General features: G+C 37.0%; 5 protein-coding genes across 11 annotated transcripts; 4 read left to right on the top strand and 1 right to left on the bottom strand.

The window, feature by feature from the left end:
• Positions 1–7,189: 7,189 nt before the first annotated feature.
• On the bottom strand, positions 7,190–24,138 carry ASB15 (ankyrin repeat and SOCS box containing 15). Of its 3 annotated transcripts, XM_026714063.2 has the most exons (10): positions 24,024–24,138; positions 20,357–20,523; positions 19,426–19,478; positions 18,956–19,087; positions 18,417–18,575; positions 17,088–17,333; positions 16,133–16,304; positions 11,118–11,688; positions 10,019–10,172; positions 7,190–7,941 (listed from the first exon to the last, which is right to left on the bottom strand). In XM_026714063.2, exons 2-10 carry the CDS (start codon positions 20,473–20,475, stop codon positions 7,769–7,771), a joined length of 1,779 nt encoding a protein of 592 aa, XP_026569848.2. In that variant the 5' UTR covers positions 20,476–20,523; positions 24,024–24,138; the 3' UTR covers positions 7,190–7,768. The 3 variants fall into 3 exon arrangements, with proteins under 3 accessions (XP_026569848.2, XP_087790200.1, XP_087790201.1); XM_087934074.1 differs by lacking the exon at positions 18,417–18,575; XM_087934075.1 differs by lacking the exons at positions 7,190–7,941; positions 10,019–10,172 and adding an exon at positions 10,816–10,940.
• Positions 24,139–27,791: 3,653 nt separating this feature from the next.
• Positions 27,792–34,130, top strand: NDUFA5 (NADH:ubiquinone oxidoreductase subunit A5). 2 transcript variants are annotated; one of them, XM_087934098.1, is made up of 6 exons: positions 27,833–28,033; positions 31,034–31,078; positions 31,777–31,893; positions 32,010–32,033; positions 33,446–33,511; positions 33,970–34,130. In XM_087934098.1, the coding sequence occupies exons 1-6, from the start codon at positions 28,016–28,018 to the stop codon at positions 34,069–34,071; spliced, it is 372 nt and encodes a 123-aa protein (XP_087790224.1). In that variant the 5' UTR covers positions 27,833–28,015; the 3' UTR covers positions 34,072–34,130. The 2 variants fall into 2 exon arrangements, with proteins under 2 accessions (XP_026569876.1, XP_087790224.1); XM_026714091.2 differs by lacking the exon at positions 32,010–32,033 and having other exon boundaries at positions 27,792–28,033.
• A 2,551-nt stretch (positions 34,131–36,681) lies between these two features.
• On the top strand, positions 36,682–75,654 carry IQUB (IQ motif and ubiquitin domain containing). 3 transcript variants are annotated; one of them, XM_087934070.1, is made up of 13 exons: positions 36,682–36,750; positions 40,115–40,662; positions 42,104–42,238; positions 43,499–43,666; positions 43,748–43,923; positions 44,342–44,497; positions 50,164–50,374; positions 56,146–56,321; positions 64,582–64,752; positions 66,062–66,238; positions 71,260–71,508; positions 72,656–72,841; positions 75,047–75,654. In XM_087934070.1, exons 2-13 carry the CDS (start codon positions 40,119–40,121, stop codon positions 75,212–75,214), a joined length of 2,517 nt encoding a protein of 838 aa, XP_087790196.1. In that variant the 5' UTR covers positions 36,682–36,750; positions 40,115–40,118; the 3' UTR covers positions 75,215–75,654. The 3 variants fall into 3 exon arrangements, with proteins under 3 accessions (XP_087790196.1, XP_087790197.1, XP_087790198.1); XM_087934071.1 differs by lacking the exon at positions 42,104–42,238 and having other exon boundaries at positions 36,691–36,750; positions 75,047–75,361; XM_087934072.1 differs by lacking the exon at positions 71,260–71,508 and having other exon boundaries at positions 36,691–36,750; positions 75,047–75,361.
• A 5,875-nt stretch (positions 75,655–81,529) lies between these two features.
• On the top strand, positions 81,530–139,154 carry LOC113445083 (V-type proton ATPase subunit S1-like). Its single transcript, XM_087935631.1, has 10 exons — positions 81,530–81,642; positions 102,824–102,953; positions 103,051–103,119; positions 107,152–107,345; positions 109,009–109,049; positions 110,885–110,970; positions 127,197–127,441; positions 129,805–129,867; positions 133,672–133,921; positions 138,819–139,154. Exons 1-10 carry the CDS (start codon positions 81,530–81,532, stop codon positions 139,026–139,028), a joined length of 1,401 nt encoding a protein of 466 aa, XP_087791757.1. The 3' UTR covers positions 139,029–139,154.
• Positions 139,155–148,359: 9,205 nt separating this feature from the next.
• SLC13A1 (solute carrier family 13 member 1) lies at positions 148,360–227,146 on the top strand. Of its 2 annotated transcripts, none has more exons than XM_026714056.2 (16): positions 148,360–148,506; positions 183,862–183,986; positions 189,065–189,193; positions 190,240–190,376; positions 202,888–203,075; positions 203,184–203,235; positions 203,327–203,375; positions 205,470–205,630; positions 211,976–212,095; positions 212,837–212,935; positions 213,066–213,167; positions 217,201–217,304; positions 218,062–218,171; positions 220,204–220,365; positions 221,620–221,757; positions 225,336–227,146. In XM_026714056.2, the coding sequence occupies exons 2-16, from the start codon at positions 183,888–183,890 to the stop codon at positions 225,477–225,479; spliced, it is 1,794 nt and encodes a 597-aa protein (XP_026569841.1). In that variant the 5' UTR covers positions 148,360–148,506; positions 183,862–183,887; the 3' UTR covers positions 225,480–227,146. The 2 variants fall into 2 exon arrangements, with proteins under 2 accessions (XP_026569841.1, XP_087790195.1); XM_087934069.1 differs by lacking the exon at positions 148,360–148,506 and adding an exon at positions 182,814–182,920.
• The last annotated feature ends 13,243 nt before the right edge of the window (positions 227,147–240,389 follow it).

Below are 240,389 nucleotides of genomic sequence, written 5' to 3'. Positions count from 1 at the left end.
CAAGGACCATGTCATTGCCCAAGTGCTTAACTGGTTGTAGAGGGGGTGGCCAAAGGGGCCAGTCAGCACAGAGTTTCTTTCCTTCTATACTTGGCAATATGAGCTGTCTGCGCAATGGGGCTGCCTACTCTGGGGGAATCATGTGATGGTACCCCAGAGACTGCAGTGGCCAGTTTTGGAAGCTCTTCATGTAGGTCACCCAGACATCATGCAGATGAAGGCACTCAACTGCGGTCATGTCTAGTGGCCCAACTTAGACAAGACCATTGCTGATTGTGTCATATCTTGTCAAACTTTCCAAGAGTCAAGGCCAGTCCCCCAATCCACATGTATATAAACGGGTGCTTCAAAAGAAATTTCAAAGGAGTCAAGTTTGACATAAAACCCTCAAACTTTCAAAAAAATGAGGGGACTAATAAAAAGCGTTGAAATAGAGAGTTAAAAAGTCAGTTCTGTATGCAATTCATGGAGATTATCTCAAATCAGGAAAAGGCATCATGAAATCAAAAATAATATCGCTATGGCTAATAAGCAGTTGAGAAATGCTATTAAAGACAAGAACTAATACAGCTCATCAGTCTGGAATCCGCACTGCATATCAGACATTAATACAATCGAGCGAGTCCAGAAGTATTTCACGAGAAGAGTACTACACTCCTCTGCTTGCAACAGAATACCCTCTATCACCAGGCTTGAGATTTTGGGCTTGGACAACCTTGAACTACGCCGCCTACAGTTAGACTTAAGCGTAGCACACAAAATTACCTGCTACAATGTCCTACCAGTCAATGGCTACTTCAGTTTCAACCACAACAAGAGCACACAACAGATACAAACTCAATGTAAACCGCTTTAAACTTGATTGCAGAAAGTACGACTTCAGTAACAGAGTGGTCAATGCCTGGAATGCACTTCCTGATTCTGTTGTTACATCCTCTAACCCCCACTCCTTTAACCTCAAACTAACCACTATTGACCTCACCCCATTCCTAAGAGGTCTGTAATGGGTGTGCATACGTGCACCATCATGCCTCCTGTCCCTGTCCTATTGTCCCCATTTATTCATACTTATTTCCTGTATTCTTACTCATGTTTATACTTATATCTATTATCTTGTAAGCGATTGACAAATCAAATAAATAAAATAAAATAAACTCCTGCTGAAAGAAGAACAGAAAATAAAATTAGTTCTGACAAAAAAATGTGTCAGTTGATCAAAAATGCAAAAGGAAAAAAAAAAGATTAACACGTGACAAACAACAAAACAGTATTCAAATGTATCCAGAATAGGAAATCAACCAAGGAACAGCTTGAAGGAGAGAGAGAAAAACAGATAGCAAGTGCATATATGTAGATGTAGTGTCATTCCTGAAAGGCTGTTGGAGCCTGGATTCCTCTATCCCCTTTCTACAGGTACCTAGAGTCCTCCTTGCTGCACATTCACTTGGTGTCTCAATGTCCATCATTCTGGATGTCAATCTGCTCTGATCTCTCACCCAGGTACCCCAACTCACTCAGTTCATGTCATTTCCACTGTCCTCTGGGACGTGCGGCGCCCCTCCGGTCATTGGCTTACCCACTCATCTGGATCATCTCGCCTCTGCTGTCTGTTAATATGCCTGGCACCCCCTCTGATCATTGGCTTGTCCACTTGCTCTGGTCAGTTCACCTCCATTGCATCTGCCACCCACTCTGGTCACTCACTCACCCAATCACCTGGGTCAGCTTCCTTCACTGCCTCCTCTCCCCTTTCCAGATTCTAGCCACCTCTCAAAATCTTCCCACTTGATGGGAACCTGAACCCCTACTTCTCTTTTTCCCACCTCTTCCTCCCTCTGATGAATCTCCAGGGCTCTGGGCCTCTTTCCACTACATAGATATTTATGCATGGTGATGTTTGTGTCTATACACCCTTGAATACATTCAGCTACTAGCAGGTGATAAGATGGAAAGCTGTTGTCATGAGCTGGTAACTGGATAAAAGAAAACATGAAACAGAGTTGAAATAAATGAATATTCTGGCATGAGTCCACCAAATTTCAGGGCTGGTACTGGTATTCTTTAATCTGCTATGGTTGGCTAGTGAAGATTCCCTGTTTTGTTGAGGATGCCAAATTTTCAAAGTAGTAAAATCAAAAAGATGTTATGAAGAACTCCAAAATACATCTCCACACTGGTAAAGTCAACTTCATTATGGCAAATCTAGTTTATTGTGAACCAGTATGTATACATATGTTGGACCGGTATGGTGGCCTAGTGGTGAAGAAACTTGCCTTCCATACAGAAGGTTGAGAATTCGATCCTAGGTAGCAAGTGGATGTTGTGGAAGGAACAATGAAAAAATATATATTGTGAACTCTGCATGGCACCAAGAAGGGCATCCAGCCAGTAAATGCTCAGTCCATCCAGTTGTCCAGACTTTATCCTGAATTAAGGGATTACAGAGCCATTGGTATATATCTATATATAAATAAATGAAATCCACCAAAAAAACCTAACCAGAATGCTGATCTTGGAGTCATCATTAACAAAGAGTGTGCAGTTACTGTTAACAAGTAATTTCTGTTAACAAGTAATTTCTATGCTTGAAGTTCCTTAGGAAGAGAATTGAAAATAGTTATTGGTGCAACAATGCAACGATCTTCTTTAGAACAATCCTATCTAAGATGACGACGTGACCACACTTGAAGACTAAGTTCAGTTTTGGCCATGACAATTTTAAAAGGATATTATCATAATGGGAAAAGGCACAGCAGGAGATTTGGGGTGGGAGCATACCTTTCATAAAGAAAGATAACAGCAGTGAGGACATTTCTAGCCTGAAATAGGAGACTAACAAGAAATGTGACCAAGGTAAATAAGATAATTTATAGCCTGAGTAAGTTTTTCTCAAGTCTCAATACTTTTTCACACAGAACATAGTTAAATTGAGGAAATTGCTGCCAGCTGTTGTAACAGATCTTAAATGGGGACTAGAGAGGTTTATGGGAGGATGACGCTTCCATGGCTACCAATATTGATAGCTGTTTACTGCCTCTTAAGCGCGCTCAGTATGCCTCAAATGCTGGTTGCTGGAATCCAACAGTGAAAAGGAACTATTACCCTTCGGTTCAGGCTTATGAGCTTCCCAAGCTTGACCATTGTGTAATGCAGGTAGTCCTTGACTCACTACCACAACTGAGGCCAACATTTCTGTGGCTGAGTGAGACCGTTGTTAAGTGGGTTTTGCTCCATTTTCCAACCTTTCTTGCCACAGATGTTAAGCAAATCTCTGTACTTGTTTAGTTTGCAGTTGTAAAGTGAATCTGGTTTTCCCACTGATTTTGCTTGTCAGAAGGTTGCAAGAAGGTAACAGATAATCAGAATTGGAAGGGACCTTATAGGTCATCTAGTCCAACCCCCCGCCCAAGCTACACCATTTCTGACAAATGGCAGTCCAATCTCTTCTTGAAAGTCTCAAGTGATGGTGCTCCCACAACTTCCGAGGGCAACTTCTGTTCCATGGGTTGATTGTTCTCACTGTCAGAAAGTTTCTCCTTATTTCCAGGTTGAATCTCTCCTTGTTCAGTTTCCGTCCATTATTCCTTGTCTGGCCTACAGGTGCTTTAGAAAATAGCTTGACCCCTTCCTCCCTGTGGCAGCCCCTCAAATATTGGAAGACCGCTATCATGTCTCCCCTGGTCCTTCTCTTCACTAGACTAGCCAAGCCCAGTCCCAGGTGATCATATAATTCCAGGATGCTGCAACTCTCATAAATATGAACCAACTGCCAAACACCCAAATTTTAGTCATTGACCATGGGGATGCTACAACAGCTTTAAGTTTGAAAAATAGCCATAGGTCCCTTTTTTTCAGGGTTGTTGTAACTTTGAACAGTTACTAAATGAATGGCCTACCTGTACCAGATTGTACTAGGCTGAACCAGTTGGGTCCATGGTTTAATCCAGGACAGCTTTTCTTGTGTTCATACATTCTTAATTTCAAGAGCAGGTTTGTGTTTTGTTGATTGCTGACCTACCAGAAGTCTCAAGATTCAGACGTCTGGAAGTTGAAGTCCACAAGTCTTAAAGCTACCAAGGTCAGAAAGTGGATTTGGAATAATATAATCATTAGGTTTCTTCGCTTTATGGACTAACACTTACACAGAGTTGTGACAGTCTTTGTTTCAGGACACTTTGACAACTCTCAAGAGTTAGGTAAACCTTTCTGGAATCTTGCATAAAATATTTGACTGGGGTTGGGAAACCCATATTCAGGTCCTTCTCACCCTTGGTAAATCATTGGATTATTTTTGGCTAGTCACACTCTCTCATAATGTACAAGTAATGATACAAGAATAAAATGAAGAGAAATCCCATGTAATCCATCTTGAGATCCTAGAGACAATAATTTTCTGACATATAAATATTTAGGAAGAGGGAACAAATTTATACATATACATGTATGTAAACATTGTACATAGATTATGTTTGAAACCAATGTGTCAGCATCTACATTTAACACTCACATCAGTAAACCAACTGGGTAAAAAAATGCACATTGAAAGCATGTTGTGGAATAACTTCTCAGTCAGGTTACTTTACCAAGTGATTTCATTGTTTGTGTCATCGACAGCAGTGACTTTGCAACTTCAAAGTCAGGTGAGAATACTGGCCTTTTCTCTTCTGAAATAAAAACCAATAGAAATTAGCCAGTAATTCTGTACTTGCTTACTTTAGAGAAAACTGCATTGACTTCAACTGGTTCCCTTATGAATAGACAGAAGCAGCTGTTAGGTACAAAGTACTCCTTGTATAATGCCTAGTCCCCCCCCCCCAAAAAAAAAATTCTAGAATTTCAGATGCAAAATTAAGAGCATGCCAAATGAACTCTAAGTAGGACAACTGAACTCAATTCACACGGCAGGTTCTGGGATATCATGAAAGGGCAGCAAAGTATTAATCACTATATTCACTCTTAATTGCATTAAAAAAAATCTTATGCTGCTGAATTTCATAAAGCCATTATCAGCAATAACTTTACAGTGAGATTATGCTCCATTGAACACAATGAAATAAAGAAGAATTAAAAAAAACCAAATACAGTACACTCAAATTTCATGTTAAAATCCACCCACATAGCCATATTTTGGTGGAAATTCAACTTTGTGGAATATGGAAATCAAGATAATGTGATAAATTGCATTATTTTGTCATCCTAGAACTGTTAAATGAGCTCTTTCTCTGTGCCTATAGGAAACCCAGGCCTGTACGGAGGGGCTGATACTTGTGGGGATTCCTGACTGCACTGTTATGTTTGGGGACAAAGGTTTCAATAGCAACCTGGCTGATGCTTCACTACAAAGTGTCTTTGGCAGGAAATATAAACAAACAGCCTTTCCTCGATGTCAGCCAAAACTCAGAAATATCATATCAAAAATCGTATTACTATCCTCTCTCTCTCTCTCTCTCTCTCTCTCTCTCTATTCCTGGGCAGAGAATCAAGTGCCAATTTCAACTAGTTTTAGGTTTATCCCTCCTCCTTTTGAATAATGTTATGTTTGCCCCAAACAACCTTGGAGCTGCTGGGTACTTTGGACTTCTCCACCAGCCAAATACATTCCAAAACAGGCAACAAGTCAACCAGAGATTACGTCCACATGCTTTGTCTGTGGATCATCCAGCAAGATGGCTTCTGTGGCTGTCAGTAAGGATAATTTAAGCACATGCCAACGAGAAAGGGTCAACATAAAACCTACAAGACATACAGTGTATTTTAATTTTTTTTACTTCGGATGCCCCAGAAATACCTGAGAAGCATATAATATCAACTGCTTTCCTTATTTTCCAGGCACATTTATAGAACAGTGCGGTTATTATGGTTTGTTGAACATCTAATCCCTTTTAGTGTACAATTTAAAATCAATGTGAGTTCTTTCTTCCTTTGAAATGCATTTCAATGAATTGTGTTTCTTTTGCTGAGCTAGAATGTAATAATGTAGTAATATCAACATGGCAAATCCAAGAATGGGTCAGTACCCAAGTTGTAGTCTTTAATTCGATGTAGGTTCCCTTCAATTGGAATATTAAGGATTGCAAATACCATGAAAGGACAGAAGAACTAAACATGTCTTCAGTAAAATTCCTAAATGGATTTATGAAATATTGCATGGACAACTTAAATTATTGGATGGACCATTTTTTACACCGTCCCGTTTCACACGAACGGATCTGAAGCTGGTTCTGCAGGAACTTGTCTGCATAATAATCATAAGCAATTCAATCTCCTCCCTATATAGGGTAGGACAGCCGCTGACAATTGAGCCATTTAAAAAACAGAAACTGCATTTATTTTTCTAGACCAGGGCTGTCAAACTCAAGGCCCGTAGGCCGGATCTGGCACATGAGGTGCTTAGATCTGGCCCACCAGGCCACCCTGGAAACAGCAAAGGACCAGCCCCTGGTGTCTTCTGCCAGCAAAAATGGAGCTCAGGGGGGCTCTGTGCAGCCCTTCCGGCTCCGTTTTCGGCCATGGTGGCCTCTTGCAGCCCTTTGCCAGTGAAAATAGACCTCAGGGAGGGCACACGAGCTGGCCACACTCCCTGGCCATGCCGCCAGATCAAACATAACCCTGATGCAGCCCTCAATGAAATCAAGTTTGACTTCCCTGTTCTACACCATTATTAACCTTTGAATGGTGAAGTATACTTCCTCCAAATCAGAAAAAAATAAAAGTTAAGTTCATTTACATTCAATAAGAATTCAGTATAGTTATTATGTAATTCACATTATGCCTCTCTTGTCATTGAATTGTTTTTCTGTCTGATTAAAAATAACTGTTTGGTAACTTTAGGAAATTGTTCAGAGTGTGCCTGAAGCTTTTAATGGATAACTAAGCCTCTGGATTGTGATACCCTGGAAAATCCAGGCACGCCAGAATTCCAAAAAGTTCAGTATGCATATTGAAATTAGCATTGTCTCATCAGAACAAGCATTTTGTATGTTCAGTGATAATCTACCTGTGAACACACATGATTTCTATAAGAATAGTTTGTATTTGTGTATATGTTTGTGTGCACCTACACATATTTATGTATGTATATAGAAGAGAAACTGAGATGCACATCATAATATCATAATGTAGAAATCTATATTATTTGACCATTAATAAGATATAGTGAATTGCCCTGCAAAATAATCCGAAAGCAAAATTAATTATATGAGTGCTGTGCTTCTAACCTGCAAGCCGTGAAAAAAGGGAAAAATGCAAAAGAGGTTCTTGTTTAAGTACAATCCACATAATATTTCACATGTCTTTTAACTCTTCCACAATGTAATGTTACACGTTATATTGCATAATAAGAAATACTTTATATTAGAATATATCCAGAATATAATTCTGTTATGTGCCAAGAAAAGAAACACTATTTTTTCTGACAAGTGAACAATCTCTATTTCTTATGAAAAAGGAGAAGATGGCGGCAAAACATACTAAAATCAAGATGCATAGGCAGGTGGGAAAACTAGCACAGTTCTGCAAATAACAGTATTTGTGTAAAGTTGATAATGAGTACATGTAAAGTCTTCTATTTCTATGACAAAAGTGGAAATGAAGCAATGGAGCTGGCGTCATTTCCCCTCCAAAACATTCAAGTGTAAGGTATAAAAAACAATCTCTTCCATGGGCCTAAGGAAATCTTTAGAATCCATCTTATATTTGAACAATTTAGATATTCTGATCCAAAGCTTGGTGAAGTTTAATAAGCAAGGGAATGTGTCCGGGATTCTGATCATTCCAAATGTAATTCTCTTCCATAAAGATCATATTCTTTGAAGAGGATAAATTCTGTTAAAACTGCGGGGAGAGGAAGATTCTTCATGGATAGAGTCTTCTCTCTTCTCACTAATCCTATATATTTACGTATTTTCAGGCGGCACAAATGTTTTAGTGGACGAGGATTCTCTGAAAGACACAAAGGAAAGAAATGGAATGGAAAATATGTCTGATTAATTTAGCACTGAAGAATCATACAGAAGGCAGGAAACTTAAAAGATAATTTGATCCAATGCCATACTCAGGGTGGGATACATTAGATCATGATCCTCCAGCCCGTTTGAAGACCTCCATTGAAAGCCAAACTGACCATGCAGCCTGTTTCCCTGGCTAACAGCTCACACAATCAGGAAGGTTCGCCTGATGTCTATTTGTACCTACTTTTTGAAATCACTGGTTCAACTCTTGATCACTGGAGTAAGAGAGAATATTTTGATTTCTTCTTCCATGTGACTTCATATAGTTGCTGCTATCATATCTCCAGGGGTGGGATTCTACCGGTTCGGGAGAACCGAATGTTACATTCGTCGAACCGGTATTTCAACTGACCGGCTGGCCTCGCCCACTCCGCCCCTCTACTCCCAGGAATCTCCACGTAGCCCATTTTCAATGCAGATAAGTGCAGGGTCCGTGTGAAGGCTCTGGGAGGGGGAAAATCAGGCCTTCCGGAAGTCTGGAAACGGGCCTGTTTCCGGCTTCCGGAGGACCTCTGGAACCTGGGGGAGGCTGTTTTCGCCCTCCCAGAGGCCAGAGGGAGGCCCCCGGACCCTTGGGAAGGCGAAAAACGGCCCTCCCAGAAGTACTGGATGTCCAGAAATGGGCCTGTTTCCGGCTTCCGGAGGTCCTCCAGAGCCCAAGGGAGGCTGTTTTCACACTCCCAGACGCCAGAAGGAGGCCCCTGGACCCTTGGGAAGGCGAAAATAGCCCTCCCGGAAGTTCCTGTAGACCACACCTACTATGGACATGCCCACCCAGCAACCAGGCAGCAAACCAGTTGCTGGGATTTTTGAATCCCATCCCTGCATATCTCCCTTCAGTTGTCTTGTAATTAACACCGGATTTCCAGCATTCTGAGGCTCCCCTTTGTTCCAATTTTCAGTGTTCTTTTTCAACTGTAATGCCCAGAACTAGACACAGCACTCCAAATAAAATCCGAAGAGTGCAATGTAGAATGGAATATAAATTCCCATGATCTGAACTCTTTGCTCCTATTAATGTATCCCTAAGACACAGTTCACTTTTTACAGTTATATCATACTCCTGGCTCATATTTAATTTGTGATTTGTGGCAGTATCCAAATCCCTTTCCCATGTACTACTACGTTTCTATCCTGGTGCCTTTCTTGTTTTCTGCCCAAATGAAGAATGCAACATTTCTCCCTTTTGAATTTTACCAGCTATTTTTGCCTCCTACTTTATGTCCTCTGAAAACTTAGGAAGTATCCAAGTTGTTGATAAACGCTTCCTAGATAACTAGGTATGGTAAAATCCAGAGTCTATGATGAAAATATCACATCATGTGATAAATGTTGACCAAAATGAGACACACTGATCCCAGCTGCCAACACTATCTAAAAAAAAAAATGCTTCTGTAGCACAAATGAGTAGTATTTGACTTTACCATACACTTCAAATTTTATTATTTCTGTGCTAATATTAGAGAAATGATATCATTTAATCCAATCTTCTCTTATTGATCATATCTAGCCTGGCTTTCAGATGTTAGAAACCTAAGTCAGTATTTCAAAAATATCAGTTTGGAAGGATAGCCATTTATTTATGAAGCCATCTAAACCAATAATTATTAGAAGTTCAAGAGAATCTGGAGTTTCCACTTACAAGAAAAAGTGATTTAGAAGTTCCAAATGCACCAAATAAAATACATTAGATCATAGATTATTGTTCTTTGCCATTGATTTTGTATTACACATTTCTTTTTCTGCAACTGTAGTTCTATAATAGACTTCCTACCTATAATTTCTCTTATATTCCATTTGGATAATACTATATATCCCAAGATCAAGTTCTCCCCTCTATTGCTATAATAAGCCTTTATTCACCTAATCCGTATATATTCACAAAAAGGACATATTGTTATAACATAATAGTAACAAATTATTTGAAATCTTCAAACACAAATACATTTTACTTTTGTTTTCATAGATTAAACAGCTAGCCTAATTCCAAGTGAATAGTATTCATTTACCTAATATTTGCTGGATTTCTGGCCATTCTTTCTGAGTCTCCAAGACAAATTTAAGTTTAGTGCAGAGAGGAACATGATCCATATAATCTATCAAAATGCGGACAATGGGTCCAACTAAATGTTTCATCCAAGGAAGTGTAATAAAATCACAGAACTGAAAGGAAAATATGATCAGTGTTATACTAAATTATTTTCTGAAATGTATTATTATAATATTGTGCAGAATTCATGAACAGGTCACATCATAAAACAAGATGCATTAATCCAAACATTTCTTTAAACCCACCGCGAAAGGATGGAAAGCTGAGTCAACTTTGAACTTGGTGAAGATTTGAACTGCCAAATTATAGGCAGCCGGAATTCTTAAAATATTATAATGCCATTTCATAGTTTTTACAGTTCTCTATATCTCTTTGGGAAGAAATTGGAAAGCTATATTCTGAGTTGAAATACTTGAACTTTACTTGCATATGACTTATAAAACATTAAACATTAAGCTTGCTAACAAAATAGATCACAGACCTCTTCTTTATCTGTATAATACAGTAGAAGTTCATATGATTCCTTGTGTTTAAATAGATAGCCTAAAAGTACCTAAATAATGAAATGAATAAATTTGATAGCCAAGATGTAGACTTGCAACAGTTTTGCAGAGAATTTAAGTGTCCTCTTAATCAGATAATATAAGTTTTCCATTGGATTAATTTGTTTTCCTTTTCCTTCCACATAGGACTATTGCTTTATCAATAGTTCTTCTCTTGGCTCTATTCTTTTGAAGAAGGGTACATTTAACAGAACAATTTAATGCCTGCATCTCTAAGCATGCTTATCAGTAGCAGAGACAAGGACACGAACATGTGTCTGTGTTTTCTTTTTACAACAGCTTCTATCCTCACTTTACACTTGGCCTTTGTCATTACACCTAAAAATAGAAGAAGGAATGAGCATTATTCATACAGATCTTAGTCACAATTTTCTTTGAGGGAAGAGATACAATCAAAGTGAAATATCTGAGATTTTAAACCCAATAATAGCCAACCCAACACACTCTCCTTAACAAATGTTGATTATAATTGAATAGGATAAAAAATATCCTTACAGGGTTATCTTCAATTACACAAGATGTCCAGCCTGGTAATATCTCTTCCTCTGTTGTTGGCCACAAAAAAGAGTTTCCAAAGATATCGCCATGCATGCAATCAAAACAGAGGTCCACGTTGTACCCATGATTAAGCAGTAACCTTAGCATTACTTCATCATTCAAGGCATATTGAATGGCACTGGGAAAATGAGTGTCATTCACAAGGTTAAAATAACAGTTGACATTTGCTCCATAAGAAAGAAGCAACCGTACAATTTCATGGTTGTTTGCTCTCACGGCCACAAGAAGGCAATTGAGAGGATCTTTATTGGGGTCTGCGCCAGCTTGCAATAATATTTCGGTGGAGAGAATGTCATTGTTGGAAACGGCAAAATAAAGGGCCGTTTTCCTTTCATCGTCATAACTTTGTGAAATGTGTTCTGCCAAAAGAACATTGACATCAAACCCATTTTCAATGAGGAGTTCCAGGCACTGTGGATTTTGGCCATCTGCTGCTGAATGGATGGGACTCTGCCCACTTTTCCGGATTGCACTTTTGGATGTCACTGGAATCAGGAATTTCAAGGCCCTGCAAAAATAGGGAAGATGAATTGAATGTGGTGACTAAAATGTAGATAATAGACAAGTTTCGAAGATAAAGCTTATCTCTTAACAGTATAATTAAGATAGCAGATGTTGTGTACTATTGTGTTCAGAAGATTCAGGTTCAGTTGCTGATGCCTGTAGATTATCAGAAAATCTTAGGACTAGGACATTATATAGATAGCTAGATTCCCAATGAAATTAGACAGTATTAAATGGCAGTATTTAGCCTAATGCTGTGATGGCGAACCTATGGCACATGTGCCATAGGTGGCATGCAGAGCCGTTTGTGCGGGCATGCGAGCCTCAGCCAACTTACCTGCACTGTGCATGCGCACATCGCCCAGCTGATTTTTTGGCCCATTTGAGGCCTTTTTCGGCCTCCCTGAAGCTCGAGGGAAGCCTCTGCGGTCTCAGGAAGCTGAAAAACAGGCCTTCCGGAAATACTGGAAGTGATGAAATGGGCCCATTTTTTGGCCTCCCGAGGCTCCCGAGGCTTCCCTCAAGCCTCCGGGAGAGCAAAAAGGGCCTCAAACAAGCCGAAAATCAGCTGGGAGGCGCACACCTGCGCAGTACAGTTAATGGGATGGAGGTGTTGTGTGCACATGCATGGGGGGGCGCATTGTATTGTGGGTGCTGGCACACACATGCCCTTTCGGCACACCACAACCAAAAGGTTCGCCATCACTGGCCTAATTGGTGAGCTACCTACTATGGAGACTATAGGCAAATCTACCTGTCTTCCATACAACAATTTGACATGTTCCTGTTCAAATACAGAGGTTATTGCTGCTTTGCCCATTATACTACATGAGGACTGGCACTCATTAATCTGATTATCAAAAAGGATAGTTCTCTTTCTAATCAATAAATTACAATTTAATGTGTTTTATTAGTGTTTTCTGCATTTTTAATTCTATGGTTGTGTTTTAATGGTCTGTGACTGTAAATAAATATACTTCCTTTATCTTGTGTTGTTGTGATGTTTCTGTGATGAAAAATAGCTCTATTCTGTAAAGTACCAGTTTCCTCATAACAACCTACTGCACTTGAAAGGTGTATTTTGATGACTGTACCAATTTAGTGACAAACATCTGTGAATCAAAACAATTTCACTCTTAGCCCATAACTTGGAAGAAAGTATCTTCACTCTCAATGACTACTAAGTACGATAGTCAGGGGCTATGCAAGTTAGATACCTCAAACTTTTCCAGATTTAGATAGCATTATCATGAGGAGTGGGATTCAAATTTCTTAACAGCCGATTCTGTAGGTGTGGCCTAATTTGTGGGTGTGGTTTGATCATGTGACTGGCTGGGCGTGGCTTGCTAACAGCATGGCTTGGTGGTCATGTGACTGGCTGGGTGTGGCTTGTATGTAAGTATTATAAATATTTATGTAAATAATGAATTTTTTATTAAAAAAGAGCAACGTTTACACAAAATCAGGCAAAGCAGGCAGGCAGATTGAGTTGCTCACAATCACTTAGAGATCTATGATTCTGCAATCTGCTACCCGAGTCTGTCACATAAAATTTGCTAGCAAGCAAACTCACAAAATTAATTTACAACACATCATGTTTGTAAATATTGAATTTTTTATATATAAAAAAGGAGCAACTTTTACCCAAAATCAGACAAAGCAGGCAGGCAGATTGAATTTCTCACAGAATCACAGATTCACTTAGAGATCTATGATTCTGCAATCTTCTACCTGAGTCTGCACTGACAAATAGAAGCTTCAGTCCTAAGGAAGGTTCAGCTCTGCTTTTAGATTAGCTAGAAAGCAAGAGATCCAACGATTTCCTGCTTTCTAGCTAATCTAAATCTCCCGGCACAGCAGAACAGCTGATGGTCGGGGGGAAAAATGGAAAAGCACACTAACCAAATGCAGACAAGTTTGATGGCGCGCATATGCCAGGTAAGGAGTGAGTGGGTGGGGAAGGGAGGGGCCAGCCAGTGGCACGATTTGCCAGTTCTCCAAACTGGGCAGAATCATAACAACTGGTTCTATAGAACCGGACCGACCAGGTAGAATCCCACCCCTGATTATCACTATTGCTTAGCATTAAGAATTTGCCCTTGAGACTCATGCATCCAAGATAATGGAATCACTTGTAAGAAAGAGATCTAGGAAGAGATCTAGTTTTGTCTATTAAATCTCTTTTCATTTCGAAACGTTCATTGTCATGAAAGAGCTCAAAAGTAGGAACTTCATTTTGTCACCTAACTTGAACATGATTGTCCCCCTTATAAATAAATCTGGGGAAATGTTTGATTAGCATTTTAGAAAGCAAGTCTGAACCATTTGTTACCCATCCTTGAATGATGATGAAACCCCAACTTTGGAGGTTTCTGATATCAAAACTAGAGAGATATCCAATTCATCTCAGGAGACAGCAAAACTGTCCTCCTTGTTATAAAGAAGGAATTAATTTAAACCAGTATTTCTAGATTGAAAACCTAGTGGAAAAAAGTATGTACTTTGTGAAATATAGCTGTTCCTAACATACATTTCCTCCTAACTGTTTCTTAGTCTTTCCATCTTCACTATTCTTCATGTCAGAAAGAACCAAATAAACAATAACTGAGGGGGAGAGCAGTCAATCTTTTCAGCATTAAATTTTCTGCCCCATTAGATCATTTGTCATGAATAATAAAGACCCTAAACTACCATGCCTAGGGCATATAATTCTGCCTGATAATTAAATTAACACTGACCTAAACCTAAAATTGAAGAAGAATGAATGATAGCAAACAAAATAGATCCTTGTATTTTTAAGACAGTTTCCATAAAGTTAATATGCTTTTAACACTAGAACCACTGCAGATGGCCTGTAAATATTGTAGAAAACAATTAGTCATCATCAAGATGCAAGATAATCTAAGATGCAGCTTGAGGGAAGCAGAATCGGTGAAGTTTGTCTTGGTTCAATTTTGGGGGTATACAAGAATATGCATGTTTGTTTAGATTTACCCAAATTTATGGACATCTTGTGGGAGAACAATGGGAAGAAATGAGAAAGCACACATTTACATAAGGAACAGAGCTTACATTGCAATATTACAATGCAAGTTTCATCATTCTGAAGAGGCCTTTGGATCCCAAAGATTCCGATAGATTTCTCCCTCTTGTTTTTATTTATAAGATAGCTTTCCAAGAGAAAGGGAGTGAAGAAATTGCTTAAACCTACCCCTTTCAGCATTTGTCCATTCAAAATTAAGTAACCCTAACCCTACTATTTCACATTCTTTAGGAGAAAAAATTGCAATAATCTATAATTTTTCCTTTTGGAGCTAACCTATCAGTAGCAAGGTACCTAGGGAGAGATTAAAAACCTTATTCTTTGAATCCAAGTATGGCTTAGCTTGTGCTTCCAGCATCTTGAAATCACTTCCAATTCAGAAAAGACTGTAGCATGTAATTTAACCGTACCTTAACTTGCACAGAGATCCCAACTCATCAATTGGAATGATGAGTTGCATCAGTTTTAATTAATTTGATCTTGTGACCAACTGTACAGTTACAAGCTGTAGAGAACTAATCAGATAAATAAATTCTAAAACAAATTAAGAAGGCTGCAATTTTAGGAAAGGTTAAGTCAGGGATCTCCAAACTTGGCAACTTTGAGACTTGTGGACTTAAACTTCCAGAATTCCCCAGCCAGGAATTCTGGGAATTGAAGTCCACAAGACTTAAAGTTGCCAAGTTTGGAGACCTCTGGGTTAGGTTAATCGGATTTCCACCTTAAAAAAAAGAAGGCTCTAAATTTAGAATGGTAGCCCCTATATCAGAACCCTCTTCTATCACTAAGCCAGTAGACAAAGTCTACTGTTGGCACTGAGAAAAAGGCTGGGAATGGGGAAAGACTTGTGGACCCAGTAGATCCCAAGACTTAGCAATTCTCGGCCCCAACATTCTGCATCAACCACAAATAAGGCAAAGCTTTACTGTAAGGGCAGAATTTAAGAATGACCATCAGATGCAAGCGTGTATGATATTCCTGACTATCTAAAGCAGGGGTGTCAAACTGACGGCCCGTGGGCAGGATGTGTCCCATGCTGGCCCTGCCCCTGCCCGGTTTAGCGAAGGGGAAAAAACGTCCCGATACGTCACGTGATGCTGCCCTGATGATGTGAGTTTGATGCCCCTGATCTAAAGGCAGCATACTCTGTTCAGCCCTGAAATACACAATCCTATTTATTTCTTTTTTTTAAAAAAAAAAAGTAGGATTCAGTGGAATGTATTCTTAGGAAAGTTTGTATAGAAACGCAGTCTCAGTTTGAAGGCATCTCCAGGAAAGCGCCTTCTTTTTTATTTTTATTTTTTGCATATGCTGTCTTATAACCCTTATCATTTATAATGTAAATAAATAACAAAACCATTATGTAAAGTTGTTGGACGAAGAGATATAAAAAGAACACACTCACAGATAGTGTCCTTCGTATGCTGCTCTGTGTATTGGAAGATGCCCTGCCTTATTAGGCAAATTGCCACTTCCCCCATATTCCAAGAGCAAAGCTATACAATCAGGATTGCCACCACCAGCCGCTTCAAAGAGTATTGATGACCCGTCATCAGCTGTTATGTTAATATCACCACCTAGTGGTACAAGAGAAAGTAGATTTATGTCTCAATATTTGTTTATTCATCCCAATTTTGGAAACCTGTGTACAGTTATCATCGTGCTCTAATCAATTGCTTATTATCCAAGTTGCAGTCTATCCAAGCATTTTTTTCCTTTGGCTTCCCTGCTCTGAAATATTTTATGAGTTGCTACAGCCTTACAGAGAAAGGGAAGTGCCTACTCATTGAATCTGCTCGCAGTAACAAGGCAGTATGAAGAGTAACTACTAGTTACTAGTAAATCTACACCACAACCCTACGTATTAAATTCAATGGCTTTGTGATAGTTAATGTAGATGTGGGAAATGCACACCTTTCCAAATATATATCTTTCCACATGTTATTAAATTATCATTTCCGCCCAGTCAGTGGGAAAGAAAGATGGGAATAATATTTCAGGAAATAATCCCTTTCTCTACTCCTTCTGGTCTATCCACAGTTTGATGTTCCTAATTACACTGTCCTTATTGTGACCTTGATAGATGTTTAAAACAAACAAACTTTAGTAGGCCTTGCCTGTGTCATCATAAAAGCCATATAATCTGTTAGTGACTTCTTTAATATCCATTGCAGCTTTCCAAACAGTAGAAAATAAATGGATTTAAGTAAATCTGACTTGGGCAGCTATCATGTATTTTCAATTGTAAACTGAAATTAAGAAAGATGTTCATAAGCAGTTTGAAGGCAGCGAGGAACTATTCAACATTGTTACAGACAAAGGTCCTATCTCTTGCAGTACAAAAATTGCTGTTAACACACCTTTATGAATTAAATACTCCAATACATCACAGTGTCCATATTCAGCAGCCACACCTAAAGGTGTTACTCCGTATCCGTCTTTCTGTTGTATATTTCCACCATTCTTCACAAGAAGGGCAACGATATCACTGCAGCCCTGTTTTGCAGCTTCATGCATTGCTGACCATCGTTTAACACATGGTTGGTTGATGACACAGTTGTATTCAATCAGAATGGAAACCATTTCATGTGATTTCTGTCTTACAGCTTAAGACAAAGAAAAGAGGGGAAAATGTTTAGATGCCATGTATTTCAAAATAACCCACTGCAATATCTGTGGAAAAATATTGCGTTTTCAATGAATAAAAATATAGGATGACTTTAGCTTAGTTTGTAATGTAGTTCTAATTCAACCGGTTATTCATAATTACATTTGCATTTGATTTTGATAATAATTAAAAATATTTTAGAATTAAGGGTATTTCCTTTGCTTTACTTGCTGAAGAATGTACAACGAACATTCAACTTAACAGACCATTGAGGGCAGGGGTTCTGCTATTCTCTACTGGCTATTCATCTGAAAAGGATAGCATCTATGCTGATGTCATAATATATCAAAATCTGCTAAATCAAAATTTCATTGTAATTACAAATAAAAAAGAGGGATTGGAAGCATTCGGGAATTGGTGGCATGCCAATAATGGAAATACATTATTTCCTATTGTCCTCATTCTTGAAACCCGGAAACTAAAAGAAACCCAATGCATGCTACAAATATTTTTTTTTTAAATTCTTACAGTGCATAAATTCTGTAAAAAATACAGGGACCAAGAATAATCTGAAGGTGAAAGAAAATGAAACATAATTGAGCAACTGATAATAAACCCAGCTACATTTCTATCAATCCAAGTGGAAATCATCTCAAATGTAGTTCCCCTTCTTTGACTTCTTTTAGTACCTCTTCCTCATTTGCTGAAGGCTTCCCCCGGAGCTATGCTATCAACCCAAAGGGGAAATTAGGTTGCTGCTCAAGAGAACATACCAGAAGCACAAGAATGACATGAAAGTTGGTGTACCCCTTCTGGCTATCAATGGAGGGAGGGGGGAAAAGCTCATTTATAAAGAGACCTAAGGAAGAGGTATATTAAAGAACTTACCATATGTTATGAGATTAACTTGCAAAGTTATCAAGGCAGGCTATGTGTAGTACAGCTTAATGATCTAAATACCAGTAACTTACATAATTAAAGGTTTGCATAATCAATTTCCATATTCTACAATGTTCATCCCCTGATCCTGCACGCTCTAGAAACAAGCTAAAATCCCTTAAGCCATTTGCAAAATAATTACCAATCAGAAGAGGTGTTTCTCCTTTTCTGTTCATGGTATTTGGCCAAACTCCCTTTGCCAGCAAGGTCCTGACATGTTCCAGGTGCCCAGATTTGGCTGCCAAAGTTAACGGTGTCTCTCCATCACATGTCTTATATTCCCACATACTTTTATAAGTTGCTAGGTTGAATTAAACATAAATTAAGTTTTCAATGCTGCAATTGTTATATACATATACTTGCTTTAGGAATTTTTAATACTAGATCATGTTCAATCAAAATCTCATAACATTTGCATTGGTTAGATGCTTTTGCCACAATCTAAACTAGCTAAATATAAATTAGTTGGTAACACTTAATGAACCCTCATCACTGAAAGTACATACCGGTAGATGTATCTGTGAACACACCTGAAGTGGAGCTCAAATTTAAATAAGCTTATTGGTGCACTTTCTGGAAACAACCTTGAATTCATTCAGCATTCTAGGCGAACGCTGACTGGACACGACTCTGTATTCTTCAAACGTATTGATTGTAGCTTCAAAGTCTGGGCCAACTTACCATCCAAGATTACTTCAAGTATTTGCTGAATTGGCTGAACCGCAGCTTCATGTAAAGGAAACCACCCTCTTTCATCAGCCTCATCCAGAGCGTATTTGCACTTGACATAGTTTTGAAGATCAAAGACTTGTCCTAAAAGAAATAACCTAAGGTGAAATGAAGCAAGCATTCAGGACGGGCTACTGTTATCTTTAAAAAGGCAAGAAAGGCTTGTAGTAAAGATTAACACATTTTGTAAAAGCACAAGCTTTTATTGATAAAATGTATGTGAGGTTTTGTTTTTCTCAGGGAAGAGATATACACACCCATCAATATATATGGGCAAACAGTTGATCCGTTGGGCTAGATAGCAAAGAAATGAAAAAAAAAATACAGTATGACAACTCGCGATGAAAACTGTAAACAAAACAGGCCCGTGCCTTTTCAAACAATAATACAATTAATTTAATAATGTCTTTTGGAAAATGTACCTTCTCTTATGGCAGTTACAAGTTTCTTGTTCTGATCACTGACAGGTACAAACCTATAGAAAAAAAACAAAGCATTTATAGAATCTCACATTTTGGGTGCTATTGCTGTAATTTCACCAAACGCCTATTTTTCTGCTTCTGCAATAATTGTTTCCTTCAAGTCAACCTCAAATTCTGGTAACTTCATGAACACATCCACATAGTTTCTTCAGCAACAATCTAGCATTTTCTTCCAGTTCATCTTACCACCTTGGAATAGTAAGGTGGTCTGCCAGTCAAACACTAATCAGCCTTGCTTAGCTTTTCAAAACCAGCCAAACCAGATGCTATTACTTAGTTGCGTGATATTGTTTTCACAAGTGACTTGAAAAAAAAAATGCATATGTTAGGAGTGAATTTAATTGGAAGGATTACAATTTTTTTTTACAGCCAGATTCACTATTTCTCCACTTTTTTCTTATGTCTCATGTCTCTACAAATCAAATAAAATTACGCACCTAAGGTCAGTGATTTGTCCAACTTGAAGACAATGAAGTGCCAATATAAGTTCTTCAAGAATGCTCACTGCTTTCAGAAACCTGTTTTTTTTTTAAATCAATGTCGAATAAGGAAACTGGCTCAATAAGAATGATAATTAACACAATGCTCCTTTATTATTTATTAAAATATTTATTTTAAATAGATTCACATCACTGTAAGTCATCAAAATAGTATAAGTAATAAACATATCTACAAGTTACCACAACTTCAACTCCTGAAAAAATGAGTGAATATCCTAATTATGTTCCCAACATTGGCTTCAGAGCACTTTAAAGCAAAAGTGAAGCACCACATATGAAAAGAATAAGGTACTCAGAGAGTAAATCAGACAAGCACCCTATAAATCAGAGAAATTCAAAGAAGGGTTCGGCCTACCACATCACTTAATTACCTTGTCTCATGACTGGGAGAAGCCCTTTGCAGATTCCGTTCAGTATTGAGGGACTCCTGGATACTAAACTGAACAGCATATTCAGTGAGATCTTCACCAGAGTCCTCATCTCCTTCCATTCTTTTTTTAGGTGTTTAGGAGGTGTTTCAAGCCGTAAAAAGTTGATGCTAAGTGAAAAATATGCCAAAACATGAGAGAAGCACATGTTTAGTCAAGTTTAATTTAATTCTTTGGATTCAGTATGAGAACTGAAGTATAAAAAAAATAAAGCAAAATACATTCTACTTCAGCATTCATTACATATATTCCATTTTGTCAAGCAGTCAGAAAGTTGCAAAGTACAGAATTTACTCAGAATTGATCTCCTTTGAAAGGAAGTGAGTGAAAGTTTTATTCAGCAATATAAAGACTGAGCATCAGCAGAAGCAAAATCTAAATTCATTGAAGCCACTCTTCCTAGGCCAAAGGTTTGAAGCAATGCTGCTCTTTCTGCAATTAATTGCAGCTGTTTGGAAAATGCAAGATTTCCATATTTTTTTTTAATTATTATTATTCTATCTTAATTATTTTTATGATCTCAGAGGCAAACATATCTAATACTCTGTCCATTTGCTATTTTCCCCATATCTAATGGGGAAAATAGATATCTAACATATCTAATACTCCGTCCATTTGCTATTTTACCCACAACAATCATCCTGTGCAGTGAATTGGACTGAGATAGAGTGTCTGGTCCAAAGCCACCCAAGTGGCTTTCATGCTTAAGTGGAACTAGACTCCACAGTTTCGTGGTTTCTATCATGTGCTGTAACCACTTTATTAAACTGGGTCTCTTTTATACACTTTTGTTTTTAACAATGTGTGTTAAATGTTTTTCAGTAAATAACAATTAGGGTTTCATCTTGTTGGAAGCGCCCCTCCTAGAAGAATGAAATATTTTGGGAAAAATTTAAAAAGGCAGAATACTATATTTCCCTAAAGAAGAAATGGACAAACATGTTTTTAGAGGCAGGAAACAGCCCCCACCTTTTCTTAATAGTCTACAGCATATGCCAACAGTTAAGAGATAAAGAGCTTATTAAATAGGGGAGAAAAGTATCTAGATAGCTTTATTCATAAGCAAACCAAATACTGCAGGCAAAAATCCATTCAAGACAGGATATTTTGAAACTCCTTGCAGCACAACTAACACAGGCAGAATGGTAGGATTAGAAGCAGCCCCTCACCCAAGATCCAACATAGAAGAAAAGTCATTAAGCCAGAATAGAAATTGCCCAACACCCTTTCAGAACACAAGCCCCTTCACTGCATCATCCCAGAGCAATCAAAACTTCACCTGGGAGCTCAGATAAACAATAAGCAGAGGTTGAACAAATTAGCTCAGACAAGCACCTAGGATTTGCATTTTCTCTTGCCTATAGAGCCAGCTATGACCCCTATATGACCTCATAGGAATCTGACTACATCCAATAGAATATTAGAGAATATGTTCTTGCACAGGAACAGGAAGCTCATATACAAGCCCAAATAAGGTATAACCGCCCCCCACTCTCCACTACATTTTGTCAGCTGTACCAGAACCATAAATATGGTTTGTTCATCATTAAACCATCTTTCCAATCAGCCTCCATGTTTCCAGTGTTTTTCTCCCAGCTTGGAACTGAACCAGATGGATATTTCTTCCAACAATCTGTACCCTTAGTCCTTGTTTAACAATCCTAATTGGGACTGGAATTTCCATTGCTAAGTGGAGCAGTCACCATTTAACCAAACTGCTTAGCAATGGCAGTTTCAGTATTCCCAGCTGTGGTTGGTAGGCAAGGCTCTCACACTTCTATGCAAACTGCCTATTCTATCCAGCTCCCTGCCTCTTGTCCAGCCAGGCCCGACAAACTCAGTTTGGCAAACCAGGTTTCACCACCCCGCCGTGCCCATCTGCACTTCCAACTCCTCCCCCAGGCTAGCTCAGCTATTCCTGCCCTTTTGGACATCCTGTACTCTGCCGCTCCACTTCCAGGTGACCTTCCGCCATCTTCTTCCTCCCACTGCTGACTAGACACACCTGGCCAAGGCAGCTATGGCTCTTCAAGAGAACTCTGTATTAAGAAGGGTCAGTAGTTGCCTATGCCAGGCACTTCTTGTCAGCAGTGGGAAGAAGATGGAGAAGTTCTGCTGGGGCAACAGACAGATGGCAGGGACAGTGAAATGCAGGATGTCAGGGGTGTAGGAAGGAGTGTAGGGTGGCAAGGACAGCGGGACGGTTGAAAGGCAGTAGAGAGAAAGGTGTGTGGGGGGAATTGAAACACATACCACAATATATTCACGGTTGTTGAACAAATAGTTGCTTAATGAGTCCTCGTCCCTTCCATTTTTAAAAAAGTGTTTTTAAGCTAAATTTTGTTCTAACATTTTGAAATCCAAACTAATCTCTATTTACCTGCTGGATTAGCTTTTTTTTTATCTTGTGTTGTAGTAACCACTGTTAGCAGAAATGTGATAGAAATCTCAAAGGGTGAAGGCCGGAAAATAAGTGTTCTTCCGTCTCCGTTTTCCATTTACATCTCATTTTGTCAGATTTCCTATTGATATTTTCCTTTCTTTTGGGATTGTTTATGCAAAATCACTATTCAAAATAGCGTGGTGTGTATGGACTCATAGTCAGCAACTGCATATCAGTTTTCTGAATTTTACTAATCCCATTGCTATTTGACCTATCACTAGAATGCTTCAGCAAACCAATTGTCAACATGGTCCACGTGTGAATTTGCTGACCAGCACTAAGTTTAGGAAGGCAGGAATTGGGGCAGAAAGCAGGTTCTGAATTGGCCAGCTGACTAGTGAAGAACATGGTGGACCTCCATGGATCACCAATGATCTGTGAACTACAGGTTGAATATCACCAGTCTAGAGAGACAACATGTTCATAAAACCCAATCTCAGATTTCTGTTTTCTATTTCGCCTGAACCGTTGTGTGTTCTTTCAGCGACTTCCTGATTAAAACTGTCAGCAGTTGAGAGAGATTTGGTATATGAGAATCAATCCCTTTCAATGGTCACCCAGCTTTCTCTGTTCCCACTGATACACATCACCAGAGAAACCACAACCTATCAACACTTATGTGTTACTACCTCAGAACAATCTACATTTATAACCCTGTTCCCCAAAAATTGACAGCACATTCACTATATTACTATTTAATTTTTATTTTCAGATATAAATAAAACTGAAATTACTGTCACTGACTTATATTCCTGAGCTCTAAAACTAAAATGAAGCATTTCTAAGTACACAGATTTTACTAAAAGTGGATATATTGGTGCTTAAAAAAAAACCCAGAAAAATGATTTTATTTGTACCAAAGCTTACTTAAAATCAAATCCCATACATCCTACAGTAGTTAGGCATGCATCAAATATTAATTTGTACTCTGCCTTTATTTTTTATAAATAATTATTGATGATTTAACACTAACAATGTACGCACATTAAGTTCTCCATAATAATAAAGGAAGGGAATAACTACACAGACATAAATTATTCACAGCAAAACAATCTGTCATTATTTCCAATCTCTGTCTGAATTTATTCATAACATAATATTTCTGGTTTTAAGTTAACTGTATTATATTAAATGACATTCTATAAATAAAGGAGAAAAAAAACTTACCTTTCGAAAGTTTGTCATTGTTTCATTGGCCACTGAATTTCAAACATGTAGACATAGGCCTTGGGAGCGGCTGGATCATGTGGTATTTCTAAAATTAAATACGTACTTGATAGTTAAATTAAGGTTTGACCTCAGACAACTGAAATACAAGCAGCCTACAGGAAAATAAGACACACAATTATTCCAAAGTCTCATCAAAGGTTATCTGAAGGTAAATGGAACAATTGGAAAGAGATGAAAATTAAATGAATAATATTAACAAAAAATGAATGCTGCTGGAGAAAAATGGAAGGAGTTGGACATATGTAGAATATCAGTTTATCTTCCTAGTGAAAGTTGCTCTATAACCATAATGACAAACTTATGGCACGTGTGCCACTGGTGGCATTCAGAGCCCTCTCTGCGGGCATGCGAGCCGTCGCCCCAGCTCAGCTCCGCCGCACATGCGTGTACACCTTCTGCCAGCCAGCTGGTGTTCAGGTCTCTGCCGCTTGCATGGGGGTGGGGCGCATGCATGGGGATGGGACGCATGCATAGGGCACATGTGCAGGGATGCACATGCATTCCATTTTGGGGGTACACACGCATGCACGTGCTTTGGGCACTCAGTACCAAAAAGGTTAGCCATCACTGCTCTATAAAGTATGATATAAAAGCAATCATAAGAATACTTAAAACATTGTGTATAATTTTAAGTAGCTAACTCGTCCAGATTTTATCCCATAGTAGCCCACTGGGTGTTTATAAGAAGTTGTAGCATGATAAAAGCACAGTAGCACCTTTACAAATTTTAAGCCAATGACTCCCTATCAGTGGAACCAACTATAGGAGTACAATTAGAAGGTTGACAAGGACACCACTACCTTAACTCCTGGATGAAAAAAATATATAAAATTTTCTTTAGGTTAAACACAACTCTTTGGATTTTCCTTGGCAGCAACATGGAAGGGAGATTACCCTCTTTTCTTTCTGTATTTCCTCATTTTGTTTCCTGGTGTAATTTACAGCTCTGGAGTTCCTTAAGCCATCCATCTGCATACTAAACCCACCTAACCCTGCTCACCTTCCAGACAAACGTGGGCAGATAGATGGTGCCATCTGCTGAGATTCTTCAGAAAGAAGGTTCTTTTTGTAAAAGAAAAAGTTACTTGTGATGCAGGGCACAGATACAATACTGCCAGCTATATTAAAGATAAGGAGGTCATTTACTATGTAACTGGCTCGTAGTATATTGACTAGAAATAATCCAAATTATAGCCCAATAGAGGTACTTCTGTATAGCACCAGATTATGTCATTTTTGGCCTATATATTCAACTTAAAATATTACATGCCCATCATTAAAGGAAAAACATTACCTGAAAAACCATATTTTATCCTTAATGATATATGCCTGTATTAATATATGACTTAACATATACATATATTTGCATTTGGACTGCATTCTAGTTGCTGTTGAAAAATGTGTTAATCTGAATTGCCAGATAGCATATGCAACTTTTACGCACATGCAACAGGAGGAAAGACTGTATCGATAAACATAATTAGCATGTTCAGCATTTCTCAACCAGAGATCTCTAGACTTCACCTCCTAATATTCTTCCCCAAATTCTGGGATTTGGACCACACATTTGGAGCAATCCTCATCACTGACTATGCTATGCTGTGCTATCCTATGCTATTGGGTTATGGTTGACTACATCTTACTTGGGGAAATCAGCCATTTTCCAAGTGTCCAATGTCCGTCTAGAGAGGTCTCCATATTTTATTTTCAGGCTACAAACTAGAAGACGGTGATCTCTCTCTCTCTCTCCCCCTCCCTCCCCTCTTTCATTCCTAGCAATTAAGCAAAGATAAAACCACTTCTGAAATCCTACAAGGAAAACCACAGGGATTTGTCTAAGTAATCACAAGGAGTGAAGACTGACTTTGCTCCCCCATTAGATGGGAATGAACAGAATAACAGAGTTTATAGAGACCTTATAGATCATCTACTCCATGCCCCCATTCCCAAGCAGGGGCCCTACACCATTTTTGACAGATGGTAGTCTAGTCTCTTATTGAAAGCTTCCAGTGATGAAGCTCCCACAACTTCTGAAGGAAAGCTGTGCCATTGGTCGATTGTTCTGTCAGAAAATTTCTCATTTTCAGATTGGATCTCTCCTTGATCAGTTTCCATCCATTATTCCTTGTTTAGCCTTTAGGTACTTTGGAAAATAGCTTGACCTATGTGGCAGCCACTCAAATATTGGAACTCTGCTATCACGTCACCCCTAATCCTTCTCTTCACTAGTCTAGCCATGCCCAGTTCCTGCAACAGGTTGCTCTTCTCTGCACTTTAAGTTTCAACATCATTTTTTATAGTGCGGTGACCAAAACTGGATGAGGTATTCTAGATGTAGTCTTACTAAGGCTTTATAGTGGTATTAGTATCTCACATGATCTTGATTGAATCCCTGTTAATGCAATTTAGGATTCCATTGACTTTTTTGGCTGCCGCTGCACTGTTAACTCATATTTAGGTGATTGTCCAATAAGACTCCAAAATCCCTCTCACAGTTACTGCTATTAAGCCTAGTTTCACCCAATACTTTTGGTTTTTCTTTTTGAAAAGTTTATTGATTTTTAAAAACAAACATAAACAAACAAAACATAGAACATAAAAACATAAAACATCTTTTTTGAAAGCAGTCTGATCCCGGGTTACATCTCTTCGTCCAGACACAAATTCAAGTTCATGCTCATTTTTATATTCCATTCCATATCTTTATTACTATTCTACATTTTCTATATAACTTCTTCCCTCTTTCAACTTTCTTAATTTCATTTTATTTATTTCATCTCAATTCAAATCATCATACTTATATTCTTTGTCTGTCCTGTTTCAGCTGTCTATTATCTTTTCTCATTAAGCAAAATTTCTCCTGTGATCACTAATTGGAGTATGACGCCTTTATATCTTTCCCCTAAAATTGTAACACTTAATTTAATACTTAACTTCCATTCGGATTCTGCTTGGTACAGAAGGGAAGAGAAGTTACAAAGGTCTGGAGCAAGATGTAAAGAAACAGGATTTATTCAGAGATAATGGGTGAAAATTTAACTGAAAAAGGGATTCTGTAAAGGTACATAAGATTGTATTGTTATATTTGTAATAGAAATACTTTTGGTTTTTCTTGACCTAGTGTAAGACTTTACTTTTCTCTACAGTGAAGAGATAATTTTGCCCTTTCCAAGTTGTTTTTTTAACACAGACTCAGAGTCTTGATCGTCTGGTAAAATCAGTTATTATTTGCAAAAGCTTATAATAAAATTGTCACCCTTCATCAAGTTATAATGCATGTGTTGTTGCAGGATTGTTAGCGCAATCCATGCGGATTAAAAAAAAATCACTTTTTGTTTTAACTCACTTTCCGATACAAGCATCAATTGCCTAGTTTTTCAAAATGACTACCACTCAATATTATTGACAATGATGATAAAGAGGTTCCTATAATAAAAGCACACATTGAACCAATCTCCAAGGAAGACCAAACTCCTCGATTTTAAAATGTGAGGACTTCAACTCCCAGAATTCCTCAAGCCGTATTCCGCCTGGAATCAATATCACTTCCGACTCAGCGCCCGCTCTGAAACCGCGGACCAATCAGCACGTTCCGCAGGCAAACAACAATCCTTCTGTCGGCCCCGCCCCAAAACACATTCTCCGATTCTCACCACCCGGTGGGCGGTGCATCCCCGCCTCAGCTCTGAGTGACGTTCCCTCAGAACGTGCGGCGAGAGCATAAGTCGGGAACCAATCCGCTTGTTTATGTTTCGTTCGCTTCCTGTTTCCAATATGGCCGAGGCGCATGCGCTTTGCGCTGTCCTAGAAGTTGCCCTCTGTCTACGCGAGTTAGAAAGACCTTTCAGCTTCTCTTCCTCGATGCTGGCGGTTGAGTGAATCTGGGGTGTTGTTGTTGTTTTTGGCTCCTCTTCTTTAATATAGCGGCAATGGCGGGATTGAAGAAGGTGAGAGTGGAGAGGGCGGTTGGAAGTACTCCCGGGTACGTTTAGCCAATATTTATAGTTCCCAGCCTTCCTGGCTAAAACTAGGGGATGCGCATCTTCGGGCATCAGCGTCCTAGAGCAGGGGTCCACCAGGCTTAAAGTCACCAAGGTTGGAGACCCCTGTCCTACAAGGAATCTCTGGTCTCCGCGGAAACATCCGATCGAAGATTTTAGATTTTGCTAACTCAAGGGTCTTCAAACTTGGCCAGTTTAAGGCTTGTGGACTTCAACTCCCAGAATTCCTGAGCTTAACATGACTGGAGGAGGAATTCTGGGAGTTGAAGTCCACAAGTCTTCAAGCTGTCAAGCTGGAAGACAGACAGACAGACAGACAGACGCACACACGCTAACTTGATGCCCTCCTAATCTCCAGCTAGGCATGGGTCCTGCTGAACAACACGGAAGAGGGACCTTCCCTTAAGAAGAGCTGCAGGAATGGTGACTAGGTTTGGCTCCTTTCTTAAGCGTGGGAGTTCTCTGGGGCGGGGGTCTCCAACCTTGGCAGCTTTGAAGACTTGTCCACAGGTCTTAAAGTCGCCAAAGTTGGAGAGCCCTGCTCTGGGGGACTTTGGGCCAGTTGTTTTCTCTGCCCAATCTATTTTACATGATGATGGTTGGGAATGTATGCTGCCAGAAAAATATATATGCCAGTTTCATAAGTGACTCTCTGGCAGGCATCCTCTCCAACCTTTATCAAACTTTTCGCCTTGACTCCCAGGTAAGAAGAGCAACCAGGATGATTAGGGGACTGGAGGCTAAAATATACAATGAACGGTTGCAGGAACTGGGCTTGGCTAGTCTAGTAAAGAGAAGGACCGGGGAGACATGATTCCAATATTTGAGGGGCTGCCACAGGGAGAAAGGGGTCAAGCTATTTGCTCAAGCTCCTGTAGGCCAGACAAGGAATAATGGATGGAAACTGAACAAGGAGAGATTTAACCTGGAAATAAGGAGAAACTTTGTGACAGTGAGAACAATCAACCAATGGAACAGCTTTCCCTTGGAAGTTGTGGGAGAGCCATCACTTGAGACTTTCAAGAAGAGATTGGACTGCCATTTGTCAGAAATGGTGTAAGGTCTCCAGCTTGGGCGGTGGGTTGGACTAGATGACCTACAAGGTCCCTTCCAACTCTGATTATCTGTATCTGTAAGTTTGCACAGATAGTTGTTGTTTGATATGATGATGATGATATTATCCATTCATCGTGTTGGACTTTTGGCAAGTCTATGGTCCATGTCTACCCACATCTTCTAATCTTGCACTTTGTTCTATGAGTTGTTCTGTGCTCTGGCTGGTATCAGCTTTGATGATGAGTTCTTGTTTAATCAATCACAATTGTGACCCACAACATGGTCATTAAATGAAGCAGTTGCGTAGGGAAACTGTGACTGTGCTTATGGCCTTACTTTAGCTTTCTTTTGCTTTATAGGCCTGTGAAGGTCATAAATGGACTGGTTGTAAAGTTAACTTTTTCATCATTGTTGCTGAAGGGGCAAGCCATTAAATGAGGACTGCCTGTACAAGAATGGAGCTGGTTCATGAAGGCACATTTTTCATTCACTTGCCTTTCCTTAAAACAGGGATCTCCAACCCCCGGTCTGTGGACCAGCATTGGTCTGTGGCATGTCAGCAACCGGGCCATACAAACAAGCAAAGTCCCATCCACTGTATGCAGCCAGTATGCAAAACCACACTTTCTCCACAGAATCAATCTCTTATGCCCAAAAGGTTGGGAGCTACTGCCTTAAAGGAATGCAGAATATCTTACCTTAAGTCTGTTATTGTATCTTATTTTGACTGGCCACTTCTGTAAATGGTGTAGTTTTCACAATTGTGGTGAGCCATGTTCTAATTGCATGTTTTTTTTGTTTTTGATACTGTATAAATCTGAAGATAATTTTTCTTTGCACATGGAGGTGCAAACATAGAGGTGACCTGTTTTTCAATCTGCTATCTGCAGCCGGTGTCATTTTCTATTGTCAGTTGTTTTATTGGTTCACAGGTGCACCCTTTACCTTTTGCACAAAGAAAGGGAAACATGTGGCCTATAAAGATGGCCAGTAGCTACATCACTTTACATCCATTCCTTTAGGTACAGAGGACTCCTTCAGATGGGATCCTAGCCCATTTGGAATCCAGACCTTTATGCTAAGTGTCTGTAGCTGCTCCCTGTAATTGCATTAATACCTCTAGATAACTATTTCTTATGGACATAGGAAGTAGTTAATCCACATGACTTTAAGCTAAAATTATAGAGGAATTTTTACACTTTTGATTTAAATTGTGTGGTTTCTTTGCTTAGTTCTCTAAAAATTCAAGTTTTTCTCTGTAATGGTACATTCTCAGGCTCAAACCCCTGGAATAAGTTTTGGACTTCTATTTTGTTTTTCTTTTATCGGTGTTCCGTTGTCTTGCTGCTTGTGTGTTGTTTTTTTTAATGTACTTTTAACCAGAGATGGGATCCGACTGGTATAACTACAGGTTCTGTCTATTAGTGTCGCGCAAGTTGCGCAAGTCGCATGAGTGCAATTTACAACCTGCTGAGCAACCTGGACAGCTGAGCAGCGCTGCGTGCAAGTGTGCAGTGGTTGGAAAAGCCCCTTTTCCCTGCTTTTTCAACTGCAGCTGTGTCACGCAAAGCAGCTGCAGTTGAGAAAGCAGGAAATAAAGGTCAGGTAAGAGCCTGGGCGTGCGGGTGGGCCATAACAGCAGCAGACATAGAACCGGTTCTATGTCTGCTGCTCTTCGGAGCAATCGCTTCTACAGAACCGGTATAAACCCCTTCTTTTAACTTCATAAATTCTGGAGAATTTGAAAGTGTGTATATAATATCCATAAATAACATGTTTTACAAATGCAGATTTAACCATACGCAAATTAATTGATCATTCAGATGAGTAAATCTGTTATCTTGATTTAGACTGCTGCTCAACTAAATATATGTTTCTTCATACCTACAGACTACTGGGCTTGTGGGATTAGCTGTATGTAACAATCCACATGAAGTAAGTATAAGATACTTTTCCATGTACCAATAAAGAAGAATGTTTGTAGCTCAGGGTTGAAGCCCACTTTTCCATGTTTCAATAAAGTGATAAAGCTATTTTGTTAGGTCATTAACTGGGTCTGGATTTGTTGAAATTCCCTTTCTTGTAAAGTCAGTTGATTTTATTCCTAATGGTCTTGTCTCATCCAATCACATTAGAGGTTTAGGATATCTTAGAATTGTTAATTTAAATCTCAATTGTATCTGAAGGATGAGGGATGTGTTTCCTTAATTTAGTTGACCGGATAAAATACAAAGAGTGCACAAAGAAAGAAATGGTAGAATCGTACTAAAATATTCAGTGGGTAAAGAAAAGTAGACACGTTTGATTTGGAAAGTTCTTATAATCGAATATTAGAAAAGCAAATGTATGACTGAGTTAACATTTTTGGATTTGTGAAAACAACTTTTATGTAAAGCAGTTTCTTAATTCTAAATGTGCCTTGAATTTTACTTGCTATATATAACTTAAGTAGAAAGCTTTGTGGTAGAACTCTTCTAAGTACAGTCATTGAATCATTTTTCTTGTTTTAATTTGCAGTACATTAATTTACCAAATTTAATTAGGTTTTAAAATCTTGCAGTAGCTTACATTCAATATTTTCACTTTGCCTGACTTAAAATTACTCTTTGCTTTGTGCCGTATGATCTTTTCAGAGCCTCAAGTTACTATATACAAAAATTCTGGGTATTTTAGAGAGCATGCCTCAGGATGCAGCATATAGGAAATATACAGAGAAATTTACAAATGAACGGTTTGATATAGTGAAAGCAGTAAGTATAAATTAAATTCATTGACTTTTTTTGGTTAAGTTGCATATATCAAATTATAATTTTTGATAGTGCTATTTAGATGCGTTTCTTAATTATGGTTTATATTAATATTTCAGTTAACTAGGTTTCTTAATGATCAGGTAGGATTTAAATTTTCAATTTCTGTAAGTAAACAAGCTTTCCCCCCCCCACACAGATAATCACATGTGAATTTTCTAATGAAAACAGAATAAATGATTAAAAACAGAAGTATGTTTTTAGGGGGGCCCATATGATTGCAGATAGTCTGAAAAACATGGGTACTTTAAAGTTGGCTGCTATTAATCCCTTATCCCTTCTCCATCATGTTTTGCTATTTCTGCATGAAAAAAATGAACATATATGCACATATTTGTATACTTTTGTGCAATATTGGATTGTGTGAGATAAATGGCTAGTACATAGGAGAGAAAATAATTGCACCTTATTTAAATAACTCTATCTCCCTTTTTAGCCCCCCCACTTTTTATATAGCTTCTTTTATATATCGATATGTGGCATGAGTCCACATTTTTTGATGATTTATTTCCAGGATTTATTTCAGCTAGAGCAGGCAAACTGAGATTGACATGAAGGAAATATTTAATATTATGCAGAAATGTTATTTGGTTTTGTGTGTGTGTTCAATTTGATGGGAAACATGGTCTTTTTCAAAGGAACTTAACTCTTGGTGACTTGATACCTGTGCCGATGTAATCCTAGAGTAGTCTATAATTCTGATATTGATTCACCTTCAAATACTAGCTTCACCCAACATAGCTTTCAGGCTCAAAAGGTGACTTTCTTAAATTCAGAATCAACTTCATTTTGGCAAATACAGATTGTTGTTTTTTGCAAAGAGATGTGTATTTGATAAATACTTTATTTCCAACAAGCACCGTCAATCCTAAACATTAACAGTAATATTTCATTATTGTTTATGAATCTTATTCCAGCAAGTATAGGATAGTGATATGAATTCTATATCCATCTTGCACTGCTTCAATTACATTGGGTTGCATTGTTTAGAAATAGCTGAGTATTCCCACAAAAATGTATCAAAAATCGAAACATGGAACTATGATAAAATATAACAATTGTAATTTAACAACTCCTGATCAGAATAGCAATCAAAAACCTGCATTTCTGTTGAATTACAGTTCTGTAACTATTATTTTACTATTGAGTAAGTTAAATAGCAATAACAGTGTTTCATTTTTTTAAAATGACATATCTAAGATGATAACCAGTTGCTAATTGAAAAGGTATATGAATATGGCCAGAATCTGTAGCTTTTATTTTTCATATTCTGAGAAGGCAGAATTACAGGGTTAGCCAGTATATTGAATATTCTTCATTCAGTAACAAAGCTGTTTTTTCTGATTCATGGCAACTTTACAATAGATGGATTTCAACTCCCAGAATTTCCCAGCCAGTTGAAGTCCACATGCCTTAAAGTTGCTGAGAGGAGAAACACCAAGATACAGGAATATGCTGCAACAAAGTTTCTCATTTATTTTTGAACTACTTGCAGGAATCTGATGTGCGAAGGCTGGAAAACAAACTAAACGCTGGACAGATAGAAGAAGTGATTCAGCAGGTATTTAGCAATGATTTAGTATATCCAGTATAGAAGCTTTGGGAGAATGTCCACTAAACTGAATTTGTAAACTTAGCAGTGTGGCCTGGCACTTTTTTTTTCCTACACAAACTGTTCAGTAAGAATTGGTGTCAATCAAATCATTATTTTAAACAAGTAATTTATTCAAATACAGCCATGCAGCTTTTAGCCAGTTCTGGACAGCTTCCGAACAAAGATTAAAAAAACATATAAAATCATTTTAAAATTATTTTAAAAGTATAATATGTAACTAGTTAAAACATTACACTTTAGAAACAATAAAAACATGACACCAATGTCTGCTAACCACGATAATGAGATTTATGATTTTAAGTTCTCTTTGATTTTGGGAAAGTAACTTATATTGTGTATGGAAATTAGTTTTGGAGTGCCATCTTTCAGACAGTTTTAAAATAAAATCTATATTTTGTCAACAGGCTGAAAATGAACTTTCCTTAGCTAAGAAAATGTTGAAATACCGTCCTTGGGAACCTTTAGTTGAAGAACCTCCAGAAAACCAGTGGAAATGGCCAGTGTAATTAAGTGTTTCAACTTCATTGTAAAGAGAATTATTTCATTAAATGTATGCTGGATATGACTGAAATTGTCTTAATGCTATTTATGCAAACATCTGTCTCAATAAAATTGGGGGTCGTACATTTATCATGTGTTTTTCAGGGTAATGTTACATTCTTCGAATAGCTACATGTATAAATGTCCCTGTAGATAACAGAACTTTATTTTTCCCTGTTGAATAGATTTCATACTCTTAATTAGAGTATTAGAGTTCTTTGCATTAGAAAGAATGCAAAGGATTCTGTTCTCCTCAACTCTTCTGCCAAAGTACTGTGAAAATATACACATTTATTCATTCAGAATAAGGGACAGTAAAAATAGTTTATATTAAGAGTACGGTACCTAGAATATAGAATAACTTAATTTGGAAGGGACCTTGGAGGTTTGAAGTCCAACCCCCTGATCAGGCAGGAAACCCTACACCATTTCAGACAAATTTCAGACTATCTTAAAAAACTTTTACTGTTAGAGCATTCATAACTTCTGGAGGTAAGTTGTTCTGCTGGTCAATTGTTCTGTCAGGAAATTTCTCCTTAGTTCTAGCTTGCTTCTCTCCTTGATTAATTTCCACCCATTGCTTCTTGCCCTGCCCTCAGGTGCTTTGGAGAATAGCTTGACTCCCTCATCTTTGTGGCAATCCCTGCGATTGGAACACTCCTATCGTATGATCCCTAGTCCTTCTTCTCATTAAACTAGACATACCCAATTCCAGCAACTGTTCTTCATGTTTTAGAGTCCCCTAATCATCTTTGTTGCTCTTCTCTGCACTCTTTCTAGAGCAGGGGTGTCAAACTGGTGGACCACTGGCCAGATGCATCATGTGCAGGCCATGCCCACCCCAGTTCTGTGAAAGGGAGAAACATCACGTGACGGCAATGTGATGTCATGAATTTGACACCCGTGTTCTAGAGTCTCAACATCTTTTTTTTACATTGTGGTGACCAAAACGGACAACCAAATATACTATCTGCATTAGGTCCTAACTATATTTGAAGGGGAAAACAGATAAATGTGTTACACTTTATTGTTACGCTGTATATGAATTTGTTTGCAGCATTCTTGAATGGATGAATTTTTGAATGAACGGTGTACTTTGTATATTATACCCATACATATATTCTCATGCACTAAGATTTTTACAACTTCCCCAGCTTACCAGTTACACATACATGAAAGATTAAAATCTCAAAATTTTCAGAGGGTAGCAATTACTAGATCTGTTTCAGTTTGCTTCTCTGAAAAGACCAGGAGTATGTTTAAATGTATGCTTATATTATTTTTCAAATTTACACACTGGAAATATTTAATATGTTTCAAAAAGGAACAGAACTTTTTATTTTCTGCCTTTTTATGTTTTGCATTTTGAACAGTATGGAGAAAGGATGTTTCAGAACCAACTCCGTTATCTCATATTATGATTTCAACAATATCATTCTCAATCTGTTAAACAAACCCTGAGCCACGATTATAGGCAGACAAATAGCACAATTGCAGAATGAGGGAATAGAAAAAAGAAAATAGACAAGGAAACTTAATGTGCTGAAATTTTTCTACAATTGGAATTGGAGTTTTTGCACATTTATAAGCTTTAAAATCTATGTGGCCCCTAAGAATCAACAATTTCATGACATGCTAGCGGTGATCACTAAAATTAATACAGTTTGTAAAGTACTGTCATTGTAATTACTATAGATTGGGTTTGGTGGGATTTTTGCTAAATCAGGTCCACTCAGTTGTGTGGGTAGGTTTTTAAAGCATGTCTTTTAGTAAGCCACAAGAGGGCCCTGTATGTATGGTGAATGCTGCATTCTTTTCAGAATGTGTTGGTTAAAAGTGATAATTAAGCTCTGAGGAGCATTTAAAATTTCCTTATTTACCAGCTGTAAGTTTACAACTGCATAGAATTTTACTGTTAAATAGGACTGACTATAATTTAGGTATAGCTGGCATGTTTGTTTCTACCACTTGAAAACAGTTGGTATTGGGATTGCATTTTCTATCCCTATATTAAACCTTTGGAGTGGATTTTGGTGTATTTTCTGAAACTTAAATAAGCTGCAAAGAATACCAGACATTACCAAAGTGGTATACCTGCAGTATTTGTACATTTTAAAAACATGAATTGTCACTGATGATATTTAAGCCTATCAAAATTAAAAATGCCCACAAGTTTAGCTAAATTCCCTGGGATACGTAATTATAGTGTCCTTAGAAATGATTCACCAGTTTCAGAATATTTTAATTTTCCCATTCTAACCAAGTATATAATGCGATCTCCCCCCTCCGCTATCCAAGTACTAATCCTAGTCTGATTTTGAGTCCAGTTGGCGAGGTCGCGTTACTAGCCGACATTTTAACACTACTTTGCTCAAATGCAGCCCAATAAGATGCGATTTAAATACAAAATCAATTCTTGACAATAAACCTCCGCTCCCTTTAACAATGGAAAAGGGTTTCAAGCCATCCTGTAAGAGGTCACGTGGCCTCATCGGACTTCACAGGCATTTTTTTTTTTTAACAAAGTCTTCTGGAACCTGAGCTCTCGCGAGAATCTACTACGCCGTGGTTGCTATAGATACATAAATGCTGTTGTCTTAGAATTAAGATCGGCAACGGATCACTCCGGGGAAACTTGCGTTGAGGTAAAACCCGGCTCGACTTTATTTTTATTTGATCAATAGAGATTTTTGAGAGAGGAGTAGCCACTGAGACGGAATTATGCTTAAAAGAGAAACAGCGACCAAATAGCGCATGATTTATTTATCAGGACTATAATTCCCAACATGCTTTTCGTAGGGACGCGGTTTAAAGCGCTCGACAATGGCGACAGCAGCGCAAAGACTTTTGGGATGGTAATCAGCCGCTGAGAAGGTGGGGGCTTCCCTTGAAAACTGATATGAGTTAGTGGGGCATTCTGGGAATTGTAGTCTAAGTACCGTAGTGGCACCGGGAGAGGCGCAGGAAGCGATACTTTCATTCGTGCAACGACTTGCATGAATGTAATATTAGTGCTTTGCGGTCTCAGCGTTTTAACTGTATTGTATAATCGCACACTTGGCTTTTTTCCCTCTTGTTCACAATTTCCTGTGTTATTTTTGATTTCTTCTGTAGTCTGTCAGTTCTTTTTTTCCCTTTTTGATTTGTAAGAGATTTATAATTCTGCGATTAGTTTCTTGTAACTCTGTAAGAGTTGAACTCAATAAAAGTGGAATTTGATTGGCTATTCTTGTTCTTACTAGATTTGCATTTGTTTAAAACTTCAATAAAGATAATATTGAAAAGAAAAAAACGCAACGCTCTTCTTTCCCTCCCCCTCCCCCCCCCCTTAATTTGGGTAGGACTACCAGAGTTGGGAATGCAAAAATTTGGATGTTCAGATAAGTAAATCAGTCTGTATTGGCTATTGTTTCTTTTCTTTTCTTCCGTTCAAACTATGAAAATTTCACATCCAAAATACTTTGCCCACTGCAGATGTAATTGATTGGTGTGATCACAGTGTGGGTGGGAACATAAATTTGCAGAAGTAACTGTCAACCATTGATTGATAACTCTACCTGTAAACCATTTGGGAGGAACAAAAATACAACACAGCCAGTAAGTAAATGATTAGTGTGTGAAACTTAGTGACAAAAACTTTTGGATGAGCCAAAAAGTGAGAAGAAAAGCCTTCTGTATCCACCATCTGCTAGTAATCTAGATCTGGTAGTTTTGTGGCCATGAATGATCTATAAGAAACCCTCACAGTAGTCAGGAGCAGAAGGGTGTCTGTTGGAATCCATTCTTTTAGTAGCCTCTCAAAAAGCTTTATTTAAGATGAGAAGCATAGTTGGACTAGTGCAGTGACGGCTAACCTTTTCAGCACTGAATGCTCAAAGCATGAATGCACATCCCCAAAATGCAATGTCTGTGCATCCCCTGTGCATGCACCCCCCCCCTGTACATACACCCCCGCGCATGCGCAGCAGAGACCCAAAGACCAGCTGGCCAGTGGGAGGCACATGCACAGCAGAGCTGAGCTGAGGTGATGGCTCATGTGCCTACAGAGAGGGCTTTGCATGCCACCTCTGGCCCGCGTATCATAGGTTTGCCATGATGGGACTAGTGTATCCTTTTAGTTATCCATGTTCTTTAAATCAGCATAACATCTTAAAATATCAAAATAGGCTTACCTTTGAATTAATAAAGGAACATGCAGAATAGATATTGAGAGTGATGGGACGTTTCATTTTCACATCACAAGATCGAAAAAATTGATTTGGGCACTGAACTGGCACTAGAGGGAAGATCCCAAGCAGAATCATCACCATGGGTGGTGGTTGTTTTTACTTCTTCTCAATGATATGTCCATGGTCAACTTTACAGCTCCCATTCTGAATTGCATTCTCTACAATGCAGGACTGATAAATAGTATTTAAAGCTTCACTGTTATTTATATCATCATCATCACTGTGCTGTAACTAGGTAATTTCTCTTGAATCTTGTTTAGGATTTTCAGACAAATATACATATTTTCAAATTGTAGAAAAGGTAATATTTAGCACTTGTTTAAAAACAAAAACAAGACATCTGCTCTTTGGAACCTGCCCTCCCAACCGGCCCTGATCCTCTTTAGATATAGCTCTTTGGATATGTCTCTGCCAAGGGCCTGTGAATTACCAGTAGTTGTGCTGTATGTCAGCTATGGATTGTACACTCTTGCACACAGAGGATTTTTTTAGTTTTATTGGTTTTAATGGCTTTCTTGTTTTGCTTACTTATTTCTGTTTGTTTATTTTTACCTGAATTGTTAAAAAGGTAAACTGAGTCATGTATGTGAAATTGGTAGCTATATATATTCAACAAACAAAAGAAAAAAAATAAAAATGCAATCAGGATTGGTGGGAGAATGTATTACTATAACCAATTTAAGCCATTTCTATATGACACTAGAATTCAAAGGAGATATTACTGTAAAATTTGAATATAAATTTTAGAAATATACATATATATACATATACATATACATATACATATACATATACATATACATATACATACATACATACATACATACATACATATGTAGGTCTAGGTGTGTTCGGGTCTTTTCCCATGTAAGATTATCTTACACGGGAAAAGACCTGAACACACCTAGGCCTACATACTTGTACCTGTGAAAATCTACAAAAACATATATATACATTATGTATGTATGTATGCATGTATACTATAGATACTATTTATTAAAAAATGGGTTTAAAAAGAACTGATTATATTGTATCTTTTGTGCTTTTTGTTTCTAATATAAAACAATGTTGGAGTAAAAACAAGAAATGAGCAAGAAAGAAAACCATGCACATAGATAAAGTTATAAATCAGTACAGTGGTGGAATTCAAAATTTTTGACTACAGGTTCTGTGGCCGTGGCTTGGTGGGCATGGCAGAGGAAGGATACTGCAAAATCTCCATTCCCTCCCCCACCCACTAACCTGCTTTCCAGCTCCATTCTCCTGTGCAGGGCAAAAAAAGAAGACCCAGCTGATCAGCTGGGACTTGGGAGGCAGAGAATAGATGGGGGTGGGGCAGTCAGAAGTGGTATTTGCTGGTTTTCCGAACTACTCAAAATTTCCGCTACCGGTTCTCCAGAACTGATCAGAACCTGCTGAATACCACCTCTGAATCAATGTTTTCGAAGCTGATAATCTCTAGAAAAGCTGAGCTCTTGTGAATGTTAGCTGGACACCATTTGCAGACCATTATATTTTGAAGGCAATATGTTGCAGGCATTATCAGTTTTATTTCAAGTGGTTAAAATGTGATATTGAACTTTAAATGTGCAAGTCCTTAGTTAAAATGGCAAAGTTGAGATGTGTTTAGTGTTAAGGGTTGGGTTTTTTTTTTAGTTACAACTAGTTTTATAGTCTGTATAAAACATGAGGACAGTCAATTGAGACTGCATACTGACAATTTGCTTAAATTTGAAATCTCATTTCCTGCACATTTTGCTTTTTATATTACTCCTTTCAGGCAAATGGCTGATTCAGAAAAAGAGGTAATTGATCTGGCTGAAGCAGATATGGAAGACACTTCTACAGAAAAACAAACAGAAGAAATTACAGATGTTGCAGATGTTAACAAGGAGCAAACAGATACCATACCCTTGAGTGAACTAAGTCTACCTTCAAAGCAGGAATACAACCTAGATTCAACAACTCAAGAATTGGGTATTGCTAAGGAATCAATACAAGAGCAGGATGCTCCTATAGAACATGTACAAGAGCCAGATGCATTTGAGAACCTGGACATTAGACAGGAACCAGGTGTTGCTGAGGAGCAGTTGCAGAGGACAGATGCTGAAGAAGATCAAACCATAGACATGGAACGAGACAGAGAGGAAGAGCTAGTTGGGGGTGGGATTGTTGCTGAAGAATTGGCATTGGAGTTGGAAAGTACCGGTGACAGTGAAGGTGTTTCTGAGCAGCCTCCTGATTTAGCAGCTGTTGTTCCAGAAGGCATAAACATGGCAAATTTGGCAGATCAGCTTTCAGAAATGATAAAAAATGCTATCGTAACAGGTATATATTATGTTCGATCAATAGTCAGTCTTCCCCAACTCATCTCAAATTTCTCACTGGAAATTCAGGCAATTACAGGCTGAACAATTTAGAGCACGGGTGTCAAACTCACGTCACGGTGTCGTCACATGATGTATTGGGACTTTTTTCCCTTTGCTAAACCAGGCGTGGGGCATGGCCAGTGCATGACGCATCCGACCCACAGGCTGGGAGTTTGAGAACACTGATTTAGAGGATACTAGCTTGGGAAAAATATTTGTAAATAATTCTTCCTTTATGCTACAGAAATAATATTTTCCACATCTCATGGTTTTATAATGACTGATTAATTCTCACTATTTTAATAACATTTTCTGAAAAGATGGACTGTTATAATATGCTAATGAGATACAGTATAAAACAATTTGATACCATTTTATTCCAAGAAATTCACTTTTCTTTCATCATTATTTTGTCCAAATAATAGTTTTAGATTTACTTGACGTTGAGAGTGAATCACTGGACCCATGTCATCTAGTAATTCTAATGTCAGGTGATATTTAATTCCATATCTCTTGGCTCCTGTTCAGATATGTAATTATTGCATATCCTTATCGGCTTCATTAATATAAATACTTTAGAACTACAGAAACTCCTTTTTAGCTATTCCAGTTGTTTATAGAACACAGCTAATATCCATTTACCTAGCAAAAAAGGTGGATGAGTAGTTTATTTTATTTGCTTCTATAGCTTTTTTGCAGCTTCAATCATTACAACTCTAAGGAGTTCTGATGTGGCTGCATAAATTTTGAAGGTCTCTCCAAAAAACAGTATGACAGCTTTAAAATGCTTCTTTTTCTGGGCATTTATAGAGTAGCAATTTGTCCAGGAGCAAGTTACTTTCAATTTGCTTGAGGATACTTCAGGAATTATCTGTTTCAAATAGTTTCAATTCATCCTATTTAATCCAACACAATAGGCATTTTCCAGGCCTCTTCTATGAAACAGTGTCATCTTATGGAACCCAGAAAAAAATATACATTCTCTGTTATGGCTCCTGCGATACTGAATAGTTTTTCCCTGTGGTTAGGACTGCTCTCATCTTGTTAGTTTTTCAGAAGTCTTTGAAAACTTGCTTTTTTTTCTCACACTTTAGGATGTTAATCTTATGGGGAGGTTAGTCTGCCTTTGGTTTGCTTGATTAAGAAATGTTTATTTTTTGCTTTCACTATTTTTGTCATTTTTCTATTTAGTTTGGTGTTATGCTTATCACCCAGAGTTTATTGGCATCATATAACTGCATATTAAATAAATATTACTTAATTTTTTGCTTTAACAAATGATTGATTTTAATTGTTTTGAACAATATGCACAAGCAAACTTTAATTCTTACTAATTTACTAGAAACTAATGATGAAATTAATGAAGAACCATAATAAGGACTGATGTATTTATTTTTCAGTTAAATTCATGCTGCATCCTGATATCCAGATTTTCACGAAGTTTTTTAACATTAATCAAAATGTGGAGCAAATCAAGCAGTACTTTGCAAAGCGATTAAAAATACCACTGGATCTTTTACAAATTGGGCTGCTAGGTTTGTATCAATACAAGGGGTTTCTGGTTTTTTCATGTATATAAATATAGACAGAATTCTAAATATGGTTTGTAACATTTAAAGAAGCAATTATTTATTGGTTAAATAACAACAGAAATCCATGTGTACATAAAAAAATATCCTTTAGTTTACAAACATGCAAGCACCAATTGGGCCTTGTTCAAACTGAATATAATGTACTGAAAACCCCCCAAAATCGTTGTGCACCCTGTTTTCATTTAATGATCACAATACATCCCTTAAGTAGAAAATGAAAGAGAGAGAGAGAGAGAGAGGGACTGTGAAGACCACTGGTTGCTGTTGTTTAATTTAAATAAAGATCTCTTCCAGAGTATCCGATGTCTGACCCATTTTCTTCCCATTTTTGTCCCATTACAGGGCAGAGTAATTGCTTAAAGTAAACAATATTTTTTCTGCTTTCTGCTGTTTTCTCCATAGCGCTAACCTATTGTAAGTGCTAGCTGCAAGTTAACCGTCTCAACTCTGTGGCCTTAATTAGTTGATCAACCTCTGACCTGCTGGCACTGCTGTCTGAAATTTATCAGATCTTAATCCAATTCACAATGAAGACTTTTTTTTGTCAGTCACCCAAAATTTGGTCCTAAACGTGTGCATTGGTCAGAAAATGGTATTTAAAAAATATTGTTGAATTTGCAAACAGTTGCTAATCAAGGTAGCCATTAAATGAGCAGTGAAATACTGATTTTGGCCTTCAGCTACTATTCTCGTATTGAGATCTGCCATCACTGTATAATTATGCTGTTATTCACAGCCCATTCCTTCTTACAGAAGCATAATTGTTTGTGAATCCCCAGGCTATTTTATAACAGGTATTTCTGGAAGAGGTGGACAAGGAAATATTTGTAATTTTTAAATAATTTTAGTTGCTGTAATAGTATCACCCTGGGAGGGAGGACTGAAGACATCCCTACAGTTGCATAATGGGCAAAGACCTTAGGACCTTGCCTAACTTTTCAGACTGTAAAAGAAATGTTAGGAAGTTTGTATTATCTGACTTGCAAGAGTCTCCTTATGCAGCCTTACAGTAAAATAAAATTAGCTCACTTGGTTGTGATTCCTGTCTATCTACTTGAGAAGGCTGAAAGTTGCCTTACATAGAATGGCATTCCTTACTCTTTCCTTCCTTACTTGGGATTTGTCACATTCCTCAAATGATCAAGGAAACAAAGGTAAGTGATCTCTTAACTCATTGTGAAACCTATTTTTTTTTCTTTTTAGGGAGAGTAATTGAAAATTATGAAACCCTCTGGAATCTTGGTGTGCAACCTAATGGGACAATACAGTTTGATATGTACTCATTAGACGGTGAAAACTTTCCACTCAAAGCATACAGACTTCTGGAAGAATACTATATGCCCGATGTTATAACAGTTCGAGTTCAAACAGGTAATGAACAATCAGATGTATAGCCTGATTAAACGTTATCCAGTGTTGAGTCTAATTTAATAATGCTCTTTTTTTGAACAGAGCCAGACATTTTTCAGGATGTATGTATAGAAATTAAAAGACCATCATTCGAAAAACCATTCTTGGGTGGATTTAGACATAAAGAAACAGGCATAGAATATCATAATGCAGGATCACAGACAGATCCCAAAAAACGTTCGGACAAAGAATATGAAGAGTTCTGTAGGTCAACACAGGTATGTTCAGAAAGAACGAAGACGCTGAGATGTGTGCAAGAAAAATTGATTTGGAAATTAAATCTATTTCTGTATATTAGAAACTAATAATTAGATAATTTAATTCTTTCATTCTACGTATTTTATTGCATTCATAGATTAGCTTTTGATTACTTTAATTAATTTTATATATAGAATACAAAGAAGTAGGTCAGTCCAGGTATGTTCATAAAGAATGAAGACCCTGAGAAGACCCTGAGATACATGCCAGAAAAACTCATTTGGAAGTTAAATAATTTAGAAGTTAAATAATTTAGAAGTTAAATAATTCCGTTCTATAATTCTATATGTTTGTTAATATATTCATACATTAGTTTTTAATTCAATTTTATTTATACAGAGAATGCTTAACCTTCTTAACCTTAATATTTTATTCTAGACAGCAGTAGAAAGAAAAAAATTGCAACAGACCACAAATACAACTTGTACACAAATGACAAAAATTGGTGTTTATGTCTCAAATGTTACTGATAAGCTTATAGAACCAAAGCCATATGTGACAGCTGACGAATATCATGCACGACGACTTAAGGCGGTAAGTATACAGTCAACTGAATTATTATCATTAAAAAAAGATTACAATTTTGCATACTTTCCTGTGATTAAAGGCCATGATCTAAATTGGGTTTATGGATGTATCTCCCCAATTTATTTTAATCGCATTCATATATCACTGACTCTACAAGGACTCCATTTTATTTCACTTGAAATGTTCTTACAAATAGCTTAGTTCTAAATAAGTCCAAACTACATTAATTAGTTAAGCAAGTTATGTGGGTTGGTTAAAGGAACAGTATGCCTCCTACTTTCCCCCAGTTTGATGTATCATTCCTTCCCCTGAGTATTTCTGTGTATCTGTGTCTTTGAGATTGCCGTGTGTTTCAGACATGTGCAACTTAATATATGAAATTTGGATCTTGCATTTCAAAACAAGTATTCCTTTTAATACATATTTTTTGTTTAGGTATTCTTTTTTTTTTAAAAAAAAAGACTTTTATTTTTTAAAACAAACATATACAGACAAAGACATAAAAAACATCAAACCATCTTCCAATTATATACATACAGTGTGTCAGTTGGTTACAAATCTTTTGTGCTATCCTTTCATAGTCCTTACTCACAAGTTATATAGGTTCTTAAATAGTCAATCTAGTATATGCTTATATGTTTATCAGTTATTAATCATTCATTTGACTAAACTATTATTCCATCATTTTATAGGAGATATTCTTGATTTTGTTATAAATTTATATTATACATTTATCCAATGGTTATATATTTTGTATTATATTCTATATCAGTCTATTGATCTTTTATTACAAAACTTAGTCTGTTTCATTACCATGTCTTTTTATCTAACCATTGATAAAATAAGTCCCATATCATATAAAATTGTTTATCTTCTTGTTCTCTGATTTCAAATGTCAATTTACTCATTTCAGCACAGTCCATAATTTTCTTAACCACTTCCTCCTGCATATGTATTTTTTCATTTGTCTAATTCTTAGCAAATATAATTCTAGCCACTGTTAAAACATTTACAATCAAATATTTCAATTCTTTATTGTATATTTCCAGTATAATTCCCAGTAAAAATAGTCTTTGTGTTTAAAGTCTTGGTGTTGTTTTGTCATTTTTCCAACTATGTGTGGATTATAGTCCAATATCTTTTTGCATCTGAACATGTCCACCACATATGGTAATATGAACCAGGTATCTGATGACATTTCCAACATTTACCTGATTTGTTCTTAAAAATTCTCGCAATTCTCGTCAGAGGTAAATGCCACCTGTAAAACATCTTATACAAATTTTCTTTATAGGCAGTTGCCATTGTCATTTTATAATTTTGAGACTACAATTTTTACCATTTCTCTAAATCAATCCCATATCCAAAATTTTTCCCCCAAGCAATCATCATTTCTTTAACTTGTTCTTCCTCTAATTTAAATTATAATAAATGTCCATAGAGTTTTTAAATTGCCTTTTCATCAGTACCCATCAACATTTTATCTAAATCAGTCAACTTATCATAGAAACCTTGTGTTTTAAGATCTTTATCAAATCTAGATTGTATTTGTACATATGAAAATCAATTCATTTTTATACCTTGTTCTTCCAACGCTTGCATAGATTTAAATTCATCCTTTTCATTCAGTACCTCACCATATCTAAGTGTTTGTTCCTTTTTATATGTTATTGCATAAGAAAAAGCTTTGGTAGTAGATATCCATAATGGAATTTTTAAATAATATTGCTTTTTTTTTATCTTCTCCCAGTTTAAAAACAATACCTCTCGAATATAATATCTTCTAAAATACTCCTGTGTTTTAGTTCTGTTATACCAGAGGAAAGCATGCCATCCCAACAGCAAGTCATGTCCTTCTAGGGTCAATAATCTTCTGTTCCTTAATGTTATCCAGTCCTTTGCTCACATCAAGTTTATCACCTGATAATATAATTCCCAATTGGGCAAAGTGAATCCTCCTCTTATTCTTGCATCTTGTAACAGTTTAAGTTTTATTCTTGCTTTCTTTTCCTGCCAAATGCATTTTAACACTATTTTATTTAGGTCTTCAAAAAACTCTTCCCTAATCTAATTGGAATTGTCTGGAATAAATATAAAATTCTAGGCAATACATTCATCTTTTGTTTAGATATTCTAAAAAAGAGAAGTAGCGAGCTACATTTGAAAGTGTGTGTGTGTGTGTGTGTGTGTGTGTGTGTATAAAGATATAAATATATATGGTATTCAGCTTTGTTCGGGTATTTTCCCACGTCGTCATAGTTGTGCTTTTAAAGTTGTAGCAACGTTTCGGCAGAATCTCATCTGCCATCATCAGGCTTCTGTATAGTGTTCGTCTGTGAGTCAGACTTTCACATCCGTTTCTGTTTTAAATTTGGGGCTAGCCTGCTGCTGTGCCAGAATGGTTTTTCTTCATCTTGATTGGTTGGGAGTCTTGGTCTGTGTTTATTGGTCTTGGAGTTTGCTGTGTTCTGCTTGATTGGTGTTTCTAATATCTTCTGTCTGATTTGTAGCTTTTTTCGTCTTGATTGGCTGGCAACATTGTGTTTCCTGTATTGGGGGCTTTTAGTGTGGCTTGGCTCCAAGTAAATGGACGGCTATCATTTATTAGGAAGCTAGGTTTCATCTGGGTGCCTGGTTGGGGTGTGTTTGAGCTGGAGGTATCAGGTGGAGTCTGTTTGTGCCCAGGTGTTTGCCTGGCTTGTGGTGTGGAGATTTTTTTGTTTGAGAGTGCAGGCTTTCAAATAATTGACAGTCTGATGGAGTCATCTCTTCTATTCATGCTTTCAGGTCTTTTTTCAATCTCTATGGCTTCTCTGATAATTCTGTAGCTGGGGTTTTCTATAGTGGCTAGGATTTTGGTGCATTGAAATCAATGCTATGACCTGTGGCTTTCATGTGTTGGACTAGTGAGGAAGTGTGTTCCAGCTTTTTTGCTGCATTTTTGTGTTCATCTAGGCGGGTACTTATTCTTCTATTGGTCTGTCCAATGTATGTGGCAGGGCATGATGCACAGGGGACTTCATATATGCCTTGGTTTTCCAGGTCAGTTTTATCTTTGGGGTTTCTTAGGATGGCTGCTATTTTTCTGTCTGTTTTGAAGGCAGTCTACAGACAAAATCATACTGTGTAGTATCTTACTGATTTTGTCTGTAGTATCTCTTATGTAGGGCAGGACAGCTGTTCCCTAGGTCTGTTCATCTTCTAGGTCTCCATTATGTCTCAGTGTGTTTTTGTGGATCAAGCCAATGATTTTGCTTTTGGGGAAGCCGTTGGCTATTAGTACTTTAGTCAGGGTGCCTAGTTCAGTCTTTATGTGTGTCTTGTCTGCCAGGCATTTGGTTCTAGCAATTAGTGTTTTGGCCACAGAGTTTATCTGTGCTGGGTGGTAGTGGGATTGGATGTTGAGGTAGTGGTTGGTGTGTGTTTTCTTCTGGTATATGGTGTGTCCTAGTGTGCCATCTGTTTTTTTGTAGATTAGTACATCTAGGAATGGTAGTTGTTTGTTTCCATTTCCATGGTGAATTTGATTTGGGGGGGTGTGCTCTTTAGGTGTGTTAGGAAATTGTTTAGGTTTTCTTTTCCATGGGGCCAAATAACAAATGTGTCATCGATGTATCTTAACCATAGTTTGGGTTTGTGAGTGGCATTGGCTAAGGCTCTGGATTCGAATTCTTCCATGAACGGGTTTGCAATGACGGGTGACAGAGCCCCTATAGGATCACCATATATGGATAATTTTATTTGTTAAAGAATATGCAAAGCTCAATTAAAACAACTGATATTTTTGTTTGTTTTCCTAGCAGAGCATCTCAATCTTTCACTGATTCTTAAAGTGGTCTATGAATTACTGGTACTTTAGCGTTTATTTTTAGTATTCCATAAGATTAAAGTACTGGTAATAAGGGTATGCTCAAAATCTTTTCTATAACATTATGATAGAGTTAAATTTATTTCACATTTTCTACCTCTGAAATATTTATTTTCATCTCTTTTGTGTTAGTGAGATACTTATCAGTTAAGATGATGCCATTCAGGATCTCTTACACTGCAGATGTTATACTTCAGCACAAAAGGCATTCACATATACTGTATAACAAAAAAATTTCTTTCACCCTGCAATGGGGAACTGAGCACAAAATATAATTGCATTGGAGTATATAAAAAAGAAGTTCAAACATAGAAGCATTTCCAGTGTCCCCTCCTTAAACCTGCACAAATTAAGTGACACTGAACATAGTAGAGGTTGTATTAAAGATCAGATTGTAACAAAGTTTTCACAGAGTTGAGAATTAATTTAAAAAATAGTAGTGGGTTCCCCCCCCCCTCCATTTCCCAAATCTAGTGACTATCATGTTCTGGCTCAGGATGACACCCAAATCAGAGACAAGTTGGGATAGATTTTACCTTACCCAAGGGATTGGATCCATAACTTCCTGTTTTGATTCAAAAACCTTCAGGGTTCTGGATCCAAGTTGATAATTGGGTGAAGCCATACCGGCTATGCCAAAAAAGGAGAGGACAATGTTGTTGTTTTAACTCTTAGTTGCTTAATACAGTCATCCATTCTCAAATCAGAATGAGCTCTGCAGATTGTAAAAGAGTGTAGTCTGAAAACGCAAACCCCAATTTTTACCCTATTTTGATAATATTTATTTATGAAATTTATAGGCCTTCCATCTTACCTCTGAGTAACTCTGGGTAGCTTTACAGTCATAAAAGGTAAAAACTATTTAAACTAAAAATATAAATAAGTTAATACAAAAAGCCAAACACTGTAGCCCAGTTAAAAGATTGGGGTAGGTGTGAGCAGGATCATCTGTTGTTCATCGATCATAGAATATAAGCGCCTCAGTGGTTAGAGTCCAGTACTGCAAGCTACTTCTACTGCAGCCAGTTGCCTGCAATTTGGCAAATCGAATCTCACCAGGCTCAAAGTTGACTCAGCCTTCCATCCTTCCTAGGTGGGTAAAATGAGGAATTTTGGGGTCAATATGCTGACTCTGTAAACTGCTTAGAGAGGACTGTAAAGAACTATGAAGTGATATATAAGTCTAAGTGCTGTTGCTATATAGCTTCATTGTAAGTTTCTTTTTTCTTTTTGGATGAATGCAAGGAAGTTGTAAAATTTTAAGGAACAATATATGTTAAGGATGAATTAGAGGCAGCATTACCTAGTTTAGCAAGAAAACTTCACAGAAGAAGCAAGCTTATGAACATTAAGACGCTGACAATTTTAAATATTCCGAACAGATTTTTATGAACTTTGGCGTGCTGCATTTCCTCTTATTGTTTTAACTTTTATGAATGGCTATCCCCTTCTTATAAAAATGAAGAAAAATTTAAGCACCATTAAATATCTGTTTTTCCAGTGCTAGATAATGGGAGAGCAATTTTGATATTTTTGAATCATAGTTTACATCAAAGATTGAGTTGAAGATTTTCTAAAGTAATGAATTTAACTCTTGAAGCATATTGCATGACAACCCAACGCTTTGCCTGGTGGCCATTCAGATATTGCTAGTGGTTAAGACTCTTTCTAGAGAAAAATACTTAAAATTTGCTAATGTGACATGAACTGCTTGATTGACAGAATCATTTTTTTTAGAAATATTATAGAACTTTATACTGTCTACAAACACCAATTGCCCTTTGTTCCTTCTCCCTATGTATAGACCATTGTAATCCAAACCTATTGTCGACGATGGCTAGCTATTCAATGGGTAAACAAACTAAAAGAAGAATTAAGACTGAGACTGGAATGGGAAAGGCAAGAAGAACTAAGAAAACAGAGAGAGAGGGAAGAAAAAATGCTAAGGGAATACAATCGAAGAATGCATCCCAAAACAAAGGATGATTTTGAATTACTTTATCATGCCTTAGAATGTAAGTATCCAATTTCTTCATTGCCAATAAGTAAACACAAACTCTTTCATGTTTTCTCTAACAATTTATCGTAGATTAGATGCAAAACTGTAGCTAAATTGGTATATCTTATGCAGATCAACAAAGTTTCAGACCTTTTCAGTATAGTAGCTATTATGCAAGCCTTACTGAATGAGCTTCTCTTCTTTATGTCTACATTGTTTCTCACAAAGTATCTTTTTTAAAAGACACATTATTAATTAAGTAACATATCAAGAAGGAGGAGGAGGAGAGGAGGAGGAGGAGGAGGAGGAGGAGGAGGAGGAGGAGGAGGGAGGAGGAGGAGAAGAAGAAGAAGAAGAAGAAGAAGAAGAAGAAGAAGAAGAAGAAAGAAGAAGAAGAAGAAGAAGAAGAAGAAGAAGAAGAAGAAGAAGAAGAAGAAGAAGAAGAAGAAGAAGAAGAAGAAGAAGAAGAAGAAGAAGAAGAAGAGAAGAAGAAGAGATGGATGGATGGATTGCCAGATCTGGACTGCAAAAATCCCTACAATCATGTCTTGATGTAAACTCTAAATCTTTGTTATCGCTATAAGACCTATTGGTCTTCCAGATTTTTGTAGGCCAGATCCATTTCTGCTTTCTTTAGAAGGCATATTCTAGTTTCTATAAACTCCTATCTATTTTCAGCTATTATATTTAGAGATGCTCTAGGTACATATGCAAAGTATGGTGTCAGTTATAGGCAAGAAAGTTTTGAATGAAAACATTTATAATTGTAGGAGAATCATACTTTTAGCACTTCTAATATAAAACCAGTACAATATAAAACTAACTTTAGCAGGAACCTCTGCTTGATGTGTTGGGTTACTAAAAAGAGACAGGGAAGCTGTTATTTAAAATAGTTTCTCTGTTTCCTTAAAGAATACAATTCCTTTAAATTAGTTTAACATTGGCTTAAATGACTGCAACATTTTTGGTGATGTTGATTCTTCTACATTGAGGTTCTATTTCCTTGCATATTATGTTGAGGCACAACTTTTCTGTTCTCTTTTAAAGAACCCATCTTTTAGGGAATTAAAAGTGCATGATTTTCTTTTAATGTATTCATCATCTGACATGCCTTTGCTAGTGTTTCATAGGTAAATTTAAAAACTAATATAAGAAAAATGGAAAACACCCACCTCTGTGCATTGCCTGGAATTAAAAGACCATTCCCTTGAAGTGACAGTTTAATTAACAGTTAACTACTGCACCAGTTACCTATTATTCATCTTTTCAAAATAGAAAAAAATATTGATCTGGTTATGAAAAAAAAAAATGTTCTGTTTTTAGGTGTTATCCAAAAGTGTACTTGAGTAGTTTTATGAAATTCTAATCTGAAAAAGTGCCATTGTGAATTTCCATCAGTCTTTCTTAGCACTATTTGTAGTTATCAGACTGGAAATCAGTAAACTATAGATTGCTTTGATTGAGTGTGAATGCCATAAAGTAAGTAATGGGTCCTAGTGTCCATATACATAGACCCTCTTCATACTAATCTGTCCCCAATCTGAAATCCAAAAGTGCACCATTACTGGTCTAATCAGATCCATTCTCCTTGGTGCTGATTCTGCAAGGGTACAAGAGATAGTGTAGTTATATCAGAAATAATAATAAGGTAGAAAATAGAAAATATAGGTAATCAAAGTGAAAGATGAAACCGGTATTGTTAAGGAATGGAATGTCTAGTAATATTTAAATTAAATAAAGAGATAAATGGAATAAAAGTGAAAGAAAGGAAAACGAGAGGAAAATAGCAATTAAGGGTATTTTACTGAAATAAATTATGAGGATTATTGTAGACTATATTAATTTTGTTTAATGATCTACATAATATAACTGAAATGAATTGTGCAAGATTTGTAATGAAATCAATATCAGTTTCTAGGAAGAACCTGAATAGATAGTTAATGTTATCTATTGTTTGTATTTTTTTCTTTCTTCTTTTAGAAGTCTAAAACGTATTGGGGGGGGATTTAAAGGGAAAGTACCAAGCGGAATCTGTTTGGAAAGAGATATATGATATAAAAAAGTTATTAGAAGTTGAATGTTATAATTGATTAAGGGGATACTGTATAAATCAAATGTTTAATGGAATTTGAAAGAATAATAATTATATATAAAGGTGACACACTCTATTGGGTAATTGTAGGGGAAACCTTGCTTTGTAATGCCTGAAAGGGGAGGGAATTTCTTTTTTCTTTCTCTTTTTGGGATGATGATGGAAAAAGATATATACAAGTGTAAGTATAATTACTATGAAGATATGGGAATTTGGAAAAGGATATGTAATAAAATTAGAAATGAATGAGAAGTTTTAAAATAAAGCGGAGGAAAGTAAATGAAGAAAAAATTAATGAAATCTATAAAGATAAGACATGAAATTGAATATAGAAAGATGAGTATGTAATTAAAATTTTATCTGTATGGAGATGTGACAACCTGGAAACATGTTCTCTAAAAAAAGATGTTTTATTTTTTAATATGCTTTTTTTTTAAACCCAAATAAATTTTTTACAAAAAAAATAGTTCTGACATATGAAGTTTACAACAGTTTAGGAACATAGCTCCTTTAGAAGTATTTGTGTGGTTATAGCAAGGAAAAAGATTGCTATAAGTAAGAATAACAAATCTTACATGTGATACATATGACACGTATGAAGAGCTAGTATTCTACTTTTTAACATTTAAAAAGTAGAAATGCAGCACACCAATAAACGTATTAACGGGAGAATAGATCTTGTAACATCACTAACGTTTCAGCTACTTGATGATAGATGACTATAGTAAATGAAGAATCTGCTGAAACTAAAAAAAATCAATGGAATATTGTATATACTTATTTATTCTATTTTAATACTGTAACTCTTTAGAAATGCTAACTAAAAGGGCACTAATTAAAAGTGCAAATTTGTTACAATTGGATTGTAATATATTTATATTTTTGGTCTTTGGTGTACTTTGTTGCACTTTGGGAAAGAGGCATACTTCACTTTTTGATAATTTAATGCATCCTGAAAGGCTGATAGAAAATAATAGGGAATAGAAAATAAAATTCTGTTTTGTTACTGTTTTCTCCCCTCCAAAAATAAAGACAAATTATACAACACTTTTATAATCATTTTTAAATTCACATTGCTAAAGTATAAAGCTGTTAAAATTGGCCAGGAAAGTTACAGAAATCCCTATGCTTTTGTCCTTCAGCATGTAAATGACTTTGGTGCAGGCTTTTTATATGCAAATTCCCAAAATGTGAGCTTCATTTTTAATGATGTGTTTTATATTTGAATACAAGTTGTGGATCTTTAAAGTTTTTTTTTTAGAATTATGTTTTTATTTAAATGAGCAATACATTAGCATAATATTTAAACATACATTGTAATAAAGGATAAAATAATTCTAACAAGAGAGAAGTATTTAATGTCAGAAGTTGTTTCAACCTTGTCCTAGTTTATAAGGTAGAACACTAATGAAATTATCACAAATACAGACAACTATGGCCATTTCACGGACAACATTTTTAATTCATCATCACAAGCTTCAGTTCAGGATAGGTGCTTTGGTCATTGAGTCATAAAATGTCCTGTGTAACTATGTCTATACATCCTTTTAAAAAGGGAAAAAATAACAGTTTGGAACCACATGATCATAGGATTCACATTTGTAAACTTTTGAAAAATCATGTCATTTCTTTAGCAGGCTTCGTAGTATAATGCTGGACTGGCAACAGGGAAGATGAGGTCAGCCATAAAAACTCAAATGTCTTTGAGCCAGTCATTTATATTCAGGCCATCCTATCACACAAAATAGCTACGTTGGGCAAAAATGGGAAGAAGGAATGTAATGTAGGTCACCTTAAACTCCTGGAACACGGAATATAAATCTAAAAATTAATAACCATGTTTCCCCGGAAATAAGACCGGGTCTTATTTTCTTTTGGGCCCCAAAATAAGCCCTAGGGCTTATTTTCAGGAGTGTCTTTTTCGTTTACAGGAGGCACATTTCTTCTGCTTGCTTGTGTTGGGGCAGGAGGCCATGTGGCACACGAATGCCACTGCCACGAGGTAGGGAGGCTGAAGCTGCCCCACATGCCCTGCACTAGCTTACCTCAGACCACCCATTTCCTGACACCTGCCTCGCCTCAGGGCGGCAGCCCTAGCAGTTCCATCCAGCAGGACCTTGTGTGGCTGCTGGCCGACTTCTGCTTGCTCACAGCCGCAACAGAGCAGGAGGCCAAGCAATGCACTGGTGCAACAGCCACAAGGTGTGGTGTGGTGGAGCTGTCCCATGTGCCCGCACCAGCTTACCTCAGGGCCCCCGCAGACAGACCATCCATGCCCCGACACCTGCCGCACCTCATGGCCATGGCTCCAACACACCACTTGGCTCCTGCTCCATTGAAACTTAGAGAAAGCGGAAGAAGTGGCCATGTGGATTCCTGCTGCACATGGCTGTTGGTGCTGCCGCTGCAAGGCAAATATTGGGGTGTGGGTGGCCTGGCTGCTGAGGCCCTGAGGTAAGCCAGTGCGGGACATGTGGGGCATCTCTTCCACCTCCCTACCTTGCCTTGTGGCTGTGGGACAATGAGCAACCAGACAAAATGGGTGGGCGGCTGGCTGCACAGGCTCTTAAGCAGGGCTTATTTTTTGGGTAGGTCTTATATTAGGTACACACATTAAACAGGCCAGGGGTTATTTTGGGGATAGGTCTTATTTTCAGGGAAACATGGTACACTTTTGCACTTTTATAGCAAACTAGAAGTTTTGAAAAGCTCTTCAGCAAAGGTCTCAAATGTTAAAGTAGAATTACTTATTAGCCCTTAACATTTGATTATAATTACTGCACTGTTCCAAAATATGCTGACCCAGAAGGCTTTGTAAACTTGTGATATGCTCAGTCAAATAAGATAGTTCGATAAGACCTAAAATTAATTAATTAGTATCCTGTCTATTATTTTTACAAATAACTCAAGGAAGCAAACATATTCAACCCTGCTTCCTCCTCCTATTTTCCCTACAACAACCCTGTCAGGTGAATTGGGCTGAAACAGAGTGATTGGTCCAAGGTCACCCTGCTGGCTTTTATGGCTAAGGCAGAATTAGAACGTGTGATTTCCCAGTTTCTAGACTGTACTTTAATCACTAGACCAGTGCTTTAATCACTAATCACTAGACCAGACTGGCTCTATTAATATACTATAACATTTCTATGATACCAATTCTACAGAGACTGTTAGCTGTTTTCACATATTGATATAGCATATGTCCATGAAAATAATAATTATAAAAATACCACCCATTAAAACTAGTGTGCCTCTTTAGTTGCCACTCCTGGGAATATTGTAAATCAAAATGTTCCACAGAACATTTCCATTTTGATTGCACTTCTAAAAATCATTAGAGACTGTGCCATTGAACTCTGGGGTAAAATTATTCCATAATGAAGAAATAAATACCCAAAAGTGTCCCAGTCTAACACTTGCACCCCTCCCCAAATAATTTCATATAGAAATATCATCAATAACATTGCCTCACATGAAGTTGACTTGAATAACCTGAAGATGACTTCTGCTTCTACCGGTGTATACCAAGAACACTTAACCAGTAAATAATAATTTAGAATAACCAAATAGAAACTCACATGGCTTCTGTTTATTAAGATCTGACTATTTAAAAGATTCATTTTGCATTAATGCTTGGTAAAGGCTAATCAAAAAATGAAAGCGAAATAAAATATAGTTTTTTTGTGTTGATACAGTATGGAGAAAAGAGGAACTTGAGGGCATCAACAGCACTTTCACTGGAGCTGAACGGAAAGCAGCTCTCTGTGGACTTCTAGAAAAAGAGACCCAGCTGGTTGCTTGCATTGGGAGACACAAAATAAATGTATTAGAAGACAACCACGAAAAAGCAATCCTGTCCTTTCTGGAAAAGGTCAGTGAGATAATTTCCATCTTAGTGTACCCAGAGTTAAAAAACCCAAATTAACATTTGCAAACTAACAGCATACTGAAGAAAAGCACAGTAATTAACTTACAGTTAAGAAAGTTATGATTTATGAGCTTTATGCATGTCTGGCAGTAAAATTGCCTCATTTGATATGGTTATTAAAAGTCTTTATACTCATAAATTTGATGAGAATTTCTTCTCACCTATGTACAGAGAAGCCACCACTTACATCTTAATTTACTTAATTACATCTTATTGAAAATGATGCTAACTATGCCCTCTATAACCTTTCATTAATACTGTATTATAGGCACATGGGGTAAATTTATTATAGTAATTTCATTCACATTACCAGGATTTATTTTCTACAATATCTTATTTCTGTCACTGTTGCAACACCAGGCCACCTTTGGCTCTACTGCAGGAAAATATGAAATTTTTGTGTAACACTTTTCAGGAAAACTAGTTATTTCACATGTAAAATAACATTTCTATTGTGGGAAGTATTTAGGGGAAGACTGCAGCATCAGGTAAATTAACTATACCCATCATCCTGTTTTCTTTTCAGTTGAAAAAACTGGTAGAGTTGCATCCCAAGAAAAAATAGGTTTTGGTCTGATTTTCTTGTGTAGATCCTATTGCTGCTGGATAGTTTGAAGTTGTAATTTGTCAGATAATTAATGGCAATCCTTTTCTTATCTTTTTTTTAAAAAACAAATTTTATTCAATTTTTCACATAAAAACAAAAAGCTCTTTTTAGTGGACAACATATTTCTGGATCATCACTTTTACGTACAAATATGACAATAGTTATACATTCATATATGCATACTTAATTCTATTATTACCTTTTCCATTTCAAACTTCCAGAAAGGAGAGAAACAAGCAAATTAATCCTAGTCTCTCACATTAATCTCAATCAAAACATCTTTTCGTTTCATTTCATTTATTTCAAATATAATCCTTTAATATTTATTTTAAAAATAAAAATAACAATATATGTTTGCCTAATAAAAAAAAGTTACCAATGTCTCTCCTTCCTTTTAATAGTCTATATTAGCTTATTAATTTAAGTAGTTCTTCAATCTGTCATATTTTCTTTCCATCACACATTCTTTCTATAGATTCTAGATTAATACAAGTTTTAACACAAAAGAAAAAGAAACAAGTATAGGTTTCCCCCCCTTTACTGCTTTGAGTGTGACACCACAGTGGTTAAAATATACCTTTATTCCCTCATCTTAATTCCCAATAAACCATTATTTTTAAGTAGTTACAATAATAATCATTACATCTTTTCATTTGGATTCCGCAACATATTTTCCCCCCTTAATTTTATTTCTAATTTCAAAAGAAGTAAAACGGGAAAAAATTGACTATTCAATTTCTGGTCATTGATATTAACCTCATTTTTAAACATCTTCACATCCATTTCAATTATTACAATTTCTTCAGTAAACCTTAACTTTTCTTTTGAGAATAAAAATAAAGATATATATTCATCTAATAAGAGTTATCAGTATCTATCCCTCCTTTAATAATCTATATTACGCTATTTTCTAAGTATTTTTTTAAATTGCAAATATATTCTTGTTACCCCTTGTCACCCTGCAGAAGCCCATTTTTAATTCATCAACCATTATCTCTGAAAAAAATGATTTCTTTTCATCGTTTTACTATTTCCGTGTTTCTTTATTTCCTGCACGTGTTTCTTACTGCCTCTCCTCACCCTCTTTTTCCCATATCTTTTCTCATTCTGGTTTATATCCCTCTCTTTCTTGATATCTTCCTTTCCCCTTTTCTTCTGCATCTTTCTACCTCTCCTGATTTCACAGGTATCCCCCCTTTTGATTACCTTCTTAAATCTCAACTTTTTAGCCTTCCTTCTTTTTCCTTGTCTTTGTAGTGTTCTTTGTGTTAATTGTCTATTTAAGATGGCTTCTCCTTGAATCAACTCTTCCTCCTCTAAAGTTCTTTCTTCTTGTTCTTCAATCGCCATTTCCATTTCTTCTAACACAGAGCAAAGTGATTCACCTCTTTCCTGTAGTAGTTCTCTCATATTTTTAAGTTCCATTTTTAATTCCTGAAGAGATATCATCATTACACACTCTTATATTTTATAATCATTGAAGTCCACAAAAAACACTGTTGCTTTCCTTCTTTCTTCTTCCAGTTTTCTAAAGTTCTCAGTTGTTCCAGCCGAGGGTCTATATCAAAAATGTAGATCAATCCCACAATCAGTCTTTCCTTGCTTCTTTCTTTATTCAGCTTTCACTTTCTAAGATTCTTTGTTTCAATATTTCTTTAACATTATATCAACACAAGTTCATACAGAAATAGGATGCTTTCCCTTTGATTTCAGTTCAAATTTTTGTCAGAAGATGGCACTCTCCATTATACAAAGTCCTCATCTTTTTCCCCTATTTTTTTATTTAGGGTTTTTCAAACCTCAATATTCCAGCACAATCCAGTCTCCAATTTGTAAATTTTATTATTATTATTATTCGGCAATCTTAAGTCCAGCTTTATTTAATGCCTATTTATTACCGAAATATTTTAGTCCAATTTAATTAAGTCTTTAGTTCTGGCTTCTTCCTTTCCTGGTTTGAATCCCCGCTTAGCTGTCAAAATTATTTTCTTATTTTTTTTCCCTATCCCTTTGTATTTCTGCTGCTCACTTTTCTTTTCTTAAAAGTTCAATGTTACCTTAATCCCAGGGTACTTTTTGTTTAGTTGTTTCGCCCCATTGTCCTGGTTCAGATGTTATCTACCTCTTTCTTCCCTCCTGCACAAATCTTAGTCCAGCTGAGTCCTCCCCTTCGGGGTGGCCATTTTAGACCACTGTTTCAGTCATCTTCAGGGGGGAAAAGACCAAGCCCAGGAGGGGAGATGCGGCTCCCCTCAACCTGGCTTGCAGCTTCCCCTTACTCCACCACCCCTCCAAGGCAGCTTCAGACCCTAATCGCAATGATCGGGGCTCTCCGATGAAAGGGCATGGACCATAGCCGTGGACAGTCATGATATACGGTCTGTCAGCGAGGAGGGCTCAACCCGGAAGTCGGCAATCCTTTTCTTATCTTCTTGTTAAGCTTCCAGTGACCTATTCCTTTTCAAATCTCTCACAAGAATCTTGACAAACATGAGCACTGGGCCTTGTTCAAGAAGATGTAGTTCAGTGGTGAGAAGAATAAGGTCCTGCATTTAGGCAGGAAAAATCAAATAAGTACTGCCTATTTAGAACAGGCAGTACCTATCTTCACAGTAGTAATTTTGAGAGGGATCTAAGAGTTCTGGTGGGCTACCGCTTAAATATGAACCAGCAGTGAGCTCTAGCTCCAGCCCTAACTCTTTTATTCTAATTACCAGGTATACGTTAAGCCAAAACAAGTAAAGAAAGTAAACTGTAAATTTAAATTGTTGTTCTGCATTGTACTCTGTGTGTGATTTTTGTTTCAGAGGACAGTTGAATCTACTCACATATATGATTTGAACTAAATACCCAAATATTTCATTTATATATTAGTGTTTTCCTATTATGATATCTTATGAACTTAGAGTTCTAAGATTAAGATGAATTCTTCATTAGAAGAAGCTTCAGACTAAAATTAAAAGTAGGAATGTAGAGATAGTAAATAAATTCACCATTACTTTGGAATAATAGCAAATAATTCAAATTCAAATAATAACAATAGAGCAGTAGATATGAAAAAGACATAATAGGAAATTATTATTTTTAGGGTAAATGTCTTAAATTGCTTATCCACCTCTAGATGTCACCAGCAGCCAACACTATACTGTACTTGAAATAAACAGAAGCTTTGATGCATCCAAATACACAGCATACAATATTGTACAATATCCATAAATATTGTTTCCCCTAATTTTAAAATTGCTTCATTTCTATTCTTCAGTTTCCCTCATAACACTACTCCCCTGCTAGAGACTGTTTGTATCAGGAGAAAATGTATATGAAACCTTATCAAGTTTATGCTCTAAATCCAGTTCTCTGCTGAAAGAGAAAATTAGATGGAAGAAGCAGTTGGTAGTTAACTCTATTTCAATCAGCAAAAATCCTACTTTAGTTTAATAAACAAAAATCTCCTTTCCTATCCCCACTGTAAGAGACAGCTATCTAACTATAATTTGCTGACAATTGACTCTGAGAATTGTTTTGAATGACAGCAGAAACCAAGCAATGGGTAAAACCAGAGGGTGTGTCTGCTAAAAATGTGGGCAAGAAGAGAGAAACGTTCAGTGGAATTACCACTGACTAATGGAATGGATAGAGAGATTCTTTTCCAGCAGGAGGGAGAATAGTGTGTGGAGTTATGTGCTGCAGAGCTCCCTTCTGGGGCCAGTCTAATACTATTTTAAAAAGTTATAAATGCTTAAAACGAAAGAGTGAAAAGCCCTCTTATGACATATGCAGTTGACACAAAACTAGATATAAGAAAACATATTGTGCAGAGAAAGCTGACATCTTCTAAATTGTTACAAAGATTGCATAAGATAAATGAGAACTGTCCTATGACTTGGTAGCTCATTCCGGTTTTACTCATTCCACACATAAGACTATGGTTTAATCACAAACTGTATTTTGAGAATCTACTGAAATAGTTCAATTTTCTTTCTCTCTTTGGTTCAAGGTTTCAACTGCTTAGGTTGATGTACCTTATTTTCACTTCCCTAGGCTTTTTCCAGCTGGGGCCTATCTTTTATACATGTACTACTCCACATTAAAATACATGCACATAATTAAGCCAATAGTTAATTGATTCCCCCTCCCTCTCCCCCCCTTTCTCTCACACACATATTCATTGTATAGTTTGAATGAACAGATACTTTTTTCTCACTCCTTTGCCAGAAGCCAGCATGTTTTGTTATAAATTACTAAAGTCCTTTTTAGTTTTCCTTGTTGTGATTGATCTATGACACTGTCATATGTAAATATATTCATAAAATAGTACATTTTAAAACCACTTTTGCTGTTTTAAGAATGCTTCCTGAATATTTTAGGAGAAATGAAAATATTGTTTGTTTGAACTTTCTACAAATTTTTCTTTTGTTTGACAATTTCTATATATTTTTTTTAGACATAAGTTTATAAGATTAAGTTATAATATTGTTCAAAAAGGTAGGTTCAAAATATGTTATTTTTAACATGCTTCACGTGTATATGTGTCTTGGTTATCTGAGGCAAGAAACAGCAAAGTTTTAGATCTTAATTAATAACAATAAAGATGATATATCTGGCATGTATTGTATTATCTGTATGTATTACTAACACCTTGCTTGGAATCAGACAAATGTATATCAAGTTCATACCTTCATTCTAAAAATGGGCTCTCTGCCCAAAAGTTGGTGTGAAAGAGCAATCAGTAAGATCTTTTATGTAATAAAAGATGCATAGTTACTGCATAAGTAGAGCAATTTTGTCATTCTAGGATGTTCAAGCAATTTCTTCGGATTACAACCTATTCTGCATATTGAAAAGTTGGATTAGGAAACATATCAGAATGCTGGTTGTATGACTTACAGAATTAAGGTTGGGAGATTTTGGAACATATCAGATTGCATTTATATAAGTCCATCATTGATTTCTTAATATGCAAACCATTATTTTTCAACGTGGTTTAATAAAGCATGCTAAAATTCTTCAAATATAACTGCCTCAAGCTCAGTTTACTAATCATAGGTAGAACGATATCAAGCCACCACAGAATCTTGATTTTAGTAGGGTTGCAGGGGACAAGGAGGCTCTGGGACAAGGCAGGAATTCCCACCATGGGAAACTACACATCTCTCAGCTACAATATTAATCCTGCAAATCTGACCTTATAGCATGCTCCATTTTTGCTAAAGCAAACAAACCAAAAAACCAAACCTGGCTTTGGTGCATGAGAGTGTCTGGAGTCCCGCGATATTTGGGAATACAAGCAGGTTCTGATCCTAGGGTGAAGCAAACCAGATTGGGAAACATTCATTAAAATGTTTTGTGTATACAGAGAAAATTAACGTGTGATCAGTGACTTTGTATCTCTTTAGCTACTCTGGGTATCATAATTCTGGCTTACAGTGTCTCATAATACATATAAAAGGTCTGTATTATCATGCATGCACGAGAAAACAAATTAATAGAACTTTAATTATGCTGGAGCAAGAGTCCTTTGTTTCTGATTCTGTCAAGTGCTTACTGGCTCTAATTGAAAGATGTAGAATTTTAAGCAAAAATCTATTGCATCAATTTTCAAAATTGGTTTTGGCTTCAGTCCATCAGTTCCAATTATCCGCACTTCATTTAATTATAGAACTAAACCCACTAAGAATCTGCCAAATTCATATTTTTGAAATTCTATTTTTTTTAATGCTTATATAATTTGAAAAATGGGAGTTTCTTAATCGTGCACAGACTTCTGTTTCCAGTATCAAACAGTACCTGTGCATTTGAGCTTCCCAGAGATGTATAGAGTTGTGAGAATAGAATTGCTAAAGTTCAAAAGAAAAAAAAAAAAAAGAACACAGCACAGTGAGCTTTGTTCATTGCTTCCCCCAAGCACATAATTTACAGCAGGAAGGGGCCAAGACAGTTAGAAGAGACTTCCAAGGTACTAATCTGCCCTGGCTGGTGCTTATTAAACAGGCCAAGACAGGTTAGAGAGAATATCGCCGTAAGCCAGGATTAGAAACCTCCTAATATCTACCCACCCATGTTCATTCCATTTCTTGCCCTTACATAGGAAGTAAGGAGTAACCCAAGGCTGAAGATTTAGTCATACTGAAAAGGAACTTTTAAAAGATAGGAGTATTGCCACGGTTGCTTTTCTAAAAGAAAATTAAATCAGGAGAGAGTTCTGTCAGAGAGAATTGATATGCTGTCTCTCTCCTCCACAATGTAGAATCCATAGTGGACCACAGATCTAAAGTAAAGGAGCTTGTAACTCAAGTGCAGGGGTCAAATGATGTTAAGGCTCTTCAACTTACTAACCACACAGAGGCATTCATGGAAGGAGACCAAAAAAGTCAATATAGTAGCCATAATTACACAATCAAAGCCTGGGCCCTGTATTACGTGTAACCACAGACAAGTCCTTTGTCAGTTCCTGGTCTCAAACAGGTTTACTGCAACCCAGTTACTCAATGCAATATGTTATTTTCCTTCTGGTTATTTGATGAAATGCTATACATGTTAGTCATCAATGCTAATTTTTGTTTTTAATTTTACTTATTAATCAACTAACTAATAATTTATTATTCCTGCCTGCATCAAGATAGCATTTATTCTCAAGCAATATCTATAACAGTCTGAAAAAGCCTTACATTTATTAAATCCAATCTATTAAATCTAAAACTATTAAATCCAAAGTTTAAAATTACCTAGCTTCATTAAGCAATCCAAGCTCCAGGACTTCGACAGTCATTATTATGCTACATTGTACCTAATTTTTATGCACAGCTGTGCATCTCCTGTTATGACAAAAATAATGAAAATTGGTTTACATGAATGAAGATCATGCCACCAAGGGTCTAACAGGTGCTAAACAGATTCCAAAAGACTTTTTTGAAGAGAAGGCGAAGTGAACATCATGTTTAACTCAACTGCATGAAAGTAATGGCTCTCACTATTTTATTTACCTAATCTTCCCCATTTCCCCTATCTGACTGCAAACCTAAAGTTCTATCTATTTACATTATTTTGATTTATTTTTTGCCCATCCATGTTTATAAAAAAGCATGATTGCCAAAAAATTAGTAAAAACTTCAATGCTAGAATATGAAATCTATAAAGTAGATTATTTCAGAAAAGTGTTTATGGCTTCTATATTCAATAATTTGGACAAACTTGATACATTTTGGGAAATAAATTATTCACCTCTATCAATAGATTAGCATTATTAAACTGTTATTATAAGATGATACTGGTTCTAACTGCATTCTGTTAAACCTGTTAATGTATAAGTGAATATATCTTTTTCCTAGTTGTTTGTATTGTCCTTTGAATTTGTTACGTTCATTAGAAAATGACAATTTTGCAATAAATCACTGGATTTCACAATTATTTATAAGAATTTATGCAAAAAATTTAGCAATTGCTGATTTCTTAGAATAATAATTATTCTTCCGTTAACTAAAATGAAATGCTAAATATATAAAAGCAACAACTGAGCCTCCATTAAACTCCTATCACTGTACTTTATTCATATGCTGCTCCTTGTTTTATAATCATTTGTTCAAATTGTTTCTCCAGTGTGCAGAACCAAAAAGATGGAAAGCATTTGATGGCAGAACCACAGAAATGGATACACAATTCACACTGCGGGCCAGGGAATTACTTGGAATCTATCGCAGCATTAGTATGAAAGATCTTCCCCAAGATGAGCGGTTAGATGTGCTGTTAAGTCTGAAACATACAGTAAAGGTTTGTTTCTCCAAGGCTTTAAAAACATACACACTGATGTCAGACATCAACAGTATGTAACGATTCATATGTCAGACGAAGACCAGGAAGATTGAAGTTCAACCATCTCATCAGCTTTGGAAGCTTATTGTGAATATCAAGCAAGTCATTCTCCTCTACCACATAGGGCTGTTGTTGTAGAGTAAATTGGAGAGAATACTCCAATTTACTGTGTAATGTTGCCTTGAGCCCTAAGAAATAAATATTTGATGTTCTCCAATTGTATTTAAGGGCTTTATTCCTTATTGTTGTGGAGGTAACACCTTTACTTGCTAACTGCCAGGGTTCCAAGTAAGGTCCCAGATGCAATTCAAGATGCTGATTGGCCCAGAACTTCAATATTTGTAGGATCATCTGTGTCTGGTTGTTTCTGGCCATCCCACACATTACAATAGAGTGGGCACATTCCTGGCCCCTTCCCTGAAAGATGCCATCTGCCTTTTCAGTGGTGATCCCTGCCCCTCTGAAATGATCTTTCCCCTAAGATTTGCCTGTCTCCAATGTAGTTGGCTTTCAGGAAGGCTTTGAAGACGTGGATGTTTTCTCAGCACTGGGGATAGAACATTCTGGGAGGCTGAGTATGTTGTTGTTATGCCCCAATTGTGTGATTTTTGTTTTCCTGAATGGTGTTTTTGTTATTGACATTTGAGATGCTATGATTTGTTTATGGCTGTATGCCACCAGGAATCACATTCCCTTGGCATGTCTCTAATCTGGATTGGGTTCCTTACAGAGGTAGGATTCAAGCATTTTTACTACTGGTTCTGTGGGTATGGCTTGGTAGGCATGGCAGGGGAAGGATACTGTAAAATTATCCAGTCGGAGGTGCTATTTGCCGGTTCTCCAAACTACTCAAAATTTCTGCTACCAGTTCTTCAGAACTGGTCAGAACCTGCTGAATACCACCTCTGGTTCCCTCCATCACTATTTTCACTGAATAACCTCCCCCCCAAAAGATCCTTTATTCATTTCAAGGAAAATGTTTTACATGTAGCTTACTATCAAATCTATCTTTCTGGATAATCAAATGCTTAAAGATCACAACTAATGGCTGAGGAAAATACTGAATTCACATTTCTAAAAGGAAAAAGGTTTCTGAAATGTTGAGCAGTATCTGACATTTTGGCTGTTTGTTGACCCTTTCTCAGAAGAGGTTTTCAAAGCCATTCTCTGTATATATTTTAGATGCCCTGCAACCTGTAAACTATTACAACTGGCAAGCCATATTAAACAAATTAGAATTTGCTAATCCCTTTGTTTATTTTTTCAGGAACATGAATGTAAACTCACACAAGAAATAGTGGAATTAATTGATAGAGAAGCAGACCTCATGATGAGAGCAGTGAAGGAATGTAATTTACAAGGACTTCGACAAAGAATCTGTACATTATTTCTTCAGTATATTAAAACACCACTTTTTAATCCAGAAGTTGCACGACTTTTGAAGGTATTTTTCTTCTTCTGTTTTATACGTGTGTGTGTGTGTGTGTGTGTGTGTGTGTGTGTGTATGTAATGCAATATATATGTGGAGCTAAATGAAATTCCTTTTCTGTTTAAACAGTCCATTGGCTGTCCAATTGATGGATAACTCTGATCTATATTCCTTATAGTGCTACCTTGAAGACTATCCTAAAGCTTCAGCTGTTCCATAATATAGTGGCTCACAGAGTTCCTGGCTATTCCTGATACTTCCATGTTACAATTACATGGATGTTGTAGGGGCTGCATTAGTTACCAGTGTGTTTGTGAGTGCAATTCAAGGGAGTGGTCACTCACTTTAAAGCCCTATAGGGCTCAGGGCTTGGAGAAATCTTTTCCCCCAGATACATTATGCCCACCTGGCGTGGGTAGCCAGAAAGCAGATATTCATGGTACCTCTTCTACTAGGAGATGTGATGGGATGGCATCTCAGGATTCTCTGTAGGGGCTCTCCTCTTATGAAACAGCTTACCTCCTCAAGATAAGGATGGTCCTGCATTTGTGGTCTTCCTTTCTGAAGCCTTTGGGAAAATATTGTGGAGCCACTGATGCCAGATGCAATTTAATTGCATTGTTATATTGTTATAGATGTTCTAATATATAGTGCAGTGTTATTGTATGTTATTATATAGCAAAAGCATTTAGACTTATATACTGCTTCATAGTGCTTTACAGCCCTCTCTAAGCAGTACGGAGTCATACTGCCCCCAACAATCTAGGTTCTTATTTTACTAATCTCAGAAGGATGGAAATCTGAGTAAACTTTTGAGCTGCTCAGGATCAAATTGCTGGCAGTCGGCAGAGTTAGCCTGCAATACTGCATTCTAACCACTGTGTCACCCACCATTCTCATTATATTATATTATAAATTGCCAAGAATATGCTAGTTAACTTATACATTTTTATTGCTGTAGAGTATAGTTGATTAACTAAGAAATACATATCCAAAACACAAGAGATGAGGCTATTCTGTATGAAAAAAATGTCATGAAAGCCAGATATGATTTGTGACAGCCAGGTGTGTAGGATGCTGTCTGCGACCTAGTAGACAGGAAAGAAAGAATATCTGAATTCAATTCAAACAATGCTAATCTAACATGGCATTTGCCTCATGTAAGTGTGATTGAAGAAAATGGACTTGCCAATAAATACACATAGCAAAGTTAAAGAATTAGAGTGCTCCAAATTTTGCTTTCAGAATGCCCAACCAGCATAGACAATAACAAGAGAATTGTAAATCAGTACCATCTACTGGGCCACAACTTTTCCATCTCTGCTATAACGAATTGTGAACAGTAAAATCAAAGTCATATCTCATTATTTTCTCTATTAGTCTAAACACTCCCACCTCCCCAATTTCTTTAAGTTCTCTCCCTGATGTGATCTTGGGATTATAATATTACAGTGCCTTATAAGAAGGCAAATGAAAGTAAAGATTCATCTTACTCATCCAGCGTAGTTATTAAACGCCCTTAACATGTCATTATAGTAAAGAACAATAAAGTGAATAAATGAATAACGTGCACATATTTCACAATACAATAATAGCATAATAAGCAATTATAGATCATCTAGTGAAAAGATAGAAAAAAATAAATAAAAAATACTTGGGAAAACCGTTCGAACTTCATAATAGGAGCCCATCTAATTTTTCGACTGAGTTTGATCGTGAAGATTTTTTCTTTATATAGAATGCCAGTCTTTGAAGCAGATCAGATTGGAAAACCAATGCCATGTAGGTCAGTGATACTTTTACTGTAAAGCTAGAGTAGCAAGATCTTAGCAAGTTGGAATGTGCTTCCACTCCTCCCTCTCTCAGTCTTTATATAAATTAGGGAGGGGCTTGTCTAAGATGTTTACTCATATTACATTCTTGCTCAGGCCTCGGGCCCTTCTGTGAGACTATTTACCTGGGAATGGTTCTTCCTCCTTTCTTTAAGACTTTTCCCTCTGCTCTCTACATAGAATCACTCCATTCGTCTTGTAACTAAGTGAATTTTGAAATAATTTCCTCACTGTTCATTATTAGAGAGTAGTTTTATTTGCACTATGGGTAGATTCTTCAGGAAACATTATAAATATGACACCAGGGCCCTTGCACATACGACATTTGTGCTGATCTTGCCTGAACATGATATCATTTTCCTCCCACAGTGCTATCCTCGGGTACTGAAGTTTATCTTCTCCTCATTCAGGTGCAGCATAGGTCAAATGGCAAAACTTCCAATTTGAAGTGAGCCTGGAGACAAGCCATTTTCCATTCAGATTCCACCCTTGCCTCATCTCGGGCTCTGAAACTTGCTAGTAGATTTACCTCATCTCTGCCTGAACTTGCTAATAGGTTTCAGTGGCAACCTTAATTCTTCAGTCGGTTTCTTCTCAATATCAGAATACCATTAAAAATAGGTGGCCTGATTTTCCTTGCTTATGTAAGCAGCATACACGAAAATCTTATTTTCTCTGAGTTCCAGTAGGACACTACCTTTCATCTTAGTCTCCTAAGGGCTGGACACTGAAACCTGCAAACATGACGTGGAAAACCATCCTTGAATGGCTATCCATTCATTGCAGTATTAGTGTCATCCAATCATTGCAGTATTAGTGAAATTTATATATGTGTGTGTGTGTGTGTGTGTGTGTGTGTGTGTGTGTGTGTGTGTATGGATCTTTGGTTATTCGGGTTTTCTCCCGCGTAAGATTGGAAGTATCTAGGCAACGTTTCGATGAAGTCTCATTCATCATCTTCAGGCTTGTGTCTTCGGCTCTGTGCTTCTCAGCCTGAAGATGATGAATGAGACTTCATCGAAACGTTGCCTAGATACTTCCAATCTTACGCGGGAGAAAACCCGAATAACCAAAGATCCACATACAAATACCCGTGAGAACCTCAGAAATAAATATATATAGTATTCAGCTTTGTTCGGGTTGTAGTTTTAAAGTTGTAGCAACGTTTCAGCAGAATCTCATCTGCCATCATCAGGCTTCTGTATTGTGTTCGTCTGTGAGTCAGACTTTCACAGCTGTTTCAGTTTTAAATTTGGTGCTAGCCTACTGCTGTACCAGAATGGTTTTTTTCTTCATCCGGATTGGTTGGGAGTCTTGGTCTGTGTTTATTGGTCTTGGAGTTTGCTGTGTTCTTCTTGATTGGTGTTTCTAATATCTTCTGTCTGTTTTGTAGCTTTTTTTGTCTTGATTGGCTGGCAACATTGTGTTTCCTGTATTGGAGGCTTTTAGTGCGGCCTGGCTCCGAGTAAATGGATGGCTATCCTTTATTAGGAAGCTAGGTTTCATCTGGGTGCCTGGTTGGGGTGTGTTTGAGCTGGAGGTATCAGGGGGGATCTGTTTGTGCCGAGGTGTTTGCTTGGCTTGTGGTGTGGATATATTTTTGTTTGTGAGTGCAGGCTTTCAAATAATTGACAGTCTGGTGGAGTCATCTCTTCTATTCATGCTTTCAGGTCTTTTTTCAACCTCTATGGCTTCTCTGATAATTCTGTAGCTGACATTGGGCAGACCAATAGAAGAATAAGTACCCACCTAGATGAACACAAAAATGCAGTAAAAAAGCTGGAACGAACTTCCTAACCAGTCCAACACATGAAAGCCACAGGTCATAGCATCGACTTCAATGGCACCAAAACCCTAGCCACTATAGAAAACCCCAGCCACAGAATTATCCCTTCCAAAGTCAACAGCAGTGAAGACAATTGTACTACCATTGATTCTATCTTCAAAATGCCTTGGAGGGATGGGTAGTAGAAACAGTTGTTGCCATTGGAAAATGCAGTAGAGAAAAATTGAATAGGGCATTTTAACTACACAGCTATCTCTCTCCTTCATGGTTTCGAAGACAATTGTTTATTTATTGATCCCTCCACCCCCACCCCAGTACCCTATAATAGCACAGATACATATCTCTAAGCAGTTTGCAAAGAATGGAATGGAATAGAATGGAATTCTTTATTGGCTAAGTGCGACACGCGAGGAATTTATCTCTGATGCATACGCTCTCAGTATACATCCAAACAACAAGCTGATGGGTCATAGATCATAAATCATAGTTACAATCATTAATCATAAGATACAAACAACAAATGATGAATCGTAAGATATCAATAGGAGAAGACTGTAGGAAAGATGAGAAGATGAGAAAGGATGAGAAATGAGAAGATGAGAAGATCAGAAGGATAATAGCAATACAGCCTACGAAAAGGATAAATATATTTAAGCCTAAGACAGTGCTGTAGGAGTTAGGTGTTCAGCAGAGTGATAGGGGAGATGAGCAGGAGGAAAATGTCACTACGCTAAAAAGAAACTGTACACATGGAGAAATACATCCGAATTTATGAAAGGTGGGTAAATGAATCCATAGAGCAACTAACTTATAAAGGTGACAGTGAGATAGCAGTTAATGTAGATCATTACAACTTAGTTGGTAAGTTACCTATTAATACATATACAATGTATTTTTGTTACTTCTAATTAAACTGCAATTATGGTTAATAGAAGTGAATTTTTAAAAATGTGAAGTATTACATACTAAGGATTGGCTATCTAGCTGATAATAACATGCTTGTCTCAATCATTGCAATCCAGAAACATAGTGTGTGTTCAAATATAACCACAAAATTCTTGTATAAGTGTAGTTTTTACAGATTTTATTGGTGCAGTTAAATGTTATCTTCACATTTGCAGATGAATCCAGATCAGTTCCTCTTCTGAAAACCCTTTAGCTCAGGGGTCTTCAAACTTGACAGCTTTAAGACTGGTGGACTTCAACTCCCAGAATTCCTCCTCCAGTCATGTTAGCTCAGGAATTCTGGGAGCTGAAGTCCACAAGTCTTAAACTTGCCAAGTTTGAAAACCCTTGATTTAGCTCATCTTCTCTTTTAGTTCAGTTTCATCCACTGAAAGCAATGATGTTAGAAACCTCTGGGACAGGCTTATGATTCATCATAAAAAAACAACAACTTATAATAGCATTCTTGCAGGTACCAGCTGATCCAATGAAGCTTTATCACAACATCTATTTTTGCCTGGGTTGCAAAAAATATCTACCTTCTACTAGTTTTGCCATATCTGTTAGTTCTTGTACCATTGGCCGGTGTCGTCTGTGCTGCAAGCTGGATAATGAGGCTCGTAAGAGGGAATCATTTTTGAAGTACAAACGGATGCTTCGAAACCTCAGAGAGACTGAAATGAAATACAACGATGGTGCTAAGATCGCCTTTATACTTCAGGTATGCAGCGTTTAGAAGATAACGATATGAAAGAAAAAGATGTGGAAGTCATAAAACTGATAGGATTTTTATTGTGTTAATACAGTCCTAAAGAAATAGTTTGAGTACAGTAATCTGGATCTTGCCTCTTATAGTTTTACTGGACATAAAGAAATTCAATGCTCCAATTCATTGGAGCATTTGTAGTTTCAGAATCTCTTGCACATGGTTTACATCAGAGCTGATGTCACTACTTTCTATAGAGATTCAACTTAACTTCCTCATAAATGGCTTTTTACCTAATTTAAACCTCAAGGCAATAAGTTGACCCTGAAACTGACCTGGCGGAAGCTATATTGAAGTTTCAGTGTTGCCCTACTTGAGCTGAGGGATAGGGATGGAACAAACTATATAACTATGTGATATTATCTCATTTGCGATATATTTTCTCATAGTTAATAAAATCAGTCCTATAATTAAAATATAAATCATGAAATCATATTTATGTACTTATAATTTTAAAGCCAGTGTGATTTGCCAGCTATTTATATACTTTAAATACACCGTAGCATAATGCCACATGATTTAAGCTATACTAATATTGCTTATATGGGTTAGGACATTTTAGATATAAAATTGCCAAGTTCCAACCTGGAAATTCAAACTTTTAGTATATTTGAAAAAAAGAAAAAGAGAGAGAGAGAGAGGGGAATTCAGTGGTGGTAGAATATTACAAACTTTGAATTTAATTAAGTAAAATTTCTATTTGTGATTTCTGGATCATTAATTCTTTACTAACAGCATGGATTTGGGAAGTGGCTAGCAGCAAGAAAATGTTCTAACAGCAAGTTGATAAACATGCAAGCTGCCAAGACAGGAAACAGAAATAGCCATCTGCGTAAAAACCTTACCATAAACTTCTAAAAACTTGTATTTGAGGCAATGTGTCTTTTGGAATAAATAAACTGACTGTGTGCTATCACAGCCGTTGCAGAAAGAATGAGAAAAGAGAAATAGTTTCCTTAAGAGCATTTCAATCTGTAATTAAAACGTAGCGACTACGTGTGGCATGCAATAATAGTCATGCAAAGCAACAACTTTATATACGTGGTAATTTTTTACATTAACTTTTCTGATTTCTTTTTTTCCTCTTGCTTTTATGTTGCAGCTGCAAGACTTGCACTACATGGTTGAACATTTCTGGGGTTCTCAGTCAGCTCTTAGCGCTTGGGATGATCTGTATGATTTGGTCATGGTTAGGTGGAATAGATGGCAAGAATGGTCTCCCTGGAACACTGTTCTCCTCAAAGAGGATGAAGCTGAAGCTCATCTTAAACTAAGTGATCTTGAGAAGGTACAAATTTAAATGGGTCACCCCACACAGATTAAATATGTATATTAATAAATAAATGCAATCCGGTAAAGGAGGACAAATCCCATAAGGGATGGCATGATTTAAATCCTTCAGATTCAATTTTAAAAAGGCACACAGGAACACAAGAGATACCGTAGCACAGAATTTGTGTTTCGTTATGCAGATGGTTTGACAGGTATTCCAGAATGGAATGTATACAGGTAGCTCTTGACTTAAGACCCCCAATTGGGACCAGAATTTCCATTGTTGGGGTGAGTTTTATGACCTTTTTGCCATGGTTCTTCAGCGAATATTACAGTTCAGTGAATCATGTGGTCATTAAGCAAATCTGGCTTCCCTAATTGACTTTGCTTGTGAAAAGCTAGCTGGAAAGGTCGCAGATACTGATCACATGACCCTAGGATGCTATAACCGTTGTAAATACATGCTGGTTTGCTCATGTGATCGTGGTGGGTATGCTGCAATGATTCTAAGTTTTTTTAGTGCCATGCTAACTTTGAATAGTCAGTAAACAAGTGCTTGTAAATCAAGGACTACCTGTTGAAGCCTCTGTATGTGTATATACATTTATATCATGTTGTTTATGAGAGCTTTTTAGTGTTTTGCATGCTCATTGCTTTGTATTAAGGAGCAAAAATGGGAAAATAAATAAATTGGTTGGTTTTTTTATTAGTATAATTTAATAGCTCCCAGACTTGCAACAACTCTGGGTGGCTTGCAATTAAAAAATGAGAACACTACAAAAAAGGATTGGAGAAGAAGCTATGATTAGTCTGAAGACAGATTTATAAACAAAGGAAAAATAACTTTACCAACAGGGACTAAACCAGGGGTGGGATTCTACCAGTTCACACCTATTCTCTAGAACCGGTTGTTAACATTCTAAGCAGTTCGGAGAACTGGTTGTTAGAAGAAATTACTGGCCTAATCCTGTAAGGAAGGCAGGAAGGAAACATTCTGGTGTTGCTTACAGAAACTGCCTCTCTGTTAACCCTTATTACATTCTTGGCAGGACTAGACTTCCTGTCTCAGGAACGTCTCTGGAGTTTTTGTCCCCTCCTTTGCTAGTGCTTTGCTTCTGTGGAGGGACCATTCAAAGTTACAATGGCACTGAAAAAAGTGACTTATGACCATTTTTCACACTTACAACTGTTGCAGCATCCCCACAGTCATGAGAGGCCAGGGGAGGAGAGGCGTGCCTCGATGTGATACTGAGTTGGCCACACCCAGCCAATAACATGACCACCAAGCCATGTCCACCCAGTCACATGACCACCAAGCCATGCCCACCACCGAAGCCACACCCACAGAACCGGTTGTCAAAAATTTTGAATCCCACCCCTGGACTAAACTAACACCCACATCCCCTAGGCCTGGCAGAATAGCCAGACCTTTAATAGCCTCCTAAACATCATCAGGACGGAAACCATCTGAATTTCTGGGAATATTATTTCAGAGGGCAGACTCTGTGATAGAGAAGGCATACCTCCAGAGTCCTGCTAGATGACATGCTTAATTGATGGGACCCTAGTCTCGCTGTCCAGAAACAACCAAAGTCACATAAACCCCACAAATAACAAGGCTCCATATTACGAAGGGCTTTGTGGAGGAAAAACAGCATCTTGAATCATACCCTAAAGCCAACTAGTAACCAGACCAGTTCCCCAAACTGTGTGGTCATAACTTAAGGGCATAAAAAAACATGCCCATCACAACCTGCCTGCCGCATCCAGGACTAGCTGTATGTTCTGAGTTGTCTTCAAGGTGGCCCAATGCAAAGTACTATATACAGTAGTAATCCATTGATGAAATGACAAAGGAGAAACTGTTTAAAGCTTCTTAGTTGAAAAGTGAAATGTTTTCAAAGAAAAAAAAACCCGAGAAAATCCAGTTGCCTTTAGAAAACCAACTTTGGGATTCCAAATCAATTGTTTTCAAAAACTGAGCAAGAATTAATCACATCCTAATAACTTGTACCTGTGTTTGTTGTTAACATCTACAGTAGTTCTCTGTAAATGGTATTGCACCTCTGAGCTAAACAACCTCTAAGGGTTATCTTTTTTAAAACACAGGATGATTATTAGTTTTTTTAATTTAAAAATTAACCCCATTCATAATTTAAGGACCTGCTATATGCCAATATATAACCAATCAAAACATTTTCTATTTCTTTCTTTCTTTCAGGCTTATGAAAAGGTGTTCATTCACAGAGTAAGGCACAAACAAATGCTTGCAAGGAACTATTTCTCTCAGTTCCCAGGGCTGGCAGCTGTTCTTCATAAAAATGACAAGCAAACTAACACAGAAGATCTTTTAGTAACAAAGTCTGTAACAACTGCTTCATCAAAGTAACGTTAAAGGGAACTTTAGAACAGTTTTCTTAAAAGAAGAGAACATTGCTTGGAAAATTGGCCTGATCATGAGCTTAAAGAATGCTTGCTTGCATGTCTTGGATTTTTCTTTAAATTGCATTGCCAACATTCAGCTTAGACCTTAATTTCCAATTCATTATTGTTATACTGCACTTGCCTCTTTCACATATACCTTTTTGGTATACAATAAGCTTTTGGAAGAATATATTGTTTGCTCCCCTTTAGTCATTTTTCCTTTTTAAAGAAATAATATTTTGACACCCTAGCCAAGTCTTAAGTAACAATTTTAAAATACAATTTTGAAATAGAGAGAAGCTGTTTTGTTTTCAAGAATGCCTGCATGAAATTTGTTACATATTAAAGACCTTACCTTTCTTAAAGAGATGCTACTTTGATACAAAATAAAATGGAGTAATTTTATGTGTGTGTGTGTGTGTATCTTTCTTTCTTTCTTTCTTTCTTTCTTTCTTTCTTTCTTTCTTTCTTTCTTTCTTTCTTTCTGCCAACACTATCTCTTTTTATTGTATCACAGCAGATTAGGTATAATATAATTTATTGAGGCAACAATGAAAAAGGATGTCAGAGGTTATTCATTTTTTCTGACCTTTATTCTCTCTATACTAATCATCAACATCTTAGAGAGTAAATGCAAATAGAAGTCATGTTAGAGACATCTAAAAGATTTATAATTATTTTGTGTGGTTTTCATAATGTTTATATACTAATATGAACATAGACTAATACCCTGGTTCTTCGCTAGCCCAATTTATACATATTACATAATAGATAATTTTTAATTGCTGGAAGCATCAGAGTAGAATGTGGACAATTGCAAGGAGGAATCAAATCTATTCAGTTGTATAAGCTTCATAAATATTACCAGCAATTGCATAAAGTATCATAAAATTGTGTTCAGATATTGGGCACCATGATTTATTTGGAAAATATTTTTCAAATTTCATTGCAGGAAAAGATCACTGCTATTTTAGAAAAGTGCACAGACATTGCGTATATCCAGCAAACTATTTGATGTGTTTTTCCTTGAAAGCTAAAGTTTTGCCAAGTACAACCTGCCTTTAAAGTTTCCCTCAGAAGTGTTTATATTAATGATACCAATAAGGATTCATCATTATTAACAATTTAGTCAGGGATAGACCATCATGATCAATGTTCTCACAAAGTGACTCTCTTGATGGGTCAACAATAAAACACTTTGTCATCAGAAGGCAACGTGGTAAAATTCCTTCCTACACTTTTCCCTCAAAATGCTTTTATTTTTCTCTCCCCGCCCCCCTTTTTCCCCCTGGACAGTCCAGCAGACTTGCAAACAAAAGACTGGCACAAATAATCCATTTCTCCCCACTATGTGAATCCAGAGTCATTCCTGTAAATCATATTAAGGTAGAGGCAATTACTTTGTTTTGCAATGTGCCAGCTTTCTATTTAATTAAAAGAACCTGTAAACAATTATAATCAGAGGAGGTAGGCACCCTGCTGACTGCTAAGTGATGCATCCAAACACATTGGTGTCATAAGTATTATCTTGCCTTCCTCTCATTTAGGCCCATTTGGGAAATATACACGAGACAAGTTAACAACCACAACCTAACATCAGGGCAACTTAATTGTCTTTTCCTGTTTCTGTGATATCTACTTAATATGTATCAAAATTTTAAATTATAGAGCAAGAACTTTACCAAATGTTGGTTGGCTGCCTTTGCACACTACATTTTTCTGCTCCTTGGGAACAATTCTTATGTGACAAATTCAGAGGAATAAAATTCCTGATTTAGAAAATACACAATGAAAGGGCCTTTTTGTGTATGTGGTATTCTGCTGGTGTTTGGGTTACACACAAAAGTCTGTGTTACTTTATACTGACATCTTCATCCAGCAGACCTACACATTTGCCATTACTGTATGTCCACTAACCATTTTATAATAAACAACAATAATAAAGACCTTTTGTGTAAGAAAACAAAACAAAAATTGTTTCCATAGAAAACTAATAAAAATACCACAAATTATTCATGACATTCATTGGACTAATAAGTTTGCTATAATTACATGTTGTGTTTATCTTTTTCTTGAATTAACTAAACTTTTAAAGATTTTCCTAGGAAAAGAAATTATTGGGTTTAGCCTGGAATATTTAAGAAACAGCCTTTTGCTTTTTGTAAGATGTAACAGAAAAATCACTGTAAAGAGCACTTTAAATGAAGTATTTACATGTCAACAATGTAAAGTTTTGAAATACAACTTACATATTGACCAGAGTGAAGGGAGAACTATATTTTGGCAATATATAAAGTATATATTGCCAAAATATTCTTTAGATGATTTACTGGATTCTCTTGAGGATGTTACCAGATTTGTCTTTTATCATTTTTCTTTCTTTCTTTTCTTTCTTTCAATGTAGGTTAAAATGGGCATTATAATTCATTTACAGTTAAATGATCAGTCATACACAGGATTAGGTTCTCCTTTCCTCATTCATAATGACACTTGGAAGAACTGCTATATATTTGCAATGTCAAACCAGCAATGTTTTCAATAGGAATATGAATGAATTTTGCCTAATACACACATACCTTTCTCAAAACCAAATAACTGCTTTTATGGGGTTCCTATTGAACTTGCCAGGTATACTATATAAAGGGAGACCCTGTTCTAATATCACCATTTGAATGCATCATTTTATCCAATGTATTGGACTTAGCATGGGTGTTTCTGACTCTGAAAAAAATACAGTTAGCTGAGAAACAATTTGGCAGCATTTTAATTGCCAAATATTCAGAATAAACCTGGATGCTTAAGCACAAAGACCTCAAAACAAGTGCTTACTGTGTTTTGCATTCACTTCTTAGCATAATGTACAGTGTAACATCTGCTTAATTAGGACTTTCATTTATCAAATGTGGCTATAAAGGAAATAATTGGTTAAGTACAAATGTTCTGCATTATTTAGATTTTCATTTTAGAACTATGAAAATTGAAACCTAAACACAAATGTAATCACTGAAAAGTATTTCAGAATCTATTTAATGTTGCGATGAAATCTGGTTTTGCCAGCTATATTTTATATTATACATCTTTTAAAAAAGTAAAAAATATCCATAAACAATCAATTTTTACAGCAACACCTTTGTTATCCAAATTTAGGATAATTTTGTCATTGTATCATATGGATTTGATGTCAACAAACATTTGCAGACAAAATAATTTGCATTAGGAATGTAAACACAGCTGGAGAATATGTCAGTATCCAAAAAAGTATTTGCAAAATAATTTCCTTTTTCATCTAATGCACTTCAATTCTGAAAGTTGTGATTAAGTTTGCAAACTCTGGAAAAACGAAATTCTGGCAATTAATTCTGAGTCTCCACCACAGCAGGCTGCCCCACCTATTGCCTCAAAAAGCTAAACAGAGTAGACCTGATTAATACCTGTAGTGGATAATGTCAGTAATTGCAGACTGAGGAGCTGAGGAGGAGGAGGGGGAAGTAGGAGAAGAATGGTAACCCAATTTTATATCAGGTACATGATCGGACTTGTTGCTTTTATAGGAGCAGGGGATTGGAGGAGATGACCTCCAAGGTCCCTTCCAGCTCTGTTACTGTTACTGTCCTTAGTTGTTTTTTATGCAGACATTTCATTACCCAAACTAGGTAACATCCGTGCCAGTAAGGAGTGGGGTTTGATAGTCCTTACTAGCATTGATGATGTTCACCTAGTTTGGATAATGAAACTTCCGCATAAAAATAACTAGGAAATTTCAAGTGCCCCCCTCATTTCAACCCTGAACTACACGTATTCTCTTATATTCTTGTGGATATCAGGAAGTGAGTTAAACTCAAAGATGTCTTTATCTTTTAGTGTCATTCCTAGGTGAAAGCCCAAGTGAAAATGGGATGGCCCATTTAAGGATGGATTGCATGTGCTTGTAATTCATTTCCTACTTAACGTTCATTCCAAACATTATTTTACAATATGTTCCCTACATAATCACAACAGATTATATACATGGTAATCACACGTACATCACTGCAATTCACAGTATCCAATTCAAGCTAGAAATCATCTTCAAACTTCCTCAGCTGAGCTGAGCCTAGGCACCAATAATGATAAGTACTAAGTGAAGGATTCATAAGTGATTCAATTAACAGCAGAAATAAGGCAAATGTAATTTTTTTTTTAAAAAATGATTGATTTTGGTTGGATAGAGAATATCCAGTCACCTTTGCAGTAATAAAAGTGAATAAACCTTGTGGTGATTTTAGTTTACAGAGGATAACCTCAAATGCTTGACAATCTCTTCTGAGTTGGGAAGAACATGTGGTGTTTTATCTGTGGTGCTGTGGTTAGAATGCAAGTACTGCAAGGCTTAACTCGCTGCTCCAGAAGTTCAATTCTGAGCAGCTCAAGGTTAATTCAGCCTTCCAGCCTTCCAAGGTCAGTAAAATGATGACCCAGATTGTCGGGGGCAATATGCTGACTCTGTAAACCACTTAGAGTGGGCTATAAAGCACTGTGAAGTGGTATATAAGTGCTCTTGCTCTTGCTATACTCTCTTTATGGCCAGTAAATAGTACTTTGGGTGATTTAGCAAGACAGAATTTTAGTAGAAGAGGTAGCCTGCTGGGATCTTCTATCATATGAAATGGAACAGAAGAACTATGAGGACAGGTTTTATTGAAATAATACATTTTTTAAATCAGCCTAGAGATGTTATATAGCACTGTCTGTCTTATATGACCTATGTTTGTAAGTGTTACAGCAGCATTTACTATCGTATCTTCTGTATTTTATTTCACTCCGATTTCATTCTCCATAGCTGCACACACAAAAAACCAGGTGTATATTTCGGGAAAGTGTTTTGTGTATTTGATAAACAAGGAGCATCAACGGAGGGTTGAAAAAGATTGAGTTGATGGCTACAACTCCATGGTTTAAGTCCATAACCTTTTATCTGTGCTACCATTTTGACCTCTTCTTCCCCCCCATAACGTTCCTGTGAATGCAATGCTCACCAGTTGCAAAGTTGCCACAATCATTTTTGCTTATTTTTAACATGCTACAATGGCTGTAAATCATCCTTTTAAATATAAATCCTCATAGCTGTGGATTACGATAGCCGAAAATTAACATTCATGAATAGAGAACATCATAATTGGGAAATATTGTTTTAAGCAATTAATTTATGGAAAATTAACCAAGAAACAATTAAGAATCCACTAATCTATCTCTCAACTATACCAACGTTTATGCCGGTGCTTTGCTCTAATATTGTTCTCTATATTCCAGAATTTCTCAGACTGTTTTGCTTCCCTATAGTTTTCTATACTGAAGTATTAAAATAGGGAGTATAATTCTCTTTATATTACTTTCTAGAACTTCTTTTTCAATTTCTCCTTTTTTTGGTTTGAGTTCCTTTCTCAGTACTTGTGCATGGAGTTATGATTAATACAATACTCTTTCAATGCTTCCAAGCTATTGATACTATTTGGGAGCAAAGCAAAAGGGGAAGTCTAGACATAAAACTCTTTTGACCAGAGAGGTTGGAGATTCATTTCTAAAGAATGATAGGTAGTTCAGCATTTTCCTTACAAATTAAATGGAAAATTGATTTTATGCAGGAAAATGCGAAAACATGTCTGATATTTTAATAGCTATCTTCTATTGCATATCTATGATGCTATGAATCTCATACTTCCTTCTTAAAAAATTGAATTCTTACTCATTTGTGGCACTGTGGGTACAATTATTGGATTTTTAAAAAGAAGTAACCTAATCTGGCACCATGACCTGAAGCTGCCACCACTTCCACCAACTATATATCTGACACTCCATCTCTTCTGTTATTATAATATGGTGTAATAATATACAAATTGTATATAAACACAGTAGATACCAGGCTCCATTCATTGATGGGTATCTTCAGGAACAGCAATTGCACTGTAATATATATGGATATAGTTACACCGTAAGAACAAAAGGAAGACATCTTGTAGTATATGGGTGTCAGATAATTCTCTTGCTAGGTGAACACAATTTATCTGGTCTTAAACTAGAAGTGCTAATGGAGAATCTTATCTTTCAAAGCTATGTCATAGTTTGAACTCTGGGTGTGGATTCTTTTTCCTGTTGTCATAAAACAGACCTACTCCAGCCATCATAAATAAAAACTAGCCGAAGCCAGAAGCTTCACAACACATACCAATATAATTAGTTCCCATCATTTATTTTCCTTTTGAATCAAGTTTGGTTTCCTTACCATACAAACATTGAAAAGATCATGGCAAGATGCAGTGCTGTTCCATGGGGACAGCTACTCTGTGTACTTCTTGTCCTAGGCAAAGATACTCTATCCTTGGGTCATGTTCCTATGCTGCTGTGGTCAACAGATAGGTAAGAAATTCTCTACTTTTATAAGAGACGGCTATTTTCAGAGAGGTGTTTTGTGCAGCCAGCCTCCCAAGTTCATTTTTACGCCTTACCTGTCATCTGGAAGACAAACCTAAGCAGCTAATGGATGGGATACTTGCAAGAACATATTTGGTTTTAGACTTGTCCACTGCAAGACAGACAGCCTCTGCTTTGTAGCCCAATAGTTTCAGATGTCTGGGCGATGAGTGATTCTCAAGTCTTAACAGGTTCACATTCCTTGGTCTGAGGGATCCATTTGTTCCTATTTACCATCCAGCTAAGACAATTGTAAAAACTTGCAAGGTTTTGCAAGGTTTCATTCTAAATATCCTTCTTCGATGTTTTATCTACTGGTACCAATGTTGGTAGTGACAGTGTGTGTGTGTGTGTGTGTGTGTGTGTGTGTGTGTCATCTGGAAGGAAGACATAGAAATTAGATATTCTCTTAAACTTCTTCCTGATGTTCAGAATATAATGGAAAACTTTGCACTGTGCACCATCTCAACTATAAAGCTAAAAGTTTCTCTGTCAATCATGTTTGACTCTAAGGTAGGGTGCTCATCTCCATTTCTTGGCCAAAGGAGCCAGCATTGTCCAAACACAATTTTCATGGTAATATGGCCAGCATGGCTATATATCACATGTGCATGGAATACTGTTAGCTTCCGACCAAAGTGCTGCCTATTAATCTACTTTCATTTGCATGCTTTCAAACTGCTAGATGGGCAGGAATTGGGGTTAGTAATGGGAGTTCACCCTGTTATGCAGAGCCCAGGTCTCAAACCTCTGCTGTCAACCCTACAGCCTCTTTAACTGCTGAGCCATTGTGCCCCAAAGGCTCAGCTAGTAAACTATATTCAACTATACCTCTTAGCAAATGTGCTGTTGTGCTGTTCTGTAAACTCAGTCCTGGAATTATTTTTTACTAGCTCCATACCCGTGCTTCACTATGAAACTATGTGATCGGGCTTTGGGGAGGAAAATAAGGGGAAAAAACTGTGCCTCTGCCTACCAGCATCCATCAGTATTCATCTGGCTAGCGTCCTGTTAGTGTGTGAAAGAGTTGAGGGCTGTTTGGAAACTGAAAGAATACTTGTTGTGTGAACAAGGAGACAGCAAGGAGCCTGGGCGTGACTTACCTCAACTGTTCTATACTAAAGCTGCTTGGTGCTATGAAACTAAAGCTGAAACTGAAACTCCTCTGCTTATGTTTTGCATTTGGAACAGATTTCTTTTCAGGTGGGGAGGAGTAATAGAACTCCTTAGCATCAGAGCGTATTAATAATAATATAGGAAATACGAATGCTCTGATGGTCATTTCAAAAAATCTTTTCTTGGTGAGCACCTAGAAGCCAAGAGGAACATACATGCCAAATTTCAAGTTTGTGGGCTTTACGGTGGTGGAGATTTTGTGATGATGCATGAGTGGTAATTCGCTTTTATATATATAAATTACAGTAGGAAATCAATATATGTTTTATTTATAATGCATTTCTCCCATTATAAATAAAGTCTGCAATTAAAATCTATTTCAAAAGCAATATTGTTGATATTAAAGAAGAATGAAGGTGGTTAGCTTGAATTACTAACTAGAGGGGACAATTATATTTATAGATGAGGATTGATAAAATGACAAATGTGACAGGAAAAATAATAATATGAGAAATGACAATAGAAAGGAGATGAGAATTTTAGATAACATTGTAAAATAAGATATGAGAATACACTAAGAAAAAGGGAAGGAGGTATAATAGGATTTGGAATTGAATAAATGAACATAATATTTAATTAATTAATTAATATTTAATAATGACAAGGATGATGAAAAACAAATAAAATGGATAGACTGAATATGAGAAAGAAATAAGTAGCCATAAAGTATCTTCTGAATTTAGCTTTGTTAAGAACTATTCAGTAAAATGTGATAGGGTTCATGCTATTTTCTTCCCAGTGCAATTTTGTCAGACAAGATTACCACTTGCCCATAACACAAATTTCTATAGCACATGCTTTTTAAAGCCAAATGAAACTCATCCAATGATGGGTCCAACAGACCGACGACTAGCTCCCCATTTGGGACTACTCGGCTATTAAGTAGAAGTTAGATTTAATGGAATTTAATGTTGATCTATCAATTCTCTTTAGGATTTCAGACTTCACATTTTACAGTGCAGCTTTCAGCTAAAAAGAGAGTTCTGTCAAAATACGATGAGCTGCATATTTTAGGATAGAATGCTAGATGTCTAAATTAGCATGTAGAACTGTATGATCAGAAAGAATATTAAAGAATGTTGAAGAATGCATTTGTGAGAGCTTCCATTCAAACGTATATGTCTAAACTAAGTATATAAACTCAAAATTGCCGTATGAATTTATTTTAAAAAATGCAAATTCATGCAGAAATGGAATAGAATCCACATGGAGCTTAACACAGGGGGAAATGAAATGAATTTAATTTAGATTTGTTATGGTTTTGGGTGGCTTAAAAAGAATAATAAGAAGCTAAAGCAAAACTAAGTGACTAGAACAGCAAATAATACAAAAGTTCAAAAGGAATCCAAGCAATAAAATAAAAAAAAGTAAATTTGGTGTGGTGGTTAAGACTAAGATTAAAGAGACTGTGACATGGCTGGGTGACTTTGGGCCAGCCACTTTCTCTCAGCCCCATCTACTTCACAGGGATGTTGTTATGGGGAAAATTGAAGGAGGAAAGAGTATTGGATATTTTTGCTGCCTTGTATTATTTTAAAAAAGTAATGGGATAAAAATGAAGAAATAAGTAAATCAGAGTGATATTAACTCCTGGCCTAGAATTGGAACTCAAGGACAAATAGTGTCACCTGTATCTTTGGAGTATAGTTGTTCCAGAGTTCAGGGACCCCCGAAGGGGGTTCTTCAGCCCAGGAGGTAAGACACAGAAGGTAGGGGGGGGGGGGGGGGGGGGGGGGGGGGGGGGGGGGGGGGGGGGGGGGGGGGGGGGGGGGGGGGGGGGGGGGGGGGGGGGGGGGGGGGGGGGGGGGGGGGGGGGGGGGGGGGGGGGGGGGGGGGGGGGGGGGGGGGGGGGGGGGGGGGGGGGGGGGGGGGGGGGGGGGGGGGGGGGGGGGGGGCCTGTCAGGGGGGGGGGGGGGGGGGGGGGGGGGGGGGGGGGGGGGGGGGGGGGGGGGGGGGGGGGGGGGGGGGGGGGGGGGGGGGGGGGGGGGGGGGGGGGGGGGGGGGGGTGTGGGGGGGGGGGGGGGGGGGGTTTTTTTTTTTTTGTTTTTTTGGGGGGGGGGGGGGGGGGGTGTTTTGTTTTTGTTTGGGGTTGGGGGGGGGTGGGTGGGGTTGGTGGGGGGGTTTTTTTGTTTTTTTTGGGAGGGGGGGGGATGTTTTGGCCTCTGCTCGTGAAAATTAAGCCCAGGGAGGCTGCGTGTGGTCCTCCTGGACTCTGCTTTTGGCTGCAGCAAGAATGGACATCTGCAGGAGGCCATCGTGGCTGAAAACAGAGCCCAGGAGGGCTATAAGTGGCCCTCCTAAGCTCCATTTTTGCAGGCAGAGGCACCACAGGCCCAGGGGTGGGATTCTACCAGTTCGCACCAATTTGCTAGAACCGGTTGTTGACAATCTAAGCAGTTTGGAGAACCAGTTATTAGAAGAAATTATTGGCCTAATCCTGTAAGGAAGGCAGGAAGGAAACATTCTGGTGTTGCTTACAGAAACTGCCTCTCCGTTAACCCTTATTACATTCTTGGCAGGACTAGACTTCCTGTCTCAGGAACTTCTCTGGAGAATTTTTCCCTCCTTTGCTGGTACTTTGCTTGTGTGGAGTGACCATTCAAAGTTATAATGGCACTGAAAAAGGTGACTTATGACCATTTTTCACACTTATGACTGTTGCAGCATCCCCACAGTCATGAGAGGCCAGGCGAGGAGATGTGTGGCTCAATGTGAGTGATATTGAGTTGGCCACGCCCAGCCAATCTCATGACTACCAAGCCACGCCCACCCAGTCACATGACCACCAAGCCATGCCCATCACCTAAACCACGCTCACAGAACTGGTTGTTAAAAATTTTGAATCCCACCCCTGCACAGACCGGTCCTTTGCTATTTCTAGGGCGGCCCTGTGGACCAGATCTAAGCACCCCAGGGGCTAGATCCAGCTTGTGGGCCTTGAGTTTGACACAAGTGCTTTAGACTAATACAGTAACAGTTGTAAACAAACTGCTAGGAATTGATATTGTAGGTGAATCAAATTCCATTAATAAAAATTGTTATTCCAAAAGAATTGTCCATAGAGAGGGAAAAAGTATAGCATCCGTGATTGCATGATCACAGCCCTGCTCTTTTAGAATATGTGCTATGTGCATACCACACGTTAAATGTGCAGAGCTTGAATGACATGGTTACAGCTACCAAACTGTTTTTTAATCTTCAATGCAGAAGCCTGCACTCGAGGCAATATGCCAGTTCACTTACTGTATGTGAATCAGAAACTCCTGGATTTATTCCTTCTATTTTCTTTCTAAACTGAGGAGACTCACAAAACTCTCATCTCACTAGGTTCAGTTTCAGTATTTTGATTATCTTCATCACTGCTTCTCAACCTTGGCAGCTAGAAGTTGTATGGACTTCAACCCACAGAATTCCACAGTCATCATGCTGGCTAGAGAATTCTGGGAGTTGAAGTTCACACTTTTAGTTACTTAGGGTTCCCAGCTGGGAAACACTAATCTATGTGTTTGTTTGTTTTACCCTCAAATAGAAATTTATTTATTTATTTAGCATGTGGCTTGCCAATCTATATCAGAGGTCTCCAAACTTGGCAACTTTAAGACTTGTGGACTTCAACTCCCAGAATTCCTGTGCTGGCTGAGGAATTCTGGGAGTTGAAGTCCACAAGTCTTAAAGTTGCCAAGTTTGAGGACCCCTGATCTATATTAACATATAGAAATGCAAGAATGTTTAAAAGTATGGTTCTGTCATATGATATGATTCACTGGAATACAACTCTTATTAAAAGTTTAATTGTGAAGTCAAATACTACTGAACTTTGAAGTATTTTAAGTGAGAAAACGGGATCTCTTGATTTTTTTTTTTTTTAAAACCTTATATGGTAGATAAATAGAAAAAAACTGCTCTTTGTCTCAGGTTTTAACATTTTACAACATACTTGTGAATTAGCATGTATGATCTCACTCCATACAACCAGGATCATAGATTAGCCATTGTTCTTATTGATTTTTTTCTGGCTTTGGGTGGTGGAGACAGTTGGGGAAACGGATGCCTATGGGGTGAATGAAGGCTTTTTTAAAAATAAATTCTGCAATAGTCAAGAAGCCAAAGGAGAGTGATAAATGTTGTATGAGGGACACAGCAAGGGGTCAAATTGCTGATTGGAAACTTGGAGGAAACAGAATGAAGAGTTTCAGCCATCTCTTTGCTGTAAAATGCTGTTAGTATTTATAGTATAAACATTGTTTAGTCAGCTCATTAGTTAATCATTGCAGAATGTTCAGATCATTTAAAACTGGAGCAGAAAACTAGTTGTTCTCTCGTGTTCTAGCCAAATGCTACCAATCTTTAAATTAATCTATGTTGGAAAATAGCATCCTTTTTAATTTTTTTAGAAAAAAGAACAAAGCATACAGGGAGGATAAGCAAGATACCAAAAGGACAAAAGACTGTAAATACAAAAGCTGCTCTTTGTCTCAGGTTTTAACATTATACAATATACTTATGAATTAGCATGTATGATCTTACTTTAGAAAATCTACCCACCCACTGCCCCAATTCCTGATAAGCATAATGGTGGTGATGGAAGGACACAAGTTCATTTCTGGATGGTATTCAGGAAAGAAAGCAGAATTGCCCTTTACTTGTCACTTTATTACAGAAGAACAATTAATTTATTGTATGTATTAATATTTATATGGTGATCCATCTCACATAAAAAGTGACTCCGGTGGGTATACAACAGAACTTATTAAAACAGGTAATAAGTGCTAATAGCTAATAGCAGTTAAGCAATGATTATTAAAAAATTAAAACCAGCTTTAAAAATTACAAAAGCTAAGAGAGAATAGCAGATGTTAATAACAACGGAGCTGCTTCAGTATCTCGCTGGCCCCTTGCAGCCTCCAGTGCTGATGGCTTAACCAAGATTTGAAGGTCTTCAGGAAAATCAGTGGGAATATAGGCAGCCTCACCTGGGGGTGGAGGGAAGGATATTGTATAAGCCAGGAGCCAGTGACAGATATAGATCTCCAGCAGAGGAGACCCATAGCATGCCTCTTCTCCCAGATCTGGTGGGACAGACAGGTAGTCCTTCAAATAATCTGGCCCGGAGGTGTATAGGGATTTAAATTCAGCATCCTGAATTGGAATCAGATTTAGAATTAATGGAGTTTGGGAGAAGAGGAGGTATCATGTATTATTCTAGAGCAGGGATGTCAAACAAGATTTCTTCAAGGGGCAGATCAGCGTTGTAGTTCTCCGCAGGCCGACTGGTGTGGCGGGTGATGGGAGGACACCCAGGGGTGGGATTCTACCAGTTCACACCTATTCGCTAGAACCGGTTGTTAACATTCTAAGCAGTTCAGAGAACCAGTTGTTGGAAGAAATTACTGGCCTAATCCTGTAAGGAAGGCAGGAAGGAAACATTCTGGTGTTGCTTACAGAAACTGCCTCTCCGTTAACCCTTATTACATTCTTGGCAGGACTAGACTTCCTGTCTCAGGAACTTCTCTGGAGTTTTTTCCCCCTCCTTTGCTGGTACTTTGCTTGTGTGGAGTGACCATTCAAAGTTACAGTGGCACTGAAAAAAGTGACTTATGACTATTTTTCACACCTACGACTGTTGCAGCATCCCCACAGTCATGAGAGGCCAGGCGAGGAGATGCGTGCCTTGATGTGAGTGATATTGAGTTGGCCACACCCAGCCAATAACATGACCACCAAGCCATGTCCACCCAGTCACATGACCACCAAGCCACGCCCACCACTTAAGCCACGCCCACAGAACCAGTTGTTAAAAATTTTGAATCCCACCCCTGAGGATGCCTCCTGCAGGCCTTTGCCAGCCAAAATGGAGCATGCCATCCAGGCCAAAAAAGGGGCTCTCCAGGCTGAAAACTGCACGGTGAAGCTGTGCTCAGTCCCCTGTGCCCCATTTTGGCTGGGATAGTGGTGCAGGAGGCCATCCAGGCTGAAAATGAGACATGGGAGGGGGTCATGTGTGTCCCCCCTCCCGGTTTTGGCTGCCATAGCACCATAGGCTGCTCCTTTGCTATTTCCAGACTGGCCTGCAGGCCAGATTTAAGCACCCCATGGGCTGGATTTGGCCCACGGGCCTTGAGTTTCACACCCCTGTGCTAGAGCCATGCTGAACTGTCTGTGCCAGCTCATTTTGTGCCAGCTGAAGCTCTTGGATACTCTCCAAAAGCAGCCCCATGTACAGTGTGTAACAGTAGTCCAATCAGGAGGTGACTAAGGGCATGTGTGACTGTGAGCAGAGCCCCGCTCTGCAACTGAGATACTATCTGAAGCTGTGCAAAAGGCCTCCTAGCCACAACTGCCACCTGCTCTTCAATCAGGAGTCATTGAAGCCAGGAGGATGCCCAGGTTGTGTCCTAGGTCTGTCTGGGGCAGTGCCACCCAGCCCAAAATATGTTCTTGTCCTATAACCAGTAGGCTTCCAAACCCAAAGCTACTGAGTCTTGCCAGGCTTGGCAGCTGACACCTGTTCTTCCCATCCAGACCCCCCACAGCCTCCAGGCATTCGGTTATTATTACTATTACTACAATGTTGACGTTTTGATGTTAGGAAAATAAGTCTTCCTCCTAACTCTAACCACAAGGTTCTCTTCTTAATCCCCTGATTATTTCTAATATCCTATTCACCTTTGCAGCATGCTGCTTAATTACATTTGTTTCAGTTCTTAGAATGACAGAATCATGGGGTTAGAAGGAACCTTGGAGGTCTTCTAACCCAACCTCATGCCCGAGGCAAGAGACCATCTGAGACAAATGGCTGTCCAATCTTTTTCTAGAAGTGCAACGTTTGCACCTCTCTTACTCATCTTCCAAGATTGATAAAATGACTGTTGAGGGAAATATGTAAAACTCTGTAGTGTAAACCATTCAGAGAAGTCTGTAAAGCACCATGAAGCAATATATAAATCTGTTGTGACTTGGAGGTCTGAACCTGCCTTGTTAGAAGATACAGACTTAAGTAATGAGGGAGAGAGGGATTTGGCTTTGAGATTTGAGCCTGCCTTGCTGGAAGACACAGACTTGAGCCAGGAGGAAGAGGAGGACTTGGCTCTGAGGTTTGAGCCTGTGTTGCTGGAGGATTCAGAATCATCTCCCTCCCTGGGACCTTCCTCCCTGGTTGTGCCTCAGGTGTTGGCAGATAATCAGGAGAGTGTGCCGGAGTCCTTGGCTGAGGATCAAGCCGAGGAATGCTGGTTTGATGCAAGACAAAGATGTAGACATCGACGTGAAATGCAACATAAAAGGAAAGGTCAAATCAGGAACTGACTTGAGAGACTGACACGCCCCTCAGGAAATAAAAGAGGGCGTGTTAGCTCTGAATCTCTGTTCGGGACAATTTGTTTATTCGTGATAGCAGCTTGGACAAATTCTCCATGCGGCATTTGCTTCTTGATTTATGGTCTTGTTTGTTATCGGACTTGGCAGGCAGCTTTTGGAAGACTGCCAAGGATTCCTCCAGTCAAAGGAATTTAACTCTGTCGTTTCTGGTCCTGTCTGCTTATTTATATTCCTTTGAAAACTTGGACTCTCACCTCGTGGTCACAGGTGAGACAGAACATAAATCTAAGTGTGATTGCTATTATGTCCTCTTTTCCCCATCTTTCAGGCTGGGAACACACACAAAAAGGCCAACTGAGCAAGTTATTTAAATCAAAATTGATGATGGACTCTTAAATGCTGCTGGATTCACAGTAGCTGCTCTTATAGAGCTCTTGGCCTCTTCTTTTCCAACAGCATCTTCTCCTATCAACATGCACCATTTGTGTATTACAGATTTCTTTTGTGTCTGTGTCTGCTGAAGGACTCATTTGTTGACAAACTTCAGCTCTATCAAGAAACTTCTTATTCATTTTCTCTTAATCATGTTGTGTAAAGCTACCCTTCTTCCATCCTTCTTGGTTTCGTGATGGCCCAACTTCTCTTTGCTTTGCTTAATATTTTCTTTCTTTTTCATTCCTTCGGATGAAAACCCAGGTCTCAGCACCTGTTCACACCTGCCACAGCAGTACCAGAACCCCTTTCTTGTCCTCGTATTTTTTTTTCCTTTGCTGTCCTTCTGAGAAGCACAGAAATAGGTATTTGTGATGCTTCCTGAAAGCTTATGCAGATCTTTGTATTTTGTTACAAAGGAGAAAAGGAAAAAAAACTACGGAAGGAGAAGAGTTTCTCTTTCACTAATAATCATACTAAATAAACCAGAAGGTGCAATTTGCTTCTTCCAGAACTTTCCCTGAAGAGGTACATGGGGAATTATAGTCCAATAATAATTGGAATATCACAGGCTATACAACTCTGCGCTATGAAATTTTTATCTCTATTAACAATTCAGCAGCTCTAACGGTCCTTCTTTTCCTCTCTGTGTAATAAAAAATTACAATGCATGTTATGGCACACAATGTAAAGGTGACACTATTGATGTAGAACCAGCAGTTCCCAGACTAGAAAGAACATATTTAATTGTCTCCCAAGGCCATTAAGATGCCAATTAATTGAAAGAGCTGGATGCAAAAGCTTAAACTCAGGAGCATAGTTACACTACAGGTAAAGATTCTGACTTCTTTGCACTGCAGTGGGCAATCAACAACTGTATTTAAAACTTTGTTTCTGTTTCTAATAAAAACTGGCTTGCTAAGCTCTTACTAATACTTCTGCCAAGTGCAGCCAAGAGCAAACATAAGGAAACATAAGGAAACTTGTGATTAACTGTCAGGACCAGATCTGATGTTTAAGACATGTGTGTGCCCTCAAAAAGTTGATCTATCAGACAGGTAGATCTTATGAACACAGCTGGGACTGTAATTTCCATCACATAATCACATCACATAGCAATGTATTCCCAGCAACCCCGTTTTTAAGCAAATCCATTGGTGTTTAGTTTAGTTTAGTTTAGTTTAGTTTAGTTTAGTTTAGTTTAGTTTAGTTTAGTTTAGTTTATTGTCATTGCACCTCATACAACAAAATCAAACACCATGTTCAGTGCACATCATGACCATGAAAATAAACATAAACACACATCCTTCACCCTCCACACACTGAACCGAAACCCCCTGACACTGCACCAACACTGCACTATACAGCAGAATTCAAAAGAGCTACTGTCCTGGGATAGAAGCTGTTTATCCTTGTTTTTATTATTCTGTACCCTCTGCCAGATGGTAATAGTTCAAAAAATGGGTTCCCAGGATGAGACGGATCTTTGAGAATGTTTTGAACTTTTCTTAAGGCAGGGGAGCTATAAAGCTCTTCCAAAGAGGGGAGAGGGCACCAATGATCTTCTGGGCAATGACATTAACCCTCTGGAGTGCTTTCCTATCTGCCACTGTGCAATTGGCAAACCATCCAGAGGTGCAGTAAGTTAAAATACTCTCTATGGTGCAGCGGGAGGAGGTCACTGAAGACCATCCTAACCCAAGCTATTCCGGGTTTGTACCTCCCAAACCTGACCTTAGTAAAATAAGTGACTATGTTCAACTTCCCTCCGTTTACCTTCTCTGCTCTTTTTTTCATCCTGCACACTGCTTTGCATGGCGTCAGGCAACTCCCAAAGGGTGTGGCTCTGGAACTACTTGCCACACTGTGGTTCAGCTTCTTAATGCACCGTGGCTCTGAGGCAGGAAGCCCTGGAGCTGCAGTGCAGTATGAAACTGCAGTCAGCCCTAAAGCCTCATCTTCCCAGCCCAGTTAAGCTGCATGGGGGGAAACTCATAGATGTCATGAGAAGCCTAAGCTATATTAGGTAGTCCAGTAGTGTGGTACGAAGCTGCAGCCTGGCAACCCAGTGGAAAGCCGCAGCCAACCCAGGAAGCCCCAGCTGCTCCTATCTGTTGTGGCCGGCCGGCGGCTGGCCGACCTGGCAGCAGAGTCAGACAGCAAGGAGATTGGGGAGGAACCTGGGCCAGTCCTGGAGGCTGAGGAAGATACAGACAAGAGATCTGTGTCAGAGGCAGAGATAGGGCCAGGGTAGGCTGCCAGTCCTCAGCTGCCTTCAGGCTCGGACAGCAGTGCGGCGGGGAACCAGCTGGAACCGGTTCCCAGCCTGTGCATGCGCAGAGCTGACGAAAAGAAAGAACAATTATGAACTCAGGGTCAACATGGGAGTAAGGCCGCAGGTGGACGATGAATGCCCCCCCTCATAAGGATTAAAAGAGGAACAAAAGAGGAGGGGGCTTTTGCAGGAAACAATTTGTTCATTCTTTCTATGATTGCGAAGATCTGTCTGTGCATCCTAGAGACTCTGTGCTAGGCCCTTCCTTGTCAGCACTGTGTTTGGAAATATTTACTGGGCAGCTTTCCAAGATAGATAAGGTCCGAGTTCCTAATTATACCCTTGAAAGACTTTTTGCCAGGCTGAATGTGAATGTACGAAATTCACATTTGTTTAATAAAAGGTGTTTGGTCGGGACAAGAGTCTGCTTGGTGCTTTCTGGGGAAGCCCAGGACAGAACACTGTCTTTGCTGTAGAGGTGGTATTCAGCAGTTCTGGAGAACCGGTAGCGGAAATTTTGAGTCGTTTGGAGAACCAGCAAATGCCACCTCTGACTGGAGATTTTACAGGATCCTTCCCCTGCCACGCCCACCAAGCCACGCCCACAGAACCGGTAGCAAAAGCAATATGAATCCCACCCCTGCTTTGCTGCTTTGCACTCTGAGACCCCTACAGCCCTGCACTCCACTTACCCCCAGCTGACCTTCACCATTTTCTTGTTCCCATTGATGATGAGGTGGTAAAATCACTGCAAGGATTTCTTTTTTTTTTAACAATGGAATTTGGCCTAGATAAATTTGCTATGGTAGCAAAAAGCAGGGTAAAACAGCCAACAATAACTGAATCAAAAAAAACAACAACACCAAATAGCCAAACCATCAGGAGCCATGAAGAAAAACACTTATATGTATTTGGTGATTTTACAGTTGGAAAACATCAATCCTGGACAAGTTAAAAATGTGATTAACAAAGAAACATGACATATTTCCTAAAGACAAAATGGAATTGTGGAAATATTATCAAAGCCACCAGTACCTGAATCATGCCTGTGATACGATACACTGCTACAATTATTAACTGGACACAAGCTGAACTGGACAGTTTGGACTGGAAAAAACAAGAAAACTGATGACTATTCACTCTGTATTACATCCCCTTAGTGTTATTGATAGCCTATACCTGCCCTGCAGAAATGGAGACAGAGGTTGACTTCAGGTCAAACAGTCAAAGAAGAAAAACATGACTTGGCTAATTATATAAAAGACAGCCAGGAAGAAGCTGGACTCAAGAAAAAATTGGAACATGCTAAATGTACAGGAAACAGAAGAATGAATATTGAAATGCAGTAAAAAAAATAATACAGACAGAATGCTGGCAAAAAAAAAGCATTACATGATCAGTTTTTGCAAAATATCAAGGGAAAAGTAGGAAGAAATCTGGCAATGACATTCAACTAGAACATTAAAAAAAAAAAAAAAACCAAAGGTTTGATTTTGTCTGTAGAAGAGCAAGCTATTCAAACCAATGCATTCAAGGCCAGAATTGAAAAACCATCGATGATTCAAAGTGCAGATTAACCAAAGAAGCAAAAGAAACAGTAGATCACATACTCAGCACATGCAAGATGGCAGTAACTGATTATAAACCATGACATGACACCGTCACCAAAATGATTCACTGGAACATTCCTAAAAATGATCATGTCTAGTAAAGAAAAAATTGGCCGGAATGTATAATTGAAAAAATAATTGAGAATGTCTAGGTTAAAAGGTTGTGGGATTTCTTTTTTTTTTTTAAGCAAATTTTATTAATTTTACAAAACAATATACAGACAAACAAAACATAGAATATAATAACATAAGAGATCTTTTTCTAAAAAAACCAATACGACATCTTATTTAAAGACAAAGGTTGTGGGATTTCTGAATACTGACTCACAACACGTTAGATTGAACTGTGATTAAATTGATGTGATGATACTAGGGAATAGAATCAAAGGATTGGAGAAGATCACAAAGCAGTAATATCTGAAAATCAAAGTGGAAAGATTATGGCATAAACTGGCCATGGGTTTCATACCAAAGAATCCTGGGCAGCCCTTAGAAAATCTGTGTATTGACAAAATTTCCATCTATCAATTACACAAAACCACATTGCTTGGATCTGCACATATATTAAGCTGAAACATGGTGTGTATGAAGGGCCATACCACTTAAAAGAACCAGCAGCTGTGATTTCACATTGTTGTACAATAATATTATATCATTATAAAACAATAATAAAACATAGCCTGTACATGATATGGGAACAATTTTAAGAAGAAAAAAAAAACATGGTTAGAATATTCAGTGCTGCTCCTCTGCCGGTTTATGGTGATGTCTATTTTGGGGTCAATACTAAAGGTGAAAAAATAAATTTATTTTCAAAAACAATTTTCAACCGTCATCTTCTATTGAATATGTGTCTGATGCATATGAGATATTTAAGGAGAAAGAAAGGCTGTATTTTTTGGCATATTAAAGCAATCCAATGAACACAAACTAATTGAGCAATTGCTTCATTTATAGAATTTTGTGGGATGAAAAAAACAGTAAAACGATTTTTGATAAGACAAAAAAAAATGGATAGTGGACATGGTGGTACCGGGAGACAGCAGAATAGAAGAAAAAGGAGAGGGTAACAAAATACAAAGATCTGCAAATAGAAATAGAATGACTGTGACAAAAGAAAGCAAAGATAGTACTAACACTGATCGGTGCTTTGGGTGCAATCCGAAAACAATTGGAGCACCGTTTGAACATCATCGGCATTGACAAATTCTCCCTCAGTCAATTGCAAAAGGCAGCTTTACTCAGAAAACTCACATCCTGCAATGATAACAACATTAAACATCAACATCTGCTAACCCAAGTCCTTGGAAGAACTCAATAAGTGGATACAAATGCCAAATCCAGTTTGAACATCTGGCTGATTGTGTGAAAAAAACCACAATAACAGTATAGATAATCTCATTGATCCTGGTGGTTGATATTGACCACTTTTAGACCACTGGTCTAAATACTATAATAGAATGGAATGCCTTCTCTCACTTCACTGAAAGCAAACTTAGATTTTGCATATGGGAACTCTAAAAAGAGAAAAGGCAAAGCAGGAAGTGAAAGTGAATGCTTGCATCAGTTGCTCTTGGAAACAAGTTTTAAATCAAGTACTGAATCTATCAAAAAAGTAGAACATAAAAAATAAGAAGGAATATATTTTAAAATATGTTCTGCTTCCCAAATGTTTGGTATCACTGAAATCTTTAAGTGTAATGTTGTTATTTTCTTTTTTGGGTGCCTAATTAATTCTGATTCATGTTTCACATATTATTTTAAAGCAATAGCAGAATATTCTAAACATTCTTTAAACATTCTGCATCAGGGAGTGTTTGTTTCACAAAAATATCAGCTTTTTCACACAACATTTTAAAAGTTATTTTCGACGGTTACTTATTTTATTGTAGAGTCATTTTAGATTGTTATGCCTTTATTTATTACCCTGTTCTCTTATATGCAGTTTATTTCTTTAAACAAAACCAAAATAAGTTAATATAAACTCTTTCTCATTATGTAATTTTAGAATGTGAACATTTCTAATTATCTAGTATAATTCTGCCAAATAAATAATCAATTATGTGCATACTGAAATGCTGTAATTATAGGTAGTGTAATTAGACTGCAATCTTCATCTTAATTTCCCCCAAAGTAAGTTGTTATAGAAGGACTAGATAATCATGGGCCACACATGGCTTGTCTGAGGATTTTAAATTTAGTGGGGCTTATCCAGTGGTGGGATTCAAATATTTTAATACTGGTTCTGTGGGCATGGCTTGGTGGGCATGGCAGGGAAAGTATACTGTAAAATCTCCATTCCCAACCCACTCCAGCGGAAGCTTACTGCAAAATATTTTACGAGAAGAATCCTCCACTCTTCTATTCGTAGCAGAATACCTTATGATACCAGACGTGAAATTTTAGACCTAGACAACCTAGAACTACACCGCCTTTGGTTTAATCTAAGTATAGTATATAAAATTATATATTGCAATGTCCTACCTATCAATGAACACTTCAGCTTCAACCAAAACAATACAAGAGCACAAAATAGATACAAACTAAAGATAAACTGCACCAAACTTGATTGCAGGAAATACGACTTCAGCAACAGAGAGGTCAATGTCTGGAATACTCTACCTGACTCTGTAGTTTCTTCCCCAAACCCCCAAAACTTCAACTTTAGACTGTCTACTATTGACCTCACCCCTTTCCTAAGAGGTCTGTAGGGGGTGTGCATAAGCGCACCAAAACGTGCCTACCGTCCCTGTCCTATTGTTTCTTTTTTTTCTTATTCGTATCCATTTCATGTATTTATAATCATGTTTATACTTATACCTGTTATCTAAAAATTGTTTGACAAAATAAATGAATAAATAAAATAAATAAAAATTCCATTCCCTCTCCACACCACTTAGCTGCTTTCCAGCTCCGTTCTCCTCTGCAGGGCAACAAAAGAAGACCCAGCCGATCAGCTGGGACTCGGGAGGCAGAGGATAGATGGGGGCAGGGCCAGTCAGAGGTAGTATTTGCCAGTTCTCCAAACTACTCAAAATTTCTACTACCAGTTCTCCAGAACTAGTCAGAACCTGCTGAATACCACCTCTGGGCTTATCCTAGATAACCAAGTTGCCTCACAGTCAGGAAGCTGTGAGTTTGATCCTAGATAGCAGTGGATATTTGTCTCTTTGCGTGCAATAGTCTGCTGCAAGCTCTACATTTGGAAGGGCATCCAGCCAGTAAACACTCGAGCACCATTCAGTTGCCTCAACTCTACCCCAATGCAAAGTTTTGCAAGTTCATTAAAAGAAAAGAAAAATCTGGATAACAAAGGTGCCCCATTTTGTTTATGCCATTTGAACAGAACCGCAGAAATGATTCCTTTTCATTTATCTTCCACCTCATTCTTATATCCCTTTTCATTTCACAAGTTGAAGAGCAAGGGGTATTTCAAATCATTACCCACTCCATTTCCTAAGTACACCTGACAGCTTAAACACTCAAGGGGCAACCTGCAATATAACCAAGGGAGAAAAACATATATCTGATTTTGAGCAAACTATTGAATTCATTCCTCCTGCTGTTGTTTGATTGATGTTGGATATTCATTTCAGCTCTGTAGTTTAGCCTGGCAGGTTTTGTTACCTATTAAAACCCAAATGCAGTAACCATCATATTAGTAAGCCCAGCTGTAAAAGTTGAATGACGGAGGAGTCCAAGGGTTCCTTAGAAATAACATGTTAATGATTACTTGGGAAAGGAATCTGGGATTTCACCAGCTTGGCATGCAGAAGGGAATGGACCAAATTAGACATGAAGTTAAGTGGAGGGATGCAGTTAATATTCTTTTTAAAAAATATAATATAGGCGATCTGGATGTCCCTAGACATATGGAGAGGGAGAGCGGAGTCCTTACACATCTGCCAAATAGTTCAACAAAAATTTAAATCTGTTCCCAAGCAGCTGTCGGTATTTAAAGGGATGACTCTATTGAAACTAGGTTGAAATGTAGCCTGTATTATATAATTAAATGATTTCTCATGTGTGCTATCAATCCTTCAGCTTGCTTCAGTCCCAGATTTCTTGAAAGTTCATGAGAGTGTTGAATGTTGATTGAAGGAATAATATAGTTCAAGAGAGACTGGGTGCCAAGAACCCATTTCATAGATGGACATCTTCTTGAAGTATGGGATGTCTCATCTATGCAGATAGATCATCTAAGGAGTGCAATCTAGATATCCTCCTTACCCCAGCACCAAGAGACCCTCTTAACTGTGTGTTGAAGATATTCCCCACCACACAGTCTTCAGATCCTGTCAATCTGCTGCTCAGGCAAGCTGAAACTGGATCAAAGTGATCTAACATGAAAGGGATTTAAAAAAAAAAATCAGAAAACACAGCACAATCTCCTATACAAACATTCTGATTTGCACAGAAGTGCCAAAGAAAGATCAAAACTGTCATGCTGAGCCAGTGTAGGACTGTCCCCTCCTGAGGTGGTATTCAGCAGGTTCTGACCAGTTCTGGAAAACCGGTAGAAGAAATTTTGACTAGTTCGGAGAGCCGGTGGTAATCTTCCCCCGGAGAGGGGTGGGAATAGAGATTTTACAGTATCCTTTCCCTGTCACACCTACCAAGCCACACCCACCAAACCATGCCATGCCCACAGAACCAGCAGTAAAAAAAAATAACAATCCCATCACTGATCTTCTCCCATTCAGCCATGGATTTTCTGGGACCATTTCTGCTTTGGCTTCCAGAGAGATCAGAAGCTCCGTGGCAAGCAAAGTTTGCTTTGTTTCTTTTAGGCTTAGGTAGGAAGAGCAATCTTCAAGAAAATATTCCAAAAGTTTGTTGTTCCTACAGCAGTACCCTCCTGTTAGCCTTTCAAGGTAGTCCAACAAGAAGCACAAGCAGGAGCATCGGAACTATCTATATTGTAGGGTTATGTTAAATAGAATCTTGCAAGTGAAGTATTTCTCCCCTTCTCTCTTTCCATTCTCCAGAAAACTAGGGTGTGTCTTTTCTGAATTGTTACCTAGGCTACAGATATTCCTCCTGTCTCCCAAGGTCATTCCCACATACGATCATGACTCCAGTTCTTGGTTTTTCTTTCTGTTGTATCAGAGGTTGAGCTTTCTTGAACAGGAGAAGACTTTTGGGAGATCCTTCATCCTCTCTAATTCTTCCTGCACTAATTCTTCATGCTTTCCGTCATAGCAACTTCTAATACAGGAGTCTTCAAATTTGACAGCTTTAAGACTTGTGGACTTCAACTCCCAGAGTTCCTCCTCCAGTCATGTTAGCTCAGGAATTCTGGGAGTTGAAGTCCACAAGTCTTAAACTTGCCAAGTTTGAAGACCCTTGCTCTAATACCTAGCACTCCATTGTCAGCTGAGGACAGCAATTTAGCTGGTCTTGTTTTCGAGGCAGCAAGCTATGTGGGAGCAGCTTTTCAAAACAGTGTGATTTCCTTAAGTTGTCAGAGGGTGCAGAGGAAAACCAAGGAATAATGATGTCCATGGAAGTTCAAATTGTTCAGAAAGAAAAGCATATGTCGAATTAATTATCTAACAAAAAAACATTTTGTACTTCCAGTCTTGCTGTTTTCCTCAGCTCTCTGAAGTTCCTTCGTCATGTTTCTTTCGTTTTGGAAGGATGGAACCCTCGATCACAGGGTCACATAAGAATAAGGCATTAAGTCCAATATATAGATATGAGTTTCTTTTCCAATTTTTATGAGAAGGATTGTCTAGTTGCTCATATCTCATACATGATAGTCTAAAAATCAAACGATGTTTCTCTCTGCCAAAGCTGTTAGGACAAACATAGTTGCTAAAGCATGCATTAAGCTGAGTATTAAAAACAGACTCAAACTGGTTCCCTTCCAATTCCCTAGGGTATAAGGCAGAGAGAGGGAGAGAAACACAAGTAAGATTCTATTACTGTAGACCAGAGGTGGGGAACTATGACCCTTTTATGGCTCGGGAATTCTGCGAGTTGAAATCCACAAGTCATAGACAGGTCATAATTCCCCACTCTGATGTAAACAATATGAAAGTTTTAATCTTCCTATGGAAGTTTCTATGGAGTCTGTTTCCTGATAGACTCTACCACACGGGACTGACAGTCCTGCATAGAGGAAATTATTCATCCATATACTCCTTTCTCCTTAGAGCCTCAAAAACATATAAAACTAATGTTTTATTCTAGGTTGGTGTATGGACATGGAGCAAAACAGCACTTTAATTTCCAAAAAGAGATTCTTCCAGATCAACTTTTAACTGCATACTTGCTTATTTAATTGAATTTTATAGAGTACCTAGATAGTGATAATTCATTCTCCAATCTTCTTCAGTTTTAACAGCACAGAAAATGGTTAAGAAACAAAAATTAGATGTGTTGCACAATGTTTTTATGTTTAGTTGTGCTAAGTTAAGTCTCTCACCTGAAAAATACATGTAGAATTAAGAACAGGTAGCAGGCCATTCCGAATTGTTATGGCTTTCCATTGTGACTTTGTACTGATTTCTTGATTATTCAGATCTATTTAAGCTACCCAAAACTATATCAGAGTAAACAATTCCTTTTTTCAAACTAAAGAAAAATTACACTGTGGGCTTTGTGTGTGCTGTTTAATGTTCCTTGCAAACTGCCTGTGAATTTGTTTACAATAAAAGAAAACATTGGAAATATTTTTAAAATTTATAAATGCAAAGATAACTTTATGTGCAGCCTACAGGGGAAGGGTTGAAGTTGCTTCAGCAATGGGAAATGAGATTATGCATTCTATATGTTCCAGTCCATTTATTTTCTCATTAAAAGTGTCTAAAACCTTATATCAGAATCATAGAACGCTAGAATTGGAAATGATTGGAAATTGGAAAATAGAGTCAGTTTGTTGCAGTGGTTAAAGCATCAGGCTAGAAATGGGGAGACTATGAGTTCTGGTCATGTCTTGGTCATAAAGTCTGCTGGATGACCTTTGCCAGTTGTTCTTTCTCAGCCTTCTGAAAAACCTTGTTGAGAAAATTGCAGGGACTCATTCAGGCAGTCATGAGGAGTCCAAAACTGACCTGAAGCGTTTCAGAATCCTAGAATTTTAAAATTGAAAATGATCAATTGGAAAATTGCTCAATATATGTTTTTGTTCTTAATGGATTTTTAATAGAAATGTGCCCAAATCATGGAACATTCCAATCTTATCATGACTTGTTTTAAGTGTCCTGAAAGTGATCCAACTGAAGAATAGCCCATGCTTAGGTAGGAGCATTTCTGGGTTCCTTGGGTCAGAATGTCCCATAATTCTTGTAAGTCCTAAGAGACAAGTTCCATCACATTTAATTGGAAACAGAATAAATGGTAACTATGATATATCCAAGGTAGAATTTAGTATCATGACGACAAGAATTATTGTAATACAAATACTATTGTATTTGTAGTCATTCTCTGTCCGTGCTAGTAACTCTAATTTGCTTGAGTGCCAAAATACTTTTAAAAACAAAATTCAATTTAATATCTCATTCAAACGATTTTATTTCAATCAACAATCAGGAAATTACATCCAAATTCCTTTAAAAAGGAAAAAGAACAGCATTCAGATATGAACCACAGTGGCACAGCCACAGTATTGGAGTGCAGTACCGCAGACTACTTCTGCTGACTGCCAGCCACCTGCAATTTGACAGTTCAAATCTCACTAGGTTGACTCAACCTTCCATCCTTCCGAGGCCAGTAAAATGAGGACCCAAATTGTTAATCTGTAAACCACTTAGAGAGGGCTGTAAAGCATTGTAAAGTGGTATATAAGTCTAAGTGCTATTGCTATCATCCATAGTGAGGACTGGAGTAGACAAGAGGGTCAAATGTTGACATGGATGTTGCAACATCTTCTTACAAATGACACAAATTGGGTACATCTAACCTGGTATCATGATGTCACTGAAGCAAGTTGACAATTGTATTAACATCATTATTCCCAGGTTGCCATTTTGACATCACAGTTTGTAGCTGATGACTGTGAAAGCACCTTACTCAGGTTATTTTACAGTGACATTGCTCTGAGTATAAAAATGAATGGGGGCTTCATCTATGTCACCTCAAATCCTTGGAAGAAAGGCAGCACAATATAAGAATTAGCAATTAATTAGCTCAGCCCTAAAATATGAAAAGTAACACTAAAGAATTTATGTCTGAGTTGCAGACATAAATGATGGATTTTAACATAACATTTCAAGACAGCTTAAACTGTAAGTAGCACCCCTTGCCCTAGAAAGTAGTTGCCATAGAATCATTTGTTCCTATTTGTTTTTTCATAACTCAATTTCTTTTTTAGCTCTCTCCATGGCTTGGCAAAGACTTTACATGAAGGACATGTTATGTCGAGGGATGAGTTATATTTATTACTGAAAGATGCAGTTCCGGGTCCAGAGCACACAAATATTGTCTTGTTTCTTCAAGATACAGTAAGTATGGCTCTGCTTATGTATGTTAGATGAGCTTTAATAGAATAGAACAACGTGGTATCTCTCTAATAATCTCTACCATCTTTCTATTTTTCAGCTTAGTGTGGAATACTTCACACGATACAACAACTTCTTCGGAAATGAGTCACTATTTCACAATGTTCAGGCAAGCAGAACTATTCCATCTGGCATTTCCCAGCAGTTTTAAGAAATAGGCATGCTTAAAAGAAATGGCAGAAGGCTCTTTTTAATTCCAGAAACAGGTTCAAAGCTCTTTCAAACTTGATAAGGATAAATTTCTGTAATTTCCATTATAGTGTATGGAAGAACATTTGAAGTTATTCAGAATTTACAGTTCATTCTGCCTGTTAGTCTCAGGAATGGAAATTAGGGGTCAACCCATTCTCAGTTCCCTGGTGATTTTTCTCAAAGTCCAATTATGAATACAAATCAAAGTATAACCCTACAATGCTTGCAGAAGCTGTTTTCTGAAGATGGTTCTTTCAAATGTAAGAAGTTCCTTTTCCTCGTAAATTTATCCCACCAAGTTCGTTTTATACTTATATATTAAAATTTCAGAAAACATTTTCCGTTTTGATTCTTTAAAAAGGAAGCCTCCATTTGAGTGCTCTTGATTAACATTAATTACTGATGAATCTTAATCTCCCCTATTATAACATGGCCAGATAACGTTTCTAAGAATATAAATATTGAAGTTATCTTTTAAAATCCCCTTTTTGTTTGCTGTACCTGCAAAATTTGTGAATGCTTGGTACCAAAAACATGCAGTTACATATATTGTGATATGGATACTCATGGAAGTTAGGAATGCCTTGTCTGATTAAGTAGATGTCTATTAAGCCCATTCTAACCACAACTCATAAAGGAACATGAGGAACATACGCTTCTGTTGTTTGGGGATGAGTGCATATAGGTGTTCCTTTTGTACATAAGTGAATTTTAACATTTCCCATTTGAATATGCCTTGCTTTCTCCGGCCTTTCAGCAGAAAGCCAGAACCAGTTAACAGACAGGGTGCACACTTCCATGCAACCTGGAGTTGAGATTTTGGAGGTGTTTGCATCAGCCTGTCTGCATGCACATACAACTTCTGTTTATCCTTCAACTTCTTCACAGAGTAGGTATATGGCAACAGCTGTGGCAGTTGTGGACAACTCTAAATCCTCCTGAAAAAAAGGCTCACTGTTATTGTACTTACGTACAATCATATCTTTGTACCCAGCTGCTTCGAAACTTATTGAATTTGGCATTCAATGCATTTTGAAGCAAAAATCTTGATCCGACACTCATCTCCCAGTAGTCAATGCACAAGGAAGAGCTTGCTGACTTAGGCTGCCTCATGACTCACCATTTCTTCTGGATGAAATAGCAGATCACATGGCATTCTCATCAGTTTTAGAATTATGGACAACTATTGAAATACTACTGTATTCTCAAAACACTGCCCCTAAAGACGAGTTGTGGCAATCATTATCAACTTCTGTCGGCTGTAGAAATTTAGGCTTTTCTGTTTTTTCATCTGATATATCAATATGAGCTTTTCCTACTCACTTTATGAAAGGAGAGGACAAAGTCTCTATGGACACATTACTTATTTGTTCGCTATTTTTACCTGGAAGCAATAATTATGATAAGGAGTAGATATTGCTAGCTTTTCTCTTGCCCATGTCCAGTTGCATGGTGACCACTGCTCTTGCCTACTCAGTACTTGGGGGTTTATAGATGGCAAACAAATGGATGAAATAAGCCATTAAAAATAAGTGACAATAAGTGATACATAATTGAAGCATATATCTGTCTGTATAGGTCAGTTGTTGCATTTTGCCAATGCCAAAGGTGTAATGTCCTGATTCTGTGTCTTATATAGTAATTAATTCTGTTCAGGAGAAAAAATATATTTGGGTAAGATTTTTAATCCATTCAGTTACATAATTTTCCCTGAAGTTGAATAAAGAGATTTGTACAAAAATATGTTACAGTTTAAGAATCAGATAGTAAATAGATGAAATTTTTTAAAAATATATAAATCAAATATTTGAGAACAGTAGAAATACTAATTATCAATTGGTTTATCATGAGGATGCTTCAATAGCTGTTGCTAAGAGGGAACAGATGGTTTTTCAATTTACTTTTGGCAAATGAGGGTTATGACTGTGTGTTCTAGAAAATGTATCTCAAGTTATTTAATTGGTTTTCCTTTGTCTAGAAATGAGAGTCACTAATGTAGCACTGGATGTATAAGCTGGCCCAAGAATTGATAAATGTTCTTATTGGCATCTAAACATTTGCTTGCTAAATTTGATGAAACCCATATGATCATTATGACATAGATAGGCAGGCTGATTCATGTTTTCTCTGCTGACTTTTAACAAGAGATATAACACAGTTCTGGTTTTCCAAATGGTGGGGGCAAAAAACCTGGAGTGGCTTGTCAGAGCTGGAAAAAAACCCATACAGTAAAGCAACCAGAGAAAGTTAACATTAAAGTCCAGCAGGGGGTTAGAATAAATCAGCATTCAACCAGTCAGTTCACCTTTAAAAAATAAGAATCAAATTAAAAGAGAAAAAAACTTTGAAAAGTGCAATTAAAAGCCAAGGTTTGTTTAAAAATAATAATAGCTGCGAGGAAAGATGGAGACTCTCTGATTGCCCCATCAGGAATTACAACCTCAAGGATTCCTCTTCTCAGGAGTGTCAAAGTTGTCCTAGAGTTGTCATGGGTCATTCCTAGATGCTCTCATTTGACCCAGGGAGCTGGCTGCCACTTTGGCAGCAAAACCAGCTGTTCATTGGCTGGGGAAGCAAATCCGTCCCACCACTCAGCATGCCATCTTGGAGGGAACATTTCCGCTGATTTAAAGAAAATAAACTCTCATTTTTCCATAATGAAATTAATCCAGATTTTGACTTGCACACAACTGATTTCATATTGGGAAGAAGCAGTCCAGCAGAGATGCTTTTTTGAGGCCAATGTTTGGCAAAATCACAAGTAAAAATGAACATTTTCTAATACTTCTTTGTACTCTAGCCAACGTTGATAAGTTTCATTTATTCCTGCTATAGTGTTTTACATGCTGTATATTCTTTTCACCTTAAGCAGTATATATGTGAAAATGATATATGTTAATAACTGATTGTTCATAACTATGTACTTTCAAAGAGAGTTGGCTATGACAGGGTAAACTCATGTTTTGCAAAAAGTTCTGCAAAGGACAGATGGAAATATTCACAGATTATGGTAAAAAACCTCAATATGGCAACTACAATACTATAGTTAAAATTCTGCCCGTGTTTGATGTGCATTGCCATCTTGACTTTTTTCACCACAACCTAGAAATAGCTCTGGGAACAAAAAGTACTGTATAATATTTTTATTTTTTTTTCCTTTATTTATCCTGCCTATACTATTTTTGTAAGGTGGCAAACATATTTAATGCTCCTTCCTTCTCTTATTTTCCCCACAATAATAATCCTGTGAGGAGAGTTGGACTCTGAGAGTGACTGACCCCAAGTCACCAATCTGGCTTTCATGCTTCTTGGCTAACATTTTCCTTCCTGTCTCCTTAAAAAGAGTAGCGATAGCAATGGCTCTTAGACTTATATATTACTTCATTGTACTTTACCACCCTCTCTGTTTTACAGTGTCAGAATATTGCCGCCCCAAATTTGTGTCATTTTACTGACCTCAGAAGGATGGAAGGCTGAGTCAACCTTGAGCCGATCAGGTTCTAACATTTTATTTAAGGGATGTGTGAAAAAATACTACCATTCACACATGTCAGTGTTACAATTTGGTCATCAAGTATGAGTATGGCCATGAATTTACTGGCAGGGCATTAGCAGCTCTCAAAAGATCCCATCTGTTACTATATTACATGCCAGTGTTTTTTACTTCTTGGTAGGTTGGTTGCAAAACAACCAGTTTAATACCTATTTCCAAAACATGTAGGACAATATCAATATTGAACTTTTTCCTTGTTTTTTTTCCACAAGGTGATTTTCATTACTGGGTTGTTTGTGTAATGGAATTGCTTGTCAGATTCTTATTGAAGATAATATAATTTATTTTGCATAATGGAAACTGTAATCAAAGCTGATCAAAGTATAAAAAGCAATCACTTTCTTAAGGTCTTTAATTATCTACCTCATAATTAACTGCTATTTGTATTTACTGCAGGAGCTTCTTGAGACTTCATCATCTTCATTGGTTTTGCCAACAGTTGACTGTCATGCTGTCAGTCATTTTTCAGACCACCTCCAGAAGATAATGAACTGGAACTTGGTAAATGTAGACAGCCCTGACATACCAAAGCTAAGAGTGAATATCTCCAAACCCAATTTATTTGAGATAAACCTACCACCAATCAGAAGGTATGATCTCTCATAAGGACTAGACATCTTGCATGCTTCCATAATGCAGCTGAGAAGTTTCTTAAATAGTGGGTCTTAGGTAAGATTAATGTAAATTGAAAATGAGTTATGAGTTATAACCACTAATGTATTTTCCCTAGATACAGGAAGACCCAAAAGCCAAAGATTCTTCTATATTATTTTGGGATGCACACAAGTCCTTCCAAATTTTAAAATAATACATAGATGGAATAATGGGAGCAGACTTGTAAAATATCAGAAGAGAGTATTTCACTTCCCAATAGTGAGGAATACAATCATAGTGAAAGTAGATTTCCTTGATACAGAAAGTCCGTCACTTAGTGATGGTTCAAAGACACTTATGACCATTTTTCACACTTATGACCATTGTAAGAGTCCCATGGTCATGTGTCTTACATTCAGATGCTTGACACCTGACTCACATTTATGATGGTTCTAGTGTTCTGTGGTCATGTGAACACCTTTTGCAACCTTTTGACAAGCAAACATCAATTGGGAAACCAGATTCACTTAACAACTATGTTACTAGTTGCTGCAGTGATTCACTTAACAAATGTAGCAAGAACAGTCGTAAAATGGGGCAAAACTCATTTAACAAATTTCTCACTTAGCAACATAAATTTGGGGCTCAATTATAGTTGTAAATTGAGGACTACTTGTACAATAAATGAAATTCAAACATATCTGAAAAGAACCGACTTGAAAAAACAGCTCCAGATTTTATGCTTACGCTAAAAAAACCCTGCAACGTAGGATCCATTGGACACATTGAATGGATCTATTTATCTCAAATAGAAATTTCTCTCTCATTTGGTTTCTTTTTTTTGCCATGATCTCTCATTTTGGGCTGTTCTATAAGCATTGACAGCAATCTTATTGGGTAAAAATCATTCTACTGAAGCCTAGGTTATTAAGACTGGCAAAAACCCGATTATCTGTCTTACTCAATAAAAACTCTTCTGCTGTCAGTTTATTTTTAACCAGTTTCCCTTTTCTTTCTGAAAGAGCAAATTACTGCCCAAACATTTGATCCCTTAGGGAGGAAATAATCGTAAATAAAAAAACGCAAACTAGGCATGGCATGTTTACCTGGGTGCATTTCTATCATATTGTTGTTGTTGCCATTATCGTAGTCATCATCATCATCATCATATTTTGAAATATTGTCCATCAGGTGAAGGGTTAATTTACCCTTATCTTTGTGCTATTATGCTGTGCTGATTATTCTCCATTTTGCAGACTCAGTGCAAGTCACTGGAATATATAAGCCACCATATGACATTTTAAATGATACTAAAGTTGTTTTAATATTGCATAAAGCAGGCCTAGCTTCTGAGACATATTAAAAATTGTGCTTAGTTTATATATTCATAACTGTCAGCACTTTCTGCCCCAAATAATGTTCCTTTAAATGGATTCCCTATTTATTTCAGGATTATTTCATTTGTCAAAACATTCACTGATAATGATAAATACAACATGATATCTTTGCTACAATATTTCAATATTAAACCATATGTTTTATATTTCCTCTTGAAAGCATGTTAAATAATTTTTAAGTGAAATGCTTTTTTAATGCAAAATGTTTACCTATTAGTTACTTTTGAAATATTTTAGTTTTCCTTTCAATGTTTTCATGCAGAAATGATGAACTTCCCATTCAAAATAAGCTCATGGAAAATGGTAAGTGATTAAATAAACTTGCCTACAAAATGGGGAAGAACTTTGGCAAGGGATCAGTAAATAGAAAAGGAAAAATGTCTATTGTGCAGGATAAGGATATTTTTGTTTTTTTTATTTTAATTTACATATTTGTAAATTAATTTATGTATAGATGTATTTAATTTACATATTTACACATACCTGCTTAACCGCTCTTTGGAAGACTCAAGAAAACTAATAAAATGTAAGAACAATAGCAGAATATAAAAGAATAAAACTACAAATCAAAATCAACAATGTATACTCCAAAGGGGTCCATTATGTGACTTCAGCTTGCATATAAATTAATATCCCTTCTTTTGGTTCAAGTTACATTGCTTTATTTGAGAGTTTTGCCCAATCTTTTGGTAAATCAACAAATTTATCAAAGTTGATAGCCCTTCTTTCCAAGAAAAAATGTGAAGAATAGCAGCTTGACTCAAATGGGCAACATTATAGTAACTGCAGGTGGTTTGAAGTTATAGTGGCATTGAAAGAAGAGACTTACAATTTGTCCTTGCATTTACAACCACTGCAATATCTCCACAGTCACAGGATCAAACTGCTGCAGGTTGGTAGCCAGCATGTATTTATGAAACTCGCGGCATCCCAAGGTCATGTGATTTCCATTTTGAAGCCTTCTCAGCTGGCTTCCCACAAGCAAAATAAACAGGAAAAGCCAGTTTTGCTTTAACAATTGAATGATCTCCGTAACTGCAGTGATTTGCTTAACAACCATTGCAAAAACAGGTTGCAAAATAGGGCATGTAGCAACTGCTTTGCTTAGCAGCACAAATTTCATTGAGGGTCACATCAGGGTTGTGTTTGACCTCGGGGGAATGGGATAGATGTGGCTAGCTTGGCATCACTTGTGTTGGGGTACCTGTGGTGGCCCATGCGTGATACCAGTGAAAAAGAGGGCACCAGTGTGCCCTCCCGAATTCCATTTTCGCAGGCAGAGGCACCACAAGCCAGTCCTTCACTGTTTCCAGGGCAGTCAGGCAGGCTAGACCTAAGCAACCCATGGACCAGATCAGCCCCTGGGCCTTGAGTTTGACACCCCTGCCCTAGGATCTCTCAGGATAACTATAGTAGATTAGTTATGGGTTTAATTTGGCAATATTCTGTCGATTAGACAGATACAGATATAAGCAAATAAAGTGTTGGACTTGATTGGATCTCACTGTCTCATATGTGGGCCTGAGCCTGACCTTGACTAAGTCTGATCACTCCTCAGTGATTTGAAATTATGATAGACCTTCCTGAAGTTCCAATGGACAGCACTGCCACCACTTCATGGACAAGTGACTGGATTTCTGCTGCTCAGTGACTTGCATTGATGGCTGTTTACAGCCATCAATCCATTGGGTGACTTAATTATTGCAGTGTTTGTTTAATAACGAAGATGATTGCTTTATGACTATCACATAAAAAGTTGTAAAATTGGGTTGGTCATGGGGATAATCAGAGTAATGACCATCATGACTTATGGCCATGATGGGTGGGCTCTATTACAGCCATAACTTGAGGACTACCTATACTTTCCAATAATTTTCTTTGAAGCTCTTTGATAGCCCTGTTGGAATTATCCTGAATCATTTCCACAATGCTTAATCTTTGGAAAGATTTCTTGCATCTGATGATATGCCAAAAGTTTTAGGGCAAGGCAATGTTTCTCCCCTGTATTGTGAAATTTGCATTTAACTATGTAAAAATGAACTTTTAGAGATTAATAACAGGGGTACATATTTAACTATATTCCAAAATATGAATTTAATAGCATTAATAAACTACTATGACATTGTTCTGTTTTACAGATGAAATAATTGGAAGGTTTATCAGATCTCTGCAGCAACAAGGAATTCCAATTTTAGCCATTTATACAGCAAAGCAATCATCACAGGTCAGTACTTCCCAAAAAACTGAAATATAAAATGGCATGCTGCAATTTAATTCCTTTGCCCATTAGTGATGTACATAATGATACATTGATATCCAGTCATGCTTGTGCCAGAATAATTGCAATTAATCCCGGTGATTCCTGTGGAAGGAGAATTTTAAAAACCAAGATGGTAGTCATGATGTGTGATCAACCCCCCCCCCCCCAGTTATACATTGTCAATCATGTGACAAATGTAAAAAGGGGACAGAGACCTCAAATCCTGAAGAAGGCTCTGATTAATTTAAATGAAGACTGTTTGACACAAGGAAGTCACTATATATCACTAATGGGGGCATGGTTTAGTGAATTACGTTTTGCTGTAATGTACTTGTTTTTCACATTCCACAAGAGAACTGTGATTAAAATAGTATTGATTTAAAACAAAGGTTTAAAGCTTCAGGATTTTAGTGCTTAAAAATATTGCTCCTATTGTTAACAACCCGAAACTTGATGAACTCTATAAATGTGCCAGATTTCAAATCAACCTGATTAAAATGGCAACAGGTAGAATATCCTGATTAGAGCATATAATCTACTTCTGTCCAATAAAAGCTATTAAAGTGTTTTATTAGGGGTTGCTGTTGATGAAATCCTAAATTGTGCTTCTGAAGTTATTATTTCTCCCTCATTAAAGCTTGCAGAAGTTTCATTCTAGGAGTAAAATATTGTTCTCTGAAAGTACTATCTAGAGGCCTTTATGTGTAATATCTTCTATTACGGTTTAGGGATATGTCCTAATGAATATTATGTTAATGATAGCATAAATGAATGTGATGTTTGTGATAAAATGTGCAGATGTGCCTCTTCTTTTTAGTTCGCCACCATTTTATAGTGAAGAGCTGAACAATATTGGCAATGAATCAAAAGGAGTCAACGCAGGGGCTGGGCACAGAGGGGGGTGAGGCGGAGACAAGTGATGAAATACTCATTGTGAAATTGTGATACAAACGTATATCATTTATATGTTTACATGCTACTTACACAAATAGAAAAAGACAGTGATTTCATTGCAATGCGATCATGCCCATTTTGGCATCAACATATGTAGGAAGAGATGCCCAAGGGGGTGATGGTTGCCTTGTGGACCACAAAACCCCAAGAGAGTGACGTTAGTGGATGATGAGGATGAGGATGAGGATGAAGATGATGATGATCACGATGATGCCTAAAAATAACATGTGCAGACAAAGCTTTGGGTACCAGCACAAGTCTGCTCTTTCAAACATAGGAATACCATCTATTCTATCTCTTTAATTGATAATTAATGTTGGGATGAAAGGATTGGTTTTGAGCTCAATGGTCAAACTTGTGGCCCAGAGTTTACGTTTTTCCTTTCTGTCAATTTCCTTTCTGTTAGTTATTCCCCAGTTGTAGAGATTAAAAAAACAAAACAAATGATAGAAAGAAAAGATTAAAAGCATTTCTTCATGCGTGTGTGTTTGTGTGTGTGTGTGTGTTTGTGATCTCAAGTCAATTTTTGACTCCTGGAACTTGCCTGCAGTTTTCTAGAAAAGATTGTTCAGAAGGCTGCCTTCTTCCTAGGACCGAGAAAGAGTGCTAGTCCCAGGTCACCCTACTGGCTTTGTTCCTAAGGCGAGACTAGACCTTCCGGTCTCCCAGTTTCTAGCTTAACTACTATACCAAATGAGCTCTCTTCATTTATGGGTCAGTTGCACAAATGAATGCTTATTATTTAATATAGAAAGTTCATTTTGATTCCTGTTGTGGAGTTATACCTTAGATATACCATATAGGGGCCTGAAAAATCTACGAGGGCTATCCACAAAATAGATTACATTTTGCGATAGAAAAAAAACAAAGTGTAGGAAAAAATTTTTATTATATACACTTGAAAGTGACACTTAAATACTACTTTTCAACATATTCACCGAACAAATTGAGGCACTTATCATAGCGGTGAACAAACTTTGTAATTCCATTGTCATAAAATTCAGCCGCCTGAGATTTGAGCCAGTCAGTCATGCCCTCCCGCAGTTCCGTGTCGTTGTCAAAGCGCTGTGTTCCAAGCCAGGTCTTCATCCTCAGAAATAAGTGGTAGTCGGTTGGTGCAAGATTGGGGCTGTAGGGCGGATGAGGAAAAATCTCCCACTTTAAAGCATTCAGGACTTCTCGAGTGCCATAGTTTGGCCATTTTTAAACTTAATGCACCATTGGCGCACTCCACCTTCAGTGATGATGTTGTCCCCATACACTTCACACAGTTGCCGAAAAATTTCAAGCAGTTTATGGTTTTTTGCCAACGAAAACCTTATCACTGATCGCACGTCACAACTTGCGGGATTTTCAATTGCAGCACACATTTCAAACGTTTGCTATGAAATAACGGGCAATGATACGAACCCCCAATGGCACGAATAGATGAAGACTGAGCGGTGGACGCACAGACCAAAGATGGCCACGATAGCTCCGCCCCTTCTTGCTACAGATGAAAACGTAACCTATTTTGTGGATAGCCCTCGTGGATGAGCGTTAGATGTCGGATACAGATAAACAACTATATTTCTTTGATGCCATTTATTCTTATTGATTAGTTTGAATCATATAATTTAAATGGAAGTGGCATTTTATTAAACAGCCATATAGCTATGTAGCAGTATCTCTGACACTCTTACATACCGGCTACATTTATTGGAAGCTCATCAAATTGTAAAGAAAGGAAAAGAAACTATCTTATGCTTCAGTCTTGTAGAAATTGAAGCAGGTACCACGTTGCCTTTACTCACAGGGTCAACAAGACTGTGATGTTTCTCATTTCCTATCACACCAACCTCTCTTTTAGGATTTTCTCAGGGGTGGGTTTCTACCGGTTCTGTCCACCTCTGCAGAACCGGTAGCTCTGAAGAGCAGCAGACACAGAACCCAGTTCTATGTCTGCTGATGTTTTTGCCCACCCGCCCACCTGGGGTCTTACCCGATCTTTATTTCCTGATTTTTCAACTTCAGCTGCCAAATGAGGCACAGCTGCAATTAGAAAAGCAAGAAAAGAGGGCTGTTTTAAAGGCTGCGTCTCTGCACACAGCATGCTGATGATGATTTACAGGCACATGGCTCACAGCGTGCAAGGAAGCTTGTAAATCCCGAACGAGTAGTTAACCCTGTCGAATCCCACCCCTGGATTTTCTAAATTTTTTAAAATAAGTCTTTGTATTTGCCCAAAATGAACCATGCTTGCTCCACATATAACTTCCTAGTAGTCCCTCATTGCAATCACCTGAAAGCTGAGTGAAGCAAATTCATACATGTTTATTTTGAAGCAGTGTCAGAAAGTTCACTGTTGTCTTTGTTCATCAATTCAATTCCCCACTTTAATTGCTATTCATCCCTTCCTTTAAACATTAACATTTACATTTTCCCCTTGCAAAGCTTAACTAGGTTTGGAACCTTTTGAAAGGGCACTCCTTGTGCTTTCTCAGTATACTGCTGATGGAATACTTTTATCCTGTTCAGTGTGCTGAAAAACAGCATGTCTGATCAGGCATCAATTATGGGTAAAAGAATTACTGCCAGTTTACGGAAGAAATAGAGGAACAGCCAGTGGAGAACATCCCAAATCTTTGTGGAAGCTGGCAGTCCAACATTCCCTGTTATTACTACATACACTTAATTTTTGTCCTTCCATCAGTGATTTTTCTGTTCCTGCTTCACACACAAATCACACAAGGCCACAGAACAGCACTAGAAAACAGAGATGGAACAGCTGGCCTAATCTGATTTCTACAGCAGCTTGTGAACTCTAGCTCAAGTTTTCTTCTAGTCCAGAAGAAAGGACTTCAGGTTAATCGTATTTTCCAAGGGCAGAAGATAGGATGGAGGGTGCCACTCCCAATAACTAACTTTCAGTATAAGGCATGGGAAAACAGCCTTTCTTCCAATGTAGAAATGACCAAGTTTCCAGGTTCATATTGGATATGCTAAGAACTGGCTGAGTATATTCTACAGGAGTCGTCCACAGGTATAGTTTTAAAAAAGTAAAAATGGTAGCCACAATGGTGTGGATGAAGCTCCACCTGATTTTTATGTGTATCTTACACATAATAAACATTTTTAAAATGGAGGGGGAGGGAGCATTCAATCATACTATTGTAGCCACCATCTTGACATTTTCAAACGTATCCAGTTTGGGGCTAACGTAGCTGATAAAAAATACATTGCACTTTTAAAATTGTAATGCTGTTCAAAAAGCTGATCTTGATCAGCAAAAAAATGGTAAAGAGTACCAAAAAGGGAATTTTTGGTATTCTTCACTATCTTGTTTAATTCATCCTACCAATAACTTAGCAACCAACTCAACAGTTCCTTCTAAGAGTGTAGCTAATTTTAGAAGTTCCAGAAGACAGCGGATAATTAGAACTTAAACATCTTTTTCGACCAAAGGTACGCCATCTTCCTCATCTGCGTTATGGTTGAAGAGATCAAGGACAAATGGAGATGGACAGAAGCAAAGCTGTCAGCCAACACAGCTGACAGGATGACAAGAAATGGAGCTACAGTATATCTATTGAAACATTGAGCTTTCAATCTTTTGCCTTTGTGAAAGTTGAACCAACATAACACTGACTTAACTCTGGTCTTAAACTAGATAGTTTACTGTTGATTTTTAAGAACCATTACTGAATATTGTTAGTTCAATCCTGAGATAGTGATATGGCTTATGGTAGAAGAAAAACAAGAATTAAGGTTTTTAATGGAGTTTTGAAAAATGGACTAATCTCCACATTTTGCTTTGACAGGAGGAAAATAATATGAGCTAGGAGGTCTTTTTACTGACAAGGTTTCAAATCAAGATAGAAAGCTTTTAATGTTCTCCAATAGCTGTACTGAAGAAGGACTGCATCTAATTTGTTTAAATACTGGGAAGAGGATTGTTAATTTATTTCAAAGAATAATATGGCCCTTTCCAAATTGCTAACAGCAATTAACTAGGCAAATCTTCCCCAATCTTGTGCTCTCAGAAGATGCACTCACAATGTATCTGGAAAGTAGGCAGTAAAAGAAAATCATGATGAATCCTAAAATCTTCAATGTCACTGAGTTATATCTTTTGCATTGACGCATAATATTTGTGCACATTTCAAAAGGACTGAAGTTCATTTGGGACCTTACATTCAGTGGTGTGGAATCAAAATAGCTGAGATCGATGTCTGGCCTGTAAGGTAATTGTTGCAATTGATCCAGGTGATTAAAAAGCCTGGCCTGATGCAGGCAGCCTGATTGCTATACAGAGGAAGGATTTTAAACAGATATAATAAAGAAAAACCAGGGAAGATTATTTGCTTTATGGATTCTATTGTGTGATTCAGGCTGCTGTGATCAATGTGATCATTAATAGCCCCTTGGTATAGTTATTGAAATCTAAGTAATTTCACAATTAATGTAGACCAGGGGTGTCAAACTCAATTTCATTGATGGCCTGATCAGCACTGTGGTTGTCCGTCGGGGGGCAGGGGGGATGGGCATGGCCAGAGTGGTCCGTCCCACTGTCTGTTTTGGCTTGTGGTTGGAGAGCAGGTCATCTTCTTTTGCGGGTCTTGCCCTTGGCCTGCACAAGGAGTGTGTTCCCCTTGCACACCTCATGCACTTTGGCCCCACGGTGGGCTGCCACCACCATTCAGCATACCTGCCCAGCCAGAAGGAAACAAAGCAGCCATCTAGAAAGGCCAAATACAGGTGATAGAGCACGCTCAGGTCCAGCAGGATCCCCATCGGTGCCATGGCCACTCAGGCCCAGCAGAGATGGGAGGAGACACATGAACCCGGATGGGCCTGGGCGGCCACAGCACTGATGGGAATGTGACTTGTGGTTGCCATTTTTTGCCTGCTGGGCTTGGCATGCTCTAGCACCTCTACGCGGGCTTTCTAGCCGGCCGCTTAACCTCCTTCAGGCTGGGTGGGCTTGGTGCTTCAGGGGGTGATGGCAGTGGCCTAATGGATCTGCGTGAGCTGCTGGTGGGCTTGATGATAGTAGCAGCCCACAGCAGTGCCGAGGTGCATCGGGCATGCAAGGGGTGTGTGAGAGGAATGCGTTCCTCATGTAGGCCAAGGGCAAGACCCATGAAAGGGCCAAGGAGGTGGCTGAGATGACCTGAGGTGACCTGATCTCCGACCACAAGCAAAAACAGAGGGGACAGAATAGGCAGGCCAATGGTGTCTGGCAGCAGACGCCTCACCTCCTGCCTCACCTTGTCTCAGCCTGGGGCAATGGCAGTAGCAGTAGCCAGAGGCAGAGGTGCAGGGGAGAGGTATGCAGTCTGGCTTGCTGGATATACCAGGCAGCCTCCTGCCTTGTCCCAGCCATATGGGATAGAGCAGACACATCCGGTGGTCCGCATCACGTGCCTTCCCCCTGATTCTGACTGCTGCCAGTGCTGCCACTGTCACCACACCTGCTTCGTGGAGCCCCTGCTGACAGAAACCTCCCCCACATGTGCACATGCACCCACGCACACACGCATGCATGAAAGGCTGGAGATGCTGGTGCAGGAGCAGCGCTGATCTGCAACCTGGTTGTATCCACGTTGGGTTGTGGTGGGCTGGGCCAAGACAACGCTGGCCGAACACCTCCTGTGTGCATGCCAGGATGGGATGGGATGGGCTGTACGCACCTGCCCCTGCCTCCTCCTATGAACCCGCACACTCATGGGGAGGCGGTGGGCTGGGCCTGTGCACACATGCACCCAACACCTCCTGTGAGCATGCCGGAATGGGCTGGACTAGGGCAAAGCAGTGGGGGCCAGGCCCTTACAGTTTCCAGGATGGCTGCGCAGGCTGGATCCGACCACACTGTGGGCCAGGTGCGGCTCGCGGGCCTTGAGTTTGACACCCCTGGTGTAGACCTTTCAAAGCAGTTCCCTTAATCATCCTCTCTATCTTAAGTCTACCTGTAAGTACAGTATTGCTTATATAGTTTGAAATATGATACATATTTACAGATGCTTGAGGGTTTTAATAATTATTTTGGTGCCCCTGAGGAGAAGCTTCATTTCTCTGAATTTATTGTATAACTTATATGAAATGGCTGGAGGCATAAATATCTATGACCTTTAGGATCTGATAAAGTGATGACAAATGCATCATGATGTCATTACTTAAATGATGTGATTGTGTAATTGCTTTCTGGTGCAAGAATGTAAGTTGCATCGTTGATATAATTATGTTAAGACCTAAGTGTAATCAGCTGTTTCTCCCACCCCCCTGTGAACACCAGTGACTGGAGAATGTCTTTATGTGGTAGAGGTGTTTTTCAAAATATAAACCTTCCGGTCTCATTAGATTTTTTAAAAATTAGTTGACTAAAACAGATTAAATAAGGATGCAGCCTTCTGCAAAGTGTGAACTTGTAGCAGTGCCTGAGCTTCCAAGAGAACCACTGGGTTTCACAAGAAACCAAGGAAAGGAAGAAGCATTTTAACTCTACTCTGAAACAACACCCTAATTAATTGGGAAATACATGTTTTCATAAATTGAAATACTCAAAGGTGGCTCAAACTCTTTACAGAATTCCCATATGGATACGGGGCTTCAAGGATTGTATTGAAAGAACCCAGGCTGTCTTTCTTAGAAAACTTCTGGGTCTTCCTCCTTGTGTTGGGTTTGCTCCGATGTATCTGGAACTGGGCACTCGATCAGTCAAATGTATGGTGTGGATTAACACCTTTAAATGGTGGTTTCGGGTGCTCTTTCTGGCAGTTCCTGGTAGCTATCTCTCCCTGGTGTTTGCTGACTCTCATATTTCTCATTGGGAGAGGGAGCTGATGAAGAAATTACACCTTCTAGGTTTTATGGGGGATGCCCTGGGAGGTTATAGCCTTAAGGACGCCCAATTTAGGATAGTCCAATGGCTTGTGACCTGCAATATCTACGAGCCAGAGCCAACGAAACTTGCTCCCCTCTGATCTTCAGCCAATTTAATAATTACGGACTGAGGATGGCTTCCTATTTTTATACCCTAACCATTCCCAAGTATAGAAGAGCTTTCTCTCTAGCTCTCTTTAATGTCTTGCCCTCAGCACTACTGGATGGGTGATTTAAGAGGCTCCCGGTTAACGAGCGGCTAGGCCCCTGTGACAGAGCTGAGGTTGAAACTGTGGAGCATGTCCTTTTATATTGCCCTATGTATAACGCAGGCAGATCTAAGTTACTGTCTCTCCTTGAAACAGACCCTTCTAGACCCAATGTTAGCAATTTGTTCTTATGTTGTCTAGGGGATGGCTCCTCATACATCACTTCTCAGGTTGCCAATTTTTTTTTTAAGAGCTGTAACCATCAGAGGAGAATGCTGTAATTCCCCTTAGTCAAGTTTTTGGTGACCAATTGTTCATGATTCATTTTCCCATTATCTTCTTTTGTTGTACTTGTGTTTTGGTCTGTGACCGCAAATAAAGTATTATTATTAATACTCAAAGGCATCTTCTCAATCCATCACATTTGTCAAAATGATACCAGGAAGCTCAGGCCTTTCCCAAGTGCATGAAGTGTCATGGGGCTCATTTGAAAAGGGTAGAGGTTTCATCACACGATTCATTATCACATGGCATGATTCCATTTTTGGTATCTGCCTTCCCTGTGGACACCATTGATAAGAATTTGTCTGTTTGTTTAAACAAAGAGTTAGGAAGACCTAAGAAAACACAACAAAATGCAGAGACAATTACATTTTCTCCAATCTTTTTCAAGGATCTTAGCTGGAGCAAAACCAAGTATTGAAATCTACAAAGCCAGGTGTAGTTGGTTAGCCCTACAAGATAGACCAGACTAAGACCAAAGATATATAGGTGAGGACTGCTGTCATTGTAACAACTACAATAATAGACTCTTGCAAGTCTGAATGTGCTTCCTCTCTCCCTCCATTTTCATATGAAGTAGGGAGGGGCTTGTCTGAGATGTTTTCTCATGTTACTTCCTTGGCCTGGGCTCAGGCCCCTTTTATCTGACCTTTGACTTGCTACAAGCTCTTCCTTCCCCATTCAAGACCATTCCATATTTCCACTACACATTTTAGTACACACTGGTGTTGCAAGCAAAATTTCCGTTGTTAATCATTAGGTCTACTCAACCTTACAATCTCAAAAACAAAAAGAGCATTTGGAGCACTCAAAGATACTCATGTATTATCTGTCTTGGTTCTCCCAAACTTTCCCTTTTTTGTTTCCTTCTCTGAGTATTGATATGCATTTAAAAAAAACACACTAAATGATAGCATGTAACTGAAAAAATATACTTAATTATTTGCTAGTGAGATAGGCTAATTCCTTCGTATAATGCAAAGAACACTTTAGAATCATTACAGCTGAACCAGAGGTGGGATTCTACCAGTTTGCACCTATTTGCTAGAACTGGTTGTTAACATTCTAAGCAGTTCGAAGAACCGGTTGTTAGAAGAAATTACTGGCCTAATCCTGTAAGGAAGGCAGGAAGGAAACATTCTGGTGTTGCTTACAGAAACTGCCTCTCTGTTAACCCTTATTACATTCTTGGCAGGACTAGACTTCCTGTCTCAGGAACTTCTCTGGAGTTTTTTTCCCCCTCCTTTGCTGGTACTTTGCTTGTGTGGAGTGACCATTCAAAGTTACAATGGCACTGAAAAAAGTGACTTATGACCATTTTTCACACCTACGACTGTTGCAGCATCTCCACAGTCATGAGAAGCCAGGCAAGGGGATGCGTGCCTCGATGTGAGTGATATTGAGTTGGCCATGCCCAGCCAGTCACATGAGCACCAAGCCACGCCTACCAACTAAGCCATGCCCACAGAACTGGTTGTTAAAAAATTTGAATCCCACCTCTGAGCTGAACTGCTTCAAGCTACTTGAAGCTAAATATATGTCACTGTTAAGGTTAACAATGTCTTCGCAAGACACAAGATGAAAAGAAGAGTGGAAGTTACTATGTGTTATTATTAACTATAGATTAACAGAGTTAGAGTATGATATTTAAAACAATTATTTCTGCCTTATAATTTTTTTCCAACACAGAAGTTGTCATTTCTTTAACTTTAGAATAAATAGAATAAAACAAAAATTGTTTTAAGTGATATTTGTCATGTATCTTTATAAATGAGTCTAAACAGATTGTTCATAGAAGACATGAAAGCTCCTGAAGTTAGGTTGAAAAACTCTAGATGATTTTAGATGGCAGCAGGAAGAAATAGAAAACCTCATGTTGTCATCTAGCAATCATCTAAGAGCCAACAATGTTAATAGTTAAAAGCACCAGGTTAGAAAGCAGGAGAACGTGAGTTCTAGAGTTTTAGGCATGAAGCTATCTCTAAGACTTGGTCAATCACCCACTCCTCTCAACCAAAGTGAGAAGGAAAGATGAACTACTTCCAAAATGTTGCCAAAAAAACTGAATAGAATTCTCCAGCCAGGAATCAAGACTGATTCAACAGCTATATATATAGCAATGGCACTTAGACTTATATACCGCTTTATAGTGCTTCACAGCTTCTCTAAGTGGTTTACAGAGTCAGCATATTGTCCCCAACAATCTGGATCCTCATTTTGCCCACCTCAGAAGGATGGAAGGCTGAGTCGACTTTGAGCCTGGTGAGATTTGAATTGCCAAATTTCAGTCAGCTGGCAGTCAACTGCACTCTAACAGCTGTGCCACCATGGCTCTTATATAATTTGAATCTGTGCATTTCCACCAACTTTGAAAACCCTAGTTTGTTCTCATTCCTTGGAATGTATCATTTTTCCCACCAAATTTCCAGAGGTGATACCCTTCATATGGTGACAGTTCTCCCAGAATTTTTATTTGGAAATTTAGGGAAAATGACTAAATGATTGCTCAAGTCAGCTGCACAAAAAGAACGGTGACTTTTTTTTTCCAGCAAAAATTTGCAAACTAATGCAGAAATGGGATGAATGACATTCAAGGTAAAGAAAAATAAGGACTTTAAGAGACACTGAAATGGCTCATTCCTCTGTAATCCCAGCCTGGAATTTCCTATTCATGCTGTTTCATCATGCCATTAAAAAGCAGGGAGTCAAACCTGCCCATTTTTCAGGATCAGCATCTCATGCAACTTTTAGTAATGCAAGGAGCAGTTTATTCACAGTAATGGAGAGGCAACACCTTCCAAAACAAATTTGCATTTGTGCCTTTTAGTGGCTGCCTTTGTTTTGCAGCTTTAGATAGTGCTCATATAGTGTATGTGTAAGTCGCAGTTCCAGCCTCAGAAGCTAATGGCTTATATAGCCTGCTGTGCTCAAAGTCACTCATGAATGTGAGCGAGCACATTTTCAAGAAGTGCTACATTTCTTAAAAGTTTCATTTCATCTCTGTGAAAAGCCAAAGCATCTATTCCAATTTCAACAAGTTGAGGTAAATCCTGTTTTGAACATACAGCACCTGCTGAGCACCTGCAAAGGCAGCCTCTGTCACCTCCATTTACTCTACTCTTCTTCTTGTGAATAGTATCTAATCTGACACTCTGCAGCATCCACCTGGTTCCCTGATCTGTGTATACTGCTGAGATTTCATTTCCTTGGACTTAACTTTCTCTCCTTTATACCAGGCCCTACACACTGCGACACTGTTCAGTATTCCTTTTTTGTAAAAATACGTATATTTACTTCCAGCTGAATCTTCTACAGAATCTGCTGGTAGAATGAATTTTAAACCACAGATAGGTTTTTGAAGCTAGATATTGATCTTCAATTATTTCTTTTTTGTATGTTTACTTCTTGACACAAACGTGTGATGTATTGATTTTAAGAGGACAAAAGATTACTTTGCTAGAAGCATAGGTGAACATTAACATTTCTATGCCTTGTCCAAGACATAAATAGCTATCAAAGGACATATTTCATGTTTCATTCATTCAGTGCTATTCTACGCCTAGCTTAACCAAGTCCTTGAGAATTCAGCTGGACTTTATCCTAGTCAGAATATATAGGAATGCAGTTGAAGAATGCCTATGATTTTACTGGTTTATATTTCCAAGCAATTGGAATTTAAAGCATTCTTATGTGCTATGGGCATTCTTGAAGGTAAGAATCTTAACCTGAGCAATGATTAGTGAAGCAGGTTTTATAATTATAACAGAAAAATGTATTATTTACAAGGAAAATAAGAATAAAAAAGCCTAACACCAAAAAAAAAACACCCAACAACCCTGGAGTACGTGCTCTGTGCCTGTAGGTCTCCCATTTGAGCAGAGAGTTAGACAAGAAGTGCTCTAAGATCCTTTCCAAGTTAGTTATTCTGTATTCTGTTCTGTAAGAAATACAGAAAGATTTGACCTCTGATTATTATCTCTTAAACAAAGAGTCAGCAGAGCCATAAACAAAGAACAGACATAGATGAAGTCCTTAACTTTTGATTTAATCACTCCTGCTTCCTTCTGCTCAGTAGGTAATGAGGTATGGAAGAATCAATGGCATTAAACTTGTTATCTTCCAACACGGACATCTTAATTTCCACATCAATCTTTTGAAAGTTCCTTCCTCACAATTTTTACTAAATAACTATGAAGAACTAATGCTTAACTCCTTTTTAATGAATTGCTTGAGGGAAATACTCTTCCAACAGACCTGAAAGAAATACTTTTGTTATCAATGTAAAAATATTTAATGCTATTTTTAGTCAGGAAAAATAAGAGCACTTTTCTGAAAGTTCAGAACAATTCCGCATTTGCTCACAGTCCAATCTGATTCCATTAATTCCATATATTTATAGTGGCTCCCAACTTTTTGATAATCCTGCTGTCATAAAAAGCCAGCATAACAATGACCCAATTTATGCCAATCTGGCTTCTCTTTTCCTTGGAGAAAACATGAAAATTGTAGAATGAAGACCATAATTATGCACACATTCAATTCACTTCAATGGGGCTCGGACCTTTTCTGTTCAGGATTTCTATCAGCATTTCTCATTAATCAAAGGTTTGCTTGAGACGCTGTGTTTATCCTTTTAGAAATCAAATAGCATTGAAAGAAGATTGGGGTTTGATTACTTTACACCATGCTTTGAAAATAACTTCAGTCTTCACTGCTTGCTTCATTTTTGTAAACTCAAAATTGCTGTTCATAAACACAGCATTAAAGAAGATGAGAAATAATCAATACTATTGAAGTGCTGATTTAGGAATGTCTGACTGTGAAATAATATTCTCCATACAGGAAGCCTCTTGGCCTCAAGGACCAACATCATTGTGGTCAAAACATCTTATCCTACAAGTCCTGGGAAAGAGCTGATGATGATGCTGTAGGACAAACATAGCAGGTTTTGTTTCCTAACTTCCAGTAATTTTGGAGTAGATTTATTTATTTATTTATTTATTTATTTTATTTGTCAATTATTTACAAGATAATAAGTATAAGTGTATACATAATTATGAATACATGATATGGGTACATATAAGAAAAATAAAAGAAAAATAAAAGAAACAATAGGACAGGGACGGTAGGCACGTTGGTGCGCTTATGCACGCCCCCTACAGACCTCTTAGGAAAGGGGTGAGGTCAATAGTAGACAGTCTAAGGTTAAAGTTTTTGGGGTTTGGGGAAGAAACTACAGAGTCGGGTAGAGTATTCCAGACATAGACCACTCTGTTGCTGAAGTCGTATTTCCTGCAATCAAGCTTGGTGCGGTTAACCTTGAGTTTGTATCTGTTGTGTGCTCTTGTGTTGTTATGGTTGAAGCTGAAGTATTCATTGACAGGTAGGACATTGCAATGTATGATTTTATATACCATGCTTAAATCAGACCGAATACGGCGTAATTCAAGGTTTTCTAGTTCTAGAATTTCAAGTCTGGTGGCATAAGGTATTCTACAATGAGTAGAGGAGTGGAGAACTCTTCTTGTGAAATATTTCTGGACTTTCTCAATTGTGCTAATATCAGATACGTAATGTGGGTTCCAGACTGATGAGCTGTATTCGAGTATTGGTCTAGCAAATGTTTTGTATGCTCTAGTTAGTAGTGTGATATTACCAGAGAAAAAGCTACGTAAGATTAGGTTAACAACTCTTAATGCCTTTTTGGCTATGTAGTTGCAGTGGGCTCTAGCACTTAGATCATTAGAGGTGAGTATTCCAAGGTCCTTTACAGAGCTTGGATCATCAACAAGATCTTGACTATTCAGCTTGTATTTTATTTTCGGATTTTTTTTGCCAATATGTAAGACAGAGCATTTATTTGTTGAGATTTGAAGTTGCCATTTGTTTGACCATTCTGATACACAGTCCTACTGGAGGTTTACTTACAGATTCCTACTGGAGGCAATTACTTGTTGTCTGAAGTAGTTGAAAGTCAAATATTGAATAATAATTCTAACTAAACTGAAACAGAGAGCCAGCTCAAGTACAGGATAATTCAGTTCCTGGTTATGACATAGGAGTGTATCATTTGGTTTTTTGGTAACCTGGAAGTGGCACAACCTTATTCCTGGAAGATTTCTCAGTTCCTCATCTAGCCTGAAGCGCTAGGATTTCCTCATGCATTGATAAATCCAGTCCAATCTCTCTCTTCTCTCTTCCCTTCCCTTCCCTTCCCTTCCCTTCCCTTCCCTCCTCTCCTCTTCTCCCTCTTCCCTCTGTTTTCAGCTTAAGTACAGATATTTCTCGACTTACAGCTACAACCGAGCCCAAAATTTCTGTTGCTAAGTGAGACATTTAAGTGAATTTCACCCCATTTTTGACTTTGTTTGCCGTAGATGTTAAGTGAATCACAGGCTGTAGTGTAGTTAGAATGGTTCAAGAAGTATCTTAAATATTCAATAGTATATAGACTGTGTTCACATATAATAATATGTCCAGAGGTTTTAAATGAGCCTCAAAGGTCTGGTTCATAATTCATTGTTAATCATTGGTATTACTTATCATTCTAAACTTAACATCCACCTTCTATAATGGCTAATCATAATGCATACTGCCCACCATGGAACTGTAACTTTTGGCAGGAAGCAGAGAAAAATTGAAGCAGAACTTTGAGTACTTCAGCAAAGTATTATAACCTAAGTTGCAAAAACTGGATTAGATTTCCATTCTAGCACTGTTTTGCTGGGTTAAGGGTATGAAGTATTGTGATGATATCCATGCCATATTATCTATATTTTTTGGTTGGTGGATTGGATTGTGTCTGCAAAGAACCAGTGATATTTTGTTTAATTATATGAAGATGAAAAGAACTTCCTGAATGAGGAGAACTGAACAGTTGTCTTTTAATTCTTGGTGCCTCCATACAAGAGTTAATTTTCTAAGGGCAACGTTGGTCAATGTTATTGCTGCAGATGCTGCACTTCCCCATGCCTATATAGCAGTGAATATTCTGCTCTCTCTTATAAAGAGCCATGGTGGTGCAGTGGTTAGATTGCAGTATTGCAGGCTAACTCTATTCATTGCCAGGAATTTGATTCTGACCGACTCAAGGTTGACTTAGCCTTCCACCCTCCTGAGAAAATGAGGACCCAGATTGTTGGGGGTAATATGCTGACTCTGTAAACTGCTTAGAGAGGGCTGTAAAGCACTGTGAAGTGGTATATAAATCCTACTGCTATTGCTCTCTTCAGGTTTCTGAAACTATTATCTAGTGTAGTTTTCATTGCCCATACAGAGTTCCTGAACAATTTTGCATTTTGTTTCCTTTCTCTCTATTGACCTATTGCTTTGCAACAGTCTGATCATTCAATAATACTGTGTAATAGAAAAGCTAATCCGGCTTGATGCAGCGTTGATGCCTATTCACCTAAGCCCCTTTTTTTCTATTTCTTGCTTGGGTAAAGGAAGGTATGACAATTGTGGTGATTTTTCCCAACATCTGTGACAGCCCATTAACCCAAACTTTTGTTTTCTGTCAAAGCCAAAGATAAAAGTCTATTGAAGAAGCCATGTTCAGAATCAAAATGCAGGCACAATTTGCTATCTGTGATTGCAGGAGAAGATTTCTCAGGAGTGTCTGGTAGGCAGGGAGACCCTGCTGGCCTCTGAGCAGCCAGAGAATACGTGACTTCAGATGCATCATAATTTGTGTTATTTCCTGAGAATGCTATAACTCAATTCTGATTAATAGGAGCCTCGGCAAGCAATATTCACTAACACGCTTGTCCATTCTTAAAATTTCTGGATTGCTATTGTAGATAATGAGGCTAAGGATGGCATTTGATCTCCAGGTTTTGTTTCCTGCTGAAATAAATCACACTTTTCGTATGTTTCCTCTTCCAGGTACCTGTGAGACAAGATATAATGTGGCATAGTAAGCGACAATTAATGTCTGCTGAAAGTGAAGTAATTGACTTATATCCTCCCCTGAATGTAACCAATGGGACCAACACCACGTGCATCCTTTTTTATGCAACTAATTTCACTCTTACAATCAACACCACCATTCACATGAATCTGACAAATTCAACATTTATTTTTCATGATGTGGACACGACTTCATCTGTTTGTTCCAATACCAGTGCAACGTAAGCAGGATTAAAATATTATTTCAGCATTGATCCTCTTTAATAGTAAATTAGACAAGCAGGTTACCACTCTTTAAATCACAAATAACAGAGTGAAAATACTAGAAATCCATAACAGTTCAGATTAAGATTGACTGTATTAATAAGGTAATTATGAAATTATACAGTTGCTTTTGTGCTTTTTGCATTTTAAAACATTTTTTCTTACAATCCCAGGCTTTTTACATTTTTACATTCACTTTATTTTGTAAATTAGTATGGATACAGTCCTGTAGACATTTACCTGAAGGCATTCTCTATAGCAGCGTCTACAGTTGCGGTCAAGAGGGAACAGCTTGACAAAAGTTGTTTGACTCAAGCTAAAATTCGTTTTACATGTGCATCAGGATGTCACATGGCATCTGGAAAACAATTTTGAGTAGACTTGCAGAAGCTTATGGACCAACACTCCTTTTTTATAGCCAGGGATGTGCAATCTGGGTAACTTTAAGACCTTTGAACTTGCTGATTGGGAAATTCTGGGAGTTAAAATCCACAGGTCTTAAAGCTGCCAAGGTTGGACGTTCCTGGTTGAGCCTTCAAGAGATAAAAGTATTAACTGTATAGAATGTGCCTAAATAACCATCTTGTTATATGCTATGCACTTCAAGAGGAGTGTGTCTAGAATGCATGGGCTGCATAAGCATTTTCCTACATAGTTTAGGAAATTCCATGATTACACTGCCACTTAAATGACAAGCAAAAAGTTTGAGTTTACTTTATTGATTAGCTCTTGGGCCATATCAAAGTGCAGAGTTCCAGACACAAAAAGTATTTTTACTGAGATATTACCCATCAATTTCAGGCTGAAGAATGGAGTTCTTGGATTAATTCCAAAGTTCAACACATTTTAGGTAGAATTTTATAAGTGGATCATTATAAGTGTCCATGACCCAGACATTTGATTCTTGCTTACAATCATTACAACCCATGCAATGTATACAGTCTTTGTGATGGCCATTCTTTCTTTGTGCTACAGCTTGCTTCCAAAACCACAAAAGCAGCCATTTCAGGTGACCTTTTAATCCAAAATGACACAACCAAAATAATTGGTTGATTTTCGTGGACCCACATCTTCTGAAAAAAAATTCTTTCACAGTGCATCCCCCAAATTCAAAATGTGCAAAATTCTTCAGGCTCAACTTAAGTTGTGACCAGCAGTTATGAGGAAAAGTATAGAATGTTTGCATAATCAAGAAAGAGTTGTATTCATAATTTTATTGCAGAACATCATACTATTACAGTGGCATCCTGTCCCTGCAGAATGCCCCTTGTGTAGAAACTACATGTCCCAGAGTTCCTAACTAGACAGAAAAGAATTCTGGGACATATAGTTCCAAAATATCTGGGGGATGGCAAATTGGGAAAGCTGCTTCTGATAACGAATGCGTAGTCCTTTACCAATTCCAGCTGACATAAACATGGACACATCATAAGAAATTATGAGTATCTTATTAGAAAAGTAACAAAGCAAAACATTCACACTATAATACAGCAGACTTTCTAATGCCATTATGTTCAAAACATTTTGAGAGTGTTTGGACTAAGGGAGAGAAGAGTTGAAAGAATTATATATCTGGAAAATTGCTTTTCAAAACTGCTCTTTCAAGGGTATGGCCCATTTCCTATTTCTCATAGTAACTCAAAAAATGCATTCTATTTTTTGACGCACGTGATTGAAGAACTTAGCTACTCTTTTAATTGATATCAATCTTCCCCAGCCTGCCATTCTCAGATTTGTAGAACTGTAAATTCAGCTGATCTGCTGGTAGTGAAGGCCTGTTGACTAGAAAATGCTTAATTGTGGGAAATACTTTTATTTTTTTACTTCTATACAAGTTAAAATACAAACAGTACGACTAGGTCTTCTTTTATATAGTATTCCTTTCTTTCATTTCCAAAACAGTTACGTATGATCCCTTTCCACGTACACTCCACTCTTCCATGCTCTAATAATAATTTTTATTCTTTATTCTCATTCTATGAGACAATTCTTTAATTGTAAGATCTCATTCCAAGAAGCCTTTGGCAGACTTATATTCAAGTGAATTCTTAAGCGTTGCTGTAGAATCAAGTTCAGTTGATAGCTTTTCCACTTTTGTTTCCCAAGAAAAGAAGAGATTCTCCCATTGGGAGACTTCTATTTATTATTTCTCTGTATTTACTATCAATATGTTCAATATGTATATGCTCACTATATATACTATATTACTAAAATACTTCCCTATGTGTGAATTTCCCTATACTTACTAGCTCATTATCCAGATTTTATTTGAAAATAAACTGTTCACATTGCTTTCTTTTTTTTTCTTTATTTCTATTAGGTTGTCATTAAAATACACCAACTTGGAGAATGAGAAGATTGACATCAAGACCCTGGAAATAAGGTAGTTTAGAAAGATGTGGTGAAGCAAGAGAATCACATTGCAAATAAGGTTTATTATTTTATTATTATTATTTATTATTATATATATATATATATATATATATATATATATATATATATATATATATATATATATATATATATATATAAATCCCACCTCACATATAAATATTTTGCGCACACAAAACGTGATCACCACCCCTGTATCTATAAGTGTGTGTGTGTGTGTGTGTGTGTGTGTGTGTGTGTAGACTTTTTAATATGTGTTTTAATATGTAATTCCCCCTTTGCTGAGGGAAACAGTAGACTACTTTTGAAAGCAAAATGATTTTCGGAAAGGTTTAGGGGACATGGGATGATAGGTCATCAGTTCAAAATGAAAAAAAAAAAAAAACCCTGAAGTTTTGCTAGGTCAGCAGTAGGCCTCTTTTGCCTGTTAGAGGACCAATTTTGTTTCTCAGTCCAGGCAGTGGGCTTCTATTTGCTTCCTTTGAATCATATATTATGCATCACTGAGACGATTTCACATCTCAATAGATGCATTATGAATGAATGTATATTATTAGAACAGTAAAGCAACAAAATCCAGATGGGCATATGCACCACCTTATTACTATCTCTCCCATTTTTGGAAGGAAGCAATTACAAAGTGAACTGATCTTCTCCCCTCAAAAAAATAAAATAAAATAAAGAAAATAACTAAGTATCAGCTAGGGATAATTTAGGGTAGTATTGCTCAATCTGTCCAGATATCAGCTTCCAAAATATTCCTGCATATTTTGCTTGGTTTCTTTCCATCTCTTTTGGCTGTCTAAACATAATATTGCTCCATTTTCTCTCGAAATAAAGGGAATATTATGGAGATGCTTCAACATTTTCAGATTTTGCCACTTAGGTCTACTGACTTGCTTCTCCATCCTACAGCTCTGCATGCCTCATTTACTCTTTTCATATTATATCCCATTATGTAGTGATGTACTGATTAGATGTGTCTTTACTGACAAATCTGTATTGTTGTATGGCTAGATTACATCATCTTAGATTGTTCCTATCTGTCATGTAGGTTGTCATTTATTTACCTGCTGTTTGCAAGTCAACCAACTCAGATAGTCAAAACAGAAACAAGTGTATAAATCACAGCAATTCCCATCAAGACAAAACCCAGAAAATCCTTCTCCCTTGTATCAAAGAACTGGTGAAGTTAACTGGTTCTGTAGAGTAGTGATTGCAAGAAGAAATACAAGTCCAGTGAATACCAAGATCACATCACTTTAGAATCAAAGTGGCATGAACACACAAAGTTTACCTGTTAAGGGTGAATATGTCTATAGTAGTGCAGCTAGGACCTAGGACCAGATTATATTTATTCATTTTTTTAAAAATGATTCTTCTGAGAAATGAATCGCTTTACCTGAAATTGGCCATGCACATTCTGGATCTTCAATCCTGCCTAAACAAATCAATCGTACAGCACTGTAGGGAAAACACAGCTCGCTATCGAGGTCAAACTGGAATGACTGGAAAGCAATTTATAACAAACAATAAAGACTATCTTGGGAATGAATAAATAGAATAACGCGTACAATGGATTTAAATTTAAAAAATTAAATATTTTGCCACATGCTTCAGGATACTATTATTAACAAGACAGCCAAGAGACCACAACACTTAGCAATGTTAAAGTGCAACAGTTATATTTTTCACTAGAACAGCCTCTGGCAGAACAGCTAATGAAACACTTGCAAGTAATATAGAATTCAAGAAGTCTGATTTAAAAAAAAACTTCAGAAGAAAATGTTAAGTTATAATAAAAATCGTGAGCTGCAAGCAGGCCAAACTACAACATTAATATTGATGGGAACCCCAGCAGCTATTGCTACTCCTGATTAGCCACACTTATACAAGACAAACTCTTCCTTATTTAAATTATTTCTTAAATTATTACCGTGCTTCCAACTCCAACAGACAAATATTCCTAAAACTTAGAAGAGGGGAAATGTTGCAACAGTTGAACTGTAAAAGGAAATTCATATTTATAGGAGTATAAGATGCTCCCCTAAAGCAGCACATACTACTTTAGATGTTCACTCTAATGCTATTTCTCTAAACAGCAAGAACTTTCAGGATTTCAATTTAGGAAATAGGTTTACTGTATCGAAGGAGGAAAAAAAAAACATGGCTCTGAACAGCTGTCATCTAGTAATCAACTAAATTTTTGCAGCTCAGATTTGGTAGCTTTAGACTCAACTGGAGATTTCTTCCAATGGTCTTCTTGATTTTTGAACTGGAAATGTTAAGGAGTAATTCTTGAATCTTGTCTGTTTCTATTATCCCGATCACTAATGAAGACAAAGGTAAAAGCTAAGAAAAAAAGGTAAAAGCTGAGGCAGAAGTAGAAGTGGCTATTATATTGAGCATAAGCTAAGAAGACAAAAACCAAAAACTGAGAATATGAAAACCAGTGCCAAAAACTTGGTATTCTTGGACATATTACAATAGCCTAGCAAAGTACTTTATTAATTAATCTCCAAGGTCCCCTTATGTCTATGAAAGAAGTTAATTTCCTATACTGTTTCTGTGATCCAATTTTTGATGTGTGGGAACATTTTCAGAGATATGCTGCTGCCACACTCACGTGTACATATTTTTATCTTTCAATGAATGTAGCAATCTTCTTCTAGAAGTCCCCTTTTCTAGGTAATAAAAGCCTCTTCTGCCCTCCACCCAAAGAAAATAAGCATACCTCTTTTGGGGACTGCTGTCCACCACATTCAGAAAATTAGCCAAATCCAAATGTCTTCAATTTTATGTGAGTATATATATTTAAAAGGACAAGAAATCCTTGGAATCTATTTGTCAATGTTCTTGAGGTAATTCCCCATTAGGAGAATGAGTACACACAGGGAGGCGTAGTGAGAGTGGTGAGGAATAACACACAACCAGCACACAGATACACTGTATAGTAATATGTAGGTTTTCACTTCCAGTAAACAGTTAAGCAAAGTCCAACAAGCAGTCCAAGTCATACACAGTTAAAGCAGTCAGTTTTCGGTCCAGGGATAATCCAAAATCAAAATCCAGTATCATAAACAGTTCAGTAAATAGACTCATATCAAATCCAAGAAGAACGACGATCAGCAACAGTCAATAGGGAAAAAAATGCAAACCAACCAACATCGAGCATCAGAACATCTAGCAACAACAACTAGCAACACTCTCTGGGAAACCAGGTTTCTGGCTCCATCTTATGGCCATTTGACACCCAATTACAATTTTTAGCATTCCCTTAAAGAGATAGTATTAAAATGTCTATCCTGGTTTATATATTTCCAACCCAACTGTTAGGTGACTTACATTCCTAACAAATGTCAAACAAAATCAGTGGTGCTAATATACACTTTGAGACCTTGTACATCTCCCTTTTCTGATCCACATGGTTTACTAGGAAGTAAGCACTTTTTCATAGACAAACATTAAAAAGTAAAACAAAACAATGAAACATCAGTTGACTGTTGGACACACAGTTTAAATAATAAGACTAAAAGTTGATCTGCTTATTGTTTTTCTCATCACATACTACTTTCTCTTGCTGTGTATGTGTGTTTTGTTTGATCCCTTCTTTAAATATATGGCCCTACCTTTCATCCCTGAGGTGTAATTGTGGTTGCCCACCTGAGCAGAATGTTGGGTTTTTACCTCCAAATGTTTCAGGTATATCTGTATCTAATCTTACTTTCTGGTGCTTTTGATTCTTCTCCTACAATTATCTCAGAATGACTCTTTGTCATATTTTATTCCTCTCTAGATTCTTGATGACCAACATGTTCTATACTAGTTCTTCAAAGAATTGGTTCACCTTAGATTTTGTTCATATTCTGCAAGATAACAGGGATGCTGAAGATGAGCCTGCTAAATTTAATGTCTCTACTATCTATGGTCCTGCGGAGTATTCATTTCATTGCCCCTTGGTGGGCACGGAGAGCCACTATGATGTATTACTAATTCCAGCCAACGATAAAGCTAAAAACTGGAAAATTGATATTTCTGATTTTCAAGTGAGTACCTATCATTATTTAAGAAACAAATACCAAGAGCTCTAACTCGGGGTTCTAGGGAACTGAAACTTAATACCATCTATGCATTTTCTTCAGGAGTAAAGGGAAGTTTTAAAAAACTAAACAATTTCAATGCCTTGCTCATGTTTGGTCTATGGTGACTTATCCAGTAAGGCAAGGATAAAAATTTATTTAATATCCAAGGCTGCAGTTGTCAAGGGAATTAGAGAAATAAGGGACACAAGGAGTGCAGAGCTGAGTATTTTGGAAGGGAAATCAAATTTGGAAAACTTTCATTTTTAAGTGTTATATTTGGAGATAGTGTATATTGCCTTGGTCTGGTTGATGAGGACGATGAAGAGGCAAGGGCATCTAGAAACAATATTTTCTAGTAGTAGAAGAACTAATCAGTCCACTCTAAATAGGGACAGTTCTAGCAAATTCCCAGGGCCCCTTGCCTGCACCTAATAACAGCATTTCAGATTTGATCCGGCCAGACCAAAGAGCAGAATTCTCTAGAGTGTTGAGACCTGTAAGAAGCAATCCAATAGAAGAGCCAATTCTGAAGAATAAACTTCCACATCTATGTCCCCAAAGTGTTTTCTCAAGAGACAACTGAACTTTCTGGGTTTTTTTAAAAAAAGATTTTTGTTTCTCATCCAAGGAGCTGAAGAAGCTCCTTGGAGAAGAAGTGACACATCTTTTAAAAAAACAACAACAGAAAGTCCAGTTGCCTCTTTAAAAAGCACCTTTTGAGACAACCATGACCTGGATGACTGAGAATCTCCATCGACATTCCACAACTACGTATTGTGTGGAAGTTGAAGATGGCTTATTGATTGCCCATACTCCCTGAGAGAAAATGCTGAAAGCAACTTTCCAAGCATCAGCTCTGTGATGTTTATCTTGCCATGAACTTGAATTTGCCAAGGTTGACCATGTTTCAGTTGCCATCTTGAGATACACTAAAAAGGACTCTCTTGCTTCTAAATGTTCTGCCTGAGCTGGCATATCACTGGACTGTGTCAGGCATCCAGCTTGGCTGGCAGCCTGCTGTGCCAGCACAATATGTAAATTTGGTCTCTTCCCCCATCTCAAGTCAGATGGAAACTGTAAAGTCTGTTTTCAACCATCATGGTTATATAGGACTTCAAAGGCCAAAAGAAAGGAACTTGGAGTCCCGTAGATCCCAGCCTGCAATAATTGAAATATTATGCTGAGTAGCAATTGTAAAAGCAATATATGAAATACATACAATAAAAACATACTTCCCCCTTCCATCAAAACATATAACTGTAGCTCTAACTGGACTGTATACTTTCAAGCTCATGTTAATGCCAGACTAGTTATTTGTGCGCTACACAGCATGCAACTACATATTTTCCCCATTTAATTGCAAGTGACAGAAGGGAACATTAAGTTTTACTGGAACATATATTCACACAGAGAGAAACCTCTCATTCCCAGCATACTTGGTCAAAAATCCACACAGATGCACACACACACACACATATTTAAATGGCTAGGGCCCATCCTGCATACTAAAAGTCCGTGTTGCATCCATTTCTGCTACTTTTTGGTAATGTCAGAAATCCTAGTGGATTAATTAGGCTAGGTAAAATCACGGGGAAAATGCTAAAAGAAGGCAAGTCCATTGAACCTCCATGAGACTGAGTTTGACTTGAGGACATTTCTTTCTTTCTTTTCCAGCTGTAGACACGGTAAGAGGAGAGCTGTGCTCCTCTGTGATAGCCAATAATCAAAGTTGATGGGATGTTTTCAGAATAAATTTAATTGAAGAGCATAAGTTTTCATAAATTAAGATGAGGTGGGGAGGGGAATTCAAATGAAGAGAATGTGTATATGTCACTGGTATGTCATACATGTGAGACAAATTCCAAGGGTCTTTATCAATTAAAAATTGAAATGTGTTGAAAACCCACTGGGATCCTTGAGACCTGCCAGGATAAAGCAGCCATTTTGGAAAAAAAGAAACATGAGCAGCTCAAACAAGGTAGACCTTGTTAAACTCATATGCATCAAAAGATTTTAGCTACCTCATAAGGTCTCAGCAAACAAATTACATGAAAGCATTTTAAAAATCATGATTTAGCTTCAGAATAATGGAGACAAACTATGATGAATATTAGACCTGGAAACCTTGTCTAAAGACTTTGATCAAAAGATATAAGAAAAAAAAAGTGGGTTTGTGTTTTTTTTCCAAGTTTTCCCACCAATAAACTGCCGGGAGTTTCATCTTTACCTTCTTGTTAGAATATAACTAATCTCAAAGTGATGGCAAAGCTTGAGAAAAAGGGTAGCTGAGGGCAGACATCAAAGCATGCATTATTAAAGCCAAACCAGTTGAGGTAATGAAGGTTCCATACTGAGTAGGAGCCAAAAACAAACCAGATAGGTTTTTTTTTGGTTATTGTTGCTGTTGTTGGCAAGATTAACAGTGCAGCAGTATCTGTAATGTAGCCCATTCAGTGCTTACTAACATCAAAGCCTTTAATAAGTTTCATGCACTTTTAACTCCAAGTGCAGCATCTAGTATGTTTTATTTAATTCCCATTCACTGGTCAGTGTGAACTAAAAGGATACGCATGACCTTTTTTTCCCATTGAAATTGTATTCTTTCGCTAATGAAAGATTGTCTTTCATGTTTTCTTTCTTTGTGGTGTATACGCATGTGCTTGAGACAGACGGAAATTATCTTTGCAATTTTTGCAAAGCGTTTGAGGAGGAGCTAACCGATGATTTCCAGTTTAAATTCTCTCCATGTCTAAAATACATACATAGACTCCTTCTTCAAAACTGTCATCCTACTTGGTTCCAATGTAGCAGCAAGAACAAAACATGCCACGTGATGGCAATAAGGTGGTTGAGCCAAAATAAGGATCCTATCTTATTTTTGTTTGGATGAAAACAGAATCAAGAATTATGATGGGGATATTTAATGGTATTTCATCATAGGTCCAAACTGCCTTCCCCAAATACACATAAACAGCACAGGTGATAAAATAAAATACTATGGGACATGACAAAATAATGATCTACATGTTGAATAATAGCTTCTCTAGCACTTGTTTCTGGGCACATCCCAGTAGAAAAAGCTGCAGCTATTGCAAAACTGTGCCACCAAGACCCAACTCTAGCCAGTAGCACTGAATATATCAGTGGTATCAAAAGCTCCAAGAGACCCAGAGAATTACTAGAGTTGTTCAGAGGTGGTTATTCAGCAGGTTCTGACCAGTTCTGGAGAACCGGTAGCAGAAATTTTGAGTAGTTTGGAGAACTGGCAAATACCACCTCTGACTGGCCCTGCCCCCATCTATTCTCTGCCTCTTGGGTCCCAGCTGATCAGCTGGGTCTTCTTTTGTTGCCCTGCACAGGAGAACAGAGCTGGAAAGCAGGTTAGTGGGGTGTGGATTCTGCAGTAACTTTCCCCCAGGAATGGGGAGGGAATGGAGATTTTTCAGTAACCTTCCCCTAGGAGTGGGGTGGGAATGGAGATTTGACAGTATCCTTCCTCTGCCACACCCACCAAGCCACGCCCACAGAACCTGTAGTAAAAATGTTTGAATCCCACCACTGGGGTTACTCTCCCCATCTAGTTCCAGAGACAATCACTCAAAGAAACATCCATTATTATCAAGGGGACAGTCCAACCTGCCAATTTCATCAGGGAAGAATGGTAAAGGAATAAGCAAAGGAATTCTCATGTCTCTACATCCAGTAACTGTTCACATCCTTAAGATCTACAAGATAAAAATAATGCACATGAATGGAATGAGCAATTGCCAAGATCACTTCTTGGCTATCTGGAATCCAGATTGTGACAATTATGATCACTCTATCTGCAAATAACAATGAAAACTGCCCAAAGTGAGCCTTTGGACATACCATTTTCTCTGCCCCAGCGCTTTCTAAAAAAAAGCATATGCTGTGCAATGCAACACAAACAACAAAGCAAGCCTCCTTTGCTTCATCTTCTGCTCCAGAGTTGGAATTCAATGACTGATTCCATCTCTATCCAATAAACATTATTATTATGCTTTTCCACTTGTATATCATGACATAGACAAGCAAAATTAGGACTACCATCCATTTAGTTCATTCTCATTAAAATGCCAGATCAGACTGGCTTCATGATTTTTTTAAAAAGGGATTATTGCCTCCTCATAGCTGAGATACGTCTTTCACACATACTGTACATGCTCATACACACTGACTGCCTAGATGACCTGTACTAAAGCAATCTTCCCTTGAGCCAGAAACCATGTGCATTTATAATCCAATCTCAAAAATTCAATTTCTGGGAAATATGATTGACTTCAGTTGCATCTGCATGATAACGATTATCTGGGCATATTTCAATTAGTTATGTCACATCTTGGCTAATGAAATATGTTTTATGTTGGGAATTGCTATGACTTATGTTCTTGCATCAGAGATCCAATCATTTAATGGATGCATGTCATCATTATTATGGGGTTATCTTAGGCTGTTAACCAGGGCAAGACACAAGAAAGGAAAACACTGTGCTGGTTAAGTTTTTTTACTAAATACAATTAAACATGTTGGTGTTATCCCTGAAAAGCCTAAAGAACTTAGAGTCCAAGAGATCTATAGAAATGGTCCGTTTGATAATTTCCTACTATCAAAGATTCAGCTAGTTTACATGTGAAAGAAAGCTCTTCAGGTTGCATTTGGAAAGACAGCAAAAGTGGCAGCTTCTAAGTACAAATTCATTTTAATCTTTCACTTTTAAAAACTTCCAGTTCTGTATTTCAATTTATTTATTTTTTTCAGTTGCTTTGGAGTCTTCATTAAATAGAAATGCAACATATTGAACCAGATATTTGGATGACTCATTTTTCTTTTTCTTTTGCAGATTCAAGCTTTCAATATTGAAAATAACGTATTTTCCTATGCAAGCGACTGCACATCATTTTTCACACCTGGAATTTGGATGGGTCTCGTCACCTCCCTAATTTTATTATTGATCCTTACCTATGGAATCCACATGATTTTGAATCTTACCACCAACAGTAGATTTGATGACCCCAAAGGTCCAGCTCTTTCAGTCCCTCAAACAGAGTAATGACGAAATTGTAGTTTTGAAGATCGTAGCTTCTCTGTCATTGGCTGGGCTATCTAAGGCCAATGAGCTGAGCTGAGTTTAATAAGTCCAGGGCTTCTGAGAGTGTCAGATAACTTATACTTGCTATGGGAGGAATTATATGCAAAGAATTAAAAATATGAGTTGCCTTCTTTGAAAAAGTGGGTTTTTTTAAGTATAGGAGACAATACAATAATACTTCTGCCACCCTTCATTCCGCCTCTTAATAATTACCAAAATTAAAATTCTGAGGAAAATCTGAGATTATTCATAGTTGTTTCCAATTATTAAAGAGATCAGTCTCTAGAGTCAGCTTTATAAATGGAATTTTTAAAAACCTATTATGCAGGTATTTAAGGAATGATTTAAATAAGGTCTTATTAAGAAAATGTACATTGAGATTAAAAATTCATCCTAAGCACATTTTAACAGAAAAGCAGGATATATATTTTAAAACTTTACTTTCTTGTATCTTCTTAAATATAACATTCATGTCTAATGCTGTGATCAGGTGAAATAGAAGAAATACTGCCAATTTCCTTTTTTTAAAAAAATACTCGGTATTAAAGGTCCTGTTATGCAAATGTATTTCTAACTGCAGTTGAAATTGAAACTGAGTTGCTTTCTCTAATCATCTTATCGGAGTGTTTTGCAACCTAAATAATAAAATGAATTTGAGGCACAGTCATATCGAAACTGCACGTTTAGTACTGCTGAAAAAAATGAGGATAATTGAGCAACTGTCACTTAACAATTATTATTTTTCATTTCCCATTTTTTATTTTGTTGTGGGGCTACTATGAAGGGGGTTTAAAATGATGACTACTACCAGATGGCAGTTGAAAGAAAATTTCTCTTGTTGCCATCTAATGGTTGACCAGATTTTTTTCAGCCCAGATATATTAGTTTTTGCCCCAGAAAGGTACAGAAAAGCACAGGATCACATTTACCAACATCCTCAAGCTTTTAGACTTGCATCTCAATTTTACTTTACTTTTTTCATCCATGCTTTTTCTTATTCCTTCAAGAAAACCAAAAGCATGCTTTGTTCGGGTATTTTCCCACGTCATTGTAGTTGTGCTTTTAAAGTTGTAGCGACTTTTCGGCAGAATCTCATCTGCCATCATCAGGCTTCTGTATTGTGTTCATCTGTGAGTCTGGCTTTTATAGTGGTTTCAGATTTAAATTTGGGGCAGCCTATTGCTGTGCCAGAATGGTTTTTTCTTCACCCTGATTGGTTGGGAGTCTTGGTCTGTGTTTATTGGTCTTGGAGTTTGCTATGTTCTGATTGATTGGTGTTTCTAATATCACCTGTCTGTTTTTTGGCTCTTTTTGTCTCTTGATTGGCTGGCAACATTGTGTTGCTTTATTGGAGCCAAAAAAGAGAAGCCTGATGATGGCAGATGAGATTCTGCTGAAACGTCACTACAACTTTAAAAGCACAACTACTATGACGTGGGAAAATACTGGAGCAAAGCAGAATGCCATATATATATATAATATATATATATACATACATACATATACATATACATATACATACACACACACACACACACACACACACACATATATATTTGTTACAGCAACAGATTCTTGTAGGTCTGAAATAATTGCTGTATCCTCTTACTTTTACTTTCCAGAAAAGTTTTCCTTCTATGGGCTGAGGCACCTTTTATGTTTATTTATTCTATTTATTTAGCGTATGGCACGGGTTAGCCAGGGATCACCGAGGTGACTGGCTGCCTCTGTGAAAGGAATTTTTTTGGTTGGTGTTATCTTTACCCAATGGGACGCCTGAATGCCGGTAGGCAACCAGGGGAGGCCCTTTTCTTGTCCTTCTGCGGTTTATTCGCTCACGGGAATTGAGCCACCGAGCTGCCAACCTCAGGGGTATGCAGGCCCAGCGTCTTAACACATGAGCCACCATGGTGCCCACCCTTTATGTGATTGTTGATTAGTTTGCAGCACTTCTTTCTGATTCCCAAGATCATTCCCACATTCCATTACAGTCTTAGAGTTTGCTCATCTGAAGTCACTTTATTTTGCCCTTCTTCCCACACACCATGAGCACATGCCCTTAGTCCTCCTAACATGATATAGTTATTAGCCTTTACCTATACCTATCATGCATTCACTGTAAATAAGTGTCCCTAAACTCTTATTATTATAAAGCCTACTTTACAAATAGTTGTTCAGGCTGATTCCAACTTTTGGGAGCTCCCACATACCACCCACAAAGAATACTTAACCTCCAATAGTTATGAGAAGAAATAATCACATTGGGCTATGCACTAGGACATGTTGGTGTCTCAGGTTTTCAAAGAGGACCTCGGGTGTCATTATCCCATCTATTCATGATAAATCTTTTTTTGTTGTCATTTGTAGTTTTCCCTAAAACAAGAATTCTAGGTGGAACTTTCTCTACGGTAATTGTATTAGAGGAGGAACTAGAAGTAGGGCAAATTGCCAGTTTGGTGCAGTGCTTAAGGCACCAGGCTAGAAACCAGGAAATTGTGAGTTCCAGTCTGCTTTAGGCATGAAAACCAACTGGTTGACCAGTCACTAACTCACAGCACATGTTTTTGTGTGGAGAAAATAGGAGGAGGAAGGAGTTATGTTCACTACCCTCAGTTATATATAAAAATAATCTTTAAAAAATATTTAAAATATAGATAAAATAGAGTTTAAAAATCTTTATAAAATAGAGAAGAAACAAATAGAAGAAGGAATGGAAAGATGGCTCCAAGCACGGGTCAAGTATTTCAGTGGAAACACACACAACCAAGAGTTCTCTCAACCAACAGGAAAGCAAACAATCATTTTCAGTATCAGAATTAAGTGAATGAATGAAATGAAGTCTACCCTTGGCTTTCTTTTGAAACTCTAACCCAGTTCCTTCTTCTGCCATCAAGCAACAATAAATACTTTCTTGTAATTTGTCTGTTGTGCCGAGTTTCTTTTCCACAGGATTATGTCAGCCCTGTAGAGGACTCTGAGGGGCAGCAGGGATAGGTAAGAGTATTGGATTATATGGATCAAATAGTATAGGTTTGCTTACAAAGTAGAATTCACAGACATCTGCAGAAATACTGAGAAAAAGAAAATGCTTCCTCAGCAACCAGGGTCAAAATAGCTTTTGGTCTGGCATATATTGCATATTTTCTATTACATGAGGTAATATATAACAAAAGATATCCAGAATAACTAACAGTTGAATGTAAATGAGACAAAGGATAAAACATTGTTGCATTTTACTGAAATTTTGGAAGTGCTGACACCAACATAGGTAAGCTGAAGGTTACTGAATAGTAGTATGATTATTATACAATAATATAATGTATAGTAGTAATGCTTAATAATGAGACCTGAATAATTAGGACCAATTACCAATTTATCAGAAAATTCTGTCATGAGAAATATAATCAATGTTATCTCGCTCTGTTTTTGATCTTTTATTCCCTAAGAATCCTTGGAGAGATTGAGGGAGTAGACAAGCATTATTGACAGACTTATCTTGTTATTGGACCCTGGACTGTACAGCATGTCATTATGTTTTAGCTTGGACAAAACTTACAAGCATCGTTGATTTGTACATGCAATATAATGGCTTCGCTTACGAATTTAATAAAGTATATCTTGTTTTATTTCAGATTATGCCATTGTACACAGAGATCATATATAGCTGAAGCACAATGTATATAGTACCACAGCTTGTACAATTGTAGCTGTTGGACTTCGTAATGTGAAGATACTATAGGTTATCTTTTCCTAAATATCTGGATCATGGTGCCAGAAATAGACTGAGTGAAACTATGTTTAAGCAGGGATGGGCAGGTTTACCTCCTCCGCATATTTCACCTGCCTGTTAATTACTTTTCTCCCACGTAGGTCTTTCCTACCAAACCAACTTGGATAGAGCAAAATAAAAGGAAGATGGGAAAACCTGGCCTAGATAGATAGATAGATAGATAGATAGATAGATAGATAGATAGATAGATAGATATAGTGTGTGTATATGTATGTATAAATAGATATTGTGTGTGTGTGTGTGTGTGAGAGAGAGAGAGAGAGAGACAGAGAGAGATTATGTGTATATACTATATAATATGTGTATACACACACATACACACACACACAAACTGCCTGAAGAAATAGCAGATATTCCAGCATCTCACAAGATTTTCTCTTTCCCAGACACAAGTCACAGAAAAATTAATATGGGTTCTGGTAGCATGGAAGAAAGTTCGTGAGACATGGGCAATGAAAGGATTTGATATCCGTCAACCTTGTTAGAGTTTAAGAGTTGTGGACAAATCATTATTCATGTTTTCTTTTGTTACAATATGCTTCCGTAGCATCATTAAAGAGTAATAGAATAAAACTTTTATTGAATTAGTCATTTGACTATATCAAAAGTATAAAACTAATACAATTATACAAGCAGATGCAGACAAAACAATAGGACATGTTCAGAATAAGTCATTACTCCTCCAGTGATTTAAATATTCCATCCTTTTGGAAATGGCCTTTGAAAAATGACATGCCGATTCATTCCATGAAAAAGGTAAGACAGTTTCTCTCCAGTGCTCTCTTTTTAATTTTTAAATAAGAGTCTAAATAATCAGCTCTTTTGGCAGAGTGCAGTTTGCAGTCAAAAAGAATAGTTCAAAGTTTTCGATGGCTGGTGCTCCACAAATATCAAAGGAACTTCATGAACTCTCTTACTATAGAGTCTAGTAGTTTGAAATTAGCTCTAGAAAGAATTCTGGAGATTTTGAGCCATAAAAGTTGTTAAAATATTTTTTTCTGACTGGGAGCCCAATCTGTGTTGAGCCAACCAGTGGTGGGATTCGAATTTTTTTTTACTGGTGGTTCTGTGGGCATGGCTTGGTGGGCGTGGCAGGGGAGGGTAAAATCTCAAGTCAGAGGTGGTATTTGTCGGTTCTCTGTACTCCTCAAAATTTTCGCTACCGGTTCTCTAGAACTGGTCAGAACCTGCTGAATACAACTTCTGGAGCTAACAAGACTTAACATATTTAACTGCCACAATATCATCCTAGGCAGACTCTTTGAAGGTTTTTTTGGGGGGGAACCTTTAAATTTGTTTGGACTAGGAACTGGATGGAGAATCCATATTGCGAGTTGACATTTGAAAGTGGGGCAACTCATTAAGAAATAGATAGACTTACAATGTCTTCATTTCCGTTATTTGTTAATATGGACCATAAAGTATTCTCTTTGTAACATTGTTCACCCTCTCTTTGTTCCACCAATTTATTCCAGAGTTATCCTATTCTATCAGATTATCCCCAAAAGACTTTGCCAACTGTAAAGACCATCATCCACCACTTACACTTTTTCATCAATTGAGAAGGAAAACACCCTTCAGGAGATGGGGATTTTTAAAGTCACCCTCCTCCTTTCCATCACCAGGTGGCAGTCAAATAACATTTTTTTGGTCTGATTCATTGGAATCTCCTTCCCCTGACCTCTGAGATACATTCTGAGCAAAGGAAAGATGCAATAAAAATGGGCATCTGGAAAATTAAAGAACAAGTATTGATCTCTCCATCATTTTTAAGGACTGATCTCAATGACGGATATGGTTTCCTCTCCAATCTGAATAGGGAGGCAGTAAAATCATTGCTGAAACAACATAGCCATGAAATCTCATCTTCTCTGCAAGAGATGGAATTCAACTTGCATTTGGAGACCCCAAAATATGGTAGTAGGCCCCATACACAATTTGAGGTAATCTGAGCAATCACTCATAATTGGATAAAACTCTTTGATCCTTGGATTTTTAGGAGGGAACGGAAATTTCCAGTCCCTGATAATCATTAATCTAATTAATTAGATAAATTATTATCTAACCTTTTAAAACTAAATGCCAATAGAATCCATGGAACACAGTAAATTTCCTATTACAATGAATGATAAATAAAAAGTTTACTTAGAATTATTTTTACTGCATTCAATGAGCTAATTCCCAAATAAGCAAATATAAAGTTATAATTTTTCAATGTGACTTTTAATTCTATATCTGTGTGAGTCCTCACAACTAGTAATATACAATATCAAAAAAATCCACTATGGGTTCATGTATCTCCTTCTGCACTAAGTTTGGATATGTCTCTCAATGCCTCTTCCCACATTATTCCTAAACTGTAAATGTTTAATGTTGCAGAAGAATGAACAATAAAAATAAATCTTAGGAACTCAAAAATGCCAGGAGATTAATAAATGTCAGGAAACAAACAAGGGGAAAAATTACAACCATAAAAAACCCCTTAAAATAGTTGAAAACTGAAAGCATCACTCAAAATCATTGAAGTGCTTAAGACAAACAAACGCAAACCCTAAAATGTAATTGAATCTCTGTTTTTTAACACCCTGGGAAACAAAGTCAGAGAAATATAGATTCAGTGGACCTGAATCTTTAACTTCTAGAACCTGATGCTTTTCTTTAAAAAAAAATAATATTTATTGCTTCATCATAAAAAATAAAACAGAAAAACAAACTAAATGAAACAAAACAAAAGCATACATTCAACACTAGCAACAACAGAAAAGAAAAAAAATAGTTTATTATCTCAAACACTTAAATAAGACTTTTGGATTATTTTTTATATCATGTTTGACATAATGTTACATAATCAAGGAAGAGGAGGAAGAAGTATTGTGTGAACGTGTGCCATTTTCTGCCTCTGGGTGGAGTTTACTTAATTTAAAAACAAGATTGTTTAGTTTCTAAATCTTACAAAGTTTGGTTTAAAAACAACTGACTGTATGATGCAGGGGGTTACAGCTGTGCATATATATTACATATATATTTACACGCACACACATATACACATAGATACATACATATACGTATATATGGGACTGGCTAATGCTTTAGAGTCATCAAGTGTAACATCCTACCCTGTTCAGGAAACCATATTGACACATATTTCCTTTTTCAACTTTGGTGGTGTCATCTTGATTAGGACATATTGTACTGACTGAACTCAAAAATGAAAAGGATAATTTCATTATCCTTTCCTGGATCAGCGGTCCCTACTCACAGTCACTCATGGTCACTTCTTGTCTTGATTATTGCAACACGTTCTACATGGGGCTGCCCTTGAAAAGCACCCGGAAGCTCCAGTTGGTGCAAAATGCAGTGGCCCACATGGTTTTATGCAGACCCCGGTGTGCACATGTGTCACCTTTCCTGCAGGAGCTGCATTGGTTGCCAATTTGCTTCCAGGTGCAATTCAAGGTGCTGGTTATCACCTTTAAAGCCCTTCATGGTTTGGGACCAGATTATCTGAGGAAACATCTCTTGCCAGTGACATCTACCCAACCCATTAGAGCGAGGAGGCAGGGAATGTTGCGGGTCTCACCCCTGAGGGAGATATACCTGTTGGGACCCAAAAGAAGGGCCTTCTCCGTGGTGGCTCCATCTCTCTGGAACATCATTTCCCTAGAGATTAGAATGGCCCCCTCATTAAAACTCTTCCGAAAGGCACTGAACACCTGGTTTTACCAGGCGGCCTGGCAAACCCAGAGAAGGATGGAGCCCATCAAATGGCTAGTGTGATCTGCTGTGGTCGGGGTGGGGGATGGGAGTTGGTTTGGGGGGTTTTCTTGTTGTTGTTGTTTTCCCAGATTTTGTTCTATTGTACTTTACTAATTTGATGCTTTTTGTTACTTTTTATTGTTTTTTTTTTTTGTTCTAAACATAGTTTTACATTGTGTAAGCTACCTCGAGACGCCATGGGTGAATAGGCGGCAACATAAATTAAATATATAATAAATTTATGGTATCAAAAGTAAAGAAAAAAGTTTGTACTTCAGCCCTTACTATCACTATTCACCTTTTCCAAGACACAGTTATGTCCAGTGTTTCTTGGGTATAAGAAGGAAATAGGGAACAGGAAGAAAGAAAAATGTTCAGTCTGTGATGATACAACTGGGAAATTCTGTCACTGAATACTAGACTTTCTAGATAATATATTATCTATTCCCTGTAGAATGCTACTAGCATTTCCTGTTCTTGCTTGGTTCTTCTCAACTTTCAAACTGCTAAAATGCTTTGTAATATAGTTACGTATATATTACATAATTGATCAATACTTCTAGAGCCAATGTCTGAAAAATTATTGTTTTAAATCTAATAAGCTTACACAATAAAAAAAACAATACATAAAGGAGTTTAGAAATAAAGATGGAGTGGAAAGCATTAGACATCAAGAGAATTGTGAAAGTTTCAAAACAGCTGAATGTAAGAGATAAGTTCTATTAAAATAAAGATAGCAGTGTAATTAGGGAGAAGGGTCACCATTTAAATACTAAAATGTACCAGATGTAATGCCACAAATAACAGTACCAAAGAATAAATAAATGTCCAAAAAGGATATGAGAAAAAAGTAGGAATTGTTGGTAGAAGATGGAGGATAAGGCTTCAAATATTTTTCATTGTAATTGTGAAATACCACAGTAGTTTCTCCCTTTAACCTGATCTCCTGAATATATGACATTTATCTGTGACTAGATATACAGTGATCATGTCTACATATGATTACATATGTAGGTGAAAGGAAATGATTTATTGGGATTTATTTCAGAAAAACATCCACTTAGGTTCATCTAAAAATGGCCATTATTTTACATAGCTAACTTAACTACATGGGAGCCATCATGGAGATCATAGAACCCAATGAATTGAACTTAAGTCAGTCTGGCCATTATAGAGTCGGAGAGTTCTGTAGTTCTCACTAATATTTAATTATTTCAGTTGTTTCAAGAAGTGAGAGAGCTAGATAAAGGCAGCAATCGGTTACTGAACAATGCAACGGAAAGTGTTGGCTCCACCTGAGGAAAAGAAAGGCTCCATTTTACACAACAACAGGTCTTGGGTAATGCTGCCCTGCACTGACATATTGGGATTATTGGAGCTTTGTCTCTGTTCAGAAAGACCAACTGGGTCTAAGTAACTTTATCACTGAGAGACCTTTATGTTCAAATTACTCCTGAAGATCTTAACAAAGCATTCAAATTTATTTTCAAACCTAGACCAAACAATGTAGTGGTCAGACTACATTGAATTTACAGTGGCCAGACTGCATTGAAAAGTATGTTATGAAATTTGAAACCAGGGGTTAAAGAGTTCCTTGTTTCGAGAACTGGGGATTTTGAAGCAGGACAGAGAGACCTTAACAAGGGGTGGATTCCTCTTACCTCTTTTGTTGTGCCACGCCTCTCAATATACACACGTCTAGGAGTATCTCTTCCTTTAATTTCTCTTCCTACGTTAAAGACTGACGAAACTGGAATACCTGTTCTTTGATCTACTATTAGCTGAAGCTGTTTCCATAATAAATTCACCTCCCATCTAGGTTTTCCTGCTCATTTGCCAGGAGATGGATTGAACACACTATTGTAATTTGGACCTACTCTTTTCCAGTTGCTGGTATGTTCTTGAACATTTTTCCCCCTCCCAAGTAGCTTTAACAATCTGGTTTTCAATAACATTCTTGCTCCTGGTCTTTTATTGGTTTTATAAAATAGTTGGGTTTTCTTTATATACTTTCAGCAAAATAATTGTAATTAGCAACATGGGAACCAAGAAAAGTGCCAGATTCAGCTAATATAAGCACAGTGCAGCTGTTTAATACAAATGTATTCAATATCTTCTGTGAGATCTCTCTAGGAAATATAATGTTTTATCAGTGCCCTTTCAGCCTGAGCATGAAGAATATGCTTATCCTTGAGGTTTCTTTAAAAACCTACCATCTAGTTCTGGACAAAAGTAATCTGGGTGAAGTAAGAACAAAGTATATTTTTGAATGATAAGTGAAATTTTATCTTATACCCATATTGCTTCCTAAAGGGGAAATGGATGGATTTCATGTTTGGTATTTCTAATTTAGAAAGCTGGGTGGATACTATTTACAATGGGCATTTTCTCCTTTGGCACTGATTATGAAATCCCACAGAATATTCTCAATCATGAATCAAAAAAATATCATGGCATGTGATAGACAAGTGAAAAAAAAACCAAATTACGGTCTCTTTAAGCTAAGTTCAAAGTTAGTTCAAATTGAGGCATCACAATTTATATTTTTCCTCATGTGATTGTATAAAAAGTTTAACACTATTTGATGAAATTATCATGGCACAGTTTACTTTGGAATAATCTAATTTCTGGGGAATAGTTGTGTTGGCAAACCATAAAATTACCTTCTCTGTTGCAACATTTTGATTGGCCTCCAGTTTTTCCTTTAGAAGGCTGAACTGCTCAAGGGAGCACAGCCATTCCTCAAGAAATCTATTTCTTAAGAACCACATCTTTTTTTTTTAAGAGAAAAAGACACTAGTGCTAAACAATGTTTCAGGAGGATGTGTTTATCTGGGATCTAATGGAAACAGCAGATACAGGAACACACTTTCCTTTAAAAGATAAATATGAGATATGATATAAAGGAAGATACAGTATATACAGATATAGGATGGAATGATGTCAACAGTAGTTTTCTGCTGGCCTGTTGGTTAAAGTTTTGTTAATATTATATGACATCAACATTTATATAGATGAGTGTCTGTAAATATCAAAAGTTTCTCATGTTGTCCTTTTGTGGCTGTTCTATCCCTCGTCACCATAATAGTACCGCTCCTCTGTTCTATGCAAGACAGTTAACTTTGTAAAATTGTCCCCATCTGATATCTAGCATGAGGCACATAAAATGATAATTGGGAGATTTTTCTTGAAGGTGAAGTATGAGGTGTCACCACTTCTCTCCCATTAAATTTCTTACTGTTTTCTTATTGAAATGGACATACTCAGGTTAGGTTTTTTTGCTCTAAATCAGAAAAGGCACATTTGTAGAAGTTCTCTCATGGTAGAGCATAGATGCTTATTCATTTATTTTTTCTTAAATTATACTATATTCTTTTGGATAACTCAAGACGGCAGATGTCAAGGAGGTTCAAAAGCTACCGTGATCCTTTAAACCAGATTACAGAAAAGACAACTCTTTGTTAATATCAATAATCATTGATAAACAAGCCCGTGCGTCTTTGGCATAGAAAGGTGGTTTTTTTTCTGCTAAAGAGAATGAACAGAGTATTTCCTCCTCTCCTAGTGTATGTTGTGAAAAATGACCTGTATTCAGATCTTACATGAATGTGGATCCTCTGTTAATAACAGCAGCTTAATTATTTTTAGGCTTCAATGCAAGCCTGAAAAGATGGTGCTGCTGGTGCTGCCACTTGAATGCATTAAAATTAATGCTGTTTTTCTAACTTCTACAGAAATTAACCTTTTAATTTATATTACTACCTACATCACTTCCCAAAATCTTTTCTGAGGACTTTTGCCCCACCCCCACCCCCACCCCAAGTATGTTAATTTACGCCCTAGTAGGGGAAATAAAAAATGATCAAGCTCTCTGTTGTTAAAAAGTATTATGCATTTTCTTTATATCTCCTCTTGGGATTTCAGAGATGCTTTGTAAATAATTGACAAGCTCCTTTAAAGAAGGAGGAAAGGGTCAAATTATGGAAAGTATTCATTAAAATCTCAATCACAAAATATCAAAAGGCCACTACAGTGTTTGGTTCTATTTTCTTGAAGTTCAGGTTATCTGTCAAAATCCAAGTGAGTTATAATCAAGAGGTGATGTCTGGCAACATCCTATGATGATAGATGATTCAGAAAAATAATTTGGTTTTCAGCTACATGAAGACTATTACTATAAGTAGATTGCAGAACTGGAGATGATGTTGATCTGTCATATTCAGCAACAAATATCACCAAAGGAGTTTGAAATAATCCATCAGAGCAAATCTATCATGTGAAAAGTTGTATCAGTTAAAGCTGTATTATTATTTCAGGCAGAGAAATCTTGCTCTAAGTTGAATTTAATTATTTTCTTTAAAGAACATGTCAGAAAATATTATATGTTAAGAGACGCAGCGAATCATAATATCTATTTAATGGCATAAGTAAGTAAGTAATTAATGGCATTTGTAAGTAAGAATTTCTATCCCAGAAGACTAAAGAGAGGTGCAATGCAAAGCAAATTATTTTAAGAGGTAAGCTGATTTATCTCAGCCTTTAGCAATGTTTATAATCTATGTATAGAGTATAGCTTTTATTTGCCCCATCCAGTAGAGCAGTCATGATAAATGCAAATTATGGAAATTTGAATCCAACAGGTCCCTTGCTGTCAATTAGTTTGGTATGGCTATTCATGGTTTTGAGTGGTTCCTGCTATGTTAGAACCAGGAAGATTAAGAAAAACCTCTTCGTAGCAGAATATCTGTGGTGACAAGATAATGGAGAGTGATAATACTTTATCACCACCATCATGTCTTCTTTTGATAGAAGCACAAGACTTCTCCAATAGTCCTTATTCTATCATTTGATTAACAAAAGCCCAGTCTTGATTCAGATCTACCAACTTATGATGTCGCTATTTTTTTCTCTCATGCTAGTGCCAGAAGCAAGTCAGATGGATTCCTCATAGAAGAGAAAAGACGGGGATAGGAATGTGATCAGTTTGAGAATGCACAGAAACAAGACACAAGTAGGCTAGTGTAGAGGAGATGATTGTAAAAGAGGGATTCTATTTTTCAAACTTATTGTTGCTTCCACAAATTTTTCCAATTTGTGGGATCAAATTATTTTCCAAGGCACCAAAAAAGCAAGATGAGAAATAATGGATGGAAACTAATCAAGGAGAGAAGAAATCTAGAATTAAGGAGAAATTTCCTAACAGTGAGAACAATGAACCAATGGAACAGTTTGCTTTCAAAAGTTGTGGGTGCTCCATTACTGGAGATTTTCAAAAAGAGAATGGACACTTATCTGAAATAGTACAGGTCTCCTGCTTGAACAGGGATTTGACCTATAAAACCTCCAAGGTCCCTTCCAACTCTATTATTCCATGTTCTATTAAAAATCCATTTTCAAAATCTTATCATACTAGTTAATATTTGCAAACTAAAACAATGCCTTATTTTCTACAAAGGACAGAGAATTCATAAAGCTATCATGTGACAAAGGAATCACCAACTGCATAATTTAATTTAGATTAGTTCATCAAATGTAGAAAATGTCCAGAAAAATTGACCACAAAGGCCAATGGAGTGAAAAAATAAATTAGAGGAAGGGAACTGAGTATCTAATTAGAAGAAAAGCAAGTGACATTTCTTATTTTATCTCAGACTCTGGTATCTGGAACTCAAAGCCAGTATAGATCATACAGTGAGCGGTATTAGGGTTCTAAAATCTTCATTTCTTTGATATTCTGGCTGTGTGTTTATAACTATCTCTTAAATATGAGACATGAACTTTTAACTAAATATAAATTGAGAAGGAAATAAGAATGGCGTTCATGCTGAAAATACCCATTTAAAAACCTACAGACAGTCTTCCAGAAAGTTTAACAGCATTCAAAAAACTCTTAAGCGTGAGTAGAAACTGTTCAGCTTCCTTCATACATACATAAAAGAGATTTTTGAGTACTTATCAAGGAATGAGCTGGAAAAGAAAACACATATATTAGACCTTTGACAATTTCAGATAACAGATAATCAGAGTTGGAAGGAACCTTGTAGGTCGTCTAGTCCAACCCCGCACCCAAGCAGGAGACTCTACATTTCTGACAGATAGCAGTCCAATCTCTTCTTGAAAGTCTCAAGTGATGGCGCTCCCACAACTTCTGAGGGCAAGGTGTTCCATTGGTCGATTGTTCTCACTGTCAGAAAGTTTCTCCTTATTTCTAGGTTAAATCTCTCCTTGTTCAATTTCCATCCATTATTCCTTGTCTGGCCTACAGGAGCTTGAGCAAATAGCTTGATCCCTTCCTCCCTGTGGCAGCCCCTCAAATATTGGAAGACTGCTATCATGTCTCCCTTGGTCCTTCTCTTCACTAGACCAGCCATACCCATTTCCTGCAACCATTCTTCATATGTTTTAGTCTCCAGTCCCCTAATCATCCTGGTTGCTCTTCTCTGTACTTTTTCTAGAGCCTCAACATCTTTAATTTCCTTGTAACATCCATGAAGCTTAGACACAGTGATTTGGCAGGATTGTTCAGACAGGGAGAAATCTTCTGCCACACTTACTTTGGATTTAGTTATATTGTCATTGTTCGGTTGGATTTTTCTTTGTTGGGCTTGAGATAGAATGTGTACTGGAGTGAAACAAAAATAAACATGCAAGCAAACAAAATGATAAAATGGAGTAAGACATTCTCTCTGATGCTGCCATGCTGATAAGCATGTAAATAAGGATCTGAGAATATCTGTATAACTGATATTTTTGCATTCTGACTAAATGATTCTAACATAAAAGGATCTGTAACTTGAGTTCACAGATCCAAGTTAATGAGGACAGGAAAACTGAACAAGATAGAGCAAATAAACAAGGCCTAAAGTAAAAATCAAACATAATCCCAAAATGGCATTCATAAATCAAATATTCAACAGCCTCTTCTCTGCATACATGAAAATACTTATTTTAAGGGATACTTTAATGAAGTGTCTACCTAGACCAATACAAAGGCATTGATTCTAGCTTTACAAAAGTTTGAGAATAGTAAAATAATTCTGTTTCTAGCATACCCTTACCTGTCGTTAATGCCACTCTAAGAGATCCTGGAAAGTATAAATTCCAGGGTAATTGAATATTGGGTATCACTATATTCAGTGTGAACATTCAGTGTTTTTTATTTGACTATTTTCCTGTTTGCCCAAATGCCAAGTGTTTAATTGTTGTTTTTTCACTAAAAACATATCAAGAGATAACAAAGCAATCCTGACAAATGCAATATATAAAGCTAGGAACCAAACTGTTGTAGACTACTTTACCTAGTCATTAAAAGGAAAAGGTATTACTCTGCATTCTACAAAATTGCAAAACTGAAATGCAAAACAACTGATACACAATTATGTGCTCTAAATATGGGATATTGGAAAAAAAGAAATAGGTTTTTCCATTGGAGATCTAAAACTCTGAAGCCCTACAGAAAAACCAAAACTGAGGACTAACCACAAAATGTCAACTTTGAATACCCAAAAGGTTGCATATATTATTAAACTGCCCCTTCTATTTACATCAAAGGGGATTTTTCTTTTCCTTTTAAATGAAATCTACCCTACACAAGTCTTCTGAGGTGTCCAGGAAAAGGAAGAGTAGAAGGCATTGCTTCAGTTTCTAAACTATGAAACTTTTTAAAAAATGTGATTCATTTATCCAATACCAAAAAGTTTGAAAATCAAAACTTCCACACTATAGTCATTAAGATGGAGCAAGGACGGATTTGGAAATGAAGGGTTGGTCAAATTACCTCTATGATGAATATAATCAATAATAAATACAAGTATCTCTTGTCCATAGAACATAGTTCAACTTCTCCCATAAACTTTTCCTTGGAACAGGATCAAAGGCAGATTTCAAATCCAGAAAGGCTACATATAGGTCTTTACCAGATGCTAGCATATTGCTCAACTAGGTGACTCAGTACAGTATTGTAATGTGGTTCTATCTTTTCTGAAGGTTACCTATAATTTAGCACCTGGTAAGCACTTCTCCAAATTATAGTTTCCTACTCAAATAGCTGGCAATTATTGAAAGCAAGCTAATAGACCTATAATTGTCAGAGCTGACTTCCTCACCTTAGCTATGGGTAATAACAGCTTGAAACTAAGTCATAGGTAAATAGGTTGTTCTATTTTTCAGTGAAGTAGATTTTCCATTAGAGCAATGTTTCTCAACCTTGACCACTTTTAAGATATGTGGACTTCAACTCCCAGATTTCCCCAGTCAGCATGCTACCTGGGGAATTCTGGGAAATAAAATCCACGTATTTTAAATTTGCCAGCTTTAAAATGTGTGAGAAGTGCTGCATTAGAGAACGTGGAAAATCCATCAAACCTCAGAATGACTTGATAACACTGTTCAAAGAGGAGGAAATCAAATATCTCTGTTGGTCCAGCAAGACAACCATTTTCCTTCCACTTCTAAACATTACAGATTTAAATATTTTATTTTGATATCAGTACTGGTGAGCTAGGCTAGCTTATGCCTGCAGTGATTATAAAGCAGTCTGTGCTCTTTCTGGCCCAATGGAGTCTTTAATCAAGCCAGGTTTGAGAAGATTTGTTTTTTTAAGTAAATTCTTCCATCTGCATTCCAAGCATCCTGCAATACAGCTATGAAATATGCATTGGCTCATCCACGTAAAGCAGATCTAATATTGTTAGCTTCTTTTGCTGCTGCTTTGAGAATTAGAATCTGGGGAGAAACAAACAAAAACTATGTTTGGTCTGCCTAGCTTCAGACTGCTGTACTTTATTATATCTATAAATGGGAGGATTCTGAGGGTTAGGAGAAAGCAACAGTCAGCTGAACAGGCTGAGTATGAAAGACAAACGATCACTTTCTGTTTAAAAGTTTAGTGAAAAGCTGCCAATTGCAAAGCAGGAAACATGAAAGCCCCTAGCAGGGGCTAGAATGTAGCTTACCTCACAAGAAACCTCGTATGAAATAAATTTGTATTTTCCAGATAACCAAAACAAGGATTTAATGAGAACAATAAAACAGTGGAATGGCTAGTCTTCAAAAGTTGTGGGTGCTCCATCACTGGAGGGTTTTTTTTAAAAAGTCTGGACAGTCTTGACAGTCAGGTCACCTGATTGAGCAGTGGGTTGGACTGCAAGACCTCCAAGATCTTTTCCAACTCTCTTATTCTGTTAAATTCTGTTAAGAATCCTGTCAGTGAGTCATAGACTGAGGCAATCTGTCATCCAAATCAGGCCAATATTGGGAAAAACAATCATGAGATTTTTAGAAGACCTAACTTAATTGGGGCAAACAAGGGAACCAACAAAGCCTTTCATATTCATGTGTAGACAAAGCATTAGAAAAGATCACAATCATGGCCTATTAAAAATCATGGCTGGCTGGGGAATTCTGGGAATTGAAGTCCACAAGTCTTGAAGTGGCTAAGGTTGGACACCCTTATTTTACTGCCTCCTAATATTTTCTTATCAAATGAGGGAGAACATAAACTGATCAGCCGAAGACTACCCATCTCTAGTTAGTTAAACTCCTCATGTCCCCAATCACAATGGAAGAGATATTATGAGGTGAAGGTCAGGAAAAATTAAATTTTAATTTTATCCACAGTGAACATATAGATGGAATTACTTTCAGGAAGTGTCCAGAACAGCGCTTGTGCTGAAATAAGATAATATCCTAGCTATCTAGGAGCTGAGTCACTGCTGCCTCAAGTGACTAGGAAAATGATGAAATGTTATACTGCTGGCCTTTCTTTAAAAAATAAAAAGAATAGGCAAAGAAAATATATTTGAAAAATGTCTCTGCCAGGTTTTGAATCACCAATCTTTTATTTATAAAACAAATTCTATAGTCATTATATTAGTGTACTAGTGGTAAAAAAATAGCTCTGAAAAAAGAGTAGCAATCAACAGGTTAATAAGGAAGGAATTTTTATTTTAAAGTTGGTTTGTTGTGCCTTCATATACCAGATACCAGATAATGAGAGTTGGAGAGTTTTATACCGTATCTGCATTTTGATGCTTAAACTTGCTATATATAAGTTCAATTTAAAATGTGTATGTTTGTGTGCCTGAAAATGTGTATATACAACTTTAGGTTGCAGGAACCTGCAACCTTACCTACCCACAGGAAGGAAAGTGATTGGCAGATGCCAAAGGACCTGTCTGATATGGAACCTGTTATAGAGTCAAGCCAGGGCAGAATTAGCTTAAAGATGAAATATGGGTATGCATTTGGTTGGATTCATACATTGTGCCAATGGTTAAATTATGCTTTAACCCTGCTTTATTGAACAAGCTATAGTTTGTTCATAAATTATTGCTAAGCCATGGATCATGGTGTATATAACAAGAGATCAGATTCATACAATGTGACGCTAACACCATGAAAATTATCTTAGGACTTAGCATTTTATATGGATTAATCTGTTTCATGTAGTTTGATACAGTGCTTAAGATATCTGGCTTGAAAAGGAAGATGGTGAGTTCCAGATCTATCTTAGGCATGAAGTCAGCTGGTTGACTTTAAGACAGTCATTTTCCCACACTCCAAGGGAACAAGCAATGGTAAACCATTTCTGAAATCTTGCCAAGAAAAGTGTAGGGACTTGTCCAGGCAGTCTCCAGGAGTCAAAAAATGACAAATTTTGTAACAAAAAGTTACCCCACCCCCAATTATTACATATAAAATGCACTACTTTTTAAATGATGAAATTTGGAATAAAAATTCAGAACTATGAAATGGGTGAAATCTGCAACAGATGTTTGGTCCTGTGTAGTTTATTCCAAAGTGAATTATAATTGAGTCCGTTAGCCATTTCTAGGTAATAAAATAGAGCACAATTAGCATGGAAGCTGACCTCAAAAATGGTGGGTGAGGATCATTTATAGCCAGTGTTTAGATCAGGGCTATCAAACTCCCGGCCCATGGGCCAGATGCGTCATGTGCTGGTCACGCCCAGGCCCGGTGTAGTGAAGGGGGAGGAAGTGACAATGTGAGTTTGACACCCTCAGTTTAGATTATAAAGAAGCATCAGGACTAATAATTAGATCAAGAAAATGAAAGCCATCTATTCTTTTTTTTTTTGCTGCTCCACATCCAGGAAATTATGTGGATTCAAATTCCATTTGTAATAATTATGTATAAATGGCAGTCTTATGTAGTCTTAGTTTGTTGATTACATATGTTTTTTTAAACAGTGAAAACAAAGTTTGTTTAAACCTTAAAACCTTAACCCTTAAAAATGCCTCCAAGATGGATAATAATTCTTCTGATACATTTTCTTGCTTCTTTGTCATCACCAATAATTTGAATTTATTATTATGACAACTTAATAACAGCCTGAGGACAATTGATGAAAAGCAAGGCTCAGGAATCAACATATAATTTATAAAGGAAACTCTTTAAAGGAAACATTGCTACTTTCTGAAAGTAGCAATGCTCTTAACATTTGATATTTGTAGATACTTCATATTTAATCTCTTTGAATTATTTCATTCTGTAAAAGCATGGAGGATAGTTAATGGTTCCCTGTATTTTCATCTCAAAATTTCTTTTGCATTAAAACTGGGGCCTTCCAGAGGACTGTACAAGGGCAAGTCCCAAACTTCCTAACTCATAGTTTCCCTCACCAATGACTATACTAGCGGTGGTGTCTATAAATATGAAATGAGTATATCTGAAGAACTTTATTTCACCAACGGCAGTTTAAAGTGTTCTGAGTTATAAAAATAAATCCAGATATACTTTCCAAGTGGATTGGACAAATAGTAAATATGTAAGAGTTTGTGTAGAGTGCTGACTAAACACACAAAGTAATAACTTCACTGAATAAGACTGCAATTGAACAGCAAATCTGCAAAAACTGTCAAAAGACAGTTGAAAGGCCCCGAATAGAACTCTATTTTCTGGTCAAAATCAAGAAATCAAGTTTCAACAAAAAGATTTCTGATTTGTTTTTTAATTTAAATATTCCTAAAAAAATCTGAAAGTGATTGTTTTAGAACAGGCTTACAAATAAACCAAGATATTTTTTTTTTAAAGATTAGCCCAATTATAATCTTAATTTCTTAGCAAGAAGCCTAAAGATTATACATCGTTTTCCCATGAAGGGACTTGTCTGCATAGCATATACTGGCACACAGCTATTGCTGCAACCTGTCCTCGTTAGTGTTATTTAGGCACAACGATGGTCGGAGAATCCTAGAAAATGCTGTAAATTGCTAGTGATAAATGGCTTGCTTTTAAGAAGGAACTTAAATGTTCTTACATCCAGGCAACATTATTGTAATGAGCCTTTTAAGTTCAACAAGTTTCTCTAGTATAAAATGCACCCACTTGGTTGCCTGAGAAAGATGCAGACCAATATTTATTTACTCACCATATCTGTTAAGAATGTTTGACATCTGTTCTGTGTCAATAAGAACATAAGATTTTGTGTCAGTGTTGATTGCCAATTCACTTTCATCCCTAACTGATACATTTAACCCACCTTTCCCAAACCTGAAGCTCCTTTGGAGGTATATACAGGTGGGTCCTTGATATGCTAGCCTATGTTTAATGATGGTCTGGAATTCGATGGCCACAAAATGGGTGCTTGATGGCCTGTAAAGAACTTCCAGTTGTTGGGAAATGTTGAACTACCACCTCCATGTTATATGATAATAATCTAGGTACAGGGCAACTGTCTGCACTTAGGATTGGTTGCCAAGTTCCCGGCAACCATGTGATTGCCTTTTGTAAACTTTGCTGGCTTTTCCAGATAGTCAGTGGAGAAGCTGTCAAGGAAAGTTGCAAACTGCTCCCACTGCCACGGAGCTAGGATTCCCTCCTGGAGGATTGTGTTGGGAGGGAATCTCAGCTTTTGCATTACCCCTCCCCCATGCAGTTTTTTGAGATCAAACAGACTGCCTACCAAAGGGAGGGGAATGCCTCTGGCCGGCTGCAGAAATGGAAGTTGGACCATGAAGATCTCAGGTCAATTCCTGCAGCCCTTTGGAGGAAATCCCTTATTTATTTGTTTGTTTGTTTGTTTGTTTGTTTGTTTGTTTGCTTGCTTGCTTACTTGCTTACTTATTTATTTATTTTTGTCAATTGCTTACAAGATAATAGGTATAAGTAAAAACATAGTTATGAATACATGGATACATATAAGAAAAATAAAACAATAAAAGAAACAATAGGACAGGGACAGTAGGCACGATTGGTGCGCTTATGCACGCCCCCTACAGACATCTTAGGAATGGGTTGAGGTCAATAGTAGACAGTCTAAGGTTAAAGTTTTTGGGGTGTGGGGAAGAAACCACAGAGTCAGGTAGAGTAGTCAGTACCACTCTGTTGCTGAAGTCGTATTTCCTGCAATCAAGTTTGGTGCAATTTACCTTGAGTTTTTATCTATTGTGTGCTCTTGTGTTGTTATGGTTGAAGCTGAAGTATTCATTGACAGGTAAGTCATTGCAATGTATGATTTTATATACCATACTTAGATCAAACTGAAGATGGCATAATTCAACATTTTCTAGGTCTAAAATTTCAAGTCTGGTGGCATAAGGTATTCTACAACGAGTAGAAGAGTGGAGAACTCTCCTTGTGAAATATTTCTGGACTTTCTCAACTGTGCTAATATCAGATACGTAATGCGGGTTCCAGACTGATGAGCTGTATTCAAGTATTGGTCTAGCAAATGTTTTGTATGCTCTAGTTAGTAGTGTGATATTACCAGAGAAAAAGCTACGTAAGATTAGGTTAACAACTCTTAATGCCTTTTTGGCTATGTAGTTACAGTGGGCTCTAGCACTTAGATCATTAGAGATGAGTATTCCAAGGTCCTTTACAGAGCTTGGATCATCAACAAGATCTTGACTATTCAGCTTGTATTTTATATTCTGATTATTTTTTTGCCAATATGTAAGACAGAGCATTTAATTGTTGAGATTTGAAGTTGCCATTTGTTTGACCACTCTGATACATAGTCAAGGTCTTTTTGAAGGGTAGCAGTATTGTCTGTGGTATTGAACAGCTTTACATCATCAGCAAAAAGAATGCAGTTGCTCTTAATATGATCACAGAGGTCATTTATGTAGAGTATGAAAAGAGTTGGTCCTAGAACACTGCCTTGGGGGACACCACTATTGACAGGTACAGAATTTGATAGGAAACTCCCAATTTTGACCATTTGTTGTCTGACAGGAATGCTTCTATTCAGTTATGCAGTTGTCCAGAGATACCATAAGATTTTAGTTTTAGGAGTAGTTTGTCGTGTACCACTGAATCAAAGGCTTTACAGAAGTCTATGTAGATTGTGTCTATTGCTTTGCCCTGATTGAGTTGTGCAGTCCATATGCTTTTGCAGTCTAAGAGTTGCAGATTACGGGATAGTTTTTTCCTGAAACCAAATTGTTTATTGGAGAATAGGTTGTTTGTCTCTAAGTGGGGGATAATGGACTGGTTAATAATTGATTCCATGACTTTACAGGTGATGCAGCATAAGGAGATTGGTCTGTAATTTTCAACTAGGCTGGGGTCTTCCTTTTTGAAGATGGGGATGACCATGGCTTGTGACCATAGGTTAGGCAAGGAGCTGGTCCTGAAAGGTTTTTCAAAGATTCTGCTTAGAGGTTCGACAATGGCAGTGGATAGCATTTTTAAGAAGTAGGCACATATTCCATCAGGTCCAATAGATAGAGATGGTTTTAGATTGCGTAGTGCTTTTTCAACATTGTCTTCTGTAAAATCGATATGTATTAGATCATTGTAGTTTTCTTTGGTTCAGCTAGGAAATACTGGGCATGATTCATTGCTGTTTACAAATACTGAGCTGAAGAATGTGTTAAAGATGTTGGCTTTAATGGTGTCATCATTGCAATCTTTACCATTAGGTCCTATCAGGGGTAGGATGGACCTTGAGTCTTTTAGTTTGTTGTTTACAAAATTGTAAAAAGCGCAGGTCGAATTGGTGCATAGAAGGTTTTCCTCTTGTTTAATGTGATAATTGGTGCATTCAGTCTTTATCTGGTGGCATAAATTTTTGTATCGGCTTTTGAAATTGGCAACATGACCAGATTTGTTTTTCCGCCAGAGTGATCTCTTTTTGGATTGAAGTTTCCTTATTGTTATCGGTAATCTGTTTTTTTTTTTGTTTGTTTGTTTTGGGTGTTTTTGTTGGTACATATAGCTTGATGACTCTTTTGACTTCAAGTAAAAATATGTTGTAATGGTCTTCAACAGTATTGCATCCAGTGAATAGAGATTGCCAATCAAAGGATGAGAGATTGTTGTCAATAAGATCATAGTTGCCTTTTTTGAAGTTATAATTGGGGATTATGTCATTGTAGTGATTTTTGTGTGGACGTATGTTGAGACAAAAGTCAATCATATTGTGGTCACTGTTGGGAAAGGGTTCTTTAGTTTGTATTCTGTAAATTAAATTCAAACTATTGCAGAAGATGAGATCGAGGCAGTTGTTTAGTTCTAGTGTTGTTGGTTATTAGTTATTCCAGTCCCAGATTTGTAACATCATTGTAGAAGGTTGTGTTTGTGGGTTCAGTTGTACATTCATTTAGGATCCAGTCAATATGAGGTAGATTGAAGTCACCAAGAAAGATAAAAACATGTGGGAAGGATGCTGCCCATGTTAGTAGTGTATTTAGTTTGTTTACATGTTCGATGTCATAATCAGGTGCTCTGTAACATAGTAAGAATTGAAATGTGATATTTAAGGACAGTTCACAGATTATGGTTTCAGGAAGAGCAAGCTCCTGGGTAACTTGGATGTTTTTTAGATGTAGGGACTTTTTATAGAAGATAGCAATACCTCCTCTACGGATTTCACGATCTGATCGGTAAACATGATAGTCTCTTACTGTGGTAATGGAGTCAGGGAGAGATGCATTGAGCCATGTTTCACAGACAAATATGATGTCAAATTTAGCCATATTTAGTAAGAGGAGAAATTCAGGTATTTTATTCGCAAGGCTTCTTGAATTGAGTAGCTTGCATTTAAGGGCAGCAGTAGTTGGAATTGAGGTAGTTAGGGGCGTGCGTGCCTAGTCTTGGGTGATGGTAGATTGGTTGAGGTAGGGTTGTGGTTGAAGGTTAAAGCTGAGTTGCACGTTGCTGTATGGTTAGGTCAGGGCAACAATGGAGGTTCTTATGGTTGGTGTTGGTTTTGGTGAGTGAGTTTATAGTGTAAATGAATTTACGTTTGCTTGATTCATTTTTGCAAATTTATGGTATTTAACTGTTTAACATTTATGGTATTTAACTGTTATTAATTTAAGCTGATTTGTTCTTGTGTGCAGGTCTTCGTTTTCTGAAGATTATTATTTAAAATAGTTGTGCAGAATACTGCAGAGTCAGGGGTTTGTTTCACTTTTGAAATGTTCAGTTAACTGGGATGGAATAAACAGGACTATCATTTGCTTGAATGGTTATATACTTAACTGCATTTACAATAACAGTTTCACAACTCCCAAATCTTCATGGAATGACTTAGTTTGTACAAATGGTTCCTAGGGTCTTGTCTGATTTCATTTTAATAGGTGTGGGGTTTTCCTGGGGTTTTGTGTGATTTTATTTTAATAGGTGTATTTTATTAAACCACAGTGGTTTGTAAAGCATGGCTTACAGTCAGACAAAAACACCAAAATTATCCCCCCCCCAAGCCCAAGAAAAGGAACCCACAAAAAATCCTACCCCACCCACATGTCTAAAATGGCTTTACACATTCCCATTGCTCTGTTATCTAGTCCAGCTTTCAACCCTTACTCTTCAACCTAATAAGTTCAGCTTTTGACTTTTGAAAGGTTGGCTGCCCAATTGTGATCTGATCAATAAAACAGTGAGTTACGCTTAATACGAGAACCAGTCAGTAAAAATCTCTACCCTATTTCCTATATATGTCCAGGAATAGTTTAGCAGACTGTAATCCTGGCAAAAATCTAAAAAAAAGGATTATCATATTGACATACTTGCTGTTAAGTGGTCCGTTACACGTTTAAACATGATCTGACCTGGCCTTTTCTTTAAGCTTTAAGAAAACTAATTACTAATGAAAACAGCTTCTTTTTTGAATTTATGAGAAGCTGAAACTAGTTTTGTTGACTAGATTTTATTGACGAAGTAAAATGAAATATTGGTTAAAAATACTACAGCAAGAGGAGTAAGATTATTTAAAAAATTACTGCTCAAGGTTAAAAGTTACCTTGAGATAAGATGGGTGGCAAATAAACAAATTAAAAAAAATACTTGCACCCATTTAAACTTGGACTGATCTTTTTGTTTTGAATCTAAAATGAATGGTTGTTGAAGAGATTTCATACAGGATTGTTAACTGCTTAATTATGATTTCTCTAAACTGTATTATTGTCCTAAGCCTTTCTTTCTGCTTTCATAACATTTTACATTTACTTGCTAAAAGTATCTGCTTTTATCAATCCTAAGTGATTTATATAATTTACTTCTTTGTCACCGTTCGTGTCTGTTTTAAATCAAACAGCTTTCTGGAATAATATCTTTCCTATAAAAAATGTCTCAGAAGAAATATTAAGCTTTCTGCTTGCAAGAATTATTTTTCCCTCCAATTTGATTGACAAAGAATTTTGAGGCTTGTTCTTCTGATATAGGGTACCTGACAGGGCAGCATGGCCATTGACAATTTTCAATTGGGCTGGGAATTAGGATGGTTGTACCCTATCTCAAGCAGAGGGCGTCTGATTTGGAAAAGAATCTCCAGAACAGAACACATAAGGTCCTCACCTAACAACCACAGTTGGGATGGGCAAATCCATTGCTAAGCAATGTGATCATTAAGCAAGACATCATATGAGGCTTACAGCTCCTGCCATGGTTGTTAAGTGAGACATTACGTGACTGCGACTTGAAATTTTATTGCTGGCTTCTCCATTGACTCTGCTTGTTGTAATCTGGCTGTGAAACCCACAAATGGTGAATGCATGATCGCAGGACACTGTGACAGTCATATATTCCTGCTGTTTACAAAGTGCTGAAATCTAATGGGGGGGATGCTGAGACAATTGTAAGTGCAAGGACAGATTGTAACATGATTTTTTCAGTGTCATCACAACCATGGTCACTTAACAGACCAGTCATTAAGTGAGACTACCTGTTAACCTTCCTAGATTTAGTCAATCATTTTTTGCTTGAGGCTTGATAGAAACTTCTATATCACAGTTGCTTTCAACTATTTAGTCACTTTTTCTTTCTTTCTTTCTTTCTTTCTTTCTTTCTTTCTTTCTTTCTTTCTTTCTTTCTTTCTTTCTTTCTTTCTTTCTTTCATTCTTTCTTTCCTTCTTCCTTCCTTTCTTCTTTCCTTCTTCCTTCCTTCTTTTTGACGCAAATTACTTATTGATTTTGCTTCAACAATATTTGCCATTTGTTAATAATCTGATGTCTCCAATTGTTGAAAAAAAAAGCATGATGACCAAATTGTTCAGGCCTAAAGGTTGTAGGATTAATTCATTAGGCAAACTCATAACATAACAACTATAAAAGCCGGAGAATTGAATTGTATCCAGCTTCTGCCTCTTGTATTTAGGTTAACCAGGCATTTCAACTAATCTAAGGAAAAAATTTTACAGTTGTTTATTCAGTTATATAAGAACAAGCCCTACACTGAACACAGAAATGTTTATTTTAAGTAGGTCTGTAAATATAGAAGCTAAATAGAAGCTATGCATAGTGATTTATGTCCAGTTTTTAGTTTCTCTTTAGCAAACAAAAAGAAAGTTACATCCTGTTCTCAAAATGCCTGTGGCAAATTGAGGATCAACTTATACTTATACTGTTGGCTTTTAAAAAAAAAACATTTGCCCTTAAGGAAATAAAGTTATTTATACAGATATTAAGTTCCTACTTTGTGGATCAGTAAATAAAGTGAAGTTGTAACCACTTTTTCATCTCATAGGTAGTAAAATATTTAATATTGCTCCAATATTTTAAAAAAGGGTGCAAATCTAATGTTTTGTAGGCTATGTGTCTGTCTTTTTCACGAAGGTCATTTGTGCAGTGAGATTATGTAACTTCCTCTCAGATTTGATATGATTTAGCTGTTATCTAACCCGGGGGGGAGGGGGGGGCGAGTAAGAAGTTTATATTTAGGGACTGGCACAGTGGTGGGATACAATTTTTTTTACTACCAGTTCTGTGGGTATGGCTCGGTGGGCATGGCAGGGGAAGGATACTGTAAAATCTCCAGCCAGAGGTGGTATTTGCTGGTTCTCTGGATTACTCAAAATTTCCGCTATTGGTTCTCCAGAACTGGTCAGAACCTGCTGAATACCACCTCTGGACTGGCATTAGCTATAGATCTAAACTTGAAAGAACGCTGAAGCAAAGCATTTGTCCACTAAAAAGATACTCCTCTGGTCTTTTTAGCTACCAGAAAAAGGGAGTGGGGGAAAAACAAGGCATTCTTGAAATGCTTAGATAATCAACTCAGCAGCCCAAAGTTGTTGGAGCATAAGAAGGTTATTGGAGAGCATGATGGATGACTTTTGGAGATGGATGTGTCCTATTGGAGAAGTCACATTCAGGGGGTGGGGGAAAGACAAGGGTCATGAGGGTATGATGTGGGGTATGACCAGTGGGGTATGATGTGGGGTATGATGTGATTTAGTATCGGCTGCACCCAGCCACGCGCCAACATGGCAATTTCTAATAACCCAATTTACTTTTTCTGAGATGCAGCTAGAGACTTTTGCTTTGAATGAGGGTAGATTTGTTGGAGCCCTGACAGCGTTTACATCAACTGATCTTCCAAACATGGACTTCTTGCAACACAACTTTGAAGCACCAATGTTGTTGCTTCATCCTGAAATACAGCAAATAATAATAATAATCCCATTGGCTTTAAGTTTGAATTTAATACAACTGCCCAAAAGAACAAAGACCATAGAAAGGACTTTGAAGGTCTTCTGCTCCAACCGCCTTTCCTGTGAAAGGAGACTCCACACCAGGGGTGTTGAACTTATGGCATCATGTTATTGTCACATGACATATTGTAACTTTCCCTCCTTCACTAAACCGGGGTGGGTGGGGGGCATGGCTGATGCATGACGCATCCATTTCAGACAAATAGCTGTCCAGTCTCTTCTTGAAAACTTCCAGTGATAATCAAATGGGTAGGAGGCTACACTCTCTTTACATTATTATATTCTTAGCAAACCTAAGACAACCTTTCCACTATAAAGGTAAACTAAGGGGATAAAAACTACCGTGTTTCTCATATAATAAGGCCGGGTCTTTTTTTTTTTTTTTTGAGCCCCGAAAAAATGGCTAGGCTGTCTTTTCCGGGGTGACTTAATCCCCCCCCCCCTTGCATCTTTGAGCGGGCAGGCAGCGACGGTTGGATGTTGACCTTGGCCTTGGGGCACTTCGTATCGGGCTCAACGCAGGCAGCACCTTATCCGGGTGTGCAACAAAAGTACTTCCTAACAGCAAGCCCCTCCACCATTGCCCCCCATTTCGCATGTTTTAATATAGGCCTTAATTTGGGGGGAGGGGCTTAATTTCATTTCATGCCTATAATACATGCTGGGACTTCCTATTGGGGGAGGCCGTATTGTTGGAGAAACAGGGTAGTCTTTGATTCAAGTCACTATAGTAGTTTAGAAATTTCCCCTGTTAGTTTAGCACAATTCAGAGTGTATTTGCTGAATGCATGTGTCTTCCACTAAGTGGTAAGGTAGCCCTCCTACACATTTTGCAACCTGGAGAAGAGCCTATGTGTATTCAGATTAGAGCTACAAAAATCCAAATAACCCCTAGAGAACAGTATGAGCAGTAATAAAACTATTTCTTTGTTGCCATTAGTGACCATCTGATTTTTATTTTTATTTGCAATTCAGCAAACCAGAAATGGAAGGCCTAATTTACAGGAGTGTGCACTGAACTTCTATTTAAAGGGGATTTAAGGGGATTTAAAGCATGGATAGCCATGTTTCTCCATAAGATCTGTTTTTGGAATGGCTACTCCTACTCCCAGGAGAAACTCCAGCTCTCTGAAACATACAATTAACCTGACTTCTAGTGAATAATGTGATAATAATTAACTTCAATAATTAATTTATTTGAAGAAAGATTGTAAAAATGCACGAAGGGAATAGTCAGCATGGGCATCTAGCCAAAGCAAACAGTCATGCAATCTGTAATGTTGAAGCTAATAGATTAATACATTTATTACAATTACTGATTATATATTGCTATCATGACCTGCATGTTCATTTCCCACTAACATTTGCCTGATCACTGTCAGTGGACAGAATACTGAGCTCTAGAGATCATTGGTCTTTTTCACCAAGTTGGCTGATACCTTCCCAATTATCTATTACTTGAAGAGATTATAGTTTGGTATCTGAGTGCAACCAATTAAATGAAGGACTGAAAACTATTGTATCAAATATACATGTTCAAGCAAGTACAGTTTCTTAACCTGGTACTGATTAAGGATATACTGCATTCTTTCCTGTCTCTCTCTTCTTTTGCCCCATTCTACATCTGAATCGACCAATATGTGGGCTGTTTGTTCTTTTACATTTGTTTGATCACAAATGGTGAGAGAAAGAGTGGAATTCTGATGAAAAGGGGTGAGAAATCTTTCACTCTGCAAGCACTGTGCAAAAGTAATATGTGATGGAATGTAGTCTTTATTCCCAGGAGGAAGGAGCTGTTTTCTGGAAGAATAAGAAGTAACTCAGTTTACATAGTTCGGGAGCGTCCAGCTGGATGCGGCCCATGGGATGTTTAGATCTGTCCCATGGAAACAGTGAAGGACTGGCACATTGTGCCTCTGCCAGCGAAAACAGAGCTGGGAAGAGCCACACCCAGCTGAAAATTGGGCCGGGGCCCTCCGGAACTCCATTTCCACTGGCAGAGGGCTAGCAAAACAAACTAAAAACAAAACAAAAGGAGAAATGTTTCCCCCCTTTTGCATTTGAGCACCCAAGAAGGGACAGAGAAAGGGAAAGAAGAAAGAAAAAGAAAAAGGAGGAAAGATGGGGAGAAAGTAAGAAAGGAAAAAGAAGGAAAGAGGGGAAGGAAGAAGAAAGGAGAATGAAGAGGGAAGGAAAAGGAAGGAGGGAGGGCGGGAAGGAAGGAAGGAAGATTATAATGAGAGGGAGGGAAGGTCTGAGAGAAGTCCTCCCTTAGCACTTGTCCAGGACAGGTGCCCCCAACACAAGTGATGTTGAGCTGGCCATGCCCACCCCGGCCCCATCAACCCTGGTCCCCTGAGGTCAGACACAACCCTGATGTGGCCCTCAATTAAATCAAGTTTGACACCCCTGACATAGTTTGCGTGACAGAAAGAGTGAAAGCGGCCCCTCCTCAATGGCTTCCAGAATATATGTTCAATGTAGGGAATACATCTGCTTCAGTTTGGCAAGTTTCGGTCTATAGGTGTGTAAAGTAAAGAACTATGCTGGAAGAATCATATAATGTCCTTTTGGTTTTTAGAGCCTGATACAAGTTTAAAACAGACCAGCAGTCTCCAAACTTTTCAGCTCATTGATCTCTTCATGATGTTTCAGATTGGTAATCAATTCACTTTTTAAATAGAAATAATAAATTCCACTTTAACTAATAGTACTACGAATAACAACTTAGAATAATAAAGGATAGTCTCATTGATCCTTGGAGGTTAATATTCACCATTTTGGAAAACCCCGGATTCAGCAGAAGGATCCTACTTGTAACACTACCGGTTTGGTGATTGCATGTGTGTGCACACACACCTAATGCACGCGCAGCTTTCCCCATACCAGTTGAGGCCTGCAGCACTAATCAGTTGAGAGGATAAAGAAGAGAAAAGTGCTTTTCTCTTTTTTTTCCCTCTCAGCTGATTGCAGGAGGCTTTTTTTTTAACTACCAGTTCTACTGAACTGGTCCGAACTGGTAGCATACCACCACTGCCTGGATTAGACTATAAAAGAACTGCTGATATAGAAACTAATGGATTCTTTTACATTATCAGTGTAGTGTTTTTGTATATAATTTTGCATGAAACAAATATGCCATGACTAAAACAGAAGTGAAATACAATTTCATGCTGCAAGCTTATGTATAGTAGTGCCAAGAGGGAATATCTGTGTCCTTGCATTGTTTCTATGCTGAACAACAATTTGCAAAGCAACTGGAAGATAAACAGACATGAACAAAATAACAAAACTGGAATAAAATCATGGTGTCAAGGATGGCAGAGGGCACAGCTACAACAGCCAATGTAGGCACAGTGGAGGAGAAGCTGGCAGAGGTAGTTCTTGTGTTGGAGCAGGGTGGGAAGTCAGTGATCCAGATGTGCAGCCAAAGGAATGTGCTGCGTCACTACAACAGGGACACCAGGCCTTGGACGTGGCTCGAGAGCAAGGCCCCAGCGGGAAGTGGTGGCATAGCTTGTCAATGGCTACTGGGACTGGGGCGAGGCTGGAGCCAAGGCAGGGGTGTGGCCCACTTGGATAAAACATGCTGGGAGGGAGAAGCTGACTTTGCATCTCTGCATGGTAGGGTTTTGCAGCTAGAGCTCAGTGTATACCCTGTCCAGCTAAATAAAACCAGTTGGCTTGCATGCTTGTGGTGTTTTCTTTCCTGGTTCTTCCTGGTCCAGAGCTGGGACAGGCTGATACATGGAATGTTACTACCAATATTTACCACTAAAACAGAGGATTTCAAAAAGTAAACAAATTCTCGTATTCAACCTTTACTGTACAATGGTGAATGAATCAGCGTTCATAATAGATTCTGGAAAGCAAGATTTTCTTTGACACTGAGTTGGAAGTAATTGAACAGGAAGCAATCAATAATTTTTGCTCTTTGAACAAGCTAAAATTATAGGTAATTTTAATTTTAGATAATAAAGAATAAATGGAACTGCAAAAGTATCGAAATATGTAATTTGGATCTAGAAGAACAACTGACAAGTTAGGAAATAGAAGCTTTAAAGCTAACTAATCAGCAAATAGAACTGACTGAGAAAATAAAAAAAATCAAATGAAAGAAGCAGAAAGAATACAATTACTACAACTAAAATACATACAAGCATAAGACTTGAGTTGACTTTGCATATCAACACGGCACTTCAAGCAATTCCAACAGAATCTATTAAAGAAAGAAATTAATATACACCACTGCTCATGAAACAACAGAATAAGGAAAAAAGGATTGCCAAAGGCATTTATTAATGGAAAGTCAGAGTGGAAAATTCATTTGGAACAGAAGGTTTAAAAAGGGCAGATTTGAGCAACCTGAAGAGTATAAAGCAAGCCTCTGTCAAAAATGAAAAACATGAGCTTAACCTTATATAATGATATACTACCTATGCTATCTATGCTACCAAGCCCATTGTAGAATAAGTGAGTTAATAATAGCGCAGAAAAGTGAATGATATGAAACAAAATCAAGTAAAACACCATGGAATTAAACATTTGTTCTGCAAATATTTAGGAGATGATAATAAAATATTCAAAGTACCTTCAAATCCTGATAAAGGAAACAAAGACCAATATTAGAACATTTCAAGAGGAAATGATAGAAAACACAAGAAAAAAGTGTTCATTGAGTGGAGTGGGATAATGAAAGAAAATGGAAGATGTGATAAACACAGAAATGTGGGTTAGAAAGTTTGAGAAATAACCCATGATCTACATTGCTTGTGGGTTAAACATCTGAGAAGCCTACACTGCAGACTAACAACATACTTGAATGACCTTTTGGAAAGAACAATGAACCGCAGATGGCATTTGGTAGAACTGTTGTTGTACAGAAAACCAAGGGAGAGGAACTGTCACCTGAAAACTATAGGCTTATAACTTGCCTGGCTATAACATTCAAACTGTTTACTAGAATCACAGCAAATCTGTGGCCTGCTTCTTTGAATGAAATACAATTCTCTTAGTGGAACAAAAAGAGATCTGCAAAGATTCATGTAGCATAGAAAGCTAGCTACTGATTCACAAAATTATCCTTAAAAAGAAAGAAAAAGAACTCTTTTTATAGCCTGGATAGCCTATAAAAAGGTATTTGACTCACTCCCTATGTCTTTAGCTCCAGGGCTTTGAAAATGTCTGGAAATCTTTAGAATAAACAGAAATATTAGAAGATTCCTTGAAATGTTAATGGCTTTATAGGAAACAAACATTATGGTAAAGGAGGTGGGGCTTAATAAAAGTAAAAATAAAATAATGCATATCTCAAAGAAACTCATTATATCGGCAATGATTGTGGATACCAAGGTACAAAACAAAGTTCCAAAATGAACCAGTTCTTTATATGGATTACCTAAAACTACTCAGGAAATGAAAAGGTGGCACTGAATCTCTGTTAGACATTCTCCATATACTTAGTGAAGACATAGGAATGAAATTCAGACTGGATAAATGTGCTAGTTTGGCATTTAAAAGAGGCATGGTTATAAAAGAAGATGGCCTACACCTAATGAATGGAAATGCTGTGAGACACCTGGCATCTGAAGTGTGATACAACTGCTTAGAATTAATGCAAGTTTCTGATTATTGATCAATCAAGTTATAATAGCTACTAGATAAATGTATATGAAGCAGTCTTAAAAATTAAAATCTAAACTAAATGTTGGAAATATTGTGAAATCAATACATACTTAGGCAGTCCTTGTAATTAGATCTACTACAAGATGACTGGCTGGATCCAGGCTGAATTCGAAAACTTGATTAGAAAGCAAGGAAACTAATGACCATACATCACATACTTCACATATTAAATATAACCAGGGGTGGGATTCTACCAGTTCTGACCACCTCTGTAGAACCGGTAGTTCTGAAGAGCAGCAGACATAGAACTGGTTCTATGTCTGCTGCTGTTTTGGCCCACCCGCCTGCCCAGGCTCTTATCTGACCTTTATTTCCTGCTTTTTCAACCACAGGAAAAAGCAGGAAAAAAGGGCTTTTCCAACCGCTGCACACTTGCATGCAGCGCTGCTCAGCTGTCTGGGCTGCTCAGCAGGCTGTAAACTGCACTCATGCGATTCACATGCATGCGCGTGCAATGCAGAGCGACAGAACCGGTAGTTATACCAGTCGGATCCCATCCCTGTATATACCTTGAAATGCCACCTATAGAGGATTATTGAAAATAAAACTTTTCTGAACAGTTTGTATGCAGGCTATATTTATGGAAGTTTATATTATATTAAAAAAAAATCTCCTGAAGAAAGCAAAAACTAATCAGAATTTAAGAAAGACAGAATTAAAATTCAAGGTTTGCTGGAAAAGCAAACACATCCATGGTCAGCATGCTGTATGTCTGATGGTGAAGGAAAAGCAGATCAAAATCTGACATGGTTGGGACTGAAATCTGGAACATTTTAAAAAGAAATGGAGAGAACCATGTTGGTAGCTCAAAAACAAGCTCTGAAAACCAATCATAGTTAAAATTCAACACTTTTCTAAACATGTGAAGTATCAATTTTTGATGATTGTTAAATTATCTCATTAATGGCCATGGTAAAGCTCAAAATAATTATAAACCAATTTTTGCTTGTTTGATTTTTTTTTTAATCCCACCTTTATTATTTTCATATTTAATACTTCTTTTCCTTCTGTTTTTCCTACAATAACCCTGTGAAGTAAGTTGGGCTGAGAGAGAGAGTTATTGACCCAAAGTTACCCACCGGGCATTCATACACAAGGCAGGACTATAAACAATGCCATGATATGGTTTCAAAAATCATCCCTTGGAATTTATGTAAAAAAATTGGTTTTCTCTTTGCTAGGCAGTAGGATCATATGCTTAAGTTTGGCAAAATGATGCCATCAAAATGTTGAGAAATTTCTTTAGAGAAATAAGAAATATCTGGATGTTATTGGCAAGGATGTGTTGTTGTCCAGGTACCCCAGAATTAAACAGAAAAAGTAACAACATGCAGTGTAAGGACTGTAACAGCCACCATGTAGGACAAACAGGCAGAAGATAGAGCACATCCGTGAATATCAACTAGCAATCAGAATATATGATGGAAATTCTTTAATTTCACAACACATGGACAGCCTTAATCATATTTAATCAAGTGCAGCTTAGCCCTCAAGACAAATTAGCTATCAACACATATCAATAAATATCATCTACATTCTATTCAAAAGAGACAATCAATCTGAAAGACCATAACACCTCCTTGCCAGCAAACCAACACCCAAATGAGCGGAGATTAACACCAAGATTAATACCCACATATCAAACAATCAGATGGTTAACAATGACTTAATTAACCACAAAGAACACTCCCAGCAACTCTGATAGAGCAAACTACCATATCTAACAGACAGCAAACACCACCCGCTTCTAGCACTAATGATATTATCTAGTTGGGTAATGAAACATCTGCAAGGAAACAAGCTCAGAGAGTAGCATGGGCCCCACATTAAGCAATTTATTAACTTGTTGAAACTTAGTTATTTACTTATTTATTTAATTGTTTGCTTGTTTGTTAAATTTATTGGCCACCCATCTTACCTCTGGGTAACTCTGGTTTCTTTTTTCATGATTAAAGACTATCTGAGTGAACGTTATGAGCAAGTATGTTGAAATAACATCTCCTATGCTGAAGGTGGTGAATTTACCTAGCAAATCCGTAACATTTAACTGTGAGGAAAAGTGGTAAATAGTTTGTGGGCAAAATTGAGCACTTTTGAAGAGTGGTATGGTTTGTTAGGTGTGAAATAACACTATGATTGTATTATTTAGTATTGAAATAATACTATTGCTGAGGCAAATAGTCATAAAATGGTTGGATGATGAGTGTAGATGGTATTAATTGGTAGAAAAATATTTGATTGTTTTTTTTAATTACATCATTCTGTAAATGCTTCTGGAATAAGATGTCTTAATCTACTTTGTTGGCAGAGAATTATCTATATACAAGCCATTTACTACATCAAGAAAATCCCAGGTATCCTTATTATATAGAGGCACTTTTATTTGCATAGAAAACTGGTTCCTTTCTGTACTTCTAATTTTCCCTAAGGTATATCACCTTTTCCATGATGACAGAATATTTTTTCCTTTGATTTAAAAAAAAATATTTATTATTCTTTTTCTCTAGAAAAAGAGAGAAGAGGCAAACAAAATAATAAAAATAAGTGGTACATAAATATAATATCTGTAAGTGGACAGAGGAATTACCAATGAATACAGTTGGTGATCAATATACTATTGGTTAGAAATTAGTCACAAAAGAATTCTACTATATTTTTTTTAAAAAATGCTAAAAATGTTCATGCTTAACATTTCCCCACCATATGCTGTATTTTTATATTCCATAATCATAAATAATAATCTTATAACAAAGAGTCCTCTCTGTGTCTCCAAGAAGGAAGATATAATGAAAAGGAATCCATTCATTTTCGTTTACATTTTGACAACCCAAATGAATACTGTTAAATCCAAATTAGGTGGGGAGACTTGTTATGAAATAAATTGTTGAGTTCATTCACTGAGACAGCTACTAAAACAACTCTATTCAGAAGGGAGGAGAAAAACCTGGACATCTTCATCTCAGGTCTCAAAAGATATAAGAAAGATCCTTTCATTGCCAATTTATTTTGACAATAACTTAAATCGATAGAGGCAGTGTATTAGATTTTTCATATCACCAGAGTAACAGGAATCTAATTTTAGTAACCACCTCATAATCTTATGAGCCAGGGGCTTATTTAGTGCAAATGTTTATGTGTTATTATTTCTAATAACAAAAACAACTGTGATGATTCCTACAAACTACTTTGAAGTTCGGCTCTGTTCAGATCATGGGCCCAGATTGTCTTTATCTGAATTCTGAGCCACAACTTAACCTCAGCTGCCAAATTCAGACAGATTCACAAGAGATTAAGTTTCACCTCATATCCCTGAATAGAGAAAGGAAAGAAAGGGAAAAGAAATATCCAGGTTTTCAAAACTTACTACGAGTCATACTCATAATAACAAACCAAGCTTTGTCTTTAAGTCAGAATCCAGAATCCTGAATGAAATTATATAGGAAAGTTCCACTGTAATCACAAAATGCTCTCTGGCCTAAAGGCCATAATAGGGTATTGATTTGAAAGCCTGAAGCAACTCATGCATTAGTTAGAAGACAACAACACAACATAACATAACAAAGAACCCACTGAACCCTTGAGGGTGAGTGCCAGGAAAACAATGATGAGCCAACGGAAGAATTGGACAATCCTTAAAGTGAAGAGTCACGGTACCTGATTGGGCCTTCTTGCAGCCAACTGCTATTGCATTGTGATAGTAGTATATCTGTGCAGCCCTTTCCAATGATGGTGTATTGCTTATTTCTGAGAGTTCCATTAGTAATTTATCTTACCAGGATATTATTAGCTGGATAGAAATCCCACAGTTGAGAAGGTATTGCCAAGAAGGTTGTAGTAAATGTGATCATGTGGCTAAGAATCTACAGAATGAGCCAAATACTTTGATTGGGAGCCCTAAATTGTCAAATTCAGAGAATTCCCAAAGAAGATAAACTTTTAATTTCATCTCTGAAAGAAGTTGATTCTATAATGGATTTATGAGCTCTCAGAGACTGCTGATTTATAAAAATGTGCCTCTAAACAAAAGGATACTCAGAAAAATAAAATACAGCTTCACATGAAGATTCAGTGATGTCCAAGTAGATAGTTATTTATATTATGCAATATTGGGATTTGTCCTTAATAGTTAACCTGATTAAGCTATTAATTTTATCAACCTTTGACCTGTCTGGAACATTATGAAGTACTGCAGTGCAAGCAAATAGTTGCCCTGGTTGAAATAGCAATTAATAGGATTAATTAACTCCCCTCTTCCAATTTGTATGCACTGCTGTACTTTTTCTTCCCCAAGTATGGAGAACATGATAAGTTCAACAATATGAGAGGAAATTACGTCAGCTGACATGGTTGGCAAAGAGCAAAATGTACCAGGGTTAGTGAGGTTGCATATTTACAGCAAAATTAAAACAATCTAGATTAACTGGCAGGATGAGCCAAAGTTTGATGTCTGAAACAGAGCTGATTCTGCAAGGTACGATTGCCAGGTGAAGTACATCTGACTCATAAGAGGAAAGTAGCCTGGAAAAAAAATGAGGAAACCATCTGAATAAACTGACATTGAATTGTGTACATTGCCTGGATTAACTTGAATTAAGGGCAGAACTGAATAAGCTTTAAATGAACGGACCAACACTGAATTATTTCCTACTTTAAAAAAAAATCTTTGAATCTTCACTAGAATACAGAATAAATTCTCTTCGCCTCCCAAATAGAAGCATTTTTTTGAGGCATGGATGCGTAATAATTTGCAACCAAAACAAGAACATCCCTAAAAGTTAAAAAAAAAAGGGTGGGGGATGGGAGCCCAATTTTCATAGCTCCAAGTCTTACGTCACAGAACACGATTACTGTTCTCATACTATTTCAACATAAATTAGAGATTAGCAACTGAAGTTCAATAACTCTGGACTCTGGAGGGTACCAGATTGGGGAATCATATTGAAAATTATCATTATTTTGAACAACCAGATGGTTTTATTGGCCCGGTAGAAAAGTTTAACATCATATTATCAGTGTTTTAGAACTTAGCTGATAAAAGTTTCTGCCAAGAAATGCTGACAACTTACGCTAAATTGCATAATATGAATGATTTTTCAGTAGCACATATATGACGCACGATAATGCATCAAGATATATTAGTATCTTGGAAAGATACTAATATAGCATTTGTACCCAAAAAGGGACAGAATTTCAATAAAGAAGAAACTATAGGCCTATATCATTATTGATTAGTGACCACTGAGTTGTTTTCCATGAATGAAGACAAATATACATGTCCCAGGATATTGATGCAAAATGGAATTTGGGTTGGGCACTGGGATCAGAGATTTTCTCAATCAATTTAGCTGATAGACTGCATATAATTTTGCAAGAATTTTTTTTCATGTGGATAAGCATGGTTTTTACCTGAAAGATAGTTAAAGGACAGTGTTAGACATATTTTTTAATATTTGGAAAAACATAATGAAAAACAAAATTGCATTGATTGTGTTGTGTCACATGCAAAGTCATGGAATCAATCATTAAACAATTCACCTTCCACTTAGAGTCAAACAACTTACCCTCCAAAAAACAATTTGGTTTCAGGAAAAAAATTATCCTTCAATCTACAACTCCTACACTGCAAAAACATATGGACTACTCTACTAGACCAGGGTAAAGCAATAGATGTAATTTACATAGACTTCTGCAAAGCCTTTGATTCAGTGGTACATGGCAAACTACATGGCTTTTGCCGATGACTTGGTTTTGGGTCTAGAATTTTTTTTAAAGGGTATTAAAATATTAATGAGCCAATTTAAAGAATTTGTGCATTAGCAGATTTTAGAATGAGTAAACAGAAGAGGAAGATGTTAATAAAAAAATGTGAAAATAAACAAAAATGGAAAAAAATGAAATATCTAGATATCATTATAATACGTATGAATTGTACTGCATGTTATTTTATTTAATTAATCAAATTTGTATGCTGCCAATGTCTCCAAAAGGTCAGCTCTGGGGGGCTCAATATATTGAGTCATGGAATGAAATATAAAAAGATATATTAAGATGGGAGAAATTATAATTGTCATTCCTGAGGAACATTTTTGTGGTAAAAAACGAATATCTTGCCTAGAATTTTAGTTTCAGACAACACGATGTATAAACTTTTATTGAAATTTGAAACAGAAGAACATGGGGGCTAATTTTTTTTTTTTTTGTTATAATGAACATAGGAAACAGTGAGAAAATATATGGCTGAAAATATTAAAATTCACATTATGTTATAATCTTGAAGAGAATTTTTATAGAATGATGTATCATTGATAAATGTCATCAAAGACATTGTCTAGCATTTACAAAGGCACTTCAAATTTATGTTTGAAATGTGAAAAACAAGAAAGGACATTATATCATGTTTGTTGCGTGGGTTAAAAAAAACTAGAAAATTTTGGATTCGAATACTTATGTTGATTCAGGAATTTCAAAGATTAATATACAATTGAGGTTTTTGTTTTTGTTTAGGAATTCAATGACAAAGTTGGAAAAGAATGATGGAATTTTGTACATAATAACTACAGCAAAATTATTATATACGTACAAAGAAGGGAAAATTTGGCATTAAAGGTTTTTTTTAATATTTTAATGTGTAGACAGGATGGATTATAGAAATTATGTTGCAACTATAAAATAGCTTTTATAATGATACTTACAGCTATCATATTTTTGTAATTGATACAGCAATCATATTTTTGGAAATTAGTACTCGTAAAAATTAAACCAACTATCTGCTACCACATCTGATCTATCCTAACAAAATAGTGCTTGCTTTCTATTTGCTATTCAGATTTAATTTGAATTTAATAGCTCTATCATATATCTTGTTCTGTAAGTAACACCTTAATCATTTACAAGTGGAGCTATGAAAATATTTTAAAGCATACCACATTCTTCAGGCATAAAAACAGATTGGCTGTATGTATTACATTTTTAATTCAACTTGGTGGCTACTGCATATCTTTGAACAGGAAGAATCTTATGTGCTCTTACCTGCTCCTTCACACATATTGCACTGAGTTTTGATTGTGAAAGCCATTTTCATTTCAGAGCAATACAAGTATAACAAGCAAGCAAGCACATGCAATTTGGGTACATGCAACATAATTTAGGCTTAGCTCCAGGTGTAAAACAGACATGATGGTTTATTTAATATGCTCTAGATCAGAGGTCTCCAAACTTGGCAACTTTAAGACTTGTGGACTTCAATTCCCAGAATTCCCAGAAATTCTGGGAGTTGAAGTCCACAAGTCTAAAGTTGCCAAGTTTGGGGAACCCTGCTCTAGATAAAAGGAATAACACATTTCCTAATATGTGAAACCTATACATCTTACATTCCTCCTTCCTATGTAGCAATCAGTACTAATCCTGTACAATGGAGAATGATCCCAATCTGTACTTTCTGAGCATTAAACAGAAGCCTACCAGACATTTTCTTACTTTCTTATACAGAGGTTTCATAATTAAGTAACACCACTTATCTACCATCCATCATCTCACATCATTCTACATTCTCCTACATCTTATATCAGCAATGGGTTAATGAGCTAACATGATCCTGTAAGATTTATCCAAAAAGTGGGTGATTGTAGTAAATGCACACAGGGACTGATCTATAACGCTATTTTACTTATTTTATTTTTATTTATTTTATTTGTCAATAGCTTACAAGATAATAAACGTAAGTATAAATACAGGAAATGAGTACAAATAATTGGGGACAATAGGACAGGGATGGTAGGCATGATTGTGTGCTTATGCACGCCCCTTACATCCATCTTAGGAATGGGGTGAGGTCAATAATGGTTAGTTTGAGGGGAAAGGAGTGTGGGTTTGGTGATGTGACAACAGAGTCTGGTAGTGTGTTCCAGGCATTGACCACACTGTTGCTGAAGTTGTATTTTCTGCAATCAAGTTTGGAGTGGTGTACATTAAGTTTATATTTGTTGTGTGCTTTTGTATTGTTGCAGTTAAAGGTGAAAAAGTCATTGATTAGTAGTACATTAAAGCAGATTATTTTATAAACTCTGCTTAAGTCAAACCGTAGGTGGCATAGTTCTAGGTTGACAAACAGAGGAGTGTAGTACCCTTCTTGTGAAGTATTTATGGACATGCTCAATTGTATTAACGTCTGATATACAGTGCAGATTCCAGACAGCCGATCTGTATTCAAGTATTGGTCTAGCAAAGGTTTTGTATGCCCTAGTTAGAAATTCAATACTTCCGGAGGAGAAACTTCTAAAGATTAGATTTACAACTCTTGAAGCTTTCTTGGCAATGCTGTTGCAGTGAGCTCTTGCACTCAGGTCATTAGATATGAGTACTCCAAGCTCCTTGACAGAATGAGGGTCATCAATGAGGTCATATCCACCTAGATTGTATTTGGTGTATTTATTTATTTATTTGGGGCTTTACCTAATGGGTAAATCCCACTATTGTGGTGGTAGACCCATAGGCTACCCTGTAGTTCATGATAGCAGGATTCCAATATTTGAGGGGCTGCCACAAAGAAGATGGTGACAACCTGTTCTCCAAAGCACCTGAATGCAAGACAAGGAGAAATGGATTGCTGTGAATCAAGGAGAGAAGCAACCTAAAAATAAGGAGAAATTTCCTGACAGAACAATCAATCAGTGGAACGACTTAATTCCAGAAGTTCTGGGTACTCCATCACTGGAGGTTTTTTTTAAAAGAGATTGGACAGACATTTATCTGAAATGGTATAGGGCCTCTGCTTGAGCAAGGGATTGGATTAGAACAGTGGTCACCAACCAGTGGTCCGTAGCCCACCGGTGGTCCACGAGAAAATTTTGGTGGTCCACAGAGCACCCCCCCCAAAGCAATTAATCCAGGCTGCATGGGAATACAAGGTTGTGCCACCCACATGGCCCATGGGAACCCACCCTGCCCATTCGCTCCTTACCTGGCAAACTGGCCTGCTGAGTTGCTATTTTTCCTTTTTTTTCCCCCGACCATCAGCTGTTTTGCTGTGCTGGGAGATTTAGATTAGCTAGAAAGCCGGAAATGGTTGGATTTCTTGCTTTCTGGAGAATCTTTAGATTTTCCTCTCTGCGAACCTCCCTTAGGACTGAAGGTTCTACTATTGAGTGCAGACTCAGATAGCCAATAGCAGAATCACAGATCTCTAAGTGAATCTGTGATTCTGCGAGCAATTCAATCTGCCTGCCTGCTTTGCCTGATTTTGGGTAAAAGTTGTTCTTTTTTCATAAAAAAATTCAATATTTATATACATGGTATGTTGTGAGTTAATTTTCTGAGTTTGTTTGCTGGCAAATTTTATGTGGCAGACTCAGATAGCCAATGGCAGAAAGATAGATCTCTGAATGAATCTGTGATTCTTTGAGGAACTCAATCTGCCTGCCTGCTTTGCCTGATTTGGGTAAAAGTTGCTCTTTTTTAATAAAAAATTCAATTTTTACATAAATATTTATAATATTTGCATACAAACCATGCCCAGCAAGTCACATGACCACCAAGCCACACCCACAAATTAGGCCATGTCCAAGAACTGGTTGTTAAGAAATGTGAATCCCACCTCTGCCTCTGTGTGTGTGTGTGTGTGTGTGTGTGTGTGTGTGTTTGAGAGAGAAGAAAAGGGAGAGAGAGAGGTTAGATCAGATCTCTCTCTCTCTCTCTCTCTCTCTCTCTCTCTCTTCCAACAATGTCAGCAAAACACCATCAGTCAAAATTCATATTAGTGGTCACTGGGATTTAAAATTAGGAGTTTGGTGGTCCCTGAGGTCCAAAAGGTTGGCAGCCCTTGGACTAGAAGACTTCCAAGGTCCCTTCCAACTCTGTCATTCTTTTCTGTTTTTTGTTTTGTTTTGATTTGTTCTGTTCTGTTTTCTCTGTTTTGTTCCCCTAAACGTTTCGGGGAGCCAGAAGTTGATTTGCTTATTACAGTATTTTGTTTTCCTATTTTTTAACAAATTAACCTTGACATATTTGCTGCATGGATTGTTTTTTTAAAAAAATATTTTTATTGCAATGATTTTCCTTAAAGCTTTTACAAAATATTTTCCTGCAAACTGTTCTGTGTTCCCCTGGAAAAGTAGTTTAGAAATAAAACAAATATATAAATTTCCTGTAGGACAGGTTTTTTTGCTATTTTTGTAAAGGACGGGACCATTAGATCTGGCATATAAAAGTTCAGATGAGTACATGATTGCAACAGAGAGATAGAAAACATTTAAAAGTCATCTGAATTAAAAAAAAACTTTTAAAAAATTAAATTGTAAAATAAGTTTATCAAGCCTCTATTAGGTTTAATTTTACTTCACATCAAGCCCATCCAACCCCACCAGTGGTGGGATTCAAAAATTTTTACTACCAGTTCTGTGGGTGTGGCTCAGTGGGCTTGGCTTAGTGGGTGTGGTGTGGCTTGGTGGGTATGGCTTGGTGGGCGTGGCAGGGGAAGGATATGTAAAATCCCCATTCCCTCCCCACCCCACTAACCTGCTTTCCAGCTCTGTTCTCCTGTGCAGGGCAACCAAGGAAGACCCAGCCGATCAGCTGGGACTCAGGAGGCAGAGAATAGAAGGGGGCAGGGCCAGTCAGAGGTGGTATTTGCCGGTTCTCCGAACTACTCAAAATTTCCGCTACCGGTTCTCCAGAACTGGTTAGAACCTGCTGAATACCACCTCTGCATCCCACCCCCCAAAAATGTAAAGGTGAAAATTCTGTCTAAATTACTATAGTGATTTCATGATGTCACTTCATCATGGTTAACAAAAAAATAATAATCCTGCTATATTTTTAAAGTGGAGCTGTCAACTGCAAAAAAAATTGCATTCCTTCCCACTTTATTGCTTTCATGAATCAGGCAATTGAGATTTACTAACTACAAATGTGGTTCAGTGAACAATCACTTAGATCCTATAAATCATCATAATTTGTTTCCTTACAGCTGAATATATGCCTTAAAGATCTATGGAGACAAATATCTCTAGATTTGCTCTACATAATTCACAAGTGACGTCTGACCCATAGTCCTTGCAAAGCATTTAGAAAGTTGGCTTTAGGTAATTTGGCCACGCTCTTCTTCTAAACCTTTTTTTTCTTACAAATTCCATAAATTGCCATGGAACTCATCCAAAAACCATATACTTAAATTGTCTATCAATTCAGGTGGTATGGATAGGTATCTGGCACCACCAATCCATAAATATGAAACAATTATTCTAAGCATTTATTTTTATGTTTATCCCAGTATATGAGGCTAACCAAAGTGCTGTAACTTTAATGGGAATGCAGGTAAAACCTCTGCTTCAGAACAACCACTCTTCAAAGTTGGTTAAAGTTTTGAAGGAAGAAGCTTCTCACAGCCATTCTAATGTAGAGGAAATCCTGATTAAAACACTATAGTACAGCTAGGAACCATTTTATCTTAAAAGAGAAAGAACAAATGCAGAGTCTTCAACTGGAGAATGCGCCTTTTATCTCGCATGTTAATGTAAACACTGTAACAATAAAGAACAAGATTTATTTTTAACTTGGCTTCACCAAAGCTCTGTTGCAATGACTAAAGGTGACAGTTTAGAGAAATATTAATCAGATACATCTATTTAAAGCGCTATCAGTTTTATTTTTTATTATTTTTCTACAGAAAAGCTAAGTCACCAACCCAGGGCAATGAAGAAAATCAGAGAACTCTTGGCCTACCGCCGGTTCTTCCTCATTGTTTTTACTCCCCTTCTACTGCTTCCATTGCCTCTCATCATCAAAACCAAAGTAAGTGAGAACGGCTGAGCTTTTTCAGGGTGGGGCTGTTTAGATATGCTTGATTGTCCCTGGCAGGGCCAGCATACTGAGATGCATTGATTGGGAAAGGCTGGGCTGTATATTGACATTGAATTGTTTTTCCTGGCTATATCACTGACTTCCGATATTTTATGCTCTATTGATCTCAGAATGAAATTCCGTACAATGTAATAATGTATATGACTTGAAAAAGATCAAGGCTCTTTTTCTGATTCTTCTTAATGTGATTTTGATGGATAAACTGAGACGTCATCAATCAAAATATTTCATATGTTTTGAAATCACAGCTCCTCACAAAAATCCTAGAGAATTACATAGATCCTTATGTTTTAGTATGTTGGCATTTGAAGCCAATATGATTTGTGAATCATGGCTTATGACAGGTTTTGTAGAAACCCACTCAATTGTGGTTTAATGAAAGTAAACCTTGACTTACTGCGTGAGCCTTGTCACAAACCTAAAATATGTTTAGTTGTGGATAGAAAATTACTAAGAACTGTGGAAGTTTCAAATTACATCTAAGGCAACAAGACTGAAAAAAAACCTTACAGAGGGAATCCCTCATTTTGAAAGTATATCGAATGTCAGTTAATCCTGTCTTAATAGAATGAAATAAAGGAAAAGATGAAAATCATTTTTACAATTGCTATCATATATTCCAGAGGATATCCCCTACCCTGATTCCTAGTTTACACCTTCAGACAAGGCAGAATTTTAAAAGTATGACAGAGAATACCATACGAAGCCTTCTTCCCCCAAAGAAGACATTTTCATGAATCTGAACTTGTTAAATTCTCGTTTGTAATATTTGTATTCACAAAAAAGTATCATGTAGGCCCGTATATCCTTTGGGATATATGCAAAGTTCAAGCATTCTTATTTCATTTTCCTTTGAAACAGCTGCATTTTCTTCACACTTCTCCTACATATCTCTTCTCTGGAGAGGTTTCTCATCAGCCTTTCCGTCTGTTTGATACCTTAAACTGCCTTCCACTTATTTTGATTTTAAAACAAAGTGCCATCTATCTACGGGCCATTGTATGGAGGTAGCTGGGAGATAGAATTCAGCAGCTATTGATTTTTGTTAATGCATTAGATGCTTTCAATACTAATTGATCAGGTACCTTCTAAGTTCTATGTGCACCTGTGACTGATTCATGAAGACCCAGGTACCAATTAAGGATGCAGTTGCCAAGAATGCAACCTAGACATTAAGAAAACATTACAGAGATTGCGTATGAAGGCAGCATTTTCTATTTAACATCTTCTTGTGGCAGAAGGTTAAACCAAGCAGATAACAGCAGCTTGTCAACTGGACAAGTGTAGCTTTTTATCTGCCAATGTAATCAAGGCATTTGTCAGACATTAATAATGTAAATGAGTGAATTTTTGACTCCATGAAATTCTACAACAAAACTTGAGTTTTGAGAAGCCGTCAATTGTCATCCTGATCAATGACTGCGCCAGTTTTATTACCACCACCACCCAACTATTTATGTCTATATATTTTCACAGTACTGCACAGTTCCTTTAAGTGGCAAAGGAGGGAAATAAATCTCCCCTAATGCAGATTTTCTCCCCATCATAATTAGTCATAACAGCATTTTTAGAGAAGTTATTTTGAGAACAAATAAAAATAGACTCCAAAGATTGAAAGGCGAATCTATCACATTCACGCAACGTTCATTTCTCTTCTCTAGTATCTTTTATATTATGAGTTTGCCATGCAACAATATATACTATCAAATACACAATCCTTTAGGCCAGGGATGTCAAACTCGCATCATCACGGCAGTGTCACGTGATTTATTGAGACTTTTTCCCCCTTCACTAAACTGGGAGGGGGTGGGGCCAGCACATGAGGCATCCAGCCCACGGACCGCGAGTTTGACACCCCTGCTTTAGGCATATAGATGTCTGTTTGGATATACAGGTAGTCCTTGACTGACAACCACAATTGAGCCCAAAATTTCTGTGGCTAACCGAGACAGTTGTTAAGTGAGTTTTGCTCCATTTTCCGACCTTTCTTGCCACAGTTGTTAAGTGAATAACTGCAATTGTTAACTTAGTAACCTGGTTGTTAAGTGCATGTGGGTTCCCCATTGAGTCTGTAGAGATTCTCACTCATCCAGGTCACGGTTGTCCCAAAGGTGCTTTTTCAGGAAGCAACTGGACTTTCTTGGGGTTTTTTTTCTTTGAAGACATTTCACTTCTCATCCAAGAAGCTTCTTCAGCTCTGACAGGATAGTTGGGAAGCTGTCTGCAAGGAATATAAATCCTTCCATTCCCCACCTTCAAAGACAAAAGCAAGGAAGTCTAGTTGCCTCCTGGAAAAGAACCTTTGGCTTCCTCATTGAGTGCTTGTCAGAAGGTTGCAAAGGGTGATCACATAATCCTATGAACCATCATAAATATGAACTAGTTACCAAGCACTCAAATTTGACCACATGGCCATGGGGATTCTGCAACGGTCATAAGTGTGAAAAATGGTCATAAGTCCCTTTCTTCAGTGCTATTGTAACTTTAAATCATCACTAAATGAACTGTTATAAGTCAAGGACTACCTGTATAGATGGATGGGATGGATATATAGAGCAACATATCTGTCAGAGAAACATATGTTGACATATGAAATGTGCGTTGAGCAGAGTCTCATTGTATATTTATGGAACCTGGTATCATTTATATAGCCATAATATAGTTGGAAGGACACTCTTTGGATATTTTAAGTTAGGAAAAATTGGAAATATGATATAGTACTAAGAATAGTACAGATAGCAGTAAGGAATCTTACAACATATTGAGCTGTGACCTAGGAGCTATCAGTCTTAATTTTTCTTAGTTTTTCAGCTTGTATAGCTCTATCAAGTTCAGATTATTTCCCTTGAATTTTTTTAAAGTTTGCAGTAAAATATTCATGTATTTTGATGCCTATTTCTTTAAGCATCCACATTTGTGTATGTATTATGTCTCTAACATAATATTGTCAAATACCTTTGACCGATATGAGAATTTTTATATTATTTTTACAAATTTATGTTTTTGTGAACAAACATTTCATGTAGGTGAGTTATCATTCTCAATGCTTATGCCATGCAAAATTCAAAAATAGCTATGTCTATGTATTAATTCAAACATGCAATGTTAAATAAGTGTTCATAAATTTGCCAGATATGAGCTAAAAAATTCCTGGCAGGTAAAAGAAATTTTGATAACTTCTAATATCTAGGGGCCATCCATATTTGAACATATATATGTATATACCCATCTCAGTTGAGGGTTCCTTTATCCATGTACACAGCTGCAATTGTCATCTCTACGTGTGATTTGATACTGGTCTTTCTATAATTTTATAAAAAGAAATCCTTCGCATCATTTAAGTATGTTAATGTTTGATACCAGAGTTCTGATTTTTAGTCATTCTAAATCATCAGTAGTTATGCAGTAAAATTTTGCATGGCATCTTAAGAAATTAATCATTGTTTGGAAAATATGTGCTAAATATGTATGACTAGTCACAAAAGGCAGCTAACCTCTTACTGCACACTCTAGGTGGTTATATTTATTGTTGGATTTTCTTTTTAGAATATAATTCTGTAAAAATGAAAGTATTATAAAAATGAGGTTTTATTACTGCCTTTTCAACAAATTGCATGCAATAAAATAGAGATGAATAAATTTCTCTTGTTCACCATCTTATTGAAATGTAGCTGTGCCTAAGAGATGGATAATTTAGTTTCAGGCAGAGAGAAGAAAGTATGCTCAATCTGTTATTTAAACGATTAATCTTTCTGGCTAATCTTTCTTCTCTAGCATATGTGCACAAGGATAGTTTAAGGCATCTTTCATGTAATGGAGAGAGAAGAAAAACTGGCCGTAGAAGCTTTAATGTGTATAGATTTTGCCGTTGCTTTGGTTTCTTGATGATTTCTTTACAATTTTACTGAAAGTTGGTAACAAGTAGTGATTTCCTGTTTTTAATTACCACTCTGGGACACAATCTGTTACAGAGTGCTAAGGATGTTGAAAAGCAGACAAAAATGTTCCATCATTAAGAATGGATCTTAGGGTCCCAGTGACACATATATCACATAGCTCCATGGAGACTATCCTATGTATTTCTGCCCCAGAAGTTTTTAGAAGGGCGAACTGAACAAGCACGGAGAAACATGTCCTCAATTCCCTTTAGGACATTATGGTAGATCTCAGCCCAAGCATGCAGACTTCAGCAGATAGGAAGCATAGGAGAATGACTTCAAAACAGCTTGTGTCCTAGGGCATTCATTTTTGTTTGTTTGTTTTTTGAGGACAAAGCTTAAGCAAAAGAAAGAACTCCATGAAGGCACATCCCCAGAATACAAATCTTATATAACTGAAATCAAAACGAGGATAGTTGGCCTACAGACTGAAAACTGCCATCAGCACAATATTTTTAAAAATCACTTCTATATATTTATCGGAGTGGCCTACCGGTGGCCTAGAGGTGGAGCTCTTACCTCACAATCAGGAGGCTGTATGTTCAATCCTAGGCAAGAGGCAGATATTTCTCTCTCTTGGCACACTGAGAATCTATCTGCTGAACAAAACTCCTCATTGGCGACAGGAAGGCTATCCAGCCATTAAACACTCTGCTAGCTCCATAGAGTTGCCCAGCAAGGGATTATGGGGCCATTAGATGATGATGATGACAACGACAACAACTTCTATATAGTTATCAAACTAACTGCCCAGATAAGTGCATTTCAGTCAGCAGAATAGAGCATTACCATGAAATCACTTGATTTTAGTCCAAATAAATGTTATTCCCTTTCAGTAAGATAATGCAAAAGTTCAATTCAAATTGGCAGAAGGTTGTCATGGTTAACTTTTGTATGTAGAGGTTGGGTCAGCTTTGTTTACAGAAGGATTCATTGAAACCTGCAGTTTTATAAGGTGTCTAAACTTTGTTCTACAACTGTATATTTGGAATTGTATTTTCTTTTTGGTTCTTTGGATTTTGTCACTTGGCTACAATTATTGTCTAATGTAACTCTGATTTGTTTTTCTAGGAAGCAGAATGTGCATACACATTGTTTGTGGTTGGTGTCTTCTGGCTCACAGAAGCTTTGCCTCTGGCTGTTTCTGCATTAATTCCTGCTTTAATGTTTCCACTGTTTGGAATATTGTCTTCAAAAAAGGTATATCTCTTCTGTTTGTGTCTTTTTCTCTGTTGTTACTCCACCAGTCAGTCACTTTATATTTCAAAGATTACAATGCATGTACTCTCTTTGATGAAATGTTGGTTTATAATGTGCCAAATACTAGAAGGAGGGCTATGAGATCTAAACTACAAAAATTCAGAGCACCACTAGGCCAATAAAGATACACAACTCTGATTCTTTGTTCCTGCCTAGTTGCTATTTGTGGGACCAATTTAATAATCCTACTAAAAAGCCCTGTTTACTTAGAACATATCTTGAAACCATCCTGACTTGCATTTATCTTTGCATCAGAGATGATTGTGATACAGAAATTTAAAAACAGAGCTAAAAACAATGGTTAATAAATAATACCAGACTAAAAACCAGGAAATTGTAAATTCTAATCCCGCTTTAGGCATGTAGCTGCTGGGTGACCTTGAGCCAGTTACTCTCTCCCAAGGCAGTGGCAAACCAATTCCAAAAAAACTTGCCTGGAAAACTGCAGGAACACAGACTGAGCAGGCTGCTCCAAGAAGATACTTGCTTGCTTATAATACTAAAAACAAAATCACTTTTCATGAACTGAGCCATAGAATGGCACTGAGATCACTTAGACCAGGGGTCTCCAACCTTGGGCACTTTAAGCCTGGAGGACTTCAACTCCCAGAATTCCCCAGCCAGCAAAGGGAGTTGAAGTCCTCCAGGCTTAAAGTGCCCAAGGTTGGAGACCCCTGACTTAGACAACTAAGATACTAAGAAGTGAATGAAACTTCCTAAACTCATAATCTAAATTTAGATTCCCTAATTCTTATTAGCCCAATCCATTTTAATAGTCTCATATTTCTCTCGGATGATGGGCATTGCAGCCACTAGCCTGCATCATTTTTTCCTCCAAAACTGCTATATATATATATATATATATATATAGTTTTAAAAACTCTCTTTTTATTCCAATGCATTTTGATGAGCCAACGCATTTTGTGTTTTGAATACAAAAGTTGAAATGCATGCACTTAGCTAATAAGACACATTTTGATTTTTAGGTGGCATCTGCTTATTTTAAAGATTTTCACCTGCTCTTGACTGGCATAATTTGCCTGGCAACATCAATTGAAAAATGGAATTTGCACAAGAGAATTGCCCTGAAAATGGTGATGCTGGTGGGTGTTAACCCTGCATGGTACGTAGCTCGCACGTGTGTATGTGTGAGTGTCTGTATGTCTAAAGGTGCCATTGAAATTCCATTTGGCTCAGAAATGACTCTGCTTTGCAGCACAGTTGCCTCCTCTTTTCTTGATATTTTGTTGTCCATTAGCAACCACACACTGGAAAGAAATTCAACAGATGCTGCTTTAGTACAGTTCTGCTATTACAAAGAGGATAAGAAACAACGGGGCAAGTTAAGCTGTAAGGCATTGGCTATTTACATACCAGGAATACTGCTCTATTTGGCTGCTAAAGAGATTTGTTACGAGCAGCCTTTTGCTGAAATTTAATTATATGTATCATTGGGGCGAGAAGACAAGTCGCACATGAAATGCTTCTGTTATTGACGATAATGGTGGATGGCTTGGAACGAAATAGCAGACGAACTAGTGAACATCTCTGACTCATCCTCCTTAATGGCTGAGATTAGACAACCCACGAGATCTTTCATACACTGCATCACTATTATTCAATTTATGCTTTAGGTAGTTCCAGCAGCAATTTCAGACTCGGAGGAATATTCTGCCTTTTTCCCAATTTGCCGACTGTTCTTACAAAGAAGAAATTAAACCATGCTGTGCTCTTTTTTATTGCTCTCAAGGAGTCAGATGGCCCCTACTGTCTCTTGTCAATCCCACCAGCAAGTTAAAAAGGAGTTTGTAAGCACAGCAGCTTCCCTGAGTCTGAATTGCCAGTGGCTGCTGTGATGGGGAAGCAGTAAGCTGTCACTTACCTCTTTGATTGCAAATTAGCAATGTTAGCTAAAGCAGGAGCGTTTCCGCTCCTGATGTTCGATGTGGGTGAAGAGGAAGCCATGGTAAGAGCTGGTAGATGTGCTGATGCATTCCTACCAGCAAACAATATTCACACACACACAAAAAGAGATGGGCCTTTCAACTGCACAGTCACAGCAGCCATCTTGATATTTTGCACATGTGGGCATTCCGCTGGACACCATGGGATAGATCATATCTAGCCATTTGGGGTGATCTACAAAGCTAAGTAGGTTTAGCCTTGAATAGTGTTTGTATGAGAGGTCACTAGGAACCTTATGCCAATATAGAATAACTAGTGTTTCTCCACCTTAGTCATGTTAAGTTGGGTGTGAGGAAATTCAGGGGTGAAGGCGGATAAACGTATCCCATGATAATGTTGCAAGATCCAAACTGGGTCAGTCACCAGGATCAGAAGTAAGACTTCTGTTGGACCCCACCCTTGGGGAATTTCTCTCTAGCAGAGAATGTTCTCTGGGCTGTTCTGTGTGTTGTATTTATATGGTGCCTGGTAATACAGTTGATTGGGTTGTTGATGGCGGGCTATTAAGTTTCTGGTTGTCGTTTTCTTGTGCTGCCAATTCCTCGTCTCCCAAGAACTTAAAGCTGGAGTTGACATCCATTCACCTTAAAGTGGCTAAGGTTGGAAAACACTGAAATAGACTAAAAGTACAACTTCTGTACTATCTTCTCAGAGAAATTTAAGCTACAGTTCTATAGATGTGCATTTCAGTAGTTTCAATACTTACTTATGTAAATTACACAGTTTCTTGAGACGTTAGTATTTTAAGTGTCATTTCACATGTACAGTGATCGTTTGTTTCTCTTTGCAGTAATGTAAGTATATAATGTGAAATATTCAGAGCATATTTCAAACAAGAGTAATTGAGAGTAAGCAATATTTTTATTAGACACATACGGTTGCTCCAGTGTCTACAATTACAACCTAAACCTCATGATTTTGTGATTTCAAATTAGTAAAAAGTTCAGATAGAAAATAGAAAAATAAATAATACATTTACCTAAAGTTTCTTTTATAACCTGCTTATCTTCATACTATTAAATATATATATACAGAATAAAACCCGAAAGTAATGACGATTTAGTGCTGCATCTAAAGCCTCACACTTCTTCTCCAATCATATGAGTGAGTGAACAAGTCACAAAGTTTAAATTTATTATACTTTTCAATTTAGTTTGGTCTGGGAATTTATATCATGGAAACATTACAAAGTTAATAAGCTACAGCTGCCCCATGCATCTCTCCTTATCAGCTGTAATGACTTTTCCCAGAGGGAAGCTAAATAAATTGATCTTTCTGATGCTTATAATATGGTTTTTGGAATTAAACATATTTTAAATTCCTTCTACTGGAGATGACATATTCATCATAATTGACTCTTGCCTTTCAATTGTTCAGTCCTGCAACCATTCTTTTTCTCAGTCTCAATACCTTCATGTTGACATGCATTATATTTTATCAAGTTAGCATTTTTATCAAATTATATTTTGCCCACTTTTCTGTAAGAGAAATGGAATATAGATTTGCCTTCAGATAGTATTTAATTTAACTCAATTAAATCAAATTAGTTTGCTAGGTTGGGCAGAGTTTTTTATTATGCAATGGTATAATCATCAGTTGTAAATTTGTCAATGGACTCAAAACTTTTGGCAGCAAATTGCTGTTGCATTTTCACAGAGAATTATTACCTTTAGTGGTATTCTTTAATATTATTGAACAAAGCTATTACCAAATTCAACAAAAGTTTTAAAAGAAAGAAATGGTTAAGAAATTTATTAATAAATGCATATAGGTTAGACAATAGAAACTTACTCTGTTCACTATAGTTTGTGAATGATAGAATCAATGTTCATATATAGTAGACATGGAGAAAGTGACAGAAAGTATTTATGGAAGAATTGGAATTTAAAATGTAATGTACATCACTAGTTATGGTAATTTGAATAATAAGGCTTTTATTAGATTAGAATTTTGGTCTTGCAATAATGAAGTTAGTTTTGAAATTATATTGTTTATACCTTCATTATTCTTTTTTACTTATTAAAAAGTCTGGATACTAATGGAATTGACCTTCACTTGATAGCAGTCAAGTGAAGGTCTGCTTCATTTAAGCAGTTTATTTAAAGCTATTGGATAGCACTTGTTATAAGTAAAAGAGTATTTGTAGAAACACTCATAAAGTAAAACCTATGGATACTGCCAATATTGTACACTACTAGGATTCAATATGTATAAGTAGAAACCTGAATTGTTTAAATGTGGTAATTTTAATAGCAAAAATGTCAGTTTTTCATATTCGGAAGAGTAAGGCATTGTAAATAGCATATAGGAGTGCCAGACATATTCACCCTGAATGCTGTTGAAACTGCCAAAAACAACTGCAGTACACACACACACACACACACACACACACACACACACACACACCCCTGGAGATACAGTTTCACAAATGCAAACATATTGCTGCCTACAAATCTTTTCTTTTCGTAAGGAATCCTAATATTTTTGAAATTATGGTTCTAACATTTTTCCCCATTCTCAGCTCCTGGCCCATCTAATTGTCAAAACTATCCAGCTACCCCAGATTCTCTTCAAGTCACTGCCTCTACAGATTTGTAAAGGGAGATCATGCGTGTAGCAACATGTACTGTTTTCAAGAAATTGTGTTCCATTGCTCTTTGTTGTGCTGGTGATCAGTCAGATATTCAATGAAGTGTGTTTGTGAACTGATATATGTGCCCATGTCTATGTGTGCATAGATTGATAACAAAAAATGATTTAGATACTTGGTGAACTGAAATGTTAGCAAAGAAAGCCAGCTGCTTGGTAGGACTTATGATTAGAGAATTACTTGTTGTATAGCAAAAACCAGTGACCTTTTGAGGGGTGGGAATGTCAAGCAATGGGCACATGTTGTGGAGTTAACAGACTAATGAGAGAGTCACAGAGTTAGTGAGGATATAGAAGCATGTGGGTTTGGAGGACACTTGGGGTGCTTCTATTTTGAAATTGTGACTTGCTTGTCATGAGCAAAATTGAAAATCTCATTTATTTCCTATTTCAAAATAGAAAGAAAACCTCTACCTTCACTTTTCAGTTGTGTTGGAGGGGCTCTTGAAGGGGTTAGGGGTTGCTTTCTCCATCCTTGCTATATGGACTCATTAAAAAGCTAAAAGAAATACAGGTAATCCTTGACTTCCAACCACAATTGAACCCAAAATTTCTGTTGCTAAATGAGACAATTGTTAAGTGAATTTTTCCTCGTTTTATGTCATTTCTTGATGCTGTTGTTAAGTGAATCACCACAGTTGTTAAATTAGTAACAGGTTTGTTGATGAAATGTGGCTTCCCCATTGACTTTGCTTGTCAGAAGGTTGCAAAAGGTATTCACGTGAACATGGGACACACTGCATCTGTCACAAATATGAATCAGTTGCCAAGTGTTTGAATTTTGATCACTTGTCCATGGGGATGCTGCTACTTGTCGTAAATTTGCTGTTGTAACTTTGAACCGTCACTAAACAAACTGTTGTAAGTCAAGGATTACTAGAGGCTCTAATCCATACAGTAGTTATCTATGCTGACTGTCCTTTCACAACTTTTCTTCTCTCTTTTCCGGTGGAAAAGTAGAACCCCCAGGAAAAAGAAATACTAATTAAAAAACACATACAACTTTTTTACCAGATTTCAAACTAACAACCTACTAAAGGTAAAAGTAAAGGTTTTCCCTGTCCAGTCATCTCTGTTTCTTAACCAAGGGAGCCAGCATTGTCTGAAGACACTTCTGTGGTGATGTGCAGGGGTGAGATTCTACCGGTTCGGAAAGGTTCGTGAGAACTGGATGTTAAATTTGCATCTGGTTTGCTGAACCAGTATTTGAACCAAGTGGTTGGCCCTGCCCACCTCAATCTGCCCCTCCGAGGAGTCTCCACACACACATTTTTGAGGCAGGTAAGTGTAGGATCTGCGCGGAGGTTCTGGGAGGGACCAAATGGGCCTTTCGTAAGGGCTGGAAGTAAGTCTGGAAGCTGGTCTGTTTCCGGCTTCCGGAGGGCCTCCTGAGTCTGAGGAGGCCATTTTTGCCCTCCCAGAGGCCCAAGGAAAGCCTCTGGACCCTTGGGAAGGTGAAAAACAGCCCTCCCGGTCCTCCCGGAAGTTCTGGTAGGCCACAACCACATGGCCATGCCCACCCAGCACCTGGGAAGTGAACCGGTTCCTGGGATTTTTGAATCCCACATCTGGTCATGTGGCCAGAATGACTATATGCCAAAGGCACACAGTACGCTGTTCCCACCGAAGTGTTTTCGGTGGGAAGGAAAATATCTACTCGCATTTGCATGATAAATATCTACTCGCGTTTGCATGATTTCAAACTGCTAGGTGGGCAGGAGCGGAGGCAAGTAATAGAAGTTCACCCCTTTGCACAGGATTCAAGTCTTGAACCCAGGCTGCCAGTGTTCCAGGTGACAAGCTCAGTGTCTTTAACCAGTGAGCTATCATGCCCCCTAACAAGCTACTATTGATAAAGTATCACTACATAAGCTTTGTTTGGTTATAGCACTACTGCTAAAGCAAATTCTTGATTCACTTTTCCTGTCTCTCCAAAGTAGGCAATAAATAAAAATGGACAGGAGAACTCTGGAAGACATAAGGAGAAAAAGAATATTCCAAAATTACAGCACGAAAGTGCATTTCACATTTGTGATGGGAGGAAGATGCCACATCCTCCATTCCCGCCCTCCCCAAAAAAGTATTGGCCTTTTGAGTACCAAGACAATTTGCAGATGCATATAATCCTGAGTAATGACATATTTAATGTATTTATATACGGTATCTATATATCAAGTCTTCTATGGTTTCTGCCCATCTGGTACAATCCAACAGAGTGAGATTAATTTTTGCAATTTAGGAAGCACATTTTCTCTGTAGAGCCACCTGCCTTCTGCAATGAGATCCCCCAAGAGATTCGTACATTTCCAAATTTGATGATGATATTTACCCTGCCCTTGGGTTACAGTGGATGGGACTCCCCTGTGTTGTTTGCTTCATTGTTGGATTGCCATCTTCTGATTATCTTGTAGTGATTTTTATACTCCTTATGATTAATTTTCTGGCTTTTTTTTTGTTATTTTATTGTAGTGAGCCACTCAGAGTCAGTTGGAGTTGGGCAGCATCAAAATTGAATAGAATAATTAAAATAAGATTCATTATATTGATTTAACTGGATCTAGATCAAGGAGAGATCAAAAGCAAGGATTGGAAGAAGACAGAAACATTCATTTGCATTTTTATAATTACATGCATAATTCATCCTCATCCACAATCTCTTGCAAAAGTAGTTATAACCCATTTTTTTAATAACCCATAATAAGCTGATATTATCCAGTTATAACCCATAATAAGCTGATATTATCCAGAATTTAAGCATGGCCTAATAACTGTTGGTGCTCATACAGTGGAAGAACAAAAGAGTTCTATTAGTTTATCAGCCAACAGAGGAATGGCACCTGTATCAATCAGAAAGCCAGCTACAGCTCTCAGGAAGCAAATACTGTCTGTTTTTACTGTTGGGATTTTCACAAAATCATAAAATGCTGAGCTTCGGTATGAAATCAGTAGATAGCAGTTGATAGTAGTTATAGGCCTCCTGCAAAGTCTCTTGGAAATATTTGGTGGTTGTCGCGGAGATGATGAAAAGATACTTAATCACCTAACAAGGTGTTAGCAATAATTTAACAGTAACTGAGAACCCGTACTCAGTTTAAAATGTGCAACATAGCTCTGTTGTTTCATACCGCAAAAAAAAAAAAAAAAACAACCCACAAACCACTATTTAAAGTTGTTTACAAACATATAATATAATTGATGTATATTATCCTTTTTTTTAAAGCTAATAGTATAGCAACGGCTTTTTGTTTTAATTCAAAGCTCCTGAAATGATGATTAGTAATTTAAAATATACGATACATGTGGTCAGAAATTGGGGGGGACGGGGACCCTGAAGGCTGTTTCCCAAAATTAATTTTAATATAATTTATATATTTTATAATTTATAAATACTTATTATTTATAAGATAACCCATTAATTATTTTAACCTGCTTGTTTAGGATTATTTTTGTTTTGCATGCTTGAAATAAAAAATTGGCCAGGTTTATGTTAGTACATTAACATATTAGAGAAGTGTTTATATAAAACCTTCTGTATGCCAGACTTCTATTTATATAAGGAGTGCCCAATCTTTGTAAGTGTGAGATCTAAACACAACTTTGAACAGTATTCCAGGAGCTATGGTGTAAAAGGGACTGGGGCAAAATATTTTAATAATAATAATAACAACATAGAATAATGGAGTTGAAAGGGACCTTAGAGGTTTTCTAATCCAACCCACTGCTTAAGCAGAAGACTCTTTACCGGGGTAAAGATTCAAATTATTTAACAACCAGCTCTGTGGGCATGGCTTAGTTGATGGGTAAGGCTTGGTGGTCATGTGACTGGGTGGACGTGGCTTGGTGGTCATGTGACTGGCTGGGCATCGCCAACTCAACATCACTCACATCAAGGGGTGCTTCTCACCTGGTCTCTCAAGACTGTGGGGATGCTGCAACAGTCATAAGTGTGGAAAATGGTCATATGTCACTTTTTTCAGTGCCATTGTAACTTTGAATGGTCACTAAATGAACTGTTGTAAGTCAAGGATTACCTGTACAAAAATACAAAAAGCTTCTTTGCTTGCAAAAAGCTGCCCAAAATACCAATCATTAGATTAAAAATACCTGCAAGCCGGAGTTACAAATCAGGGAGGGTGCCAGAGCACCTTGAGGAATTAAAATAGTTAAAATGCAGTGATAATTATCAGCAGCCAACTCTTGCTCATAAAATGAAACCCTTTAGCAGAGAAGCAATTCTTAGATTTAAGCTCTCCAGAAAGAGCACACTCGAGAGAAGCAATTCTTAGATCCATTTGCACCACTTAAAGACGCCAGTTGGTCTTACTCACCTCATAAGATAACCTAAGGAAATCATCCAGATTTAAGGAAAGATCACATGCCCCCCAGAAAGGCAGTAAAAAAAATCAGTGACAAGCTTGCATCCTGCCTCTTGGAAGTACACCCCAAAAGGACAGTGCCAGATACCACTAAAGCAGTGAAGGAAGACGCACTCCCCAGATAGAAAAAGAAACCATGAGTCAGGAAAAAATTCAAACACAATACAAATAATTAAATCACAACAGTAGCTGTTGCTTGTTAAACCAATTACCAGAACAAAGAGACACAGAGAGCTAGCCAGATTTCTCAACCCAGTTTCTTTTCAGAAACAGAATTTAATCTTTTTCCTTGCAAACAAAGCTGAATAGGGAACATTATCCCATCAATAAACACACGATTAAACATCACCAAGAACAGAATTAAACTTCACCAAAAACCAGTTTTAGATCAAAACTCAGAAAGGGTAAATCTAAATTCACATTTGAATGTCAATCTTTCTAGCTAGCCAAGAAGCCTTGCTGAATGTCACTCATCTTGGTTCCTTGTCATTAAAAGCTATTTTTCTGGCAGCTCTGCTTCATGATTCAATTATTTCTTCAAAGTGCTAACTCCAACAGGGGAGTATTTCCTCCCAACAGCAGTGTAAAAATCTTAAAACAAACCCTTCCCCTTTAAGAAAGTCAAGATGTCAGGTTTCCAAGTGAAATGGCTACACATATGTCAATTTCAGGCTCCACACAAGCAAAGTATCAGCAAAGGAAAAAAAAAAACTCCAGAAAAGCTCCAGAGACAGGAAGTCTAGTCCTGACAAGAATGTAATAAGGATTAACGGAGAGGCAGTTTCTGTAAGTTACACCAGAATGTTTCCTTCCTGCCTTCCTTACAGGATTGGGCCAGTAAAGTAGGGAAAAACAAAAGGAGATTTCTTCAAACAACCGGTTCTAGTGAATAGATGCGAACTGGTAGAATCCCACCCTGCACTTTACCATTTCAGACAAGTGGCTGTCCAGTCTTTTCTTAAAAGCCTCCAGAGATGGGGCAACCACAACTTCTGGAGGCAAGCACTTCTGCTATTTAATTGTTCTCACCATTAGGACATTTTTGGTTGCTTCTCTCCTTGCTTTAAAAGTATATTATAAATTTAATATAGTAATCCAATCTCTTTTGACTTATGCCTATACAATGTGGTTTTATTCTGTAGTTAAAATTATTGTGGGTTATTGATGATGTGCATAACCCAAGTCTTTCACCCAGTGGACTAGAATAAAAGGAAGAAGATAAGCCTATTACTTTTAGTTACTTTTAATAACACGTGGTGATAGTGATCTTTATCCTCTCACATCCCATGACAGGTTCAAAAAGTTATATACTCTTTGAAGAGGTTGCAAAACCTATGGTACATAGGCTTTCATTAGGTTTCCCTTATTAAGAGAATACCCCAGTGTAACCATCAGCTGTAGAGAGGTTGGGGAAGAGGATCAATAGATGTCAGAAGTACTTTGGTAAAAAGGCACTGGTTCAGTTGACTTCACAATACTTACAGCTTGAGTCAATTCAACTTTGTGAAATTAATTGCCTAGGATGAGCTGTCTGTTCTTACTGCATGATTTAACGTACATCTGAAAAAGCAAAACAAAACAACAAAAACAAAAAGTTGCTGCTGTTGCATTGTTAGAATAAGATTTCCGGAGAAATTTGTTTTATCACTGAGCCACGGTGGCGCAGTACTGCAGGCCACTTCTGCTGACTGCCAGCTGACTGCAATTTGGCAATTCAAATCTCTCCAGGCTCAAGGTTAATTCAGCCTTCCATCCTTCCGAGATGGGTAAAATGAGGACCCAAATTGTTGGGGGCAATATGCTGACTCTGTAAACTGCTTAGAGAGGGCTGTAAAGCACTGTAAAGTGGTATATAAGTCTAAGTGCTATTGCTATCTTACTATAACAATCCTTTGATTACATTCTGACTGATAAGAGTATTGGGATTTCTTTCTTTCTTTTTTAATAATTAGAATTATAATTCTTTATTGCCCAAGTATGACTGGACACACAAGGAATTTGTCTTGGTGCAAATGCTCTCAGTGTACATAAAAGAAAAGATACATTTGTCAAGAGTCAGAATCATAAGGTACAACACTTAATAGTCGTAGGGTACAATAAGCAATCAAATCATACTAGGAAACAGTCAATATAAATCGTAAGAATACAAGTGACAAAGGTACAGTCGTACAGTCACAAGTGGGAGGGAATGGGTGATAAGGAGTGATGAGAAGATTAATAGTAATAGTAGTGCAGACTTTGTAAATAGTTGGACAGTGTTGAGGGAATTATTTGTTTAGCAGAGTGATGGTGTTCAGGAAAAAACATGGAGTCATGCAAGCATTTTCCTAACATTAGGAAAAACTGTTAAAATAATTTTTAATAAGTTTAAATAAGTCTATTCATTACTCATTACAATGATTCAAGTAATTTTCATCCTCACAGATTTCAAAGATCTTTATAGTCTTTAACAATTACTTAGGCTAGTGCTGCTTGGTGTAAATTAAAACACAGTGTATTCATACATGGTAATCATTAATTGTATTAAAAATGGGGCAATATCACAGGTTGAATTTGTCCCAGAATTGCCTTTCATTTGCATTGTATTATGGGAGCAACTGTACAAAATTGTTCAAGGTTATCCCAATGAAAATGCGAGTCAGTGCTTGCTGTTCCATGTAGAATATGATTTGATGCATTTCCATTTTGGCACATTGCTGAAAATTCTTATGCTAGACTCTTTCCTTTATCAAACAAAAATACAGTACTATCAGCAACTGTAGTTGTGTGAGTAATTGAGCAGGTGTTCCAAGGATATAAATTTCTCAGTTGGAAAAGAAACTTTAGGAGTCGGCAGTAAAAGCTTATTGGAAGGCCGTGGCAATCTAACTAGAAGATTTCATATCATTCTTGGAGAATCTTTATAGAAAAGAATTAGTTGGACTGGGATACAAGAAACTAAGGCAGAAGCCATAGCCATTTGGTACTAAGGAAACTCCACAGAAATGAATGGGATCATTTCCTGTATGTCTCTCTGTGTGTGTTTTGAAAAAAGTCAAGGAGTCATCCTATAAATGCACTATCAGAGTCTTACTTCCCTTTTACATACACAGCAGAAGTGGTATTCAGCAGGTTCTGACTAGTTCTGGAGAACCGGTAGCAGAAATTTTGAGTAGTTCAGAGAACCAGCAAATACCACCTCTGACTGGAGTCTTTACAGTATCCTTCCCCTGCCAAGCCCACCAAGCCACGCCCACAGAACCGGTAGTAAAAAAACTTGAATCCCACCACAGATACATAGGGTTTGACCATGTGGTTAAAGAGATAACTCAACATTTTTGTCCCATCCCCAATACACACTTGAAATCAGATAAAAAGGTCAATACTAATTAATTTGAAATATGGAAAATTGCAATAGTTGAAGGTATTTCAGTAATACTCCTTTACACATTTGTGCATTTCAAACATCATAAGCATTGATGATGCAACTCTAGTGCATTGAAAATCATTACTGAAGTCAGCTCTGCACCTTTCAGGTTCCAAATACATTTTTATAACAAAAGTATTTAAAAGTAGAATCCCAATTAGTGAATCTATTATTTGCAAATCTTTGTCTTTACCAGAATGTAGACTAGTGATAACTTTTACGTTATGGTATAAATTTAGAGCATTGTACATTCATGAACTGTCACCTCTATCAAATCTATTCAGCTATTCAGTGTGGGAAAACCCAATGAATCTTCAAATGGATTCAGAGTCATCTCGATTCAGTTCAATGCATTAAATGCATCTGCTCATTCAAATTTGGCAAATATTATTCAAAGGGGCTTTGGTTATCTTTTTCTGAGAAAACTCACATAACTTGAAAAAGCCACGTGACTTGAATTTATTGGGCAGTATCTTTGTATTACTTTTTTCTCTTCTTTTGCCTCCAGAAAGTGATGGTACTTCATCACGCTTGCTTCCTTCTCTCCCATGATTAAATGATTTCATTGAGATCAACAAGTTCTGTTACAGATGAAATTGGGTTCTAGGTTATTTTAATATTGATATATATGAAAGTATAGTCAGTTGAAACACATATATTATCAATGCATGATATAAAAAGAATAATAATTGATTCCACTATTGTGTGAAAATTTCATGTGTAGAACACTTGTGAAAAACCATCAAAGTCTGAAAACTGAATATGTTGATAATTCCATTTGTACATGTTCTCTTATTCATTGTTTTTTATTTTTTTTATGGGCACTTCTGTACATCATCTGAGGGTCCATATGCTAAACTGTATGGGTAAAGGAAGGGCTGCAGCTTGTGTCAACACATTGCATGCAAATCCATAGTTTGGTCTGCTGAAAATCCAGCCATACTTGGGAAACCCTTGCTTCAACCATTGGAGAATCATTGGCAGTTAGTGTAAACAAAACTGAGACAGATGAGTAAGAGGTGACATTCTACTGTTATCTTCTTAGAATCCAATTCTGCTTGAATGGCCAAAGTGCTAAGTTAATTGGTTCATACTACAGCTACATAGAGAAAGGAATTAGAAATTTTAGTAGAGGATCCAGGAGGTGTTAACTCAAATTATTTTTAATAGTCTTATTATAATTACTTTATATTGAGTGTTAATAGCAGACATAGATGGACTTTTCACTATTATTTCAGGCTCACCCTTGGTTTTATGATCAGCTGTGCATTTCTATCGATGTGGCTTAGCAACACTTCTACTGCTGCTATGGTAATGCCAATTGTAGAGGCGGTGGCTCAGCAAATCACTAGTGCAGAAGCTGAAGTAGATGCAATGGATATGACATATGCAAATGGAACCACTAATCCTGCCCTGGAACTTGAAGGTAAGTAATTTCAACCCATTTTTAACTTCATTTGGAGAAAGTTCACTTGAGCAAAACAAAAACAAAAAACAACCCCTTCATTTGAACTTTTTGTTTTTGTTTTCACAGAAAACATTAGTGAGTGTGAAACAGCTGACTGGAAATCCACTAAAGTTGAAGGGTAATATAAATAGAGAAAGAGGAAGATATTTATATGGTTTACCATTTTTATTAGCACTAAAATTATTACTACTGCAAATATTTCTTTCCAGATACAGCAATGGCACTGCTCAAGCTGTGTGTGATATTGAAAATGAAAAGGTACTTAAAATAATTTATCCTACTTGTTTTAAAAATTATAATAGCTATTACAGTCAGATTAACATGTTATGGTTTCAGTTATATAGTCAATTGAATAATATTATATAATTATTAATACGAAGCAGTGTGCCATCTACAATGTTTCCCCGATTTTCCAGATAAGTTAAAACATGCAGGTGGCCTGTGGTTCCAATTCCAAAGTAATATGCATTTTAGGACAAAGGATAACATCTCAAAGTCATGTTTAAAAATTCAGCTTCCTCAGAAGTTGGGGCATTTTATTTATTCCTAATTATTATTTATTACATGTATATGCTGCTCACCTCACAGTTTCAGATGATTCCAAATGACTTACAATATAAAACATATTAAAAAAATACAAATATAAAAAGATTAAAATTACAAAAAGTTATGGCTAACTAAAAAAAAAAAACTAAGGGTTTGGAGCAGAGAAGTGGTGGTGCTTTCTCTACTAGTGCACCAGCCACTCCAGCCAACAGATTTCTCTTTGAGGGCTAAGTGCCTATTGGTATAGCCAAGGATTAAGGCATTTCCTGAAGGCCAGAAGATGCAGCATGATGTTCCAAAGGGAGGATGGGACATGGCAGAAGAAGCTCTTCTCCCGAACTCTGCCAGATGCAATTCCTTGGCTGACAGGCCAACTTACGTGGGGTGGGCCAATCCCATTGGGGAAAGACAGCTCCTCAGATACTCTGGATCCATGCCATAGAGGGATTTAAACTGACACCTTGAATTGGATCCAGATTGGATCCAGCCAGTGCAACATGTTGCCCTCCACAAACAGCACCATTGAACTACTGTTCTTAACAATTTTCACAGAGTCTCTACATCAGATACAATAGCAGACTTCCTGGAGTTGATGTAGTATATAGTTCAACATACCTGAAATGCAATAATTTGCTGTTTTGTTGTTGTTGCTGCTGCTGTTGTTGTTTTTGAGGTCTGCTTCTTCACTTCTGCATTTCAGCTATTAATGGATTTTTCCAGTTCCTATGTCAGCTTCCTGTAGTAGCATCTTATCTGCTATTCATATTCTGCTACTATACCATGATTTCACTCTGTTGTCTAATTCTAATTCACTTTTGTCTAACTCTAATTAATCTTCAATTTAATCCTGGCCCAGCTCTATTATTCTTGCAAGAAGGAGTATCAAAATTTACTTCAAACACCTGTAAAATGGTGATTCGCGAATCTTTATATGAAGACAAGGATTTTTTTTTTCAGTTAATCAGCTAATTCAAATCACAGAAATAATTAATACAAACAAAATCAGTAGCAGGTCAGCTACAGTATAATTCAAGGTTTGGATGTGAGATGAGTATGAAATTTATTCTATCCTAATGATTAATTTCTATTTATCCTATTTCTAGCGGGATGTTGTATTTTGACATATGTACTGTACTGATTATAATGGCAAATTTCCAATTTCCTCTAGCTGCTGTGCATGCTTTAACTTGTTTGATTTGAATTGTCTTTTTCTCTTTAAAAATATGGAAGTAATTTAATCAATCAGTAGGGAGATAGTAGACATTTGGCAATACTTTCCTATTAAAATGCATTTTCCATGATTTTCAAAGGAAACAGAGAGGCATTTCCACTCTAGTTTGACCATTTCATCTAGCTGTTAATATACTGAGATTTGAATTACTGGGAAAATTGTGAATTATTAACTTATTATTTGAAAATGAAAATTATGAGCTTGTAGCGAAAGCTACTATATAAAAGACTTTTCACCGTGCAAAGACATTTGAGTATCATCAGACCTTTTATACTTGGCTAATTTAACATTTTTAGAGTTCATATTGAGAATGAAGGGCTTAAATGTAATCAAAAGGGAAACTAGAAACTTAGGGATAGGACTTGATTTTTGCATGTTCTGCAGCTATCTTTTTTTTTTCTCTTTATTGAAAGAACAGTTAGGGAAAATGGAAGAGTTACTTCATTCTGGATATTCCTAAACTCTGAAGAATTTTCAGGAAAAAAAAAAGATTAACCATTTAACTAAAGAAGGCTGGTTTTAATAGGCTAATATGAAAATTGTTGATTCTATTTATTTGACTTCTCTTTAAGCAGAATTCAGAACTGAGCCAGTCTGAAAGACAGTACCGGAACAAAAAAGACCACATGATATGTAAAATCATGTGCTTGTGTGTTGCCTATTCATCCACTATTGGAGGATTGACTACCATCACTGGGACATCAACCAACTTAATATTTGCAGAACAATTCAATACGTAAGAAAATCAATTAACATGTTTTGTTCCTAAATTTAAATAATTTAAATTCTGCTCTTCTATCCATTTAGGTTAATTTGTGTCAGTGCAGTGCTTTCCAATAATTTTACATTTCTCCATTTGGATGTTAATGCTAATGAGAGATCCTCCATCACAAAACTCCGGTTTTATAGGGAAGAAGTCAGCAAAAGTGTTTTCTTCACTGTTGTATCCCTGTTGTATCCCTGCTAACCAAGCAGAAGGCTTGAGCCCTGTATTCAAATGTGGAGCTCTTCACTTGCCCAAAGCTGTTTCTATTGGGAAATGCTCTTTCTTAATCCTTTTTGCATCCCTGGTCATACCCAGAGTTTACCACATTATAATGTATTTAGCTAATTCAAAAGACCTTCCTGTCAGATCATATACATCCCCAATAGAATAATTATCCATTTAAGTAATTTACTTTACCCTGCTCTTGTACATTAAGTGCCTGTATCATATTACCTTTTTTATCCAATTATGGCAAAATTAATTACTGTTTAAATGAACCGCAGTCATTATTTAGGTGTTTCTAAGTACTCGAGGCATAATTTCTTTGCTCATTATGATGTCTGTGGGAAGGAATGCTCAACTTCATTTCATATTAAGAACAGCAGCCCTTCATAATTTTCTTCCAGTTCTTTAAATGTTTGACTGCTTAGATTACACTCTATACAAATAGGAGATAAATTATTACCGCCAGGGCTAGCAGCCATAGAAGATTCTATGTATTTATGAATAAATACATAGTGTAAGAGATGTAAAGGGCATTACACAATTCAGAATGACAGAATAATAAATCTGTAATCTTGGTTGAAATAATTATTTGTCAAATTGGCTACTATTCCTTCCCTCCTCCTCCTCCTTATTTTTTATTAATACATTTGAAAATGCTGGAGCATTTTCAAAAATATTTCCTAAATGATTTTGGCCTCATGAAATGTTATCCATAGGTAAAGCTTTGTGGTGAATAATTTGAATTCACACATAGTACACAAACTGCAATATTTTCCTTGATATGGATAACAATCATGAACATTCTGTCACTTTCACTCTGCATTGCAGGGATTTTTAATCTGTTCAATGATTTCCAATTGCCAGGAATATTGTCCATCTGCTACATGTAATTCATTCAAAGTTGCATCACTGCAAATCGAATTTTACACAGAAGAATATATGAACTTCAAAGCAATAAAAGAAAAGCTTACATATGATCAAATAAGCCAAGACACAAACATTTTAAAATCTTGTTGAATAGAAAGCAAGGGACCATAACAAAATCTATATCTCCTCTAATTCCTTTTGTGCATTTGTCTTGATCACTGGGAATGGCTTGTGCATATTCCATTCATATTAATTCCTAACAAAAATAGAATTTGTGTTGCATATGCTAAGTAGGAATGGCTGCAAAAATGTATTAATATATGATATAGCATTATGACATTGGCTTTGTAGGGACTCTAGGATAATTGTTACAGCAGTTTACAATGCTACTGTTTACGCTGGAGACAGACAGACAGGCAGACAATTTTTCAAAGAATGAAATGTTAAAGGATAAACAAAAATAGAAAAGGGAAAGGGCTCAGAAAAGATTGTCCCAGAGATGCTTTTCCAAAAGGCAACGGGACTTTCTTCATTTTTTCTTCTAGAAGACATTTCACTTCTCATCCAAGAAGCATCTTCAGCTCTGACTGATTTTCCAGTAATGGACTCTTTCCAAACAGAAATTAGATTTTCCAGTTTTTTCTTTTATCAAGGTTGTCTTTTTTACCATCTCCACCAACCATCAACATCAACATCCATCCTCCCCTGTAGGTTTTTGTAAATCTTCCACCTTAGAGCATATAAAGTTCTCCCTGCTATGATCATATATAAAAGCAAAGTTCCATTAGACGTTTTCAAGGAGACGTATGCTGGACATATTAATTGGTTCATAAAAGTTATTAAATAACTGGGTGCTTTTTCTGGCCTGGTTTTCCCATATGTCTTAGTCTTCTAACTCTTGCTTTAAAAAGAAAGTTCAAAAAACGGGGAGGGATACAAGGAACTAAGGAATAAATCCCTTTCTTTTAATATATTCCTTTTGCCCGTTCCTTTCTCTCTGAGCCTGTAATAATTAAGAATGCAGATTTGCCTTGTTGGAAGCAGGGAAGGGCAGAAAAATGAATGCAAACGGCTACTGCTTTCTCGCCTCATAATTTAAGATGCCTGCACATTCCTGGGATAGCAACCAAGCCCACAGCCTATAGAGCAGGCTCTAATAAATAGCTTGAGTAAACAGGTAGTTCTAAGGAAAATTGATTCTGGGCAAAAAGCAGAAGACGGAGAGCTGTGGAATTAGAAGTAGGTGAGTCAAGAAAGCATGCAGAAAGGTAATGAACTGAGCAGCTGCACAGCAGAGGGAAAATGAGTGCCAAGGAAAAAGAAATATCATTACTAAGCTGCATTAATATCTTCAGACTTTATAGCGCTCCAGGATACAGCTGGTCTTCTCAGTTCCAGTTAGGTATGATATAGCTTTCCTTTCCTTACTGGAGGTGAGTTGTGGAGAGGGAGGGAGAAGCACGTCCTTCTTTTGAAACTTAAATAACCTAAACTCCTAAGAACATTGTTAAGATAGTAAAAACCCCGCAGAGAGGTCGTCTTATATCTAGGCTAGTCCTGATAGAGCAATTTTGTCATTGCTGTTATACATCAGTAGCTGTTCCTTAATGAAAATGACAGTGCATGACAATAGCCATGAAAGAAAGTCAAGAAGGGAGGGAGTTGTTCAAAGACTAGATTCCAACTCTCTTTCATATCACTGTCTGCAATAGTCCAAGTCCCTAAGGGCAAAAGATAGGCTCTTTTGAGCCTGTGAATTTATTAGCGAAAATTGGCTGAGCAAGTAGTTTGTTCAAGTAGGTACGCTAATAATGGTTACGTAATCCATTGGAAGGCTTTGCTTTGTTTGGGCAGTTGAACTTGGTCCTTTTCTATTTAGGCCTGTTTCTTATATTTTAAGAATACATATTTTGAGATGCAGATTCACTTCAGATTAGCCATATTTCCTTATAATTTCATGCTACAATCTTGGCATAATAATGTGCACAATCTTTCCGTCGGTTGAGACAAAAGAGGAAGTTTGGAATGGCTTGTCTTCAGAAGTTGTGGGTGCTCCATCGCTAGAGGCTTTTAAAGAAGAGACTGGACAGCCACTTCTCTGGAATGGTATAGGGTCTCCTGCTTCAGCAGGGAGTTGACTAAAAGTCCTCCAAGATCCTTCCAATTCTGTTATTCTGTTAAGTATTCTCTTAAGTATTTATTGTTTGTTGGTTTAATTATTTTCTTTATCCTACTGCAATCAGATGACTTTTAGCACTTTTAACTCATCATCATTTTGAAATGCTCCTCATAATCCTAGATAACAAACCAGGATTAAAACAGAGTACAGTATTGCCTTCACAAATATTATTTTGTGTGGGTGGATTTAATCATAATGCCATGTTTCCAAACAAACTCTTTTTATTTACTAATCCTTGTGAAGCCAGGAGTCAAGCAAGAATGAATTGACTGCTTCCATGCTGATTATTCACAGTCCAGTTGAACAGACCATAATTCCTGGCTCACAGTGATACATAACTTTGGCTAATCTAATAATGTCATTTTTCTCAATCTAGAATAATTCTCACAGAATTATTCACTCACAGAAGAGTGCGTTTTTTTAAAAAACAATGTCTTGAAAACTTTAAGCTTTTGCAACAATTTGTGCACATGAAATCTGTCTAGTCTCTGAGGTATTTTCTCATTAGTCGTTTTAGCATCTTCTAGTACCATTCGGCTGCCTTTGAGGGAATAGAAACCCTGCCTGCTATATTGTTAAATTGACACAGCAATGGTTGCAGGACTTTAGAAGTTTCTGTAAGTGATGACTGCGATATAAAGACATATTTCAGAACATATGCCAAATGCTATCTGGAAGTTTTTCAGAGTACCTTTATCATTTCAGAAAATAAGTTTCATTTTTTTTCTAACCATAGATAGTGTATACTAAAAATCTATCCAGATGATCCTTCTTGAAGATCATAAATGATTGGTTGTTATCAGTTGAGGGAAAAAAAAAGTAAAACTAGATATTTATTTCTAGTGAGAACTGGGTTTTTGTCAGGATCCTTGTCTCAAAATCATTCACATCATCTTGGAAAATGAAGGTGGCTTGGTCTGAAGCAATGAATAGATAAATAGTTTGCTTCTTGAACTTTGGAATGATTTTGTTTGATGCATTTTTATAAAACTTTTCTCCATTTCTCCATAAATTAAAAAAAAAAATCAGGCAGAAAAGAGAAAGCATTGTTCTATGCTGAAAACTTTAACTTCCAATCAGGATGATTATATGGTTATTACATCATACAGTGGTTGAAGGTATAGTAAAAACTATGCTTTTTTTTCAGAAATGTAGAAGCCCTTTCCTACACTGTTATATTCATTCAAATTGCTTCTAGAACTCTAAGAAAGGCAGCCAAATTATTTTGTTTTGTTTTTAATTTTTGGGCTTTAAACCTGCTGCCATACAATCCTGCCTGAAATCCTTCCTATCAGAATCACTAAACGTTATTCAGTTCTGTCTCAATTTACAAAAAGTGATAGATATTTGTTGAGACCCATTTGTACAAACAGCCCTACTCCAACACTTCAAAAGCATCCAAGGCTTCTGAAGGCATGAAAATGTCCTGATGAAGTATGACATCAGCAGACAAATCTAAGTTAATAAGAGAAATTCAGAATCCTGTACTACTACCCCCCTATAATTAGAACCAAAAGTTGAAATATATATATATATATATATATATATTTGTTGATATGACCAGTGTAGACTCCTGATGACAAAATGGATAGGATCATGCAATTTTCTTGAAGTATTTTGTCAAAATCTTCTGGAAGATTTTTGACAAAATACTTGGAGAAAATCAATCTTCTTCTGGAAGATTTTTCAACTTTCTAATTTAAGGTTGAGGAAGATTGATTGGGTCAATGTCATGAAGTTGGCTTTAAGCCCAAGGTAAGATAGAAATCTACCCACTTCAAGTCTAGCACCTTTAATCACTCTATCACTCTGATTCTCATCTAGTGTGCACTTGATCTTTTCTATTGCAACAGAATTCATCACCATGGCTGCCCAGAGCATTTTGTCTTATCAGATAAAATTAATTAGTTTAATGGTCTCAAGGAAATAACATGCAACTTGTCCTCAACTTATGATCACAATTGAGCCCAAAATTTCTGCTGCTAAGTTGAACATTTGTTAGGTGAATTTTGACCCATTTTATCAGTTTTCTTGTCCCAATTATATTAAGTTAGTAATATAGTTAAGTGAATCTGGATTTCCCATTGCTTGTCAGAAGGTCACAAAAGGTGATCATATGACCCCAGGACACTGCAACCATCATAAATATGAGCCATGTGACCATCAGGATGCTGCAAATGTTGTGTGAAAACTGTCATAAGTGAATATTCTCAATGCCATTGTAACTTTGAACGGTCACTAAATAAACTGTTGTAAGTCGAAGAGTACATGTAAAGTTTCGATAGAACAGCTAATACAATAAGAAGGTGTTACCTTTCTTAATTTATAGCTGTCAAATAAGGACTGAATCTTTTGTTCCAAAAAGAGTTTAATAAAAATCATCCAAAACTTTTCAGATGATGAAACAAATATATATCTGCATTTGTTAAGCTACTGATTGTTGGAGTTCAGGGGGTCTTAATTACTGTGCTGAGAAGATCATATGAGACTTACCCTGAATAAGATATTAAAGCTTTGTCTACAATTATGCTTGCTGGCCAAAGATCCGTGTAATTCAATATTTGGAACTTCCAGGGCTGAAGATGATGGATTTCTATTGAAAGATCTTTTCTTGTATTTTTCCCCTCATATACATTAATCAACACAACTAACAATGATTACTGTAAAAAAATTAATAGAATACCATTTCCACTATAAAGTATGTTGATAACAGATAAAACCCATCTTCATATAAAGTGTTATCTAGAAGAATTTTAATTAACTGATAGAAGACAATTTAAAAAGAAATCATCTCTGCTTCAATGACTGGAGCATTCTAAAATACTTCAATCCACCATGCGTTGGCCAATTGGTACAAGACTCTAAACTGCTGATAGTAAATACTCCATTTTTAGTTCCTGGAGAGTCATTATCTATTAAGATGAAAGCTGGATAGATTTTATATTAAGGTTTATCATTTGTGTAGCCATTGTGGATCTTGGTTTAAGAAACATCTTTCTATTCATACTCAAAGCCAATTCAAATTTCATTTCTATTTTTTTCAGACGATATCCTGGTTGCCAATGCATTAATTTTGGATCCTGGTTTATTCTTTGCATACCAATCACTGTTATTATTTTAATACTCTCCTGGGTTTGGCTTCTGTGGCTTTTTTTGGGTTTCAAGTAAGTACTCTTATGAGCAAAGAATCCAAAGTATCGTTTTGTGTAAGGATGTGTTTACAATGAGTAAAAATAACAAATCCTTGCCCCCAAGGAGTATATGTACAAGATAAATATAAGAAAACAATAGAGGAAAAAGAAAAACGAAGGCATAGAAAAGCTAAGGAAAATACGTATTTTTCTTATATATCTTTCTGCTCAGCTACAATTCTGAATGTAGTGGATAGAGTATGCTTCAGTGAAGGCAAATAGCTTGAGGGTTCAAGAAAAAAATAATGTGGATTATATTATCTTGATATGCAATTGGAAAATTAGAATGCAAAGCAGAGTGGGGAAATCAGCACTAGCCCTGCTATTAGGAAAAGTGTGACAACTGATTCAGGCAGTATGCTACACCAAAGAACAGTAGTAAAGTATTGGAGCTAAGTATTATAAATGGAAACCATCCTGCCCAGTGATCTAATAGCTGCCTTGCTGCATAGCTAAGATAGAGGGTCCATTATTCACATTGAAGTAAGATTGCTCTCCCAGGCAGGTCAGTTTTTGTATATGCTATTGTGGCATTCTCTTGTTTGGGATCTCACACAACACATTATGTTGGACTTGGACTGCCCATGAGATCTTTCCAAGGAAGAAAGCCAACCCAGTCCTCGAGAAGTTCTTTGGATCAGTCAACAGAAGTAGAACCTATCTTCTGGTGAACAGGTATTATAACAAGTTATATCAATTCACTTTTCATTTCAGCTTGAAAGAAATGTTCCAATGTGGCAAGGCAAAGTCACCTAGAGAACAAGCTTCGGCACAAGTAATCAAAGAAGAATACAAGAAACTTGGATCAATAAGGTAAATGCAACAAATGCATTTGGCTAATCTACGGAAGAAATATTACAAATGCTATCAAAGAAATATTACAATACTATCAAAGTGAATCACTTCAAAGGGTGATGGTCAATACATGGTGTTTTTGTTGCAGCTACCCTGAAGTTGTCACCCTTGTCTTGTTCATTCTGATGGCCCTGTTATGGTTTACTAGAGATCCTGGATTCATCCCTGGCTGGTCTTCTTTATTTCCAAAGTAAGTCAATAAGCCATCCTGCACAATAATTAGAAGGTTCTATATTTTTATATATGGATAAATCCGGATCATAATACCAAATATTTTTGCAAACATCTATTAGAATGTGTAGGGGAAGGATCAATGCCTTTTTAAAAAAACAACAACACATTTCTCCCTGGTTTTCAGAATGCCACCAGCATCATAGAAGTTGTGCTTGTTATCGATCTTTCTAAAAATATACAAAGACAAGAGCCAGGGAAAGGTGATGGTTAAGTGTTAGGCTAGAAGTGGAAGGAATGAAATTCTAACATTTTATTCCACTACCAAAAATGATTGAATGAATCAAGTTATGTATATGCTAAAATATTGTAGGAATCTGGATAGCTGACACTTTAGCTATGTCTGTTTAGGTCATTTTCATCCAACTAATCTTGCATCTAGAGTGGGATATCCAGTTTGCTTAACTCAACTTGAAGAATCACTATCTTTTGGTTTTTTTAAAAAAAAAAGCTGGAGGTGTTCAATAAACATTACATAAGAGTCATTTTTTTTACCTGAAATATAATCATACTTTCTTACGTTTTTATTTTTCTCTGTTAGATTTTCACCACAGTTATAATTTTTTTTTAACCATTCTGAATATCCATTATATTCTGCTTCTGGCATGAAATTTCATGCGAAAACTCAGAATCCATTCAGGTGTTTGGCTGATTCATATATGCTACTAAATTTGAAGTTTTTTTTTTTATGTGTGTGTGTATACACATAAAATATTCTTTGCAGATTTTATTTTCAAACATTATTTACATTTAGTTCCAGGAAATTTCCATGGCAACACATACGATTATAAGAACCCCATACAGAATAGTTCATGTGAGGTTTACCATTAGTTTTTCTTTATAGACACTACAGAATACCTCATTATCCAAGAATATGTTTTACATATTTTATGCCACAATACCTAAAGGGAAGCTGGGCAGCCTTTAGTCCTAAAGAGCTCTGGTTATGCTAAAATAGGGCTACTAAGAGAGTTGTCAAAGTCTTGCTATCGTTTTAAAAGCTTCCGTGTATTTGCTGAGATTTTTTATCTCTGTCAGATATGACAGAGAATTCAGAAGAATTCAATAAAGTAGAGGCATCTTGTTTCTGTTACATCTTAAACTATTTAGTTACTTCTTTAATCTTCAGTGTCTGCTCTGAGTTTGGTCTCTTTGTTTCTTGTTGACAAGAAGAATTTGCATTTTTTTCTGCCTCTGATTGGTTAGTTGTGAAGAATCCCTTTGTAGCTAGATTTTGGCAAAACAAAAAGAAAGAAAAGAAAAACGTGGAACTTTTCAATTCAGAGGATGCACTCAGAGTCAACTCAAACTAGGCTCATATAATCCTATAGATTTTCTTCTGCCAGGGAGGATTTTTCTGGGATGTTTGCCAGAAGCTATCGCCTTTTTATAGTTACTGACAATACCTTTTTTTACAATTCCTTTTTAAAAAGCTTTACTAAATAATGATGCTTCTTTTACATGAGGTTTTTTATAGTTTATGACAGATGAAAATATAATACTGAAAGGTTTTTTTATAACACTGCTTTTTTAATTAAAAAATATGACAGAAAGATAATTAAAAAAAAACAAATATAGAAGGAAGGAACAAGCAAACCATAATCTTACATAATATTCACATAATTTTGTAAACAAATCACATGAAATATTTCTCTATCTTTTCATTATGAAAAACACCCACTTAAAAAAACCAAATTATACATCTTTGCTAGCTTTATCTTTACCTATTGAGCAGAAATATTTTTCACTCCTTCCTAACCTTAAGAAATCTATAATTCATATATCAATAGATCTATATTTTTAATTTATAATAAAAAATACATTCACTTCCTCAAAATTTTCTGGTGTCCCCATATTAACAATCATATGGATTACAACCCCAAACAGAACATTAATAGAACAAACCCATGTCATTTGCACGTGTCCTTGTACTTTTAAGTTAATGAAATTAAGCTAGCCTTTTTAAAGTATTCTCAGGCTAGTCCAATAACCAAGAACAAGAAGATTTTGTTGAATTAATCTTATTTTAAGATCATAGGAAATATGCTTACAATTTTAAATCCCTTTGTCATTGACTCACAAATATAAGGTGCCTCAACTCTCTATACAAAATAATTATTTGCAGAAATTAATATATAACATTTAAAAATGTGGTGAGTTTTAAATTATCTAAATTATTTATATAATATAGTAGTAATACAGGAATTTTAAATATTGCCAACACATCCAGGTCTATTGCAATATCAAGAGATATTTTAGTCATATAGAAACCTTTTTTGTTTTAGGCAATCAAAATTCAATCTGTAGTGATACAAGTAGTTTGAAAAATTGATTGGTAATAAATTAATCTAAAGTATTAATAGCTAAATTGTCCAAGATTGTAACAACAATACCAGCTTTATGTGCTATTTTCAAACAGGGAACTAGAGGTATAAGGATGGTCATATGGGCAGTGTTAATAGATGTGTTGTCTTCTGCAATACAAATGTTATTTATCACCTGAAAAAGTCTTTGTGAAATAGCACCTATTTATTTGAGGGACTGCCTGTCTCCATTTGTTTCTACCCATCTGGTTTGGTTGGGCAGAGTGAGGTTGCTCCAGCTCTCATTATTTTAGAGTCATTTTCTGGGTCGAGGAAGTATGCCTTCTGTCACAGACTCACAGTGCCTGCCTCTGGAGTGCTGGATGGTTCAAGTAGGTAGTAAAGATCTACCAGACTCTGGAGCAGAATGACGATTGAGCCTATTGGTGGAATTTCTGTTAGATGTTGTTGTTTTGGGGGCCATTTGTGATTCTCTTTTGTGCATGTTGTACTTATTTTTAACTTTTAATTGTAAGCTGCCTAGAATCATTGTGAGTCAGGAAGCCTATACATTGTATAAATAAATGAGTCAAATAAAAGGATCAGAATGTCAGTCAACTGTCTATAATGCAAGAAAAAAACAAACAAAAAGAACTGGGACTAAAAATAGACTTATGCCCCAATCAACATAGCAAAGAAAGCTACACGGTAGTAGAATGCAATTGTGGATTTTATTATGGATTGTGAGGATTGTGCCAATAATGAATAATTTTAAAAAAATATTACCAGCATTTGATAAACAAATTAAAGACAAAATACATGCCCAGTGATAAAGCTGATTTAAGACCCTAGCATCATATGATAACTAAAGTTTAAGAAAATCTAGGAGTCTGTCTTTCCCACAAAAGAAATGTGCTGTAAACAAAGACATTCTTTTTACCTTGGGTTGCTTTTAGCAAATACGTCAAGTTTAAGTAAATTTACCATTTTCTACCTTTTGCTATAAGCTGAACATAATTTTTAACCATCTGTTTACAATGTTGTACATCTGAGGTTTAAAGAAAAAAGGATTTAAAAAGAATATTTGGGAAGATATTGTATTTAAGAGAAATTTGTTTGCAGATATTGAGTGCTGGAAACATTTGAAAAAACTAAGAGTGAATTTTGATACATATGCAGAAATATTTATCAAATTTTAGCAAAAACTTTTTTTGGGAAAAAATGGAATAAGGTGAACTAAACTTCTGAATTAAAGTAAGCAACTACAAGAAAATCATATTGTCAGATTTGCCCATTCTTAAAACGTTGGTAGAGATATTTGTGAAGATGTCAGATATTTAACAAGATATTGTTATTTTGTTAAATATTTTGTGAAACAATCTGTTTTTCTTCCTAGCACAATATCTTTCTACATATATTCACATACCATATGTAAGCATCTATAATTTCTCTAACAAACATTAACAGAATTTGTTGGTGGAAATTCTGGTAGGTGGAAATTCCATATATATTTTCAGGCAGGTCAAAAAACGAACTATACAAATGATTTATTTAAAAGATTGACATTTATAAAATTACATCTGAATTCCTTTAGGCTGCTGTAGTATTACTTCAGAGATAAAAAAAGTCACCAAATTCTTTTCTCAGACTTGTAATATTTATTTTCTAAGTAAATATCTCTTTCCTTAGATATCCAGGCTTTGCTACAGATTCAACAGTGGCTTTATTAATTGGGCTCCTCTTCTTCATTATTCCTGCAAAAAGATTGTCTAGAACTTCAAATGGAGAAAACAGTTGAGTATATTTCCTTGCCCAGTTTTGCTGCAATTGCTTAATTAAAAAAAATATGCAAGCATATACATACATACGTACATACATACATACATATTGGATTCTTCTGAAATTCATTTGACCTAAAAAGTTTACATACAGCTATTTGAATAGGCATACTGCAAATCAAGATCTCCCCTTCCAAGAGAATCCAAATTCAATGGATCAGAAGAAAATACATATCTGAAATAAAGAAACTCACTACCCAAGTTTCTATGACATAAATCATCTATCTACTTTAGGAACTTTGTGTGTTTATACATTAACCTCTGCCCTAAAGTGACTTTTTAAAATTTGTACTTAGTAAAATCTATGTACCCACCCATTGGGCTTTGTAGAAAATTATGTATCGTTTTGTTGGGCAAATGCAGGATTTGAAGTTTACTCAACAGATTTTCTTGTTCTAACTGAGCCAAGAGCCTGGGTGCAGATGTAAATTGTGGAAGTTTGCCATAGGCAATATAATCATCATACGAACGTGATGTGTTATTATAATCCCTGATTGGGGAAGAGAAGGACATGAGGATATGTTAAAAGAAAACAAAACAGTGGTTGAAAATGCTCCAGTGGAGCCATTGCCTTGACTTTTTTTCGTCACCTCCCTACCAACTCCTTCAAGATGTATCTAGGTGAAAATATGTTTAAAATCAAATGGAAGAGATGCCTGCAGTGAGTTTTTCTCTAGTTACTAATATAAAAAAAAACTTTCTGTCTTTTCAGTTGTTTTTGATTACAGTCCACTGATATCTTGGAAGGAATTTCAAGAATGCATGCCCTGGGAAATTGCCATCCTTGTTGGTGGTGGTTTTGCGCTGGCTGATGGCTGTGAGGTAATGCAGGTTTTTACCATTTCATCAGTTTATAAGGTATAGGTAGTTATAAGGGAAATGCAAAGAATGACATGATCTTTCAATGATTTTGTTTTGATGTTACTTGTCTAATGGCAAAATGTTATCCCTGAAATTGTTTGCATTTAGGCACACTAAATTTATTGAAATCAGCAAGAAACATCTGTTGTCTAAACTAATATATGCACAAACTATTTCCCCAAAAAGGCTATCTGTTCCTTATGCTTTATATATATCTTGTGGCCTGTGTTTTGACCTCCAGTCTCTCATAAGAATATCCCAATGGCAATATATTGCAGAATTTTCCAATCCCAGTCATTAAAAGTCTGGGTATGTTGTGCACTCACTCAGATTCATAAATACAATGCTGAGATTTATTGATGTGTTTTTGCAATCAATATAGGCAAAACCTTTAGTAAAGTTCCTCAGACAAACATAATTTTTCCTCATGTAGAGGCTAGACCCCGTTTAGGGACCACAACTGGAATAGGCAACTTGATCATTAAGCAAAGCAGTTGCTAAATAGAACTATACAGTAACTGTACTTACAATCTTGCTTCAGCTTTCCTTTGCTTTGTAGTCACACAAAGGTTGTAAATGCAAGGATTGGTCACAAACTTATGCTTTCCTCATTATCATTACTGCAAATGGCCATTAAATCAGATAGTCACTAATATAGTATATTAACTGTATACTAATACTTATATACTAATATAGTCAGAAACGCACTGTTCTTTAATGTAATAGATCTATCCAAGTTTTTCTGATGATGTGAAAGAACCAAAAATATAGCTATATAATATACTGACCACATTTGAACAATACACCAAACCATTGTTTTTACTAACTACTACATTTTATATGGGCAGGAAAGCTTGTTCATATGCTCAGCTTCACCATTTTAGAAATATGTCTGTGTCTAATGAAAAATTACATAATAGTTTTTGAATAGAGATCAAATTAACAAAATTTTATTGTGCTGTGGTACTTTGAATTTGTAGACCATGGTTTAGGTGCCAACATAAATAAAAAAAATAAAACACACCACAGCTTATAGTATAGTTTCTTTATAAGCATGATATTGCTATCATTGGATGTTAACATCTGTTCTGATACACTAAAATTGTGATCTCAGCAGGCTATGTTGGAACTATATCCAAATCCAATGATAACCAGGTTCTGATATTATTGATAAATTAAAATAAATCCTTATCAATTCAATGTCATGATTATGTTCTAATTACATTATTTCTTCATTTATAAATCAAAATAGGGGCTATTTCAATCTCAAGGGAAAAGGTTGGTTCACTTTACTGCAACAGGAAAAAAATGCTGTAACATTTAGATAGAGGTTTAATCTATGTGCAAGTGTTGGAGAACTACTTGTTAAACTAGAACTATTCTATGTATTAATGCTATAACATATAAATAATTTTATTCTTCATGTGGACTCATTATCATTCTTTCCACTATGCACGACTGAGGTTAAAAAATAGAGGATTTAAACCTAAGCTGTTTGAATCTAAGAGATGATCCAAAACATACTTACCTTGAACATTTCTCCATTGGTACAAGTATATTATTAGGATTGTTCTATAATCCTCCAATTGTTATTTTACAATTTATAAAATGGGCCTCAAGCAAATATTCCCTTTAGCATTTTCACACTCCTCAACATATTTAAGGGTCATCCACACACATCAAGAATCTCTGAAAGAAAGCAGATATGCTTGCAGTTTATCAGATCTGGCGTCTAAGCAGCTGTGGTTATCTATACAAAATGTTACACACTATTGTGTGGCTAAAATATATCCACTCACTCAGGCTGAGCATTCTCTGTGGTATGAATATATTTTGCTAGAAGGAAAAATAAATCATATTGTAGGGATGGATCTCTTCTCTGTTTCTGCTTCCATATTGATCTTTTGGATTAAGAAGCCATTTGGTTAAATTACATTTACATGAATTGTTTAATGAAATTTATGGATAACTAAGCAATTATTGTTTTTTCCAGGACTCAAAACTTTCAGCCTGGATTGGAAGCAAATTAACCCCATTAGGATCACAACCCATATGGCTAATAATTCTCATTTCATCTTTGATCGTGACCACAATAACTGAAGTAGCTAGCAATCCTGCTACAATCACTATATTTTTGCCTATCTTAGCTCCCTTGGTAAGTAATCTGATTTAGGTTTGAAACAGCTGATCTATAGTCGTAGCAGTTAAAGATCACTAAGAGGTTGAATTTAAAACAGGAGTTTTGCAATATGAATTAATGGCAGTAAATGGAGAAACAGAATGATTAGTTATATATGATTACTGAATTCAAGACTACGAGAGTAAAGTATTGTGAATAATTCATAATAGGGTTTTTCTTTGTTAGTTTTGTGAGCTATAACAAGTTTGGAAAGAGAAATAATCAATGTTTATTTGACTCTTAAGCAAAGGCATAATTGAAGCTTAACGTTTTTGCTTCTATAGTATTTCAGAGATGCATTAAGATCACATCTTAAAAGAGTTTTTGAATTATTCATTATATTTATTTATTAAACAAATTTATATGGCTGCTCAACTCACTCACAGTGACTCTGGGTGGTATACAATATTCTACCTATAGAGATATTTCTCTTCTTAGTATCTTTATGTAGTTTTGTCATAATATATAAAATTATCTAATTCCTGTGACAGTCAATAGCTTTGAGATTTTCGTGCTGTTATCCATCCAATTATTATGGAGCTCTGATTGTGCTTAGTTTTTCAGGTCAACTAAGATCAACCAGAGTTTATAATAAATCCATTCTCCTTACAGTTATGATTAATTTACTTCACATTTGTAATAAAATGTACCTATTTAAGAATAAGGAAGCATTTTATATTATGCAAATAGCTAATATATATCACAAACTTATAGGCCTATCATGGATGTTTTGATTAAGGAGTCTTCAACTGGAACAGTAGAGATTTACCTATCTTCATAGCTAGAAACCCTTAAGATTCCCTTTTAGGTTGAGCAATATTATACAAAGTACAGAAAAAAATAAGAAATTATGAGATCATTTATAGATTTTACATTCCAAGTCGCAATCTTCCTTATGGAAGATTAATATGAACAATAGAAGCAATAATGATTATAAAGGTTTGGTTCTATTTTAAACGGTATGTATCATTTAAATTTTCATTTAATAATTACAGTACAGTAATATTATTCCTTGGATTTAAATATTTCCTGCAGCTTCACCCAAATTTGTGCTTCCCAGATGCACTGGATTAGTTTCCCTCATCCTCATTAGCAGTCTCATTTTGGAGTTGATAGGAATTATAGTTCAATACATTCAGAAAATTCCAATTTCAGATCAAATTTGTCCTTCTAGTGAGTAAATATTAACTAATAATCCTGAATTTCTCTTGACATCTCCTTGTCTAATAGGCTGAAGCCATCCATGTTAACCCACTTTATATATTGATACCAACAACCCTCTGTACATCATTTGCATTTTTGCTACCAGTAGCAAACCCACCCAATGCCATTGTATTTTCTTATGGTCACCTGAAAGTTATTGATATGGTAAGTGAACAGTAAGAAAAGAATAATTTGTGAACTTTTTTCAAATGTTAACAATATTGAGAATCCTAGAGAAAGTGTAATGATATCTATTATATATGTTGATGGTGTTGGCATCAAAGAAACTTTAATTCTCAAGAGGTCATAAATGTCCCTCCTATCCTTCACAATTATCATCCAGTTTCCAATATTCCAATATTGTGGGGAAAGTTGTAGAAAAGGTGGTTAGATGGCAGCTACAGGAGGTGTTGGAAGATATAGATTATCTGGACAGTTTTGGTCAAATTTTCATTTGTCAATGGCCTTTGACAGAAACTGGATATAATGGTGAATCGTCCTTGTGCTGTGCAATGTGTTAGCAGCTTTTGATGCAGTTGACAGTGGTGAATTACTGCAATGTACTGCTAGATGAGCTGCCCTTGAAGACCATCCAGAAGCTGTAGCTAGCCCCAAATAAAGTGATGTGTGTCATAACAGACAGTTCTTATTACTCCTATGTGATATCACTGGTAAGTGAACTGAACTGGCTATCAGTTGTTTTCCAGCTTCTAAGTTGTTACCCGGAAAGCCCTGTAGAACCACCCATTTTGATAATTTTTGCCTGCCCAGTACATTCAGGCAAAAGTGGTTGTGCTCCAGGTCCCCTCAATTAAATGCTGTTATCTTAAGGGACCAAAGAAGGATTCTGTTCTGCTGCCACTACCTTTTGGTACACCAGTCTCCAAAGATACATTCTCTGAGGGTTCTTTAGACCTGGCTTTGGTCCTAGACCAAATGTGCTAGTAGAGACCCTGTCAGATGTGTTTATTGTTGTGGTTCTTTTTTCCAGGCTGTTATGCTGTGGGATATGTTTTTAATAGTTTTAAATTTTATATTTGATGTTGCAATCTGACCAGTTTTTGGGAATCATCATTATCACCAGTACTTAACATAACTTTTATAGTAACAGGCAGGTTGCTCAAACATAGTTTTATTTATTTTGATTTGTCAATTGCTTACAAGATAATAGGTATTAAGTATAAACATAATTATGAAAACATGAAATGGATACATATAAGAAAAATAAAAAGAAACAATAGGACAGGGACGGTAGACACATTGGTGCTCTTATGCACCCCCCCCCCCCTTAGGAAAGGGGTGAGGTCAATTGTCTAAGGTTAAAGTTTTTGGGGTTTGGGAAGAAACTACAGAGACAGGTAGAGTCTTCCAGACATTGACCACTCTGTTGCTGAAGTCGTATTTCCTGCAATCAAGTTTGGTGTGATTAACTACGAGTTTGTATCTATTGTTTGCTCTTGTATTGTTATGGTAGAAGCTGAAGTATTCACTGACAGGTAGGACAATGCAATGTATGATTTTATATACTATACTTAGATTGGACCGAAGGCGGAGTAGTTCTAGGTTTTCTAGGTCTTGAATTTCAAGTCTGGTGGCATAAGGTATTCTGCAACGAGTAGAGGAATGGAAAACTCTTCTTGTGAAATATTTCTGGACTTTCTCAATTGTGTTGATATCAGATACATAATGTGGGTTCCAGACTGATGAGCTGTATTCGAGTATTGGTCTAGCAAATGTTTTATATGCTCTAGTTAGTAGTGTGATATTACCAGAGAAAAAGCTATGTAGGATTAGGTTAACATGTCTTAATGCCTTTTTGGCTATGAAGTTACAGTGGGCTCTAGCACTTAGATCATTAGAGATAAGTACTCAAAGGTTCTTGACAGAGTTTGGATCATCAACAAGCTGACTATTCAGCTTGTATTTTATTTTCTGATTTTTTTTGCCAATATGTAAGACAGAGCATTTATTTGTTGAGATTTGAATTTGCCATTTGTTTGACCATTCTGATACATAGTCAAAGTCCTTTTGAAGGGTAGCAGTATTGTCTGTGGTGTTCAACATCAACAGCAAAGAGAACGCAATTGCTCTTAATATGATCACAGAGGTCATTTATGTAGAGTATGAAGAGAGTTGGTCCTAGAACACTACCTTGGGGGACACCACTGTTGACAGGTACAGAATTTGATAGGATGCTCCCAATTTTGACCATTTGTTGTCTGTTTGACAGGAATGCTTCTATCCAGTTATGCAGGTGTCCAGAGATACCATAAGTTTTTAGTTTTAGGAGTAGTTTGTCGTGTACCACTGAATCAAAGGCTTTACAGAAGTCTATGTAGATTGCGTCTATTGCTTTGCCCTGATCAAGTTGTGTAGTCCATATGTTTTTGCAGTGTAAGAGTTGCAGATTACAGGATAGTTTTTTTCTGAAACTAAGTTGTTTATTGGAGAGTAGGTTGTTTGTCTCTAAGTGGAGGATAATGGATTGGTTAATAATTGATTCCATGACTTTACAGGTGACGCAGCATAAAGAGATTGGTCTGGAATTTTCAACTAGGCTGGGGTCTCCCTTTTTGAAGATGGGGATGACCATGACTTGCAACCATAGTTTTGGCAAGGAGCTGGTCCTGAAAGATTTTTCAAAGATTATGCTTAGAGGTTCAGCTATGGCAGTGGATAGCTTTTTTAAGAAGTAGGCACATATTCCGTCTGGTCCAATAGATAGAGATGGTTTTAGATTGCATAGTGCTTTTTCAACATTGTTGAAAAATACCATAGGTTGTGCAGAACTTGTCATAGTCTGTGATTTAGCTTTGGAAATCTGAAGAAGTAGACAAAGCATTTATAGGAGTCAGGTAATTCACTTGTTCTCTAAATCATTATTCATGATGTCTGGTAAGCTGTATCTAGCAGGTGGGACTTACGTGAAAGAGTTAAAAACTCTTCATGTATGATATTTAGAGACAGACTTTGAAAGAGATTGTGCTGTGACCTTTCTTGACAAGATTCTTCCTGGAGCCAGAGCTTTTAGATAATTTCTACCCTGTTGGAAATATTCTTTTTAGAAGAGAGACAACCATCTATAGATGTTATTTGGGAAAAATCTCATCTTCTAGAACTATTTAGTGCGGTTTCAAGTTTAGAGAAAAAACTAAAATAATTTTGGTTGTTTAGACTGATACTTTCAATCAGACTATGTGGATTAAAAGGAACTTCTCAACAATATTTGAAAAGACAAACCAAGGGATTTCTCTGGAGAGGGTTGGAAACTTGCGACAGTTCGTTACAATCATTTTATTTCTATACAACCACACAGTATACATTGTAAAATCCATAGGGCTCCATTCTTTCTCCCTATATCCTGCCTCTATAAGGAGCCCAGTGGTACTCATTCAAAGGTCTGAAATGCAGTATTATCAAGGTGCCAACAAGAAACGTCCCTGGCCAGAAGAGCCTATCTACTTTAGTATTAAAATATACCACATCAGTTTTCATCTGGTGACCCATATCATATCATCCAGCAATGAAATCTAAAAATGAGGAAATAAGTGTTTAGAAATTAGATGGAGGAAATAATGAGCAGTGCTCTATTGACTGTTCTGATTCAAAATTTAGCGCTATCCATGCGTACATAATAGTTTTTAATCATTATTATTTCACTTCTCTTAAATTTTTGCAACTTTGTTCTAGAAAAATTGGTCTTCCTATTAACTTTCCATTTGCTTAATATATCCCTTCTTTAGGTAAAAGCTGGACTTGGTATAAACATCATTGGAGTTGCTGTTGTGATGCTCGCCATTATGACATGGGCACAGCCAATGTTCAACCTCTCTACATATCCACCGTGGGCACCTGCGCCTTCTGCTACTAATATCAGTGTACATTAAAGGAAGAAGAGCATGTTGCTTTCCTTCTTTCTCCCAGTGATGGTGCTAGTTGATAGATTTGTATGGCACAATACAGTTATGATCTAGGATAAGTTGCGCTTCATAGTTCCTTGTCCTAAGTACTGGTACCAGTTATCTGGAAAGCCATAAAACAAGAATGTTACAACCTGAATAATGCACAGAAAGTAAGTCTGTACAAATGATCAGTCAATTCTTCCTGTTAAGACTGTATCACCAGAGCTAGAAAATGGCATTTGTACATTATGCACATTCATTATGAATGATAATTTGTCCTTGTTTTGGGATCACAAAATAAAATAGTATGATTGTTAGAAGAATGATAGAAGAACTATACATGGGCAGACAGATAGACAGACTAACGGATGAGAAACAAATTTAATTTATTAGTCAGTAAGTCTCTTTGTCTCATCTTCTTCCAAGATGCTGACACTTTATGTATTCATAGGATATATTTCATACTATCAACTAACACTCCCCCCATGAGCTTTCTTCCCCAATGATGACATTCATTGGCTAAAGGGGAAAAAATCCCAAACAAGTAATGAAAGCTTTAGAAATTCAACCTATCGTGCTATGGATGTAATACGACAGATATAGCATGCCAGACATGGCAGCTGGGATAATTTATATTGAGAGGTTCATACCGCTCCACACTATGTTCATTATTTGATATATCAAAAAAACATTTATTCTGAGGTTGAAACTCCATACTTTAATTAAAATTAGAAAAGTTCACTAAATCATATGGATTTGATATAACCAATTGCTTATGAAAAATACATCTCAGCCAATTCTTAGTGTTTTATTTTTTGAACTAAAAATTTAAGCACCTTTTTCATTAATAAAACTCATCCTCAGTCAATCATGATTTCTCATGATTCCATGGACATGTCCATGCAGTTGTCTTGGCAATAGCACCAAAAGTTTTTCCCATTACAGTAGAACCTCTGGTCACGAACGCTTCTGACCATGACCAAACCAGGTTCTGACCAAAATACTCATATTTTTTTTTTCTTTTCATGGCCGATTTTCCCTTTCACACCATATTTTTTGTAAGCGCCAAATTTCCAAAATTAGGTTCGGATCACGACCAAATTGGGTTGCGACCAAAGTTATGGAACGAATTATGGTCATGACCAAAGGTTCTACTGTATCAGTGTTTCTTCCAGAAACTTGAATGTTGGGGATTTTTTTTACCAGCCTAGAGCTCTGGGGTCTCTGGTGAATTTTCCATCCAACTACTAGCCAGTCACAATTATTCTTATTGCCTTATATTCCAATTGCACTATGTAGGTCCATTTTAATTAAAACAATCATGGAAGAATTACAATTGTAATTTTGGTTAAAAATCTAGTTATGAATGACTGCTATCAAAATTCATGGTAGTTTTTTTTTAACTTTATAGAAACATGATAATGCTAAATAGAATCTTTATAACTGTTAAAGAAAATTATATTGCGTTCATCCATCTCTTAGTCATGCATGCTAAACATTCCTTTAAAAGAAGATGGCATAACATTTTTTAATATATTTATTTTGAGCTTTTGTACTAAAAGATATCTTTCTTTTAAACTAAATGTGTTGTTGAATATTTATGTATTACCAATGTTAAGCACTGTAAATAAAATATACTGTGCAATTACTTCACAAGAGCATCATATAACCCTAATTTGTTTATATTACAAACATAAACAGTGTAACTGGTTTTAAAATAGAAACTTATTATTGCAGAAGAACAGTTCTCAGCCTTGGCAGATTATCACCACTTGTTCCCAAAAGGAAACATATTTAGGAATATACAAAGGTTTCAAAGTTGAAATGTTCCAGCCAGAAATTATCTGCAGATAGGGAACTAGTTCTGGCCACTTTAGGGTTCAGGTGGCTATACCAATTCATGAGCTTACCAGTTTACTTCAGGAAATTTCTTAATGTATGAGAACATGTCCTACTACTGTGTGCATGTTTTTCTTGTTTTCTTTTTCCCTGTTCAGCCAAATACCTCCCACGTAGCACAGCCATGACTCCAAATTTTAACAGACTATCTAACAAAATAAAATTCAATGGTTAAAAAAAGGTAAGGTTCTATCTTTAGACAAGAAAAACCAAATGCACAGGTATAGTATAGGTGATACCTGGCCTCAATAGTAGTAACTGTGAGAGGGGTCTCGGAGTCCTAGTGGACAACCACTTAAATATGAACCAGGAATGTGCAGCAGCTGCCAAAAAAAAGCCAATACAATCCTAGGCTGCATAAACTGAGGAATAGAATCAAGATCACGTGAAATGTCAATACCACTTTTATAATGCCTTGGTAAGGCCGCACTTGGAATGCTGCATCCAGTTTCGGTTGGCCACAATGCAGAAAAGATGTTGAGACTCTAGAGAGAGGGCATAGAAGAGCAGCAAAGATGATTAGGCTAAAAAAAGAAAGAACGGTTACTGGAATTGAGTATATCTAGTTTAATAAAAAGAAGGACTGGGATGATAGCAGTGTTCCGATATCTCAGGGGCTGCCACAAAGAAGAGAGAGTCAAGCTATTCTACAGAGCACCAGAGGGAAGGACAAGAAGCAATGGGTGGAAACTAATCAAGGAGAGAAGCAACTTAGAACTAAGGAGAAATTTCCTAACAGTTAGAACAATTAACCAGTGGCACAACTTGCCTCCAGAAGTTGTGAATGCTCCAACACTGGAAGTTTTTAAGAAGAGATTGGACAGCCACTTGTCTGAAGTGGTGTAGGGTTTCCCGCCTAAGCAGGGGGTTGGACTGGAAGACCTCCAAAGTCCCTTCCACCTCTGTTATTCTGTTCTGTTTAACGCACAATCTACATTCAGTAATTAGCTGGCTACATTTCAGTTTTTATACAGAATTCAAAAACTGTGTGACCTGCCAGAGGAGTTAATGCACATGTTTTCTTTAATAAATGGAGCAATTTTTGACTAACTTTTCTTCAGTGATTTATTTAATTATCATTGTACCCAATGTATGTCTTGGAGACCCAAAACTTAAAAAAAAAAAACCCATAGAATTTCTACACCAAGAAAAATTGTCCATCATTATGTATCCATTAATGTTACTCCAGAAGCAGGAATCTGAATATTATAGTTACTGCTACATAAGCAGTGATTACTAGTGGCTTCAAGGCAAATTTAAGTCATGTAAACAAATGAAATGTAGGAGTTAAAAAACATTATTATGAAACAAAAACTGGTGGGTGGATGAATTTATTTTATTTATTAATTTATAAATTGTTTCTGTCAAAAGATTCTAAGCATACAAGAGCAAATGCAGACCAGTACAGGAACAAAAGCAAATCCCATGTAACAACTGAAAAAAAATACGATAATAGAAAATAAAACCTAACATATCATAAGACAGGTAATTACTGTTTAATAACATTTTTGTTCTCTGGAGTACCTGAATACACTGAAATATCTTCTGGAACTGCAAGGCTTACATGAGTGTGGGATCTGCCAAGCAGCTCCAGAAGAGGAAACGTCTATATTATCAAGCCCCCTCTCATTGCAGCCTTCAGCAGGCATTTAGCTTAGTTTAGAGCTGGGGTGGTGTAGTGATTAGAGCGCAGTACTGCAGGCTACTTCTGCTGGCTGCCAGCTGACTGTAGTTTGGCAGTTTAAAACTCACCAGGCTCAAGGTTGACTCAGCCTTCCATCCTTCTGAGGTTGGTAAAATGAGGACCCAGGTAGTTGGGGGTAATATGCTGACTGTAAACTGCTTAGAGAAGCTGTAAAGCGTTGCGAAGCAGTATATAAGTCTAAGTGCTATTACTAGTGCTATTAAGTCTACTTGAAAGTGGACAATACAAATCACGTAGCAGAAGTATCAAGACTGCCCAATAAGCATATAGTCACCTGTTCTCCATACTACTTAAAATTTCCAGGGCATGGTTTCAACGGTCCCACATAAAATAATTTTCAGCAATCCATACAAGAGATGACAAGAGTGAGAAGGACTACCTTCAGTGTCCTCTGTTCTGCCTACAGCTGCAATTGGTGCCCAGGCAGAGTTGGGCCAAAGTTCTCTTGGACAATAGTCTCCCTCAACTCACTTTTCCTGCAGGAGATGTGAGCCCAGAATGACATCCAAATTACAGGACAAAACTGAATTGTTGTTTGCTCCTCCCCATCAGATCCTAAATGGCTCCAAACTCAAGAAAGTATGTGCGCTTCTACCTACATAAAGAACAACTTATTGTGAGTGGAAAAAGAAGAAGAAATCTGATTGTGTAAAAAGTCTTAACATGTTGTTCTATAAGTGCTAAGTTTAATATGCGAGAAATGACTTGGTGCTACGTTGTTTTTTTATTTTGTCTAAGTGGTCTAACTATTGAAAAGTGACTGCTTTCCACTTGCCTCCTTATCCGACACACTCTGAGCCATCATTAGCTCAACAGGAAAACCTAGTGATCAGAAAGTGAAATAATAAACAATTTTTAAAAAAGGTCTCCCTAGCTAGATTTGACAGAATGAAGTGTCTGCAACCCACATACTTACTTGCAAATGTCTAGAACAGTTTTCTCACTTTTTATATTTTAATAAGAAGAATGTCTATCCTGGCACCTTTTAAGCAGATCGTGAAAATGTCACATTCAAAAAGATTTGTTTTCATAGTGGAACTCTTATTTAGATTTACCACCTGACGAAATCGGTGACTTCTACAAAGCCACTATACTGAAGAGTAACATGTTGTGAAAGAGCAGAAGTATACTTGAATATTTACACTTGATATTTCTCTTGGCCTCCGACTCAACTCAACAGAAAGTGAGGCTTAATCTAAATCTTTAATTTCCTTTTTAATTTTTATCCCTTGCCCCAGTGGTGGGCTTCAATTTTTTTTTACTACAGGTTCTGTGGGTGTGGCTTGATGGGCATGGCTAGGTGGGTGTGGCCATGTGGCTGGATGGGCATGGCTTTTTTTTTACAGCCCCCCCCCCAATTTTTTGAGCCTTCTGGGCCTCAGGCAAGCCCCCCCGAGGGGCATTTTTGCTCTCAGAAGGCTCCGCTGGGGCTCAGGAACAAAAAAAATGAAGCACAGGAGGGGCACACAGCAAACCCCACCTTGCTCCATTTTTGGGCCTTCCTGGCCTCAGAAAGGAGCCTCTGGGGGGTGTTTTTACTCCCAGAAGGTTCCCCTGGGACTCAGGAAGAAAAAAAGCGGAGCCTGGAGGAGGCACACAACCACCCTCCTCACTCCGTTTTGGAGCCTTCTGGGCCTCAGGCAACCCTCCTGGGGGGCATTTTTGTTCCCAAAAGGCTCTGGAAGGCAAAAAATGGAAGGGGAGGCTGAGCCCCTCATTCCATTTTGTGCCTTCCTGGGGCTCAGCAACGGGAATCCCGGCGCAGCTGATGTATGAACAGCTGATTGTTGTGAGGGGAAAAAAAGAAATACCTGAAGGGCCGAGCGCCGGGTGGGTGGGGCGAGAGAGCATCGGGCAGGCAGGGCAAGCGAGCCAGCAGCAACTGGTTGACTGGGTCAGGGGCATGGCCAGCCCAAACTTACTACCATTCAGCAACCCATGCCAAATCCTTGCTACCAGTTTGCCCGAAGCGGTGAGAACCGGCTGAATACCACCACTGCCTTGCCCATGTGGAATAAATGAGATACTTATACTGTATAAATAGAGGACCCATTACATCCAGTCCTTTCGTTCTGCAATTTTAAGTCAGTAAAGTGATATTGATACGCAGCTTTGTTGCCCCAAAAGAGAAAGGTCAGCAAAACATACTTGAGCAGCAATTCCAATAATCAAAATTAATCTATTGTAAAGCCTGATAATCAGGCTGGAGAATAAATTCTGCCAGATTCCACACGTCCATTCCTTTTGAACATATTTCTTATAGGTGATTGGAGTATTAAGTGCAGAGATGCAGTTTTAAGTACCCTGGAGCCATTTGGTTTTATTTGTAGTTGGCTGTGGAGGAAGATTTATGGTCTTAGCCATATCTTCTGTTCCCTTGAATATACACATACATATGGTTAGGAGTGAGTCTAAAAGAAATCTAAATAAAAGGTGGCATCCGCACAGCAAACTTATGCATGATTCATTTGTTATTTGGAGGGAAGTAGCTTCTCCTCTTTCATCAATTTATGGATTTAAAAAATGTAAACTCGCACTCAGAATTCATAAGTTATGAGGTGCAGAATTAACACAACCTGTTCACAAACAGTGGAGAAAATTGGCTCAGACAAGTTTTAATGTTTAAATAGATTAATAAGTTTATTTTGCCTATCTCCTAGTCGCTGAAGTCTAACAGATGGATTGGGACATTTCTAAATAACCTAACTAAAGAATAAAAAATACAAAACCATTTGCCAGTTATAATGTCCTTAGGAAAATATCAGGTTTTGGATAGCAGCTCTTGCTTTGTTCTGCCATAAACTCTGAGACCCAAGGCAGAGGTAACAGTATTTCTCAAATGTCTTGAGATAATATGGAAAGACCGGCTAATTCAAGAGTTCATGTCTCTATGTTTATTGGTACAGTAGTTGCTTTCATTTAAACACACTATGCAAAACTAAGGTATTTTGGAGGTAAATTCATTAATTTAATTAATGAAGGCACTCCAACATCTATGTTTAGTTAACCAAGCAAATAAAACAAAATGTAGCAAAGCCATTTTCTCCCTGGTACTCTCCATTTTTTCCCATCTGGGTCATTTTTCTCCAGAAAAATATGGAACTTAAGTGAAAATTCTGATCTTAAGAATAAAAGGTCACATTATAAAATGTAAACAAAAAATTCACGCATACAAAAGAGATCACCATGATTCAGATTGCTTTGAAAATAATCTTCTTTTAACTATGTTACTTTGTTTTAATCTGATGAACATATATCTGCCACTCTGAGTATAATTTTTAGTCTCTTGGAACTGTTTTTCTACATAATGTACACATTTAGGAATAACACATTTAGGAATGTGCAATGTTTCTGCACATTTGTATTTGGCTCCATAGAAAGGAGATGGGAACCACATCTACTTCATTAATGGGATATTTAATTGTTTGAATTACCTTCCTTACCATGTTATGAAACTAAGAAGGATTTGAAATGCATCCAGATTTTCTACTCCTCCATCTGTGCCACTTAACCACTATAATAGGTACCAAATTCTACAAGCACAAAACTGAGTGTTAGGGCTAGAATAGGCTTTATATCTCAGAACAAACTTAATGTGAATTTCTATGCGGTTTTTAAACATTTGTAACGAACAGGTTTATTGTGCAACCAACCATAATTTATTAAACTTGCATGCTGCCCAATGACTCTGGGCAGATCTCAACAATCAAAGAATTTACTATCAAATCAACAAAAGATGAAAAACACAACAGACCAGATGGAATGAAGTGATGGAATCTCACTCCCTTGCAAAAAGCCTGGGTGAAGAGTCAGAGAAAGGTGGGATATAAATCTAATAAATTATTTTCTAAATCTCGTGTGTCCCTCCAGTATAAAGAAGAGCTGCTCTGTTCTTAGAGGTTTTATTCTTAGTCTAGCATTTCATAATTATTTCAAATACAGTATTTGAAAAAGTGCTACAATATATAGAAAAACCTGTGTTACCATTATGGAAAGAACCGATAGAACTGTTTATATTTTTAAATAAACAGCAGCTTCTAAATTAACCATGTTCTCCACTGAAGAGCTTTAAAGTTTAAAATTATCATATATTAATTTAACACATAAACTGGGAAACTGTGAGTATCTTACACCAAGCCAAGTCCCAAAATGTTAGAGAATTCCTGGAAGCCTGACACTCAGACAAATCAGGCATCAATAGACACACAGACATAAAGAAAATCTACATACCATTAAAAAGAGACAATTAAAAAGCCAAAAGGAAACAAAAATAATAAAACCAGTAATCAACACCCAGATGGGCAGAGATTAACACCAAGATTAAATTCAACTAACATTCAAGAAGCAAACAATAACCCAATCAAGGAAGTGCCAAACAAATTAACAGTAAACAACAGCCCAATCAAGAAATCACCAAGACCACTCTATCACCAACACTGACAGAACAAGTTTTATACAAGGATGTATAAAATGGGATAAAAGCCCACTATCTACTGGTATTGATGATGTTACCTAGTTTGGTAATGAAACATCTGCAAGAAAACAACCAAGATCAGAGACCACTACAGAACCCATAGTTTAATCTACAAATTCTCTCTTTTATTAGTAACACATAAACAATAAAATAAAGGCTTTTCAGCATACAAGGATATCTGTTCTTCTGAGAGTTGTAATCCCAGCACATGTGGAGATTGTTAAATTGTTAAAAAATTGTTAAGAATGTACAGTATATGGGCATTCCTGAGAGTTGGGATCTGATCCAAATGCTATAGGAATAGGGAAAGCCCAGCACTTAGCTAATCTTACCAGGGAAAGCAGTTGAAACAACAGGTCCTGTGTGCTGGGAAGAAAAGCCGGAAGAATTAAATTTTAACAATTTCTTAGAATATGAAGAAGCAGAATGAAGGTAAAAAGGAGAAACAAAGGAAATCTTTAACTGTCAACATATACCTTGTGATCTATATGCCAGAAAATGCTAAAGTCAGTGCCAGTGGAATGAACCTCTGCAGGATTTACATCTCAACCATAACCTTGAGAGAGAGAGCTAGCCTTTTGCTTATGTATAATTAAGAAAAATATGAATCTTTATTGGAGATGACGCTTAGCCCATAAAACATTGCACGCATAATAATGGAATGGAATAGAATAGAATAGAATAGAATAGAATAGAATAGAATAGAATACTTTATTGGCCAAGTGTGATTGGACACACAAGGAATAAAACAAACACCAAATACCAATTAGGTAAATAGATTACTCAGACAAATTGCAGCATTCGTACATGACCAAATTTGGCTACATTTAGCAAAATGTATGATTTGAATCTGAAAGTAAAAGTTTTTTTTAAAAAAAATGGTCAGAGTGATCAGGATATTTAATTAGGTATGGGATTACCAGCTCACAGTGAACAAAATGCAAAAAGATAATATAAGAAAACAGAGAAAAGACTAGCAGAGCAGATCTGTGAACATCAGCTAGCAATCAGAAGACAATAAAAAAAACACCTTAATCTCATAACATATGGACAGACTCAATCATGGTTTTAGCTGGGAAACTGAGCGTCCTAGTCCAAGATAAATTCAAAAACACCAGCGAAGTTTAGCATTCAAATAAGTCAGTCGTCAATAAATATAGAAATAAACCATGTTTACACACCATTCTAAAGAAACAATAAAAAAGCTAAAAAGGAAACAAAAAACCTAAAACATATCCTCTCCATCAGCCAGCACCCAGATAATTAGGGATTTACACCAAACAAACAACCAAGCAGAAAACAATACCCTAATGTCAGGCTTGCCTCAATTTAGGTATTTAAGAAAGAAAGACCCTCAACTCCATTCTTTGAAGTGAAAGGTTCTTTCACTAAAGTCAAGTGAAAGGATAAAATGAGCTACCCTGTTTCTCCAACAATACGGCCTCCCCCAATAGGAAGTCCCAGCATGTTTTATAGGCATGAAATGAAATTAAGCCCCTCCCCCCAAATTAAGGCTTATATTAAAACATGTGAAATGGGGGGAATGGTGAGGGGGGGGGGGCTTGCCATTAGGAAGTACTTTTGTTGCACACCCGAATATGGTGCTGCCTGCATTGACCCCGATACGAAGTGCCCCACCAACGCCAAGGTCAACATCCAAGCCGTCGCTGCCCACCCGAGGATGCAAGGGGGGGGAATTAAGTCACCCCCGAAAAGACGGCCTAGCCATTTTTGGGGGGGCTCAAAAAAAAATAAGACCCAGCCTTATTATATGAGAAACAGGGTATTTAAAATTGGTGGTAAGCAACCACAATAGCTCTCAACAACCATATTACTATAGACAGAATAGCATAGAAATGTAACTGAGTAGTAGAGATTATATACTGTAATATAGATTTTTAAGGCTAGAATTTACTCCTTGCACAGTGAATAGTGAATTCTAGGCTGTTCAATGAGATACTATGCAAGATACAGCTTTTTTATAACCTTGATTGTGTCACATTCTCATTTAAGCAAATATTGGGAGAAATTCTGCAAGGCAAAATAGATTTAAATTCTACCTCTGGTTTTTTAAGAAAGAGTATAAAGCAAAATAGAAGTTACAGGCCAAGAAATGAAAGAAGGATATATGATCTTATTAACAGAAAATACTGAGATTTTAATCCTTCTTCCCATACCAAATAGTGAGAAGATATTAAAAAAGCCACCCTTCTGAAGAATATGTCCGATGGAATCACTTCTTCTTTACATAGGAGAAAGGGTCCATTCATTAACCACTGTACACCCTGGAGGAACAAAAAAGGAAAGCAGGGTTAGTAACAAAGCCTTCTAAAACTGGCTTTGACTATTTATCTTTGCTTAAGCTCATTACCTGGCTCAATGGCCAGGAAGCAATAGCGGAAGGAAACATAAGATGTATTTGTGGTTCAGCAGTAGTTTTCCCAGATTCTGGTGATTAACTGCTCTTTATTTATAAGAACTTGACAATTATTTCAGAGACAGTTTCTATCACAAGGAAAGAGGAGAATGGAAGGGGAGGGGAGGGGAGGGGAGAGGAGAGGAGAGAAGAGAAGAGAAGAGAAGAGAAGAGAAGAGAAGAGAAGAGAAGAGAAGAGAAGAGAAGAGAAGAGAAGAGAAGAGAAGAGAAGAGAAGAATTTTCTTAAACCTTTTGTTCAGAAGACTCTTTCCCACTTTTAAAAATTATGAAGGATGATAAGATATATGGGTTATATTTTTCTTAGAACTGACACACTCATAGAATACTTACTGAATCGTGTAAGAATAACAATATTAAACCTATTAGATATTAACATAAATAAAATATTTTAATCAAACAAACCAATTTTTAACAAATAAAAAATAATAATGACATGAGTGACATTAATTTAAATTTTCCCATTTTTTTATTTTGCAAGTCCTGAGAAAGTCTTGGGGGACTTTAAAAAACACTGGAACACAGCTTCCGGTTTGCCAGGCTTCGGTGACAGCCGGGATTTGCGTTTCTCCGCGATCCCTGCTGTGCTAGCCATCTTGGTGCCTCCGATCCTGATGGATCTGGAGGATAAGGATGCCCTGTTGGGGTAGCTGAAGAGAGGGGGGATCCGAACAGGGCTTGAGGGGTATCGCAGACCCCCTCCCCAGCCGGCAATAACCCCCTTTTCTCAAGGTGGTGGAGCGGCGGTCTTAATGGCCGCCACGAAGAAGCCGGCAACTGGATTAAGAATGTGCAGGAGGAAGAAGAAGGAAGATTTAAAATGAAAGTTTTCTTGGCTGAACCAGGACTTTAAGGATATATTTAATACCTGGAAAATTACTATTTTTTTTGGATGCTACAATGTCTCCAATGGAGGTTTCAGGAAGGAAACGTGTTGAAAGAGAAAGTTACTCTCCCTCCCTTATGGAACTAACAAATGGACATGGAAAACCTGCTTTCTAATAGAAGGTAAAAACTTAAAGCCCTTTGTTACAAGTGGGAAGGGAGAGGCTTGGGAAAAAAATTATTTCAAGACTTTGTTGGAGGAGATGCCTTGAAGATAAAGAGATTAGAAGCTAACTGCAAAAAAGATTTAAAATACAGATTGAGTTTTTTTTCCCTAATTGCCTTTACCCCAGAAAGAAAAACTGTAAAAGGAAGAAGTTTGTGCTTTGCCTGGACTGTTTGATGACTTTGGGACTTTGGGATCTTGGGGAATTGTTTTAAGTTTGGAAATATTTGACTGGCTTAATAACAAGAAGAGGATATAGAAAAAGAAGAAGAAAAAGTTTATAATGGCTCTACCTCTCGATGAACTAAAAAAACAATATCTAAAAATAAGGAAAGAAGGCAAGGACGCTATGGGAGAAGCCCTTTGTTTTCTAGATATGGTGCTTGCTATGTGTCAGCAAATTAAACAACAGCTGGAAGAAGCGGAGGAAGAAGAAGCCATTTTTAATGAATTAAATAGCGTAATTAAGAAAGAAAGGAGAAAGAGAGGAGGGAAAAGGAAGGACTTAAGACATAAAAAAAAAAATCTATGAAAGAGAAAAATAAGATGCAAAAACAATATAATGCCAGAAAGCAAAAGGAAAAAAGAATGCAACAGAAAGGGGAAGCCAAGAAGGCAGAGGTTTGGAGAGGAGTGGGTAAAAAGTCTAGGTGGGCTAAGAAAGAAAGGGAAAAGGGGGGGAAAAGTTATAAAGGTATAAAACAAGATGGGAAAAAGAAAATTTTTTTTAGGGATAAAGGGTAATGTATGTTTCTTTTAATAAAAAATGGGATTCTGCATAGTACATATGATAGTATTGTAGCAGTTGTATTTGTATTAAAAATAGAAAATTAGAATTTTATAAGATTTAATAAAAGATTAAAATATTAAGGTACAATGTTAAAATGTTTAATAATGAATGATTTTAAGTTTTAATAAAACATTAAAGGAAATGTTTAAAATATTAGTTTAATTATAGAGTTTAATGGGCTAATGTGTTGATTATTATAGATTTATTACTGTAGTATTTGTTTTTGAAATAGTAGAATGTACTAAGCAGAATCAGATTGGGACTTAGGTGTTATTTCAAATTTCAATTCAGGGGAATGATAGAAAGGCATCATACTCTGATTAGTGATTTCAGGAGAAATTGTTCTTTTTTTTACATTGGGAATGAGATAGATATAAATGGAAAAATGGATAAAAGATATAAAAATATTGCCTTAAAGCAAGATGAAATATATAAGTGGGGAGGAGCTATATAGAAGCTATAGAATGGTAAACAAGATAGGTAATGGTATATAAGAAGAGCATGAATTTAATTGAAGTCCATACAAAAAGAGGTAATCTGGGGCTAAGTTACTTTCTAAAAGGAAGTTTTATGTTTTTTGTGTTTTATGTGTGTGTGTGTTTAATTGAGAATTAATAAAATCTTGGAGGAAGGCCAGATGAGAACAATTGTAAACAAGCCAGAGGAAAATATAAATGTGATGATTGAATAGCAGATAAATTAGAAAAGAAATGTGATTGAATAAGAGTAAAGAGAAATAATGTGAAATTTGTTAAAGGGAATTTATGTGTCTACATGGAAATGGGATAAATTAGAAGAATGTGATATAAAATAACGTGTTACCTGCCTTGTAAAGATTTATAATGGAAAGAGATTTCATGTTTTTAATGTCTAATGATGTTCTGTTTTGTTTGTTTGTTGTTAAAATCAATAAAATTTGCTTAAAAAAAAACACTGGAATAGAATAAGGCCCTAGTAAATGTACTAGGGCCATGATGGCGCACCTATGGCACGCATGCCGGAAGTGGCACACAGAGCTATTTCTGCAAGCACGTGAGCCGTCGCTCCAGATCAAGTGCATAGCACATGTGCGCACACCTCCCACCAACTAGCTGATTGTTGGGTATTTGTCACACATGCGCGGGGGTGGGGCAGGAGATGCACACACATGACAGAGGCACACGATGCATGGGGGGTTGCACAGGCATGCGCAGGGGCATGCACTTACTTTCGGCATGCTGGGACGAAACAATTAGCCATCACTGTACTGGGGTCTTCTGTGTATTGTATTACTAACATGTTATAATACTTTACTTCTTTTGGAGAAATAGATTCAAGTACCAGCATAATTCATTGGCCATAATTCTCTTTTGGCTCTACCGATAATACTATGGAAAATCTAAACCAGCTACTCTTTCTTAATGAGAGACATAAAGGAATACAGTTAAATTGCAGAGAATATTCTGCCTTAATGTCTGTAGAGATCCTCAGTCATCCAGGTCATGGCTGACCCAAAGGTGCTTTTTCAGGAAGCAAGTGGACTTTCTTGGTTTTTTTTTTCTTTGAAGATGTTTCTCTGCTCATCCAGAGCTGCTCATTCTTCCACTCTAACTGGATGGTGAGGAATGGAATGATTTATATTCCTTGCAGACAGCTGGTCATTTGCCTTCTTTTAGAGGGTCGTTGAAGCCCTTGTGTTGAAGCACTTCAAGTGCTTCAACAACCCTCTAAAAGGATGCAAATGACCAGATATCCGCAAGGAATATAAATCCTTGCATTCCCCACCATCCAGTCAGAGGTGTAGAAGCTTCTTGAATAAGAAGTGAAATGTCTTCAAAGAAACAAAACAAGAAAGTCCAGTTGCCTCCTGAAAAAACATCTTTGAGGATTCTGTGTTAAATTATGTCCTAGCAGATCTTTTACATCATGATAGTTCATAAGATATAGTAGTTCTTCTGTTTATCCCTTTTATTCTTAACTGTTCTTATTTCTTCACCATCATTCTGAAAGTGTGATTCTCTGCATGTCTACCAAAGGCAACACCAGTGGTGGGATTCAATTTTTTTTTTACTACCAGTTCTGTGGGCGTGGCTTGGTGGGCGTGGCAGGGGAAGGATACTGCAAAATCTCCAGTAAGAGGTGGTATTTGCCGGTTCTCTGAACTACTCAAAATTTCCACTACCGATTCTCCAGAACTGGTCAGAACCTGCTGAATACCACCTCTGGGTAACACCTGTTAGGTTCAATAGTTCTTACTTGGAAATTCTGTCACTGCTTGCATTCAAACATGGTAGCATCTTTGTACTATCCTGTCCCCATGAAGATGTCTTCCAATCTCTATTCTAAGCTCTACCAGTAATACTTTACATCAGGGGTGTCAAACTCAAGGCCCAGGGGCCAGATTTGGCCTGGGAGGGGTTAGATCTGGCCTACCGGGCTGCTCTGGAAACAGCGAAGGACCAGCCTGCAGTGCCCCTGCCAGTGAAAATAGAACACAGGAGGGCCACACAGAGCTCTATTTTTGCTGACAAAGGGCTTCCGGAGGCCATCGCAGCTGAAAAC

This window comes from Pseudonaja textilis, chromosome 5 (genome assembly GCF_049901715.1).
Source record: "Pseudonaja textilis isolate UNSWEBS1 chromosome 5, rPseTex1.2, whole genome shotgun sequence".
Lineage (NCBI taxonomy): Eukaryota > Metazoa > Chordata > Lepidosauria > Squamata > Elapidae > Pseudonaja > Pseudonaja textilis.
Note: the sequence above shows the minus strand (reverse complement) of the source record. Positions and strands in the feature narration are given on the sequence as shown.

What these genes read in the sequence shown, in the direction of transcription:
- ASB15 (XM_026714063.2), bottom strand. Translation starts at nt 20,475, where the DNA reads ATGGAAGGAGATGAGGACTCTGGTGAAGATCTCACTGAATATGCTGTT. An exon ending in GGAGTATTTAATTCATAAAG is followed by an intron (nt 16,305 to 17,087) that starts GTGTGTTAACAG and finishes TTGTACCACTAG; the next exon opens with GTGGTGATATTAACATAACA. An exon ending in GTGTAATTGAAGATAACCCT is followed by an intron (nt 10,173 to 11,117) that starts GTAAGGATATTT and finishes TTTTCCTTTCAG; the next exon opens with TTCTGTGATTTTATTACACT.
- LOC113445083 (XM_087935631.1), top strand. Translation starts at nt 81,530, where the DNA reads ATGGCAAGATGCAGTGCTGTTCCATGGGGACAGCTACTCTGTGTACTT. An exon ending in TCTTGTTTCTTCAAGATACA is followed by an intron (nt 102,954 to 103,050) that starts GTAAGTATGGCT and finishes TCTATTTTTCAG; the next exon opens with CTTAGTGTGGAATACTTCAC. An exon ending in TGTTCCAATACCAGTGCAAC is followed by an intron (nt 127,442 to 129,804) that starts GTAAGCAGGATT and finishes TATTTCTATTAG; the next exon opens with GTTGTCATTAAAATACACCA.
- IQUB (XM_087934070.1), top strand. Translation starts at nt 40,119, where the DNA reads ATGGCTGATTCAGAAAAAGAGGTAATTGATCTGGCTGAAGCAGATATG. An exon ending in TTTACAAATTGGGCTGCTAG is followed by an intron (nt 42,239 to 43,498) that starts GTTTGTATCAAT and finishes TTTTCTTTTTAG; the next exon opens with GGAGAGTAATTGAAAATTAT. An exon ending in AACTAAGTGATCTTGAGAAG is followed by an intron (nt 72,842 to 75,046) that starts GTACAAATTTAA and finishes TCTTTCTTTCAG; the next exon opens with GCTTATGAAAAGGTGTTCAT.
- SLC13A1 (XM_026714056.2), top strand. Translation starts at nt 183,888, where the DNA reads ATGAAGAAAATCAGAGAACTCTTGGCCTACCGCCGGTTCTTCCTCATT. An exon ending in TTTGCAGAACAATTCAATAC is followed by an intron (nt 205,631 to 211,975) that starts GTAAGAAAATCA and finishes TATTTTTTTCAG; the next exon opens with ACGATATCCTGGTTGCCAAT. An exon ending in TGCCTATCTTAGCTCCCTTG is followed by an intron (nt 220,366 to 221,619) that starts GTAAGTAATCTG and finishes CTTGTCTAATAG; the next exon opens with GCTGAAGCCATCCATGTTAA.
- NDUFA5 (XM_087934098.1), top strand. An exon ending in GGTTTGATATAGTGAAAGCA is followed by an intron (nt 31,894 to 32,009) that starts GTAAGTATAAAT and finishes TTAATATTTCAG; the next exon opens with TTAACTAGGTTTCTTAATGA. An exon ending in TAGAAGAAGTGATTCAGCAG is followed by an intron (nt 33,512 to 33,969) that starts GTATTTAGCAAT and finishes TTTTGTCAACAG; the next exon opens with GCTGAAAATGAACTTTCCTT.